At 40.3% G+C, this 288,358-nt stretch overlaps 1 protein-coding gene across 1 annotated transcript; it reads right to left on the bottom strand.

Annotated features, from left to right (window-relative positions):
• Window positions 1–50,565: 50,565 nt before the first annotated feature.
• On the bottom strand, window positions 50,566–214,177 carry IQCJ (IQ motif containing J). The gene is made up of 4 exons (XM_081086770.1): window positions 214,034–214,177; window positions 73,929–73,993; window positions 66,139–66,219; window positions 50,566–53,627 (listed from the first exon to the last, which is right to left on the bottom strand). The coding sequence occupies exons 1-4, from the start codon at window positions 214,040–214,042 to the stop codon at window positions 53,462–53,464; spliced, it is 321 nt and encodes a 106-aa protein (XP_080942896.1). The 5' UTR covers window positions 214,043–214,177; the 3' UTR covers window positions 50,566–53,461.
• Between the last annotated feature and the right edge of the window lie 74,181 nt (window positions 214,178–288,358).

Here is a 288,358-nt window from a genome sequence, read left to right as displayed (position 1 = left end):
TAAAATATGTTCTAGAGAAAATAATCTAGATCAGTTCTAGAGAAAAATTTAATAGGAAATTGAAATTCTGAGATTTTTTTTTTCTGTTAAAACCCACTCATGCCCTTATTCTCCTAGGAAAATCTTTGTGGACCCCTGTTTGAATACCATGGGCTTAAAACATCCATTATATAAGTTCATATGTGAATACATGCCTCTCTATCAAACTGTTACCTAAGGGGACTTTGTTCTTATCTCAAATAAATGAAATGCTTTCTGAAGTGCAGTTTCCTGTTTGAAGATGTTTAGTAGAAAGCCAAAGAACCTCTTTGTATGGAGAAAAGCTTCATATTCTCTTTCCACTTCATGATGAAACTTCTTGAAAAAGTGGCTCTGAAGAAGGTCATGCTTGTGACCTTAGATAAGATCCTTTCAAGCCTGTTGGAAGAGACTAACACCAGTCCTTGCTTATGTGGAAAACAAGGAGTATCTGTCTTTAGAAAAAAAAAAAAAAATGATGTGCAATCAAGCCTCACAGTGTTGCCATTTGAGTGAAGGACAGCAAGAGTTTGCTTGGCTAATACATTTCTCATTTGGAATATGTCAGAGGCCTTTGTAGTTTCTAAAAGGGGATCATAATATAATAATTCTTCACTGTAATAGGGATGCACAGAAGAAATGAAAACCTTCAGTGAGCTTCCTTTGATGGTTTTATCTGGGCTGCCTATGAATGTCCATTGAATCTGCCAATATCTCCACAAAATGCTACAAAATGTTAAGTGTCCTCAGTAGTGGGGATAAGAGTGTCATGTGACTGAGGCCCTACACTTCGGCTATAACTGATAAATGCAGCATTTTCCAGAGTACCGGGGTTCAAAGGTCTATGATTGGTGTATCTTCTTGTGATTGGAACTGCAGTATGCACTACGTAGATTCTTCAAGCATTGCCTTCCATATTTGATGAAATTCAGATGTACACAATATGCCAGCATGTCAAAAATGAGGCTTCTTTACCTTAAAAATAGCAATAGCATTCAATGTATTGTTAGGATGTTTCTTCACCTTAGATTGATTCATGTTGCCATTGGTGCCACCTGGCGAAAACCAGCACATCTCTTGCCTGGATTACTGTAATAGCCTCTAAACTGGTCATCATGCTTCCATTCTTGGTGCCAGGTCTGTACTACACATGGGAGAGTTTGATCACATCACTTGTCAAAGACTTCCAGTGCTTTCTCAACTTGAGTAAAAGCCAAAATCATTATAGTGGCTTACAAGGTCCTACACAATATCATCAACCATTACTTCTCTCATCTCATCTTGGACCATCTACTTGCTCATGCTGTCCACTTGCCACCTGGGTCTTTGCAGATCTTTGATATGCCTTGTATGCTCCTGCCTCAAAGTCTTGTTCCCTCTGCTTGAACATGATTATGGAGGTATCTTCAGGGTCCACCCTCACCTCACTCAAGTTTTTACTAAAAAACATCTTTTCACTGAAGCTCTTCCTAGCCTCTCTATTTAAGATTCCAAACTTTTCACATGCTTTAATTTTTTTGGCACTTGGCATTTTAAAATTACTTACTTAAATTATTTATTTTTTCTTGCTTGACCCAATCTAAAAATTTTAGCATTGTGAGGGCAAGTATTTTGGTCTGTTTATTCACTGCCATATTCCTAACACCTAAAAGTTCCTGGCACAAAGAGGGAGCTCAACAAATATTTTTTGAAAGCAGGCTACTAGTGAGAAAGCAATGGGCCTTCATCACAAATGGTAATGAAGATAAGACCAAAGGATATGTGAAGTTTTATGTGTGTTCTTTGACATTTTCCAATTCAAACACTTAAGATAGTGTTTAATAGCAGGGCATGTTTAATCACTAACAATGAAAAAGCATTCTAGTTGTCCTAGGACAAAGATGATAATAATTTTACAATGCATGAGAGTATTCAGAAGTATCTCATGCCACCATATACTTTTGGATTGAAATGAGGCCAGTCTTTAAAGTTAGAGAATATGTCACAAGATTTCTTAACACAATTTTGGCTGCCACTGGAGGTCCCTGATGGCACAGAAAATAGAAACCTGATTATTAAAGACGGAGAAGCTATTAGAATGGCTAAAATAAATAATGCTGACCATACCAAGTGTTGACAAGGATATGCAGGAACTGGATCTCTGATACGGTGCTAGAGGAATGCAAAATGGTATAGCCAGTCTGGAAAATGGTCTGGTAGATTCGTATAAATCCGAACATATGGCATTTGGCTCTTAGTTACTTACCCAAAGAAAATCAATATTTACATTAACCAAAAAACATCCATATGGGAATGTTTCAGAAGCATTAAACATAGTGAAAAACTGAGAACAACCCAAATGTCCTTCAATGGGAGGATTATAAACAAATGGAGGTACATCCATACAATGGAATACTACTCAGCAATATAAGGGACCAAACTACTCACACATAATAATACAAATGGCTCTCAAAAGCTTTATACTGAATACATGAAGCCAGTTTTAAAAGGTTACGTATTGAATAATTCCATGTATATAACATTCCTGAGAAGGCACAGGAATGGAGAACTGATCAGTGGTTATCAGGAGGTAGATGTTATGGGAAAGTATAAAGAGGTAGCATGAGGGAATTTGGGTGAGAGATAGGTCTGTTCTACATCCTCAGTGTGGTTGTGGTTACCTGAATCTATGCATGTTTGAAAACGCATAGAAGTGTACACACACACACACACACACACACACACACATGAACTAATTTTATTTTATTTATTTTACTTTTTATTTTTTCCTCTCTCCAGTTTTATTTATTAAAATTTCTTTATTGATTAAGGTATTACATATGTCTTTATCCCCCCACTACCCTTCGTTCCTCCCCCCCCACTCTTGCCCTCATCCCCCTGTTGTCTGTGTCCATTGGTTAGGCTTATATGCATGCATACATGTCCTTTGGTTGATCTCTCCCCCTTACCCCCACCCTCCCCTACCTTCCCTCTAAGGTTTGACAGTCTGATCAATGTTTTTCTCTCTCTGGGTCTGTTTTTGTTCATCAGTTTATGTTCATTATATTCTATAAATCAGTGAGATCATGTGGTATTTATCTTTCTCTGACTAATTTTAAAACCTTCTGCGCTAAAAAAAAAATTAAAAAGACAGGACAGGATTTGTCAGCACTGGTTCTGGGGTAAAGCTAAAGTACTAGTGGTGTCATAGGAAACACAATACACAGTTGTCTCTTTTAGATCAATGACCTTTAGAAATCTTCTTTACTTGCTCCTACCCTGTACCATCCTATTTAATAAAAAGCCAATATGCAAATCGACCTAATGGCAGAAAGACCAAGCTATGACGCTATGACACGCAATGAGAGGACTGTGCCCTCTCATCAGTCCAAGGCTTGAACCTGTCCAAAACGCTGACCACCAGGGGGCAGAGGCTCAGCACAGGAGCTGCCCTCTGGTAGTGAGTGCACTCCCACAGGGGGAGCAGCTCAGCCAGAAACTAGGTTCACAGCTGGCAAGTGCAGCAGCAGTGGCAGGAGCCCACCTTTGCAGCAAAGATCAGAATGTCCAACTGCCCACGGGGAGCCCCAGGCTGCAAGAGGGCACAGGCCATGCTGAAGGACCTTTCCCCCGCCCTCCCCCAGTGCACAAATCTCATGCACCAGGCCTCTAGTCTACTTATATAAAAACCATGGGTGGTGTTCATCACATAGGGATGAACAGCGACCAGGCAGAAGGCAGTCAGTCCTACAGGGGTTGTCTTGACAACGGCTGCTCCCTCCCCCAAGCTGTTTCCCGGAGCTGTTTCCTGTAAGGGTGGAGTTTGAGTCAGGAACCCGCCCTGGGAGCACGGAGGCAGATCTTTCTAAAGTGTGCCCCAGCATGGGGTGAACCTGAGTGGGGCAGCTGAAATGCTTAGAAAAGGCAGACAAGAGAATGAAAGCCGGTTCTCAGTGGGACGCTGCTTCTCTGAGTGACAGCGACCACGCCCACAGCCATGCCTTTAGTTTATAGCAGATGCTATGAGGCAAAGTAAGGGCGTGACCAAGATGTTTACAAACATTCTCCTGGGTTTCAATTCTACTCAACTACATGCACCTGAACTCTATCAAGCCCACATCACTCAGGCATGTGGGGCCACGGGTTCGGACCACAGGTTCAAGCTTACAACTACAGCTGTTGGCTATAATTGTGCTGGGAGGGCCCTGCCCTCCAACCTGGGACTTGCACGTGGCAATGAGAGGACTGTGTCCTCTCATCAGTCCAAGGCTTGAACCTGTCCAAACACTGTAGCAGCTCCCCACAATAAAGTTTTAATTCTGTTTCTTTGTTACTAATGTTGTGGCCCCACCCCATAACAAAGAAACAAAGGAAAATTTCCCCATTGAATTTCTGAATAGTATTATTCCTTCGGGAATGCCATGTCATAAATTAAAATTGAAAGTGGGTGCAATCATCATGCTATTGAGAAATCTCAATAGTAAATGGGGTCTTTGTAATGGTACCAGATTTATTATCAAAAGGTTACGACCTAACATTATTGAAGCTGAAGTATTAACAGGATCTGCAGAGGGAGAGGCTGTTCTGATTCCAAGAATTAATTTGTCCCCATCTGACACCGGCCTCCCATTTAAATTGATTTGACGACGGTTTCCCGTGATGCCAGCATTTGTGATGACTATTAATAAATCACAAGGACAAACTGTAGACAGAGTAGGCATGTTCCTACCTGAACCCGTTTTTGAACATGGTCAGTTATATGTTGCTTTCTCTTGAGTTTGAAGAGCATGTGATGTTACAGTTAAAGTTTTAAGTACTTCATTACAAGGGAAATTAGTCAAGCACTCTGAAAGTGTTTTCACTCTTAATGTGGAGTGCAGGGAGATATTAGAATAAGTTTAATCACTTTATCAGTCATTGTTTGCATCACTGTTGTTTTTCTATCATGTTTTTGTTGTTTTTATATCATGTTTTTGCAATTTTTATATCATGCCTCTGTTGTTGTTATATCCTACTGTTACTGTTTATTTATTAATAAATTTATATATTACTTTCATATACATTTTACTAATTTCCTTTCATCTCTCACACTTCTATTATAGAGAAAGGGCAAATAGCAATATTAAAATATATCCACTAATTAATTTCCTTTTTAAAAAAATTATATTTTATTGATTTTTTACAGAGAGGAAGGGAGAGGGATAGAGAGTTTGAAACATCGATGAGAGAGAAACATCGATCAGCTGCTTCCTGCACTCTCCCCACTGGGGATGTACCTGCAACCAAGGTACATGCCCTTGACTAGAATCGAGCCTGGGACCCTTGAGTCTGCAGACTGATGTTCTATCCACTGAGCCAAACCGTTTAGGGAAATTAATTCCCTTTTAATGTGCAGGAATTTCGTGCACTGGGCTACCAGTATGAAATAAAATCAACTAGTGAGACAGTCTCACCCACAACTTTCTGATATATTTTTAGATGATCTGAAAGGCCTAATTAGAATGAGAAGATATTATCAAGCAACATTTCTACATGATAATGTTGATTCTTGAATGAAATTATTTCTTGTGACTTTAAAAATTTAGAAGCATGTAATGTTGTTTTCTTTTCTCCACAGAGTATGATCTTCAGCACCATATTTGAGTAAGCTATTGAGTGTATGTTTCAAAGCTGGCAGGTATATTTTTATTTATTTATTTTTTAAATATATTTTATTGGTTTTTTACAGAGAGGAAGGGAGAGAGATAGAGAGTTAGAAACATCAATGAGAAAAAAACATCGATCAGCTGCCTCCTGCACACCGCCCACTGGAGATGTGCCCGCAACCAAGGTACATGCCCTTGACTGGAACCAAACCCGGAACCCTTCAGTCCGCAGGCCAACACTCTATCCACTGAGCCAAACCAGTCAGGGCATGGCAGGTATATTTTTAATGCTTGCTTTCTTTTCTATTAATTATCTTTTTTGGTTCAACTGGAATGATATCATTCCTTCTGGGAATTCAGGATAAAGCATTTGGGCCATAGGCCTGGCCTATCAGGACTAAAGACCCATTAATCACCTCTTAAATTTTAATGTTTACTGGAGAAATCCCATTAATATTAGTACCTTTTGTCTCCAATTTAACATAAAATATATTTTTAAAGACAGAGTTGATGGACAAGGGATTCTATTGCACTTTGATGATATCAGACTAATACAAAAATTCAACCTAAAGGTTTAATTCAAGCAAACACCTTTAAAGCACATGTTGTAAGAAGGCCCATATGTATAAAAATAGCCTTTGATGTTTAATTTTTTTCTTTCATGTTTGCTATGGTCTTTGAGGGTAGAATTGTGAGCACATAACAAATCATTAATTTCAGTCTCAGAGGAAGAGTCAGTGTGTGTGTGTGTGTGTGTGTGGTATAATTGGTAGTAGCTGGATGTTAACTAATACCAGCATCACAGAAGAACAAGACCTCATTCAGCAACTGCCTTTTCTTATAATAACAGTAATGATAATTAATGATAAATAAACCTTTATTGATTGTTTACTATATTCCATGTATTAGAGTGTCTTACATTAATTTTCTTTCCTTTCCTACATTTTTCACACAATGTTTGGATTTTCCAAGTCTTACATTTTCCAAGTTCTTATATCAGGGATCCAACTGATTCAGAACTTACATATTTTTTGAGACTTGGATTTATAGATAATTTAATAACTTATAAATAAGTAAGTTTGAATCTTAAGTTCCACGACACAAAAATATTCTTGTGAAGCTGACCTAAATTTATTTTGGGAAATTATTTCTTATAATTTCCAAGATACAGGCTTTATTTCAAAAGTAACATTTTTCCAGTACAGCCTTTCATTTTTGTTTTTTATGTCTCAATTCAATGACCACTCTATTTCCAACATATACTGAAACTGACACCAACTGTCAAGCAAGAACTGTGGTGCATGAGCAGCTCTTGCAGGAGACGGGGATACATAAATAGTGCAGTAAAACCCCAGAAACACATCCACAAAACTGACTTGTAATTGATGAATAATCATTTTACTTCCACAATCAGTGATGTATGTAAATTTACTGCTTATATTTCCAAATCTTCTTACCCTGCCCACCCCCAGGCCCTCACATATATCCTCTTGACTGTCAAAGTGACTGATGTTTATTTAAATTCCACAAACTCAGAGGCATCACAATCTAAGCATGGATATTCATTGCCATGGTCTAACTCTGGCCCCACACATAAAAGTTCCACTGCAAAGTCACAGGCTCCTCTCAGCAAGCTCTGCATAAAACCTTGCAGGACTCATATTCTTGGTGGCTGATTATTTCCAACCTGTAAACACATTCATTTGTAGAAAGAATTAAAAATTCAGGTTATTTTCTTTAAACTCATAAAAAGTGAAATAGAGCAAATGTTTAGTGTTTTATATTGGTAAAAACTGATTTGACATCATGGAAAGAACATAAACTTTGGAGGCAGATTTGAGTTCAAATTCTAGTTTGATCATTTATTAGCTCTATGATCTTGAACAAGGTGGCTAGCCTACCTGACCTCAACATTATTGAAGATAATAATGAGATCTCATAGGACTGCTTTAAGGATTAAAGAAGAGTGAAAAGTAAGTGCTTGCACTCAAACCATTCTCTCTGGTCTGCTATTATAAGGGGAAATCCCACTCAAGCCATGCCTAGTGGGTACTGGGGCATATGGATCTGTGTAGGGAAAGAGACGTCTGGGAGGAGATATGAATTTAGAAACTATCAGCATATGCAACGTAGTTGAAGCCAGAGGAGGAAATGAACTCACCTTGAGGAAAAGAGGCGAGGCAAAATATTTAGGACATAAAGTAAAAAAGAAAAAAACTCATGCACAGTGTGTGAAACTGAACAGGCATTATTAAGTACCAGTTCCATTTCAAATAGTGTTCTTTGACAGAGAAGTTCTCAAACGAAATTGTCTGGAGACAGTGGACTAATTATTTTATAGTCTTAATTTATAGTTCTTCTGCTGTACCTTGAAAATTGAGTATTTACAGGTTCTTTATGAGCTGTAACATTTTATGGCCTGTCAGGGCATTGATTGATACAGGGCACTGAAAATAATCATATAAGATTACCTTATAATACGTATCAGTATCTGTCATGTTGACAGTGGAATTGCAATACTGTAAATCTACAAAGATTAAAAATTTTAAGTGGAATGTCCTAAGTTGAATATTTATTACAATACCCCACTGCACCAGAAGAAGAAACAGAGACAGATCACTAAATTGACTTTAAGAAAATGTAGCTCTGCAATTTTAGGACTACAACAGCTCTCTTGTGTTTATGGACCTTAGACTGATCTGCTGTTCTCACTACCTTTCTCATGACAAATGATTTCCTGACTAGTGTGCAATCTTATGGGATGCCATATCTCCAGTTACATTTCTAAACAAAACATTGACATAAAAAGGCACATATGATCTATGCATATTTCGATAATGGTCTACTCCAAAAATCTGGTGGGAAATAGGTAACGATGTGATCGTCTTTCAGCAATCTTAAAGAAAAGCTAGTGTAGTTGGTTTTACCTTCCCATCTACCACAACCACCATGCTGCAGGCCAGTGACTCACAGTTTATTCACCTCCTAAAGTCCATGGGGTAGGTATTTTGAAAGATTTTATGCATCAAACTGCACATATTGACAATATTTCAATGTTTTATTAATCCGATATTAAATAAATCTACTCAGAGCTTTCAATCAATAAGATACAACCACTGCCATCACCCCTGATTTGATAGAACGTTAGCCAAAGCTGTGTTTTTTAATCTATATTGAGGGTGCTTGTGCCCTCACTTTTATTTTCACTGGCAGTGGGAGTAGAAAGTCCTCAATTAGGAAACACTGCTATAGACTTACAACCAGAACTAGAGTTTTAATTCCACTGTTATGAGGAAACAAGAAATGTTGGAAAGAAAAAAATGGAAGTGAGATGAAGGCCAGAGAAAAGAAGTAGACTTTGGTGTAAAATCATAGTACAGAAGGTTTTTAAAGAAATGAATAGGAAATCCAACTAACTCCACAGCCAGGCCTCTATATCCCAGACTTGCAACCCTCATGCATAACCCACCAGCCCTTCATGCTTCCTCCAAGCCTAGCAGCCCCCAGGACAATCTCTGGGAGAGGAGGAGGATGTGGGTGTTTTACTGTAGGCTTTGGTTCATTTTTGTCTCATGATTGCACTGGGGACTACTTTTATTTTCTACTTCTATACCATTAGCTTCTCCTTGGTTCAATCAATTCTCTGCTTTTAAGCACTCCCATTCCCTCACTGAAAAATAATCCCCAACAAACACCCCCTGACACACACATGATGACACTATCCATTTGTAGTTCAGAATATCTCCTTGGGCAGGAGAGATGGTGTGTGTGTGTGTGTGTGTGTGTGTGTGTGTGTGTGTGCCTTTGGTGAATGATATTTGTGTCCTTGCCCTACACCTCCATACATTCCCACTCCACACAACATTATTAAGGCACGTTAGTTAAATAAGATATCAATGTGTCTCTGGGGGCACAGATGGGCCTCACTCATTTTGTTTCCTTTGTAACAATGGGGCCAAAAGAAAAGAATCCAAGATTTATAGGACACTTACTATGTACCAGGGACTGTGCTGGTTGCTCTACCTACATCACATTATTTCATCTTCATATCATCCCTATGAGATGGAGATGAGTCTCATTTTACACACGAGAAAACTGAGACTCAGATGAATTAAATAACTTGACCAAAGACATAGTGAAATGTGCAGCATTCAAAACATCAACCCTTTTTTTAAAAAAATATATTTTATAGATTTTATACAGAGAGGAAGGGAGAGAGATAGAGAGTTAGAAACATCGATGGGAGAGAAACATCGATCAGCCGCCTCCTGCACATCTCCTACTGCGGATGTGCCCACAACCCAGGTACATGCCCTTGACCGGAATCAAACCTGGGACCTTTCAGTCCACAGGCCGACGCTCTATCCACTGAGCCAAACCGGTTTCAGCAAAACATCAACTCTTTGACAACAAACTCCAAGCTTTTTCCATTCCAATTCATATAAATACCTATCTAATAAAAGACAAAAGGGTAATTAACCATACCTCCGCTACACTTCCCATTGGCTAATCAGTGAGATATGCAAATTAACTGCCAACAAAGATGGCGGCCGGCAGCCACTCAGCTGAAACGAGCATGAAGCTTGCTTGCTCCAGTGATGGAGGAAGCCAAGGTTCCCTGCCTGCCGCGGCCTGGCTCTGAGTTCCTTAATCAACAGCTCCAAAAGCAACAAAGTTTCAATTATAGAAGCTAAACAAACCCCAGATACCTGCTTTCAGCCAGCCACCGCCTCAGAGCTGGGAGCACCAGTGATGGCAACAGAGTTTCAATTATAGAAGGTAAATAAATCAAAGAAGAAGAAAAAAGAAAAAAAGGAGAGGCTGGGAGCTTCCGTTGCCAGCCAGCCTGAAAATGGCCCTCAGCCCCTCACCCAGACTGGCCAGGCACCCCAGTGGGGACCCCCGCCCTGAAGGGGGTGTGGCCAGCCTGAAAACAGCCATCAGCCCCTCATCCAGACTGGCCAGGCACCCAAGCGGGACCCCCACCCTGATCCGGGACATCCTTCAGGGCAAACCAGCCGGCCCCCACCTGTGCACCAGGCCTCTATCCTATATAGTAAAAGGGTAATATGCAAACTGACCCTAACAGCAGAAAGACTGGGAATGACTGGTCACAATGACACACACTGACCACCAGGGGGCAGACGCTCAATGCAGGAGCTGCCCTCTGGTGGTCAGGGTGCTCCCACATGGGAGGAGCTCTGCTTAGCCACAAGCCAGGCTGATGGCTGCCAGTACAGCGGTGGTGGTGGGAGCCTCTCCTGCCTCCTCAGCAGCGCTAAGGATGTCTGACTGCAGCTTAGGTCTGCTCCCCACTGGCAAGTGGACATCCCCCGAGGGCTGCCGGGCTGCCAGAGCGATGTCTGACTGCCATCTTAGGTCCAAGTCCCCGGGGAGCAGGCCTAAGCCAGCAAGTGGTCATCCCCTGAGGGGTCCCAGACTGTGAGAAGGCACAGGCCAGGCTGAGGGACCACCCCCCTTCCACCCAGTGCACAAATTTTTGTGCACCGGGCCTCTAGTCTTATATAATAAGAGAGGGATAAGCTAATTAGCCCAGATATGCTGTTAGTCACGACTAAATATGCTAATTAGTCATGACCAGTATGCAAATTGGCCATCACTCCAACACACAAGATGGCCGCCCCCACGTGGTCAAAGATGGCCACCCCATGTGGCCACAAGATGGCCTACAGGGGAGGGCAGTTGTGGGCAATCAGGCCAACAGGGGAGGGCAATTGGGGGCAACCAGGCCGCAGGGGAGGGCAGTTGGGAGCGATCGGGCCAGCAGGGGAACAGGCGTCAATCAGGCTGGCAGGGGAGTGGTTAGGGGGTGATCAGGCAGGCAGGCAGGTGAGCGGTTGGGAGCCAGCAGTCCTAGATTGTGAGAGGGATGTCCGACTGCCCACAGGGATCGGGCCCAAACGGGCAGTCAGACATCCCTCGAGGGGTCCCAGATTGGAGAGGGTGCAGGCTGGGCTGAGGGACACCGCCCCCCAAGTGCACGAATTTCATGCACCGGGCCTCTAGTGATCATATAATGCCCTAGCTATTTAAAACCACCACTGTTTCCTCACTGCCCCAAAGATAGAGTCCTGGCCCCATGGTGTGGTGCCAGAATCCTCCCAGTTTTGGCCCCCTTCCCTCCCTGGCTCAGTACTCCAGGCCACACTAAACCAGGGTCATTTTCCTGAACACTCCACACTGCTTCACCCTTTCTTGGTTTGTTCTTCTACTCCTTCTGCTTATAATGTTCTCCTCCACCCTGTCCACCTGGGGAAAGCCACCTTCATGAGTCACGTCATTTCTCCACTCTCTGTGAAGCCTTTTCTTAACAGCTGCTCTTCCTTTGCTCTCCTATATTTCCTATAACCCATCCATCTCTCTTAAGCCTCCTCATCCTAACCCAAACCCCATAACAATATGTGGACATACTCCTATCACAGCTCTAGTAATTAACTTGCTTAACATATTTATCTGCATTCCAAGATTATAAATTTCTCAAGGGCAGGAGTCATGTCTTGGTCATCATGTACCTCATATCATACCTCTATGTACTGCTGCCCAGTAGAACATCCTGCAATAAATGAAACGTTCCTCTATGCTTGTCCAAAATAGTAACTGCTAGCCACATGTTTTGTGGCTTGAGAAACTGAGATGCGGTTAATGCAGCTGAGAAACTTAATTTTAGAATTTTATTTTATTTTAAGTATTTTAAATTCAAATAGGCACAAGTGACTAATGGCTATCTTTCTGCATATTGCAGCTTAGAGCTTATAAAGGGTCTGGAACATAGCAGGTATCAGTAAGTATCTGCTGAATGGCATGGCCATTCAGTTCAGTCACCCAAGATTTCCACTTACCCAAACCCAAGAGCCTTTGCTATATTTTTAATTCTGCTCAACCACTTCCTTGGTGGAGACTTTAGAGGTGATCCTTCATCTTCCCATACTTTCCAGGCCTGGCTAGAGGAGCACCCCTCTGTTTCTTGGAACTTTGGAACTTTTCTGACCACTAATTTGTTTCCTTTGCTGCTTTTTTTTTTCTGACTCTCATTTCTACAGAGGCTATAAAATAGGATTGTATTTCCACCAGAGTATCATTCCACAAGTAACCATAAAACATAGAAGCAGAGTTATTAAAGCCTCAAGGGAAAATGTATGGACAAAATATCAGCCTGATTCATTATGAATAGCTGTTATAAACAGGGGCTTGCTAACAAATAACACGAAAACTAATTTGCCTCTGCAACAAAATTACCCCACACATATCCACCATGGTTCCCAACTCCCTTCCTCCCATGGTTTTTACCAGGATTCTTTAATTAAAGAAATCTTGCCAATTTAGAAAGTTTTAGAGTCTGCTACTCATGTTCATGGGGGCTCGACTTGAAATCTTTGCTAATAATCTCAGTATTGCCTAGATTTCCAGGTGGTTAGAAAGTTCTCTACGTACCCAAGAGGAGGACCTAAGCTGACAATTACTGGGTATTTACAACATTCCAGGCACTGTGATAAAAATCCGCCCCCCTCCCCCTAGAACTTCTAAATAGGCATTAATATTTATTTTGAAACAATGAGGAAAAGGAGGATGAGAAAGGTCACTACTTCCCCAAGGTCATGAGTGGCTGAGCTGGGAATACAGCCTCAGTTGCTCAATTGCAAAGCCCATGTACTTGGAAACAACCTAAGTGTCTGTTGAAAGATGAATGGATTAACAAAAGGTGTATTATTTATATATCTTTCTACCTATCCAATATACACAATGGAATATTTTTCAGCCATAAGAAAAATTCTACCATTTACAACAACATGGATGAACCTTGAGGGCATTATGTTAAGTGAGATAAGTCAGACAGACTTGCATATGGAACAGAAAAAATTCAAACTCATGGAAACAGCAGTAGATTGGTGTTTGCAGGAGCTGGGGGTGAGGAAAATGGGGAGTGTTGGTCAAAGGGTACAAACTTTCAGTTATAAGGTGAATACAGCCTGGGGATCTATTATACAGCATGGTGATGATAGTTAGCAATTCTGTATTATGTACTTGGATTTGCTAAAACAGACTGCTGTCCTGTCCTGATTCTAGGTTAAATTTTCAAGGTAATAATTCCAAATTCCAAAGACTTACTCTCTTATCGATACCTTCTCTAGCAGGGGAGCACTTACAAATATGCTAATACTAAGGACATGAACAGACAATTCACAGAGAAGGGAAAACACGACTTAATATGTGAAAAAACCTCTCAATCTTAGTACAAATTAAATTACACTGAGAATTATTTTTTACCTATCAGTCTGGCAAAGATGAAAAGTTTGGTAATACACCCTGTTATCACTCCACAAATTAACCAAAATTTATGGAATGCAATCCAAGCAAATTTATATAAATTAAATGTCATACATCTTTGATTCAGAAATTCCACTTTAAGGAATTTATCTTATAGATATATTTGCATATCTATTAAGAGACTGAATGTACAAATGAACAATGGTTGACCCATATATAAGATGAGAACTCTGACCCACATCCTATAGCAATCTGTCCAGGAAACCAATTTCTTATCTCTAATAAAAAGCCTAGGAAGCCAGCCTGCTGTAAGTCAGACTTGCAGAATGCCAGATAGCTATCTCTAGTAACAACCCAGGAAACTAAACAATAACTTCTGTAACAATGAGCTCAAAATGTCCAGGACTTGATTATAAACTGACAGATTCCCTCATTTTTGTCCCCACTTCCAACTTAGAACCAATCTGCAAAAGCCAAATATGTTCCCTTAACCAATCACATTAGATGCCCAACTCCAGCTTCCCTATGCCAACAGTCTCCCCAATCAGGCCATGCCTGAAGCCTTCCTCTTTTCTTCTTTTTTTCAATATAAAGTTTTCCCACTCCTCTGCCTGCCTTTGAGTATCTGCCAAAATACAAGTGCTGACCCGCTTGCTATAGCAAGCCTTGAATAAGTAGCTTTGGCTTTTCTCATTTGGTTGTTCTTTGTTTATTTTCATAGAGTGCAAAGATGTATGTAAAAGGGTATTTATTCTAACGTTGCTTCAAGTAGCAAAAGACTGAAGACACTCAAATGCCCACTCATAGGAGACTGATCCATCCATAGATGGAATACTGTGCAACTATTAATGAGAGAGAGGTAGATATTTGTGTGTGCACATGGACCAACCACCAAGGTACAGCATTACAAAAACAAGCAAACAACTAAATTAAAAAAATAAGGTAAACAATGTGCTTAAATAGATTTAAATCTATTCACAAGAAACTGCTAAGGTGAGATGAATTGAATAATTGAGAAATAAAGATGAGGTGCAAAATTAGTATGCATGTGTACCCTTTTGTGTCTTTTGAATTTTGTATTATGTTTATGAATTATTTATTCAAATAAATAGATTAAATTTTAAAATCTAACTTTTGCAATACCTGGAATATTAGCAGAGTGGCCATTTTCTCATAAATTATCAAATTGATAAATTTCAGCCTTAAAAATACGGTAATGCATCAAAAAAATAATTTTAATGCTCATCCTTTGAGTGGGGACCCAAGGTAATCATGCACAGAAGACTTCCTGGTCCTCCACTATTGGGAATGTTGCCCTTGCAACAAAACAGTTATAGCTGGAGCAGTTGGTGACATAGGGGATCGAAAAATCAACTCCATTGATCACTGAGGTACCAGGAATCACAGACAGAGAAGTTCCTGGCATTCCTAAATTTTAAATTCACAACGAAGTCCCATAGCTTTATATCTGTTCACTTACAACTACACTTAAAATATAAGGGAACTTTAATAGTCACTCCTCTAGCCTATATTTCCACCTCAGGAAAGAGCAGAGCCCAAAGTCTTCCTCAAGTCAGTCAGATGCCCTGCATCACAATGACTGGGGCAGGGGGAGCTCTGAGGGAGGGTGTTGTTAACACAAGAACAGATTCCTGCTCTGACTCAGCAAGTTGACAAGCATCCCTGACAATTGCTATGCTTGGCAAAGAGGACAAACCCTGCTTGGGACTGAATTATCTAGCTCAGCCTGGGCCTGACCTGACCTTCTGCTGATTTTTTTTCACTTGGACACAGGCTCCATCTCACCCCTGACTGAACCTGTGGCTCTCAGCGACATTCAGCACTCTAGGTGGGAAGTAGGTTTGGGATTTCTCCCTTGAACTTTGAAAATAGAGCTGGTTATAAGACAGAAATAGCAAAATGGACTTGGGATCCCATGGTGTCCAGTAAACTGTAAGAAGTCAGAGACAGAATGACCATGTTAAGATGTCAGTGCCTGCTCCTACCCAATAATTTTGACTTTATGCTATTATCACTATAAGGATAAATGATGGCCCTCACACCAGAATATAGGTTCTGCAGATTTTTATGTTTTATTGACTGATATTTCTGAAGCATCTAAGTAGTGTCTGCCACATAGTAAGTGCTCAATACAAATTAGATCATTCAAAATACAAGTTATCTCACAGTCACGGTCAAGAAGCTGGAATTAAGTTCTCATTAATTAATCACTCAAATCTAGTCCTCTAATGCTGCCCCAAACACTACACAACTTTGGTGTCTTCTGCCTAGACCAAGCGTTAGGACTATTGACAAAGATGTAGCCTGGAACAATTCTTTCCACGCTGATAAAATGGAGTTAAGCAAAAGATATGGATGTACTCTCTAACTAAAACACTACCTAGAAAAAGTAGCTCACTAAATGATATGTGTCTCTGGTGTCAAAAATAATTAGTAAATATAATGTCAAACTCACAGTCTAGAGGATAATAAAAATAAATTCCAAAATCTTTATTACTCAATAACAATGTTGAGGAATTGTGCCATTGTCTAGAAACCTTAAAGATATCCTTTTTATTTTATCTGAGTAGACGATAATGTTATCTTCTACAAATGGCTTTAAAAATAAAAAAGAAATTAAAAGTCAATAAAATAATAGTTTTTAAAAATAAAAATCCATTTTTTTGTCTATTTTAATTCTTGCCTGAAAGAAATTGGCATAATTTATATTTAAGTGCTGTATTGATCTTATAGAATATGCTTCATAAAAGATATAAAACATCTTTATGTATAAAAGCCTAAGTGATCATTATGACCTGAAAACTGGATGACTGGCCAGTAGCTATGGTGCTCACTGTCCACTAGGGGGCAGACACTCAATGCAAGAGCTGCCTCTTGGTGGTCAGTGTGCTCACACAACCAACCTCCCATGGCTAGCCAACTTCCCACAGTCCCTCCACCTGGCCGGCTGGCCCCGATGGGCCCTGATCATTACTGGGCGAGACAACCCCGATAGGCCCTGATCACCAGCCAGGTTGAGGGACCCCACCTGTGCATGAATTTGTGCACTGGGGATCTGTACCTTTATATTTAGCTATCTCTGGACTATCATTAGTCTTTATTTCTAAGATTCCCAGTTATTTATCCCAATGAAATGATCCTCAGGTCACTGAAGAAAGATGGAGGATCTTGTCACTAAGGACACAATGCATACATGAGGAAAAGAGGTGTTTTTTGTATTTAAAATAAGCACTGAGGTTGAGTGCTCACTTTGTGTCAAATAGTTTAAATTTATTAAATCTAAATCTTCAAAAGCCCTCCCTAGTAGATCTCATAGTCTCTATTTTTCAGATGACATGGGGAGAGATTAAATACAATTCCAATTCATGAATTGAAGCTGGCATGGGAAGCACATCCATGATACTCATGGTGTATAATCATTCCATGCTGCTCTCTGCACACTTTTAAATATTATGAAAATTAATGAAGTATCCTAAAAACAAAAATGCATTTCACAAATAGGAATGACCATGATTCAACAAACTAAGATTACCCTATTTCTAAGGTAAAACCAGGACTCACTACCGAATGTCTGAAATAAATGGCTCTTGAGTACAAAATGCCAAGAGTCTCTGGGCCTGTGTTAGATTGATGGCTAGAGATGAACCACTGGAACCAGGTTGCCAAGTGAACGAACCCATGTCTCGTTATTTGTACAGGGAGATGCTATTAGAGCATCAACAGAGCAAACCTGTGACATACTCAAACACTTAATTGGCCAGCATTAAGTACTGCCTGACAGATTCAAATGAAGAGGAAACCATGATTATAAAAGAGGAGGAAATGCTTTGATCATTAATTACACTTGAAAACTAGACACCAACACAAGAAGGGATCTTTTTTTTTTAAAAAAAAAAAAAAAAAAGAGCAACATATTTCAAAGCAAATGGAAAACAAGGCATTAATGTCAGAGAAGATAACTGCTTATACAAACAGACTTTACTAAATATTAACATCACTGCCCAAGAAAAAGGTGTTCCCCCTGACATCTTAATAGAACTTTAACATGTTCACTGGACAGTGATCTTGGCTCAGTTCTCAGCTGCAATTGTGATCTTAAAAGCATACTATAAGAAACACACAGACTTGCACAGACATTCATAACAGGTATTTAGGTTACCTACATGCTTATATGCGCTTGTTAGTGGGTTTTGAGGCCCAAATAGCTATCTGTCTGTCTTATGATTAGCTTTTTCCTCTAGAAACCAACAGCTAGGACTTTTCATACTATAACTTGCAAGACACTGGCCTTTACTACTGCTCACCGGTATGACTGTAAATGTAAAGAGAAAATGAAACTTTCTCCAGTGAAAGATCCATATCACCACTGCCCACATGCAAATGAGAACCAAAAAGATCCTTCCATCAAGGCGCCTCTTCTCCAAGGGTTATGGCCAATAACTTGAGCCTCAGGGTGCCCTCCTGACTCCACACCTGGTTTGAGGGTTTTGTATGGATGGCAACCAATATTTGGATTAAAAGAATATAAAGAAAACTCTTGAGAATATAAATAAGCATAGAATGGGGGGAGGTATGAAAATCATCTAATTTTGCTTTTTACATCTCTCCCATTGGTGAGCATGTCTAATTTCTTATATGTTTTAAGCTGAAACAGCTTCTGTCTTTTGTTTATCTTGCTATTCTACTTTATAAAACAACTCTACCCTTAGAAACAGACTAGAGCTTATTCATTGGACAACATACACTTACGTTTAATACATCTTCCTTTTCACCATTTTACTTTTAAATAAATATAAAGACCTTTAATTTTCATGAATGTTTAACATTTTTGGGTGGGTTCCCAACAATTTATATTCAGGCTATGATTCTAAAATGATGAAAAAATATAGAAGTGGATACATAATGGATATGAATGTAAGTATTAATACATATATAAATACCATTAGCACAATGTGATACTACTACACATACACACACATCAGAATGCCTAAATGAAGAGACTGATACTATCAAGTGTTGACAAGGATATGGAGCAGCTGTAACTCACACATTTCTGTGAGAGGGTAAATTGATATGGCCCCTTTAGAAAGTATTTGGTAGTACAGTATCTATTAAAGTTGAACATGTACATAGTTTATAACTGAGTAGTTTAATTCTTAAGTTTACACAAAAATGTAATGTGGACATATTCACCAAAAGATATGTGTGAAATATTCATAGCAGCACTAAAAGCTAAAACCTAGAAACAACCTGAATGCGCATGAACAGTAGAATGAATAGATTGTAGTATATTTTCACAAAAATCATGCTTCACTTAAAGTGGTGATAACAGTCACAAGTCATTGGATCCAATGAAATGAAATACCAAGACTCAAATTGGATTTCAACCATAAGCCCTATAACACATAAGTAGAAATACAGAGATAGGTTCAGTTCCATGAGAAATGCCAATAAAGATTCAGGATATTTCTACTTTTTTGTTCTGTTGTCTCTGTATTGGCTTTATTTTCATACTGGAAACAAGACAATGACCATAGTTTTGGGCAATATATCTATAAATAGTCACATTCAAGGGTAAAAAACGGTAAACTATCTTTTTTTTTTTTAGGAGAAAATGACTTTTCCTTAGGAGACTATAACATACTTTCCCTCATGTACTAGTATTATTGGACAAAAGTGAGTATATGCTATTCCAACCAATCACTGAGACCCGTTTTCTGGAATGGAATGGATGTTGGAGTATTGGGCACCATGACAACTAACAGTTAATATTAACAGCATTTATTTAAAACTCAAATATTGGATATCTGGTTTCTGTTGAAAGGCAAGAACTGTGGAGCTCTCAAACTTACAACAAAAGTCTGAAAAAACAGCAAGTTCACAAATTTTCCCTTACCCATCAGATGGCTAAGGTTGTAGGGCAACTAACTATCCAGAACCTCTAGGAAAGCAGTGAAAAATGAGACACAAATTCTAACCAAAAGTATCTCCCCCAAAATGTTTACTAATGATAAAGAGAAAAACAGTAGCTTTATAATGGAGAAACCTTACAGGTAGCACTTACACAAGTGACTAAAGACAATATCACTAGTGATGCCATGCTGATATCATGTGGATTCCTGTATGATACAATGAGGCAGGCACTTTACCTCTGTGGTATTCTTCTCCAAGTTCCATAGCCTTAGTCTAACACTGAGAAGAACTCATACAAACCACAATTGTGACACATTCTACAAAATATCTGAAAATATTCTTCAAAAGAGAAACAATGAGTGATAGACACAGATGGAAGGAGATTAAGGAGACATGACAACAAAATGCAACATGGGCTCCTGGATCATATGCTGGTACAGAAAAGGACATTCATAGAAAAAAAATAATGAGATCCAAATAGTTTTTGGATTGGTTAATAGTATTATGCCAAAGTAATTTCTTTTAAAAATTGTTAGACATTAACATTATGTTATGTTTTATATGTTAACATTACAAAGTGGGTGAAGGGTATACAGAAAGTCTCTGTACTATGGTTGCAACTCTTTTGTAAGTCTAAAATTACTTTGAAAAAAATTTTAACTGCCTATTTGCTATTCTTCTAGATTAATTTTTTAAATAAATATTACCAGACTTTCACACATTTCCGCAGTTCTCTACAGTTATGGTGTTTGTACCTACAAAATGAAGTGATATCATTATGGTTCCTAGGCACTAAATATAAAACACACACACAAAAAGTATTCAAGTTTGGGGAGATATAGAAAGTTATAAGCCAGTTAATGATAATTTGAATGTCAGGAACCAAATAACGTTGCTCTTATCCTATTTACTCCTTCCTGTATATCTTGGTTCAGAAGTAATTTTCACAATTCTTTTAGAGCTCATAAATCTTCTTCCATAGTCCTTACAATCACTGATAAAGAAGCACTTTTTCTTGTTAACTCCGTTATATGCTTTAAATAATGAGGACTGCAGAGAGCCATACTAAGTAGTTGATAGTCGCTAATCTGAGTTGCAAGAAAGCAAACAAATATGTGTTCTTGCTATGATACAAATACTTAGGCGATTTTTCAAGAGAAATAACAGCATAAAGGAAAGAAGATGACATTCGTGATTGAAGCTAAAGAATAATTCAAGGTTCTGCAGAAACAAAGGTAAGAAAAATGGTTTCTAGCTCACTATTGATTATCTGTTTCCTTACAGCAAATGTCAACCATGGTGTTTATCCCTGCTCCACCATGGTTTACTGAAAGTATGGAAAAGGAGGGTGGGGAATGGATAATTTGCCCTAGGTAAGTCAGAGGTCAGCAGATCATAAGGAGCCACATCTGAGGCTGTAAGAGAGTCCTGGGCACCTTCCAGAGATTCTAGAGTTTGAGTTCCATGCAGGAAATATATGATTTTAGTATTCTATGTATAGGAGGAAAAGTGAAATGAGTACTTGGTAACCAAAATGGTGAAGAGTGACAAAGATTGCTATGTGTTCACAAAACTCCATTTTCACTTTCTCCTGGTGGACGACTGGACCACATTCCCCAGCTTCCCTTGAAGTTGGATGGGGTCATTCAATAGAGTTTTGGCTAAGGAATGTGGGAGAAAGTGATGCATATTGCTTTCAGAACTGGCTCCTGACAAAAGTTCCATGAGATTCTCCATACCCTCCTTCTTCTCCCACCTCTCACCTAAGGCTACTTTGCTAGTCTCACATTCAAGAGAAAGGAATCTTTGGTCTGCCTAGGTTCCTGAGCTCCTCAATCACCACTTTCTTACCAACCTACACTGAACTGTGATATGAGTGAGCAGTAAACATTTATTATTTGGGCCAGTGAAATTTTACATTTTTATTTATTACAGCAGTTACCCTACCTTGACTAATACAGTATTCCTAATTTAGGAAATAGTGATATAGGAGATTCCCAACTCTCAACTTGCCATGTAATATACATTGTGTCTTGATAGAACAAATTCAGGCAGGCATTCCTGATTGGTTTTCCACTACCTCTTCCTTCTTATTCCTTCTTTTTTCCTTTGGTTTTATGTTGCCTAGGCTATGGTTTTATCGTACTTGAGTTCTTTGGTAAGTGGGGTGACTGTATGTCCCAACTTTCCCAGGACGGTGCTAGTTTATGCCTGCTACCCCAGATTTATGATTAATATTAATCCCTTCACTCCCAAATGTTTGGATGATAAATTATAGGGTCACCCTAATGATCAGCCACCGCATCTCCTTCTTGAAAGCAGATGACACATAAATAGAAGAGTCAATAAAATAGATTAATCATGAAGAGAATTATACTTTTTGAGTATTTTCAGTTGCATTTTCCCCCTATTATTTTTAGAAAGCCAAAAATATGGTACTTTATCTCTGGTGTACTGTATAATATTATTTCTTTACAAGTTTATTCATCACAATGATTAGCAAAAGAGTAAATGGGAAGCCTGTAGAAGATAATGCTGACATTCTTTCAATGATTTAAAACAAATTGTTTTGTTGTGTGTTATGTAATTTCATTATAATTTGTTCAGTGGTACATCTGATTATTAAATACTAATCATTACCAAAGTATGGTCATAATAGTTTTGAATAAAGGGATTCTATGTACAAACTTAGGACTCCTGGAAGAAACAGAACTAGAAAAAGATCTGGATCACATGTCACACCTGGGTGGCTACGACTTTAAGTTCACAGTAAAGGCTATGCATAAAAATTAATTCCATGTGAATTTTTCCATTAAAAAGAATTTTACACTCACAAAAATATTCTTCATTGGCAAAGTGGGGGTAATTCTTGATTTTCTGAATCATTAACTGCAAACAGACATTTCTTCACACTCCTTAGAGTCAATTTTAAGAAATCACCTTAGACTATTTTTCCATAACAGGTATACAAAAGAAACAATAAAATAGATGCTCAAATGAATACGATTAAGTTAAGGTTTATTATAAATTAACTTTAAAATAGCTTCCTTTTGAACAATTATAGTGAAGAAACTTCCAGTTTAGGAAAGGAGAATATGGTGAGGTTTAGTGAATATGGTACCTTATTGTAAAATTGTAAAAACTATAATGTGATATGGAAGGGACTTTGAGTAGGCAAACTGAAGATTTACCTTCGTTATACCTTCCACAATAATCCAAACCCTGGCCATTTTGAAGATGGATCACATCTCTATTTTAATTCTGGCATGCAAATCGTATCAATTTTATTCAGGTCACCACCTGAACCTACATTACTGAAATTTCCCACACCTTAGTTCTAATTTATTATTTCAAAAAATGTCATTAACCTTTTATGAGAATTAATCACAAAAGATGCTGAAATTTTGTGTTATAGCCTGTACCTGCAAACCTATCTGAAACATGCTCTTCCCATTGAGTTTCTGTCTAAAATTGCTGATTTAGGCCCTTGATATAGTAGAACTGGTACCCCATTCATTGTGTTATCATTTTATACAGTCTGTCCATAAAAACACCAAGAGAAGAATGTGCTGTCTGTCCATGAAAAATAACCCACTGTCTGTGGCTTATGGAAACAACGATAGAATTTTAAATACCTTGGAAAAGCCAGGCATAGCCATTTACATGATGTTTGCCAGCTTTCCTCTGGTTGAATGGCAACATTCAAATATAATGAACAGAGAAAGACAATTAAATATGCACCCTAATGAGAAATGGAGAACTGAGATTTTTGTCATTTTTTTTAAAAAAAACAAAAGCTTCCAGAATTTAAAATAATGAAGTCACATGCTGGAGAGAAGTAGAGGATGCATTATTAGACACAGCAGTAAATGTCAAATATAATATACTACGGCAATATTCTTCAGTTTGACTATGGCTCTTTTATTTCTCGTTCCCATGTATCTCCTGCTGTTAACTGTTCATCTCCCATCAATTTTATTCTCATCAGTAGTTGCCCTGGTCAGACAGAAAGACTGGCTTGATTTAATTAAATGCCCCCATTAATAAGAGGAAGCTAGGCAGGTTTGGGCATGCCTACAGCACCACTCTCACATTTGAGCAGGTGGTGACAAGCCTCAAGCTTACACTAAACTGGATTATATTTCTGCCTGAGTTGAAGACTCAGAAGATTATTTTCTCTAAAAATTCCTCTGAGTTTTGACGCCCTAAAGAATGAAAATGTTTTATACCAAGATAATTAATTGATTTTTGCTACATCGAACTCTATCATAATGACTTAAGATATATTATGCACCCAACAATTTTGTTTTGAGTAAAATTGTGCTCCAAATATTGCACTGTGGATCCAGCAAGATGCTCACCAAAATTAGAGTTATTAAAACTAAGGTTTAAGTGTTGAAACATTTTGAGCTGTTGATAGGTCGAGGGAGAATGCAGGCAACTTTAATTCGTCTTCACCAATTTCAGTCTGATAAGAGGAGGGTGAACAAGGAGGAAGAAAAAACACAGTAATGTTGGGATCTGACAACCTGGGAGGTTGCAGATACCTTTCACATGTGAGCAGCAATGCAAAGGGCCAGGCAACACCATCATCACGATCAGATGAGCATGACTTTATGTGTATCCCTGCAGAATGAAAATGAGTCTAACTCCACATCTGTTTGGTAGAAATTAAGTGGACCAATAAATGCTGGCAGAGTCTCAACAGTTTATGAACAGCAGGAAGTGCAAGCATCGGTCCTGCTCATGAGGTCCCTGAGAGGAATCAGGGGGCACTAATTGAGTGAACTCACTTGTTTGTACTGAAGGGAGTCTAAATTAGAGGTAAACCTAATTCATAGGCTTTTTTAAAAGTGAATTTTTTAACCATTAGTTCTTATTTATTGCATATGTCATATAATTTCTTAAAAACTTAAAAAAATAATCCACAATCACCCACACCAAAGTAATAATTACTTTCATTTGTCCATATTCCCTGCCCATCTCCATCCTTACGCATATGTAATAGATTAGTGTGCCAGGTGTTATCTTGGGCACTGCCCATACAGCTCATTTAATCTCCACAATGACTCTAAGAGTGCCGTCCCCACTGCACAGGGGAGGTTGAGAATTAGTAAAATTAAGGAGTAGTTATGCCATAGAAATTGGCAACCTGATACACATTGTGTGGGAAATTAAAAGATCCTGGAACTGAGTTCTGGTGGGTCTAAGTTTAATATCTGTACTTAGCCACTTTGTAACAGGGCACCTGTCTATGTGATCAAGTCTTGGATGGACTTTTCTGGCCTGCTTTATATTCCAACTTGCTAAATGAACTTGTTCTTATCTTTTTTATTGGCTGCACAAAATTCATTTGAAGACATGTATCATAATCTAACTGGCTCACTATTCCTAGATATTTATGGAGGTCTCATTTCTCTGCCTGTGTAGCCAGCACTACAATGAACACTTTCTTGTCTAATGCTTTTTTCTTCTTCCTTTTGAATTAGTTCTTAAAGATAAATTCTCAGGAGTGATATTACTTTGTCAAGGGATATAAATACAAACTATTAAATTATCTTAAATACATTTACAAAACCTTACAGAGGTTTTAGAGAACTTTTAATGAAGAGATAAGAATATATTACATTCTTTGAACATTCATTATGAGCTTGCTGCTTGCTGGGTACTGAGCTACAAAACCACCAGAAGTTGCCTCCCTGGTACTTCATTCTACTAACGTAGAAAATTACATATTTATTTTAAATATATACTAGTATTTTCTTCATAAGTTATATGATGACAAAATTCAAACCAGATTCCTCTGTTATTAGAAATAAAGAAGGCCAAAGTAGTAAGACACTTGTGTGTGTGTGTTCCCCACAAAGGAAGATAGTATTTTTAGGTGACCAGTACAATCTCAGCTCCCACACTTACAGCATGTCCTTGGGCAATTTACTTAATCTTTCAGTTTCTACTCACGTAAAATGGACATAATGTGTTATAGGAATAACTGAGATAACACCTCTGAGCACTTAGAATGGTCCTCAGCTTATTAAGCACTCAGTAAATGTTAGATAATTCAATGGTGTGCTGGTGCCAGCTCAGACAGGCTTGTGATTGCTAAATTTTTAGGAATTATAGTTGTTAAACACAGCCATTGTTATACATTTCTCGTGGTAGGAGTATTTATGCCGTAGAAATTGGCAAACACTACTAATCAAGATTTTTTCTCGGAGATGTTAAATACTTACTAGCATATTACTATTAGTCATATATGTAGTATCTTTCATCTGAAAAAGGTTGCTGCAGACGGTGATTAACCGTTAAAGAAACAAGTGGTCATTGGGGTTTCTTTCGTATAGCTGACTTAAATGTGCTCTAAGATAGTTAAGAAGATACTGACTGCATAGTCAGTGTATTTGATACATTTTAAGTAATGCCCACACAGACAAATCACTTTAAACCACATTGAAATACAAGTTAAGTGAGCAATTTGTTGCCTGATTAACAGGTATGGTTACGGAGGAAAGAGAAGAGAACCCAGAGTGGGTTAAATGGAAGTAGCATTTATGGTTTTGCCATTAGACCAAGCCAATATAGCTTAAAATACCAATTAGTCAATCTCTCTGAGTCTTGGTTTTGTTATGGGGATAACATCTACCTCGTAAAATTGCTAAGAGGAATAAAAAAGATAACATGTTCTGAAATGACCAACATATAGTAGGCACTTAATATAAATATATTTTCATTTCACCCTTAAGATAGAAAAATCATAAGTGCATCCCCATGTTGAAAGACGGAGCCAGTGGAAATGAAAGAGAAGTTATCATTGATGGAACATGACCTGGGAGAGGTGTGCAATGGATGGCATCAGTTGACGATGAAAGGGTTCACAAGAAGAGGAACAATATTTCCTCTGAGAAAGGAAAGAAGGAATTAGGGTAGGATTTAAATAAAGACAAATTTGCAGGTGTTGGGTGGGAAAGGCAAGAAGTTCACACTGACAGCCTCTGTTTCCTCTGTAATGTTAAACAAACTGTTTTTGCTCAAGAGCCAGGAGCTACAGGAGGGAGGAAGTGGGGAGGACCTTAGAAGAGAAGAATTGCTGAGTTAGCAGTCCTGAGGACATAGCTTTATGAGAGCCCACACTTGTAAGGTGTCCCTTTGCTATCTGACCCCAGGAAGGCTGAGGGGCCAGATGAGGAAGAAGGCACCCAGTTGGACTGATCCAGAAATCAGAATCAGTAGGGCAGTGGCAGTAGAAAAATGACGCAGGAGAGGAGGTACTGCAAGAGAGGATGAAGTGATGGGTATGAGAGAGAAATGCTGAAGTCACGAGGTGGTTTAAAGCTTTGAAGTAACAGGATGTGTCAGGGAACCAGAGATCTCCATGAACTCACAACCAAAACCCATGTAGGGATAAGGGGAGGAAAGAGACAAAGGGTTATGGGCTGTTGTCAGAAAAGGTGAAGATTTGGGGTGAATTATTCTGGGTAGTGACAGGGTTTTGGTCACCCCCAAAGTTATTCAGAGCCAAGTCCTCTAAAGTAGGGCATGGCATGGCTGAAGAATGATTGAGGACAAGATACAACACTAATTTTTTTGTGACTCAAGCTGTGAATGTCAAAAAAGGAAATAAATCCAAAAGTTTTTAAATAATTGGAAATGACAATGAAACAAGTAAATACTTCCCCAAGGAAATACTTTTCATTCCTTTATAGGAGACAACATGCACTTGGATATTTTAGCATGTGTATATTTGTGTGAAAAGTGAATCTTGTTGCCTCATAGCTACATGACAGCTAAAGAAAAACAATATGAAAAACTCATGCGAACTCATTAGACCGTGGGAAAAATAAAAGCATGAAGATGTCATTCCAGCTTCATTTATGAAAGAGAAACATTGGAAACTTGAATGTCAACAAAATACAATGGTTAAGGGAACTGTGAAATATAACCATGGCAGAATATCATCTGGTTGTTAAAATAATGGTTATAGAGACTGCACAATAACATAGAAAATGCTTACAGTAATAAGTTAAGTAAAAATCAAATGCAGGATCCTGATACATAGCTACATCATGAGTCTCAGTATATAAGAAACAAACATAAGATGAAGACCGAAAATTGTAGTGGATTTTATGGAGGGTTTCTCTTTTTTTTTCTATTTTATACATTTTTTAATAATACTAGAGGCCTGATTGCATGAAATTTGTGCAAGAGTAGGCCTTCCTTCCCCCAGCTGCCGGCACCGACTTCCCTCTAGCACCCGGGATCCAGGCTTCCCTTGCAGCCCTGGCTTTGTCCAGAATGACATCCAGTCTAATTAGCATACAGTGGGGCCTTGACTTACGAGTTTAATTCGTTCCGTGACTGAGCTCATAACTCAAATTACTCGTATGTCAAATCAAAAAGTGAACGAGTAAGACACGTGATGCTGGGCTGATGTTGTGGCGTTCACTGTGACGTTCGCTGCGCCAACTAGCGGTGGGGTATCTGAAGCTGGCTCATAACCCAAATTTTAGCTCGCAACTCAAAGCAAAAAATCGGCCGAGAGACAGCTAGCATCTCGAAAAACTCTTTAGTCAGGACACTCGTAAGTCAAGGCCCCACTGTATTATACTTCTATTATTATAGATGGTTATTTTTTAAAGTAAGACATATTATCCAATTTCAACTCCTTCCTACTGCTCAAAAATCCTCTTGTTGGACACCTGTGAATTTCCTAAAACAGCTCAAGAAAGGAGCTTGCAAACTTCTTTCCTTTTTTCCAGCCTCAATCCCATCTCCTCACCCAGTAGGTGACCTTGTCTTTGACCTGATAGGCTAAATCTCTCCAGGGAAAGCTACCATCTGTCATCTCTCTCTGTCTTTGCACTCAATTGTCTGCAATATCTCACAAAGGACTCCGTCCTCTTCCCCAGGCGAACCCCTTCCAGTTTGGAGAGAAAAAGTTCATCCTGTTCTTCCCTCTACCAGTGGTTCTCAACCTTCTGGCCCTTTAAATACAGTTCCTCATGTTGTGACCCAACCATAAAATTATTTCTGTTGCTACTTCATAACTATAATTTTTCTACTGTTATGAATCGTAATGTAAACATCTGATATGCAGGATGATCTTAGGTGACTCCTGTGAAAGGGTCATTTGACCGCCAAGCTGTGGTCAGCAAACCACAGCTTGCGAGCCACATGTGGCTCTTTGGCCCCTTGAGTGTGGCTCTTCCACAAAATACCACGTGTGGGCGCGCACATACAGTGCGATTGAAACTTTGTGGCCCATGCGCAGAAGTCGGTATTTTGTGGAAGAGCCACACTCAAGGGGCCAAAGAGCTGCATGTGACTCGCGAGCCGTGGTTTGCCGAGCCGCAGTTTGCTGACCACTGGCCAAAGGGGTCGTGACCCACAGGTTGAGAACCGCTGCTCTAGACCATTGCTTGTGTGATTTCCGGGTGGAAAGCGTTGGTTTGTTTTGTTTGTTTTTTTGTGACACTTTCCTAACTCCCTTAATCCTGCTCACTTATTAGAGCCAAGGTGTAGTCATCCCGCTCCTCAGTGATACTCTCCCTAATGCTGCTGCCTCTACAAATCTCCCTTTGAGAATGTTCCCATACAGCATTTATCAGAGTGTGTGCTCTAAAGCCTGACCTCCTGAGCTTATGTTCTGGCTCCCCCGCTAACTAAGTTATTTACTCTTGCTTTTCTCAGTTTACTCATCTTTCAAATGAGTATAACAATAGAATTTACCTCCCGAGCACTCAATAAACGCAAGCTTTTATTATTCTTTTTTTTTGATTATTTGGGTGTTCAACTTATCTTCCTATCCACAGTGAAAGTTTTTGGGGACTGTTTTAGTCTTATTTCTGTTTTCCCCTTGAATGGTAACCAAATGTCTCTATTTTCCCAGGACTTATGGGTTTCCCAAGACAGGATATTTTTGGTGCTAAAATTGGGAAAGTCCCAAGCAAATTGGGATGTTTGTCACCCTGTCTAAGACATTGTTTTACATGTAGTATGTGCTTAAGAAATTCTCATTAAAAAATGAGTTTGTATGTAAAATATAGGCAAAATCATGATACATACACACATATTCCCCAAATAAACAGGAATATCTGCATTCATTGTGGGACAATTTCTAAAACAGAGAGGTCTCTTTTCTTGTGTGGGTATAGCAATTGGTGTATTTTAAAAATTCTTTTGTGGACTGGTAACATATCCTGATATTAAAGGCAGCTTTGCCTTTTCTGATTTTGCAACACATATTGGGCTTTTGCAATGGTTTTATGTCATCTTTTCAGGCTAGATAGCCTTTTTAAAATGCTTGTACAAATTTAAATCTGTATTAGCTGTCAGATTTCCTTCTACCCTTAGAAAACAACTGGAGTATAATTAATTATCTCTGTAGTTTGAGTTATTTTTGCAAGTTGAAACCAAGTACTTTCCTACTTACTTGGGGCTGAGGATTCCTTGTCCCAGGAAAACTCTAGCCAATAGAACCTGGGATTAAAGCAACTTGTCATCTTGACATCACATGCTTAGTTCTCCTCACTACCAATATGCCAGCATAGCAATAGCAGCTGGTGCTGGAACAGCATTGTTTAAAATAAACACTCTTCCCAGTTGGCATTCGCAAGTGATCTTTTTCTTCCAATCGTTTAAAATTTAAGTGTGAACATATCTGAAGAAGATGGAAAACAAATGAAGACTGCTTGGAAAGGTATGCAGCAGAAGAAAAATCATGAGGAAATGCTAACTGCCAAAAGGGATTTATGCTTTGCCTGTTATCACCACTGGAAATTCTACTCTCAGATATATTGGAAGTATTTTTTTCCCTAGGGGTTTCCAAAATTTGGAATTTAAGGATCACATACAAAAAGTCATCTTCATATAATTCCATTTTTTCATGTGTTTAGAAAGTGCCTCCTGTTTAGAATGTGCTAGAAGACACAGAGAGACAAACATGGAAGGAGAAAAAGTCATAAGACAAGCACACAAATAACTACAAAAATATAAAGTATATATAGAGGCTACATAGAATAATGGTTCAGAGCATGTTGGAACTATTTAGTAGTGGTGTGGCTCCATAAGTCACCTAGCTTTTGTATGTTGAATTTCCCCACCTGTGAAATGATTAGCACCTATTTCCAAAGACTGATGTGAGGCTTAAGTGGGTTAATTTACATAAAGTGCTTAGACTAGGGCCTGACATATAGCAAGTGCTATATACATGCCTACTATTACTACCTTTAAGATGGGATGAGACAGGTTATGAAGACATGCAATGGACATTTCAGAGAGAAAGAACATGTCTCAGGAGAGCATGACCAACTTCAAAGAGAGGGTGAGTTGTTGGGTTTTCAGTAGTGTGATAAGGGCATTAAGAGACGTAGAAACAAAGTACAGAAGTGGCCCGGCAAAGGGAGAGATTAGTCATTTGAGTAAGAAGAAGGTACAAGGGCAGGGAGGGGCCATGGGGGCATCACTTGACAAGATGGCTCCCCACTAGCTCTCTCGGGGCAGTTAACAGAGAACATGTTTGGGCATTAGATCATAGAGTCTCAAGACATACGTATAGGCTTTAAACAAATGTTTCCATTGCTTTGGTTGTCATGTAGCTTATAGTCAAAGACTAAGAAAATATGTTAGTCATGTCCTAGAGGCCTGCCTATAAAGCAAGTTCCAGAAGAAATGTTTAGAAGTATACTTCGCTTGAGGTAATAGAAAAATATAGCTAGTTCAGCACAAAACAATGGCAGCTTCAATAATAATGATCACAAGATGTTTAGTTTCTGCTTTTTTGCTTCAAAGATAATGTCACCGAAGTACAATCATGAGATGTTTTGCATCATCTTGATTCTTACGCCTGGCTATATCACCTGACCACAGTGATGAAGACACCAGACAAGATGACGTCAGGAACTGAATTAACCAGACTAAGGAAAACTGCCGAAGTTTGCACAAGAACTAACCAATCAGCTTTGTCTTTGACCCTTACCCCTTTACCCTCAATCTTTGCCTTTATAAACCCTTGATTAAAAACCACAGGGGAGTCTGCATTTGAGCATTAGCGGCTATTCTCCTGGCTTGGTGCCTGCCAAGAAACCGCTTTAACTCCTCCACTATAAAACTTGGTGCTCAGTGATTGCTCTTCTGTGCGTCGAGTGGGTGACTCCCTTGTTTGTAGCATAAGTGTGACTTTGTAAGGCCTAAAGGGAGGATAAAGAAGAGAAAATTACCTTTCTCCTTCTGGGAATTGTCTGGTTCTGCTCCATTCTAAGAAGCTTAGTAAAAGTATTCCTAATTCTTATGGACCAGAAGTACCTAGATATGAAATACCTATAGAGATTGGGCAGTTAAAGCTGCTAAATAGAGGCCCTGACTGGGTAGCGCAGTTGTTTAAGGCATCACCTCAATACAGTGATGTTTCGGGTTTGGTCCCCAATTGGGGCATATATAAGCAACCAATGAATGGATGGATGGGTGGAACAACAAATTGATGTTTCTCTCTCTCTCTCAAATCAATTTTTTAAAATTTGCTAAAATAGAGATTTATTGCCATCCTAAATCTTTGATTAAAATTTAAGACTCTAAAATGTACTTCAGGCTTCTCTGGGTAAAGACAAAACCCAGTCTCTCTCATTAACTTTCTTTCTTTTTCTCTGAAAAGTACAATCTTGATTCTGTATGAAGACTTTACTATGTTTTGAAGGTGGAAATCTCAGTAGCAGAAAAATAACTGTAAATAGATTTTGGCAGGATTTGAATAATTTTTCAACTTTCTGCAGCATATGCAGACAACAACCAAATAAAATTATAAATCATGGTGTGTCACTTGAGAGTTTTACTGAAAGAAAAATGTCATCTCAAATCTCAGCCAAACGGTAGGCTATAAATAAAGACCTATATATTCTCAAGTTACAATTTCCAAAATTGTTTCACTACACAAAGGGGGATATCTTAAAGTATCTCGTTAGCAGGTCCAGCTTGTGAGAGCTCATTGAAATTCCCAAATCAAATTGACGATATCAGTGCCTGTCATTTACTGTTGATGCAGAGATGGAACCAAATAGAGATGCTGCTAGTAGTGAGATAAACACAATCCACATTTATCATATACTGCTAAAACAAATGTTTGCAGGTTTTGGAAGCATGCTACTTGCCCTAGTACCTGGAGCCATTTAAAGTTGCACTTCCCAGAGATCCAAATGAGCAGCTAATCCAGCCTCCTCATTGCATAAATGTGGAAATGGAGTCCTAGAGTGGTTAAATGACTTGTCCCCACTGCCCAGCACCAGCTTATCTGCTGCAGATGGATGATCATACAGCTCCAGAGACACGGCACCTTCAGAGCACTGTCTTTGGAGTCAGAGTGAACCCAAGATTATCTTGCCAAGTAGTTTTTGAGCCTGATTCTACACATGTGTCTAACTCAGAATCTTTGTGCCCCTGATTCTTGGAAATCTCCCGTGTTGCTTTAATTTCCTTCTAAAGAAAATAATTATCTGAAAGAAGATTTTATTTCCCTCTCATCTCCCCCCCTTAAAAAAAAAGAAAGAGAAAGAACTATTTTTCATTCAATCACTGTTCAGGCAAATTGTCTGAATGACATCTAAAGAGTAATAGGCTTCCAAGAAAGCTCAGCAGCTAATTTGATATCCAGGACAACAAACAGAGGAAAGGAAGTATGGAGGCAGAAAAGACACCTATTTTTCTGAGGTCTCTTTGCATTAACTACCTGCTCTTTGGCTCACTTCTAACTCTTGCAGACAGACTGCTACTTGGCTTTGTCAACAATGACCTATCAGAATTGCAGTGCAGTTTCAAACCGCAGATTGAAATAAGATGAAGGCCAGAGCAAGAAAAAAAATTGTGACTTGAATAACACCTTCTCACTTCCATACCACCTTCTTGCCTCTATATAAATATTGGCATTCATCAAGGTGAATACATAGAGCATATTTGGTTGCCCAGATAAGTTTGCCCAAATGGCAAACAAGGAAGGAACTGAAAAGGTAACTAATTTTTAATATGTATAATCGTAATAAGAAAAGTAGAAAATGTACATAATGAAATTCCAAATCCTGGTATCTCTATCTCTATGTATAACCATATCTGAGTATGCTATAATCCTAGATAGAAAAACAAATTTGTAAAGATATCAATTCTTATCATATGAGTTCATAGATTTAATAGAATTCTAATTAAAGTCGTTGAAGGTTTCTTTTGGAATTTAACTACACAATTTTATCTGGAATGAGCATGATTAACCAAGACATGAAAAGAAATAAAGTGGAGAACTTTTCTACCAGATACTAAAGTCTATAATAAAAATGTAATATTTCAGGCAGTCTGATAAGGGCACTAGAATTGAAAGATATAACAGGGAAGCAGTTTAGAAAGAAATTCTAATAGATTTTTAACATATGGTAAAGATCATGTCACAAACCAGTGGAGAACAAAGGATTCATTGGAAAATGGTGCTCAAGTAATGGGTTAGCTAGTTGGAATAAAATAAGATGATTGCTTCTATTTAGAGACTGTTTCCCACAAATATGAAGGCACCAGATTAATATACAAAACTTTTAAGGTGCTTATACAAATAGTTGAGAAAAACAATGAAACCACAATAAAACAATAGGCAAATAACTAGCCAGACAATTCACAAAATAAATTGAAATGGCCACAAAATATGGGAAAATGTTAAATCATAGTAACAGCCATAATAACCTAGCAATCGGTGACTATGAAGCCCACTGTGGCCAGCAAACCAGCCGATCAGGGGGTGGGGCTGGTGGCCCACCTTGCGGCCCCTCCCCCCTGCTGGCCTGCCCCTGATCAGACTCTCCCACCCCGATCAAGAACAGGACCTGTTGCCCTGGCCGATTTCGCTCAGTGGATAGAGCGTCGGCATGCAGACTGAAGGGTCCTGGGTTTGATTCCAATCAAGGGTACATGCCCAAGTTGTGGGCTTGATCCCCAGTAGAGGGCATGCAGGAGGCAGCTGATCAGTGATTCTCTCTCATTATTGATGTTTCTATCTCTTTCTCCCTCTCCCTTCCTCTCTAAAATCAATAAAAAATTAAAAAAAGAATGGGGCCTGTTGACCAAATGCCCCCTCCCTCCCCCTCAGCTGCATCCACCATCAGCCCACCTCCAATTGGCACCCCCCACCCACCCCATTCAGGGGTGGGGCCAGCCATGGGGAGGAGCAGTGGGCCGGAATCGCATATTAATAATGGTGGTCTCTGTCTATTAGATTAAGGGTAAGAAATACTTTTAAAATGTTGTCCATATTTTCTAAAATAAGCATAGGTACACATTATAATTAGAAAGAAATAAGCATTGCTATAAAATGAGACAGCCTTTTATAATGTAATTTAGAACATTATCTTCCAAAATATGTTGATTTTTAAAAAGGTGTATCTAAAAGCCTCGTTTCCTAAACAATTTTAGAGAAACTAGTGGTCACTATACTTAGTTTTAAAGTGCAAGTAGCTCCCTTCTTCCACCGACGAAGCTCAGGTTTTCTGGTCTTTGCAAAGATGCAAAGTGTCTTTACTAAGAGGAAGCAGATTCAATGCTGCACTTTTTCACTCTCTACACTGAAAAACCCCCACTAGCACATTTTTCTCATATATATGAAGGGCATATTACTATTTTTGAAATATATATATACATATATATATATGCACACATGTGGAAGCCTACGTTTTTGAAAATGATTCTGATCCAAAGAAAGAAACTATTTAGAACCCTCTCATAGCTTAACCGTTTGCCTGCCATAAGCGTCTATAGATCAACTTTAAAATCATTTTTCGTGAGATATTTCAACTGAAAATATTCAAGAACACCCAAATTGCGAGTAATTTATTTATTTTTATAATATTCATTGCAAATTGATTTTTTAAATTAAATTCAAAATATCGTGGCGTGTGGGGATGGTTTCCGTTTTGGATGCGTGGCGATTAACCGGTTAAACTTCACATGAATAAATGCTTCCCTGCATCCCAACAAGTTTTCCTGCCTCTCTCTTCCTTCCAAAAACATTAAAATGAAGTTCCAAGAGTATATACTTCTTCCTGTTTCTAATTAGCCCATTTTTTGTTCAGTTGGCAAATGTGACATGTGCAGAATGAATAGATCTCTTTCAAAGAGAACTGATGTGGGAGATTTTGAACAGTCTATGGAAGGTTCCGTGACCTTCAGTAGGGTCCATCTAGCCTCTCGGATGGAAGCTGCCCAGCCACACGGCCCACATGTCAGACAGAGAGCTCCCACCACACATGCATGCGTACATGGATCATTCCTCTCCCATCAATCCCTTTCCTGCTGGCACTCATCAGAGGTGCTGCTCCAAGTGCAGAATGCGGGTATAGGCAGCCATATACAGCGTGTGCATGGCTTTTTTGTGTCTGTTGGTGGGACGCTGGAAAATGGGTCTGGCACAGCTCATCTCTCACAAATGCTTAAAGCCATGCTATCACAAGCCCAGAAAAACACAGCTTTTAGCTGCTTGGTACTGAAAAATTTCAGGCAAATTTCCAAAAGCCCTCAAAGCTAATGTTGAATTGGCAAAGTGCCAAAAACCTCTCTGGCATTAAATTCCCACTCTTTATTTTCTCCCTTCAAGTGAACAGTTGCTAAAACAATAATGTGATAATGCCACCCTGTGTTCCAAATATCTCGAAGCACCATCTTGTTAAGCTTCTTGGCATCCCTTTGAGACTAGTAGGAATTGAGCCAGCTGACTTACACATTTTACAGATGAAAGGGGTCAAATGTCTGTGCAATGACCATGTATACCTTATCACATAAGGTCCAAGGTCTGGATTTTGTTCTCAAAACAATGCCCAGTGTTATAGGAAAGGATCTGAAAAGCTCAGTGAGCATTAGAAAGGGCCAGGATATAAGTCTCACACAGGATGCTGGGTGGGGAGTGGGGTATGTGAGAAGTAATAAACTGGTGAAAGCGATAAAAACATATCCCAGGAGGGACAACAAGGCATAGACTAGGCGTGTGGCCAACTGGAATCAGTGAGAATTGACAAGTTGGCATGCACTGTTGGTAGAGTTAATGTGGCATAAGGGGCATCTTACAACAGCAGGCACAGTGGATCTGTTCCTTCTTTCTTTTTTCTTTTTTAAGTACATCTAAGCCCCCTTCCCATAATTACAGATTCCACTGTTATGGGAGTTACTGCGAGGGATAGGACTCTACCCCCCACTATGAAAATAACATCTTTTCTGTGAATCCTGGCAATCTGGCTTGAACACATGATCTAAGCCAGTCACTGGGATGGCCCTAGTTTAGGGCTCTGAGTCTGAAAGGAAGTGTCTCAGGGAAGCAAGGCACATTTTAGAACTCCTCATGGCAAGGCAGCCACTGTCTCATAAGGTCAGCAGCACTCCAACCAGGCTGTCCCTGCGGTATGCCTTTGCCTGAGGTTCCGGCCAACCAGTTTCCTTTAGTGCCTCCTTGTTTTCTGAGCCAGATTCTCCAGCCTCCTTGTAAATTCAGTTAGATAGCTGATATCTTTTTAACAAATTCATTTTTAGCTGGAATGAACTAGGGCCAGGTTCTGTAGTCTGCAACCTGGAAGATTGAAACAAGCATGGCCAAGGTTGTAGAGGAGTGGACATTGAGCAGAGCTAGTAGTGCGTGTTACGTTTGTAGCAGCACGAACTACAAGTTTGAAGGAAGAATTCCTCCCAGGTAGAACAGAAGTCCAGATAGGGCAGAAATAACTATGGTAAGGGATCTAAAATGCATGCTTTGTCTTATTTTTATGTATCCAGTAGATAAAGTAGGACTCTATTTCCCAGTCACCCTTGCAGTTAGGTGTGGCATGTGACTGAGTTCAGTAAAAAAAGTGTGAACTGAGTGACGTGTGTGTCTGTCAGACCTGGCCCATTAAAATCTTCCACGTACACTGCTCCATTTCTTTTTCCTTTTCTGGTTTGCTTTAGGGTGAAAGCCATATATTAAAGGTAACCGAGCCTACACCATCCTGGGTTCTCTGAATGACTGTATGAAGGAGGGTCCATACATTGACCTGCTCATGGGTCCAGCACTGATACCTAATCAGGAAATAAACTCCTGTTGTGTCTGAGCTATTATACTTTGGGGGATCTATCTGCTACAGCATAGCCAAAATATACCATGTATAGTAAAAAATCTAGTTAATCAAGGAAATATTCAAATTCAGAGCAGAGCCAGAAGTAAGGTTGACTTGATGTTGAGCCCTTGAATTGATGGTCTACAGCTTCAGAATTTTTCCTGATTAGGAAAAGGACAGATAGACTCTCTAAGGGTAGATCATGCAGCTACAACTACACAGGTGAAAAGGATGCAAGCAAAAAAGCTCATTAGAGATTTGACATTCCTGAATAAAATCATAGAATTTATTAGATATCAGTAAATTCTAAAATTTTTTGTTTCTGTCTTACACATTTACATATCTCCATGCTAGATTATAACCCTGATTTTGCTTCCCCCCGCCCCCCGACCCCCGAACCTAGTTTTCCTTTCTCAAATAGGTCCTAGAGATATGTCTTACTCTCCCTCCTGGGTGTGTTTTGTCCCCCCAATACCCCCCTTTCTTAGTTCTCAAATGGGTGGTTTCTTGGAGGGTTTAGTCAGATTTGGATAGTCATATCAGTTCATCGAAACACCAGTGGCTTAAGTATGTATCTAATAAATGTTTGCTGAATAAAGAAATTATTCTTGTTTTCTGCTTTTAATGAGACAACATTTACTAATGTCTCCACCCATGTTCAAGTTGAAAGAGATCTCAGAGATCATCTAGTCCAACCAGTAGACATACACACACCCTTCAACAATATAGAATCCCTTTCTACAGAATCTCCAACATGGACCATCCAGTCTGTGCATGCATATTTCTGGTAATGAGAAGCTCACTGCTTTATGGAAAAGCCTATACCATTGAACAACAGTTCCAAAGTTTAAACAGTTGTTTTTTATTTTAAATTAAGAAAATTTCTCCATAAAACTTCAACTGATTGCTCAGCATTGGGGTTCCTTGGTGACCCCACATCCCAGTAGAAATTCTCTTGCCCAGGAGTCAGAAAAAATCTGTTTTTTAGCTCTACCTTTGCAGCTGACCAGCTATCTAACCTTAGGAAGTTGTTTCTCCTCTCCTGAATGAAAGTTCCCCAACTATTAAATGAGAGGTAGGAAAAAGATTATTATATTTAAGTTCATTGATAAAAAAACAATATTTATGACAGACACCTATTACACATCACTAGATACGCACCTCCAGGCTAACTCTGATTCATTAGTTAACACAATTTCAGGAAGGCTACATAACCAGCCAAAAATGTATTATTATTTTTCCACCCATCATTCTTTATTCTCTCCACGGAGATTTAAAAAAAACAAAAGCCCTTCAGAGTCATAAAGCCCATATATAATGCTATCCTTATATTTGTACAGTTCCAACACAAGTTAAATAAACATGGGAAAATTTGTATGACTTGCTCTAAGGCAGGGGTTGGAAACCTTTTTTCTGCCCAGGGCCATTTGGATATTTATAACATCATTCGCGGGCCATGCAAAATTATCATCTTAGAAATGTGCCTACTATATTTGGCCAAACATTTAATTAACTCACCCCAATGCTTGGCAGGGCCAGACCAAATGATTTCACAGGCCTTATACAGCCCTCAGGATGGACATTCCCACCCCTGCTCTAAGGTATTGAAGCTTGATCTTCTTTTCTAACTATCCTCAAATTTAGGCTAAGTCTAGATTTGACCACTTCTTAAAATATAAAGATACTTATCTGCCTGTCAATTCCAATTCACCCAAAATGAAACCCCAGGTGAAGAGATGTCTCTTTTTGACCATAGTGGTGAGATCACTGCATAATGTTAAATTTAAAATGGGGTTTTCCATCAAGAGGGGTCTTATTAATGGAGTCATGCTGTATAACACAGTGTGTCATGTGCAGAAGAGCAGATGAGATGGTGTCAATGATCCACATAAGAATTAGCACAAGATCAATTAGGTAAAATGGAAATGGCCTGAATTCTTCTCCTAACTGCCCAACTAGATGTGTGCTTGTATTTCATGTGCTCCAGCTTGAGTTTACTTATGGGAGGGAGCCAGGTTCATTTAGAGGAACTGGCATTTGAAAGACTAGTTAAATGGAGAAAAGCATGATATGCAGACTTATATCTTTCTGGAAGATATCCCAACTATTTGGAAGTCTTCCTTGGAAAGTCTTTAAGCTCTTTTCAGTTCTCTGAAACAGTTCAGCTTACGCCACAGTTTCTAGTAATATTTAATATAATTCTCCAATCAGGTCATATCCATTTAGGACCCACATGCACTGTAAAGTAGGACTGTCCCTTGGGAGTACAATTCAGAGAAGGAAGGGACACTAACAGTAAAACATGACGACAGAGGACAGCAATCACTTGATAGAAATCTCTGTGCAGAAGCATCAACCCAAGATGATTCTTTAAGAAGTTGGAGAACTGCCCTTGCACACCTGATGTCAACTGAGCCCTACCCATAATGCTCATACTGCTAGAAACTCACTAAAACAAGCTTAGAATCCATTGGAACCATTGGGGGTCCTGCTTCACTGAAATAATCCAAAGAATCCCCATTTCCCTCTGAGAATCTACTCTTTGGGACCTTCCTACAACACATTACACTTTTGGTCTCTACCCTCCTGAAACTGGTCCTGTGGGAACTGTAGCTAGAAGAGCTGCCTCTGGTAGGAAGCTGTGGTGGGGCCAATGCAGCAGAAATGAGTCTGTGAGCATCTCAGATGTAAAAACTATTCCCCAAACAAGCATATCTCTCTTATTGTCAAGAAAGGTTGAAATCTGTAGTAAGAATCACACCTGTCAATCAGTTCCCTCTACGTTCAGCAACCCTGAAAAGCATCCTAAATAGGGTGGTTTTCATTAACTAAATATGCCCTTAAATCCCTTGTAGCCAAAAGTTCTAAAACCTTTGCAAGGGTGTATGGACCACACACACAAAAGAGATCCATGAGCACATTTTTACTTTGGCAAGAAAAGCAAAATGTCACTCAACTAAATTTAACATTGTTCATGCACATCTGCTACCACCAGACTGTTATAGGGGGAAAAAATAAAGAAAAGAAATGTGAATTGCTCACATAAATAGTTCTGGATATTTTTCTATTGTTCAGATGATTTCAACAATGATTAAAAGGCCATCAAACCAAAACATGTTTGTGATCTGGCATACAGCAACAATTTTTGGTTAAATAAATACATAGACAACCATATCTCAACTACACAATGTTATTTTAGATTGTTTGGTGTTATAGATACATCACGAAAATATGTGTGGAAAAACAAGAAATATAAAACATTACACTTCTGATAGTATCATAAGTGAATCACATCTTTGAGAGACGGTGACAGAGACAAAGATTGCTAGAGAATAAATTTCTGAATCAAGTGCATTTACCCCATTTCAGAATATAAAGCAGATGCATCTTATCACATAAGCTGCAAATCCTCTAAATTAGAATGCTACAGTCTAATCAACCAGAATGATTTGTCCAAAGTCCACCACCCGCAGGGAATGGAGACAGTTTATCGTAAAAGAACAATCAAAGTTTTAAAATCAGAGAAGTGCACTCAACAGTATGTGAAAAGCACTACTTATTCATATGTAAAAATCAAAGCATAATTATAAAATTTGGGGAAATTAAACAGAAAGAATTAGGATAATAAATCTACCTTTCACTCTTTTCAAAAACAGAGTTCTTTTAAATATTAACATCAATTAAAGAAATCATCAGTGGATCTATTAAGCAAAGCTGACAAAAATGTATAACAAGAACTCAAATTTAAATTAAGTCATTTCCTCCAAAATTTTACACTCCAGACAAAATTAACCCAAAAAACAAATGCCAAATTATTGAAGAGTCAAGAAGCAGCAGCAAATTCACTTGGGAATCCTATATAATAGAAAGAATTCATTATAATTTTATATAAAGAATTAGAGGTTTAGCTAAGTAAATTACATATTATTATTGGTTTGTACATATGAGGGGAACTATGGAAGGAAATAAATTACATATTATAATAATATAAAAAGATAGTTTAATTAGACTTTAAAATAAATGGTTCAGCATAAATAAATGTTCCAAACCCCACAACAGGCCTGAGAAAAGATAATAATTTGTCAAATTATTTTTTATGACACTATATTCTCTTAGACAAATTTGAATAGTTAATGAAAATATCTACTGGGGGCGTTCATGATAGCAATTCAAAGTATCTTTCTTCATTGTCTGGGTGATATCCTGAAATTACACTTTTGACAGTTTTAAAGAGAGTGTTAAAAGGTTTTTGAATAAACCATTTTTTAAATTTCTGGTTTGAATAATTACATTGGACTCTTTTGAAACTAATTACATATTTTCAATGATTCCTACAAGTCCTTCTGCAGTGGCCCATATCTAATAATTTTATTAAAAAATCTACCCTTACCACTTACTATAGTCTGTAGTTTATATATCATATATCAGTAAATTTAAAATTTCATAAGTCATCAAGTATTCTCTATGTGTTCCGACATTAGAATACCTAGACATTTTCTCCTTTGGTAACTGAAAGTATGATCCGCAGTTAGAACGTCTAAAACTGTCCTTCCCGATGAGCAAAAATCAGAAACTACTTTCTAAAAGAGAGCCTTGTGTTTACCAAGGGCGACAATCTCTACATTTCAAACTGTTTAATGTGTATGTGAAAATGCTATTTCCAAAGCAATTGCAAGGCAATTACTTTGTGGTGAATTAAAACAAAAACTCAGATACTCAAAATTCAAAGTACCAAGCATCCACATACCAACATATACAATGAGAAAGTAATTTTTCAAATTACTGTACTAACACTTTCTAATATAATATTTTAAATAGTTAATCCTGAATTTAAAATCTAATGAAGGCCATCACTTTTTATAGCTTAAATTTACCCTGGCTTGGTTAGTCTTTGGAGTTTCCTCTCTCTATCTGTAAAAATACTGTTCACCTAAAGTAAGTGACCGGTGTTTGTAAAACTTACACTGTCCGATTGCTTGCTGTGGTCACCGTCCCACGTCCTCGCATGCTGTCCAGACCTCTCCATGGTGCTGAACAGTTACTCTTGACCATTTGAGAGGGAAGAGTTTATTGGAACCAGCTTTGAAAGAAATCCATAGAGGGCTGGCCGCCTGTGTTAGCAAGTAAAGGTACCTGAAAATTTTCTGTAACACATACTACAAAGGAGAGGTTTTGCCCTTCAGTTATCAACCTCGATGCTCAGGCAGCTCAAAGATTCTGGGGCAGAAATCTTCAGGTATTGACAAAAGAGAGAGAGAGAGCTTTTGGGAGCTAGAGTTTGCTGATTTTTGTCAGTGTTCTTCAAATTAAAAAAAAACAAACACATACAGAATACAAGGCTACCCAGAGAACAGAGGATTCCAGAAAAGTTCTTGATCTTAATGCAGAAAACGAGCTCCCATTAGTCCAAAGCAGCCAATTCGCTTCATCCTATCATAACATGCACTTTTTGATAAGAAATGAAATAAAGCTCAGAATTCCACAAGCCACTGCACACACCATGTAAACAGATATGCATCCCTCCAGCCCGGCTCCTGTCTGTTGAAGACTATCGCAGCAGGAATCAGGCTCTTGCGGCTTTCACAGATTATCTCCTTCTGAGGCTGAAACGTGTAAGGAGCCACACGACACCCAATGATGTCATCTCTAAAGCAGGTCACAGTGGCTGCTGTATGTAGATGAAGTCCTTCCAGGGAGTGCTTGGCATGGTGACTTTCTTGAAAATCTACTTGTATTAAATAGCACAGTCTTCTATCAATATACTTAACCCTATCAATACAGTGCCATGAAGAGAAAATCAATTGATTGCTCACATATGCAGCAGAGTCTCTGTTTAATGTAAGATCAGCTCTGGCTCTGCTTTAGGAAATGAATAATGTAACTAACTCACGGTGAATACAGTGAAGAAGGGGTTTTCCCCCACGGAGCTGTTTTGGGAACTAGAGGAATTGTAGAAACATAGAATCTGCTTCTAAAACATGACAGAATTTTTAGCAGGTTAAAAACAACTTACTCTTTTAAAAATCAATCCATAAAGATTACAAAATAAAAATGAAGGCAACTGTCTTCAACTCCTGACAACATTTTACTTAATGGAACTTTAAAAAATGTTTTATAGATGTTAAAAAAAAAATCTTACTATCTCAGAAAAATGTATGTTTTCAAATGTTGGTAGAAAACTTTCTTTAACTCATTATTTTTAGATGTTTTCTAGCTCTGAATAAAGTAACAATTAAAATGTTAACTACATTGTAACCAATCTGTACATGTAAAGTAATAGCATATATTACTTTATATATATATATAATATATGTAAAATAATAATATATTATATATAATAATATATATATATATAACAATATATATTATTTTATAGGATGTGTAATAATGAGAAATGCCCATTTCCATTCTGTGTAATGTATTCTTTTATCTTTCTCAGCTATGTACGACACATCATAATTTAGGATTTTTAGTCATAGCTGAAATTCCTGTCAGCTAATAGTTAAATCATCTAATTTCCATCATGCCAACTCTCAATAATCCTGATAGTCAAAGAGAAGAATAACTTTAATCTAAGCAGTGTTTATTGAATGTATCCCCTTTTCATAAAAACCAAAATGCCCTGTGTCTGGACCCATCTTCTGGCCCATAGTGAAATGCTCCTTAGTGAGATACCCCATAGTGAGATGGCCCCCGATGAGGTACCACACCAAGAGGTTTCAGCCTCCACAAAAAGGTGGCCCAGATCATTGGGATCTCAGTGGATCTGAAGAAGTGGAACAAGTCCACCGAGTCCCTGCAGGCCAACCTGCAGTGGCTGAAGGAGTACCGCTCCGACTGATACTCTTCCCCAGGAAGCCCTTGGCCCCAAGAAGGGAGACAGAACTACTGAAGAACTCAGGTTGGCCACCCAGCGGACCCGACCAGGCGTGCCCATATGGAACGTCTACAAGAAGGAGAAAGCCAGCATCATCACAGAGGAGGAGGGAAACTTCAAGGCATTCGCCAGCCATTGCACGGCCTGCACCAATGCCCAGCTCTTTGGCATCTGGGCAAAAAGAGTCAAGGAAACTGCAGAACAGGATGTTGAAAAGAAAAAATAAAGTGCTGTTGGCATCTTGAAAAAAACACACCTTGAAATGGATCAAACAACAGATACCTTCCTTGAAAAGCGTAGTACTCTGCCAAGATATTTTATCAAGAATAAAAAATCTGAGGAAGAGAAAACTGAATTTCTATACAAACTCTGCCACTGAGAAAATTCTATTAAAACAACAGTAATTGTTTCGGAATTAGATCGGGAGAATTTTGCCTCCGCACCTCCTGAAACTATAGGTACGCAATGCTAAAACCTCAAAACTAAATCTTGAAAAATATTGACCACCGAGAGGTTCTGGTCATGTAAGTTTCCTTACTAAAGCTGATGTTTTTTGCAATTTCTATAGATCAGTGTTTTCTATGCCTTCACAATGAGAAGGTTGCCTAGAATATTTTTAAAAATACAGAATCCCAGGCCTCTTCCCAGATAATTGTGATGCAATTCTGTTGTGGTTCTGGAATCAGCATTTTTTAAGTTCCCAAAGTAATTCTTGTTTGGAAAACACTGCAGTAATTAATATATTACATTATATACAATCATATAAAAATCCAAATCAGTAAAAATGTTTATGACATTTATCATGATAAAAGGCCGATTGTTGCTAATGAAGCATCCAGTCGGGACGGGAGGGGGCGGGGGGTGTGCTCTCATCTTCCCATCTCATCAGGTTTCTAGGAGGAAGCACTTTCCTAAATACTCCCAGTCTCTGATTTCCACCCTTTAATGCTCTCCATGAAGGGGAAAGAAGTTAATTGGTTGAAGGATTAGGCAAAGGAACTCAGCAGCCAGGATTATTCTCCCTCCATTTTTCTATGGGATCCACCTCCCTGCACAAGATCTGTGGGGGAGGCCGGCAGTTTTCAAGTGTGTCCTATGATTGGTAGGCTTCCTTAAATCCAAAGTTCAGTAGTAGGAAGCCCACTGGAGCCACAAATCAGAGTTATTCCCTCAAATCCAGCTTTGGCAGAAAATAAAGCTGAGATTTTGATATCACTTTGCCTAAATCTCTTGTCTTTCAAAATAAGTTCTGAAATTAAGAAGCTAAAAACAGTTACTTACTGACTCCCTAAAAGCCCATATTCTAACACTGTTATCCTGTTGCCAAGACTTGGTCTTTATTTACCCACTAGCCAGTTGCTGTAACAAGTTTTATACGTGATCTAACTTAATAAACTTTTCATTTGCATAATACAGCTCTATGATACAGGCCTATAAAAAGGAGATAAAATTGCATAGGAAGTTTTCCAGATACATTGTTCAGTTCATATACATGTTATTGAGTCATTAAAACAAAAAAAAAACAAAAAAAAAACTTCTAATACTTGGAATTTTCCTCAACAACTATTAACTCTAGGATAGCGTTTCCTGAAGTTTCCATGGATCAATAGTTCAGTAAGGTGTGATTCTTAATGAGTTTCATGGTCCGAGAAGCTTGGAAAAACATAAAATCAAAATACCCTTCCTGCAGATTGGAAATATTTGTTAACTAGAAGGCTCTAAGGCAGTGGTTCTCAACCTTGGCTGCACATTAGAATCACCTGGGGATCTTTTTAAAATCCTGATTTCTGGGCCTCATCCTCCGGAAATTCTGTTTCTTTGTTACTAATGTTATGGCCTCACCCCATAACAAAGAAACAGAATTTCCGGAGGATGAGGCCCAGAAATCAGGATTTTAAAAAGATTCCCAGATGATTCTAATGTGCAGCCAAGGTTGAGAACCACTGCTCTAAGAAGTCCTGAAGTAAATAAATTGGTTTACTTCACCCTTCCCCCAATTGCCATCCATCAATATCCTATGAAACTACTATTCCAACTACCACATGCTGGGAAATTCTGCTCTAGAAGATGTTTCAGCAGTCAAGTTTTTGTTAATACCTAAAGCTTCTATACAATTGATCAGTAAAATATCAAGTATTTCCTATAAGTTATCAGTGCATTTATGAGAATTTCCAACCATGGCTGGGGAATTATGTAAATTCTGCAAGGGTAAAGGTTGTATGTATTTGGATGATCATTGTGCCTCCATTGCTTAGCAACTGCCCAGCTCAGATATTTGTTGAATGAGTGAGTAAATAATAAAGACCCAACTCAGGGATGTGAATAACCATGCCTCCTCTGCCCCCTTCACACAAATATGTCTTATTTTTTTACTTTTAATTTTTAAATATATCTTTATTGATTTCAGAGAGGAAGGGAGAGGGAGAGAGAGAAACAACAATGATGAGAATCACTGATAGGCTGCCTCCTGCACACCCCCTACTGGGGATCGAGCCCACAACCTGGCACATGCCCTTGACCAGAATCGAACCAAGGACCCTTTGGGCTGCAGGGTGATACTCTATCTACTGAGACAAACCATCTAGGGCAAGATGTCTTATTTTTAAAAAATAAAGTTTAAAAGAGCCTTATGCCAATAAGCCAGGGGTGGGCAACTCCTGGCACACATGCCAAATATGGCACACCAGTAACTTTTGCTGGCACGCGAAACCCTCTCTTATAATCTTCCATTTACAATTGTGAATCTTTGTTCTCAGTGATGAATTTTGTTAAGTCACGTAATAGGAGTAGCCTGACGGATGAAAGCAGTCGCTTGTGCATATCTCTGAAGGTCACGAAATATAAACCTGATGTAAAATCTCTGTCAGCAGTGATGCAGCAGCAAAAGTCCCACTGATAATATCAAACGGAGTCATAAAGTTTTCTGTTGGACTATCAGTGTACATGTATACATTAAAAAATAAATGTATTTTTCATCATCATATACTGTGTTTTTGTCGCTCGAATGAATTTTATTATTTCTTCAAGGTTCTTCACATACGTACACCTTTAGAGATATCAAGTAGGTGTAACATGTTCTCAAAAAATTAGGGTTGGCACGCAGAAGAATTTTGAGTCAGAGATTTTGCTGGTTTTGGCATGCACTCACAAAAAGGTTGCCCACCCCTGCAATAAGCTTTCCAGTTCCACCCCATCCAGTTTCTCCTTGGATCCTAAAGCATCTTTCATGCCCACCGAATGGGTATCATGCCGATTTGTAACAATGAAAGTGTATTTTGTAACAGAGGGTGCACTCTGGGTCTAAGCTAGGGGTTCAGTACTTTATCTCATCTAAGATGCAGAATAAAGACAGGACTCATGTGAAGACAAATGTGGACACTGGACTTGAGGTAAACTACAAAGAGAACAAGTTCTTTCTCCATGCTCTTTATCAAAATGGGGTACTTAATGCCTAGGTTTTTGAATCTATACTCACAGGTCAGTAACTCTGAGGCTGCTGAGGAGGATTTATTATATTATTATAGGTGAATAAGTCAGATATCAAATAGCAAATTGTCAATTTTGTATATCATTCTGAACCCTGGAAATGCTCAATATTAGCAGTGCCTCAAAAAAAAAATGCTCATTTTTAAACCTGTGAAGAAAAATGGCCTCCAATCGTTAAGTTAAAAGGATAATTATGAAAATAAGTGTATACTATCACCCATATTCAAAGACATAAAAAGAAGAGTGTCTGTGATGTAAAGACATTTTATACATACATATATTCATTCAAACTGTTATATATAATTATATGTCACATAATATCATTTCTAAGACTTGTGAAGAGAAAACATTGGTCCTGTAAGTGCCTGGTTCAAAGAAAAATAGATCCAGTTCTGTCCCACATATGGTTCTATACTGCATTCCCTGAACCAAAATTTAAGACAAATAGACTAACAAAGAATTTGCTATTCAGGGATCTGAGAATTGGGGTGCTCAGACATTAGAATCATGGGACTTAAGTTTATAACAATAGCTGGGCATAATACTATAACTTGGCTGTGACCTGGAAAATCTAGGTTACTAAATTATTAGGTAGCACAAGGCTTACATTCCCTATAACTTTATAGCTTTCAAGATTATATGTATTGGAACGGGTACCAGGGAATTCCTTTTAGGGCCTGAGTTCCCCCAAAAAACAAGTGCAACTTTGTAAAAATACTTTCTCCCTTCAGTCACTAGAATTTTCCTGATGTGTTTAAAGCCTGGAAATTGTAAATCTCAAAAAAAAGGAAATAAAACTTGAAGGTTAATGAAGGAGTTTGAATGTAGGTGCACAAGCACATTTGGCAAATGGGCTGTGCTGGCTCTTGGTAGTATACTTGGGAAGGTTTGGTGGGCCACCTGGATGCCCCTTGCTAACTACCCAGCTACTCATGCTAAAAGCCAGGGCCACTCAATCAGTGCCATCGATATGAGGGCTCCACAGCCTTCTTTCCAGGTAATAGGGTCTTCAACTGGCCCAAACCACTGCCCTTGAACCTGCCCAGAACTGCAGTTCTTCCTGAACAGGAGAGAAGCAAAACCTGGAGGCTGGGGTGTGCAGCTACTGGAATGGCACTTCCTACACTGATTTGCCTGAGAGGTGAGGCCAAGTAGCCCCATTCTCCCCACCTTGCTGCAGATCCTCCCATGTCTTCTTCCTCAGTCAGAAGGGAGGAAAATGATCTAGGCTTGCTTTCACGAAGTATACAGGTGTGGCCTCTCAGAAGAGGCCACTCATTTAAAGGCAAAAGGATTTGTGCCTGGTTTTACCTTTGGATCTTGAAAATTAGTCTTTAAAAGGAGCAACACTAAAATAAATGCTTAATTTATTACTTTTATAATGTGCAGCTCCAATCTCATAATATACATATACATTCTGAATACACATTATGTATGTGTGTGTGTGTGTGTGTGTGTGTGTATGCTCATATTCTATGGGATAATTTGATTTTCACGGATTCATTTGGTGAATTAGAAACAGGCACTGTGCCTCCCCAGTTGGAATCAAGTTAAAAATTCCACCTCTGTTCTTCACAACTGTTCCTCAGCATTTTGAACACATGGAGTGTTTTCTAAGAGCAGATTCAGAATGGGCTAACATTTATGGAGAAGCATCATGTGTCTTGTTTTACATAAGTAGTGCCATTTAATCTTCCCAGTGACTCTAACCCATCTCTGAGATGGTTGTTATTTCCAGTTTGCCGATGAAAAGGGACCTCTCAGGTGTTGTCTTAGACTCACAAAAATAGCAGAGAGCTGCTATTTTAAGTCAGGTGGTCTAGGGCCTTACCCTATGAGCCACACTGCTCCCTATAGGCCAGACCATAAAATATGGAGAACCAACGGCAGAAAGTGGGCATCACCAGGAAGAAAGGCTGAGGTAGATGGAGCCAATCCAAGCCAAATGGGACTGAGAATGTCTCCAAACAATTCAAAGATTTTTCTGGATTTATCTGCAGGAGTAGGCTAATTATTTGTGAGAAGGTTACCAATCTAGTTTAGAATATATCATACTATACTTTCTTTCTATGATATCCTATGAGGCAAATTACAGATTTCTCAGAGCTGGGAACTAAAAGAATAAGTGTTTGGTCATATGAAATTGATTAATAAAGAGCACACAAAGCATTTTCCACTGTTCTCCTCGGTGCAATCACAATATTTTTAGTGTTATTTTATTTTTAATTACTTTTTTTCTTATTTTGATACCTATGGTAACAGTTATTCAAAATTGCTATTTCTTTTTTTAAATAGATACCATGTTCCTTTTCTTAAAAAAGAAATGATTTCATAGAGGAAGTTGAGAGGGAAGGGGAAAGAGAAACATCAATGATGAGAACCATTGATTGGCTGCCTCCTGCATGCCCCCTACTGGGCATCGAGCCCACAACCCAGGCATGTGCCCTGACCGGTATCAAAATGTGACCTCCTGGTTCATAGGTCGACGCTCAACCACCTGAGCCACACAGGCCAGGCTTAAAATTGCTATTTCTAAAAACAAATTTTTCTGTTACCACATGATACATTGTGGTATAATGGTACTTAATATGCAAATTGCTAATAATACTTAATATTATCTTCCCTCCTGTTGCTCTTTCAATTTGGCATTGAGCAGCTGAGGCTTGAGGTTTTAATCAAAGAGCATTAAATTAAGCAATTTATAAAATCAAGCAAGGATTCTCTTTTCAATTATTTAATTCACTGTTTATACCTATTAAATTGTAAAATAATCTTTAAAATTCATTAACTGATTGTCTCTTCCAGTGCTTGACCATGTCTAAACAGTCTTTTTTTCAAGTGGCACAGTATGATGGAATAGTGCAGCGAATGGGCTCCAGTCAGATGTGTGGCCCAGAGCAAGCTAATTATATCTCTAAGTCTCATTTTCATCATCTGTAAAATGGAGATAATAATTATTCATATGGTCATTGAGAGGATTAAATGAAATAATCCACAGAAAGCATTAGTAAAGTATCTGGTATTTTTTTTAAAGATTTTTAAAATTGATTTTTAGAGAGGGGGGAAGAGAGAGAGAGACATTAATGTGAGAGCGAAACATCGATTGGCTGCCTCTCACAAGCCCCTCACTGGGGATCGAGCCCAAAACCCGGGCAAGTGACCGACGGGGTACACGCAACAATGCCCAACCAACTGAGCCACACCAGCCAGGGCAAAGTACCCTGCATTTAGTAAGGGCTCCACTCTTATCAAGATGATGAATTTGGGAGCTCATATTGAAACATTACTGTTGATATATGTTGTAGAGTAGAACTATTCTTTTTATTTAAATGTATTTTTATTGACTTCAGAGCAGAAGGGACAGGGAGAGAGAGATAGAAACATCAGTGATGAGAGAGAATCATGGATCGGCTGCCTCCTGCACGCCCCACACTGAGGATCGAAACTGCAACCCGGGCACGTGCCCTGACTGGGAATTGAACTGTGACCTCTTGGTTTATGGGTCGACCACTGAGCCACACCAGCAGGGCAAGCAGAACTATTCTAAATCTATATTAACCATTGTGCGTAACCAAAACAATTGGAGCAGAAGTATGTGAAAGACTTCATTCTCTGCTCAGCACACGGAGTCATCCAGGTCAGCTGGTTATTAGAGGAAGTGCATCTGTTCGTGACAGGCTTAGCCAAGGTGGGAGTGCACAGAGAGCAAACACAAACTTTAACCCACAGGCACTGATTTCTGATATTCAGTGTCCGTCATTCACATAGAATCTTTAAAGCCTTTTAACTTTCACCTTCTATTGACCTGCACAGAGAAGGTATCCCAAACACTCAATTTTCACATTGTTTTTCACTCTCAAATCAAGACTTAAATATAAACTTTACTGAACTCAACCATTTTCCAATGTGGTTCATGTGCGCCCTCTAGTGATATACTAAGGGCAACTAAGACAATTCATTCCCCCCAAAAACTCTCTTAAAAAGTGCCGATTCACTAAGTATTCAATTTCTGCTGACAGCTAAAAATAGATTTTCTGCCACTGTTATTTGCACAGCTATAAACTCAACTTACTGCTCTCTCTTTAGAATCAACAACTAGATAAAACTGTTCATTAAAGAATACACAATGCAATCATCTGAAAACATTTCGAAGTAACCTTTGCGTGCTCCCAATGTGACTACATTATTTTGGCCGTTGGGAAGCCTTTTGACAAATAACAGGATTACAAAGTTGTTAAGGAATAGTTCTTTAAAAATAATACCCTTGGATTGTTACTCCATTTTTCTCCCAGTATTCCAGTGACTATTCATAAATTATGACAACGGCTAAATCTGCAAAACTCTACATTATAATCACCTAATCATTTATTTCCTACCACACTTGGTTGTGGTCGTTGTTTAAATAAAGACTTCCAGCAGGTTGTTCCACTCCTTAACTCTGTACCCAGGGATCTTAAACTGGTGGCCCTTGAAGCAAGTGTGGTCTGCAGACATGGTCTAGATATGTTTTAAATTTTCTTGTTGCCGACATTTAAAATTCTGGATTTCTGGCCTCCCCTGAAGAAAGAAGACGACTTTTGACAGAGCCATCCTGTATCCCTACACAGCAACCCACTTCCGGGAGCTCCACGGGGCTGCCATTCAGGGAGGCCTGTGTCCCTCAGTGAGCACACACTCGGCCCCCATCAGTCACACCGGTCACTTACCTGGCCCCTGTGGGCATTCAAGTTGTAACCTCTGAGTTCGTAATCCTTTTCAATACTTTCTGAAAAAGTTCTCTTTATGATCTTTACAACCAAACTAATCTCCTATGATATTAGCACCACAAAACACCACCAGAGGCACAGACTAAAGGGAGCATGCTGTTATAAAGAAAAGGAAGGTACTCTCGGTAATAGAGGAAGGCAAACACATAAATGAGTACTTTAGGTTGATGTCCGAGACATCATTTCCCTCAGAGTTGATAAAGTTCACTCTGTGTTTATGAATCATGTCTTCGTTTGGCGACAGCAAACCCTCACCGTGGGTTCACATTCAGCAAATAAGCAATGAACGTCCTCCAAACGCAAGCCACCCGCTCACACCCCAAGATTGCTCTCTTGGAGCCAAAGCCCCGGTGATCAGGGGATTGGCCTGGCCCGTCAGACCACGGAAAGGAAAATGGCACTCACGGGTGTGCTGCTGTCGGAGAAGGTGTTCATGCTCACGGAGCTGCTCAGCTTGTCCGAGGACACGGAGGGCGGGGACGGGCACCTCTTCTCCAGGGGGTCCTGCCGCTGCAGGTACTCGCGCCACGCTCGCTGAATGCTACAATAATAGTAATAAAAAAAACAGCACACGCACTGTCACTCTCCTGTCACAGCACACAGACTTAGACGGCACAAGGAGTCTGAAGGAAGTGGCTTTGGAGCCGGGGAAATGGCACACACAGAATGTGGCACAGAAATCAGAAGACCCGACTGTCTTTCTGTTTTACTGGTTTGACTTTCACAGACATGATTGAGCTAAATCAGTCCACAAGTATCAACTGAGTCAGAAAAAGTTGTCCGTCAAAGTGAAACTGCTCTGCTCATGTAAATGTACTTTGCACTATGGAACACAAAATCTTTTTTTTTTTTTATTGCTTAAAGTATTACAAAGGGTATTACATATGTGTCCATTTTATCCCCCCTCCCTAGACAGTCCCCTAGCCTCCCCTATCCCCCAGTGTCTTATGTCCATTGGTTATGCTTATATGCATGCATACAAGTCCTTTAGTTGATCTCTTACCCCCCTACCTCCTGCCCCCCAACCCTCCCCGGCCTTCCCGCTGCAGTTTGACAATCTGTTTGAGGCAGCTCTGCCTCTGTATCTATTATTGTTCAAAAGTTTATAGTGGTCTCTATTATCCATGAATGAGTGAGATCATGTGGTATTTTTCCTTCATTGACTGGCTTATTTCACTTAGCATAATGCTCTCCAGTGGAACACAAAATCTTTCCATTTCTCATCTTATATTTCAAATGAAAATAATGCACAGGCTGACAAAACACTTGCTCGTTCACTCAGGACAGCACTGTGGAGTACTGTTCTGTGCCAGGGTCAGCCTGGGTTCTGGACGATGCAGTGGCCCTGCTCTGGGACAATACAGGCAAGAGCCCTGTGGTCACAGATTTTACAGACACAGAGAATGTTTGATAAATAAAGAAATGGAGAAGAAAAAATATCTGAGAGCATTATGTACTACTCAGAAAATTAATGTGTGATTAAGTGGCTGCTTGAGATTTCATCTTTATTACTTTACTAGAGGCCTGATGCACAAAATTCGTGCAAGAGTAGGCCTTCCTTCCCCTGGTTGCCGGCACCAGCTTCCCTCTGGCACCCAGGACCCAGGCTCACCTCATAGTCCCAGCTTTCTCTGAAAGGACAGAAGGATGTCTTTCTGGACATCTGGTCTAATTAGCATATTATGCTTTTATTATTATTATTTTATATTTTTTATTGATTTCAGAGAGAAAAGGAGAGGGAGAGAGATATAGAAACATCAATGATGAGAGAGAATCATCGATCAGCTGCCCCCCACAAGCCCCACCCTGGGGACTGAGCCCACAACCTGGGCATGTGCACTACCCGGGAATTGAACCATGACCTCCTGGTTCATAGGTCAAAGCTCAACCATTGAGCAACACCGTCCAGGCTCTAAAAAACTTATTTCCTATGTTTAGTATCCAAAAAATGTCATCTTCTGCTCTGGGTAATAGAAACCTCTTCTTTTTTATATATATTATATAATTCCATTTATTATTATTTTTTCAATCTTTAATTTCTTTATTAAGGTATTACATGCGTGTGCTCATCCCCCCATTAATCTCCAACCCCCCCCCCCAACTCATGCTCTCACCCCGCTGTTGTCTGTGTCCATTGATACGGCTTATATGCATGCACACAAGTCCTTTGGTTGATCTCTCCCCCTAACCCCCAGCCTCCCCTACTTTCCCTCTGAGGTTTGACAGTCTGATCGCTGCTTCTCTGTCTCTGCATCTTAGAAACCTCTTCTTTGTGAAAGCTAGGTGATTTTTTCCCACTTGGACTGGCTTGTAATCTTAGTGATTAACATCTAGATTTTTACAAGTGATCAGTGAACACAATCTGTCCTCTCCAGGGAGTGAGCTGAACATAAAGACCAAGTGTCAGGATTCAGCCTTTTAAAATAGTTGCACTAATTCTTCCACCATCTCCTCTAGACTCCTGGAAGCGTCTGATCTTCTATAATTCTTCCACATACAACTGAAGTCATTAAAGTTGTTTCTGTATAAACAAACTGATTTTCTTTCATTTTGCTCGAATGGTTCAAAGATGATCAATTTTCAACAGTCAGAGGACATAAAGAACACAAAAAATGCTACCACCTTATTGCATGTGTCTGTGTTCCCTAATTTATTAAGGCTCTGCGAATTATAATGCTCAAGGAAAAATCCAGAAGCTGCAGTGAAACGATACCTTGGTATCCGAGGCCAATTTCTCTGAAACTATGAAATTTAACTCTCAGGGGCCCTTACTTACTTAGAGGCCAGAAGCTTCTGCTAGAGCCTACAAGGCTCTTCATGGTTTATATAAATTGCAAAGGTAGATATGTTTTAGGCTTTTTTTTTAAGGGCCCTCCGAATTATATTTATACTTTAGGTCCCATTAAAGTAGGATCTGACCCTGGTGTGGGTTCTAGATGGTCACTGTTTCATTATGTGAAGCATCCTTTGTTATTTTTCTTTGGTTTAAAGATTTTACGCATAATCTCAAAGAAGGCCCTGTAAGACTGCACGCCTGGGTCTTATTGCTTCTTCAGGGGACCCATTTTGCTGAGGAGTATTAATCTTTTGGAAGCTGTTAGTGGTTTCCACATTCTCCCAAGCGCTGGAAGTGCTGAGCAGCTGAGTGTCTCCCAGGTCCTGCTGACAAAGTCTGCCCATCAAGGGTTTTAAAAACCTCATTTTAAAAGTGATTTTTAAGATAGAATGATCTCTCTCTCTCTCTCTCTCTCTCTCTCTCTCTCTCTCTCTCTCTCCACCCCGCCCTCCTTTCCTCCCTCCTCCCTCCCTCTCCCTCTCTCACTCTCTCACCTTGATTATTCAGAGAATATAGAAAGAGAATAGTGGCCACTTGAGATACTACATTTTAGCACGTTGAGCACCAGAGGGCAGTGCGACAGCTTTAAAGAACATAACACCGCTGGTCAAAACTGAGGTGAGGTCTGCACGGGTGGATTTGCACTGAGGCATCCCTCCTAGCTCTATGGAATCGGGAAAGTGATGTATCAGTTTTCCTTAAGTCAGAGGTGAAGCATTCAATCTTCTTTTCCTCCAAGTGGATGGACAGTTTCTTCCTTTTTTAATTTACAAGAGCATGTGGCAATACTAAAGACACGAAGAGGGCCCCAGATGCCATCCGAGGCCAGGTGAGGGGAGGCTGGGCGTGCCTGCTCCTGGGAAAGAAGAATCCCATAATGGGGTTCTGTCGCCTTTACAAGCACAGTCAGAAATCTGGATCTCACATGAACGTTACTAGCTCTTCCATGTTACTAAATAATTTTTAAAAGTTCAAAACACATTATTATCAAGTAGGCTGAATTTGGAGATGGGAAAAAGAGGACACCATCAAAAAAGGTCACAAGTCTGAATGTCACAGGAGACAATATCTAATTGCACACAGCTCTTTTTGTGTGTATTCTCCCACTCAATCCTTACCACCGATGAGCTGTCAGGAGGGCACTATTACACCATAGCAGTAGGTTTTGCCTGCCCAACTTGAGTCTCTCCTTCTTTTGTTCCAGCACCATTTTCCCATGAGCGTTGGATGGAACAGATCTTACCCCTGCACTGCAGAGAGCAGCCTGTGTGTTAGGGCTGACTAGCCAGGAGGCAATGGCATGGCTCAAGTCAGACCAAGGCAAGACTGCTGAGAAAGTGGCCCCCTTTCACCTGGAGAGTTTCAGCTGGTAGGAGATAAGCCCAGAGCCGTCCATGGCCACTTTGCCACAACGTTAGGGAGCCCCTGTGAGAATGAAGAAGATGAAGAGCAGAGCTTATAGAAGAAGAAATGCAGGTGTCTGATGACCTTGTTCCACCACCTGAGTCTAGCTGTGCTTGAGGAACATTAGACCCTGGGTCTTTCTGTCAGGGGCTCCAATATAACCTCTTTCTATACACATTAGTCTGAATTGCAACAAGAGTCCTGGCCAAGTTTCGGGGAAGAAGATGGAACTAATGGACAGACCCACACTTGGACCAGATTCCCTGTGTCCCCACTGCACTGTGCTCCCTCCTCATGGTTCAGAGAGACAGGTCTACAGCAGGAGCAAGACGTGGGCGTGGTCGTCACATTCTGACTTAGTAGGTAAGCAGAATGCCTATTTTTTTTTTTTTTTACATCTCTGTTAAATTGTCTACATGCAACTAAAAGTTACTCTAACATATAGGTCATGTTTTCATTACTTGGTGTCTGCCCCAAGCCTGTGTCCTGACAAACCTGCCCAAATGCCAGGAAAGGGCCCCTGCATAGCCCTCAGGTTTCCCACAGCGTCCCGCACCTCTGGCCTGTTTCTCCTCCACTCCAGTTTCTGCCTGGTTTGCAATTCCTAACCTCAGCTCCTTACTTTATCAGGAAAACTACTTAGCTCCATTTCATGAAGGTTTTTCCAAAGGTTCTAGCACTTTCTTTCACTGGGAACACATTCCTTTGTTTCCTTATTTTGCATGACTCTGCATTGGTTTCTATGCATTAGATCAGCGGTTCTCAACTTGTATTTGAAGCACATTGACCCCCTCTGGCAGTCAAACAACCCTTTCACAGGGGTCGCCTAAGACCATCCTGCATATCAGATATTTACATTATGATTCATAACAGTAGCAACATGACAGTTATGAAGTAGCAACGAAAATAAATTTATGGCTGGGTCACAACATGAGGAACTGTATTTAAAGGGCCAGAAGGTTGAGAACCACTGCATTAGATGAAAACAGCCACCTCTCCTACCCAAAGATGAGCCTTCTGAAGGAGATAAACTTATCACTCTACCCTGCCCTAGCTCTTGGTTGTCTCTCAAACCTTTGTGACTGTCCAGGCAGCCTATGTTATTTTTCACCGCTCCCCAATGTGGAGGGTGTGCCAAGACCAGTCAGTGATTCAAAGAAGAGGATCTCAGTCAGCAGCTGGATTCCAGCTGACTGGAAGCCAGACACGCAGGCCCCAGTTTTTAAAGAATACAAATATACATCCTGCAGGACCACAAGCATAAGTCCCATGATCCACCGGAGCCCGGCCAGCTGGAGATATGCTCTGGTGACAGTTGCAAAAACCAGGGCTCTAGACAAGTGTATAAGCTCCTTTTTGGGAGACACCAGTGAGTGGTAGCAAGGCAAAGGGAGAGCGCAAAGGTGTGTCCCCCAGCCCACGTTCCCTGAGAGCAAGCACCCTCGCAGGCTCTAGCTGTGTGCCTCACCGAAGCCTGCCCGGAAACTCCAGGACAAGTAGGCCTCCTTCACAGAAAGAGTGCACCTCCGCTCACCCTCTGACTGTCTATGCAGCATCCCAAGGGGGGGGGGGTAGCCTGTCAAGAACTGTCTCTACAATTGTTACAGTCCCATGAGTCCAACAACTCAAGCCCTCTGTCCACTAGAGCCAGGAAATCAAGAGCTATCCCCTGAGCAGCAGCCACAAAAACCAGGTCACCAGACGTAAAACCAGGACACAGGACATGTGTAGAAGCCCCCCTATGGGAGATGTTGATACTCTGGAGTGCTGCAGAGGGAGGGGATGAAGATGGGGCGAAGATGGGGCTCCCTGGCTGGAGCCAGGCAGGGGGAGAGTACAAAGATGGCACTTACTGAAAAAAAAAAAGAATAAGAAAAGAAAAAATAAAAAGAACAAATTTAAGAGAGAGAGAGAGAGAGAGAGAGAGAGAGAGAGAGAGAGAGAGAGAGAGACGGCCCCTACCTGCTTTAGCAAGGCAGAGGGAGGCAGGAAGATGGCACCAGCCAGACTCCATCCCTGGAGAGTATCCCAGCAGGTCCTGCCCCTCAGACCTGTGCTTTAAAATTAGCAAATGAGTCTCTTTCACCTAGCATCTGGGCATTTTTCAAAGGGCTGCTTCTGCGCTGGGCCCTGGGGAGGGTAAGTCTGGGCACAAGCCCTTGAAGAGCTGCTCCTCAGCCCTGGCCAGTGGCTCAGTTATTTGGATATCCTCCTGTACTCCAAAAGGCTGTGGGTTTAATTCCTGGTCAGGGCACATACACAAGTTGTAGCTTCAGGCATGTACAACACATCAATGTTTCTCTCTCTCTCTCTCTCTCTCTCTCTCTCTCTCTCTCTCTCCCTCTCTCCCTCCCTCCATCCTTCCCTCCCTCTCTCTGAAATCAATTTTTAAAAAATAACACATACCCTTGGGTGAGGATTAAAACAAAAAGAGCTGCCGAAACCGGTTTGGCTCAGTGGATAGAGCGTCGGCCTGCGGACTGAAAGGTCCCAGGTTCGATTCCGGTCAAGGGCATGTACCTGGGTTGCGGGCACATCCCCAGTAGGAGATGTGCAGGAGGCAGCTGATCGATGTTTCTCTCTCATTGATGTTTCTGACTGTCTATCTCTCTCCCTTCCTCTCTGTAAAAAATCAATAAAATATATTTTTAAAAAAAAAAAAAGAGCTGTTCCTCAGTTTGCCTTAGCCCATGGGTCTCCTGGGCAGGAGCCCAGTTGGTCTTCAGAGCCAGATTTTTGGGGGCTCATCTTTCTGGTGCTGGTCTTAAAAGTTGGGGTGTGAACCATTTGCTCCTCAGGAAGAAGCTCCAGGTTTCGAGTTTCCTCCCAACTGTGAATCATTGCTCTGGGTGGTTAATGGCCTTTCCTACCTGCTTCTGTGTGGCTTCCATTTTGTTTGGTCAATGTGAAGGAGTTGCTCCGCCAGTTTTTAGGGCTTCGCTTTCAGAGGAAATAGTTCCCTCTGTAGCTGTAGCTTCTGTTGTGTACACTGGTGGAGGTGGGTTCATCATTTCCCCCCAGAAAGTAAATGCACTTAGAGTGATGTAGGTTTTATGTCTCATTAGCTGTGGCCTTGGGCAAAGTACTAAGCTAATTGGCCTATATTTTGCTTATCCACAAAATGAGAATAATAACAACTTCTTTGTAATTCTTGCAAGAAGTCAAGGACAAGGTTTCTAAATCACTTAGCCCCAAACTTGACAAATAGAGCGCCTGGATAAGTCATTATAATTGCTTAAGACTATCAATCACGTTCAAGTATTTTTAAGTAACATGTGCAAATTGTATCCATTGATAGGATATGCAGGATTCCTGAAGATCTTTACTGGCATTATTCTATTAGCCCAATTTGATGTAAAAATGCACTTGAAAAGGTGTAATTGCATGGAGAAGATACACTAGGCTAAATGCTTTCCTTGGATTTTCTCCTTGAAAGGTCACTATAATCATTTACGACATGGTCAGTGTTCGCATTTTATAGAGGAGTGAGACTGCGGCCCAGAGAGGTAAACAGTGCTCCCAAGGTGACACAGGGGTAAGGAGCAGAGCTGGGATTTGAACCTGGGTTTCTCTAACTCCGAAGTCCATGCTCTCAACCTCTCTTGTCTTAATTAAACTTCTGACTAAAGTTGTTAGGCATTACTCTTAAGCAAATCCAATTTAATAAGGCTTTAGTGAGAATTACCTTTGACATTTTGGAGGGAATTCTTTTCTTTCTCCTGGGTGTGTCTCCTTTTTAGAATCTAAATGTTTCATCATTAAATCACACATATTAATAAAAATGACAGGAATTGAACAATTTAATGAGAAAACTTTAAAAAGATTATTTGTATGTGTTGCCTCCAGTCAGGGAATGGGACCCGACCCCCCCCCCCCCCCCCCCGCCCGCAGAAGGGGGAAGAGGGAGGAGAGGGGGAGTGATTAACTGATTAACCTGAGAATTTATATGCATAAATGTATAGCCCAGGGACACAGACAATAGAATGGTGGAAACCTGGGAGGGGCAGGTGCAGGGTGGAGGGGGTCAATGGGAAAAAAAACAAAGGGGACATCTGTAATACCTTCAACAATACAGATACATTATAAAAAAATAAATAAAAAGAACAAAGTTGAAGTGGAAAAAAAGGAGATTTGGATTCAATAGATCTCTATTTTGTTCATCACAAAATAAACATATTGTTAAAACACAAGGAGAGGGATCGCAGGCAGTCAATGCACAACTTTTCAATGATGGGATCTGGTGAGTCTGTTTCCTTCCTTGCCAGTCAGGCCTCTATGCTGAAACTCCTACTCCTTTGATGTGGGTGTCATTCTCAGACCTTTGATCCAGTCTTGGCTCTTAAGCACATTCATCCTTAGTCTTAGCGTTGTGCTGAGAGCCTTCATTGTGGCTCTTTCAGTATTACTTTTGCTTTAGCTAAGTTTTCTGATTTGAGAGGCTTGCCTTTGCTTGATCTTCAGAAAACCTGCCTTTTCCCTCCCCAACATGACATTTTATTAATAGCTGTGCAATCTTGATTGCTTTTGCCCTTTTGATGCAGTTCTTTGATCGTCTGAGTCTAAAACTCAAAATTGTCTCTTAACATTCATAAACCAGGCAATGCACTCTTCCTGGTATTTCTTCTAAATTCCACCCCTCCTTCCTTCCAATTATACTTGGAACAGCCACATGTAGGTTTAGCCTTTCTTAATCATATTATTTCCTTTTTATGCTGTCCTAAATATGAGGAAACAACTGAGACCCTTTCCTGACCCATCCAACCCCCACCCAGGGTTCCCGCTAGTGCGCTATACAGTAAAGGCAGCGACACCTGAGAACAGTTCTCATCTTCCTTTATCTTTTACGTTCAAAGATTGACCTGCCAACATACATCCCATCTCAGGACTTGCAGGGGCTGGACTATCCAGAAACCTTAATTGGAACCTACTACTTGCTCCTCCTCATCAGGGAAGGGGGAGGAGAGTTTCCAGGATAGCGGATTTTATGGTATAGTAACATCACTTCCCTCTACCCCCTGGGGGAAAGCAGATGTCCAGCTGGGTCCTACCAACAGAAATGAGAAGACCCTAAGAAAAAGCCTGTGATGTTTGGCAGTGACTCAGCAACCTGGGGCAAGGCCCCATCTTTCACACCCAATGCTCTGCAGGTCTAAAGAACATCTCTTGGAAAGTGGGGATAGGTAGAGGTATGCCAAGATTCTCCCTGTGGATGATGCCAAGGTCATCCTGGGGTAGACAGCCTACACCATTGGTGGGGAGTTCGGGGGAGGGGGGGATCCATTGGCCCTTCCCATAAGCAATAAAATAACCTCACAGAGTTGTTTTAAAATAACTGGTAGCTTCAACTATCTGGTAGCTCGAATGTTCACCATCAATGATAAGACTGGGGATGCCTTGGTGTTTAGCAAATGAGTGGTGAGTGAGATGACATCAAGACAGGAGGAGAAGAGGAAGGAAGGCAGATGGGGAGATTAGAAAAGGGAGAGGGGGGAGAGGGGAGTAGGCTGCACAGCTGTAGGAAAGGTCTGATGTGTGTGGAGGGGAGATGTTTAACCTGTCATGACAGTTAAGAATTTAATAACCAGATTAGACAAGAGTCACTGAACTGGACTAAACTCTCCAATGGGACTCAAATTCCATTACTGGTCAAGATCAAGTTTTCTCTCCCGCATCCCCCTCCCGTGAGTGGAAATGGGGTCCAGAGTTATTAGAAGAGATAAAGCCATTCTGTTTGCACCTCACTGAGCTGAGACTCCTCCATCAAACCAGCTACACATAAAATCTCAGACTTTCTGAGTCGGCTAGACTCTCAGACACAGAGATTTTATTTTCCTTGCCTGTTCCTCCTCCTGGCACCTGGCCCTCTGCCTCTACATATTAGAGATGATGAAAGCTAAGAAACAACAGAGAGGTTTCCTAACTTCATTTCAGTGTTCAAATGAAACACCCCAACTTCTGACCTAGCCAACTCTCCTTTCCAGCTTTTCCTTTAAGAGGATGTTATTACAAGAGTAAAGCTCTTAAGGATAAAGCAGCCAATGGCTGAAAACTAACATTTGTGTAGTGAGGCTGACATACTGCTTACAGAGAATGACTTGGTAGCCTGATTCATTATTCATTGAGTAAGTGTAACATAGAGCTTCCTGGGGGGACCCTATGGGTTCCGAAACCATGTTTGAACTTCACCTGGAGAGGTAGCCCACTGTGCTCGCTCAGAGGCAAGCTTTTTACTGTAGCCAAGGTTAACGCAGATTTATAGTGGTATGTGTTAATATTTGCCTTCATCCAGCAGGACATGATATATCTGCATCATTTCTGTCTCCATTCCTAAACCCAGCAACGGCTTATTGTACACAGCAAGGCCCCCTTCTTCAGGTGGCTTCTTCTGTAAAGATTCCTCTGGGCTTTTTGCAAATGATCCGTGATCCTGCCCAAGCACCGGTATACTTCATTTCTCAGAAGCATGCTTCTTGGAGCATTAAGCTGAGTGTGTGTATGTATGTGTGTGTGTATTATACACACCCTCAGTGTCAATTCTTACATGCGCCCCCGAAGGAAAATCAGAATTGGAAGGCTCACAGAAAACAGGCGTGAATAGTTTAAAATTGCTTTTGAAGGGATTATGACAGCCCCTTCTCTACTTAAAAGTGGTTTTAAAAGGTTGTCATTTTGTTCCTTAATATCCTGTCTCACTTTGTATCTTATTAGTTCCAGTTTTGTTGATATTGAGGTGTTTTTTGGCAAAGTTAATGCAATAGTCACACACAGTGGGGAAAGGGGACTAATATTTGGCCTTAGTAAGAGAGAATCCTATATAATAAAAGAGAACCATGCAAATTAATCATCCCTCCATGATGCCCACCAGCCACACCCACCAGCCAATGAGGAGTGAGTATGCAAATTAACCCAACAAAGCTGGAAGGTTAATTTGCATACACAGGCACCGGGCAGCTGGGGGCGGGGCCTGTGGCCACTTGCATACACACAGGTGCCAGGGAGCCGGGAGCAGGGTGGTGTGTATGGGCACCGGGGAGCCGGTGGCGTGCGCAGATGCTGGGGAAGCTCCCACCCAACTGGCGCATGCGCACAGGCGCTGGGGAGTCAGGGTCAGGGTGGCGCACACAGACGCTGGGGAGCCGGGGCAGGAGCTTCCCCTGTGTCACCGTGCACGCAGGTGCCAGGGAGACCGGGTTGGGGTGGGAGCTTCCCCCATGTCACCATGGTGATGCTGGGGAAGTTCCTGCCCAAGTGTGTGTGCCAAAGAGCCAGGGGGCGGGGTGGCACACAGGGACACCTGGGGAGCAAGGTGGTGTGCATGGACACCAGGGAAGCTCCTGCCTGGCTGGCACGCATGCAGGCACCAGGGAGCCGGGGTCAGGGCAGCACACGCTAACGCCACGGAGTCTGGGTCGGGGTGGTGTGCAAGGAAGCCGGGGGAATCTCTTGCCCCACTACAGTGCATTCACAGGCACCGGCAGAGGTATTCACTCCGTGGCTGCACACGCGCAGGTGCCAAAAGGCCTGTGTCTCTGAGACAGGCATCCTTGGGAGGCAGGCCACCTGGAGCCTGTAGGCCCATGCCTAGACCCGGAGCAGCCGGGGTCACAAAACGTGACAGAGGGTGCACATTGGGCTGAGGGGGACTCCCCCGGCCCCGTGCACGAATTTTGTGCACCGGGCCCCTAGTAAAACAAAAAAGGATAGAAAATGAGAAAGACATGATACATTTTTCCAAAATATTTAGATGAGAGCTGGAATGGACATAGGAAGAAGGAAGAGAGTTGAAAGGGTGTGTGTGTATAATCAAGAAACACCCTGAGGCCTCAGTTTGGCTCAGTGGATAGAGCGTCGGCCTGCGGACTGAAGGGTCCCAGGTTCGATTCTGGCCAAGGGCACATGCCTGGGTTGCAGGCTCAATCCCCAGTGGGGGGGGGGCATGCAGGAGGCAGTCGATCAATGATTCTCTCTCATCATTGATGTTTCTATCTCTCTATCCCTCTCCCTTCCTCTCTAAAATCAATAAAAAAAGTATATATTTTTTAAAAAGAAACACCCTGAGGTAAAAATAACCACATTGTTCCAAGATGGAATTAACCATCTTGATCACTAAGATGAAAGAAAGTGGAAAATGCTAGTGGAAATTGAAGAACAGTACTCTGCCTGAAGGAGAAAAACCAAGAAATGAAGTGATGACAATCAAGTAATTCCCTACACCAGTGGTCGGCAAACTGTGGCTCGCAAGCCACATGTGGCTCTTTTGCCTCTTGAGTGTGGCTCTTCCACAAAATACCACGTGTGGGCGCGCATGTATAGTGTGATGAAAACTTCGTGGCCCATCCTCAGAAGTCGGTTTTCGGAAAGGAGATAGATGAGACAAGTATACAAGACGAGTGTGGATGGGAGAGTTGGAAGGGGTCAACCTCAGCAAATGTACCTCAATCAGATTGAGGACGTTTTTAGCAAAGGCCAGCTTAGGAGTGCCCTAATTAAGTTAATAACAATGTACCTACCTATATAGTTTAAGTTTAAAAAATTTGGCTCTCAAAAGAAACTTCAATCGTTGTACTGTTGATATTTGGCTCTGTTGACTAATGAGTTTGCCGACCACTGCCCTACACCATCCAGCAGACGTTGCTGTGTGCCCCAAACAGCTTTGTTGCTGCTTAGACCAGAGAGGAAATAATGTGTAACACATAAATGTGAAATAAATAAATGTGTAATTCTTACACCACAAAACTCCAGAGTAGTTCAGAAATTAATAAAACAAGAACTTTAACACTGTTGCTTTAATGTAAACTTTGAAATAACTTACATTTTCACTTTTGATTCCAAGGGCTGTAGATTGAGGTGATAGTTTTCAATATTATTCTCCATATCCATGGCCAACTGATGACTGCAAACAGAAATAATGTCTCAATATAGCTAAATCCAGAAAAGTAACATCTATAGCAGTAATACTGCCAATTTATATTTATTTTTAAAAGCAGACACATATTCAATTTTTTTTCATTTTAATTTATTAACAGAGTCCTAAAAATTCCTATTGATGGATGATGGATAAATAACCATACCATAGAAATAAAATGTTGTTTTTCCTGTTACCTTTTCTGTTCTTTTTATTTCAACCACTCAGTTCAACATTCATATCTAAGGCATGAAAATCATTTCCCTTAAGTGAAGAAAAAAGAATACTGAACCATTGCGGGGGGAGGGGGGGTGTTGCGGGATAAAAAGAACGTTATAAATTCCATGGCAATGTCTAACTAGTAAGTTGTAGTGAGGATCTCATTCATCTTCAATGGTGCCACTGCCATCGAATATTCCCCCTTTTTATCTTGTAAGTTTTTCCAAAGCTCCCACTGTGCTCAACGCATGAATCTCTGCCCTGGAGAAAGGCAGAGGTAGACAGTAACTGCTCCTAATGAGTGTATAAGACTATCACTGGGTGCTACAATGGTCAAGGAAGGCTTCGCAGAAAAGGTGGCACTTGAGCTAGGTTTTGAAGAATGGATAGGAATTAGGTAAATTTCTATGTGAATGGTAATACATATGAGGAAGACATTAAAATAAAGGCATAGGGGTGAAAAATTCTGCTGGGGTCCTGCCCCAGCAGGTCCAGGAGTTCCCAAAGGCGTAGACGGAGTCGGCAAAGAAGGAAGGACACGGAGACAGTGTTCAGTTGATCAGCAGCCTAGCCAGGATCTCCAGCCAAGTTCTGGTCTGGATCTCCAGAGAGGTTCTGCTTTGGATCTCCAGCCAAGTTCTGTGTCCATGTTCTCTTGCTAGGTTCTCCAGGTTCTCCAGCCAGGTTCTATAGCCATGTACCCTCGCTAGGTTCTTCAGCCAGGTTCTGTCCAGGTTCTCCAGCCAGGTTCAGTCACCAGGTTCTAGTCAGGTTCTCTTGCCAATTTCTGTAGTCAGGTTCAGTCCAGGATCTTTTGCCATGTTCTCTCCAGCGAAGTTCTTCTGTCTCTAGGTTCTGTGTAGGTTCTGTCTTCTAAGTTCTGTGTGTAGGTTCTGTCTTCTAAGTTCTGTGTTGTTACATCTGTATTTATACCAGTTGATTCCAATCCTATCAATCCCTATTCCAAAGGTTAGGGCGTTTCTTATCTCCATTCCAGGGAGTAAAGATTATGTAGCTTAAGTATGATTGTTTGTAGTTGTTAAAGTGATTAATTACCCACCTGGCACTTAGTTAAGAGGTTTTATTCCCTCCCTAACTTCAGGGGAAAATCCCTACCTGGGGAAACTACCTTTCCCAGAGACCTTGGTTAAAACACATAGTGCCAAGAAGGTGAGCAAACATATTAAGAACAGTATGCCATATATGCCAGGTCCCTTGAAACAGCAAGAATGGACCGGCTCCCGGCAAATTCCCCCTTTTTTATTTTTTAAAAGCGGGCATTAAAAAGAAAAACCCCAAATGCTCTCTTGTATCCATTTTAAGAGTAGGACTGGCGCATTCCTCTATTACCTGAGTCCTGATCTATCACCCCAGGGAGAGCTTGCCAATCCTGCACTTTCCCGGGGTGGAAAGGCTGCAGTGGGGTTAAGGATAAGGCTCCTTGGGCCTACCTCCTCCCATGCCTTTACATTTACCTTTCCTTCCTCAGAAAAGCATGGACATACTTCTTATATAAAACGTTCTGTCTGACTGGGAGTAACCTTAATTCCTCTGCTAGCAAGCATATGTGTTAAAAGATCAATAGAGAGTCTTATTTCTTTAGACTCAGTATGGCACATCTTCTTAATCTAAAGATCAATACGGAGTCTTCTTTCTTTGGACTCAGTATGGCACATCTTCTCAATCTAAGTTCTGTACTATCCACCTTCTTACCCTACTTATCCTCTATAGGGGGGTCTGCAGTACCCTGGTGGAGTCCTATCCATCCTGAGTGTGGGGTTCTCAATGCGGGGGGGGGGGGGGCTTACCTAGGGGAATCCTGTTCCAGGGGTTCCCAAAGGTGTGGACGGAGTCGGCGAAGAAGGAATGACACAGAGGCAGCGTTCAGTTGATCAGCATGGTTGGATTCTCTTGCCTGGTTCTATTGTCAGGTTCTGTAGGTTCTCCAGCCAGGTTCTCCAGGTTCTCCAAACAGGTTCAGTCACCAGGTTCTAGTCAGGTTCTCTTGCCATGTTCTATCCAGATTCTGTAGCCAGGTTCTGTCTCTAGGTTCTTCAGCCAGGTTCTGTCTAGTTCCTCCAGCCAAGTTCTGTAGCCAGGTTCTGTCCAGGATCTTTTGCCATGTTCTCTCCAGCGAAGTTCTTCTGTCTCTAGGTTCTGTGTAGGTTCTGTCTTCTAAGTTCTGTGTGTAGGTTCTGTCTTCTAAGTTCTGTGTTGTTACATCTGTATTTATACCAGTTGATTCCAATCCTATCAATCTCTATTCCTAAGGTTAGGGCGTTTCTTATCTCCATTCCAGGGAGTAAAGATTATGTAGCTTAAGTATGATTGTTTGTAGTTGTTAAAGTGATTAATTACCCGCCTGGCACTTAGTTAAGAGGTTTTATTCCCTCCCTAACTTCAGGGGAAAATCCCTACCTGGGGAAACAACCTTTCCCAGAGACCTTGGTTAAAACACATAGTGCCAAGAAGGTGAGCAAACATATTAAGAACAGTATGCCATATATGCCAGGTCCCTTGAAACAGCAAGGATGGACCAGCTCCTGGCAAAATTCAGACTATTGTTAGACCATAAAGATATCTATTTGATGGAAGTGGAGGGTAAAAGTCGAGTGTAAAAGGAATAAGTTTGGATAAGCAGGAAACGAATAGTGATTGGCCACATAATGTGTACAGCTGTCATAGACATTTTACATGCATTATTTGATTCTCACAGTAGCCTCTACCAATTATTATTTTCCCCAATGTACAGCTGAGAAATCTGAGGTTCAGAGAGTTTAAGTTAAACTTAGAAGGAACCACATTAAAACTCAAGTCTCACTACCACAAAGTACTGCTTGGAGAATTTTAATATCAGACTTATTAAACATAATTCTACTAACTGTGGTTTTCATAAGTAAAGTATCTGACAGCCCAACCCAATACACATGCATGTGGTAAAGGTGTGTGTGTTTAAAACTGAAACAAATGCTTAATGAAGCATTATTTCCCCAACTACATATGTTGTTCTCTGGTATTTTTTTTTTATTTTCACTATATTTCAAATTTTTTTAAGGTCAGTGGTTATCCATCAAATTGATTTAATAAACCATCAATGAATTGTCACCTGCAGTGTGAAATCATTGCTGCAGAAAAACATATAGCATTTTAACCAGGACAACATGCTGAATGGATATTTAAGGATGGTTTGCAGTGGCATTGAGCAAGGAGAATAAAAAATATATATATTTAGAAAGGTATTCAAATTGGCCGGATAATGAGGACCACAATTACGGTGATAGTAAAGAAAAGAAAAAGATGAGAAAAAAACACATTGTGCTGGAGCCATTATTAGGATAATGCACTTATCTCCCCCTCCTTAGAAAGGAATAAGCAAGTGATGGGGAAAATATGGTAGAGCAGATAAATTCACATATGGCCACTAGGTGGCGCCATCAGCCCAAGATAGCTTTGTAATTACCCAGCTGGGAAGTTGAGGGGCAAGGAAAAAGCACCCCCGTGCTGTCGGTATTCAGGGTCCATTATATATTCCATCCTTATTCTCTCATTTAGATATGTTGGCTATATATTCTGTGCCTGGAATGATGTAAAGCATGTGGGACACAACGGTGAAAGCACTAGACATGGTCCCTGTTCTTAGAGTTTTACAATCTAGGAGAAGATGAATATTACATAATTATCAATGCAATGGACGTTATTAAAGGGACCTAATCAATGGTTGGCAGGCATATAAAGTCTCAGTTTTGTAATTCTATGTTCTTGTAGGGACAACAGCCTTATAACAAGGATACTTTAAGATTTTGTAAATTAAACCCCCAAATAACCAATTATTGAATTGAGCAATAGAGGTATATAGGTGAGGTGTTGTGGGGGCCTGTAGCAACCAAGTTTTCATAGAGAACATTTTTTAATAATATTAACAAATTTGTTAATTTGGGGTTACTATTTATACATCTTCAGCACACTATAAACTACAAATGCCTGTAGGCTTAAATTAGATAATGTTAGGGCATGGTACCAATAATTGCCTGTGGGTGATGACATGATTATATGTCAGGAGAATATACAACTTGAAATCACACATTTCATACCAAAGACCCAGCCCAATCCAATATTTATAAAAAAAATAGCTGTCAGCCTTAGGTCCTACATAAGTTAATGAATGATTATAAAAAACAATAGAGTCATAAGCAGTCTCCTAGTCAATTGCTCTTCTCTGTTGCCTTCAAAGTGTGTGTGTGTGTGTGTGTGTGTGTGCGCACGCGCGTGCATGTACACAAATACACTCAATTGGCCCTATACGTGGTCTCAAGCAGAATGGAGTTACAGCTTCCCCTCCCTTCACACGGACTGCCTACCACAAAACCCTGTTGAGCATTCAGAATAAATGTAATGTTCCAAGGGGGAATAACCCATCAAGTGCTATGACACCGCTCTCACTTAACTTATGGTCATTTCAAGTAGCTGAGATGATTTACATCAGCACCTAAGTCAGCTACAGCTTTAATGAAATGCTTAATCGGCTCACTCAAAGTACACCAATTTTTCAATCAAATCTGACAGCTTTCAAGGACACAGCCCTGCCCTAAAAGCAGACCAGAAAAGTCTCCAGAATTCCAGGCAAATGGGTCTAGTTGTTAGGGCAGGCAGCCACTGTTTGTCTTCCCTCTGTCCTGGACAAGTAGGGAAGGGAAGCTTACTTACCCCAAAGGCTTGCGTGCTTTGGGGGTAGCTTTAACTCCCACCCCTCGAATTCCTCAATCATGATTGGAGAAAGCAAGCATGCAAAGCAGGCCGGCCATTTCCAGAAGCTTTTAGCTTTCGCAGGCCTCTAGATCATGAGAGGAAAGAACAGGGGAGCGAGGGGGAGGCAGAAGCCCACAGATATTCCACTAATTCCACGTATCTTCCTGAGAACAGCGGGATGGGGGAGGTACGGGCCGGTGTGGGGGTGTGGGTGAGAGGTTGAACATAGAGCTGTGGTCAATTAACAGGAAAAAAACTTTCGGAGCTCACTTCTTACATTGAAATCAATAATGAAAAGCCAGCATAGCCAGATTTAATAGATAAATGGGCTGAAAAGCACAGAGCAAGTGTGTCCTCAGAGAATTAGGCTGCACGCGAGGATTGAATGGCCAAACGGATTCTAAAATGCATCTAGACCACTGGTTCTCAACCCCAGCTCCTTATTAGAATCACACACAGGAAGCTTTTAAGAAATACTGATCTCTGGACCTCACCCCCAGAGATTCAAATTCAATTTGTCTGGGTGGGGCTTATGCAGGACATTTTTATTAAACTCCCTGGGTGATTCTAAGTGCAGCCAGGGTGAAGGACCACTGATCATGTCATTACCACACTAATCTCCACTGAAGAAAAATCTTATTTCTAGGTCAGCAAAAAGCTCTCCAGTTGCAATTGCTTACATAGAGCTAATGATAGTGGTGGTGAGAAGGGGTAGAATAATTGAACTGTTACTCTTGTTTATGCATATTAATGAGAACAGACATAACGAGGATAAAGTAAATCCATAGGTAACGCAGAAACTTGGTTTGATCAAAGGGCTCAAGCTGTCCTTCAAGTGGGGACAGAAAATCCTTAGAGTCACGAAAATGGAATAAACCTGGGAAACTATCTAGCCCCCCAAACCCCCGCCCCCAGATGGAAAGGGAAGGGGCTGACATTGAAGACACACTTGTCATGCTTGTCATACGTGTCTCCGTTAATGCTCTCGGTAGACTGTCAAGCCACTGTTATTATCTTCATTTTTAAAGATGGGGAGAGTGGGCCTCAGGGTGGTTAAGTGATTTTTCCCAACCCGCAAAGCTAGGAAAAAGCAGAAAGAGGAATGAAGCCCAAGGTTTTCCATTTTCAGGAATGTTGTCCACAGCATCTCAGATGCATGGTCATTTACGCTCTCCTGGGCCCTTCCAGTGTCTGTGAGCTCACTCTTTAATGGAGAAGTCCTTTCTGTTGGGCAGGCTGGGTTTTCACAAAAGCTATCCTTTTTCTGAGTCACAAACTATTTCTCCATAAACCCTTCTCATTGATCCTCATTTTCTTCCTAGAGTAAGAAGAGCAATTTAGCCCTTCTTCTAAAGGAAAATCCCTTCACATATTTAAGGGTAGCCATTATGTCTCCTCTGAGATTTATTTTCTCCAGCCTCACATCCTCAGCCCTTTGTAGTAGTTTCACGTGATTTCAGAATCCTATAAATTTTAATTGCCCTCCTCTGGTACTCTTGGGGGTGTGCCTTTAAAATATGCCTTTAACCCTAGCCAGTTTAGCTCAGTAGACAGAACGACGGCCCTTGGACTGAAAGATCTCAGATTTGATTCTGGTCAAGGGCACCTACCTCGGTTGCAGACTAGATCCAGGCCGTGGTTGGGGCGTTAACGGGAGGCAACCAATCAATGTTTCTCTGTCTCTGCCTTTCCACTCTTTCTAAAATCCAGTGGAAAAATATCCTTGGGTGAGGATTAAGAAAAATAAATAAATAAACTGTGCCTTTAAAATGTGGTGCCCAGAGCCAAGCGTGACACTCACACGGGCTTGACATTCAAACTTAGCCAGTGGTTGAGAGCAGAGGCTCTGGTGGCATTCAGACCAGGGTTTGATTCCCACCCTTCCTCACCACTCAGCTGAGCATACTTACACAAGTGCTGAAAGCTCTCTGAGCCTCTTTCCTGGTCTGTAAAATGGAAATAACAATGCCTATATCACAGGGCTATCATCAGAGTTCCATGAGGAAGTATCTGTAAGCACTAATAGAGAGTACGCTGTAAAAATTCAATAAATGATAGCAAATTTTTCTTCTTTTATCTTGACACTGCATGACTACTAAACAGTTGAATATTGTGGTAATATTTTTTTAGAAGCCACATAAAATCACGGTCTCATGTTAACATCAGATAAAAATCTCTAAATATTTACCCCCAAACTGAAATCAGAATATATCTCTCACATGATCTAATTGCATAATTTTTAAAAAGCCTAAATGGAAGATTGTATTTTTATCTCTGTTTAATTTCAACTCTTTCTTGCTTTCTTTTCAGCTCAGTTTTGTTCCATTCTGCGGCATTACTTTGAATGTTCATTTTATTAGTTTTAGTGTAAACTGTGTACTTTTTTACAAATTTATGATTGGCTTCTATACACATCCCTGATTTAAAGCCAAAGACAGGGCAGGGTTAAGTTTCAAGCCCTCAAACATACCACCAGAGATATCTGCAGGCATCATATTACTGTTAATCAGTATAGCTTGTGTATCATAGCTCAACCAGTCATGAATCTATCTAACTATATCTCAAATGAGACACATTTCTGGGTCCTGACCACAATTATACCATAAGGAACTGCCAAATTACTTATTTATTTTTGCCTTGCCAGGTAGTGTTTCTTTTTTTCATACAAGCTTTTCAAGCTTGCAAATAATTGAATTTCCAGGGTGGTGGTGAGAAGTATTTTTTTTACTTACTTTTCAAGTAAATATTTTCCATCATTAACTTGTTCTAAAGGATTCTGCAATCTTTTCATTTCTTCCTGTGGGGGGAAAAAAAGAAGTGTTTTATAAATTGACGCATGTACTTATGAGCAATTATATTTGAAGACAATTATTAGCAAAAATGAGATAACACACCATTAGATGTTCTGGACTTTGCAATGGATAAGTGCTTAAACTTACAAAACAATTTCCTCTTTGATCCAATTAGAATACAACACTGCCAGTCAAATCATACGATTTTTTCCATCATTAAAGGTAATGCTTCCTGTCATTTTCCTAGAGTGAGGACATGTTTATATGGATCCATCCATTCAAGTTGCTCTGCCATCTGTACTATGTTTGCTGGTTGCTGGGGGAGGGGCTCTGATGAAGATGAGCTGGGTTTGGCCAGTCAGTAACCATCTTCTCTTGTCTCTTAAGAGCTCTCAGCAACCTCTTCTGTTAGCCCCAGTGCTCAGGCACACACACACACACAAACACAATCCCACATCCCTTCCTGACTTTCAGGCATCCCTAGTCTTTGTAGTCCCGTTTTCCTGGCCACAGTGATTGGTTCAGGGATGTGACGGAAATCGGCCCAGGTTCCTGGTGAGACTACCTGTCCAAGGGCATTTAAAGAAGGCCCACGGGACTCAGTTTTTAGAGGTCATACTCTTTGACTCATCACCACAAATTGCTGAGGTGCTAAGAGAAAGCCCCAATTAGGATTAAATGCTCATGTGCCCCTAAAAGGCCCTCAAAGCTAGTCTCAATGTGCTTCTACCACCAGACATCCAAAGCTGCTAGGTCATCCCTCATTACCCAATCTCTTTAACTTCCTAACTTCTCTATCTCCTCAATTTCTTTGAACATTCCCTGGAGTATCTTGTTCTAACTGAACCCTGCCTTGATTTTCTGAGGACAGCTAACTTTTTGTTAGAGCAAGAAGATCAAAGAACTGTTTAGAAAAAGGCTTTTAGGATCTAAAGGATTTTGCTGATGACAAACTTGGCTGAGTCCCCGATCACACTTATCCCCTGCAGTCCTCTTAAGAAGTGGCCATTTCTTCCCCACCTGCTATATCGTACACAGTCCGCAGGAAGGATAGAACCCTCTTGCTCCTCATTGCTGCTCCTAGAAACTCCTCCTGCCTACACAATCTTAGCTCCTCTGGAAAATCTCAGCCTGTCCCAAGCTTCTGTCCTCTTCTCTTCCCTACCTATCCTCTCTTCTCAGGAGGTCTTCACCGATCCCATAACTTTAAATTTATATCTGCACCTGAGCTGCCCTTAAACTCCGCCCTTATACTCCCACTTGCCTACCTGACAGTTCCATGTTCATTTCTGATAGACATGTCAAGTTCAAAACCAAAGTCTTGATTTCCCCACCTATACCTTCACCCAAACCTCCATTGTCACTGCTTCTATCTCATCTTAGTAAACGGTATCACTATTCACTTAGATGCCAGAGCCAATACCCAGGAGTCAGCCTTTATGATTTTCTTTCTCTCACAATATAGTCATTCAATCAGCGAATTTTGTTGGGCCCCGATTAGAAATATACCCAGGACTTGACCGCCACCTCTCAGTGGTGTCTAAGCCAACTGTGCCAGACTCCCGTCTCCCAGCTCAGATGTCAGCCCACTTCAGTCACTTCTCCTATATCAGCCAGCATGTTCTCTTAGTATCGGGGCTTTCTTTTCTAAGGGTGTGAAATGCATATATCACAACTCTACAGTACAATGAGTTCTGACAAAGGAATACATTGGTAGAACCACCACCCAGAACAAAATATAGAACAATGCTCTCACTCCAGAAAGTTCCTCTGTGCCCCTGTACAGTCAATTTCCCTCTCCTAAAGGCACCCCTGTTTTGATTTCTATCATGGTAGATTAATTTTCCCTGTTCTGGAAAATCATATTAAATTATCTATTCTTTTGTATCTGGCTTAATTTACTCAACATAATATTTTGACATCAGTTTCTTAACTGATGCTAATTGTTTAAACTTCACTTCAGTATTTGGAGAAGACTTTTGTTTTCCTTCCTCTGATTTTAAAAGCAAAGGATTTGAAATGTGAGGAACCCAGGACCTACAATAGAAGTGTTTGCTATTGTGAAAAAGGCTAACCAGAAGGAAAAGATAACAGAGCAAAGAGGATGGAGGTCAAGGAAAACAGCCAAGGAGTCAGAGCCCTAGTGATGCTGCAAACTTTAGGGTCAAACTGTGGCTTGAAACTAGGATACTGAGAGATTTTTCAGGTTCATGTGCCCATAGATTCTCTCATTTTATTTTTTTAATCCTCACCTGAGGATATTTTTTCCATTGATTTTTTTTTTTTTTAGAGAGAGTTGAAGCAAGGGAGAAGAGGAAAAAGGGAAGAAAGAGAGAGAGATCGACATGAGAAAGACACATCAATTGGTTGCCTCCCACTCGAGCCCCAACCAGGGCCAAGGATTGAACCTGCAATTGAGGTATCTGCCCTTGACCAGGAATTAAACCCCTTGATGCTTTGGTCCAGGCCAACTCTATAACCACTTAGCAACCCAGCTAGGTGCCTCTCTTAATTTCTCAAGGCACTCTTGGTTGCTATTTCTCTCTGTGTGTGTTTTCTTGTTGGTTTGTTTGTTCACAACTGAAAGAATCCTAACTCAGAAGTGACAGTCTGAACTATAACCTAAGAGTGCTACATATAAAATCCTACCTTGATGAGCCATAGAACTATAAAAATTTAGAGCTGGACAGGTGCTGTTGTTGTTTTGTTTTGTTTCATTTTATTTTGGCGTCGTCTTAATTTTTTTTTTTTATTCAGAAGACTAATGGATAAAGCAGGTTATGGTCTTCAGTTCCTTTCTGTTAAAGGCTGATGCTTTTATATCCAACATTCGTATAACAAAGCTTGAGTGAAAAACATTTCTGCATCTTCTGCAAAATTGCTGTATAAAGCACTGTATTTTTTGCTACAGGTTTTCTTTTATGTAAATGAATAAGATTTTAGGATTTAGTGCTAGGGGATATTTTCTCATTTTGATATAATAGTGCACTTCTTTTCACCAACAATAACTACTTATGTCTTATAGCGGTTGTTTAATTTGCCTTGGTTGCCAGAAGCTTAAGCTAAATTAAATATTCAATTGCCAGAACTACTTTTTCCAGGCTGTTAGTACAATTATCCCCTCCCCTTCACTACATGATGTGCAAACTTCTTTGTTTTTATTTTAATCCTCCTACATGTGTGCTTTTCAAAGTACAGGCAAGTACTATATAGGCAGAATATAAATGATAAATGGACAGGAAGATAGAGATGACAGATAGATAGGTAGACAGGTAGATGGATGGTTAGATAGATAGGCAGATGATAGATAGATAGATAGATAGATAGATAGATAGATAGATAATACCTAAAGATAGAGCATTCTTTAAAAAGTATACATGACTTTCTATTTTCAAGGTAAAACTTTTCATCACTATAAATGCTGGATCCTTATTCTAAGAATAAGTCTCCACATCTACCCACTGTTTGTCCCAACTCTCCATCCTAATCCTTCATCATATCCCATCCCACCACCAGTGACATAAGCAATAAATCCAGGTCAGATAAAAGGTCACGCTTGATGTCACTTTCCTGAAAGGAAACAGACTGGACAAGAAGCCTTAGTTGTTCTTGAAAAACAGAGGAGGATTTTTTAGGTCATAAACATTTTCTTATTTACCCCCTCCATTACGATTAGGAAAAAGATGAGGTGTTGGTAGTCCCAGAACTTTCTTCTCTAAGATGTGCCTGTGGTGTGCTTTCATCTCTCCTTTTTCCCTGGAGATTTGGGGGGCAGGAAGAAAAGGGCTTTTGCACTCTGCCCACCACTCTCTTTTCCTTGGTTCTTGCATTGCGGGGAGCTTGCCCAGGTGGGGAGGGCTTTGAAGTGGTACTTTTTTTCAATCTGACTATCCATGCTCTAGGAAATCATATTAAACATAAGGTCAATGACTAACAAGAGCTTTCTGAACAGCTGCTCTGCTGACAATTTGGAGGATGGATTTCATCATTTGGTTATTTAAGCTAACTATACAAAAACACTTCAATTCAATTGGCCCAGAAGTTCCAAACCATGTCCTCATTTTCTCAGAGATGGATAAGGAAGACGGCTTGTTCAACAGATTTTCGCTTGGAGTTTCACTCTTTGCGATAGTTTTGTTTTAATTTGGCATTAAACATATACCAATTGGTCTTTCCTCTCATTGGTTTCTCCCGCTAGTCCTCTTTGTCTCTGATTTTATATCTAACAATGCCATTTCCCTACTAGAAACCAACATCGCCCCCGTGCTTTCAGATGGCTTCCAGGGTCTCTGCCAAGGTCTGATGCACCAGGGCCCCGGCTGTCTCTGCCGGCTGCACCACCAAGCCCTGCCCCATACACTCCCGCTCCAAGTCTGGTCATTTGAAACTTTACCCAGTCCCAGAACTCACATGCTTTCTTATTGGACATTCGAGGACAATGCGTCCCCAACCCCTCTATTAGCCGCTCCCATTCTCCCTTTAGGAAGCCTCCAACTTTCCCTTCCTCCGTACAGGTCTTCAGAACTCAACAGGAGGGTTGGGCACCCACCCTGCTTCCTCAGCAGCCTGTGCTGATCCTTATTAGCATTATCTCTCTATCTAACTCCTGCCTCCCCTGCCCCCCAGCTAAGTTCCTTGAAGTCAGGGATGGTGACTTACCTTAAGGCCCCTAATCCCCAGATAAAGCCTAATAAATATCTGTTGAATAAATGAGTTGAATGCATTGATATGACTGTAAGGAAACAAAACCTTAGTAGCTTAATGCCCCTCTCCCAAATCCCAAGAAATTGTATGTCCTCTGCTGATTCTTTTCTGACCCTCTATTTCAACTTTCTAAAATCACTCTGAAGCCTTCTTTTTTATTTAACACTAGAGGCCCAGTGCATGAATTCATGCACTATGTGGTCCCTCAGCCTGGCCTGATGGATTGGGCCAAAACTGTCTCTTTGACATTTCTCAAGGGGTCCTGGATTGTGAGAGGGTGCAGACCAGGCCCAAGGACCCCACCAGTGCACAATCAGGGCCAGGAAGGGACACAGGAGGGCTTCAGGGTGTGTCCAGCCTGTCTCGCTCAGTCCTGATCAGCCGAACCCCAGCAGCAAGCTAACCTATTGGTCAGAGCGTCTGCCCCCTGGTGGTTAGTGAACGTCATAGCGACTGGTCAGCCAGTTGACTGTCCCCTGGTGGTCAGTGCATGTCACAGCAAACGGTTGAGTGGCCTTAGCATATCATTAGCATATTAAGCTTTGATTGGTTGAATGGACAACTGGACAACCAGACACAGCATATTAGGCTTTTATTATATAGGATTATATTTTTCCAGTTTTATTGAGGTATAATTGACAGAGCTGTATATATTTAAGGTGTACATTTGATATATGTATATGTTGTGAAATCATGATACTCAAGCTAATTAAAATATTCAGCACCTCACCATGTAGTTACCATTTTCTCTGTGTGTGTGTATGTGGTGTGGTGAGAAGATCTACCTTCTTCGCAAACTTCAAGTCTACACTACAGTACTGCTAACTGTAGGACATTGTTGTACATTAAATCTCCAGAACTTTTTCATCTTGCCTAACTGAAACTTTGTACACCTTGACCATCATCTCCCCATTTATACTCTTTCCCTTTCTCCAGTCTCCTCTGTGCTCTGGGAGGCTCGTAATTTTGGACTTTATCAAGCCGTCCCCTTTGTTCTGTGGCTTCGAATAGAGTTTGCACGGTGGGAGGCCCTGGCATGAAATTAGAGGGTAGCCAAAGAGAAAAGTTGTCAACTCAAGGGCCTAACCCAGGGGTGGGCAAACTTTTTGACTCGAGGGCCACAATGGGTTCTTAAACTGGACCAGAGGGCTGGAACAAAAGCATGGATGGAGTGTTTGTGTGAACTAATATAAATTCAAAGTAAACATCATTACATAAAAGGGTACGGTCTTTTTTTTTGTTTTGTTTTATTCATTTCAAACAGGCCAGATCTGGCCTGTGGGCCGTAGTTTGCCCACGGCTGGCCTAACCCCAAGTTTCTGACTCAGTTTGACTCACTAGGTGAAGGGATAATTTCTACCAGGCTCTGTTTAACTTCTACCTTTTTTGAAATTTTGGCTAAGCCCCTCTGCAAAATATAAGTTGAATCATTCAAGTACAACCCAAACATATAGCATTCCATATTCTGTAATCCCATTTCTCCAAATGAAATCTTTGTTATGAGTGGCTGTGAAATGTAGGCTGTGCTGTTAGGGCAGATAATTGATTGACTACTTGCCAAAGCCATGCTTCCCACTGTCATAAGAGTTGTTCTGAAGTGACTTGGGAGTTAACTGTTAGACTGGATGGTGGATGCTGAATTTTGTTCTTTTGTGTCTGGCTTCCCCCTCACACCTTAATCCTGCAGGTATTTCTCCTGTCACAAACAGGAGACCATAACAGAAGGTTAGACAAGCTTATCTCTGTGGCCACTTGACCAGCCCCTTAACCTGCCCAATAATAAATAACACACTGTTCTTATGTTTTCCCATCCCTGCCACTTCTACTGGCTAAACTTGTTCTTTGGGCAACTTTAAAATCAGAAGTCCACACAAAATTGCTTTTTCTCTAAAATGCACTTCTGCCTAAACCTCAACCCTTTAATTATTCTTACTTACACCCTGGCCATTTTATTCTCAGCATAATCCAGAACATGGAAGGTAACTTAAAATGTGAAAACAATCTGCAGTTTACCTCCCTGTGCAATTATGGGTAACAAGGCCTGTGCCCCTTACATATATCATCTTTTTGTGCGGGGATGTGTGTGTGATAATTTCATATTAACCTGAGGGTAACTACTGAACAAAAGTTAAAAGCCAAAATTACTTTGACACTTTCAACTACCCAACCATTCAATTAAATATCACCAGCCTTCCCACTGTCCCCGCCCCCACTACTCCTTTTTAATGGAAGTGTAATAAGAACACTAAAAAAAGGGGTTACTAATGTTTGCCTAATTTGGAAAAGTAGAAGACATAAAATCCATACTAATTTTAGCTCTGCATCATTAAACATGAAATATTGATTATTGCTCTTTGTAACAGAGTTTATGAAGCTAGCTGAGCTGCTGTGTCCACATAAAGTGGTTCTGATGCTTTGCCCTCGGACCTCAGTGGCCGTAAATGATGCTCCTTGGTGACAGCTGGGAGGCTGGCATTCTAATCCACAGCCTTAAGAGGTACATTTCCCAGATTAGACCAAGAATGACCCAGCTGCATAGCCGAACTTCAGAAAATTAAATTGGAGGGAGTCCAAACCGCTGTTGAAATAACTGTGTGAATTACAATGCTTCCACAGGCCTTGTTATAATGTAAATGTGCTTTACAATTTACTGCCATTTCCCTTCCACCCCTGCTGTGAATATGGACATTAATAGTCATCTCATATATTTAAAGGCAAAAAGGCATCAAAAATAAAAATGTAAAATTCATGGCTTCTCCCTTTGGAAAGCAGAAAGTAAATTCTTTTCTTTTTTTCTCTTGCCTTTTTTTTTTTTTTTTGTAAAAAGAGCATACGTTTTGTTTATGTATTATGCATTAATGTTTTTTATGGTTGACAGATCTGTAAATTTCACACAGGGAAGTTACCTTGCAGCTGAACATGAATTTCTTTAGGAGGAAAAAAGTGGCTAATGGGACATCAACAGCTCATTTAAAGAATTCATCAGGTAAGTTATGAGCACAATGGGCATATATGAGGTAGCAGACTTAAAAAGAGATTCGCCCTGTTTCTAGCACTTTCAGGACATTTTGAATGTTTGATGAGATGCAGAGTGACTGTGATTTTATGGTGACAATCACTGAGCAAGGTAGTCCTAAGCCTCCCTATGTGAATTCTCAGTGATATTACTTGCTGCCTCATACATAGTGAAACTTACTAACTTATAACCATAAGATATGATAATGAGAATCATTGTGATAGCTCATTCTTTTGTTAAAATATATTTTTTTATTGATTTCAGAGAGGAAGGGAGAGGGAGAGAGATAGAAACATCATTGATGAGGGAGAAATCATTGATCAGCTGCCTCCTGCATGCCCCACACTGGGGATCAAGCCCAAAACCCAGAAATGTGCCCTGACCGGGAAGGAACCATGACCTCCTGATTCATAGGTCGATGCTCAACCACTGAACTACACTGGCCAGGCTGATAACTCATTCTTTATTCTTGTTTGACCAACCAGACGATGTTCATAGACATTAGGACATAAAAGTCTTTGACTGACAACTCTGAAAATGCAAACATCTGAGCTCATTTTAACAGATACCAAATAAAAGCAAGTAAAACCCAGTTGTGACTGTTTCAATCATTGGTCACCTTGGATCTGAGATGACTTCAGTCCCTGATATTCTCCTGGAGGAATGAGTGAATGGTACCCATCTGGAAGGGTATACCTACAACCACATCATGGGGCTGGCTTATCTGAATAAGCGCCTGCCAACTTCATCCAAGTGCCGGGGGTGGACAGCCCCCATGGACCCAGGACTGTCAGACAGGATGAGCCAGCCGTGTTAAGTTGAATAATACCCTTTAGGCTTACATGTCCTTCCTCTCCTTTCCCTAAAATTGCACATGTTCTCAAGATTCTTCTGCTAGTTTTAGATCACAAACATTCTAAAGTGATCCTAGAATGAAGACATAGCTCATTACAAAAAAATCCAGCCACTTCCACTACATCTAGGATGTGAGAAATTAAAACACTATGAGTAATAATTTTAAAGTGGTCACTCTACTCAAAGTTAATTCAGCTCAACAGTAGGACAGCTATGAAAATACAACTAAGACTGAAATACTAGGTACAACCATTAGGATGTCAGTGTTTTTGCATCTTATATATTTCTGCACTCTGAAAAAAATATATACTGGAGACCAGGCTTCAAGGTGAGAACTCAAAATATAAATAAGCACACAAGCAAATAAATAAATATCCCTCAGAATGCAGACAGAATAGCAAAGGTGGCTAAGTGACTCCATACACTAACTCCAGTTTCCTGTGCCAAAGGATAAAAACAAAGTGCTGGAGATCAGGACATGTAACTCCCCAATGTTTACGCCTGATTCTGGAATGCATTTAACTGCAAATACTGTCCAGATTAGATTTTTGGCCTAGTCAAATTGGAAAATGAGTTTGCATTTCTTATGTACTCACCCGGTAATATTGTAGGGAAGCAACCCAAATGCATGCTGGGAAGAACTCTTCTAACATGCTCTGTAGCACCTCAGACGTGTCAGGCTCTTCCTTTCCATTCCCTGCACGACCACCTGTGTTCAGGACCCGGTGACTCTCACCAGGATTATTACACTGGGTCGCCTAATTGCTTCCCTTGAGTACATTTCCGATCATTTAACTCTCTTACTCATAAACCCTACTGCCAGCCTAAATAAAAATAATCATCAGGATTAAAAATACTCTCAATTCCCTAAACCCAGTATTGCTCCTTCTTCATCTCCTGAACTCCTTCAAAGTTCATCTCCAATGTGATTTTATATATTTTAATATTGCCTCCCATAGCTAACTGCATGTCATTTCTTTGAACTACTGTTATTACTAACATTTATTGAATTTTACTAGGTTCCAGGCACTTTGCATAAATTATCTTTTTAAAATTATGGCTGCAGCCCCATAAAAATAGCAAAAGATGCAATTATTATTCCCATTACTTGTGTAAGAAAATAGATTCAGAGAAATTAAGAAACTTGACCAAGGTCTTATAGGAGAAATGGAATGCCAACCTAAGCGGTCTGATTCCAGAATCTGAACCTTATCCTCTCTGCTCTTTCCACGAATGACATGGAACATACAACAGCATGAGCAGCGATGATATCTCACCAATGGTGTACCAATGGTAAAAAAGAAACCATAGTGTCCTGCAAAGTACCCAGGTTTCTTATCTGAACCAGGCATGTCACCTACCCGCTGTGTGATCCTAGACAACTGACTCTAGGTCTGTTTCTTCATTTTTAAAGTGATGATGCAATGCCTATTACACCCTCTTATGTGAGAATCAACTAAAATATCATGTTTAACAGTGTTTTGTTTACTCTAAAGTGCTGGTCACCATAAGGAGATTCTTTAAGCATCTATCTTTTTCTTCTTTTTTTTTTAATATATTTTATTGATTTTTTACAGAGAGGAAGGGAGAGAGATAGAGAGTCAGAAACATCGATGAGAGAGAAACATTGATCAGCTGCCTCCTGCACATCTCCTACTGGAGATGTGCCCGCAACCCAGGTACATGCCCTTGACCAGAATCGAACCTGGGACCTTTCAGTCCGCAGGCTGACGCTCTATCCACTGAGCCAAACCGGTTTCGGCAGCATCTATCTTATTGAGGACAGCAATCATGTCTCACTTGTCTTGTCTTTCCTGTGGTGCCCAGCTCTGCTCCATTCTAAGTGGTGTTATCTTGGGTTGGGTAATCCCACCGGCGTCTCAGTTTCATCATCTGTAAAATGGGGACACTACTATACCAAATCCCAAGGATTGCCATGAGGCTTGATGATTAAAAAATTATGTAAATCTTATACCAGGCACATACTAGGTGCTCAATAGTATTATTTTCATTATTATTGAGTTTTTATTATTCTATCTTTCCAGACCCTCCAAAACATGGGTATGCACCTAGACACCTTCTCCTGACTCCCGCTAAACCCATTTCTATCAATTCTATTTCCTAACTGTCTCCAGAGCATACCCTCTCTGATTTCACCATCCTTAGTTGAGGATTTATCCTCAGCTAGAATGAGCACCCTAATAGGCCAACCTCATCATTAGGTTTGAAACTGCTCCCCTCATCCAACAGTTAGAGCCTAAGCTCCCTGGCCTGGCAAGACCTTTTATGAGGTCCCATGTGACTGGCCCCATCTGTCCTTCCAGCCCCTTTCCCTAACTCTCCCACCCCCATTACACTTAGTCATCTTGGAACATAATGTCATTAAAACCCCCAGTTAAGATCAGGCACTCAAAAACTTGGAATGAGTCAGTCCATGTGTTGAAATAAAACAATGACACAGACAATCTTTTAAATAAGAAAGTGTATATTATTATCAAATTGTACAGCATCACCTCAGTTATCTAGAGAGTGGTCTCAGAAGTTTTCTATATTGGAACATGCTTCATACCTGAATAGTAAGTCCCAAAATACCCCTCCATAACCCTTAACCTAAACCCACCCATGTTACCTGTAAAGTCTTTATTTAGAATGTTCTTTACAACACAATTCTTAAGCTTAATTTTGTTTCTTAACTTGCAGCAAATAAAAGAATCTATATATATAAAAGCCTAAGAGACTGTTTGACCGCTCAATCATCCAACTGGTAGCTATGATGCGCAATGACCACCAGGGGCCAGACGCTCAACGCAGGAGCTGCTGAGCTGTGGTGACTTGGCAGCTGCGGTTCTCAGGTGACGCACCCGGAACCAGAGAGGAGGAAGCCTCTATTCTGTGTGTGTCACCGGAGAACCACCCTCTCGCAATCTGGGACCCCTCGGGGGATGTCAAAGAGTTGGTTTCGGCCCAATCCCCAAAGGCCAGGCTAAGGGACCCCACTGGTGCATGAATCCATGCACCGGAATCTCTAGTTTATAAGGATATTGTCAGAAGATGTGAAGTGAGGGGATCACAGATGAGATGTGGGAGGAAGAAAGAAAAAGGCTAAAACATAGATCCTGTTCTGTATTTTCTCCGAGTACCCAAAAGAAAGAGTCTTACTTCCCAGAATGTTGCCTCCTCTTGAAATCTTCCTGAAAGTTCCCCTCATTTGAAGTAAACTTTGCCTCTCTGAAATCTTAAAGCTGTATGTGTCTATGCTGGGTACAGATCCTATATTATCTCTTTAAGTTGTATTTTATTTTCTTTAACATAGGCTAAGTGTTTATGGGCAGTTTGTTTGTTTGTTTGTTTGTTTTTTCAATAAGTCTAAGAATCTTTCAAACTTACCCTACTCCTGGACTGTACAAACTGGGGTTTGCCAACAATAGGCCAGGGGTAGATTGAGCCTGAAATTGAAGTCCATCCTTTCAAGTTGTTGTTGTTTCTCCTAGCAAAAGCATGATTTTAAAATAGAAACCATGGTTTGCATTCATTTTAAAGCAAAAACAGGAGGCCTCAGATAAAGTTTAGGTTTATTTGTGGCTATGTCTTCCCACACCCCAATGGTATACATGCTCACTATTTTCTGCCTTCAAGATTTCTGGACGGAGAATTTGATAAGCAATGCTCTAGTCGGGATGGAAAGTGAATATCATGTATTTTTTAAATTAAGTTTGTTGGGAAGTGTGTAATAGTCTGATTCCTATCAACTCTGAATAAAGTAAAAGCATTTCGTACTTGTCAGGGCATAATATTCTTATTTTTGATGCTATAGGAGTTCATTTATATTTCTCTCATGCTACTCACTGGTTGTGGAGGAGGAGGTGGAATCCATGTATGTCTAATGCCTTCTGTCCATATCAGATTGTATGAAGTAGACATCACCCTACTTAAAGAAGGAAAAACTCACTTCTATACCTACCTGCCCACCAGAACCACTGAGCTTTCTGGGACTCGGTTTTGATATCATGGGGACATCAAGTATGATAAATCTTAGCAGCCAGCATAATTCTGGGCACACAGCAATAACTTGGGTGTTAAGAGGAATATTCAATAGTCATAAAAAAAAGAAAAGTACATTTAGGAGTTCAATGGAAGCTACAATGCAGCAATCATGAAGCTGAAAGCAGAACTTGAGAAAGAACATGAGAAAAAAGGTGTTGCAAGTTAGCAAACTTTCCTTCCATTACTTATTCATTCATTATTCTGTTCAATATTCAATAAAAATATAGTCATATGTGCTAGGCATGAGTCTACAATGGGGGAGGGGAGAAGACAAGCAGACACAGCTCCTGTTTTCCTGCAGCTTGAGAGGCCCACTATAATCAAAGGAGAAAAGATGTCTTAAGTAGTCAAGAAGTTGTTCAAGGCTGTTTTTATTAAAAAAAAACTGGCTTAGCATGGCCAGTGTGGCTCAGTGATTGAGTGACTATCTATGAACCAGGAGGTCACAGTTCAATTCCCTGGTAGGGGTCCTACAGGAGACAACTGATGATCAATGATACTCTCTCATCACTGATGTTCCTATCTCTTTCTCCCTCTCCGAAATCAATATAAAATGTATTTTAAAATATATTTTAAAAAACTGGCTTAAATATTTTGACATTCAGGACAGAATGCACATCCACTGAATAAGCCAGACTCTTGTGTGTATGACAATAGAGCTTGAAAGATGACATTCTAGCCGAAACTGGTTTGGCTCTGTGGATAGCGCGTTGACCTGCGGACTGAGAGGTCCCAGGTTCGATTCCAGTCAAGGGCATGTACCTGGGTTGTGGGCATATCCCCAGTGGGAGATGTGCAGGAGGCAGCTGATCGATGATTCTCTCTCATCGATGTTTCTAACTCTCTATCTCTCTCCCTTCCTCTCTGTAAAAAATCAATAAAATATATTAAAAAAAAAAAAGAAAGATGACATTCTAGAGAGGGCCAAGAAAAGGCGGTGGGGATCCATGGGCTCCTCCTGGTTGACCGGATAGGTGTGCCTGTGGGAAGGATGTGGGAGGGGTGATAGAAACGTCTCCAAAGTTGAAATGCAAAATTCCAAGTTATGGGTTAGGGGCTTACTCAATAAAAATGACATTAGTTGAGGGAGACAGAGAAAAAGCAGGCAGACAGACAAGAGAACAGAATACAGGTGTCTACATCTGTTTTGTCACGTGATGAGCCATGGCATCATTACAAATGGAAATGCCCATTTACCCCCTACATATTATAATCTACTAGTGGCCCAGTGCACGAAATTCTTGCGGGGGGGTGGGGTGGGGGGGTGGGGGGGGCGGGGGTTGTCCCTCAGTCTGGCCTGCACCCTCTCCAATCTGGGACCTCTGGAAGGATGTCCAACTGCCAATTTTCAGGGATCGGGCCTAAACCGGCAGTTGGACATCCCACTTGCAATTCGGGATTGCTGGTTCCTAACCGCTCACCTGCCTGATTGCCCCTAACCACAATGCTGCTGGCCTGTTCGCCCTAACTGCCTCCTGCCACTGGCCTGCTTGCCCCCAAATTCCCCCCTGCCAGCCTGATCACCCCTAACTACCCCCTATACCAGTGTGCTCACCCCCAACTGCCCTCCTCCCCCGCCAGCCTGCTTGCCCCCTACTGCCCCCCTGCTGGCCTGCTCACTCCAAACTTCCCCCCCACAGTCCTGATCACCCCCAACTGACCCCCACTGATGGCCTGCTTGCCCCCAATGGCCCCCCCCACCAGCCTGATCACCCACAACTGCCCTCCCCTCTTGGCCTCTAACTGCCTCTACCTAGGCCCTGCCACCATGGCTTTGTCCAGAAGAACGTCTGGAAGGTGTCCTGGAAGGTCTCCCAGTCTAATTAGCATATTACCCTTTTATTAGTATAGATAGAGGCCTGGTACATGGGTAGAGGCAGGCTGGTTTGCTTTGAAGGGTGTCCCCGATCAGGGTGGGGGTTCCCCTGGGGCATGAGGGTGCCTGGGTGAGGGGCCTGTGGTGGTTCGCAGGCCAGCCACACCCCCTTCAGGGTGGGGGTTCCACTGGGGTGCCTGGCCAGCCAGGGTGAGAGGCTGATGGCTGTTTGTAGGCTGGCCAAGACCCCAGCAGGGACCCTCACCCCATGGGGGCGTGGCCAGCCTGGGTGAGGGAATGATGGCTGTTTGCAGGCTGGCCAGGCCCCCCAGTGGGGACTCTTACTCCATATGGGTGTGGCCAGCCTTGGTAAGGGGCTGAGGGCCTTTTTCAGGCTGACCAGAGCCCCTTTAGGGTGTGTGGGGGGGGTCCTGCTGGGGTGCCTGGCCAGTCTTGGTGAGGGGCTGAGGGCCATTTGCAGGCTGGCCATGATCCCCGGCGATTCAGGCCCCCAGCCACTCCTTGAACAGAGGCCAGGGACGGCTGGAAGCTTGGCTTCCTTCATCTCTAGGGGCAACCCAAGCCTCCAGCTCTGTGGCTGCTGCCATCTTTGTTTGGTTAATTTGCATACTCTCCCTGATTGGCTGGTGGGCATAGCAGAGGGACGGTCAATTTGCATGTTTCCCTTTTATTAGTGTAGATTGACAACTGAGTATCACATAAGTCTAGTAACAACAAAGGCAGATTGTGCATTAGAATAAGTCTTCTATAGATAAATAGAAGAAAGGAAAGGAAAATATTAAGTCTTGTATAAACAGAGCATCGCAAAACCAACAAGAAATTGCCAATGAGATGACTTTATTTCTTCACATGTGAAATTTCAATATGTCATGACTCTAATAATTGCCCAAATTGTTTCATTACAAGTAGGTGAACAACCTTGATAAGAATTACTTTATTCATCCAATGGTGTGGCTCAGTGGTTGATTGACAATCTATACACCAGGAGGTTGCAGGTTTGATTCCTGGTCAGGGCACATGCCTGGGTTGTGGGCTCAATCCCCTCTAAGGGGCATGCAGGAGGCTACCAATCAATGGTGTTTCTCTGTCCTCTATGTTTCTCTCTCCATATACCTCTCCTTTCCTCCCTCTCTGAAAATCAATAAAAACATTCTTTTAAAAAAAGAATTACTTTATTCTAAACCAAGGTGCTTTGGAATTGACATTCTTTTTTCAGACAGCTATAGCAGAATGTTCAGAAAGAATGCCAAAGTCTCAAATAGGAAATTAAACCTTAGTGCAGCACTCTGTTATTAAAACTATTATTACATCTTTTAGACATGTAATCTCTAAGTACTCAAGATATAATGACACAACTGTTATCTAAAAAGCAAGTGTAAATACACAAGGAGAAAATGGGTGGTCTTCTAAAGGTAGAGTAGGAGGAAGGAAAGAGGAGAGAGAATGAGCAATTATTAGAACAGAACATGGAATGCATCTCTACTACTGAGGATTGCTAATTGATGTGGACTAACTCCCACCACAGCGCACTGAAGCTTCCATCTCCAGCCAGGTAACTAGACTACTCTTCTCCTGATTTCATATTAAATGACCTTACTGACTCTCACTTCCCTTCTCTGTTCAATTTGAAATGGTCACTCTCCATATCTGTAAATCTTCAAATTGAGGATTTCACCCTGAATTTTCCAGCAACTGTTCTTAGACTTCTTGCATACACTGAAAAGTTCTCCAGAAAATGCATTTCTTCTTTGATAAAACATTTACACCACACTTTAGGGATAAATGTTTCTCCTTTTCCATGTGGAAATCTGGCAGAATCTTCTTTGAGAAATGCTTCCAGGCAGAATCTTCAAGAGAAACTAGAGGTATGCAATGGGGTTCATCCGGCCAGCCTGTGCTTAAAGTCCACTCTGTTGGCCATTTTCTGCCAACAGCTGCTTTGAATTACTAAGGTGGGAAACAGCCATTGAATCCACAGCACTAGTTTTAAAGGCCATTATAATACACTAAGAGCCCAGTGCATGAATTCGTGCGCCTTGAAAGAAACTGTAGGCTGAGAAGCTGCGGTGGGCACAGGGGCAGATCTTGGCCAATCCTCCGCACGCCCCTGCCCCCATCTGGCCCCTCCCACTGCAGCCCCCAGTCCCCTGTATGCTGGCAGCCCTGCTCCTGCTGCTGCTTGCACCTGCTGACAGCACATTATGATTGAGGCAGGCGCCAGCAGAGAGTGCGAGCACCAGGCAGGACCGCGGTGCACAGGAGCAAAGAATTTCCAGTAACCACCAGAGGCTTGTCCTCATGACAATGACCGGTGCCCTGCCTTGGTCTGGCGCCCCTGCTCATCTGCTCCACCATCCCACTGTGGCCAACACGTGCCGTGGTCAGCACACATCATAGCGACCAGTTGTTCGGTTGTTCTGCTGTTCAGTCTATTTGCATATTAGCCTTTTATTATATAGGATTCCAGCATTTACCCATATGCAAGTTGAGGAGGCCAAATGCATTCTGGGACATTCCTTTAAAGAAAACTCCTGCTATTTCATCTGCTCCCCTCACCCCATCTCTCACACAAAATAATAAAGATGCGTAGTCTATGTAAGAGGGCCTTGAGAATATCAATATAAGTGGTTATAAGCTTTAATAGACCTTGGAATCCAATTAGCTACAATTTTGTGGTGGATTAATAATTTATGGTAATTGTAAATTCATTAGATTATAATTCACCATAGCCAAACCTATGGATTTTCTCATATCTTTAAAAACATGTATTCTCAAGGTGAAGCATGACATTGTCTATGCTCATTGCTACCAAAATAGTCTAATTTAACAATTCAGAATGGCATCCCATTACTTAAACCTGGATCATTTGGAGGTTTTCCCTGTGAATGAAAAGACATAAACCTAAGAGCATTGTACCAGCTCATTAAGCCTCCGATTTCAGCAGCTGTCTAGTATTAGCTGGAAGCAATCTACTGTGTGTGTACTTAAATGGCCCCTGTTCACCTTTTCCTCTGCTCCATAAACAAAAACAAATCAAGAGAATGTGCACACACAAATACATGGATACCACACACAAAACTTTCACAAAAATGCATAGTTTGGTGAATTAGCATAAGGTAAACTTCTATAACCATCTCCTAAGTCAGCGGTTCTCAACCTGTGGGTCGAGACCCCTTTGGAGGTCAAACGACCCTTTCACAGGGGTCACCTAAATACATCCTGCATATCAGATATTTACATTATGATTCATAACAGTAGCAAAATTACAGTTATGAAGTAGCAACGAAAGTAATTTTATGGTTGGGGGTCACCACAACATGAGGAACTGTATTAAAGGGTCGCAGCATTAGGAAGGTTGAGAACCACTGTCATAAGTCAAGAAACAACTTCACCAAACACATGACAAGCCCATTCACATGTCCCATCCCTATTACAACTCCCTTTCTCCAGAACTAACCACTATTACAGTAACTTATAAGCAACCACTTCCTTACATTTTAGTATAGTTTGCTCACTCAATTGTGCATCCTTAACTACTATTGTTTAGCTTTGCCCATTTAAAAACCATTTTGAAATAATGATAGATTCACAGAAAGTTGCAAAAAAATGTACATGATGGTCCCATTCACCTTGACTCTTTCTCCCCCAATATTTACATCTTGCATAACTATTTACACCATGAGCACCATGAAACTGACAATGATGTAATTTGCCGTTTATGCAAATTTCATCCATTATATATTCACTCATTTGTGTGTGTTTTGCAGTGCTATGAAATTTTATCACATATGCAGCTTTGTGTAAGCACCACCACAACCAAGATACAGAGCTGCCCATCACCACAGAGCATGCTGAACTATAGTTTCCAAGTCTGGATTGCAGTGACTTATATGCTCATGGTGAGGTTCATGCATACAATTGGATCCAGAGGCCTGATCAGATTTTATTTTGATCCTTTTGTGAAGGCTTTAGGTGGCAGTGTGCTCTTTTTTTAATTTTTAATTTTAGATATATATAGAGAGAAGCATCAATGTGAGACAGAGAGACACATCGATTGGTTGCCTCCTGCATGCACCCTGACCAAAGCCAGGGACCAAGCCTGCAACTGAGGTACGTGCCCTTTACTGGAATCAAACCCACTATGCTTCAGTCTATGGGCCAATGTTCTATCCAGTGAGCCAAACCAGTTAGGGAAAGCGGTGTGCTCTTTCATCAGGAGGCTCATCATGGTCTGGTGGTCTCTCAACGTCTGAGGACAGTAATCACTGAAGCTCAGTGCCTACAGCCATTAATTTAGGAGGAGGTCGCAAAATGGTTATGAGCTAATTATTTTATTTTATTGTGTTTATTATATGAAATAATTTTATAAAGAAACTTTCCTTTATTTACTATTCGTTTACCTACTAGTACATTCATAGAGAAGAGGCAGGATAAATCTTATTTTCTTTTATCAGTTTTTAAGCTGAAGTGGCTCTCCATCATCCTGCAAAGGTGGCCAATTATTTTTTTAACATCACTAGGAATTCATGAATAGAAATAAATTTGATGAGGTTTTCCTTATTATTAAATATTAGGTACTTCTAATTATTATTGTCGTCTTACTAAAATTTAAATTGTTTCATTTGGGGGGCAGTGGGAGCCTCTTCAAGTTGGTTCCTGTGTCCTTGTGATACACTTGTAGTCTCTGGTACCTTCCTGGTTATTTGCTCTGACAAGATGATGCAGACTTATGCGGTTCCTGACAAAACCAGGGAACAGCCATTTCTTCAAAAAGACCTGGTTTTTTTTGTTGTTGTTGGAAATGTTATTTTAATATAATCTGGGCAGTAGGAATGCTCATTATCACTGCAACGGCCCTTATTTCTAGGGTACTTTAGTAAAAGAGCTAGGATATATAATAAAATACCTCATGGGCTCCATACTGAGACTTCCAATTCAATTTCCAGGACCACGGAGTTTTAACTTAACCTCTTTAACAGATAATGTGTCTGTATCTCTATCTTCCACACTCAGGTCCTGGTTCTCAAGGACATAGGAGGTAATAGAATTATAATAGTGCATAATTATATAGAATAGTACATAATTATTACAAGAAGTTATACATATAACATTGCCTACTGTGATTACTAAAAACAGTTAAACTTTTTACATATGCTATCCTCATTTTTATCCCTCACCTATTTTAATAGTTTTACTACATGTACATTGTTCATATGTACATTATATACTCTATTCTCCCTTTTTTTGACCCTTGTTTAATATTAATTTTTAGTAACAATATATTTAATGCATACCACTAATGCAGCAGCTTGTCTCTCTGGTCAGTTTGGTTGTCTGAAGCCTATTTTCTCATAAATTCCTCTTAGAAACACAATCCCCTAAGTTCTTACATGTCTAAGAGTTTTACTGAGGGAGTTCGTAACATGCCACCCCAAAACATGCTGCTTTGGTATATTGATTATTTTGAGCTTGAGGCACTTGAAAAACAGCAAATGCAGGAAGGGGCTTTCTCTGAATTCCCCTTATCTGCCTAAAGATCATTTTTCCAAAAGGAGCCTAATTGCCAGGAATCCTCTCCCTAGGAATTCCATCAATAAGGGAAGATGACTCTTCTTACAGAAAAGAGGACAGAAAATTCATACCACATCCAGACAAATGGTGTCAGAAATTATCACATCCCCCATCTATTCTTCTAAGGGCCCATTCATCTTTCCTAAACATGTTTTGCTCTTCCATAAGTTCCCTATGTCACCCCATCCTTTCTCCCCTCCCCCTTACAATGGGTATATAAATTCTCAAATCTCACTGCCATTTGGGTATTCACTTTTTCCCCCCTGTGGTGTACATGTAATGTGAACATTTAATAACTATTTATTGTATTAATTTGCCCCTGATAATCTGCCTATTATCTGTTTATTTCATAGCCCCAGCTATCAAACCTAGGATGGTAAAGGAAAGTTTTTCCTCCCCTACAGTGTTTTCTCCCCTTTTACTTGGAAGTTTTGCTTTTAAATATATAAAATCTTTGGGATACATTTTCTTTTCTTAGTATCGTAAATATGTCATTCCATTTTATTTTATTTGGGTCTAATAAAAATATATGATAACCCAATTTCCCTTATAAATCACATGTTCTTCTTACCTATATAGCCAATGGCAGTTTTTCTTTTTCCTTTTGGTTGAAAAGTTGACTAGAATATGTCTTAATAGTTGTCCTTATAGGTTGATAGTCTCAGGTACACAAGGTCCTCTTTCAATGAGTAGTTTCAAATAATTTTTATTTCAGGAAAGTTTCTCTAATGAAGGATAATTTTATTATTTGATTCCCTCGCTTTGATTTTTCTTTAGGGATTGAGTATGTTGGATCTTTCTCGCATGTCTTCAGTATTTGGCATAATCTCCCAAATCTCTTTCTTTTTCTCTTCCTCCATTTCTTTTTTATTTTAAGCTTTGCCCTCTTTTTGGCCTTTTATTACTTCCTATCTGTGTGCTTATTCACTCTTGTGTGTCTTTCAGCTTAGTGTTGAATTCTGAAGTTATTCCTTCCCCTAATTTTTAATACTTTTTTGGGGTTCTGTCACCTCCCTAGCAGAAAGACTTTCTCTCAAATAAGCCCACCAAATTGGAAGAGTGGATGAAATTGAAACTTTTTTTAAAAAAAAACAACAAACTAATTTGGTATGGCTTAAGGGACTGAGATAGCAGGGGCTTTTGCCACTCGGAAGCATTTGGACTAAGTAGAAAGCTAACAGTGTTCTATATTCAAATCTCCATGAAGTCTCTGGGATATTGGACAGGACATTATGTACCTTTCAAACCCCTGCATTTGCCTCTACTTAAGAGAAAATAGTTGTAATTTATGACTTCATTCTCTGCAGGAAAACACTCAGGGACAATTACCTTCAGGCTCTTTCCTTCAGAATTCTAGGACTGCAGCAGAGACCATTTTAAGAACATCTTTTCAGAAGTGCATCACTTAACCCTTGAAGATCTCTGGTTATGCATCTGTGGTATTGGGGAAAGGAGCCTGGTAATCATAGAATCAGGCACTTACATCTATTATACAATTAAATATCCCCCCACAGGCCTATGATACTACTTTAATCACCTCCATTTTAAAGAGGAAGAAACTGTGACTCCGAGAGGTCAAGCATTTGTCTAGGCTCGAACGGAAGAGTGGGCATTTGAATCCTGTCTGTTCTAACTCCAAGACCATAAATAAGGTTGCCTTCTGTATGAAATTTGAAGCAAAACAAAAAACTCCCTAATTTACCTACGCTTCTGCTGTCTTATTCTAAGTTGCCTTCCACATGCTAGAAATCTGACTGTTATTCTCTCCATAACAGATTTTTGCTTTGTATAATTAGGTTTCTCAAATTCTGAAAGAACTTGAAGGGTAGCAGAATATGCCACCCCCAAAGTATGCCACTTATGTACATTGATTATCTTGAGTTGAAGGCAATTGAGATGAAGCAGGTCCAAGGAAGGCTCTCTGTCCTTCCCTATTTGCCATAACATTGTAAAGGTGCCTTCCCTGCCCTCTCTACCAGGAAGAACAGAAGTTAATACCCAGAGACAATTCTAGATCCTTTGCAGCCCAGAGACCACCAGAGGAATCTACATAACACATCTTGTAAAAACTAGCCCTTACCTACTGTTGCATTGTCCCCCCATATATTTACCTTTCCACAATTTGCTAGAAACTCAGAGTTATTTTCCCTTATCTTGTCAGTTTTCTAAAAAATTATTGTTCTCTTATTAAGATGCTATATAAGCCCAAGTTCTAAGTGACTCTTCCATTTACTCATAACTGAGCACTCCCTCATGAGTACTCCATGTGCACATGCGATACACACATTAATTAACTTCTGTTTGTTTTTCTGTTAATCTTTCTCTTGCCAGCCTCACATACAGGGCCCCAGCCTGAGAACCTACGGTGAGCGGAGGGAAGACATTTTTTTTCACTCCTCTACAAGCCAAACATGCAAAGGAAAACTGGCATAGCACACTAATGGATAGTTTAGTTCAGGGGACAGAAGAACTGAAGCAAGTCACCTAACTATCAGCTTTGTTTTCTAATATGTAAGATGGAAATGACAAGGATTATAGTCAGCAGCCAAGATTTGCAGTTCCCAAACCTGAGTGTTCTAAAATCACAAAGTTAATGTCCACTCATGCTCCATGTTCATCATGGAACCACTGTCAGGATATCGCGTCTTTGTTGTGCTGATGTTGGAGTCCAGGCCAATGGAGCAGGCACCATCTGTGCTTCCAGTCCAAATGACTAGGAAGAAGAGAGTGTATCAGTTTTCTAGTGCTGCTATAACAAAATACCACATATTGGGTGGGTTAACCAACAAAAATTTATTTTCTCACAGTTTTGAAGTCTGGAAGTCCAAGATCAAGGTGCCAGCAGGATTGGTTTCTGCTGAGATTTCTCCCTTTTAGCTTGTAGATGGTTCTTTCCTGGTTGGGACCTCACATGGCCTTTTCTCTGTGTGCTCACTTCCTGGTGTCTCTTTGTTTTCTTGTAAGGACACCTGTTCTATTGGATGAGGGGCCCACCCTAATAACCTTATTTAACCTTAATCACATCTTTAAAGGTCTTATCTCCAAATATAGTCACATTGGGGGCTATAGCTTCAACATACGAATTTTTGGGAGGGTGGAGCAAAATGCAATTCCTAACAGAGAACGTGGAGAACTGTGCACTGGCTTCAATCCCATAATTTTACTCCCATGCTTAACCCACTGCCAAGGCTACCTTTTAAAGTCTGACAACATGAGAGTGGAAAAGGAATTATCGGGGAGCACATGTTATGAAAATCTGAAATACAGAAGGAATAAAAGCATACCCATTGTAGACTCACCCCTTGTCCATTAGGTTTTGTTCATGCCTCAACAGAGAGAAATTTCAAAAACATAAAGGGCCAAGAGAAACCTGTTAAACTTCTCCAGGGACACTGCTGAGTGCAGAGAAAAACATCCCACTTAACTAGGCTTTTTTCCTCTGCTCACCCAGGGTCTCATCCAGTGGGACTGATAGCAGGAGGATATTGCAGACTTAAATGTGATGTGAAAGTTATGAAGATGTCTTTTTAGACAAGACCAGATATCATTTCTCAGATACAGAAACACAAACCAGCTTGTATATCTCTCCTAATGAGACCAGCTGCTTCATATTATTGAGACAGAAATACAAGTCAATATAGTCAGAAGGAAAATATTAAAATCTCTATCAAAGAAGAGATCTTTGATATTTTATTAGAAAAACTATGAGATTGTTTTAAAGATCTGGAATTGGCTTTCTTTTCCAATAACCTTTTTGAGGTTTGTTCATTTATGTACAAAATTCACCTGCTCCGCTGAGTATCAAGTGGTCATGTCTCTCTTGAGGGTCAGGAGGTTGTCTTCCCTTCTAACCACAGGTCATTGCTCAGAGGAGATCCTACGTATTCTCCTGTGTACAAGAAGGCCAGTGATTTTGATGTGTATGGAATTGAGAAGTGGTAGTGCCAAGATTCTGGCTAAGGAAAACTGCCCTCCATCCTTCTTGCAACACAATTCTTAAAAAGATCAGTTTTCTTTTAATTTCTTAGTTAAAAATAAATTCTTGGTCTTTGGTTTTACTTTCTTTAGTATCTCAACCAGACACAACATGCAAGGGTGTCCTTTGGCGAGACATGCTTTTTCTTAGAGATTATTAATAGTTGTGGTAGACAGAATAATGTCTCCCACCCCCAAGGATGTTCCTGGAACCTATGAATATGTTCCCTTTTACGGCAAAAGGGACACTGTGGCAGTTAATAAGTTAAGGACCTTGAGATGGGGAGGTTATTTTAGATTATTCTGGCAGATGTAGTGTAATCACAAGGGTACTTATCAGAGGGAGGCAGGAGAGTTATTATAAGAGAGAGGTTTGATGGTGTTATTTTGATGGCTTTGGAAGATGGAAGAAGGGGCCAGAAGCCAAAGAATGCAGGCGGCCACTAAGAAATGCAAACAGTCTTCTCTAGAGTTTCTATCACCCTTGGTTTAAGTCCAGTGACACCATTTCAGACTTCTGATTATCAGATTGTAAGATAAATTTGTGCTGTTTTAAGCCATTAAGTTTATAATAATTTATTACAGTAGCAATAGAAAACAAATAGAAAGGTTCAATTCATATAGCCCCCAAATAGAGGATTCTGCCTGCTTTATTTATATTTACTCCACCAACAATATAAATGATTCTGAGACATACTAATTCTTAAATCCTTTTCTCAAGCAAGCTCACCTAGGGAGTTTCAAATGGTCCAATTATACCAAAAGTAGATCCTGACAATATTTCTTGTCCTATCTTCTCTTATAAAGTACAAAGAGACAAGGTGGTTCAATGAGCTCATGACACAGTACTATATTTTTGTTGTTGTTGTTGCTGTTAATCTTCACCTAAGGATATTTTTCCAGTAATACTTTTAGAGAGAGTGGCAGGGAAGGGGAGAGACAGATAGATAAACATTAATATGAGAGACACATCGAGTGGTTGCCTCCCACAGGCACCCTGATCAGGATCGGGGATGGAACCTGCACCCCAGGTTCGTGCCCTTGAGCGGACTTGAACCTGAGACCCTCCATGGGCTGATGTTATATCTACTGAGCCAAACTAGCTTGGGCAGTACTGCATTATTATGTTTCTGATTTGACTACTGGCTTCATCTCAAACATGTATTGACTAGCTTGTCATAATCTTGCATCTTTCTTGTGTGTTTGAACTTCTGTTGAACTTTTGACTATGTTATCTCTCTGTGCATGTCTCTCTCTCTCTCTCTCTCTCTCTCTCTCTCTCTCTCTCTCTCTCTCTTTCTCTCTCTCTCTCTCTCTCTCTCTCTCTCTCTCTCTCTCTCACACACACACACACACACACACACACACACACACCTTTTGAGAAAATGTTGTTTATCATTGACTCAATATTTCAGCATAATCACTTAGGGCACACTTAAGTGGGAGCCATGTTCACCATGTCCCTAGGTACCTGTGATTCAGTATCAACTCACAGTTACTATTCATTCCGCATATTTATTAAGAACTCAGACTCTGGAACCAGATTGTCTGGGTTCAAAGCCCAGCAACAACTCTTGCTAGCAGTGTGAGCTTAAATATTCAAGTTAATTAACTTTTATTTTGCCTCATCTCATCATGTTTAAAATGGGAATAATAGCAATAATTACCACACAGGGTTGTTTATGATACTTACATGGATGGATTATATAAAGTACTTAGAATAGCAACTGCCACCAATGCTGCAAATGTGAAGAGAACACAGTCCCTGTCATCAAGGAGTTTTCTATTGGGAGATTCGGGTAAGAGAAGAGGCCAGTCTGACTCAGGGTGAAATCTTCGATGGACAGGCTCTGGGAGCACATAGGGGGATGCAGAACTGTTGGGCTAGAGGAGGAACAGTTAAGTAAGGCTACTAAATGAGTGTAATCCCTGCACTGGAACTTGGAAAAATGAAAGAAGTTGGCCAGATAAATGGAGAAACTGAGGGAAGAGGCTATGGTGTGGAGCAAACATAAAAGAAAAAGGGACAAAAATGTGAGGGGTGGTGGAAATTAAGTAGAAAGATATTCCCTGCAAGGGGGACAGAATGTGTACAGGAAGGAAAGAAGCAACTTCTGTTGATTTACTGGAACCCTGCAAGTTGAATCATTATTCAGTACAATATGAAAATTCAAGACCCTTGTTCCTAAATAATAGAGATTGAGAATCCACACCTCTGATTCTTACAAGACAGAAAGTATAGGGCTCACAAACTCTAAGGCCACCATGATTAAATCCACTCATGCATGGCAGAAATGCTTGACAAACATAAAAGATATCATTTGATTTTTCTAAAGAAAATGTCTTGAAGGACCACCTTGAAATCTAGATGACAGCACAGTCATCCAATAATAAGAAAAATCACAATTTAATATTATTTATAAGTGAGTTCTACAGAGAAAATATTTCTAGAGGTTTTTAACCCCATTTGAACATTAAATTACTTAGGGAGCTTTTGAAAATTGCCTATTCCCATGCCTCATCTCAAACCAATTAAAACAGAATATCTATGGATAGAACCATTTCATTGGCATGTTTTAAAACTTTCCTAGGTGACAGTAATGTGCAACCAGGATGAAAATTACTGATTTAGTACTATCTGTAGGACTTTAAACAGTTTTGAAATATTCTAAACTTTTCTTTTAAGTGATGTATTCCAATTTAGATTATTGTTTCAATAGATATTTGTTGGGCAAAAAAGGGAGAGATAATTGAGCTCCTAAATTGTAAAATGGAAGCTATCTTTCAATGATTAGATTGATTTTGTGGTTTGGATTGTCTCTTTACTTCTTAGTCAAGTTATTGAATTCTATTTTTTTGTCATTTAATTTTTTAAAATGTATTTTTATTGATTTTAATGAGGGAGGGAGAAGGAGAGGGAGAGGGAGAGGGGAGAGATAGGAACATCAATGATGAGAGAGAATCACTGACCTGCTGCCTCCTGCACACCTCCTCCTAGGGATCGAGCCCACAACCCAGGCATGTGCCCTGACTGGGAATCAAACCCTGACCTCCTGGTTTATAATTCAACACTCAAACACTGAGCCATACCGGCTGGGCTTTATTCTGTTTTTAAAGATAGCTTTAGGGATTGGTTTGATGATACCAGTCTGTATTGAGAAACTGAATACACCATTAATGGGAAATGGACTGTGTGCATTTATGCACTCATTTATTATGAAGGAAAAAATAAAATACATGTATGTCATCAAGAAACAAGTCATAGGCTGCAGAAAAATGTCCTGCTGAACAGAAAATTAAGCAACAGGCAGGAAACAAAGGGCACCATAATAGAAATCTCTCAAGCTTGAATTAGGTTACTGACTAATGAGGATCCTGCAGGGAAGAGTGATAAGGGGGCTGAATGTTTATTAAAGAACTATTCATGCAAACTACCTGACTGATGGTGTTGCTGGCAAGACCCCTGAACACCCCCTGATAAGGCAGGACCTAAAGGGCTGCAGCCATTAAGCACTTTAGATGCAGAAGCATCTGAAAGGAAAGCAATTAAAAATTTTCTTTGCATGGATTCCAGGAGGCCAACTAGAGTTATTTATCAAAAGAAAGATTTGGCAAATATGAAGAAATTAGACCTTTTGACAGGCAATATAAAAGAAGGGTCTTTTATTGAGGGTTCACCTACAACCCTGTGATGCATCCGTGATGCAGGGGCACCGTGTAATCTGAAGCAAACCCGTCGATGCTTGGAGTTAGCAAGAGAGCACGTGGAGGGCAGAGCTCCTCCGTTCCTTTTCTGAGTCACATACAAATTATGTAAATATAAAAGTATATATTTTTCTCCTTTCTTTCTCAAAATTCCTCCCTCTTTAAGGAGAAAACCTCCAGTTTTTATAAGGAACGCTTAAAATTCTTTCCATCTTCAAATAGTGAGTTGTTTCCAAGTAATATAAGTGGTTCTAGGCCAGCCGTGGGCAAACTACGGCCCACGGGCCGGATCCGGCCCATTTGAAATGAATAAAACTAAAAAAAAAAAAAAAAAGACCGTACCCTTTTATGTAATGATGTTTACTTTGAATTTATATTAGTTCACACAAACACTCCATCCATGCTTTTGTTCCGGCCCTCCGGTCCAGTTTAAGAACCCATTGTGGCCCTCGAGTCAAAAAGTTTGCCCACCCCTGTTCTAGGCCCTGAGTGTGCAACAATGACTTGAAACAACCCTTGCTCCTGAGAGAAACGTGAAGCACACATGAAACAAAGAATTACAGATTAGTGTAGGAAACGTTGTGCGTCAGTGGAAAACGATGCATTATCTAATCCACCACATCGTTTGGGCCCAGCACGCCCTCTGAGTTATCTGACCTAGCTGTTCACTGCCTTTGAGCTATTTTACTACTCTGTAAATCATAGGTAGCGGATACCAATGCAATATAATCTTTGCCACATGCAAAGTCTGTCCTGGCCAGTAGAGAGGTTTGACTTCTCTCTTTGCTATGAAAGAAGTCACTTTTACTTCTATTTGGACATTCACTCAACATTCCTATAAATGTATATTTTCTGACTTCTCTGAGTTAGTGTAACACCTTTGCTGGTTTTCTCATTAATGAGTTAAATAGAGTCTTGAACAGGTGTTCATTTGTAGGTTGATACAAGCATTATTTTATCCTTTTTAAAACTTTCTTTGAAAAGTAGATTTCCCTTCAGACTGAGAAGAGGTAGCAATACTCCCTCTGGCTCCAAACACATTAGACTTGTGTAATTTTTTTTTTTAATTGCAGATACAGAGCCAGGCTCAAAACTTGGCTGCCACAAACAAAGAAGGAACAAGTAGCCATAGCTATGAGTCAGAGTTGAAATCCTGCAACTCTCAGGGAAACTGGGTCAGGGCATGCCTCACAGGTGCATTTTTATGTTTGTGCATGCCCAGTACCTGGTACAAAGGTGGAAAGGGTCTCTTCCATAGAGCTTGGAGCTGGAAAGAAGTTACAATATCTGTGAATGAGTAGGGGAGAAGCATTTCCAACAGCCTGCCCTTGGCCACATGGAGAAATTGAGTCGTCGCTGACAGGTGGGGATCTAAAATCTATACTAGATAGGTGAGATGTCTGATTCTGAGACACTTTCTTTTTAATTAAAAACTTAAATACAAGAAAAAAGAACTTACAAATCATATAAAGCCAGTAAATCCTGTGAGGACCCTAAGAGAAAGATTTTAGGATAGTTCAAGCAAGATATGTTGCGGGTTAATTGGGGCAATGGCTGTGAGGATCTAGAGAAGGTGAGATGAAGCCGAGAGATCTTTAGGAGGCCAAACAGCACGGGCTAGGTCCAGAACAAATCAGGGAAAGAGGGGGAATTGTCTATAGTAGTTCCTGAGTTTTTGACACCATTAACAGGTGCCATTTATAAGAATGGAGAGCAAGAAAGAGAGAGAGAGGGGACAGGTTGGGGTAGGAGTAGAGTGATGATAGGTTTTGTTGTTTTGGGAATGTCGAGTTTAAGGTCTAGCTATTTATGTTTAGAAAGCAGGTTTGCAATTTAAGGGATGATCCAGGATAGAAACAGAAAGTTGGGGATCAGCAGGTAGTAATGGAAAGGATGGGATTTCCCAAGAAGTGTGTCAAGTGAGAATTAAAAAGGAGCAAAGATGGCTCTGAGGAACATGAACATGTAAGGAATGAGTTAAAGAAGGGAAGCTACCAGAGTAGATTAAAAAAACACAGAAAATGGGGTCACAGAAGCAAAGTTAGGAGTTTCCAATAAGAAGCCAAAAATGATCAAGAAGATGAGAATTGAAAACTACCTACTGGTCTACACAAGGAGGAAGGGGATTATGCTGACAGCAAGGCTCTCTCCTCTGGTCTATTCATGGATTGAGGTAAATGCCAGATTTCTGTGGTTGAGGCATAAATTCCTGTTTCCAGAGGCCCCTGCCACTAATCTTGACTTATTTCTCCCTAAGAAACTAAGATTTCCTAAGAAACCTATCTGTAAGAAGTTTCTAATATTCTAAGAAATCCCTCTTATACACACATATACCGACATACAATGAAATATTACACAGCAATAAAAAAAGAATGAAATCTTCCATTTGAAACAACAGAGATAGATCTAGAGGGTATTATGCTAAGTTAAAAATAGTCAGGCAGAGAATATGGTTTCACTTATATGTGAAATCTAAAACAAAGCAAAATAGACTCATAGAAACAGAGACCAAAGGGATGGTTACCAGAAGGGAGGGGGTGAGGGAAGGGTGTGAAGGGGAAGGGGAGTATAGTCAATAATATTGTGATAAATTTACATGCTGACATGTGATTACTAGAATTAGTGGAGTGATTACATTGTAAGGTATAAAAATGTTAAACCACTCTATTGTATATCTGAAACTAATATAACCGATATATATGTAAATAAAAATTTTTTAATAAAAATAAAAAAAATCCCTCTTAAAGTCTGAAACTTGGGCAGGTGATTTGTCAGCATTCATTCTTTTATCCATTCAACAAATATTTATAGAGTGCCTGCTCTTATGAAGAATTCTACCAGGCAGTGGGATGTAAGAATCAGTGAGACCTAATTTTTAGTGGAAGGATTTTAAACTGAGGGGGAAAATAAGATAAATAGTTACAGTCTAGGAGTCCATGTGCAAAGACCTATGGGGGGACTCCTATGATAGCCTGGAAGTGGAGTCAGAAAGTACTCCCAAGAGGAACCGATTTCATGAACTGCATTTAAAAAAAATAATAGCTAACATTTAGGTAGTGCTTATCAGGAGTCGGGTTCCATTGTAAATACTAGACATTTAACTCATTTCATCTTCATAACAATCCCGTAGGGTAAGCATTATCATGATCTGCATCTTACAGATGAAAATGGGATACAGAGGTTGACTTTCCCAGGATTACACAGCTAGAAAGTAGTAATGCTGAGATTGAGTACTCTGCCTCCAAAATCAATGCTTAAACCTGCTATACTACACTGCCTTTTATTTTTTTTTTTTTTAATCCTTACCCAAGGATATTTTTCCATTGATTTTTAGAAAGAGTGGAAGAGAGAGGGAAAGACAGAGAGAAATACCGATGTGAGAGAAATGCATCTATTGGTTGCCTCCTGCAGGAGCCCCAACCAGGGCCCAGGCCAGGGAGGAGCCTGCAACTAAGGTACGTGCCCTTGACCAGAATCGAACCCAGGACCCTTCAGAACACAGGCTGACGCTTTAGCCATTGAGCCAAACCAGCTAGGGCACTACACTGCCTTTTAAAAGACAGTTTAAAAGTCATGCAGTGGATGAAATGGGCATGCTTATTCATAATCTAAGGAAGCGAATGCACTAATACAAAGAAACACGGAGGAACAGGCAAAGCTATGCTGGGTTTCACTCACAACTACCCTGGGGGTGGGGGCAATTCTCTCATGGCTTATGTCATCCCACTCTTATCTTCTGTCTAATTCAGACAGTCAGACACATTCTACTGAGCTCGGGCTGCCTTTCCCCACAGGACCCATCACAAGAACTCCTCTGCTCCTTCAGTACCTTTTGTTGTCATCCCTTCCACTCTGCCTGCTTTGACTCCAGCTCTGACAATTTTCAATTCCATCTAAAACCTCTCTTCTGTTTGTATTGTGTCACCACTCTGGCATGCCTTCTAAAACTGTGAAGCAAAGAAATAGAAACTTGATGATCCACACCAGTGCTATCCTTCTAAACTACTCATGGCAAGTCCAATCAATGAAAAGAATTGCAATGTGTTGCCATTTAAATAGACTCATAATCTCCCTTCATTATTCAATGGTTATGCAATATTTATAACTCAAAATTGACAGGAAGGCTGCCAACTGCCATTCTTTTTTAAAAAAATATATATTTATTTATTGATTCAGAGAGGAAGGGAGAATGAGAGAGAGACAGAAACATCAGTGATGAGAGAGAATCATTGATTGGCTGCTTCCTGCACACCCTGCACTGGGGATCGAGCCCGCAACCCAGGCACGTGCCCTTGGCCGGAATCAAACCCGGGACCTTTCAGTCTGCAGGTTGACACTCTATCCACTGAGCCAAGCTGGCCAGGGCTGCCATTCTTACTAATAGGTGATCTTTAACCTCAACTTATTTAGAACAGTGATTTTCGATCTATTTCATCTCAGGGTACAGATAAATTAATTACTAAAATTCTGCGGCACACCCAAAACTATATATTTTGCCGATCTGACAAAAAATAGGTATAATTTTGATTCATTCACACTGGACAGCTATTGTTGTGTTAGCTATCATTTTGGTATTTGACAGTCTAAGGGAAAAGGGGACAGTGCCCCTGACTAGTCAGGTATGGCATGTTTTAAAAATTCTTGTGGCACACTAGTTGCAAATCACTCATTTAGGACTCTAAACAATATTTTAGATTCTAAACTTTGTTCTGTGTGGGAACAACTTACCCCTCAACTAAAGGATGACCAATGGGAACACTTTGGAAAGTGGAAGGGAGCTCCATTAACTATGATGCTGGGCAACAATCTTTTTTTTATTATTATTATTATTTAAAGTATTACAAATGTGTCCTCATTCCCCCCTTTAACCCCCAACCTCCCCCCCACACACAAACTCATGCTCCCATCCCCCCGTTGTCCATGTCCATTGGTTTGGCTTATATACATGTATACAAGTCCTTCTGTTGATCTCTTCCCCTTACCCCCGCCCTCCCCTACTTTCCTTCTGGGGATTGATAGCCTGATCTCTGTTTCTCAGTCTTTGGGTCTGTCCTTTTTCATCAGTCTATGTTGTTCTCTATAATCCACAAATGAGTGAGATCATGTGGTATTTATCTTTCTCTGACTGGCTTATTTCACTTAGCATAATGCTCTCCAGTTCCATCCATGCGCTGGGCAACAATCTTAAACTGGAAGTGTCCTGGGCAAACCAGGACCTGTGGTCATCTAATTATCCACATAACCTCCATCTGTGCTATAACACCCGGATAATCTATATATATAAAAGCCTAAGCAATTGTTATGCCTGAACGACCAGAATGACTGGTCGCCCGGTCACTATGATGTGCACTGGCCACCAGGGGGCAGACGCTCAATGCAGGAGCTGCCCGCTGGTGGTCAGTGTGCTCCCACAGCAGGAGCACCACTCATCCAGAAGCCAGGCTCATGCTGGTGAGTGCAGCTGCGGTGGCAGGAGCCTCTCCCACCTCCATGGTAATGCTACAAAGCAGTGGCAGTGGTGGTGGTGGCAGCAGCAGGTGCAGCGGGGCCAGGATGAGCGGCAGCGGAGCTGAGCCTGGCCCCAGCTGAGGTTCCTCACCGGCCACCTGATGCTTTGGCACTGCTACACTCCTCAAAGGGTCTGGGATTGTGAGAGGGCACAGGCCAGGCTAAGGGACCCCACCCGTGCACAAATCGATGCACCAGAACTCTAGATGTAAATAACATATTTAAATTTGGAGAAATGAACTTAAAACCCACCATTTCTTAAATTCTGCATCTGTCCTTCCTTAACCACACAATAGCATACATTACGTATTTGACAACCAAAATGGAATAACTTTTTTTAAAATATGTTTTTATTGATTTTAGGGGGGCAGGGAGGAGAGGGAGAGAAACATCAATGATGAGAGAGACTCATTGATTGGCTTCCTCCTGTATGCTCCTTACTGGGGATCAAGCCTGCAACCCAGGCATGTGCACTGACTGGAAATCTAACCTGGGATCTCTTGGTCCATGGGTCGATGCTCAACCACTGAGCCATCCCTGCCAGGCTCTTGGGGAGTTTATATTCTACTTGTCTGAAGGGAGGCAGATTCATTTCTTTCAGCCTCAGAGTGGAAATTCACTAGTTAGTCTTCACTTGTGTGATCTGTTTTATGGTTACTACCAAGGCCCACCACTCCCCCCATTCCTTAGTTATTATAGTGAAAGTCTAGGTTAGAACTGAGAAGTATCATCCAAGGCCACCCCTGCCTAAAGCAAATATAATTAGTTCCCCAAGGCTTCCATAATGAATTACCACAAACTTGGTGGCCTAAAACAATAGAAATTTATTCTCTCATTGTTCTGGAGACTAGAAGGTCAAAACCTAAGTGTTGTCAGGGTCACACCCTTTCCAAAGACTTTAAGGGAGAATCCTTTGTTGCCTCTTTCGACTTCTGGTGGCTCTAGGTTTTCTTGGGCTTGTGCCTGCATTACTCCATCTTCCACTGTCTTCACATAGCCTTATGTCTGTGTTTCTCCTCACGTCTGTGTCCTATAAGGTCTCCTGTCATTGTACTTAGGGCCCTCTCTAATCCAGGATGGTGTCATCTCAAAAAATCTCCAGATCTTTAATTACATCTGCAAAAACTCTTTGCAAGTGAGGCTCATTCGCATGCTCCCAGGGTCAGGACATGGACAGTGACAGTATTGGGTTAATCCAAGAACCTCCCAGAAATAAGAAGTTGGAGACAAGAGAATTCCCCTTCACAAAATGAGGATTGTTCAGATTAAGCAGATTCCAGCCTACTGGCCCAGAATTCTGTCCTGGAGACAAGTTCCTTGGAAGGAGGCTGAAAAATATCAGAAATCCAAAAGGCCAAGAAAAAAACATGCTTAGGTTTACACCTGGCCTCCCTATAGGAGAGCAATGGAAGCCAAAAGTACCACAGAGAATACTGTGGGAGGGCAGAGTGTGGACAGGACAATTTGTGCACCCTGAAGCTCATGGCTATGCAGGAGACTGCTCACCTGGTCCCTCTTGTGATGGAGGGGAGAAGGGGGAGCAGCTTGGAAACTACAGGGCATTCAGTAGGACGAGCTGGGCGGGGAAAGCTAGGAGCAGAGGCAGATCATGGCACAGTTGTTCCGGGGGTGCTTTTTCCCTGAGGAATAGTCTGGGCCCTTTTCTATCATCTGTCAGGAGCTCCCAGAAGCACTAACAAAGGACCCTTTCACAGTGAAAAGTCTCTGGACTTGATAGTCCATGAAGACTCAATGAGCTCATTTGTCCTCCCTCCTAAGTTGCTCTATTCCCACAGAAGCAAATGCACATTCATTATCTTGTCACAACTATACTAAGGGGTAAATTTTAAAATAATGGTGCTCTGCACCACAGCCCTAATTGCCTCCAAACTATTTGTATGTTTGCTTTCTTAGCATGTGTACAAATGAAGTCAGAAGACCTGGCTGCATTTGTTTCTCTGCTTGTTCAGCTGGGGATGCTTCCTGGAAAAATCGGGGCCATTTCCGAGAGCCCCAAAGGTTCAGGAGGAGCTTAGTTATTGCCTTTCCCAACACCAACCAGATAAAGCTAGAGTTCTAACAAATGCCACAAATTTCCCCAAAAAGATAGATCTTTTCAAAAACAACTTCCTAGCCTTGTTTGCTACATTCCCCAAATGCTGAACTTCCCTTCTTATCGGCTTTTGATGAATGATAAGAAATCTTATTTACAACTTCTGCAAGTGAGAATATGACTCCTTGAGGCCTGCTTACCCCCATGACACCAGAGCAGTGATCTTCTGAAACCCATCAACGCAACAGTCAAGTGATTTTCAAAGTCATCTCTCTTTTTTTTCCCCCCCCCCAAAATAGTACACTGGACATTCATTTTTCTTTTTGATCATTTTATGGTATCTTGAATTTCCCCAAAGCTCTTCGTTTTGAAATGCTATAGCTTTTAACTTTCATATTTTATTAATAAGAAAAAAGCTGACAGAAAATAAAATAATACAGCCTTTATCTACAGTTTTTCATGACTTTACACAGTTGAATGCTATAACCACTTGGGTTTTGAAGTAAAGTTCTGAACATGATGAAAATCATAGAATATCAAGTATGAAATTAACTGTTTAGGTCTATGGCATAAAAGCAGAAAAGAGTTATAAAATGGAGCATGGCCCACCCGGGTGGCTCAGTCGGGTGGAACATCGTCCTGTGCACCAAAAATGTCACGGGTTCATTTCCTGGTGAGGGCACATACATGTTGTGTATAGGAGGCAACCAGTCTATGTTTCTCTCTCTTTCTTCCATCCTCTCTCTCTCTAAAATAAATTTAAAAATATGTCCTCAGGTGAAGATTTAAAAGAAAACATGTAAATAAACTGTGTGTAAATATGCCTTTTTCTAGAACAGCATGTAGAACACAGGTTGCTAGGCTCAAAGGAGGCTTTATACTGTAATTTTAGAGTTTAGTAGAAGTATATTACAATACTGGCCATTGAATCATGATATCTTAGGATTTTAGAGGACAGCAATGTAGAGGAAAAAAATTACTAGGGTCCAAGAATTGACAGGGTACTAGATAGTAAAAACAGAAAATACAATTTGCTTTAAGAAATTTGCAATTAATAAAACTTAATGGGACTTTTCACAAGGTGCATAACATTTGTGAATTTAAATTTACTCAACTAGTTAAAGTAGAAAATTTATTTACAAGATTAATGGAGGGTTAAATAAAAGGTGTCATTGGGGTTCTGTGGTTGCTATCAGCAGAAACTGACAGGCTAATTTAGGGGAAAGGAAGAATTAACAAAAGGATTATTGGGTAGCTCATAAAATTAAAAGAAAAGCTAAAAAAACAAGGTCTTGGGGAAGGACATCCAAGGCAGAATCTAATGGTCTGTCTGTTCCATTGATCACAGAGATGAATGTGTTTTGACCACTTTCAATCTTGGATTACTCAACTAAGATTCTTATTCCAGAGAGAAAGCATAGGATCACACAGCCACCCCTTTACACAAACAGGTGGGCATCCTGATTGACAATCCCAGTAAGACTGTTAACCTCAAATGAGGAAGACATTGTTCTGTGAAATTAGGGAGTCATTACCTCAAGAAAAATAAGCAACTGCTAGGTATACAGAAACAAGGAATCCCATCATGGTAAGCAACAGTGTTTGTAAACTACACCGCACCACGTAATGCCCATTACATTAATTATGACTCTATCAGTGGAGAGATTAGAAAAAAAAGGAAAAGTAGAAAATTCCTTATTTTAAAAGCGGAAGGTACCAAAATACAGAAAATGGTGGCTAGAAGGAGAGTTGGTGGGTTCCACTGTCGCAGGGGAAAGGGAAACTGAGAATAGGAATAACTGAGTAACAAGGACCCAGAGAGTGGATGGGGGGATGGACTTTCAAGGATGGAGGGACTGGTCCAGGCCAGCACTCCCATCCAGAGTTGGGAAGGAGGGAACAGAAAATAAAGAAAACAGGGAAAAATCTTCGTGACAAAGAGACACTAAGGCACTGCCCATTCCTTTCATGTTTGTGACATTTCTAACAATTGAAAGGTAGTGAGCAGGGTTGGGGAGATGGGCTTACAAAGGAAAAGAGAAGAAAACCTGAATCACTCTACAATTTGGAAGTAGAAACATGAAAGTTGCCAGAATTTGCATACTGCAAAGAAACACGTCATCCTAATTCTTGGATGCCCCTCAGACAGAGTATTCACATGAGAGAAACCCATCCACACTGCTGGCTGCCTTCACAATATGATATTGTGTAGTAAAGAATTTAACCTCACCAGAAGGTTACCTTGGCTCCTGCAAGGCAATCTGTGTTTGGCTGTGGTCCTTGAGCTACCCACATAATTAAGAATATGAATAAAGGCAGGGAGGGGCTGGCCACTCAACAAAGACCATTAATGTGATTTAGGGTAGGGTCTTTGTGTGACACAGTGTTAGTTGACTTGGACACTGCGATCAACCATGTGGAAAATTAATCAATCATTCCAATGTAATAGAGCCACAAATAAAAACTCTGAACACCAAGGCTTGGGTGAGCTCTGCTGATGGGCAAATCTCTGCATGTACTGTCACACATTGGTGCCAGGAAAGTAACATGGCCCGGTTCCACAGGCAGAGAAGGGTGAAGTTCTGCATTTGGCACTTCCTTGTCTCTGCCTATGTGCTACTTCCTTGGGCTGATTTTAATCGGTATGCTTTTCCTGTAGTAAGCTATAACCATGAGCGTAACAGCTTTCCATGATTCCTATGAGTCCTTCTAGGATATTATTGAAACTGAGGGTGGTTTGAGGAACCCCTTGAACCTGCAGTTGGTGTCAGAAATAAGGGCAGGCTTGGGGACTATTCCCTCTAACTTCACAGTTGGCCATACTCCTCACAGAGATACACTGCATGGTGCAGAAATGTTTGTTGCTTGTCAACCTAGAAACGAATGTGTGAGACCAGGGGAATTGGCCGAGAGTGGAAGCTAGCGAAGACCTGCCACCTGGCTATTTTCAGTCTGAGATTTCCACAGCAGGACTTGCCTGGACTGCCACCCTTCAGAGCATCAGTTTGCCACCCAGAGGCAGCAGGTGCAGCCCGTAATGTGCAGAAGGCAGTGGCACAGCATTCATTCAGCTTCACTCAGAAACCTCTCCATCCTGTCAGATTCTCCTACCTCCAGCACACACCTATATTAGTCACCAATCTCTGGAGTCCACCCAACAGGAATCCCCTCCTCTTTCTCTCTTTCTTTCTATATGTGTGTGTGCGCGCACACACACACACACACACACACACACACACACACACAGCAGTCCCCTCACACATTGTCTCTCTCTCTAAGCTACAACTTGCACTTAACAGTGGCCTGTTGGAGTCTGATGTATAAATTACTTCTGATGACAGATATTTCAGACCTCTTAGGAAGGCAGGGGTGATGGGGTAGACCCATGGTCGGCAAACCGCAGCTCGCGAGCCACATGCGACTCTTTGGTCCCTTGAGTGTGGTTCTTCCACAAAATACCACGTGCGGAAGCACACATACAGTGCGATTGAAACTTCGTGGTCCATGCGCAGAAGTCAGTATTTTGTGGAAGAGCCACACTCAAGGGGGCAAAGAGACGCATGTGGCTCGCGAGCTGCGGTTTGCCGAGCTGCAGTTTGCCGACCACTGGGTAGACTGCTGGGCAAATAAGTGGAGGTTGATAGTGATGTTTGAGGCCATGTTTTGATGAAAGGAGCACACACTAAACCAGAACACCCAAAACCCAGAGTTTCCATTCCTGATCACCACCATGAACTTGATAAGTGGCCTTACCCCTGGCCTGGCCTGCTGTTGCCACTTGGTAGTGCTGCTGCGGAGTCGGGAGAGGCTCCCCCAGCTTCCTTGTCATTAAAGTGGAAACGATCCAATCACTTCATACACTGCACCCTCCATCACTGCTGTTGATCTGCTCAAACCAGTCCCCTGAGCCCCTTCAGTAGACTGCCCTCTACCAGATGCCCAGGAAAAAGGGAGCAGAACCTCCTCAACTCTTCAGTGATGCTGGGCTTTTATGTCTTTAACATAGGAAGAAAAGTCCTTTTTTAAAATATATTTTTACTGATTTTTTTTTTACAGAGAGGAAGGGAGAAAGAGAGTTAGAAACATCGATCAGCCGCCTCCTGCACACCCCCTACTGGGTATGTGCCCACAACCAAGGTGCATGCCCTTAACCAGAGTTAACCTGGGGCCCTTCAGTCCGCAGGCCGATGCTCTATCCACTGAGCCAAACCGGTTAGGGCAGGAAGAAAAGTCTTCATACACTATCAGAACGTATTGAATTTCTGGGTAAGAATAAACTGCCAAAAGAAAAGGGTTTAGTTAATGACAATTTCCTAGAATGCTAGGTCCGCTATCAGCTGGCTATCAGGTATGGGTCAAAAAGCAGTTAGAAATCTGAATCAATTAAAAACCCATTGTGCCTTATCAAAAAGAATCTGTGTTACTTGTCTATAGGCTCAGTGTGATTATCGAGCTAAAAAGAAAGCTGGCTGAGATGGCTCCTTCTTTTTCCAAATGGCACACACAGCAATCTTCACAATTATGCTTTACTGCCTCTTGGCCCCAGAACGCACGTGGTGACTGAGCACTTACAATTTGCTTAGCTCGCCATCATAGAGCCTTCTTATGCTTTGGTAGTTGAGGTACACGATTGGGAGAGCCAACAGGATCCATAGGAACCAGGAAGGAACAACCACCATTTATCCTTATCTGCTTCAAGAGAGGACCAAGTTGGACCCGGTCAGAAAGATCGTGAGGGGATCTCCCGGAGGCAGCTGGGAAACAGAGACAAATGGCTCCAAACGCCCCCAGGGAACAGAAACTGAGGAGCCTGCTATTGGATCATTTCTTTATATTTTTACTTGCTTCTGTTTTGATAAACCACCTGGCCGTGGTGTTCATGGTTAGAAAATGATGTTAACGCATCAAGTGATTTCCCTTCCCTTGTAGCTCTCAGAATGGCAACTCTTCTCATTTTGGAACAACCCAAAAGGAAAACTAGGGTTTATAGATAAGAATAAATTTTAGCCACTAGAAACTTAAAGAGTCCAGTTGCAAATGGATCTTTGAGAGGCAAATGAAGCTAGATACATTCTCTTCTAAAAATATAAACACAAACTTAAACACAAATTTTACATATATTTTCAGGTAACCCATAAGTCTATAGTATATTGGGAATTAAGTGATGTGCCAAAGTCACACACGAATTAAAGGGTCTGACACAGAATCCACAACTTCCAGCTTCCAGTGCAGTGAATTCATGCTCTCACAGTCTATGCATTGGAAAAACAGACTTCCCAAGAGAAATCAACCAAACTGTAAGCCCCATGAGAGCAGGAACCATGGTGGTATTTCTTTCCAACTTTGATCATAATTGACTCATTCACTCACTAATGGAGAAGAGTAAAAACCAAAAAAATAAACAAAAAAATAAAATAAAGAACCATTGTCAAGTTTTGTCTTTAATAATGACATTGTATACTTTTAGCTCTCAGCAGACTTGGTTTTCTATTCAACTTGTTTCAAAACAAATATTTTTTCACACACCAGTACCCATCCATCTGTAAAAAATTACCTAGGCATGATTACATAAATGCACTGATATTAAGCATATCATAGAATCATATTTTAATGATATATTTTCTAAATCCTACTTTCCCCCACTAGCATGTTTAATTTCTCAAAAATACCTTTGATTAGATTTTTTTTAAATCATACTACTATATAAAATCCAAATCTTTTCTAAGAATTACAGCATGGTCTCCGTCGGATATAGAATTACTAAATCAGGACACAATTACTGTTAACTTCTGTGTGTATATACAAATAATAAGCACAGGTCTTCATATAATTATTAACTACTAGTAGCCCAGTGCACGAAATTCATACACTGGGAGAGAGGGGGTAGTCCCTCAGCCCGGCCTGTGCCCTCTCACAGTCCAGGATTCCTCGGGGGATGTTCACCTGCCAGCTTGTGGCTGGATGGCCTTCTGCTGCTGCACGGCATGCTGCTTGAGCTTCAGCAGCTGCTGCACATGCACAGGCTGGGCCACCACAGTCTGTCCTACCAACACCATCAAGTGGGTGAGTCAAGTGAGGAGGCAGGCTTACCCTGAATTCCCTGCGCTTCCCTGAGTCACTAAGTTATTCAGACTGACTGTCTTCTACAGAGAATGGCAACGGGATCTGGCCTAAGCTGGCAGTCGGACATCCCTCTCACAGTCCTGGATCCCTCGGGGGATGTAGCAGTGTGCCAAGCAGCAGGCAGCCAGGGTGGAGCCTGAATCAGGGCCAGGCACAAGCCTCTCGCCAGCACCTGCTGTTGTCACTTGGTAGTGCTGCTGCAGAGTCTGGAGAGGCTCCCACAGTGGCAGTTGTGCTCACCAGCCACGAGCCAGGCTGCACTGACCACCAGGGGGCAGCTCCTCCATTGAGTGTCTGCCCCTGGTGGTCAGTGTGCATCATAGCAACTGGTCATTCCAGTGGTTCCACCATAATGGCCTCTTAGGCTTTTATTATATAGACTAAAGGCCCGATGCACGAAGATTCATGCAAGGTTGGGCCTTCCTTCCCATAGCTGCCAGCACCACCTTCGCTCTGGCCCTAAGCCACCTTTCTGCCTTCGTTGTGGCCTGGAGCCACCTTTCCACCTTCCCATGCTGCCCAGAGACCCTGAGCGGCTGGGGCTGTGCTGAATGCCTGCATCATCACCATGGTGACAATGCAAGCATCGTCCCAGCCCCTGGCCACTCGGCACCTGCATATGCAAATTAACCCACCATCTTTGTTGGGTTAATTTGTATACTCACTCCTGATCAGCTGGTGGGTATTGCAAAGGTACAGTCAATTTGCATCTTTCTCTTTTATTAGTGTAGATAATCAGACGATTACTCTTCAGTTTCTATACTGGTGCCTTTTCTTCGTGCAAAAATGTATGTTCCCCACCTTTCTCGTTTTATAACCCAACCAGGTCAATTTCAAGACCTCTTTGTGCTTCCTGATGAATGTCTCTGAGCCTTTATTTCATTTCCTTCTTCACCTTTTTCTGACACTGATCTTTCTCTTCACTCTCAGATTCTACAACTGTCACTAAACCATGGCAGCTCCTCATCAGAACACAGAACTCCCTACACTTCCTTCTATAACCTCCTCCCTCACCAGAACACTGCTCTCTCACTCCAATCAGCCTACTTTCTACCTTCATCTGTCCATGAGGCTTTTGAGAAGTCAGTACAGATGTGATGGAGTCTCAAATATAGTCTTGATATGATGGGGAGGTCAGGGGCCAGATTCTTTTCCTCTTTGCTCCAGTAGAGCCAGGGGAGGAGCATGTGGCTAGAGTGAAAAGAATTAGCTGTTGTCTTCCAAAATTTTGATTCTTGAGCAAGGGACACAAGGACAAAAGAATCAGATTTACTTAGACGTCACATCCTAACCTGGCCCTTCCTTCTGGAAAACTATGGCTATGGGTCCTGCCCCTGGGTTTCCAGCTTTCCATCAATCCTGAGAGCCCACCACTACCAATCCTGTCAATCAGCTCTCTTTCACTTAAGTCATCTCAAGAAGCCTTACTGATTTATGGGGAAATCCAGGGAGCAGACGGAACCAGACCACTCCACTTCCTCTCTAATGCTGCAGCCCCATCAGGCCCCTAGAAAGTGATTAACTGCTCTCCTCTTCCAGATATTTCAAGAAGTCCCTCTGTCTACTGGGATAAAAATCCCTCTACTAGGAAATAAAATATCTGGATGCCAGTCCTGGCTGTGCCAATTACCTGCTAGGGGTCTCAGTGGTATTCATGCACCTTCTAAGTTGCAAGTGTAATGCTACTTATACTCATTGAGCACTAACTATGTGCCAGGCGTTATTATAAGAACTTTACATATACAGTGATTTATCCCTCACAACAATCTTATGAAAATACTAGTTTTCCCCCTTTTTCAGATGGAAAACTGAGCATGTTAAGTATCTTTCTCCAAGTCACATGGCTAGGAAGTAGCTTGACTCCAGATGATTTGAAGGTATGTGCCCTTCGCCACTACACTATGTTTCCCTTCTGGGTCTCAGTGTCCTTTTCTCTCAATTGCACAGTCATTCCTCAGTATCTGCAGGGGATTGGTCTCAGGACCCCCTTGCAGATACCAAAATCTGCAGACACTCAAGTCCCTTACGTATAATATCATAGTATTTGCATATAACCTAACACACATCCTCCCAATACTTTAAATTATCTCTAGATTACTTATATACCTAATAAAATGTAAATTCTATGTAAATAGTTGTTATATTGTTTAGGGAACAATGACAAAAAAAGTCTGTATACGTTCAGTACACATACAACATCGTAGGCCTAACTACATAGGACACAACAAGGTAACTTTTTTTTTAATAATTTCAATCTGCAGTTGATTGAATCTGTGGATGTGGATCACATGAATATTGAGGGCTGATTGTAACTGAACTACTTGGAGGATACTTAGTCTCTGTCTAGAAGAGATTTATGCTCTAATTATAGACCACTGTAACCCAGTGTGATTGGGTCCAACACTGCTACACAAGTGACTGTTCGAAGTGTTAGCCTCTCTGAAAGACCTTAGTCTCCCCTCAAGTTCCCAATGAATGTCCTGAATAATGCCCCCAGACCTATTTAATCAGGACAGAGAAAAGCTCCCTTCTTGCCACACCACTAATCTTGACCGTAACGGTCTCCTCCAATTGCTGCCGCAACAAATTCCACAAATGTAGTGGCTTAAAACAACGCACATTTATTTTACAGTTCTGGAGGTCCAAAGTATAAAATGGGTCTCACTAGGCTAACAACAAAGTATTGCAGAGCTGTGTTCCTTCTGGAGGCACCTAAGGGAGAACCCACTCCCTTGCCTTTTCTACCGTGTAGAGGCTGCCTGCGTTCCTGGGCTCATGGCCCCTTCTTGTAACAGCAAAGCCAACAGTGTAGCTGTTATTTAAACGAGGCATGCGGCCCGCCGGCAGCGAGTTTGACATGCTTGGATTCAAATCTGTCTCTGACTCTGACTCTGCTTTGGTCATCACATCTTATATGACTCTTTTATGGGCCATTATTACATCTGAGGCCTACCTAAGTGGTCTCTTGATCTCAAGGCCCTAATTTAATCATACATGCGAAGTCCTTTTTTGCCCTATAAGGTAATGTACTCAGATGTGGAAACCTTGAGGACCAGTAATCTGCCTTCCACATTTTCTTAATACACAACAGTTATATCTTCTACACCAATGAAAAGTACTTTAGATTTCTAAATCCACAAATAATGACAGGATTCCATATTTCTTAAAGAGTCTAGTCTTCCCTCTCACTATGCCAGAGAAGTGGAGGCAGACACCCAGAAGAAAGGAAAATCAGAAGTTGGGACTCCCTTTGATTAGCTGAAAAAATTGTGTGAGCTTTTATTGTTCAATGCTTCCTTTAGTCTGCATTTTATTGTTTAAATTCAGAAGCAGTTGGCTTTTCAAGCCCAGTGAAGCCCCAAATTTTTGGAATCTCTATTTCACTTCCTTTTTATAATCTAGAATTATCAATTTTTGTTTGAATATCTTGTCTAATGAAGCAAGAAAAACTATTACCAAATGTTCTGCAATGGGTTTCCAACTTTCCAGCCTGAAATAGTGCTTACTTCCTTACTGCCCGACTGCAGATTTAGAAGCACATATTATTGGTTTTTATATGGAAATACTCACTTCATGGTCCAATTTCTGTATTAGGGTAATATCGGTTGTTGTTACAAATAAATCTCAAAGGGAATGAGATTTCCTACACACTGAAGTTTATTTCTTACTTACATGAGCTAATGTGAGTGTTCTGGGTTGGTGAGTAGCTTTCTTTTTGAAATAATTCAGTAGCCTGGGTTTTTCCAGCTTGCAGCTCTGCCATCAGTCCCCAGGTTGTAGTTGTCATCATTTATATCTAACTCAGATAAAGGGAAAATAACATTAAAAAAAAAAAAACATCCACACCTTTAAGTTTTTGGGCCCAGAAATGGTAGAATTCTGTTCCCTCAAATTTCACTGGTCAAGACCCAGTCATATTGCTATATTGATCTATTTCCAACGGAAGCTGGGAAATGTAGTCTTCTTCTCATTCCAGAAAGAAAAGGAGAATATACATTTTAGGTGGTTTATCAGATCACCAAAATGAGAGTTCTGTAGTGACTGCCCCGTTTTCTCTACTCTGTATTAGAAGGTAGAGGAAGTTACCTGGGAGTCATGCCTTAAGATCCCATGATTTTTCATTTATAACATTCTTCAGGTCACTGATTTCAGAATAGCATTACCCAGTTCTCAAATTCCTTTCATTAAAAGTGAGGAAATGGTGGAGAGCATGGTAAGGATACAAAGTTTAGCACTTAGTAGTTATGTTCGAATCCTGGGCTTATCCCCTTACTAGCTATTTAATCTCTGATGAGTTATTTTATTTCTTTGACCTCCGCCTCCCCCTGCTTTTTTCAAGAAAAAAAACTGTATCAATGATTACCCTTTCCACATATCTCCGTCTAACTACTGATATGTTAATGGCAAAGCTAATAGCTTTTCATCATTGTTTTAACATCATCATGTCAACCTATTACTTTTGTGAAGAATGTGCTCAGGGGAAGTAAGTGCTCACCCAGCTACATTTCTAAGGTGAGAGAATGAATCTTATATTTATTATACCTAGCGGCATGCTTTGTATCTACTAGATGCTCAATAATATTAGATCCCATTATCTTTTCCTTTCCCTTTCCAATTTAGAATCAGAGAAATTTGCCTCTGTGAGGAAATGCTGGTGCAGTCAAGTATACATGCTTTTCTACTTGATTAGAATTTCACAGTCCATCTAGTTACCCTATAACCACTGAGGCAATGTCTCCATTTCTGCCACACATTCTTTGTTTAGTAGGATAAAGCTCATTTCAGAGATTGCTGGAGAACACTTTTTAGTAGGATTTGCAGGACCTACTCCAAAATGTAAGGCCTTAGGGTATTTACAATTCAACCAGGGAGCTGGAGTACATGGAGGAGAAAACAACCTTCCTAGACCACTGGCTTCAGACTAAAAGCGGCAGAATACATCAGCCCATAGGCATGGTTTGTTTGTCTGTACTATGCTAGTAAAAATTTGATTTGGTTTCCAACATTTAAAAGCCAGGAAGTATCATACTAAATTTGAATTTCTGGCTTCTGGAGAGAAATGGGAAACGGCCATCTTAGGTCCACAGTACCACGAGGTAACAATGTGCTTAGTTGAGAGTAGCTATTTCCTTTGCACAGGGGGAAAAAAAACCCTCCAGTTGCCTCAGCTCCCCAACACCCCCACCCCCATATTTGCCTCAGCAGGCAACTGACTTTGTGCTTCTTGTTCTGGAGCCTGTGGCCTATAAGGTATAACTAAGGTTTTTTACTTGTATAGTACCTACTCCTTCAGGAGAAAATGTGTCAGATCAAGTCATGTCATTTTCTGAATTTTCTAATTTTCTCACATTTGAGAATGTAACTCTCACTAGCTGATCCAGAATGGACTCAGATGCCATGACCAGCCCGTGTTTCAGCCAGCTTTACCTGGATCAAATGTAGATTGGGGATGGGGGGGAGATAGAAAATAAGGGCAATAGTGTAGAAGAAAGGGAATGGAGTTTTGAACTAGGACAATGGTAGCAGCAATGGAGGAAAGTGTGATGTGGGAGATTCTGAGGAGGCAGACAACAGGAACTAACAATTGATTGAATTTTAATATTTACCTGTCCTTCACCAACTCCATAAATCTTACTGGACTTCCAACACTCACACTCCTCACTTTAATCAGACTCTACTGCTCATCTTCTAATTTCTGCTTAACATTCTAACAAGTCACTTATACACAAGTGCCAAAGGAAACAGAGTCATTAGGGATGAATCTTACATTTTAGGTGCCTTTAATAAAGACAAATAATGCAGGAGTGTGGGCAACATCTGTTTCCTATTTCAGAGGGGTGGGGCATGGGAGAAGACAAAAGATGGGGGACGGTAAAAGGTTTAGTTTGGCACCTAAGGATCAAACAATGAATGGAGATGTGCAGTAAGTAGTGGTATAATAGTCAATCACATGGACTCTAGAACCAGAATGCCTGGGTTTGGATTCTAACACTACTACTTCCTAGCTATGTGACATTGAGTAAGTTACTTAACCTCTCAGAGTCTTGATTTACTTTGGGAGATATGGGGGGGGGGTGGTAATAATTGTGCCTAATTCATAAGGGTAGTTCCAGGGTGAGTCTGAGACCTTAGAAAGAGACATGTGCCATCAGAGGTATGGACAATAAATATGCTCCCTTGGGAAGACACTGGAGAGGGAGGAAAGCCAAGTGCAGAGCCTTGCTAACAGGTAGAGAGGCAGCTGAAGCCCTACATAGTTCCCAAATGTGACTGCATATATTAGTCACCTGGAGAGCTTCCAAAAATATGATGTCTGGTCTCACCTCCAGAGGTACTGATTGAATTGATCTGGAAAGCGGCCTGAGTGTTGGGAGTGTTAAAAGTTACCTAGGTGATTCTAATATATTGCCAACTTTAAGAAGCACATCCCTAAAGGAAGACACGAAAGAGCTAGGATTTCTCTTTTAAAATGGGCTCTATCCATCAAAATGTAGATCTAAATGTAAATTCCAACAAAGTCCTTTCATATGACACTGCCATATGTCAAGGACTTGTTGAAAGATATAATAAAAGTAATAGCTACCATTTACTAGCAATTAGAGTAAAATAAAGTCCTGATTAATGAGCATGGGCTCTGACAATAGGCCTGGGTTCAAATCACAGCTCTACCAATTTCACTGTGTGAATTTCAGAAAGTTACTTACTCATCTTTCTGTTCTTTAGGGTTAAATCACTTCTATTCCACAGGGTTATCTGTGGGGTAAATCACCAATATATGAGCAGAACTTAGAAAAGTGCCAGGCATAGAGTAAGAACTTTATAAAGGTTTGCTATTATTATCCTTATTGTCGTGTTTCCTTCTGCCATGCACTTTATAAGCAACAGAGTGAATTACTGAGATAATAGTTCATGTCTCATCTTTCTGCTACTGAGGACTCCTCAGCAAAAATAAAGATTAATTGCATCTTTTCCTCTGGAGCAGGGGCAGGGTGCCTTATTGCTGCCAAGGGCCATTGGATATTTATAAAATCATTCACTTAATATAGTTCACTTAATATAAATTTATGTTGCTATGAAAAAAGCTCCTAGATTTATTGAATTTCGAGTCCCACCTGCAGTTGCCTTGGCAGGGCCAGACCAAATGATTTCAAGGGCCTTATATGGCCCACGGGCCAGACGTTCTCCACCCCTGCTCTGGAGAGATGATCTGATAGACCTTTGAGTTATGAGTCTTGTGCTCTTGTGCCCTGTGACAGTGACAGATTTTTTGCCTCAGGCCCAACTTGGAGGCTTAAGCTCATCTATAACAGGCGTGGTAGATGCTGAGGTACATTCCCAGGATGCTCTTTTTGGGGCCAAGACACTCATTTTCCTGATGCCAGGAGTTGTAGCTGATGATGGCTCAGAACTGGGAGCCTTTAACCATCTTCACAACTTTGGGCTCATCAGGTGTCCAGGCCCTGACTTGCACACAGGAAATATTTCCCTCTGAGTAGATGCCTACTGGTGTGTCTCTTGATACTCTCCTACCCAATTTTAAAGGTCAAATGTCACTGTCACAGACCAAGAAGGACATGGAGACCAGGATTCAGACCCCTCAAGGATGAGGGTAAAGGGTTGCCTCACAAAAAGAGCCACTTTTATCTGCAGAAGTGCTGAGTAAGGGTGAGGAGGGATGAGTAGTAGAAGAGAGAAATGATGAGTATCAGTGTGACTCTGAAACCTGATGCAGTGGAGGAGCTGAGGTTTCCCCTGGAAAGAAGCTAACCAGAATTCCCGAGGCCTGTTTCCAAATGGGTCTAACTTAATACCTGAATACAGTGGATCTGAACATGCAATGGGTGTTTGCTGTAGATGCTGTGGTGCACTGTCCAGGACCAAGACACCCATCCCCCTAGATGCCAGGAGTGTTGGCCCCTGGCAATGCACAGCAGAGTCTCTTCCAGGAATTGCTCTTGACTAAAGAGGGCTTCCTTGCTCAAAGTTATACCACCTCCACAGGCAGTCCATATCCAATGGCTGGTCATGCAGGCCTAAAAAAAACAGGTGCTCTTACCTCAACTCTGGACAAGCCTAATGGGCCATTATAATTCCAGAGTTTCCAACTGAGGCCTTTGTTACAAATACTTCACTGTACAACTTCTCCCTCTGCCGATCCTAACTTCCTGAGCTCCCTCAAATAAGTGATTCATGAGAGCACTCTCCCACAAATGTCTTGAATGCAAAGAGTCATCTCAGAGTCTGTGGGAGTGGACCTCAAGCACCAGAATAAAGGTTTTTGTACCTAATGGATAAAAGAGAAGTTCCAAATCTGCTCTTGATCAGAGTGGCAATGTCTGAATTCTAAGGGAGATTTTCTGCATCCAAAGAATATAATAATAAAAAGAAAAAAGGCAGTGATGCCAGGGAGAGTTTCCCCGAAAATTTTGATTTTCCCAATAATCAGTAACCACAATACCTTGGATAGCAAACTCCCCCTACTACTCTCAGCATACATTCATGTGTGAGCATAATTAAGAGGGAAGAGTTGGCTCTCACCCTCTGGACATATAGGACAGTGTCTTTCCTCTGGGGAAATAATTTTCTGCTAAAATGTTTGAAAGGGTTTCAGTGGCCCCACTGGTCTCCTGTATTGAGAAATGTACCTGAGATACAAACAATAAAATCATCATAATGAGAAAACATAGTTCTTTATATAGTCCCTAATGGGGAGAAAGGAAAACAGAGCTTGTGTCCCACCTCCTCTGTTTCCTGGGCAGAATCTTTAACCTTGGCCAGGGTGTCTGCAGAACGGCTTTATACTAACTTGTAACAGAGATAAAATCTCCCTGTTAAAAGAGCTATAATATTAGTCACCTCAGGGGGATGCTGTCAGGCATTGTAAAGTGCTTTGTAGCTTCTCAGATAAAAGCGGAGATAAAACAGTAGTGTTATTATTTTTCAACGTGGAGGGCTATTTGGCTAACCCTCTGCATGAACTCATTCTAATAAACCAACTCAAAAGCCTTATATAAGCCATAATTCCCATGGCCCACTTCATTTCAGTGATGATAGGGAAAACAAGATGACTACTTGCTCCCAGGGCCTCAGGAAGTGTCAGACTCCCAGCCTGGGGAGCCAGAGAGACTGAGCAATGAATATCATATGGTGCCTAATGGGAGTATTATCACTGCCGCTTCCCTCACCTCAATAGTGTGTCTTTGGAGAAAATCTATATCTTCAACCAAGATGCTCATTATCAGACCCCAGTTGCCACTGTTGCCGCCGCCTCCTCCTCCTTCATCTCTTCCTCTTCTTCCTCATCAACCTCCTAACTAACAGAGACAGGGATAGCTAAGTACATACCAAAAGCTACACTCTCCATCCTGAGCTTAGAGTAGTTCTGGGAAGCAGATGCCAACCAGGTAGGTGTGTGGGACCTGATCTCACTCGATATGTGTCGCTTTAAAGCCTGGGTAAAGGTTAAAAGGAGTTGTGTTTTTCCCACCCTCATCTGCTGACAAATTGCCAAGGGCTCTGACATACCAGGAGATGGTGGAGTCACTGAGCAGAAGAACCCCTAAGAACAGCAACAGCCCCATAGAACAGTTATACGAGTGAAAAATGGACCTTTATTGTGTTAAGCACTGAAATCAGGCTTATTAATACTATGTCTACTGGTACCCTAACTGTACAAGAACACTTTTTGAGCCATTGCTATGTGTCCCAAACTTTTCCAAGCGTGTTTCCTAGATTTCTTTCATCCTAACATCAAGCCTACAAGTTAACTACTTTATTACCCCCATTTTACAGATGGGAAAGTGAGGACAGAAATTTTAAGCAAAATGTCCAAGGTCATACTGCTGGTAAGCAGTGCTGGATTCCTACCAGCCCCAAGATGCTGCTTCCAATTATCTTCTTTCCTTTCTCCTTGGGCTACAGCCTCACCAAATCATGCACCTCATCACAAGTATTACTGCTGGGGATGGCTTTCCTTTCCTCCATCTTTTCCTGTCAAATCCAATAAGGCCCTGGGGAATTTCTAGATGCTTCTAGAGCCGTCCTTCCAGGTCAGGACTCACCCTTCATCCCCTCAGCCTCACTCTGTTCTCTACTTGTCATTCTGTCACCAGAGAAGAATGCCCTCCCTGATGGGCCTCCTGACAGAATGACTTGTCCATGTGTAGATATCCCTCCCACCTGGGGAGCCAATGCTACCTTACCTACCCCAGAGCTTCACACATTGTCTGGCAGAAGCAGGTGCTCAGGAAATGGTTACTGAATTGAACACATGCACATGAAATACAGAGGGGGAGACAAGTGGTTATTTTCCTCAATAACATGCAGGGAGAACTGTTAGATCCTTGTATCAAACCCAGAAGAGTCTGGGTAGGCAAAGAAGAGGCTTTCTCCAACTCACTGCAGCTGAGCAAGGTGCTAATCCCGACTCCAGTTCCCAGCTCTGGTCATGCACAGGGTGGGAGCTGGGTACTTATGGTCACGTTTCAGAAGCATTGGACTGGAAGGGCTGCTACCTAAAACTGTATCTACCTTCCATGCCCTAGCCATAGCTGACTGATGCCTGAAATTCTACAGTAAGTGTTCATTCCGTGATAAAGATTAAACATTTTCTGATATTTACAAACTGATGCAAATGGGTTTGTTAGGTTCCTTCTAAAGAGTGGGATGTGGAAAGGAAACAGAGAGTATGAGAACCTCAGTGTAAGGGCCCTTCAGCTTGAGCGAGGGATCAGAATTGGCAATGAAGGGACAGATGGGGCAAGAACAATGGGACATGCAACACCAGGTTTGCCTGCTTCATAGGTGCCCAAGGTGGGTCTAAGCCCAAGATTGGCCCCTCACAGAATTAGATGCCTATTCATAGAAGGAGGAAGCCATTGACAGCCTCCCTGTGTTATTCTAACATGAGTCTCCTTGAAAGAAGACTCAAAAAATCCTGTCCTGGGCCAAGACTAACCACTAAGTGACTTAGGGCTGCAAACGCCACGCAATTAGTGTCTAGAGCTTCATTCATTATCACTTTCAGTTTCAGGAATTGCCTGTCACTATCTCCCTCTAGTACCAGACGATAAAGTATGAGCAGCATAAAACAATGGAAGAGCCAGAATTTGCCAGACTAATCCTGAACTTATATGTCCCAGGGCTAAAGGTTACAGCTGACTCTTAACATACTATGATGGGCTAAACATTGATTTCCTAACTATAGATAGCTAAACAAAGCTAAAAATTATTATCAATGCTTCTCACTCTAGAGGCTGCAAAAATGTAAAAAATATATATATATTTAAATTTAAATCATGATAGCCCCAGCTTCTCTTTCCAAATTTCCTTTGACAGAACAAAGCAAGTCACCTGTAGTAGTTGTTATTTATTTGATTAGTATTTTCCCAAAGAACATTCTACCATAGTTGCTATCTTCTGAATTCTTTCCTCTATTATATCATAACTTGAGGCCCGATGCACGAAAATTCGAGCAAGAGTAGGCCTTTGCAGGCCTGGCTGCCTCGGTCCTCACAGCCCAAGCTTCATCCAGAAGGTCACCGGGAGGTCTTCCGGACGGTCATTCTGCTGGTTGGACGTTCGGTCAATTTGTGTATTATGCTTTTATTATTATAGATTCTACTCATGACATGGGAGTTTACATAAGACTATCTCTATAATATGAATTCAGATTGTGCCACAAAATCCCCAGTGGCTAAATTCCTTCTTCTCCAATCTCATTACCACCACCATCTCTAACTGAACCTATAATTTCATGCTTAGAGCATCGTCCCCTCTGGCTTAAGTCAAATTCCAGTTTAAGATGTAAATCCCCCTAAAGGGAAAAATTCCTAAACCCCTTAAATGAACTGAGACTATAAAAGTAGCTTTTATTAATTCAACCATGCAACAAGTAATATCTTCAACTCCTACTATGAGCTGGACATACTGATTTGATAAAAGTAACCCTTGGTTTTAAGTCACAAGGTGAAGGAGGGGGTTACCAAGGAAAGGCTGAGAGACTACCACAGCCAAGAGGAGCCTAAGAAGCTATGACAACAAATTGCAAATAGTATCTTGAATGGCATCCAGAAACAGAAGACAGATGTTAGGTAAAAATATAAAAATCAGAATAAAATATGGGCCATATTTAATAATGATGTTTCATATTAGTTCATTAGTTATGACAAATGTACCATACACTGTGAAGTGTTAACAATAGGGGAAACTGGGTGTGTAGTATATGGGAGCCCTCTGTGCTATCTTACCATTTTTTCCCATAAATCTAAAACTATTCTAAATAATAAAGTCTATTGTAAAAAGAAAAGAAAGGAAGGCTGAGAACACCAAAGTGAGTGGCATAGGAATCCATGCCCCCTCCTTTCCTAATAGTGTCTTTAAATCTCCTCTCCCTTAACCTCAGTCAGCAGCTTGGGACTGATTCCAGTTCCAGTGAGGAGCTCCGGTTGGTTTAAGTCAATCAGTATATCCCACCCACCTCAGCCACAGTGATTGGTTTAAAAATGGGCACATAACCAATCCTAGCAGTGGGAGTCTAGAAAGTGCTTGCTGAGACCTTAGGAAAGAAAGCTTTAATACTTCCTCTGGGCCTGGGCGTGAAAACACGAGGCTTCTGAGGCTGCAGCTATCTTCTACCAGAAGAAAATGAATTGTAGAGATGCAATGAGAGCGCTCCCATCCCAAAGGAAGCAAAGCTGAGAAATAGGGCCTGGTGCCCTTGTCTGAGCTTTCCAGACTATGATTGCTGCTGAGGACAGCACTGCATTGGGGTCTTTGCTGCTCACAACGTGAAAAATTCTCATTCATCTTAGGGATGTTCACAGTTCACAGTGTTGCCCATGGTGGCCACCTGATTACGCAGGGAAGGGCACACCCAGAGAGAAGCTCCTGCCATGCTCAAGCCGCTGAGCCTTGTGGCAAAGTTAAATTCATTTAAAGGGGCACACTTTTCACAATTTCATGTTGCTTGTTTAAGAGTTTAAAACAGCAACAAGAAGAGTGGGTGGTGTTAGGCCATAGGCCCCTCTGTTTTCCTTCCAAAAGGTCTGTCACAATCAAGTTACCTTTCAGTTCTACACAAGACTAAGTACAGGTCAAGAGGTCAGGCTTTACTGGAGTTTGACACTGAGTCAGAAATAAAAAGCTGAACCTCAACAGCCATGGAGGCAGGGACCATTTCTCTCTTGTCCTTCCTGTATCCCCAGGGCTTAGCATACCAGCAAGTGTCTAATGAAGAGATCGACAAATGTATGCTGAGGAAAATAGAGTTCTGCCAATTGCCTTTATTTAACAGTAGGATAACTTTTTAGATTCAATTTATATTCTGTTATAATAGCACTAGAGGCCTGCTGCAGAAAGATTCCTGCAAGTATAGGGCTTCCTGCGGCTGGAGCGAAGCAGAGAAGGGAGCGAAACCCACAGAGGCGGGCTTTGCTCCCGCCTCCGCTGCCCCGCTTGCTTCCCTCCCATCTCTGCCACCCTCCTTGCTTCTTCTCCACAGCTTTGCTCCCTTCTGCAGTGCTTGGCTTCCTTCTACCTTGTCTTCAGTCTTCACTCTGCGCCTGCATATGCAAATTAACCGCCAACTTTGTTGGGTTAATTTGCATACTCATCTGATTGGCTGGTGGGCATAGCAGAGTGACACCGATTTGCATGTTTCTCTTTTATTAGTGTAGATGTCTGATTGAGTGTCTTCAGAACAGAAACACTGAGGCAGGTCACAGGACTGGACACTCAAAATCAACATTTTCCAGGAGAGCTCAGTGGATTTCTCAGAACTCTTTGCCTGAGCAAAGGGGATGCTGTCACACTGAGGCTTGTTTTCACTCTTCAGAAAACTAATCATGTGATTCAAGATAGCCTTTAAAAGATGACCAATCTGACATTCCATTTTCTTTCACCAGCAGCACGTTCAAAAATGCTGTGCTGGTTTAGACCTGCTAGTTCAGATTGATGAGTGAGAAATTTGCTGCACTGTCATTAGCTGCATCTTGCTAGACAGGAAGCAACTCTTCAAAAATAGCAAGCGATTCAGGCTGGTGAAAAAGAAAGTAAGACAGAACATTTACAGTCACCTTTCCTCCCATCTGAATTTGCTGAGCTGAGAGAGTGAGCACATTTTCTGCTGCTCGAAAGCAATGGCTGTCTCCTTAATATCTAGAGCATGTCAGGCTACTGACCTGCTCATGACTGTAGCTCCCATTTGCTGATTATAAATCCTGAACAACAGATGCATGAGGGTTTCAACCTGGCTTTCTACAATGTTTGGGTTTTGTGAACTGTCTTACCATTAAAGAAGCAACTCATAACCTATGCAACCAGATTGGCCACTGTATCATCATATTTGAAGGATTCATTTAATTATGGTTTGGGATCCTAAAAGTTGGGAGTTACCCATCCAGCCATTGTCTACCTATTCAATCAATTCTTCCTTCTTTATTCATTTAACATCCATAGTCTACAGGCATTGTAGTGTTTATATGGTGCTAGAAGACACACAATTGCTTAAGCTGACATAGATAATCAGATCAAACTCAAACCTCAAAAGTTCAGCCCTCACTGAATCAATCTTCACTATAGCATTATTTTCATATTGATTATCCCCTTGGCCTGTAAACTCTTGATGGATAAAGGTAATTGTAGTGATTTTTAAATATGTTCACAAATTATGTGGTATTATTCTCGTAAAAGAGTGGAACCTCAATCTCTTTCCCTTAAAAACAGAGACCTCCTGCTAAAAGTCAGCAAGGAACTGAGGCTCCTGCAAACCGCTATGTGAATGAGCCATCCTGGAAGTATATTCTCCAGACTTCGGTGACTATAGCCCCAGCTAACATCTTGGCCTCAACCTTGTTAGATGCTGAACCAGAGCCATTCAGCTAAGACACTTCTGATGTCCTGACCCTGAAACCATGAGATAAATAAATATTTGTTGTTTTAAGCTGCTAACTTTTAGGATGCTTTGCTATGCAGCAATAGATAAGTAATATGATTGTCCAACAGCTTATGTGAATATAGTAGACTGGCACTCAAGATCCTTTCTAAACTTCTAGAGTGCTCTCCTGTTTACTGACACTAGAAAGCTAAAAACTGTATTTCTGAAACATCCTTGAAGCGAGTGTTCCAAATGTGATTTAGACTCTACCACTCAGAAGAAAGGAAAGCCTTGTTTCTGTTGTCTCTACTAGCAAGCAAAGTGGTAGAGGTTTTCTTGTTTTGTTTTGTTTTTGGGGTGGCAGCTCTAGAAGAGGTCCAAAAATCTAGTTACTAGTCTTATGTGTACCAAGAGTCAGGATTCAGAGTATCCATTTCTCCTTTGTGGATTGTACTGCGCCTCATGTGGCTCTGGAGATGACAGTAGTAGGGAAAGAGAGAGGGTTTGAGATCATGGAAGTTAACTGATCTTTGGATGCTTCCTACTTGTGGCTTTGGGGCCATAATTTTGAAAGTAGCAACTTAAGTGGAAGCCTCAAAATTCAACATGCAACTTCTTGTCACAGAAAAAGAAGCAGTTCCTTTGGTGGCATAATTTCACAGTAGGACTTTTGGAGATGTTCTTAAAAACTCAACCCAGAGTCTGTTTCTCCAGTCCTATTGAATTCAGTAAACTTTTTAAAATATATATTTTTATTTTTTTCACAGAGGAAGGGAGAGGGGGAGAGATAGAAACATCAATGATGAGAGAAAATCATTGATTGACTGCCTCCTACACACCCAACATTGGGGATCGAGATCGCAACCTGGGCATGTGCCCTGACCCGGAATCAAATTGTGACCTCCTGATTCATAGATTGACGTTCAACCACTGAGTCACACCAGCCGGGCAAATTCAGTAAACTTTCATTGCCTTCTATAAGCTCCCTTATATGTCGTCGGCCTCTCAAACCAAAAACCAACGGTTAGTGGTGAGGTATCATGATAGAGAGGAAAGTATGCTGGGCTAGGTAGGAATCAGAAGAGTCAAACTTGAGAGCTGACTCCATCTCTTTCTTATTGGGCAACTTGGGTAGCTTATAACCCCCTGGGCCCTTGTTTCCTTCTACAACTGAGATAATAGTACTGCCCTTAACTACTGTCCAGAGCTGTTTTGAGGATTAAAGCACTCTACAGGTATGTGCTATGCAAATGAAGGGGCCATTATCTATCTTGATGTTTCCTTCCATCAGAGCAGAATACAATGAATAGGTGAGACAGCATACAACACGGGTGCAACGTGAGAGTCAGATAAAGAAAAATGGTATTGGTATACAGCACATATGCATATAACCTTAACCCACAGAGAGTGTTGCACTCTGAGATAATAAAGCTACTGGTATTGTTGCCCTCTGAATATTCACTTATGCCAGGACTCCTGCTGCATTCCCACCAGGATAGAGCTTTTGTGGCTGATTACAGGACTGCAATGACTTCAGTCATCAGAGTGAGTGGTTGCATCACTAGGTAACCATTCACCCAAGATTAAGTGGTTGTCAGTCAAACAGAAGCTTGTACGGAACCATCAGTTCCGGAGACCTGTGTCATATCCTAGCACATCCTTGCCCCATGATGGGTCCTTTTCTGACTATTACTGCTAGTAGCAAGACACTCTCTTACTTCATGTCACCCACCTCTCAGTGAATTCAATATGAGGGTACTGACACCCCAAATATGAGAGGGGCTAGAAATGAAGAAATGTTTCAAAAGTTGTTATTGTCTGGTATCCCTTCTGAACAGTTTCCTTGGATTTGCTTAAAGTACCAAGCATACTTAGAAAAGACAGTAAATTATAATAGTGTTCATTATATGCTTGCATATGTCTCATAAGAAAAGAACATTGCTTCTTCTTGAAGTCAGCAGCTGTGTCTTACTATCCCTGGAGCAAGCACAGTGCCTGACACAGGGTTGGCACTCACTATGCATTTACTTACTAAGTTGAATTAAATTGAAGCAATGTTGGTTTCCAGGTCAAATCCCAGCACTGGTATAAACTGGTATTGTATCATATTTATATTCTCTTACCTTCACCTCATTTTTGGTCCTGGCATTTAATCGTTATACAATACATATTTTCTTAGTGCCATCTATAGTAAAAGTCATTCTTTATTTTGTGTTCAGCTCTGTGAGTTTGGCAAATGCCTATAGTGGTGTAACCACCAATATAATCAAGGTAAAGAAGAGTTTTGTCACCTCAAAAAATTCTCTGAGCTTCTTCAGTCACTGCATCCCCCCACCTCTAGCTCCTCGCATCCCTAATCTGTGCGACGTGAGTTTCCATTCACTTTGGTAAATACATAGGAGTGGAATTGCTGTGTCACGTGGTAAATATATGTTCAACTTGATAAAAACTGCCACACTGGTTTCCAGAGTGGCTGTGCCACTTTCCATTTCCGCCAACAGTGTGCGAGAGTTCGGTGGCTCCACAGTCTTGTTAGCACTTGGTATTGTTAGTCATGTGTTTTTTTTTATCAGACATATTAATAGGCACGCAGTGGTTCTATAAATTGTTATATGTGGAATGTTGAGCAGGGGAAGAAAAAAGAGGACACACCCAGATTCTTATATAGGTAAGAATTTTTTTTTTAATAATTAAACCAATGACGACCATTCAGATGGAATCCCATTGATAGGGGTCACTGAACAATAATATTGCTAAACTATTCATCCCTGTGACTGGAGGAAGAAACTTGAGGGTGCATTTTCTATCCAAATGCCTCCCCACTGCTTTTCTTTTCATGGCAAAAGAATTCCTGTCACTAACAGGATTTTTGAGATCTACCTTCTCTTTCCAGGATATAACAAATAGAGCTTTAACGAAATAGCCACTGGTATTTCCAGGACACCATCAAAGCTGAAATTGGTTTTTGATATTCACCTGGCTACACTGTTGAATCTCACATATTTAATCAACACTTTGTACAGTATTGTGCACCCTGCAGGAGATAGATTATTCCATTGAAATAAATTTTGCCTTTCCTCTGGAACTTCTCTGGCCAATATGGTACACCCCTGGTCAAGATGCTATTGAACACTTGAAAATGTGGCTAATGCCACATTTTAAAATTTTAAACTGAAGCAGTATAAAAGAAAGAATGCAAAATATCTCATTAATCTTTATACTTGGGTTAAATAAAATATATTACTAAAGTTAATTTAACCTATTTATTTTAATTTTTAATGCCGTTACCAGAAAATTTTAAGTTACATATACAATTACCTATGTGACTTGCATTACATTTCTATTAGGCCACACTGCTGTAGAATACAGAACTACTGCTAAAGAGAGTTAAATTTTAGTTATGTCTCCAAGATCTATGAGACATTTCAAAATATAGTGCTACTTTTAAATAAATATACAGTGTTATGAAGTGTAGTAAGATAAGTTATATACTTACTGATTAAATGTTGTTTTTTTTTAAAAAAAAATCATTCATTCTATATCAGTATTCTACTAGTAAAATGGATATAACAAGTCTAATCACTATGTTATACTCCTAAAACTAATATAATATTGTATATCAACTGTAAGTAAAAAATATTAAAAATAAAATGGATATATCAACTTTAAAGGAAAAATACTTTAAAAATAAAATAGACAATAAAAATCAAATACTGAATAGTAAAAATAAAAATAATCAAAAATTTAAAATTAAGGACAACTTTAGCTCTTTAAAAAGCATGCAAATAAATAAAAAGGAAATCCAAAAGCTGGGAGAAAATATTTGCAAAATATGTATCTCATTGAAGACTTTTATTCAGAGTATATAAATAATACTACAATTGAATATTACAAAGTCAAGCAGTTTGGTTAAAAATGAACAAAATATTTGAACAGAAACTTCACCAAAGAGCTTACATGAATGGAAATGAGCACATGAAAAGGTGCTCAACAACATTTGTCATTAGAGAAAGCACACACTCACTTAAATGACTAAAATTAAGAAGACTGACAATTTCAGGAGTTGATGAAGATGTAGAGCAGTGATGGTGAAACTTTTGAGCTCGGCGTGTCAGCATTTTGAAAAACCCTAACTTAACTCTGGAGCCGTGTCACATATAGAAATTTTTTGATATTTGAAACCATAGTAAAACAAAGACTTATATTTTTGATATTTATTTTATATATTTAAATGCCATTTAACAAAGAAAAATCAACCAAAAAAATGAGTTCGCATGTCACCTCTGACACCCCTGTCATAGGTTCGCCATCACTGATGTAGAGCAACCATCTTGTGCATTGATGGTGGGAATGAAAAGTGGTACGGCCACCTTGGAAAACAGCTTAGGAGTTTCTTACAGAGTTAAACATATACTACCATACAATGCAGAAATGCCAATTCTGAGTATTTTACCAGGTGCACCAGAGGCGAATAGTAGCTTTATTCATAATAGCCCCATACTGGAACCAACCCAAATTTCCATCATGTGCCATCAATATGTGGAATATCTATATGGAATACTACTCAATAATAAAAAGAAACAAACTACTGATACATGAACAAACTGGATGAATCTATAGAATATGCTAAGCCAAATTCTAGAACAGTGATGGCAAACCTATGACACGCGTGTCAGAGGTGACACGCGAACTCATTTTGGGGGTTGATTTTTCTTTGTTAAATGGCATTTAAATATATAAAATAAATATCAAAAATATAAGTCTTTGTTTTACTATGGTTGCAAATATCAAAAAATTTCTATATGTGACACGGCACCAGAGTTAAGTTAGGGTTTTTCAAAATGCTGACACGCCGAGCTCAAAAGGTTCGCCATCACTGTTCTAGAATGAGAAAAATTAATGATTAAAAGCAGACCACTGATAGTTAGGGGTCAGGGGTAGGAAAGGGGACTGATCAAAAAGGGGCAAGAAAGAACATTTTGGAATGATGGAAATGTTCTCTATCCTAATTGTGGGGGTCTGCATACATTTGTTAAAACTCATTGAATTGTACATTAAATTTAGCAAATTTAATTGTATGTGAATTATACCTCAATAGTGCTGATTTAAAAAGTAAAATCAGCAATAAAATTATCAGTGACAATGTGAAGTTAAAAGGAATTGTCATGCATTGCTGGCAGAGGGGAGTATAAATTGATACAGTGACTTGGATAGCAACTTGGCACTGTCTAGCAAAGTTGATGGTAAGTCCAGCTTAAGATTCAGATATTCTATTTTGAGTGTATTTTCTTGAGAGATTCCAAAATATATACAAGGTGAAACATGTACAAGAATGTGTGCTCTATATGCATCAACATAGATCTCAAAATATGGCTAAGATTTTAAAAATTTCAAAATAGCACAACATATTATTTTTGTAAAATTTGAGAAATATAAACATTAATAAATATTATTATAGATACATTGTTGTGTAATAAATGTGCACAAATCTGGATAAGTATGAATAAGTATTATAACCTATAGCTCTAGGACAGAGGTCAGCCTTTGCAGGCAAGAAAAGAAAATGGAGGATAAATAGAACATATATTTTAAGTATATATTAAACATAAATTTTAAGTATCTATAATGATTATTACTCTAAAAATAATCAGAAATATTCATTATAAATAAACATCACATTTTTTTCTGGGGTGGAAATATGGGTGTTTATACTAATCTCTGTGCTTCTGTGTACATTGAAAATATATTTTTTTAAGAATAAATTTTGAGAGAACCAAGATGGCGGCATAGGTTAACGCCAGAGTTTGCTGCTTTGAACAACTACTTCAAAAGTGAAACCAAAAAAACGGAAGGGACATCACCCAGAACCACAGGAACGCTGGCTGAGTGGAAGTCCTACAACTAGGAGGAAAGAGAAACGCATACGGACACTCAGAGGAGGCGCAGTGCTGAAGTCAAATTCTGAGGTGCGGAGTGCGCGGAGCGGGCTGGCGGCGGAGGGCGCGGTTGGCATTTTCAATCGGGAGGGAGTCGCAGACTCTGAGCTCCAGATCCGGGCAAGTCTTTAGGGACCCAGACTCAAACGGGAGAAGTGGGACTGTCTGGCTTCGGTCAGACAGAGTGCAGCTTTCTCTCCGAGGTTTGCAGCCATTGCTGGGACTCAGAGAGGCAGAGCCCCTGGGGACAGGACTGAGAGCCGCCATAACTGCTCTCTCCGGCCCACCCTGTTGATCCTGTGCGACCCGCCCCACCCAAGCCCTGCACACAGGCATTTGCCGGATAGCCTCAGGCAAAGGCTAGATTAGCACCTCCCTAGAGGACAGAAGTTCTCTCACTGCTGACACAGCTGATTCTCATAGCCACTTGGCCTGGAGGTCAAACCCTCCCTGGAATTAGCTACAACAATCAAGATTTAACTATAAGACTGCGAACAAAGACCACTAGGGGGTGCACCAAGGAAGCATAACAAAATGCGGAGAAAAAGAAACAGGACAAAATTGTCAATGGAAGATATAGAGTTCAGAACCACACTTTTAAGGTCTCTTAAGAACTCTCTAGAAGCCGCCGATAAATGTAGTGAGATCCTCAAGAAAACTAATGAGACCCTCGATGTTATGATAAAGAACCAACTAGAAATTAAGCATACACGGACTGAAATAACGAATATTATACAGACTCCCGACAGCAGACCAGAGGAGCGCAAGAATCAAGTCAATGATTTGAAATGCGAGGAAGCAAAAAACACCCAACCGGAAAAGCAAAATGAAAAAAGAATCCAAAAATGCGAGGATAGTGTAAGGAGCCTCTGGGACAGCTTCAAGCGTACCAACATCAGAATTATAGGGGTGCCAGAAGATGAGAGAGAGCAAGATATTAAAAACCTATTTGAAGAAATAATGACAGAAAACTTCCCCAACCTGGTGAAAGAAATGGACTTACAGGTCCAAGAAGCGCGGAGAACCCCAAACAAAAGGAATCCAAAGAGGACCACACCAAGACACATCATAATTAAAATGCCAAGAGCAAAAGATAAAGAGAGAATCTTAAAAACAGCAAGAGAAAGAAACTCAGTTACCTACAAGGGAATACCCATACGACTGTCAGCTGATTTCTCAACAGAAACTTTGCAGGCCAGAAGGGAGTGGCAAGAAATATTCAAAGTGATGAATACCAAGAACCTACAACCAAGATTACTTTATCCAGCAAAGCTATCATTCAGAATTGAAGGTCAGATAAAGAGCTTCACAGATAAGGAAAAGCTAAAGGAGTTCATCACCACCAAACCAGGATTATATGAAATGCTGAAAGGTATCCTTTAAGAGGAAGAGGAAGATAAAGGTAAAGATACAAATTATGAACAACAAATATGCATCTATCAACAAGTGAATCTAAGAATCAAGTGAATAAATAATCTGATGAACAGAATGAACTGTTGATTATAATAGAATCAGGGACATAGAAAGGGAATGGACTGACTATTCTTGGGGGGGAAAGGGGTGTGGGAGATGCGGGAAGAGACTGGACAACAATCGTGCACCTATGGATGAGGACAGTGGGTGGGGAGTGAGGGCGGAGGGTGGGGCGGGAACTGGGAGGAGGGGAGTTATGGGAGGGAAAAATAAGAGGAACAAATGTAATAATCTGAACAATAAAGATTTAATTAAAAAAAAGAATAAATTTTTAAATGTGTTTTTAAAATTTATTTTAGAGAGAGAGAAAAGGGGAGGGAGAGAGAGAGAAACATTGATGTGAGAGAGAAACATCGATTGGCTGCCTCCTGCAACCCAGGCATGTGCCCTGGCTGGGAACGGAACCTGCGACTTTTGGTGCATGGGATGAGGCTCAACCAACTGAGCCACATTAGCCAGGGCAAGAATAATTCTTAAAGCTTTCTTTAACCACAAAATATAGATAAGAACTATAAGCAAAGGAGTCTTTATACTCCAGGAAAGAGAAATATTTAAATAATCACAAAATTATTTTTTAAGATACAAGGAGAAAATAGCAACCATCAAACAAGAATAGGACTTTATGAAACAAAAATAAAATAATACAAAATTAGAACTGAAAGATTTTTAAAAACAATTAAAGTTATGATAAATAAAAATATGTCATTGAAATTTTTAAAAATCAGTAGATGAGAATATTGAAAAGGAAATGCAATGAAAGAATTAGTGAATTAGAAGTTAGAACTGAGGAAATTTCAAATAATACAACAGAGGAATATAAAGGGATTAAAATTATGAAAAAGAATTGATATATAGAGAGAATTTATTGAGAAATTTCAAGTGTGTGTAATAGAACTTTCAGAAAGATATAAATGCCATGAAGTTTCAGAATTGCAGAAAAAAAGCATGTCATCATATTTAAAAGAACGCATTATAACCAAACAGAATAAATAAAATTAAATTCACATTCATGCATGCTGTAAGAAAATTTCAGAATATCAAAGAAAGAGAGCTAAGAAAGGCAAAGAAAAATTACCCAGAAGGAATGACAATTATTTGGCAGCAAACTCATCAGCAACAAGAGATGCAAAAAATAAATAAATAAAGAGTATCTCTAAAGTATCGTCGGAAAATCTAGAATTCTTTACCCTAATTAATTAGAGAGGTTGAAAATAACAGTGTTTTCATGTGCATGAGAGAGTGTTTACCCACAGATCTGTGAAAGAAGGGATGGACTTCAGCAAGAAGAGAAATTATCCTGGTAGGTAAGAGTGCAATAAAAGGAACAACAGTTAACAAAGACATTGGTAAAATTTTTTAAAAATATGTTTCCATTAAAATTGCAATAATATTAACAGAAAATATATCCTCCAAAAATACATAAAACACTTTGGTTAAAATATAAAAATCATCCTGAGTTCCAAGGACATCTCATTTCTGAACACTGTGTTAACGTCAATAGCTTAGAAAAGAAACTATAAAAATGGCTGGTACAATTTAAAAAAAACAACACAAAAACAGCATTATGGAACTTCCATTTGACGCAGTAATCTCACTGTTAGGAATGTATCCCAAGAAAACAGAAACACCGATCAGAAAGGACATATGCACCCCTATGTTCATAGCAGCAGAATTTACAATAGCTAAGATTTGGAAACAGCCTAAGTGCCCATCAGCAGATGAGTGGATTAGAAAACCATGGTATATCTACACAATGAAATTCTACGCTGCTGTAAAAAAAAAAAAAAAAAAAAAAAAAAAGGAATTCTTATCATTTGCAACAGTGTCGATGGAACTGGAGAGCATTATGCTAAGCAAAATAAGTCAATTAGAGAAAGATAAATATCACATAGCTCACTCATTTGTGGAATATAATGAGCAACATAAACTGATGAACAAAAATAGAACCAGAGACATAGAAGCATCACACAGACTGTACAACCTACGAGGGAAGGTGGGGGAGAGGGTGGTGGTGAGGGGGTAAGAGATCAACCAAAGGACTTGTATGCATGCATTTGAGCATAACCAATGGACACAGACAGGAGGGGGATGAGGGCTTGTGCTTGGGGGCAGGGGTGGCCAGGAAGAGGTCAATGGGGGAAAAGGAGACTCATGTAATACTTTAAACAACAAATAATTTAAATTTTTTTTAAAAAAGGAATGCTTAAAGACCAAATGCAGAATATACTCATTCTTGCCAGTTTAAGTTCTGTGATCCACACTAAGGGCTGCCCACAGTCTCATCCTAAGGATGACATAGGTGTTTATGGCAGGCAGGTAACCTGGTCTTAACAGAGTCTGCAAAGCAAGATTGCCCCCAAGCCATCTAAGTTTTAAATCTATTTTAATTGTGGTGACTAAACTCCTGAAATAATACCTCCCATCATGGGATTTGATGTTTTATATTTTTTTTACATGGTGACTGAGAAAAATAACTCACAGCTCCTCTGGTGAACCAACACAGAACCCAAGAGTATAATTGGAGTTTCTTACAAATCCTTTAGACATTGTACGCATAATAACTAGAGATGAATGCCTTATCATTCATCATAAAAAGGAAACATCAACATGCCCCGCCTCATTTTTTGGCTGCTCTCTGCCTAATAGGAACCTTTAAGCTCTTTCTATGTCACCTCAGAGTTAATTAACATCACTCAGATCAGGAGCTATAGGAGAGAGAGCATGTGCTGTCATCTTGGAAAAGTTGCAATTAGGATCTGCAGGCAAACATGGAATTCTTAGAAATTTCACTTCAAACCAAGACAAAACCACATTATCATGAAAAGAAGTGGTAATGAGTAATTTGATGCCAATATATATATATATATATATATATATATATATATATATATATATATATATATATATATTAGAGGCCCGGAGCATGAAAATTCATGCACTGGATTGGGGGGGGGGGTCCCTCAGCCCGGCCTGCCCCCTCTCACAGTCCGGGAGCCCTCAGGGGCAGGAGGTGACCTGGCGATCAGGGGAAGGTGATGCATCATCACACCTCTGCTGCTGCTGCCACTGCCAACAACACAAGCTCGGCCAGTCCTGGTTACCTGATCCTCGGGCAGCCCTGGGTGGCTGGGCAGCCACCATCCGAGGCTTGCCTGCACCTTGGGCCGGCCCTGGGCAGCTGGGGGGCTGAGGGGACTGGGGGTCTCTGGAGGCAGGCGCACTGGCAGGGCTGAGGGGACTGAGTGCTGCCATCTTGTGGCTGTGGGCACTGCCATCTTTGAGGGTGTGGAAGTCAATTAGCATATTCCCTCCTTATTGGCTGTGGCACCGCTGTCTTTTGTGACAGTGTGAGGGTCAATTAGCATATTCCCTCTTTATTAGATAGGATATATATGTAACTTATAATATATAAGTGCAGTTATAATTATAGTAATAAAATTGATAAACACAGTCATAGAAAATTTGCAAGTGAATGAAAGAAAAAGAAATGCCAACATCTTGACATGACATTTATTGTTTGGGTTTATTTCCTTCTGGTATATTCTTCTTATGTGTATGTTTTCATGGTTGTAATCATAGCACTTACACATGTCTTTATGAGGATTTAAATCACACACTTTTTCATGTTGCCAACTTTCACAGCTATCACCTTTAATGGCTCTTCCATTATGAGCATGTATCATGATTTATTAAACCAATCACCTACTCCTAGACATTTTAGCTAGATTGTATCTGACCATTATAAAAATCAGTTCTGTGAACATCAAGCTTATAGCTATTTCCCACATCTAGTTGATTTTCTTACAATAAGTTCCCTAAAGCATCAACAAGCATGAATGTGTTTATGATTTTTACTATATATTGCTATAGTATTTCCCAAAAATGTTGCACTTTGTAGTGACGCCAGTGTATTTTGATCCAGTCTGCCAGCATAGATCAGAGCATCGAAACTTTAAAGCCATGTCCCTCCGTGGATGGTCCCTGGACCAGCAGTATTGACGTCACATGGAAACTCGTTAGAAATACAAGTTCTCCAGCCAGCCACAGACCTAACAAGTCAGAAACTCTGATGGTGGGCCCACCAGTATGTGTTTTAACAAGTCCTCCAGGCTGATTCACACCCAACTCTGAGAACCCCGGTCTAAAATCAATGGCCCTTAACTTTAGTTGCACATAATAATTACCTATGGGGCTCCTAATACCTACTGAAGTCGGGACACAGTCCCAGATGTGTCTGGAGAGGGACAAAGGCATCAGTATTTTTTAAAAGGTCCCCTCAAGTGATCTAATATGCAGCCAGGGCCTCAAGCAGTGCTGATTGAGCCTCAAGCAATACTGATTGACCCATGATTCTCAAGTCTACAGCATCAGCATCCCCTGGGAGCCTGTTAGTGGTACAAATCATCAGAATCCAGCCCAGAATTCTTGGAAGATGGGGAGCGGGGATGGGGTTAGGGAATCGATGTTTAACAAGCCACCTAGATAAGGCTGATAGATGCTAACGTTTGAGAATCACTTATCTAATGATCTGTTTGGATAAAGGACAGTGTTCAGTGTCTCTGGTGCACAAGTGCTTGTATATACTATAAGTTATATATTATGCATGTTATGTATATAGCCTATAATATATATTATATATATTTCTGTTTGGCGTCATAACACTTATACATTTTTATTTGAGTCTTTTAAATATATTTTTTATTGATTTCAGAGAGGACGAGAGAGATAGAAACATCAATGATGAGAGAGAATTATTGATCGGCTGACTCCTGCATGCTCCCTACCAGGGACTGAGCCCATAACCCAGGCATGTACCCTTAACCAGAATCAAACCTAGGACCCTTCACTCTGCAGGTCGATGCTCTATCTACTGAGCCAATCTGGCTAGGGCTTATTTGAATTTAAATCATACTTTTCTGTGATGCCAACCTTCACAGCTATCATTTTTAATGATTATTCCATTATGGGAATGTACTATAAAATATTAAACCTGTCACCTACCCTTGGGTGTATATGTGTGTGTGTGTGTGTGTGTGTGTGTGTGTGTGTGTGTATGAATGATACATGGTTGTGTTCAGGAGATACATTAAGACAGAGAGAGAGATATTGGCTAATTTCATGATGGGGAGTGTTGAACGGTACCTCATTGCTGATTTTATTATATCTCTTCAATTACTAGTGAAACTAATCATGATGCATAGGTTTTTACCCACTGATTTCCTAGAATAATGACTTTAAACATAGATAGAATTTGGATGTTTTAATTTATAGAAACTTAAAAAAATGAATTTGCTGATAACTAAACGATTGCAGAGGAGGTGAAACTTTTGTTTAAGCATAAGGAGAAACAAGGAGCATAAGGAGAGACCAGAAAAATTATGTAAATGCAATCATGCCCAGGAGAATGACTAAGGAAAACATTGCACCTTAAATAACTGAGAATGGAAAGCTAATATTAGATGATACTAAAACGAAGGATGACTTCACTTTCACTGCTCTTTTTTTTTTAACTTGGGTTTTGAGAGAAGGCTGATGATGAGTCTACTGCTGAGGCTTTGGGCCAGCGCCAGGGGTGGGCAAACTTTTTGACTCGAGGGCCACAATGGGTTCTTAAACTGGACCGGAGGGCCGGAACAAAAGCATGGATGGAGTGTTTGTGTGAACTAATATAAATTCAAAGTAAACATCAGTACATAAAAGGGTACGGTCTTTTTTTTTTTTTAGTTTTATTCATTTCAAATGAGCTGGAGGTACCATTCATTTGCCCATGGCTGGAGACTGCCACTGGGCACAGGCCCTCTGAGGAGCTATGGTTCACTGCCCCCTCAGCCATGGTGACCAGAACCATTTTAGCATCTAACCCCAGCCAGGGCAATCTCTGATTCTGACCATCACAGTCAAACTAAAACAGAAAAGGAAGAGCGGAGATTGGTGAGAATACTAGTAGAACATTAGGCTGAGAGTCAGAGGGGTGCCTGGCTTTTCATCTTCTGAAGATCTTCCTGTCACTCACTAAATTTTTGTTTAATCCATTGAAGAGTATAAAAGAAATGCTCATTAAGGTTTCAATAGTTGTAGTCTGATTTCAAAATAGCAAACTGGCCAAAATTGAATGTTTGTGTCCCTCCTGGTCATTAGAACTGTCCAGGTTAGACACGTCCTCAAAAGTTATTCACATATGTGAGCATTCTAGCAGAATAAAAAAGAGGCATCATATTGTTTGAATTCTTATTACTTCTTTTTTTCCTCTTTTTTCTTTGTTCCCTCCCTCCCTCCCTCCCTCCCTCCCTCCCTCCCTTTCTTTCTTTCTTTCTTTCTTTCTTTCTTTCTTTCTTTCTTTCTTTCTTTCTTTTGTTCTTTCTTTCTTTCTTTCTTTCTTTCTTTCTTTCTTTCTTTCTTTCTCTTTTTCTTCCTTCCTTCCTTCCTTCCTTCCTTCCTTCCTTCCTTCCTTCCTTCTTCCTTTCTTCCTAGCTTACTTTGTAATCTTGAAAAAAACCACTCATCTTTGACACTAAACATACCTGAATATTTCTTCTGAGTGGACTGTAAGAAGTCTCTGAATGCCCTAACATTGTAAATGTTGAGTTATGTGCATGTGTATTGTGCATCTTTTTCTGAGGAGGGAGAATTACAGTGTATATCAGATTATCAAAGATATCTGGTCAAGAAAGACTAATAACCTAACCATTAACTTAGAGAAAGGAGTCTCCTTCTAGCATTGAGTCTTCAGACTATATTCAGGAGTTCAGGTTTAGAAATGAAGTTCTGGACCCTGAGCCGGGGGGTGTGTGGGCAATAAGCCAAAGCTCCCACATGCCCTTCTTTATCCCTTATGTTTATTCTGGCAACGAGCTAGCACTGTGGTGTGATTAAAAACATGGGCTTTGGAAATCCTAACTGAAAGAGAAGTTACAACCAACACCACAGATGTACAATGAATCATTAAAGAATACTGTGAACATGCCAATAAATTTGACAATCTATAAAAAAATGATAAATTTCTAGAAGCATATATTCTTCTATTTAGGCTCACCTCCAACATTTATTTCTAACTTATATGTCTTTGAAAAGTTATTTAGCCATCTGAGCCTTGGTTTCCTTGTAGGAGAGAAATACGAGCCCTGGCAGGTATGGATCAGTAGTTAGAGTGTCAGCCTGAGAATCAAAGGGTTTGGGGTTTGATTTCCAGTCAAGGGCACATACCTTGGTACCCTCCTAGTCCTGGTCCAGGAGCATGCAGGAGGCAGCCACTCTTAGTGTCTCTCTCACATCAATTCTCTCTCTCTCTCTCTCTCTCTCTCTCTCTCTCTCTCTCTCTCTCCCTCTCTCTCCCCACTCCCTCCCTCCCTCCCTCCCTTCTACTCTTTCTGAAAATCAATGGAAAAATAGCCTCAGGTGAGGATTAAAAAAAAAAAGAATAGTAACCCAAAAATAGTTTGAAACCCTGTGCAGGAAAATTTTATCTCTTGTCCTTTCTCCTCTTCTTCCTCTGCCATGGCTAGGATCCAATCATCTTGCCCAGGGCCTTCCCATCAGAGGTAGCTTTAGATATAGACAAAATAAACCTATTCTGTAAATACAAATGAGCTGCCTGGAATGTAAGACTCCTGACAGTAGGGATTGTGTCTGTTTTGTTTCCTATGGTAATACCAGGGCCTGTCACATGGTAGAAACTCAATTAATATTGACTTATTAATTGACTAATTCAAGAATTCTCCCTAAAAATTCTATCTTCTGTCTTTTAAACAATGCATGACACCTGAAATTCTCACCTTATTGGATTTTTTTTTAAGTATGGCATTATATTCCAGGATTGAGACTCAAATGTTATCTGTAAAGGATAACATTTTAAGCTACAATGATTCAATGAGAATTTAACTCAATTTATTTTATTATATTAATTAAGCAAATACTCAACAGAGATCACTGAAAAAGAGATACAAGACAGAGAAATTGTGAACTGCAACTCTGTGGCAAGAGCCCTAATCTGAAAGTAGGAAGTTTTGGGTTCTAATTTCAGCTCCACCAAGTTGGTGACCTGTTTTTACCATTTTGGAAAATGTAAATAAAGTATTCTGCCTTGCCTTGTTGATATGGTTTCCATGGGAAGCAAATAAGATAAGGAATGTGAAAACATTTCATAAAGAGCTATAGAAATACAAGAATTCCTCACTAGCTGAATCCCACATTTCGATGGCAAGAGATACCTGTGCTAGGGTTATAGGTAAATGAAACATCAGATGCGGACACAAGGAGACACAGAGAGGAATTAAATACCAAAGAAAAACTGCCACTGTCGATTTTGACCAAAGAAAGCCTGTATGTACAAGACCACCATCCAGGGTAGGAAATACTGAGGTTGCCTCTTATGGAATTGAATTATATGGTACTAGAGGCCGAGCGTGTGAAATCGCACGTGGTAGCCCACTGCTGCTTACAGCTCCGCCCACCCGCCTGCTGCTACTCACTGCGCTCACTGCCCCGCCCGCTCACTGCCCATCTTGCTGTGATCGGAGCCTGTGGGCCATGGGGAGGGACCAAGAGCTGCTCAATGCACCTCATGGTTACTGGTCATTTGGTCATCCTGGTTATCACAGACACTGGCTTTTTATATATAGATGGTTAGAGATAAGTTTCCATCATCCCTCACATTTTCACATGTATTAGACACAGGACTCTTAGCACTAGGATCTTCCCCAGCTTGCCAGGGGTCACTCCCAATGACTTCTAGGAAGCCATGCTGGGGGGGCACACCTTGGATATTCTTCCATCTTTCCTCCTGGGAAAATTCTGAGGCTCTGTGGGTCTTATGATCAACTACAGACTGGTTAGTTCGGGTCATCCAACTCTTCCTTTGCACAAAGTAATGCCCCCCACACACCCTGTAACCTAGGAAACCATTCTCCAACCTTCAAACAGCAGCAGTTCTGATAAGTATATATAAATGCCCCCAGTTATGTGGTTATACTTGGTGCTGGGAAGGGTAGTGTTTCCAAATTCCTGAGCTAATTCTCTCATACAGGAACACTTGACTTATTTAAAGAAGTGAGGGAGTTAAAGTTTAATTACAATCCAGTGCCTGCAAAGAATCCACTCTTTCGAAGCACCCAAGACTTGGGCTAACATAATTTTAACTCAAAGGACATCAAAAATGGATTACAAGAATCCTCATGTGGATGGATGGCAGCCTCACAATGCCATAACTGAGAGTGGAACTATATTTGCTTGACCCAGGTCTGAAACTGCATCTTTGAAGACTGTGACACTGCTGATGAAAGCTACAAGAGTAGGAAACAGAAAAACAAAAAGATGACATAATTTTTGTAAGTTATATGAGTTTGCTTCAAGTTGTATGGAGAGTTTATCTAATTTTTCACATGCTGCGGACATTTAAAGGAAGGTTGGTTTTGATTTTTTTAAACACTGAAATGGTTGCTTAGCAACTGCTTCCTGCATCTCATGATGCTGTTATGATTTCCACCTGCAGGAGAAAAACATCAATAAAATTATTTCTTTGCACATCAGAAAAGTGGGAAAATGAGTCACTGACTCAAATGAATGTATGATACACTTGCAAGGCTCCCAAGACTTCCAAAGGCACATATGCATTTACTTTTTTGAAAACTAGCTGTTACATTTTACAAAATGTACTTTAACAAAATTTAACCATAGCCCAGGCTTCCCAAAATAAGGCTTGTTTCAGGATAGTATTTTGAATGTTCCAGTACACTTTCTGTTGTAACTCAAGAAATACAGAAAGAGCTTTATATTCAGACAGAATATACCATTGCCTGTGTGATATAATCAGAGGGGGTGACCCAGAAAGTTCTGCCATCCCCCAAACTCCCCACTGACACGCGGTACCTAAAGTAGCCACCCGTGGAGGAAGTCTCTGAGTTGAGTTTTTATTCAGAAGACCCTGGTAACCTGATGTGCATGGAAGGGCAAGCACTAGCACCTTGCGATATGCACTATCATCACATTATTTATTGGGCTTGCAGATACAATGTCCAAGGTATTGATTTGCCCCATTAGGGAACTGAGTGTAGCTTTGCTGCCCTAGTGGTGCTTCAGTCATAACTAAGGTGTGAAGGCAGAGTGTGGTAAAGGCTGCTAACTGCATGCCTACAGCCATGTTCCTTCTCTTCCGCAGCCGTAGACCCCGAGCTTTTAGTTTACTACATTCCTCAGTCTCCCTTGCCTAATTTTTTGTGAAATTTGTGCCTAATTTTGCCCAATAAGACATAAGCACAAGTATTGTGTGGCAACAGGTTTCCTTTAAAACACTGCTGACAGTCTGACAGTCCCCCGGCTTCAAAAAAGGGGTGGGGGGGGGGGGAAGGAGACATATATAATACTCTTTGTAATACTTTAAGTAATAAAACAAAATTGGAAAAAGAAAAAAAGAAGGCCCAATGAACATGAGGGAAAGAGCTATATGGACAGAGGAACAACCAGCAGAAAATCCCACAGACAGAAAAATGGTTCATGTTTTTGTGAAACTGCTAAAGGGAGTTTACATGTCATGAGCTGAAGGAGAAAGTCACATAGGTAAATGAGTCCCACTTAGAGAAATAAATTCTCCTCTCTTCTGGGCAAAAAAAATAAATAAAAATAAAAAAATAAAACACTGCCGACAGACACTCTTTGCCCTCTCCTTTCTCTTTCTCTATCCCGCTCTTTGGAATAAAGATGTTATTGCTGGACCTCTAGCAGCCACACTAGACCACAAGGTCAGGTGCCAAATGTAAGGATAGTAGTTACAAGATCTGAAAGATCTTAATCATGGCATACCTTCCAAAATCTCTCTGGAATGACTGGAGAAAAACAAGCCTCTCATGTACTTAATGCACTGTTATGTTGGGTTTTCTGTCTCATGCAACTAAATCTAAGCCTAATTATAGTAGGCTTATACAGTAAGGTAAAGCTTTACTAAAAGTGTATAAGCTTATTTTTCCCTTATACTTTTAAAAACAATAATATCAAGCAGTGTAAATTAATTTAAGCAGCAAAGAAGATATGGCCACTCCCTACTTTATGAATATCTGAGTTACACGCATCCAATACTGTAAAAGTGAGGTCAGTGGGAAAGTAAGTCATCTAACCTGAGACCTCGGTTTCTTTCCTATGGTAAAGCCATTTGTTATCATGGTTCTGGCAGAGCGACCAGGGACAAGCTTTTGCTATGACTCAATCACTTTGGGGTTTTATGGCCCCTTATAAGTCATAGAAAGTAAGCTTCAAAGAGGTTACCACTTGAGTAATTTAACTTGACAATTAATTTATTGACAAATGTAGCTTAACCACACCTTGAATTCATATCCAGATTTTTTTCTAAGTCACCTTGAATATTTATCCTAAGTCTGGAGCCTTCTGAACCCAAGGGTAAGTACTCCCAGATTTGCACTCTGATTGGCTTCCAAGCTTCTGTAAGTTCAGACAGTTAAGCGCTATGAAGTGCTGGTGAGAGAAAACGCCCTGTTCCTGGTGCACATATTCAGAGCCTGGATCCCAATCCTGCTTGTCCCTCAAGCATAGTGTGCGCAGGATTCAGGATGTGGGACCTGGGCCCACGCTGCCCAACTTCAACCTGGCTCTGTAATCGGCACTCCCCACCTCGGCTTTCTCACCTGTAATGTGAAAGTGATAACCACATCTACTTCATAGAATTTTTAGGGTCAAATGAGATAATACATATAAAATGTATAGAATTGTGCCAGGCATAAGGACCAAAGACTGGTGCAAGTGGGCGGGGCTGTGAGCATGGCGGGGTGCAGGTGAGTGGGTGGGGCTGAGAGCATGGTGAGGTCACAGGGGTGGGCAGGGAAACGCGATTTCACGCGATGGGCTTCTAGTAAAAACAGAAAATTCAGGAGAGGTTATAAGGCAAGAAACTGTATCTCTCTTCAGAGCTTAACACTTCTGAGCCACGGAACACTTGGCAGCCTGGTGAAGACCATAGCCCCCTTCTCAGAAGTGTTCATAAATACCGAAGATAAAGTACAAAGGCTTACAAAAGAAGCTAGATTGAAAGAGTAATTAAAATATTTTTAGAAGCACAACTATGATAATGTAGTACCTGTGCTTCATTATGAATGCATTACATAATAAATATCTAGTTGCACCAAGTACATGTATTTCCTGTATTTTTAATGCTCTGGCATTTGGGCCCTTGATCCTGGAAGGCCTGCCCCTCCCTGGACTAGCTAATCCCTCGAGGTAGCAAATGACTCCCTTGCAAACACACCTTTGATTTAGGAACCAACCAATCCAGAGCCACACCCCGATTATCTGCTTTATCAAATTCCCACACACCAAGCCAAGATTCCCCCTACCCAAAACCACCCCAGTGCCAGGTACAGGATACCTAGGGACCACCTTCATAACTTGCCAAAATTATTCTAACTATCCTATCCTAAATTTATTCAGCATACTTACACTGCCTCACCCATTCCTCCCTTGAAAACTCCAATAAAGGATCAGAGCCATGCTGTCCCCTCTCTCTCTTTTGCCTCCTAACTGACCCTGTGTTTCCCCTTGTGCCGGGAGCCGGTCCATGCTTACTGTTTCAAGGGACCTGGCATATATGGTATACTGTTCTTAATATGTTTGCTCACCTTCTTGGCACTATGTGTTTTAACCAAGGTCTCTGAGAAAGGTTGTTTCCCCAGGTAGGGATTTTCCCCTGAAGTTAGGGAGGGAATAAAACCTCTTAACTAAATGCCAGGTGGGTAATTAATCACTTTAACTACGAACAATCATGCTTAAGCTACATAATCTTTACTCCCTGGAATGGAGATAAGAAACGCCCTAACCTTTGAAATAGAGATTGATAGGATTGGAATCAACTGGTATAAATACAGATGTAAGAAGACAGCAAGAGACAGAGAGAGAGACAGAACCTAGGCACACAGAACGATGAGAGACAGAAATTGGCACAGAACCTACACAGAACGTTCTCTAGAGACAGAAGAACTTCGCTGGAGAAAACATGGCAAAAGATCCTGGACAGAAACTGGCCTCAGAACCTAGAGACAGAACCTAGCGAGAGAACATGGCAAAAGATCCTGGACTGAACCTGACTACAGAAATTGGCAAGAGAACCTGACTAGAACCTGGTGACTGAACCTGGCTGGAGAACCTAGCGAGGGAACATGGCTACAGAACCTGGCTGGAGAACCTGGAGAACCTAGCAAGAGAACATGGACACAGAACCTGGCTGGAGATCCGAACCAGAACTTTGCTGGAGATCCAGACCAGAACTTGGCTGGAGATCCTGGCTAGAGATCCTGGCTAGGCTGCTGATCAACTGAACGCTGCCTCCGTGTCATTCATTCTTCGCCGACTCCGTCTACGCCTTTGGGGACCCCTGGACCTGCTGGGGTTGGACCCCAGCACCCTTGATTTTGGAGTAGCATGATTTTTATCTCTAGAGATATGTGATTATAAAACTTCCTTTATGAAAACCATTTCTTTGTCTGTTTTACCATACCTAATTTTTTCAAGTCTTGGGCACAAATTTTAGAACACTAGCTGTGGGTCTAATAACTTCATCATTTCAACATAATGATGAGTATAAATGATGTTTCAGAATATTTGCAATAGCCATAATGTGATATGGCTATAACTGTGATTTCTTCAATGACAAAATCACAGGTACTGTCAATTCTATTATCATTTTGCCTATATTCATACTTGAAGAGAATGTTTAATTTCAGACAGAGGTTAGTACAAATAAAAATTCAATTCTTCTCATTTAAGTTCATAGATTCCCTGAATTCTATGATCTGTTGATCTTCATTTAAGAACCCTGGTAAATAGATGTGACTCATTTTGTACTGTTTATGAAGCCAGTGACTCTCTGAAACTTCCCTTCTAAATAGCTACTGGGGAAGGAAGGCTAATGAAATCACCAAGAAGCTTCACTACCCCAAACACACAAGGTTTCTTACGAGTGAGTAACTGTTTAGAATCAGAAGGATACGCAAGAATCCAACAACAGTGGTTATTTGTATGGGGGTAAATGGGAAGCATCTAGCTGATAGACAAAACTGAGAGGGAAATTGTTCCCTTTTACCTTTATACACACCTATGTCTATATCTATACATCCAAACCTATATCTATACCTATAGACATATAGAGGGAGCACCTACAAAAAAAAAAAAATCTTTCAGAGAATTCCTCCATGGCTTTACCTCACACCTACTAATAGGCTAGAATGAGTTTATTACTCACACTGTATAAAGATAAATGTTTGCTTACAAAGCAATATTACCCAAGGCTTCTTCTGACCAGAAACATTATTAAATGTTTGTTTTTACTGAAGAAGATCAAGACAATCACCAGAAATAACCACATGCAGGATAGAGGCAAGAGATATAGCCCTTATACTCATGAATTTTAATGGGAGCCACTTACAAACACATTTCTTTTGAGCAGACTACCACAACTTATAAACGGGCTGACCATTCCACAGTTGATCGTAATTACCTGTGAGGGGATTGTCCACAGTGCAAATGATGTGTGACAAATTCTAAGTCCTGAGGCACTTTCCCTGGACAACAACCCTTCTCTCTTTATTATCTTATTCTCAACCTCCACCCCTTCTCTCCAACTGTCCAGCCACTGTGTGCTCAGGGAATGCAAATTAAATTCAACATTAGACTAAGCAAAACACAATTAGGAAGGTAACTGTTATTGAAGAGATCAGGCAGCATAGTACAAAACCAAATACAACCGACTTTTGGATTATCTGCTGCTTGGAAACACTGAGTCCCTTGGTAAAAATAGTCTAAGTGTAAAGACTTAAGAGAATGAAAAACAGCCACTGGCTGCTCTCCTGGTAGCCGGTTGGGAGTTGAGTCTTTGTATGTTACTGGTCCATGGATGGGCTCAAAAACCTTTCGTGTTTCTTCATTAATTGTGACACTGATTTTCATACTTATATTTAGTACTAGACCCCGTCACTGCCTTATAAGCCCAGCTTAAGACCCTCATCAATGCCCCCTTCCTTTAGGAACTCTTGCTTCTTCACATCGAACTGGTCATTTTACCCATCTCTTTATAAACACATGCAATTTTCCCAATAAAATTAGAAGCGCCTCAAAGAAAAAAATCCAGTTTCATCTTAGATTTCTCTCATTGCCAAGATCTAACATACAGCAGAGCTTAAGAAATATTTGATGAAAACATGTAGGGAATTAGATGAAGTCAGGAGGCTGTCAGAATGCATAAAGAGTGCCGGATAATGTGTATATATTCAGAAATGAGATGGCACGTATTCAGCGTCTCTGGCATTCCTTTCCAGGTACATGTTATGGCTGCAGTTCAATTTTCAAAATAGGGTGGGTAATTTCAACACCGGCTAGAGAAGCCAAATTCCACTACCTCACAGCTGATGTACAGTCACTTAGTAATGTTCGCTGAGTGCCAGGCTGGTGCCTGTGCTGCTGTTTGGTGAAATGAGTAATAAATGTTACTTTAAAAGCTACAAGTTAGCCCTAGCTGGTTTGGCTCAGTGGATAGAACATGGGCCTGCAGCCTGAAGAGTCCTGGGTTTAATTCCAGCCAAGGGCACATGCCTGGGCTGCGGGCTCTCGATCCCCAGTAGGGGGCGTGCAGGAGGCAGCCGGTCAATGATTCTCATCATTCATGTTCTCTCTCTCTCTCCCTCTCCCTTCCTCCCTGAAATCAATAAAAATATATTTTTAAAAAAGCTACAAGTTAATATTCATTTCTCTTTGCTTAAAATATTAGCCAAAAAAATTTCAAACGATTTTATGTTCTTAACGCCTTATGGCATTCATTTCTACAATACCCTTTAAAAGGGTAAATTAAAATTTGGCATATGAAAATTAGCCTGAGTGACTGAAAATCCATGATCAGTATTTATTATTTTATGTCAAAGCCTGAGATAAAAATTATCTTGTTTACAAATTCCCTGTATTTAAATCTTCTGTAACACCATAAAAGACTACATGAAGACAGTGTCCATATTTTTAAAGCCATACACGTCCCCTTCTGTAAAGTTCTTTGGGTTACACAGGAGGGATCTAGATTAACTAAGTGTTTGGCAAGAAGAAATGACAGACTGGCTGCTGTCTTCATTAAAGACCAGCCAGAAACATCCCTTAGAAATTACACCCTTGTGCTCAATGAAGGGAATATCTGCTTCATTTCCAACCAAGATCTTAGTCTCACTGGCCCAGGAGATGGAAGTGTGGACATTGGGAGAGGGGGTTGCTGGAGAACCTGAAAGGGAGACAAATATAAAGGAGAAAGTAGAGTGGAAGAGAGGGAAAAGAAGGAAGAAGAGAAGGGAGAAAGGGGAAAGAAAATTAGAAGGTAAAGACCTGAGAAAATAAGAAGAGATCTATGTATATATACGAGGATACTGAGTGTCAAACATGGCTACTGGCTGTAGTTATGACACCAGGCTGCTGTGACTACAATGCTAAATGACACCCTGACTAGATATGACCTGAATTCACAATAACTTCAGAGAGAGAGTTTCAACCAAAGAGGCTTTGCTTGGAGCTCCCAGAGCTATCAGATCTGAAAGGGCATCTCTAAGTTTAAAATGGCCTTGTTCAAAGAGCCCTAGAACTGCCTGAGCGGGGGAGGCCCAGAGAAGCCAACGGTGGGGCAATGCAGGAAGCTCCCCCTTGGACATGCCAGAGTCCTCCAATAGTATGGAAATCTCTGCACTTGACAAAAGGCTGGCTGACACAAGGTTGGTTCATCAAAGTGATTAAAGATGAAAAAAATTAAAAAATGATTCATGAATAATTTAACTATTTTATTTTAAATAAAAATGTATCAAGTTGCATTCATCTTCCACCGCTTGATGATGAAGCCGTGTCTTTCTCTCAATAGAGCCCACTGACTAGAGTCCCACCACACCATGTGCACCACCACCACAATGCCATGGCACTGATTTCCAGTTTAGGTTCCTTTAAAATGGAGTCAAAGCCTGGCAGGTGTGGCTCAGTGGTTGAGTGTTGACCTATGAACCAAGATGTCATGGTTCAGTTGCAGGCTTGATCCCCAGTAGGGGGCATGCAGGAGGTAGCCAATCAATAATTCTCTTTCATCATTGATGTTTCTATTTCTCTCTCCCTCTCCCTTCCTTTCTGAAATCAATAAAAATGTTTTTAAAAATGTTTTAAAAAATAAATAAGTAAAATGAAGCCAAAACCAAAAGGAAAAACTGTGAAGCCATCTGAGCGGGAAATCTTTCTAATCATTTTTATTGTCCCACAACCAGCTTGATCATCTTTGTAGAGGGTTTTCTTGTACTGTTTGGGGTTCTTAGCTGCAAACAACAGAATTTATTATGGCTGGTTTGTAAAGAAAAGAAATGTATTGATAAATATTTGGAGACTTACAGAATTGGGGGAGGGAGGACATATAGAAGCAAGCTCAAACCAAACTTTCAGGAATTACATCATGGAACTGATCTCCTGAAGGAACTACCACCACAGCCAACCCTAGAGCCATAACGGAAAAGAGATGCCCACACCCAGCCCTGCGTGTGTTAGTTACCAGGGCACCTGATGTAGAGAAGGAATTTAAAAGATGTTGGGTGGTCATAAGGGACATATGTCCACTGTAAGTTTATCTTAATCCTCATAGAAGTCAGCAATCCTCCTATCACCCTTAGTTTTCATTAGTTAATTGTTTAAATACTTAAGTTACATAATTATAAAAGCAAATTCAACTAGAATACAATGAACGCTGGACCCTGCTGTATTTTTGTTTGTGGGGGTGGGGCAGGGGAGTGGCAGGGGCAACGTAACATATGCTGTGGTCCCCAGCACGTGTCCCTTTTGCTCCCAGCGCTCCAGCACACACCTATGTGTCCGACTGACCACATCTGCAACGCTCCGTCAGTCCTCTTTTCACAGCCTTGCACAGGCCAGAACCGACAGGGATTCGATGCCTCTAGGAGTAGCACTCAGCCAGTGATGGATAGGAACTGGAGGGTATACTTGCTTTGCCCCATGTGGCCTGACTTTGCACTGGCACCCAGCATTCCCCAGCAGGTTCCAGCCTCGGTGGCTCATCGTTAACTGCTTATGTATAGTACACCTTTCATTGGCTTGCTTCACTTCCCTCTCTCACCCACTTTCCTACCAGTACTTCTTGGAATCACTTCCCCAAAAATGATTTTCAGTCAAAAATCTCTGGCTCAGGTTTGGTTTCAGGGGAAACACTCCAATACATTCAGTCAATAACCAATTCTGGGAAAGAGGCGATGAGCACTAACCTAGGTTTAAAGAAGAGAAAGTGGGTAACAAAGGGAGCATGGGTGTCAGTGGGTAGGAAACTCTGTCATGCTAGGCACATATGACAAGTGTAAGGAAAAGAGACAGAGAACCTTCCTGATGGACAAAGAACTTAAAGGACATTGTAAGGACTTGGATATAAAGGGGTTGGGGGGCAGGAGAAATGACTTACTGGAGGTACAGAGGGGTGCACCCTAGAGAGCCTTGGCTGCAGACTCAACACCTGGTGTCAAATGGGGAATAAGAACAATAGGATCAGCAGAGTAAATCCCTTCAATCCAATTTACCTGCGTTAAGACGGCAGCGAATGAGAGTAAATGTTAACTCTCATCTCCTGAGCAATGCTTACACCAGAAAACTGCGCTGAGTCGTTTAAAGGCTGAGTTAAAAGGAAGAACACTTTCTCAGGAATATTACATTCCCATTAGAGTTCATTTTCTCTTTTACCTGGGGAAGTCTATGAATTAGCCCCCAAACAGCCTCTTAATGTTTAATGTTTTTCTAATACAACCCCACCCAGGAGCACCTCAGAGAAATCGGGAATAGAAGGGAAAAAAAAAAAAAAAAAAAGCTCTATTTTTAAAAACCCCCAGCAAAAAAGACGCTGCCTATGAAACTCTACAAAAGAAGCTGCTCGCATCCAATATCTGAAAGAGCTACCGTTGGTATGAATAATTCAAAAACAGCTCCAGACAAATGATCTTGGGATTATATGGAAATAGAAAAAAACCTCCGCAGTCTGCCGCTCCTTTTATTAAAGCCTGGTTCACACTGAGCACTGTTTTCTCTGGGGTTATTTCTACTACAAATGAGCAGGAATGAGCAGTCAATAAGGCAGAGTCTCCCCGCGATCAGGCTGATGTGGGCGCCAGAAGAGAAGTCGTTTTGATCTTCTATTCATTTTTACCTTGTAAATTATTAACTAATGTGGATTGGGCAAAAATTAAAAGTAAGCAAATTAGTCTTCATTTGTTTATTTTAATTATTTAGTGGGCTCTCGAGCATCATTATAAACCATCCAGGAGGATGAATCTTCCCCTAAATATTTGTGCTTGCCGCACAGATCTGACACCATTAACCTCTAGAGGTGTCATCCATCCCTAAGTTAAATAAAATAGGGCTTTGGTGGCCCAGATGATATGGCTGCCATCAAGCTGCATCCTGACCCGGCTATTGATGGCTTTGCTGCCAAAGTCTGTCGGAGCCGTTGGAAGGAGTGGATGCTGTGTATGTGAATTTCCCTGAAAGCTGACATCTTACTTACCCTTTGAAATCACCCACCTTAAATAAAGGCACTTGTAAGAAAACTCCCTCTTTTATAATCACTTCTGGCTCTCAATGTGTTCATAAAGCCATTAGGTGGAGGTGATTTTTCAATGTCAAAAAGAATGACTTCGATGGCAAGGGAATCCTTGATGAAAAATGTCACTACGATTAGGAAAAGACAGGGCCTCTGAGAGGTAAACAGGAGTTCTCCATTTCGACGTATTTAAGTTCATGGAGCCTTGTACTGGAAAGATGTCAGTATGTAAGAGCTATCTGATAAAAGGAGCCTGGCTATGTCTAAACAGCTTTTCTCGAGAATATCCCAAATGAAGATCTCACTTTGTACATAAAATAAACAGAGAACTGACACCAGGAAATTGTATGGGAAAATGCTATCTGTTTGTTACTCATGTGGGTGGGCACGTTTGTTATTTAATGCCCGGTCTTTCAAAATATTCAACATGCCAGCATAATTGTGCGGGGAAAGTGGGGCAATGGGAAAATAACAATGGAAAATAAAAAGTGACCATAGGATCTTGCCCAGGCCTAAAACTTGGCTGTCAGCTTCCTAGCAGACAATAATAAATAGGAAAACACATTCGTTTTAAGATTAGTCAGAAGGTTCACAGAACCCATTGAAAACAAGAACAGTAAGTAAAGAATAAAGAAAATATAACCACATAGCCAGGTAACCTAACTTTCCTAAAGCCAGATGTCATTCAACTTTAGTTCAAGAAATGAGCATACCAGAATGCACAGCATGCTGAACCTTGTATGCATCTCAATGACCTGGAAGGTTTGCACAGGCAGAGCGTACTGGGTCCCACCCCCAGAGATTTGGATTCAGTAGGTTTGGAGTGGGGCCCAAGAATTTGCATTTTGAGCAAGTTCCCAGATCCTGTTGGTGCTGCTGGCTCAGGGCCACCTTTTCAGGGCCATTGGTATAAACAGATTTCACAGTTTTACAGTTCTTGTGCTATGGTTAGCATCCCTAGAAACTGTATGTCATACCCTTTTTAGTAAGTTTCAGAGAGAGATTTAGATGTAAAATTTATAGAGACAAGACACGCACAGATTTCATATGTTGGTTATCTTGGAATAAACCAAGAGTGCTTATAAAAAAATTCAGTAACAGTAATTAGTTTTGTAACATTAATGATTATGTTACTTCTCACTCCTTAACCTCTCCCCTCCCCAACCTAACCTTCACCAAGAAGAAAGAAAAAGTTGCTGAAGTTTTGCCTGCAATTTGTCCAAGGTCACCGAGGCATTTTGCAGGATGTTTCGGGACCTAGGTGAAGGTCAGTCTTCTCAGAAGAGTATAAAGTTCTGAGAAAGAGGAGATCTGTCAGCAGAATTAACATCTGTTCTTTTGAAGTCTTGTTGTTTCTACTCTGTTGTGAGAATATAACCCATTATTCTGTCTAGATACAATGAGGAAGGAGAAAAACAAAGGTGGTGATTGAAAAGTAAAGTGCTCATCTTCAGCTGATCACATACTTTACAATCTGCAGCAAATGATAGTCTTTTTCCCTTAATGAATAGTTTAAACTCAGTCCAAATTCCTGGAGCAAATAAATAAATCATTCCCCTTTCCACTAAACAAGTGCTTCTGTACATTCTTCCACCCTTAAATTAAAGGAGAGCAAATGGAACATCATCTTGCTATGAATGCTTGATTCCAGTAAAAATTAGCATAAATTACACATTGACATATTAAAATAAAATGACACAAACTTGAAAAATGAATAGAATTTTCGCAAGACTAAAGCCTGGCACCGAATGGGGAATGTTACTTAATTCATAGATGCTGAAAAACAGGGACACGGACTTTGTCCATTTGTTTTCATGACTGACATTGATTTTAATTATTTATGATAATTCTTCAAAGTGTATTTTTAATAGTAATGAAGTCTTAAGAAGATGAGCCCACCTGACAGCCCTTAACTATTTAATTTCGGCTGAAAAATGTGATGTAATAAAAAAGTTCTTAGAGAGAATTATATAGCTTATGAATTAATGAAGTTAGAATTAACATACTTCTTTTATGTCTGAGGCTTTTATTTACACCCATGAAAATATATTTTAAAACATCATGTCCTTTTCAAATCTAATAGCATGTTCTCATAAAATGTTTTGGCTTAGAGGTTGGTCTGTCCTGACACATGCGAAATCTCAAGTTTTAAGAAGTTAAATGACTTGTCCAAGGTTAAACGCAGAGTATGTGTCAGAGCCAGGCTCCAAACATGACTGCACTATTGATTCTTGCCCCCTCACTGTCGATGGCACCAATCCACGTGGAGGCAGGGTGAAGGGAAGGCAGTATCACAAAGTGAAGGACTGGAATTCGCCTCTTAATAATTTCATGTGGCCGAAATCTGAAGCCTTCAAATCTAAAACCTCCAAATCTAAAGCTCCACGTGTTCATTTCCAAAGCCTTTCCATCCACCCAAATAATGGCATCAATTTGCCATATGTTCAGTCTAGAGCTAACACCATGCCAAGCTGAGCTCCTGCCTTCCAAAGGCCAGTAAGTGAATAGCTAAGAGGGTTTCTACAAACATCATCAATCTCCAAGGCCAATGTAATCGACCCTTTCCAATCACTACTGCATGAATTTCCCTCACCTTCTTCCTTCCCTCCTACCTCCTATCAAGAGCCTACTCACCCTACTCACCCTTCAGACACCCTTCCTTGAGGTGGAAATAGCTTCTCCGTGGCTGTGACGATGATATCCTGCATTATGGTGGTCGTGGGTCTAAACTCCCCACCCTATCCCTGGTCTGATCAGTTGGAAGACTGACTCTACTTAGCTATGCACCCCACATATTATAGTGCAGATAGTCAATGCCCAATCAATATCTCTTCATTTTATTCATACTTCCTGAATTTATTCATATATATGGAACCTAGGATAAATGGTAAGTATTTTTTGAATGAAAGAATAGATGAAAAGTTGGAGAAATTAATAAATGACAAGCACATAAAAATGTATTGATTCCTCCACTTTGCCCCAAGATAAGTCTTTCTCCTATGATTTCAAAAAACATTTAGTAAAGTATACCCTTGAAAACTATTTCAAAAATCAAATGTTCCCTGTCACAAAAATTTCTTTTACAATTCATATTCACTTCTCTTGTTCCTAGAGAAAAAAAAAATCTTTTGGAAACTTTTAAGGCTACTTAGAATACATTTTGCTACCCATGTAATAAGAACACTTCACTGCTTCTTCTCAAATGCAAACAGATTGTGATCAGTGTGGATGAATTAACAGTAAATTGAGAAGAACCTATGGCTCTACCCTGTGAGTGCACATGGGCCAGAAATGCCCCCTACAGCCCTGCATTCCTTTTTCTAGGTCTGACCAGCTTCTCTGCCATTCTCTTCAACATACTCTTTCCCTTTCTTCATTTTCTATCTATACTGGTTTGAAATCACCATAGCAACAATCTGAAATAAATCAATTCCGCTACCATTTTCTGGATGTTACAGCCTTGTTCAGAGGTCAGATTTCAAAGAAAGCAAAAGACTGAAGCTCCTGACAGATAAAGGAGGCAGAATTTTCTGCTAACCTGAATAACACCAATGAAAGGAACCAGAAGGTGATCTCATCGCTTCGAGCTCGGAGTGAGACAGGTGCAAAAAAAAAAAAAAGAAGATGATCACTAGACACTTTTAACCATCTATGGGCAGTGCTGGAAGAAAAGGTGGAAACAACTTAAGCAAATTGAAAGAGGATGAACATTTTCCTTATTTGAAATGAGGCCATTCACTTCTTTATGTCCAAATTCTTTAAGGATAAAAAGATTTCCTTAAATGATAAAAGTCACTGATTGATATCCTCTAGTAGGGATTGAAGTTGTCTTTTTCTACCCAAAGAAGATACCAAGATCTTGCAAAGTTTTCCCCATTGTACACTACGATTCTAGACACAACAGTGTGTGTGTATGAGTACATGTATGTATGTGTACATGTGTGTATATATGTGTGTGTAGGATAGACTATAGCAGATAGGTTGAAAAAATAGACCAGAAGTTAAAAGATATCTGGGAATTATTTGTGGCTCAATCATTTACCAGCAATGTGACCAGAAACAGGTCTGGCAGCATCTCTGATGCTTGATTTTTTTCATCAGTGAATTAAAGGTAACAACGTCTGCAGTTTACCTTGCAGGGTTATTGTGAGGACTCAAGACACAGTGTGCCTAAAAGGATTTGTCCACCATAACACTGCTCCATCTGTGGTCAGCATCAAAGACCCTCCTGATTCTGAAACCATGGCAAATGTTTGCTCGCTCTTCTATACCGCATACACAAAAGCTGCAATCTAGCCTGATTGCTCATAACTGAAAACTCTTCAGGTGATTATTCTGCATAACCATAGCAAGTGAGGGATCAAAGGCTTGGGTTCTAGTCCTGGACCTGCAGGTGAATAGATGTTCAAGCCTGCATGGGATGGGACGGGTCACCTAGGAGAGCGCCAATGTCCCCCTGGTGCCTATTATACCTCCTGGAGCTGACATTCCTGGAGAACACATTAAGAATTGACTGGTTAGAATTCTGAAGTAAACACTTGTTCCTCCTTATTTGGAGGTAATTATTTAGAAGTGGAGTTTCACAGCCTTCTTCCTCCAACCTGTCAAGACCACTTGGGCTGGTACTGTTTAGCATCACCTGGCCAACCCTTGCCCTGCTTCTCTGAGAACAATAACAAGTGTCCATGGAATGCTTGTGAGGAGAAGAGAATACGATGAGGTATCATGCAGGAAAGCTCAACGAAAGGAAGAGGAATTGACTGATAAAAAACAAAAGTCAGCAAAGGTGAGCCTGGAGATTCTTCTGGGATGGGGGCTCGGAAGGTACCAGAAGGTTCAGGCTACTAAAGAATAGAAAGCATCCTAAGAATTTGTGGGAAGAAATACATTGATTTCTTTGAATGAGAGAAATAGAAATATTTCATTTAGGCCCTGATTCCTTAAGTGCAGCCCTACTCTGGACCACATGTGCCATGGCTTTGTGGGCAGTGCCTATCAAATGCTGTGAGTGACTTCACAGCTCACTGTTGACTGCGACACTGAGATGGTGACAACAGTGTTTGATCCAAAAGCGTAAGTTTCCTTTCTCAAGAGTCAATGTATGGCTGTCACCGTAGAAGTCTGATGGTTAAAACATGCAGTAACATAGCCAAAACAGTTTGTTCAAATATGACTGAATCTTCTATTTTCACAGACATCATTTTGGGCACAATGATGACAAACACATGGCCACTTAAATGACCAAAACCCAATATATATCAGTTATAGAAATATATGTCACATGCATATATGTGTGTGTATATATACATAACATGAATTATAGAACCTTCTTAGGCTGTATGTTTTTAATTTTAAAAAATCTGTTGTAATGATCAAATTAAGACTAAAAGAAGACTCAGTGGTATAGGTGAAAGTCAATATTATAGATTTTTAGGTATCATTTGGCAATACTGTCCAAAAATATAGTAAAAGTACTGTCCTCCCAGGGTATGGCCTCTAGGTGACAACCTGCAGCTCTAGCATTTACCATATCAATAACTAAACAACACAACCTTCTCACTGATAGCCCTTGCGCCATGTGTGCCTGCTGTGAAGAACGTAAGATCCCATGTTCTCATGCAGGTACCAACAATAGCAGTTTTCACCTGAATGACTCTTGGGAACCTTCAGGAAATAGACTGAACCATGATCAGTTCAATGATAGTTACAGGTTTCTGACTAAGACTGCAAACTAGAAAACTGAGTCAAATATTTATCCTCCATTGCAAGGAATTGTGACAATCAGCAGTTGAAATGGAGGACACAGAATAACACAGACTCTTCAGAGGCATGCCTGGTGAGAATTCTGCAGAATGCAAGGTAAGCAACTACTCCATGCTTCCAATTATTCAAACCAACTGAAGAACAGACTAAAGGAGGACGCTAAATCCTTTATTTTTATCTCATCTAGCAACAACAAAGGTACAACTGGAGCTGATTAGCTTATATGCACTGCAAGTAATCAAAGAGCAATGGGACATATTCTAATATTTCAGCATATATAATTTGTTCCATAAGAGTAGATAAATTCATAACATAATATGTAATTAAAACCTGAGTGTATAGGATACTTAAGTGATTCTGTTAGGGTCTATCACAGTGCTTTCCGTATAGTAAGATGCTCATCTGATTTGGAATAAAAATATGGTTTAATAGTAATATGGTTAGTAATTAAAAATATGGTTAGTAACTAGTTTATCAAAATCATATATCTAACTTGTAAGGAGAACTTATTAAAATACCAACTTTCAATTTTAATTACCTAAAAAGATTTATGGCATTTTTACAATATTTGATGAGAATTTATTCTACTCTCTTAGTCAATCAGAAATTTCTCAAAGCAAACATGGGCTTTGTTGCAAATTATGTAAGCAACTTCATTGCCTTATAGTCATAATTACCAATGGAAAATTCTTCTTGATTTTCAAAATTCTAAAGCGTTGTCAGCCCTTCAATGATTTCCCATCAATTTTGCAGATCAAAACCTTTAACATGGCCTACCAGGTCCTGCGGGATCTGTCCCCGCCCTCCTCTCCAGCATCACTGTCCATTCCAGCTCCTCATCTGATACTCTCAGCCTCCCTGGACTTCCAGATATCCCAATATCCCAACATGAGATACCTCATGCTCTCCTTGCTGCATGGGATCTTATCCCCCATATTGCCTTTTGCCAAGTTTATCCCTGAATATATATATTCTAGAGGTTAGGACTTCAACATATTTGGGTTGAATTATGTATCCTTCCCCAAATATGTTGAAGTCCTAACCCCTAGAACCTACGAATGTAATCTTATTTGGAATTAGGGTCTTTGAGGATGTAATCAACTTGAAATGAAGCTAATCTTAATTAGGCTGGGCCCTAATCCAATGTCTCATGTTTTTATAAAAAGAGGAGAACAAAAGAGACAAAAAGACATAAAGGGAGAGCACCAGGTGCTGACAAAGGCAGCGTTTGAAGTGCTCCAGTGGTGAGCCAGGAAATGCCACTGATCTGCAGCGAACCACCAGAAGCTAACAAGAGGAAAGGAAGGATTCTCTGCCACAGGTTTCAAAGGGAACATGGCCCTGCTGACATTTGGATTTCAGATTTCAGCCTTCAGAAGTGTGAGAGAGAAAAAAATGTCAGTAGCTTTAAGCCACCCAGTTTGTGATACTTTGTTCTGGCAGCCCTAGAAAACTGATACGGGTAGGTACCCTCATTCTCATTTTACAGGTAAAAACCTGAGGCATGGGGCTGTAAGCAACATGCCTAACATTTCACAGTTCGTGTGTGCCAGAGTCAAGGGAGAAACTCAAGCACTTTTATTCCACAGCCTACACTTGAAACCCCTATAAAATCCAGCCCCTGTCTTCAATTCTTTCTTTCACATCCCATGCCTTGCTCGTAGGTGTCTCTATGGAAACTATCTAATAATTTAGCACTATGGACATGTGTAAACATTTAAAATGGTTGATCATATCTTACATATAGTACTATTCAAAAACTAAAGATGCTAGGGTTTGTAACAAGCCCAGCGTATGACTCACAGACCTTTGCACCCAGCTTCTCTATTGCAGTCCACCCACAACTGTTCATCCCTGGGCCTTCCCTGCCTACTCCTGGGCTTGCCGGGCCCTAGAAGAGTCACTAAACTTGGAGTCAGAAGATCTTTGTTGTCCCTCTTTAAAAAATGTACAGCGAAACTATTCTGGGTGATTCTATAAATGGTTGATACTTCTCATTATTCATTTGCCAAAACCCATAGGATGGGTACCACCAAGCATGAACTCTAATGGAAACTATAGACTCTGGGCGATAATGATGTGTCAATGTAGGTTCATCAATTGTAACAAATGTCCCACTCTGAAAGGCTATGGGTGTGCAGGCAGGGGCAGGGGAAATCATCCTTTCCAATCAATTTTGCTGTGAACCTAAAGCTGTTCAAAAAGATAAAATCTATTTTTCAATTTCTATGCTACCATTTCTAAAAAGGTGACTTTAGGGTGCTCAGTCAGAAGACCTGGGGTTTGATCCTGGCCCTGCTCATCCCTGGATGTGGAACTTCGGGGAACAGGTTTATGATGTGGTAGGGTATGATCTGATATAGGATAGGATATATTTTTCATTAATAAAATGGTCCTATATCCAATCTTCTCATGATCTGTGACAGAGGTATAGGAGAGCATTGAGTGCAGGGCCTAGTAGAGACTATAAGTTCTCAATAAATATTTGTTCCAGGCCTGCCTTGTTGTCAGTTGCCTCAAATGAAGGTGAGTGTATGAGGAGGATCTTTCTGTTGAGCTGCCCCGCACAGATATATCTGGCCACTGCTGCTGGGTTCCTGGCTCCTTTGCAAGCCCACAGGCCATTTCTCCTGCTGTCTTTATTGTAATTGCCCCAACAGTTGGCGTCCATTCTCCCTGGGTTGCTGTGTGGGGTCAGCCAGCCACGCAGGACTTTGGAAAATGGGCTTCAGCCTAGGGGAAGAGCAGAGATCCAGGCCTGGTGAAAAGGGGTCATTTATCAGCTTCATTGTAAAGGTATATGTAAATAAACCCAGAAAATAAGGAACAGTCTATGACCCAGGAGCGAGAAGTTGGGGCACACCCAGGTCACACAGTCTCACAGTAAAAGAGCTAACAATAATATGCCGTCATACAAAATACATTTTTCCACGTAAAGCTGTTTTTAAATACAGTCCCATAAAAAAAGAAATAAGCACAAACAGCTACTTCATTTATTTTTTTCAATTGTTACTTTAGGGCCAAAGGGTCAACAGAACTTAGAATTCACTTTTCATTAATAGGGCTGCTAAATAAAATCCCAACATTCTTACTAAGCAGAACCCAAGGAAGAAAATTTTTTTCTTGATTTTCATATCCTTTCCTCACTCAGACAAATTAATTTTATAAAGATATGAATGCAAATTGTATAGATTTCCTTATGTGTTAGTTTGGCTTCTTGCAGAAATAAAACATTGTTTCAAAGCACCAGAGAAAAAGATAACTAACTGTTAATTCTAGTCTGAATGACAAATAAGTCCTAGATCTTGTTTTCAGGATCCTTAGAAACAAATAACTGCCTTTCATAGAAAAACAATCACTAATTTATGAGGAAATCTCCAAATTACTTCTAATTAAAGAGCACTATAAATAAATATATATGCAAAATCAAGTACAAAATATCAGATCAAGAGTGTCAGTCCCTAACAAAAAAGGGAACAGTTTCATCTGAAAACACTGGAACACACCCAGCAGGTAAGCTCAGATGCTAGGTGTGAAGAAATACAGCATGAACATAGGCACACCCACTCAATCAAATAATGTACATATGACCTCCACATGGCCATACGCAAATGACCATTTTCTCCCTCAAATATTAGTTAAGCCCCATGCCAGTGCCAGTGCCTAATCACCTAAGCTTTCATGTTCAACTCTGTACAGGTAGGTCTAAGTGCACACAGAGTACTTAGGACAAAAGTTTTATTTTGAAAGAAATACAGGAAAAACACAGAATTTTTATTGATAAACAGAGGCTTGAATTCTGATTTTACTGTTATTAACCATGTACTTTGGGGTAGGTCATGTCATTTTTCTTAATTTCAGGGGTTTTCACCTATAAGAAAGAATAATAGTAGCACCAACTCCAAAGTGTTATGATGAGGATGAAGTTTCTTCTGAGGAGGTTTGAATTCCTGGCAGATTTTTGGGAACATGCAGATAACCCTTCCCTCCTGCCCGAGGGTTATAATTCCTTTTACTTCCCAAAATTGTGGTGAACATGAGAGATGAAATTAGGTGTATGAAATCAATTTCCAAATTTCAAAGAACCTTGAAAATATTGTGAATTTTTATACAGATCAAGCCAAAAGGGAGATATACAAACATTCAAAGGGTTATGTTGGAATGACAAGTACCCTATGCTCATTTGTTTTGCTTTTTAAATTTCTTTTAAAATCTTGTAAGGTTAACAAAAACTTTGGTGTGTGTGTTTTTTTTAAAGAGATTCATTATACTGTTTATATTGAGAGCATTAGAGATAAAAAAATGACTTCATAAAGTAGAGTCATTTGTTAACGATGGTAGAATCATGTCATTTATAAGATAGGCTCTAATATGCTCACAACTTAATCCAAAGAGATCAGGTATATGGTCTTGGAACTTAATTACAAGGTCCCCCTCAAAAACTCACATGTTAAAACCCAACCTCCAATGTGATAGTACTTAAAGGTGGGGCCTTTGGTATGTGATTAGGTTGTGAGAATGAAACCATCAAAAATGGTATTAGTGCCCTTATAAAAGCAGTTCCTTTCCACCATGGGAGGAAGCAGAGAGAAGACAGCCATCAATGAAGAAACGGCTCCTCACAAGAGACTGAATCTGCCAGCACCTAGACCTCCCAGCCTCCAGAACTGTAGGCAATAAATGCTTGCTGTTTATAAGCCAACAGTCATTGTATTTTATTATAGAGGTCTACATGGATTAAGACAGTTACGTGAAACATTTTAAAAATTGCTAGAATTCTAGATTTATTTCAAATATAATCGAAATGTAAAAGCAAAAATACCATCGCAAATTTTTCTGCTTAAAGGTATCATTTTCCTATGATAACTCTGATAAAAATCTGAAAGTTCAAGGTAACAGTTTAAAAGACAGATCTTTAGGTGCTGTTCATAGACTGCTGCATGAAGTGTAAAGGTCAGATCACTGGCTACAGAATATTCTTTAGTACTCTGTAACCTTCAATCATATAGAAGTATGAAGGTCACATCAATATCTCTATGTATTATTTTTCTACAATAAGTACATGTGAGTCATGTGAGGGATTCTCTATCGCTTACTAAATTCCTGAGTCTTTGTGCTGTTAATTCACATCATGCTGAAGACTTCATGACAGCTTGACAGTAACAACACCGGAAGTTAATTCATAGTCCTGCCCTGTCCCTCTTGGATTAAATGCTCTTTTGCCTCAAATGAAATACTCACATTTTTGCCTATAAAAGTAGCACCAGCCCTAGCTGGTTTGGCTCAGTTGATAGAGTGTTGGCCTACAGACTGAAGGGTCCCAGGTTCGATTCCAGTCAAGGGCATATGCCTGGGTTGCAGGCTCAATCCCCAGTAGAGGGCATGCAGGAGGCAGCCAACCAATGATTCTTTTTCATTATTGATGTTTCTATCTCTTCCTCCCTTTCCCTTCCTCTCTAAAATCAATAAAAATATATATTTTGTAAAATAAAGGTAGCACCAAAATGCTGAGGGGTGCACACTCAAAGCTCAATCTATAAAAGCTATATGTGGCCATGAGAAATGTCAAGTTCAGTGCAGGGTGGAATTCTTCTGACAGAGACACGGCAATTTACTGCTCTGGTTGTGTGTTTGGGGAGGTTCCTCGACTCCTGCATTATCTATAAAATTGGAACACACTGTCTTTCCTCAGGAGGCTTTACTAAGATACTCAATTTCCTTACCTATAAGATGTTATTGTGATCAAAGAGTCACAGCGCTGACAAAATCAGAATCTATGTAGCACAGCAGTGAAACACAGACCTTGAAACCAGGATGCCTGTGTCTGATCTCTCACTTCTGCCATGTACTGGCGCCATTATCTTCAGCAATCTACTTAACCTCTCTGTGCTTTAGTTTTCCCATCTGTAAATGAGGATAATAACAGTACCTACCCCATAGGGCCGTATAGGAATTAAATGAGGTATTATTTGAAAATCGCTTAAAGCAGTATCTGGAAAATATTGAGTTCTACATAAATGTTCAATAAGTAAAGCATTGGTTATTGTTCTTTTCCTCAAAGGTGATGCTTACTGAGTTTTCCCAACATGCATTTGGGCTGCCAAAAGGTTCCATGTTGCAGAAATTGCTAGCTAAATTTTCCCCTTCTTCCTAGCCACATTTCCCAGATCCCCTTGGTGTGGCCTATGAAAATGAGAAGTGATGAACATTCCTCCAACCTTAGCCCATGCAATCTTCTTTGCCTAACCTTCCATAATCTCCCCATGGCTTATGAATATAAACATAGTAATTGGAAAGATGTGTGCCTAAGATGGCAGAGCCACAAAATGGAAGGAGCCTGGGTCCCACCATCACTGCATCTATAAGAGAGATGGCTGACAGGAATGTCTGCATTATCCTGTTGTGTCAAGAAGAAATAAATTCTAACTGTGTTAATTTCCTGATATTTTGTTTCAGCAGCTACCACTGCTGTCTTAACCATACAGTCCAGTATTTCTTTAATACTGTGTGTTGAGGTAAATAACTTCATCCTTCAGTGGCTAGAGGGGATGGCTGGGTCAAAACTGGGGTTGAGCCAAGATCAGATGCCAGGAAAGCATGGATGACACAGAAAAGCCTTATCCAGAAATCAAAGTAGAGTTATGGGGAGACCAGAGACAGATAGAAAGTAAACCTTGCAAGAAATGTCAAATCCAAAGGATAAGCACAAACATCTAGGAGAAGGTATGAGTTGAAAGATGGCTGCATTAGCAAAGCTGCCAAGGGTGTAAGAACAAGCATTGATCCAATTGGCTTCAGGTAGTTCCTAGAAAACAGTCTTTTTCTTTTTGCCAGAGTTCCTATTCCCATGAGAACAGCCAACTGTCTTTGAAGCATAATTTTCTAGGCCTGCATTTGTCATAATGTGCCCAAACATCTCCCCAACTGGGTTTGCCTCTGCAAATAAAATCCCTGTAATTCTTACAACCATGGGCCAATAATAGTGTTGCCCCCCATTATCATAGAAATACAATCTGTGTTACATAAAGTCTTTATGGTCATTTTCAATTCTAAATTCTTGGGTTCTGTTGCTTTATAAGAACAGTTTCCTAATTGCTTATAGGGACCTGAGGGAATGGAAGGAGGTGAGAGCCATTTTTGCTGATGGTAGGAGGGCTCATCTTCTCTGTGGATGCTGCCAAGAAAGGCAAGTTTGGGTATGTCACTTTTAGGGGAAATACTAATCATTTGAGTGCTAGCAGGCCTCTGCTGAGGGTCCTAGGAAGACAGGCAAGGGCACTGAAAGGAGGATGTATAAGCCTTTTGTAGAAGTGTGGTTCTGGTCACTCCCAGATTAGTCCTCTGGACAAGCAGAACTGTTCTAAATGCCTAATCAAAAAGGCTGATTCAATTCATGCAAATGAAGAGATTCTCAGCATTCTCTTTGTGTTGGACAGACTCTAAATTGACTCCCCCGTGACCCCCGGCTCCCGGTATCGACAATTCTATGTAATCATCTCCCTTTGAGTGTAGAGGGAACTTTTGACTTGCTTCTAATTTTCAGAATATGGCAAAGGCAATAACATTTCATCCTCAATAGCGTTAGGATATATAAGACTGTCTTGCCATCAGACTTACTCTGGAGACTCTTCTTGTTGACTTGACAAAGAAAGCAGGCATACTGGGAAAGCCAGCAGGGCAAGAAACGGCAGCAGCCGCTAGGAACATTGGGCAGCCTCTGAAAGCCAAGGGCAGCCCCCAGCTGACAGCAGGCAAGAGGGTGAGACCCTCAGTCTTGTCCTACAACCATGAGAAAACATATTCTGCCAACAACCTGAATGTGCTCAGGAGATGTTGCCGCAGTTGAGGCTGCAGAAGAGAACTCAGCCTGGGTGACACCTTGACTGCAGCCTGAGAGACCCTAAGCAGAGGACCCATTTAAGTGATGCCTTGAATCTTGACTCACAAAAATCATAAGATAATTGATGTGTTGTTCGGAGCTGCTACATGCATGGCAATGTGTTACACAGCAATAGATAACTGATACACGCTATTCACAGAAACAGTGACCACAATTCCAGCTAGAGAATTCCATTCTGGCAAACTATAAAATGTTGCTCCTACATCCCCGTCACCCCCGAACACATTTTAAGTCCCTCAAAGTTCCCATGTATTTTGATACTTTTGGAGGCTTCAGTCCACATCACATAAATAATATCAATTGCACCCACGTCACACATTAAATATATTTTTCTCTGGGAGAAAATGAAAATGAACATAACATTTTTTTTTAATTTACAATTTTACCTTGCAAATTATTTGGCTCAAAAACTCATTTAATTTAGAATGTCAGTGATTTCGTAGCAATTATCATGCATGCTTGGGAACTTGTGAAAGGAGAACATCTCACCTTCAAATGTTTTACAATATAATGGAATTTTCATATATACTTGATTGAACACTTAATGAAGTTGACATGATGTTATTTTGGGGAGATGTTTAATTAAAGATTTATTAATTTCATTTTTGAGACGTTCTCTAAGCATTTTTGGAGACAATTATTCCTCTTTCAGATCTCAGTCTGTTTGAGTTCTCCTAAGAACATCATCTGACCTGGACCTTGTGCCCATCATACCTGATGAATAAAATACCCTGTTTTTCTTGCAGGTATCTTTTCCTTTTTAATTAAAGTTATAATTTTTCACATAAGCAAATGCCATGAATAGGTCAAAGATAAAGTTATTAAAGAAAAAAAATAAAAGGATACACACATTCAGATGTAAAGGAAACTGAAGCCAATAATTAGTTTTCAGAGATTGTTAGCCAAAAACACAAAGAAAGGAAGCATGTGCATACACACACACACACACACACACACACACACACACACACACACCAGGATTTTCATCTTAATTTTAAACTAAGAGGCATGTGGGTTGGCATTCTCAAGCCTCTGTTTTTCTTTCCAAAAGAGTCTGTGAAAATGGGAACTTTCTCTACACTCAGGGTCCTGAGGTCAATAGCAACACTTAGATTACACTTTTGAATTCATTACCTGCCAGGGCTGACCAGCAGACCCTGAGCGACGGGTGAATGATTACTCTGACATATGTTTCTGTGAGAGAGAGGGCAAAGGGACTGCCTGGCTATAGGAACCAGACAGCCCCATTTGCCTGCCTCCTTAAGCTTTTATTGTAACAACAGCTTGAACTAAAATTAACTATTAGATACTAGCAGTAGGGTAAGCATCCTTGAGAAGACACATGTGTCTGCAGAGTCCTTTAAGCAAGGACATTTAAAGACTAAACATAAAGATTCCAGTAAAACATCTAGGGGCTCAGACTTGTTTGGAAAAGTCAAGGCAGGGGCTGCAGCCTTCGGCCAGATACCCCTGGAAGCCCCCTAACCTTTCGGAGATTCCTCCTTACAGACTTTCCAACCAAGTCCCGTGCTTCCCCACAACTATCCTTACAAACTAGAAAGGACATCTTTCCAATGAGTGAGTATGTTCCTGACTGTGAGCCTCACAGTCGCCTTTCTGTAAGCAGTAAGGCTCCTCCCATCTCTGAAATCCCAGGATTCTAAGTATCCAGAGGGAGAAACAGACTTGAATTAGACCCTGAATATTAGCAATCATATTCTTTGTCTCTGGCCACACAACTTCATTAGTCTTTCTCTTCCTAGAAATTGTATAACAAAACATCATTTCCAATTACCAAAGGATATTTGTAAAATTAATTATGTTCATTCAATCATTTAGGGGAAGAAGAAACATCTAATCAGAAAGGTATTCAAACGGCAGCACTTAATCCCTACCTGGATATCATGGGGCAGGGGATAGATTTCTTTCTATTTTTCTCCAAATCATATTCCTTAGTTACCTAGAGTTTGAAAGGACTGGATGCCCATCTGCCATGAGTGATGTTGAGGTTGTATAAAGAAGGGAAGCTGAAGGACATACACTCCAGGTAGCTTCCAGTTCTGAGCCTGAATCTTAAAAGCAACAACAGAATGTTCTCTACCTTAAAACAGGCTCTAAAAATTACAGAAGGGGGGCTAAGTAGCACATGATCTTTAGCACTTAATACAAAAAAAAATCATAGTTTAAAAACTAGGGTGGGGCTGAGGGTCTAGGGTTGGCTAGAAGGGCAGGCAGAGGAAAAATCTGAGACTGCACAGTCTCTGTGGGCAATCAGGCAATCAGGCTCACTCTACTTCTTTTTTTCCCCCAATCCTCACCCAAGCATATTTCCAATTTTTTATTTTTTATTTTTTTAGAGAGAGAGTGGAAGGGAGGCGGGGGGGGGGGGGCGAGGAGGGGGAGAGCCAGCCAGGGTGGGCCCTTTGCTATTTACTAATTCTTTCACGTACTGTACTATGTCTGTTCCCTAGAATAACCCTGAGGGGTAAGAAAGTTAGATTTTAGTTCAATTTTACAGATGAAGGAGGTAAAGATCAAAGAAGTAATTAACACTTTTCTTCTAAAAGGTGGGTGATAATTAATGGCTTTGATCAAACAGGAGAAAGAAACAGGCAATAGAGGGTAGGGGCTGCCTGGTACATAAGTTAGCAAAATAGAAAAGATTAAGCATTGATTGATAATACTCAAAATTTAAAATGAAGAAAGAACTAACAGTTATTTATTATGATAATCTTTGTTAGGTTTGCATGCATCTTTCATAATTGTCTAAATTTTATTTTTCCCTAGGAATTTATAAACACAGATAAGAATTAACATCTAGCCAAGTGCTGCTATTCGAATGGCATGACTTCTAAAAAAAAGATCACCCAGTAAAGCGAATTTCAAGGTGTGATGCAAAACTATTTCCCATTCTAAATCTTTGTTAATTACCTTGGAAAGGATTATAAAATGGTAACAAACAAGGGGTAGTACTTTTAATTTATAAAAAACTCTTATCCAGAAGTATGATTTTGCTAAAAAACAAACAAACAACACAGCTCTTCTATAGAAAAGTAGATCAGACCATATTACGTTTTAATCCTGCTTTCATATGTTATCTGAAAACAGACCCCACTAACTAGAAGTGGATCTCTCACAGAGCCCCATCTAGCCTTGCCCATCATTGTATCTGATCCTGGCACTTCTTGGCATATAACATATGCTCTATACATTTTTGTTAAATAAATATACACCTGAGGAGATACTGTGTTTCAAATTCTATGTGCCAGAGAAGGAACACAAAGTATGCATTTCATCTTCACTTCAACCCTATGGGGTTAACGTGATTATCACCCCATTTTACAGATGAGGAAACTGAGCTTACTCAGCTAGCAAGTGCTGTAGTTAGTAGGCACTCTATGGCAAACATTATCTAATGCAATGCCACCTCTGCCCTCTTGCCCCTTGTAGATCTAAGTGTGATCTAGGACCATGGTCGGCAAACTGTGGCTCGCGAGCCACACGCGGCTCTTTGGCCCCTTGAGTGTGGCTCTTCCTAAGCCTTAGGAGTACCCTAATTAAGTTAATAACAATGTACCTACCTATATAGTTTAAGTTTAAGAAATCTGGCTCTCAAAAGAAATTTCAATCGTTGTACTGTTGATATTTGGTTCTGTTGAGTAATGAATTTGCCGATCACTGATCTAGGAGGTCTAGGATCTAAATCTGTGTCTTTGAAAGTCAAAGCTCCTGGAAACTTTTGCCAATTCCCAAGAACTCACATTCCATCTCATACCTTCTCTGCATGGCATCAGTTGTAAAGGCAACAGTGAGCATCGTAGACTGTCTTGAGATGATATGAGGAAGATGTTGGAGGAGCTTCCAATACAATACTTCTCAAAAATATTCCTGTTAACTATATGATTACATTCATATAACATTCTTGAAACAGCCATATTATAGAGCTGGAGAACAGATTAGTGGTTCCCAGAGGTCAGGGGAGGGGAAGGGAAGGAGGAAGGTGGCTGTGAATTCAGAAGGCTACACTAGGAATCCTCATGCTAGATCTGTTCTGTGTCTTGACTGGGGCAGTGGTCACACCAGTCTCTGTGTATAACATTGTATAGAACTAAATAAACGTGTGAGCACATACATGCACACATATACAAATGAATGTATATAAAACTGGTGAATCCAGATAAGGTCAGTGCAGTGGATTATAGCAATGTCAATTTCCTGGTTGCAATATTAAAGATGTTACCATGGGTGGTGGGGATGGGGGTGGGGGGCGGGGAGGAGCTGGGGGAAAAGAAAATGGGATGATTATTATATGTAATATTTCTTAAAGCTGCATAAGAATCCACAATTACCTCAAAATTTAAAATGGGAGCATTAATAATTACATCAGACTTTGTTGTAATTTTTCTCTTTTCTAGTTTCCAACTTGTCAGTAAGGTTGGTATTGTGATTTTTCTAATTAAAATGAAAAATGTGTTGTTATGTTTGAACATGTGATGGGTTGGCACCTGCAGTTGTTTTTACCAGTGGATGGGACATTCGCAGATGAAGATGGGGATAACAGAGAGCGTGTTACAGGCTAAAGGAGCAGGAGGAGCAAAGGCACTGAGGCAGGAAAGCAAAGAGCATGTGTGTTCAGGAAACGAGGGGAGCCCCATCTGGATGAAACAGGAAGGAGTATGTGTGAGTTGGGCTGTAGAAGAAGTTGAGTTGGGCTGTAGAAGAAGTTGAGTTGGGCTGTAGAAGAAGTTGAGTTGGGCTGTGTCATGAAGAGGAAGTCTGTGCTGAAGGCATTGAGGGAAGAAAAGTGTTCTGTGTGTTTTGGAGATGTAGAGGAGCCATAAGTTTCGACTGAAGCTTTGGGGAGACTGATCTGGCCACACAGGCAGGCCAGAAGGACTGGAATGTTTGTGGACTGGAAGATAAGAATGGCAGTGAGAGGCCTCTCCCGCCATAGGCCCGGCAAGACATAACCAAGAGGGATAATGCCAGGGTGATATCCAGCATCTAGAAGGGTTCAGGAATCTGGAGAAGGCGCTGCGGCATAAATTAATAAAGAGACTAGGAATATAATATAAATTTTTAATCCATGGGGGAGCCAGAGGAAGTTTAGCTGTAGTAGCTAAATTCTCTCCATCTCTGGATCCAGGGTTCTTTTTATTCCCACATTTTGCCCTATAGCAAAGTAGATATACATATCAAAGGTAAGGTTTAGTATACAGTAGGCATTGTCAGTTTTGGGGGAACTGCCTTCAGCTGTTCAGGTGTTTGGCCAGCAGGAGGCAATAACATGTAGATTAAAATGCCCTGGGCTGTCTGGCAACAGGTAATTATTTATGTATCTTCAGGTTTTGGGGAAATGCCTTCAGCTATTCCAACAGGCAATAATATGTATCTTCAACCCTTGCTGAAGGCTCAAGATTCCATCAACCTTTTGATAAAACTTCTTGCATTTATGACATGCTGGAATTAGCCTCTAGCAGAGGGACCTGTAAGTCTAGAAACAACACTGCAAAGAATGTGGAATGTGGGGATGAAACTCGCACTTGAGAAGGGAAATTCTAACAGCCATTACTAGAAAAATATTTGTGAACTCTGCTTGTGTATTCCCAGATAACAAGAGAGGAATAACATCTCTCTAACTTTCTTTTCATTTTCAGATGGATCAGAATAATTCTGTCTGCACTAGATGAAATGACATAAGCAGTCTGAAATTAATGCTTGATGTCTGGATTTCTAGACATTCCTCTGGCTCCTATATAGGCATATCCATAAGCAATTCCAATCTCAGTTATTACTAATGTTCAGTCCCAGGACGTGCTTCAAATTTGCAGACTCCAAAATTTCTCTTATAAATGTATTCTTTGACAGTCTCAGCTTATTGTCCCATGAATTTTAACATGTAAGGTTACCTGATAATAAAACAGAGCCTTCTTGCTAGTCTATGGTTTATTCAGCCAAAATGAAATTTTAAAATTTTCTGAACTGTTTTATAGGTTTATGAAGGTGGTAACCAAGAATCAATGATTTCCAATATTTCCTTCTACCGCTTTTCAAAAACACTGTAATAAAAGTGACCAAGGTCTCTTCTTTTACATACAGAGCAGGAATAACTTATGAGAGATCAATGATAACCATTTATCACATAAATATGCACTGTGAAGTTACAGAACTCCCAGATTAAATGAGAAGCATTTATTACACTTCAGCATTGCTGTAAAATCTGTGGTAAACATTGTACAGAAAACCCAAAGGCAGGCCCCTGTTGGTTTTTAATTAAGTGTCATTCCCACTGAGTTAATAAGAATGCTATCAAAACATGTCTTTCCTTTAAAGTTTTGATAATAATGGTTCAAACTGTATTTTGTAATTACTGATCATAAATTTGATAATATTCTCTAATTGTCTAAACTAAATGTACTATGCCTTCTGTGTCCAAGAACAATCAGTCTCTCCATTTCTAAAGCTTTAAAACACAAATCACGTGAAATTGATGGTCACATGGCTAAAGAAATAGCTACTGCCAAGATTTAAAACTGGTTTCCTGAGCTCTCTTTTGTACCAGGCACTGTGCTAGGAATCTTTATGAGCATTGTCATGAGTGCTCATTGTAAAATAAGAATCAATACTGCTGGGAGCCGGTCCATCCTTGCTGTTTCAAGGGACCTGGCATATATGGCATACTGTTCTTAATATGTTTGCTCACCTTCTTGGCACTATGTGTTTTAACCAAGGTCTCCTCTCTGAGAAAGGTTGTTTCCCCAGGTAGGGATTTTCCCCTGAAGTTAGGGAGGGAATAAAACCTCTTAACTAAGTGCCAGGCGGGTAATTAATCACTTTAACTACGAACAATCATGCTTAAGCTACATAATCTTTACTCCCTGGAATGGAGATAAGAAACGCCCTAACCTTTGTAATAGAGATTGATAGGATTGAATCAACTGGTATAAATACAGATGTAATAAGACAGCAAGACACAGATGTAAGGACACAGAGGGAGAGACAGAACCTAGGCACAGAACCTCCACAGAACCTACAGACAGAAGAACTTCGCTGGAGAGAACATGGCAAAAGATCCTGGACTGAACCTGACTATAGAAATTGGCAAGAGAACCTGACTAGAACCTGGTGACTGAACCTGGCTGGAGAACCTAGCGAGGGAACATGGCTACAGAACCTGGCTGGAGATCCTAAACAGAACTTCGCTGGAGATCCAGACCAGAACTTGGCTGGAGATCCTGGCTAGGCTGCTGATCAACTGAACGCTGTCTCCATGTCATTCCTTCTTCGCCGACTCTGTCCACACCTTTGGGGACCCCTGGACCCACTGGGGCTGGACCCCGGGCACAATACAATATGCACAGGCCTACTGGGGCAAAGAGAGGTTAGCTACCTGGTCCAGTGTCCCATAGCTGATTAGTGGAGCCAGAATCCCAAAGACTGTGCCCTTTGCACAGCTCACCAATTCCCTCTGTAGGTAATCATTGTTCACTCACTGGATAAATGAGGAAGGCAGTATTTGGCCAAATGAACCATAGCTTGGATAACATCACATTCACTTGTCTATGCTGATGCTTTGCCAACAACAGACACTCAAAACATGCTTGTTAACTTCATGGAATTCCTTGTTACCAAATTAACAGAGGCATGTTAGCATCATGCCCATTTGCCTGACCTCGGTGCCCTCTAATCTGTGCAATGCAGGGGCCAAAAACACATGAACATGGTACCCAGGAAGCATTAGTGCCCACTGTGGCCAATGGCCAAGCGAATCTGCCCAGGCTTCCAGCCAGGCATTGTCTACCACTGGCTGACCCACCTGTGTTAACCACCAGTATTTGGCTTGCCCTACTTATCTGCCCTCCAAATAGATCAGCTCAGGCTGAAACAAATGCATTAGTGTAGTTGTGAGCTTATTTCTATAACTTGGAAGCATTTTATTAACAGTTGATGATCAAAGTTCTTTATCAACCAATTGAAACAAATATCAGCATGTCAGTCAAAAGAATCTCTACTTAAGTTGAAAGAAAGCCTTGGATACCTCCCAGGGGTCATTAGTTGGGTTTATCCACTTTTATCTAACTCCATACAAGTAAGCATCACTTGAAAAATACCCAACCTTTTCAGTTCAGTTTAATTCAATTCAATTCAGTTAAGTTAAATGGGTCATTTGTTCAGAACCCACCCTGCTCTACCAGACACTGGGAATACAACGATGAATTAAACATGATTCTCCCCTTTAAAGAGTTTGTGGTCTTGTGGAGGCACAGTCATTATAACTGATAGCAGAGACTGAAACCAGTTCTTAATAATACAATGTACTATTACCCCATAAAGAGGAAAATGGAAGAGAGGAAGGAACTCTCTTACTCAGCATGTACATGTTATGTCCAAGCCACTGAGCTAGATGCTTTCACAGTCACTCTTCTCTTTCCGTTTCACAGCAACCCTAAGGGTAAGAATTTCTATCCCTGTTTTTTAGAGAAGCAAATTGAGCCTCTAAGACAGTGGTTCTCAACCTTCGTAATGCCGCGACCCTTTAATACAGTTACTCATGTTGTGGTGACCCCCCAACCATAAAATTATTTTCCTTGCTACTTCGTAACTATAATTTTGCTGCTGTTATGAATTGTAATGTAAATATCTGATATGCAGGATATATTTTCATTGTTACCAATTGAACACAATTAAAGCATAGTGATTAATCACAAAAACAATATGCAATTTATATATGTGTTTTCCGATGGTCTTAGGCGACCCCTGTGAAAGGGTCATTCGACCCCCAAAGGGGTCGCGACCCACAGGTTGAGAACCGCTGCTCTAAGAGGTTGAATACTTGGTCTATTGTCATATGACACGACTGGCAGAACCTATACATTCTAAGGCCCTGCTCTTCCATTGCTGACTTCACACTACTGGGGTTAACTTTTTCTAGGAGGATCAGAATAGTTTCATGGATGACAGAGGTAGAATTTCAACAAAAGGAAACTGAGGAAAGGATGGTTGAGATATCAGCAAGGAATCCATTCCTCCTTCAGCATAAGTTGTTGGGGAAATTGCCATACTAGCAGCCTCAGATGAGCCCAGATCAAAATGTAAGGAGTGTCCCCATGTCCCATTAGTCACTGCCTACAATCCTGCTCCAACTTGCTTAGAACATTGTTCCTAAAGCACACCCGTGGCTCAGTCCCCAGATTGGTGCACTGTGGGTGTTGAGAATACCACAAATCAGGTCCAGATTTGGACTGACTGTGCCAAATTGGCACCCTGGAATTTGGCATGTTGTCTTATCTTTCAGGGACAGCCTTAAAGAAAACTTCACAGAGTGGTGCAGAGGTTAAGAGCAAGGAACGGGGTCAGATAATGAGGGACCAAATCTTGGCTATGTCCATCGCCAGCTCTGTGGCCTTGCCTTTTTTTATAATTAAATTTTAGTTTTTTGAACAGTTTGAGATCTACCAAAAAATGCAAACATAGAACAGAAAGTTCCCATATACCCACCACCCAGTGTGCTATATTTTCAACATCTTATATTATCAGTATGGTTCATTTGTTGCAATTAATAAACTGATATTGATTCATTCTTATTAATGAAAGCCAATCTTTTTTCTTTTCTTTTTTTTCAGACTGCCTAAGTATTAACTGAATGTCTTGTTTCTGTCCCAGGACCCCATCTAGGATGCCACACTACTTTAATCTTTATGTCTCCTTAGGCTCCTCTAGCTTGTACAGTTTCTCAGACTCCTTGTTTTTAAAGACCTTGATAGTTTTGAGATGGATAAATCGGGCATTTTTTAGAGTGTCCCTCAGTTGGAATTTGGCTGATGTTTTCCTCATGATTATTCTTGTGTTTGGGAAGGAAGATCACAGAAGAAAAGCACCATTTTCATCATATCATATCAAGGGAACATATTATCAGTATAACTTATCCATCATGATGATGACTGTTGATGTTGACCTTGATCGCCTGGCTGAGGTCATGTTTGTCAGGGTCCTCCACTACATAGGTACTCTTTTTTATTGTCTTGATACTGTACTGTTTGGGAGCAAGTCACTATGTGCAGCCCACACTGAAAAAGTGGGTGCTTTGCCGTTTTGTGCCTCAGTTTCCTCATTTGTATAATTGGGGATAATAATAGAACATACTTTGTGGATATGTTGTGCATATTAAGTTAATACATGTAGAGCATTAATAACAGAGGCTGGCACAGAATAAACAGTAAGTATTAATGACTCTTACTGTTATTTTCCTCTTATTCCAGCTTCCTTGTAGAAAAACACATTGAGATAGTCATTCATACATTTATTCATTCATCCATTCAACAAACATGGTTTGAGATCGACTCTGTGCCAGGCACAGTGATAGAGCCTGGGTTATGATGATAAGCAAAAACAAATCAGCCCCTGACTTACAGAATAGAGTACAGTCTAGCAGGAGATATATTAATGAAGTAATCACACAAATGAACCCATACTTTCAAATAGAAAGAAGTGCAATGATGAAAAGTCATGTGGTGCTATGAGGATACGTTCCAGGGGAACCTACTTATTTCTTCTCTGAAGAAGTGAGTTGAGAGGGCAGCTGAAGAATGGAGTCCTGGGGGGGGGGGGGGGCACATAACTATGAAAGCAATGTGATAAGGGCAGTATGATTAGGGTGCAGTGAGTGAGGAGGAGAGTGGTATGAGGAGAGGCTGGACAGGTAGGCTGGATGAGACAAGGTGGAGCCTATGGGTGATTGCAGACTTCAAGCAAGGAGTGACCTGATTCAGTATCAGTTTCAAAGAGATTACTCTAGCCACAGAATAGAGTTGGGATTGGACAGAGTCAGAGTAGATGTGGGGAGGCCAAGCTACTGCAGGGATCCATGTGGAAATGATGGTAACTTGCATCAGACAGGTGGCCACGAAGAAATGAGAAAAGGAAAAACTCCAGGGCATTCCAGAGGACTCCTGGCCCTTAGCCCCTGGCCTGCCTGCTCCTTCTGGCCTATCTCCATACCCACCGTGTATCATGAAAGACCTCAAGTGCAAGTCTACGGATGATCCAGCCAACTCATTCAAGCTCCAAAACACGCACCTTCACCACCCCCAGGAAAAGCAGCCATCCCTTAGCCACATACACACAGATTCTAGAAGCCAAATAGACAAGAGTGTCCAGGGTGCTAAGCAGCTGTGGTGAGGCCTGTAAGAGGATCATGTGTTCCAGGTGGGCAGTGTGAACTCTTCTCCCACCGGTGCTTATTTCAATTCCCCATTCCCCATTATCACTGCTGTTGTATGACCTTGATCATAACTCACCTACTGCCTGTCACATTTAAAATTTACTATTTTGAAAGAAGGGGAAAATTTAATGCCCCTACCTTTCCAAATCTCATGACTGACTGAAATAAACATTGCTTTCCTTTGAAAGTTCAAATAAAAGAAAAACCACCATCATAATAAACATCATCACTATTCATTTCGGTGGTAATTACCCATTCAAGATTTAAACTCTAGTTAAAATGCATAGAGATGAACAGATTGAAGAATGTAGCTTATTACTTCCAAAGTAAAAGTGCTATTCTTCAATCCAAAGACTTTAAGACAAATCTGACAGCCCAAATTACTCCCTACCAAACAATATGGTTTTGATAGAATAAGACATTAATAAACCATATGAATTTTCCTCATTTATTTTTACTTTATTTATTTGTCATTTCTACTCTATATTTCAAAAGGCAGCTTATGATAAAAATCCATATGCAACAGCAGATAGTTAAAGTGAAATTAAGAAAAAGATATCAGAAATTGTTTAGAGAGAAAAAGGAAATAATTTTATTGGGGATCTGAACTAAGACATCACGTGAGCACTAAATTGGCTCTGAGTTTCCTAGCAGCCAAAGCAAAGAAAAAAAAAAAACAAAACAGAGGAGAGTACCATATCTCTCAAAGCCTACTAATAAATATAGTCTCCATTTTGTTAAAAGAGACATATTTTCTCTTGTCATCAAAGTTATACCAAACACTGCCTCCAACTAGCAGTAATAAGGGTTGCAAAATTCTCTTCGTTTCATTATGAGTCCTGTATATAATCGAAATGTGTCACAAGAAGGCTTCTTTGTGGAGAACAAGCTAATGCCAAGCACATGCTTCTTGAAGCACTCGATTGCTGCAGGGGTCAATATCGGGGAAACCAGAATAGGGAGGGACAGGTGCGGAGTCCCTGATGCTCTCCATCTCGTGTCAGTTGTCAGGAGGAGCATTTGGTAACTAATACAAGATGGGGCTTTAACTGCTTGTGCTCCTATTTACCTAGAAAATGTGTTTCAAAAGATATACATGATAGTTATCTAAGAGGAAATATACATGTAAAGAATGTCAACCTCAAAGAAACTATGGCTTCATTTATAAAGCCAGTTATAAGAGATCTTAGCAGCCAACTTGACTTCAGACCAATAAATTGCAAAAGCATAACTTACGCCTTGATATACACTCCACTTGGCTGCAGAACAGCCTCCTTTCACCAGGCTGGACTCATGCAGAAGCTGAAATTTTTGAATTAGCAAATGGCTGCATGTAGATAGCCATTTTTTCTCTTCTTTCTAGCTAATAGACCTGCTAATTTGTTCAGGTTGGCAATATGCTCAGCTTAAAACAGTCGTTTTGCAGACTCCCTTGCAGCAATGGCTGGATATGTTGTTCTTGAGACACAGTTATGGCCAAGGAGGTATGAGCGAAGTCTACAAGGAGGGGTCTCTGGGAGACTTGCTAAATAGGACAGACTCAACTGTCATTTGCTTTTGCTTTTGTTTTTGTTCTCATCCATCATCTAAAAAAAAAAAAAAACACAGCAAGATGTCTGGGAAAAGACCAGCCATCTGGGTGAAGGAGTCTAAACAACAGAAATAAGAACGCTGGAAAAGGAGGAAAGAGCCTGAGTCCCTTGCTGATTCCCTCGAGCAGCCCACCAGTCTGGACTGCTCACACCACACTTCTTATAACATGAGAAAAATGAAACCCTTCTTAGTCAGCCAGTCTAGGTGGGCCTTTGTTACAACGGCAAAACATACTCCTTAACTGAAAAATGGGCACAGACCCGCCTCTCTAAGTGTCTCATTCAACAAACCAAAAGTAAGGTGAGACTTCACAAGGGAGTCACAGAAGAGAATCTCCCCTTTGGTGGAGCATTCGTTCTGTTGGCAGAAACGCTGTAGGCAGTCACCAAACGCTGCTTTCACGGCTGAGTACATTCTCTAGCTTTTGCCAGATGTGGCCGAGTTCTGGCCAGTGAGACAGGGAAGGAAACGGTGTATGTATACCAATTGCAGATTCAGTGCCTACTCCCCCCATTCACCATGCTCACTTTTCCCTACCCTCCAGTGGAATGTGAAGGAAGGACAAGTTCATGGAAAATGACAGTCACATAGAGGAAGAGGTCCAGGTCTCTGCCCCAGGGACACACACAAGAAGAAACATTTACTATATTAAGTCACCAAGATTTTGAGGTTGCTGTTATAGAACTCTAGGAATGGTCTCCAAAGTGGAAGGCAAGCACTATGGGGGGAGGGAGGGGTTACACAACACGATCCAATGGGGTACAGGGAGAAAGTATTATAGTTTCCACTTAATTGCATTTTTTAATTAATTTAACCAATTTTGGCCATTTTAAGTGCACACAATATGTTGGTAAAGTGCTAAATGTATAAAACAATAAATATGCTTATATTGAAAGTATGCTCAAAAGTGTTTCTTTATTAATGGGATACACAATTCTTTAAAAACACACAACACTGTTCTAGAGCGTTTTTTTTTTTCCACTTTTTAAAGCTACAAAACTAGTTCTTCAAATGAGAACATCCATGTGAGGAGAGTATAGATAACAGGTGTGGCACTGCGACTCTGGTTAATAAGGGTGGGAGCCTGAAACCCCACCTCGCTCCGTCCCACTCCCCAAGAAGTGAGGCTACACAGGGAAGGGAGGAGAAGGCTCAGTACTGAGGTTTTGCATGAGACTCTAATTAGAAAGAGGATCGTATTGCTTAACGCCTTTAAAAAAAAAATCATGCGCTGCAGACTCTATGGAGCAAAGCGACATTCTAAAGATCCTCAGAGTTAATGTATCTCTAGTCTCCTTTTTCTTGGTTCAAATTGGTCACCTGGTTTGACTTGGTCACTTATACACTGGCTCTTTATCCAAGGTGAAGGGAGCTGAGAGACCTGGCCTCTTCGATTTGCTTGATTCTACTGCCAAAGGTCTTCATCTTCATCAAAGATTCATGAACAGAGCAGGGGGGAAAGAGGAAGTGGAAAAGCTAAGAAAAATAAAAAAAGATACTGTTTTGGGGGCAGTTTGAGAAACCAGGAGCAGCCCACACATCTCCACTGCAGGTGCACCCAGGAGGCCAGGCAGAGGCCATGGTTTCTTCCTTGCTCCCCCAGTCCTCTTTCCTTAGGTGGAGGGTGCAAAGGAACTCAGGCTTCAGCCCAAAGAAACAACTTAAAACAACTTAAAACCATTTAGAAACAAGAAGTCTTGCGTGAAATTAAACCTCTGTTACTGATAAGTGTGAAATACAAGAGAATTATTCACTCACCGAAGAACCGCAGAAAATACAGGGTACTTTTTCTATGCAAAGACTACCCGGAAACCCAGTGCATTCAGGGAACATGGGACCTGTTTCAGTCACTCTTCAACTGATAAAAATGAGGACAGCAAATTAACAAGTGTCGATTTTAAGTATACAAACTTCCGAATAATGTCTTTGTGTTTTGTCTTCAGGATGGAGAGAAGGAGAAGGAAATAATAGCAAATTCACCCCTGGCAGCCAAGTGCCGAGCTGAAAGGACCAATCCACTAGAACTGTGATTTGACTTTCTATTGTTTCCAACAAGCTTATGCTGTCAAGTATTTACATCTCTCCTTAAGCTAGCACTGCCTCTTAATTTTTTCAGCGTATAAAAATAAATGTTTTTCGACGTTTCCCCCCTATTATGGCGCCATCCGTCTTATATGCTATTCCAGGCTCCATTGAGTCCGTACAATTTATCTGAACAGAGATCATTGAGTAAGCAGTAGTTAATTAGAGCTGCGAGTCTTCCATCCCTAAGTGCTTCCCCACCCACCCCTCCCCTGGCTGTCCAGTCTCTGACAGGTACCGATGATGTAATTACTATCTCAGCCCACTGGACTGAGGTGCCAGGAACATCACTCTGTATTGGGCGTGTTGTGAGGGCAGAGCTATCTTTGGACTCAGTGTTGCATATTAAATGAACATAAAGCAACTCAAAGGACAATAAAAAGCAGTCCTTTAAATGGAAGGCCCCTATAAGAATGTTCATCTGCTTCTCTGTGACAGATGCTGTCACGAGGCTTCTGTGTAACTTCTCATTCTTTTCCTCCCTTGACTATGTTTGCTGTCCTGATGATAAATCTGCAGTCGACGCTGAGCAGAAGAAAAATAGCTGGGGCTTTTCTGTATGCCGAGGCTGTGGGCCCCATCCATCACCCTCGTGCTTCTGTTTTCCTTTAATTATCTCACTTCAGTCAGAAACTTGACTTCAAATCATAAGCCTGAGGAGAAACTAGATTTTAATTTACAGAAGTGCAGCTAAATATTTTTGCTCTCAGACTATATTTCATAATAAAGATGGGAGCCCCAGGGCTCTTTAAACCAAACGGCAACTATAAACATTTTTCTTCATGGCATGGCCTTTTGCTTCAAATCAAACCTGAGTACACCTACAGCCCATCGACCACAAAGTTATTTTAAGATTACATTCCCCTTTTCCAATCTGCCACCCAGCACACAATAGCCTGAGTTAATCACACATTAGAAGAGAACTGTTCTTCAATGGGCCCTTTATTTGGAAACTTTTGACAGTGGATTTAGGCCTCTAGTCGGGGCTAGGTGACTGGGTCAGAGGTGAGCCCATTCTATCCCATTGGGAAAGGGCTCCCTCTTTCTTTCTCATTTTCCCTCCAGCTCTGCAGGTCCCACCGCAGAGAGACTAGAGAAGCTAGTAACTGGGGACTGCATGGAGATTGCTCAAACAAGCTCCCCTGTTCATTGAGCACAAGATCTGTCCTGAGACACCAAAACTGTGTTGCCCATAGCTGAGTTGCTCCAGTTTCCCCAGGGCCCCAATGCAAGGATGTGCAAAGCTGTGGCTCAAGCCCCAGGTCTGCCATGGTGCCCGAGAGATTTCACACCAATTAAGAGAACTGATGGCCCCAGGATCAGAGGGAGGAAGGGGACAGTTAACACTCCCCAGCCTTCTGTCCAGCAGCATTTGTCAGAGATATTAAAGTTCTTTCAAAGGGGATATATTAGTTCCATATGCCCAAAGGTCTGGGCTAAGTGCTTTCCTTTCATATTTCTTTTATTTCAAGGAAAAAAAATAAAAGACTGTACAACTTCCAATAAGAAAGGCGAGTTCATGTTTCAATAAAATTGATGGAAAGAGCTCAAACATTGCAGTGTTGTCAGTGATGTCTAAGAAGATGAAAAAATCCAATTTTATGGGTCAGGTTGGGTAACGCAGTGGAAAGGTAAACAAATGGTAGAAATCTGCAGGGCTTGGCTCAAATTTCAGAGATAGAAGGAGCTAGAGATCCATAAATCCAAATAGGTTAGAAAAAGAAACTTATCTGCAACTTGCTCACAGTTGCCCAATGAGCAGGTGGCGGAGTGAGGGTAAGAATCGAGGGATCTCCACAGCTGGTAAGGATCTGTTGAGCACCTATGGCCTGTGGTATGCCATATAACCAGGGGCTCTTGGGTCACTGACAAACTTTTCCCCCAAAATCAGCATCATAAGTGGAACCCATTACAGCATTTCTCAAAAATGGACTAATTATATGGTTTTCTTTCAAAGAATTAGAAGTGAAAATACACCTCAAGATACAATATTGCTTTACATTAAAAATTATGTTATTTAAATATGTATGAATGTAAAACTAAACCCTTTATGCTTATTGTTCTTTTAAGCAACTATCAAACCAGAACAAATTTTCAAATTAGATGCAAATAAGACTACAAAACCAATAAAATCCAATTAATAGCATTACTTTAATGTGACAAATGTGTGTGCTTTTGCTGAAATCAAATCTCTTTGGGAATGTACCTGTACTGCCTGCCAGGTACAGCTTCTCTGGCCTGAGCAGGCCCATTCTACCATGTGCAGATGTCAACTGACCAGCTCTGATCTTCCTCCTTAGGCCAATCTAGGATGTTGGGGTCATTTGGCACCAACACAAGCAGAAATGCAAGCCCAGAATTCAGTTACAGAATGAATGGCCCAGAACATGCTGAGATTAATTATCAGACTATCATAAAAACAAAAGACCTAATTTTAAAGATTCTCAATGAACATCCATTGTGCCTCAAAAATATAGCCTCAGACCAGTTTGAGAGATACTGGTTAATTTATTACTTTATTTTTTTTTCATTGTTTTCCATTTTAAATCATATAATCAGAGTATAAAATGAGCTCAAATAGAAATATTTTCAATATAATATGATTAAGACAAAAGAGTGTTATTGGATAGTTTACCATTTTTTTAATTTTTTATTTTTTTACTTACTGGTTTTAGAGAGAGGGGGGGTGGAAATAGGGGAGAGAAGAGAAGGGGGAGGGGAGAGGGAGGGAGAGAGAGAGAGAGAGAGAGAGAGAGAGAGAGAGAGAGAGAGAGAAACATTGAGTCATTGTTTCACCTATTTATGCTTTCACTGTTTGACTTTTGTATGTACCCTGACCTGGGACAGAACCCGCACCCTTGGCATATCAGAACAATGCTCCAACTAACTGAGTTACCCAGACAAGACAATTGGATAATTTCATATCATTTCAAGTTACAGCATCATTTTAATACTTGAACTCCATCCCCCACCACAAATGTACTCCACCCATTTTCTGGTAAGAGATTAGAGGACACATTGTATTCAAAAGGCTTGTCCTAGAGCTTATTGCGAATATGAAAATCATAAACATAAATAAAAACTGTGACAGTTACATATAAGTCTCCAGTGAGGACTAAACCACTGGGTAGGAATATCAGCCACCGTGAGATGTGGAGTAAGAGCAGGCCTAGGACAAACATATGAAACTATGTCTTGCAAAACCACACCAATAAGTCTGCCGTTAGCCTCTTCTGTTATCGTAAGGGATCTAGTCATTTTCTGATGCAGGTCATTTTCTTTTAAGTTCCATTGTGTCCAATGTCACATGAAAATCCTTTCGACCACAATTTCAGATCTTATACTTTCCTTTTTTTTCTGGGTATGGAAACCATCTCAACTTGATGCAGCAGGTGGAAAAATATTTTTTCTTGTTAAATGCCCTCGATTTTCAGATTCACAGTCCTTAGTCTCTTTTACACCAAGTGCAGCACAGCTCCACTTGTCTGTTAAAAATTCATCTGAGTAATCATCCATGGAGTGTCCATTGTCTGCCAGGTAATGCACTGGGCGCTGGGGATACAACAATGAACATGAAAGAACAGTTTCTCATAATGGTCACCGTCTAGACAAGGAGAGGAGATTGACTCCATAAACCATCATCATGGCAGGGCATCTAATGTAACAGAAGAATCAAGCACAAGGTAAGGAAGGAGCCCTGCAGAGGAACAAGTTATTATACCTGGGCTAGAGGTGAGGAGAGGCTTCCCAGAGGAAGTGACATCCTAGCCAGCTTTGAAAAAAGGAAAAGGAGTTCACTAGGAAAAAGAACGTGGGAGAAGATGCAAAGGAAGCACAGATGCAAAGATACATAAGGCTAAAACAGCATATAATTCAATGACAGTGCTGATAATCATATTAGTTAATCTTCACTGAGTGGATCTGTGTGCCAGGCACTGTGCTAAACCCTTTAGGTGCACTGTTTCATTTTATCTTCAAAACAGACCTATCCCCCATTTTATTGATGATAAATATGAACCATAGAGAGATTCATCTGCCCAAGATCCTACAGCTAATAAGTGGCAAAGTTCAGGTCAAACCAGAAACAAGGTATTTGCAGCCTACATTTCCACCTCTCAGCTCTACTGTTCAGGAAACTATAAAAAGTCTGACATTGCTAAAGCATGAAGTAAAAGCAAAAAGAAAAAACACATCTGATTGCTAGAATACTACATTTCTATCAATGTTTATGTGTATGATTATGAACTACTAGAGGCCTGTTGCATGAAAAGATTCATGCAATAGGCCTTCCCTTCCCCTGGCTGCCCGCACCGGTTTTCCTCCGGCACCTGGGACCCAGGCCTTTGCTCCGGCTGGAGAGCATAGCCACTTCATGCCTATGTATGCAAATTAACCACCATCTTTGTTGAGTTAATTTGCATACTCTCCTGTTTGGCTGGTTAGTGTAGTGGAGGGATGGTCAATTTACATGTTTGTCTATTATTAGGTAAGATAATAAAACCCTCTCAGATGTTGTTGCCAAATATAGAGTGATGCATCACACATAATCCATGTTATTAATGTTTATAAATATTAGAGATGTTTGTTATGCCAACTTCTGATTTCATTCTTCTTAGGAAAGGTGGGAATTTTGTTTGTTTACTTATTATTTAAATACTGAAGTGGATCTGATGAACATCTCATGTATAAATAAATCACCAATTAGACAAATCCTTTATTATTCTATGTGTCCCAATTCCATGTTCAGAAATACACACACACACACACATACACACACACACACACACACTTTCTTTCTAGAAAAGTAGAGCTTTAGCTGGCATACAACACAAAATCACAAAAACTGGCATAATTTTAGTTAAAGCAATAAAAAAATAGCCCATGGCACTATGTGCTTTCTTAGTCGTTGAGAAATTATATTTGCTGTTTTTTAAATTGGCTATTAAAGTACAGTTGTCTCCCTATTTGTGACTGTAAATGTAATTAACATAAGGTTCCTTAGTAAACCTCTTGTGGGTTGTATGATCATTTCCTTATAAATGTTCTACTCTCCTCAAGTGAGCCTGACAGAAAGGATGGATTTACGTATTCAAATTACCACAGTTGGAGAAAGGCCTTGTAGGGGTTCTAATCGCTTCTACCCTACAAAAGGGAAAAATCATAACAAAAACAGCAGGAAGGCAAACAACTTTCAACCTCCTCAGTAAGGACCAGGTGCAAAATTCATTGCACCTGGGTTCCAGATTGCTTTAAGACTGGAGATGAGCGGAAATGCCCAGGTCGAAAACTTCGGTTCATCTTAGTGCTTGTCATTGGTAAATTAGGAGTGATTTTTTTTTTATCCACCTCTCAGGGTTGTTGGGATGATTAAATTATATTATGTGTTTAAAGGAAGTAGCTCAGTTGGTTAGAACACTGTCCAGATGTGACTTCAAATAGTTGCTTCTGTGACCTGGAGCTAGCTGTTGGGAGGGCTTCAGGATGACAGGTTTCTTGGGGCTTGAAATTAACCAATAAATCACCACAGCTAATACACCTATGTAAGATACAGATTTTTAATAAGACTCAATTTAAGTAACCAAATAGAATATAAGGTATTTTTACAACAATCAAAAAAAAATAATACCTCTTTTTTGTTTTCTTTCCTCATCACCTATTTATATAGGGAGGAGGAAACTCCTTTTCAACCCCCAAAATTAAACAACTGAGATGCCAAAGAATGGCATCTACTTTTAAATAAACAGACACTATTATAAGTTTAAGCCTTTATCATCTCCTTTAGTCTTGTTGCCATCTTTAAAATTTATTTTATTCTACAAGATGAGAAAATATTCAGGTTTGCAGGGAATGAGTGATTAACAAAATGCATGCAAATCAAGTAATTAATTGTAACCAGATCTTCGGTGTCCTTCTTGCTGACAGAAAAGGGGAGCTGGGAAATTTAATCACAATTTGTCAATATTTACAACCTCTAAATAAAACAGCAATCACAATGGCAGCTTCTTAGGGCTCCTGGCAGGCACTTACATTATGCAAGTTCTCATTTCATTAACTTGAACTAGTGTCATCTTTGCCAACCCAATATTAAAGTTTTTTCATGCCTATCAAGTGGTTTTCTAAAAAAATTTTGAAAACAGATGCAACATGTACATTCTCAATTCACACAACTATTCAGGAAAACCCTGGTAAGCATGGGCTGTTCTTAGGGCATGGAAGCCTGTTATCTTTATCTATCACCAGTGCCCAACACATTGAGAGCACCCAATGAGAGAAAGAATAAGTGCAGACATTCTACCTTGGTGTAACCAAGCTCAGGCTCTGGGTACTCAGACCCTCCACTTACTAGATGCCTGACCTTGACAATTTGCTTATTACCCTTTCTGGGCCTCAGTTTCCTCATCCATATGACAGAATAATAACAGTACTTAGCTCATAGGTTGTTGTGAGGATTACATGAGTAAATTTAAAGCACTTAGAACAATGCCTGGCACATGGTAAATGCTTAATAAACAATCATTATTACTATCAGACTTATTGATATTACTTATAAGCTTATTAATATATCTGTCAGGTTCATTAGCATTGTCCTTAAACACACTGGACAGAAGCTTCATTAGCTGGTAGAATGTCATTTTAAAGAAAACAAATTTAAAGACTTTAAGCACATCAAGCAGTTAGGTAGGTCAGATTAAAAAAATGAGAGTTTTACTTAAGAAAGAAAAAAGAAATAACACCTCCTACATGACTCACAATCTTAGAAAAATTAGGGGGCATTATTTTGCAATAAAACAATATTCAACTTCAAAAAATGACTTCCTTCTAGAAAGTGATATTAAGTAACAGAATCCTCTGATGCCTATAAAACAGAATTTGATTTATAAAAATACAAACAACAAATCAAAAAGCATGTACTCTAGCTTTTCGGCCACAGTATGGGAAGTGGGTCTTGGGAAAGTCATCGATGAGCACAGTTTTTGCCAAACCCAGTCAACAGTTTCCTCATTTTATGATACTTAGCAGCATATGGCATAGCTGACCACATTCCTTCTAGAACAGTTGTCTCCAACCAGTGTTCTGAGGACCACTGGTGGTCTGAGGTCTGAAAGGTTGGCAACCGCTGTTCTAAAACACACTTTCTTCTCTCTCCCCTCTCTCTCCTACCTCACTGGACATTCCTTTAGCCCTCTTCTCTTTCTTCTCTAACTCACCTCGCTTCCTGGGACCTGGATTTAGAACTACTTTTACACAGACAGCTCTCACACTTATATCCCAAGACCTAACCTTTCCTCCATGGCCTGGGTTGTATGCCTATTTGACAAGACCCCTGGATGTCTAGAGATTTCTCAAACCAAGCATCTCCAAGACAGTTCTCATTGTCTGACTTTCTACTTGAAATATGTTCTATCCTCAGTCTTTCTCATCTCAGCCAATGGCTCCATCATTCTCTATAGGCAACTGAAAGTGTTTCCTTCCTTTCACTCACCTCCCCCACACCCAGTCTCCTCTCTTTCTCCAAACACACACATTCAACCAATTTGAAATTCATATTTGTCCTACTTTGAAATATATTTCAGATCTGACTACTACAGCTACCACCTTGAGTTACAGCAAGAGTCTCCTGACTGATCTCTCTTCGTCCAATCTTTTTGCTGCTATAATCAGCCAAAGTGATCTGTTTAAAACATAAGTCAGGTCACGTAGCTCCCTGGCTTAAAACTTCCCAAAGGCTTCCTGACATACTCACAATGTCCTCATCACAGCCTGTAAGGTCCTATGTGATGTGTCACATACTATTCATCTGCCATAGTGTGAATGCTCATGCTCATCCCAAATTCATATGTTGAACCCTAATCCCAAGGTGATGCCATAAGGAAGTGAGGAATTTGGGAGGCCTTCCCTCATGAATGGGATTAGTACTCTCTATAAAAGAGGCCTAAAAGCACGCTCTTGCCCCTTCTGTCATGTGAGGATACAATGAGAAGTCAGCAGTCTGCAGCCAGGAAAAGGGTCTTCACCAGAACCCAATCATGCTGGCACCCTGACCTTGGACTTCCCAACCTCCAGAACTATAAGCAATACATTTCTTCTCCGTCTAAGCCACCCAGTCTATGGCATTTTGTTATAGTAGCCCAAATGCACTAAGAAACCATCTACTTCATCTCCACTCCCCTCTGCCCCACCTCTTGTTAACCACAATGCAACCTCAGGGGCCTCCCACTTGTTTGTCAACCCATCAAGCCTGTTCTCCCCTCCTAGCCTTTACACTTACTCTTCCTTCTGCCTGGAACACTCTTGCCCTAGGTTTTTCTGTGACTAGCTCCTTCTCTTTCCTGTCTATTCAAATGTCCTAACCATCCAATTCAAATTATCCATTACCCACACAAGATCTCTCTCAAGCCCTTTAATACCAACTAAAACCATATGTTTACTTACTCATTGTCTCTCCCATGAGTATGTAAGTGCCACTACAACAAAGATTTTGCTTGTTACCTCCACCACTGTACACAAAGACATATGTATTTGAACCCATCTCCATGACTCATGTTAAAGTTAAATTGTAACTTTAACAATTTAATTCATCTTTCTAAGCTTAGGTTCCAAATAAAATAGGATATTATTACCAACTGGCCATATCATTAAGAGCACTAAATGCTTCTGGGATTCAGCAGTCATGTCTTGATTTTGTTTATACATTTGTTCATTCAATCAACAACAAAATTTTTATAGAGTATCTACCGTGTTCTAGACATTGGGCTAATTACTGAGAAGTTAACCATTCAACACTGAGCAAAGCAGACATGATCCAGACCCTTGGGAGCTTTGGCTAATAGAGCATTATAACCAAGTGCCATCTTAGTTTCAATAAGGAGAGTATTGCGTACAGTGAGCAAAGGACAGGAGCCCAAGCATACTCTGGAGAGGAGATCAGGAATTTACACTTAGGGAGAAATATAAAAGATGTGTAATAATAAGTATTACATGGGTGGTGAGCATCGGGCCAAGGAGGTTATGCAATGACTTCTGCTGCTTTAGAGGAATGTAAAGAAGTCAATGTGTCTAGAATTCAGGGTGTGGAGAAAGGGAGGGAGGCCAGTGAATCACACGCAGAGAGCAGGACTCTAGGAGAATAGATAAGTACGGTGGTTTTACAGACACTGTGCAGAATTAGAAGAAATGAACTAGCTTATAGTGCACGCGCACACACACACACACACACACAGATATTTAAACTATATTAAGGAGAAAATGTAAAAAAGAATGAGAGCTTCAACATAACACTTATACAAATTTAAACACACACACAAACATGGATACAATGAGAAGTCAGCAGTATCATCATACTAACATCAAACACATTTGAGTAGATGTCTTGGGGAGGGAGAATAAGTTGTGATTAGGGATTAACAGGTAAATAAATACACAAAATAAAAAAAGGACCTTCCATGGGCCATTACTGAGATTGCTAATGAACTGAGGAGTGAGATTAATTCACTTCTAAATCCAAGTCCAAAGGGAAGGAACAAAAGGAGGAATAGACTGGGAGAAGACCAGTAACTAGATCTCCAGGGGCCAAGGCCAGAACGCTAAGGCACACTGGGGAAGAGCAAATGGTCCTGTGTGGCTTGGTACTTCCGCCCACCCCCTGAGGTCAAAGGCCACATTTGCTTTGCTCATTTCTGAACTGTAGACTCCCCACCAACCAGCCCTGCTGAGGCTTCATGGCCAAGAAGCACAGAGACCGAATGAAGGCTCTCTCTGCCTCACTAGCTTGGTCTTGAAATGAAACAAAGAAACCCATATAGGTGTGTGTAATTTTAATATACATTAAACTAAATCACTTCAGGGTTTCCATTCAAAAATGGGAATCTAAATCTACCTAGCATTATTACTTCTCAAAAAAGTTATATCTATTGCATGTTTAAGCCTCAGCAGTTACTAGGAATTTAAAGTATCTCTGCCTGATATAAAGAGAAATGAGGAATGCATGTGTCCCAGCCAACCAACAACGTAGATGTAAAACACTGCAGACAGTGAGTGATTAAATGTCAGCTGGGGAAAGATCCCTCCCAAACTGCTATAAGAATAGTATTATGGACTTTTAGACTTAGCTGAGAAAAGAAAAATATAAAACTTGTTTCATATTTTATTTCAAAATGGTAAGCTTTAGTTTGGACTTTTGCCATTAATTGCCCTATAAAACATATTTGCTCTTTAGTCAAGGAGAATATAGATCCTAAAATATCCTGAAATCAAGTCATAAGCCATTACAACTCCATTTGTGTTTAATTTAGTCACCAAATACCTCAAGAGTGGAATATGACATGTTTCAGGTATCTTTATAATTGTCTATCAAATCACACACAGTGCCTAAAAGTGGAAAGCGTAAGTCCTAATTTACCTACAAAAGAAGTACTTCTGTAGGTGTTAAAAATGTAAATGGACAGCCCTAGCCAGTTTGGCTCAGTGCATAGACTGTCAGCCTGGCAGACTTAAGGGTGAAGGGTGCAATCCCCATCCCAGTGCGGATACATTTGGGAGACAACCAATCAATGTGTCTCTCTCACATTGATGTTTCTCTCTCTCTCTCTCTCTCTCTCTCTCTCTCTCTCTCTCTCTCTCTCTCTCTCTCTGTCTCTTCTCCTCCCTTCCACTCTCTAAAAATCAATGGAAAAATATCCTTGGGTGAGGATGAATGACAACAATAAGAAATTTAAATGGACACTGCAACAGATTTTCTGCAGATATATAATAATGAACACATTTTACAACTGTAAGGACACTTAAAAATATTAAGTTTAACTTAAAAATTTAATTTAATTTTAAAAAAATGAGTAAATTTATAGAAAAAAATAAACATCAAGTGTGTACTACCTTGTAGATAACTTTCAGGTGGAATCTTTGTGACCAAAGTTAATATTTTCTCAATGATCTGAACGAGACACACCTGAAATAAACCATTAATAAAGGCTAGCCTCAATCTTGGCATAAAAATAGATGAAAAGCCTAATACTAGAGGTAAAATATATAGGTGTTTAGAAATGCACTTGGATTTGAAACAAAAAAATAAATTAGAGGAAAGCTTGTAGAAATGGCAAATCATTTCAGGCAGCTTTTACATAAATGAAGTTGGATGAACTCAGAAATACAGGATGATCACATCAGGAATAGAGAACTAAACTTTACTACTACTGGTTCTGAGAGAGAAAGAGAACCCCTCACTCAAAGCAAAAATGTCACACGTCCCCAGGAACTTTCATTGCTCCTATACAAAATGAAAATAAGAAAGCACACTATCTATACTAAGAGACTGAGTACCAGCTAATGTTCTCAACAGAATAAATTCATTAATTATGACTCTGTTTACCCATCTTCTGTCAAAGCGAATTATTTGTTTATTTTTTTTTAATGGTGTTAGCAGCTTCAAAGCCATTAGTGCCAATAAAAGGCGATGTATGAGAAATGTCACAGGTGAGGATCAGTTAATAGTTCAGTGCTCAGGAAATTCAGTTTAGCCAACATTTGCCTGTGTTATCAGGTACAGGGCATTTCAATTGGAAAATTACTATCCTGACCAAACAGAGGTACAACAGAAGCTTAATTAATGAATTAATGATTGTTCTTTTCTGCTATGGATATTAGTTGCTATTCATTTCTATGTTTTTAACATAGTTCCTCTCTCTGCAACTATTTTTTCCCAAAATTTGGAACAGATTTGTCTTTTGTCACTCTTCTCCCTAGGTGCTTAGAAGAATAAACATTATTATCAAAGTGTACTGCAAAAGTGAATACATTTTAATAGGATTACGATAACAGAATCTTTATCCAGTAACTTGCAAAAAGAAGCAAAAAGAAGACTTCTGTTTTAAGATTAGAGTACAGGCTTTGAAATGAAAAGAGGATTATCTTATTAACTTGGCAACTGATGTACAGCACTCAAAGTTATGTTTCTTATTTGTAAAAAGAACCATTTCAGGTGAACATTCTCTTGACTGGCTATTGGTATGATTGACTCTCATCATAGCAAAAGAGCAAGAGAAAATACCAAGAGAGCCATTCTTCTGCACTTCTCATGCCAACTGTAATTACTTTTTTTCTGAATCTGAATGGCAATATAATACCCCAGTAGCTAAAAATGTGCAGCTGATATGTATATATAAATAGTAGATAAATAAAAATAAATGTATAAAGAAGCATAGTCTCATAGAGACTTGAATAGAAATACATTTCACTTGGACTATAAAATAATTTAATGAGTTTAGCATTTCATATACTTAATAAACATGTTTAACTGAGCATGAGCTAGGAACAAGAGGTATTGACATATGAATGTGTTGATCCTAGAAAGACCTGGGGTTTTCTGGTGAAACCTGTAGACAAAGAGAGTCTAGATCTGGAAGGCATTAAATAAGTTTGAGGCCATGGTTCATGAGAGATCATTAGAGAAAATAGCTAGAGACAACTCCTAGAGCTCTATTGACAAAGATGGAGTTGAGAGAATTCAATAACCGGGGAAGGCTGCCATTGTTTAAAAACAGATTGGCACCCATCAGCTCTTCCCTCCACGTGGAATAGCCTCATTCCCCATAGGATGATCTAACAACAAGCAGGGAGTGCTTGAAGTATGCAAGGCTACATTCTGCTTGATTCTTTCCTAATTTTCCTCTTGACTGACAGAATCTGTACTCTAAAAAGAGGCAGCCTCCCTGTCAATCATTCAGGAATATGAACATTATACACATTTAATTTTATCACTTTAACTAGAAAACTACTAAGACTGAGTTTTCACTTGATGTCATGATTTTGAATAGTTTTAGTAGCCAGTTTGCCATGTTCTAAGGTATGAGAACATTTTAGAGGGATAATTGTGTAATTAATGGTATGAAATTAGGAACTATAATAACAACTAGAAAAAGGAAGGCACTCAAAATATGTAGCCATCAATTTTCTTGCTGTGCAAAGCATTAACGCTTTGTCTAATTCCATCATTTCTTCAGCTGAGGACTAGCTTTCCTCACCCATTTTTCCTCCTTTCTCTCTCTTTTAAGTATCACTATGACCCTGGACTTTTGAAAATTTCACTTAATAAGTTGAAATACTTTAGTGTTTTTGATGTTCAGATCTTGCCATATTTTGCCAAAAGGAGTCTCTTCAACCTGTCTCTATGTATGTGTGTGGGTCCATGGGGGTGGGGAGGGTTAATGACATCTATGCATTATAAAAACTGCCTTGATTTCTTTCTTCCAGTTTTATTGAGATATTAGAGGCCCGGTGCACGAAATTTGTGCACGGGGGGTGGGAGGGTCCCTCTGCCCGGCCTGCACCCTCTCACAATCCAGAACCCCTCGGGGGATGTACAAATGCCAGTTTAGACCTGCAGGATCGGGCCTAAACTGGCAGTCAGACGTCCCTCTCACAAACCAGGACCACTGGCTCCTAACTGCTCACCTGCCTGCCTGCCTGATCGCCCCTAACTACTCTGCCTGCCTGCCTGATCACCCCTAACCACCTCTGTCTCGGCCCCGGCCATAGCAGCTTCATCCAGAAGGCTGTCCGGAAGGTCATTTGGCTGTCCAGTCTAATTAGCATATTACCCTTTTATTATTATAGATAATTGACAAATAAAACTGTAATAATTTACTAGTAAAGTGTACAATGTGATTATTTGATACTTATGAGTGTCCCAAATATGTGTACACACACTTTGAATAATATAAGGGCAGTGTTTATTAAATTTCATTTTCAAAATTGAGCCATCAGCTGATACAGTGTGTATACATTTTTTGGGATACCCAGTATACATTGTGAAAGGATTCCCACAATCAAGTTGACAAATCCATCACCGCACACAGCTATCTTTTTGTGTGTGTGAGAATAAGATCTACTTTCTTAGCAAATTTCAAGTATACAACATAGTACTATTAACTACAGTCACCATACTGTCCATTAGATCCCCAGAACTTATTCATTTTTTAACTGAAAATTTGTGTCCATGACCAAGCTCTCTCCATTTCACATACCCCCCAGTCTCTGGCAAGCACCATTCTACTCTATTTCTAGGAGTTCACATATAAGTGAAACCACACAATATTTGTCTTTCTCTGGCTTATCATGACCCCCAGGTTCATCCATGTTGTCCTAATGGCAGAATTTTCTTCTTTTAAGGTTAAATAACATTCTTTGTAAATCACATTTTCTTCACCCATTCATCAATAAACAGACACTTAGATTATTTCCATATCTTGGCTATGATGAACAATGGTACAATGAACATGGGAGTAGATATCTTGAGATAGTGATTTTATTTTCTTTGGATATATAGCCAGAAGTGAGAATACTAGATAATATTATAGTTCTATTTTTAATTTTTTTAAGAACTTCCATACAGTTTTCCAAAATGACTGCACTGATTTACACTCTTACCAACAGTATACAAGGGTTCTCTGTACTGTAAACCTTCACCAACATTTAGTGTCTCTTGTCTTTCTGATAATAGATACCCTAACAGATGTGAGGTGATATTTCACTATAGTTTTAATTTGCATTTGCCTGATGATTAGTGATGTTGAGAAAATTTTCATATATCTATTGGCTGTGTGTATGTCTTCTTTGGAAACATGTCTGAGTCCTTTAGCCATTTTTCAATTGAGTTATTTGGTTTTTGCTATTGAGTTATATGAATTCCTTATATGTTTTAGATATCAATCTCTTACTGGATATATGGTTTGCAAATATTTTCTCCCAATCCATAGATTGACTTTTCATTTTATTGTTTCTTTTTCTGTATGGAAACTTTTAATTTGGTGTATTTATTTTTGCTTTTCTTGCCTTTGCTCTGGGTGTCAAATAAAAAATAAAAATAAAAAACCCCACATACAATCATTGCTGAGAGCAATGTGAAGAAACCTTTCCCTGATTTCTTCTAGGTGTTTTATATATTTAGGTCTTACATTTAAGTCTTTTGTGTGTGGTGTAAGACAGGGGTCCAATTTCATTCTTTTGCACATGGATATACAATTTTCCCATCACCATTTACTGGTATTGAAGAGATTATCCTTTCCCATTGTGTATTCTTGGTATCTTTGTTGGAAATTCACTAACCTTCTATACCTGGATTTATTTCTGGGCTCTCTGTTGTGTTTGATTGCTTTATGTGTCTGATTTTATACTAGTACCATACTGTTTTGATTATTATTGCTTTGTAATACCATTTGAAATCAGGAAGAGAAGTGCCTTGATTTCCGGTGCTACAGACGAACTTTGTATTGTTTCTACTCTACACCTGTAGTCATCCATTTATCCGAGCAGCATTCTTCTCCACCAGATTATAAGATTTTGTATGGCATATATTATTTATTCTATGTTAGTACATTGTAGGTTCTTAAAAAACATTTTTGAACTGAATTGACTGTTACAATCCAATTAATAAGCCAACTCAATTTAAAAATTATTTTGCTGATTTTCTCGCCCTTCAATCACCAAATTATTTTACTGAACTAATTATTTTGGCATTTGATAGACATCCCTCCACTTCCATTTTTGTTTTACTGTGCTAATACACGCATGAGGGTTAAATTACTTGCTGAAATAAAAGGTAGTATTAATTCATTATAGAAAGTGTAGTGGGTTTTTTTCTACTTAAGGCAATACTCTTTAAAAAAAGAAAGCAACAAATTGTTGCTAGACATCATAGACAGATACTATTGGAGCCATTTTCACTTTCCACTAAAATCTTACTTTACTCTCATTCTTAGAAGTTGTATCAAGAAGGACTAGTGCAGAAGAGTTAGAATAGTTGAACATTCTAGTGAAAAACAACAACACAGAATTATATTAGAGAAAAACAATAGAAATGGGAATATATGGTGGAGCACACTGAAAAACTGACATGCTCATTTGTACATGGTGGTTGCACAGGAGTAAAATTTTATAGTAAAGCAATAGTACACTTTTCTCCCATTGAGTATATATGCTCAATTACTTAGGAAAAGAAATCTCATGAAAGCCACGTTGGCAGCATTTTAGGTTGCTTCTTCCTGCCATTGAGCCTGGCTCTAGTTTCGGGTTCACTATCCCCTGCCCTAGGAGTGAGTCTTGATTGGCCTCAGCCATTCTCCAAAGCAATGTTTGGGTCAGGAAAGGACTTTATGACACAGTTCTGGACTGTGCGGCACAACAGAGACTCTGGTGGGCAGTTGTCTTGCTCTTAGAAGAGAGAGAGAGAGGAAGAAGGAGGAGGAAGAGAAGAAGAAAGAGGAGGAGGAAAAGGAGGAGGAGGAGGAGGAAGAGGAGGAGGAGAAGGAGGAGGAGGAGGGAGAGGAGGAGGAGGAGGAGGAGGAGGAGGAGGAGGAGGAGGAGGAGGAGGAGGAGGAGGAAGAGGAGGAGGAGGAGGAGGGAGAGGAGGAGGAGGAGGAGGAGGAGGAGGAGGAGGAGGAGGAGGAGGAGGAGGAGGAGGAGGAGGCGGCCACCGCCACCATTCCATTTTCCTGTTTCTGTATATAGTTTTATGAGTATGTATTCGGAGCTCCGACACAACATGAAGGGAAATAGAAGCCAGCACTGAATGGCAGAGCAGCAAGATTGAACGTACCTGGGTCCCTAATGAAATCACTGAGCCTCTGACAAAACCCAAAACCGCTCTGACTCAGGATATCCTGATAAGCAAGACAGTAGACTTTCCGTTTCTGGCTTACAACAGTATTGTAACTGACACAGCATTGATAAGTGGATCAAGTCTCTAAGTCTGCCTAACACACCTATTTTTACAAGGGAACCTATAGTTTCATTGGCTAAAAGTGCATTCATATAGACAATGACTATCCTAGAAGAGAAACACTCAGGCTTGCCTAAACTGGTGAGAAGGAGCAGTACAGCGAACACAGGCTCCGGAAGCAGGGAACCCAAATGCAAACCCCACCTTTACGGCTCACCAGCTGTGTGGCCTTTGGGAAGACACTTTATTTGACTGAACTTCCATCCCTGTGTTGTAAAATGCCCACAGAATACCTATCCCATGGGTTTATAGGGAGTATTACATGCAATAATGTAATAATAAAGGGCCTGTCAAATAAGAACCCAAATAAATGTTAGTTTCTCTTCCCCTAATTAATCCTTTGCCAAGATGAAACACTAACTCTGTTTATTAGACCATTAATTCAGACACTTCCTTTCCAACAGGAATTACTCTGACAGCAGGCTGGTGTCATCCAGAGTAATTTCTACTGAAAAGGTTCCAATCTTAACGTTTCTGCTGTGAAGCCTAGTGTGCGACAGAAGGGATCAGGCGGGTTACTTTCAACCCTAGAGAAAATTGATGTGACGATAACCACAGTGGAAGGGTTTATATGCCCTTGATTGTCTTATTCTCACATCTTAAAAAGGGCATGTGGGTGGAATTGATGGGCTCGCGGCAAGTGTGCTTATAGTAACTTTCCCTCCAAATTATTTCCACATTTTCTGTTATATTCCATCAAAAGATAATCATACTATACTGATTTCATTTCCAACCTCCTGAATATAATTAACAACCATCTTATGGATACGTTGTGCATGGAATATAAAAACAAAAAAGAAGTTGGCATTAACAAGAAAGATTCTTTATTCTTGGCATAAAGGTGTTTGTAAAGGTATCTACCTTCTATGATAAATGAATAGAAGTCATGTTTACACTTAGACAGTCATTGATCTAGTTGTTCTCTTGTACAAATAGTAAGGATAAAATTGGTAAAATATAACTGGAAGACAATTTGACACAAAAAGCCTGAAAAATGCATTCACACAATGTGTGCTAGAAAATCTCCTTCTAGAAATTTATTTTAACAAAAGACAAGAATTTCTACAGTGATTTTCAAGAAGAATTTTTCTTGCACAAAAAAAAGAAACCTAAGCATTCAACACTAGAAGATTCGTAAAACTATGAAATATCCACCCAAAGGAACACTGTGAACTGCTGAAAATGAAGTTATGGAAAAACATTTATTGATGTGGGAAGATGTGCATGAGATATTGTTGGTATCTGAAAGGTTATAAACTATATGCACAGTGCTTCACAGGTTTTCTAAAAATAAATATATTTATCCCTAAAATGTCTCAATAACTATACAACAAAATAAATACGAACAATGCTTTTTTCGAAGGACTTTCGTTTATTCTGTTTTGATTCTGTGTATTTTCTGCAGTAAGCATAAATTAATTGTATAGTAAGAAAAATAAGTTTCAAAAACTCAAAAGAACTAGTAAAGTACTTCTGAGCTAAATAGCAAATTGATCACTTCTTCATTTATTATGTGAATTCTCAGCTCTGGCTTTTCAGATTCCTTATTTTAAAAATTTAAGAGGCAAAGCTGAACTCCCAGAGCAAGGAGATCTTAGGGCTGCTCTCTCAGGGGAGGTGATTGTCCTTGTGTTAAAGCCCTGGGTGATGGGCTCGTTTTACTGACCTCATCTTACTGTTGACCATAAACTGGAAAACTGGTGTCAAGATGGGGGTGGCTTTGTCAGAGATACTCAAGCCACTGCCCTGAGGCTCAGTGAAGTTTTAGGCAGCTTTGCTGCCCGTTCTTAGTTCTTTGTGGTTCCAAGGAAGTTTCCTTCAAAAGGAAAGAAACTGATTAGTGCCCACTCTGGGTTGCTGTCACCAAATGGACACAAGCTCTGGCTGCTATGCCTGCTGCACTGACCTGAAATCTAACTTATATTATTATTATTACTAGAGGCCCAGTGCACAACATTTGTGCACTTGGGAGAGGCCCTTTCACAGTCTGGGAGCCCTCAGGGGGATGTTTGGCTGATGGCTTAGGCCCGTGGGGAGTGGGCCTAAGCCGTCAGTTGGACATCCTTAGCACTGTCGCAGAGGCGGGCCACTGCACTCACCAGGCGTCAGCCCAGCTTGTGGCTGAGAGGTGCTCCCCTATGGGAGCACACTGGCCGCCAGGGGGGAGCTCCTGCGTTGAGCATCTTCCCCCTGGTGGTCAGTGTGCATCATATCAACTGGTCATTCTGTTCAGTCGATTTGCATATTACACTTTTATTATATAGGATTATTATTATTGTAGCTAGTGTATATTAACCCTTTGCTATATTCCATGCACCCTGTCAAGCACTTTGCATACAATATTTTACTTAAGTTCTTAACAGCAGCCTTGGAAGATTAATACCCTCATTACTCCCAATTTATAGAGAAGGGAATAATTTGCTCAAGAAGACACAGGTAGTAAGGGGTAGAGTTGAGATAGAAACCCATACCATCTGGATTTTATTAGATGCCCCTTAACCATTTAAAGTCCACATGTTCATAATTCCCATTGGGAAGAAAGTTCAGTTGGCCATTCTTGGGTCTTCCTAAACCAGAGGAGAAGTGATTCCAAGAAAATACTAAACCGCCTTCACAACCAGAGGAGTGATTCTGCTACACACAGTGCCCTTGGCTGCTGGAGGCAAGGACAGCCAAGACATAACCGAGGGTCCTTCATGTTCAGCTACACACTGACTGGCTCAAACTTATCACTTAACCTCTCTGAACCTCAGGGCCTTCTGTGGAAGATGAGCTTTATAATACTTGTCCTAAATACCTCATTTGTGAATACCAAAGGAGACAATGTATGTGTAAGCACTTTTAAAAGTACAAAGGGCAAGGAATCTTGATTAACCCTGCATGCAAATTGCTCCTGCTGGAAAGCCCAAAGGCATTGCAATTTTTATATACCACTTTGCAAAAGACAGACAGGGGCTGTAGAAATACAGAGAAACCTTAATGTGAAAAAATCCCATGTGTAATGTTTCCCCCTTGTTTAGAATTCAGTTTATTAAGTTCTGAGGAAAAGTCATTTACCCAGTGTTCCCTTCTCCCACTGAATGCTCTTTATTTAATGATTTCTCTCTAAGTGCATGAACTTTTGAACAACAGGAATTTCTGCCACAGGACTTAAGACTCTCCTGTGACTTGATGTTAGGAAATCTCCTCAGTCATGTGCTTTCTGCTCCCTGGGGGTGGATTGGAGCTTTGGCAGTGAGTTCATACACATTCTGTTTGAACTTAGGATGATACTTGGCTCAATAATTCAAAAATATTATACCAAGGTTTAGAATTATACTTGCATAAAGGACTAATCTTTTTTAAAAAAACTAGTATCTAGGGTTAAGAAACAGGAAGGGATTTTCTAACCATTTTTAAATTGTAAAAGCATTACATGCCCATGTTGAACAATTCAAATGGAAAACATATGGTGAAAGGTAAAAGTACCAACTCAATGCACATTGCCACTTCCCACTGGTAAACACTACAAATGATTTCTCATATACGTTTTGAGAATTTTCTATGATTAAACAAGCCAGTGGATGTAAGCACACATCTGTTTACTTTTTAACACAAAACAGTATAATTCATACTATATAGTCAATGCTCTGAAAATGCCCGTCTTCTCCTACAAGTGTGCTTGTACTGTTTTCTGTGTCCCCTTGTACAGTTATAACAGTTTTAATCTCTGCAGTATTCCATTGCATGAAAATATCGTAAATTATTTCAGTACTTTCCTCTGAATGTATATTTTGTTGTTCATAGATTTTTAATATCACAAACAATGCTGCAACCGATTCCACCACATTTCTTTGCTCGGTGGTACGAGTAAATCTGTAGGAAAATTCTTAGAAGTAAAACTGATAAGTCAAAAGAGATGTGCATTTAAAATGTTGATAGATATTACAAATTGGGATTCATGGAACAGACTAAGAGCTGTCAAAGGGGAGGGGGTTTGGGAGACTGGATGAAAGAAGGTGGAGGGATTAAGCAAAAATATTATATATATATATATATATATATATATATATATATATATATATATGAGGCCCAATGCATGAAATTCGTGCAACAGTAGGCCTTCCTACCCCCAGCTGCCAGCACCAGCTTCCCTCTGGCACCCGAGACCCAGGCTTCCCTCTCAGCCCCAGCTTTGTCCGGAAGGACATCTGGTCTAATTAGCATATTATGATTTTATTATTATAAATATATATAAAACATATAGACACAGACAGTAGTGTGGTAAAAGCCAAAGAGAAAGGGGGTAGGGGTAGGTGGGTGTAAACAAAGGGGAGGGGAGATAGGGATGGAAAGAGACTTTGCTTAGGGTGATGGGCACACAATGCAGTGTGCACATGATGTTTTATTGAGTTGTACACTTGAAACCTGTGTGGTTTTGAGAACCAACGTCACCCCAACAGATTCAATTAAAAGAAAATAAATAGATAGATAGATAATGCTAATTTCCTTTCCCCACAATTGGAATGTGAGAGCCTGACCTTCACCAACAATGGGTATGGACTGTACAAGAAACTATTAGACTGAGGTGCATAATATCAATGATTCTGTGAACACTGAATTAAAATAAGCATTTCTAGGTCTTAGATATTAAAAAACTGGAAATGCCTGCGTGAGGTGTACCGTGAATTGCCAGGCTTCTCACTCTGATGAGAAACAAGGCTGCAGTGAACCAAGTCTCATAAAGAGGTTAACACTCCCGAGTGCTCACTGGGTGCCAGGCACTGTTCTCAGTGCTTTACTTACACTAACCCATGTCCTCCTGCCAATCCTCTGAGGAAGGCACGTCATCATCTCCATTTTACAGTCAAGACAACTAAGGCAGGAAAAGCTAAGTTCATTCAGCTCATCAGTGATAGAGCTCAGGTTTGAACCAGAAGTTCGAGTCCAGAGTCAGGCACTTTTAACCATGAATGCCTCTGCCTCTATGCTCCTACTGATGTGCTAAACACATTTGTTAAACACAGACTCTATGCCAAGAACAATACATGCACCATCTTATCCTCACAGCAATACAAAGCATTATCCCTATTCCTCAGAGGTATTAAAGAGGCTCACCAAAGTGACAGAAGGAGGATTTGTACCAGAAGCTTATATTTATCCTCCTATACCATTTCTTCACAATGAGATGTATAAGGAGGCTAAATGAGAGTCATCCTGTGAATAAATAGCTCTTACTGGGGGCTTCATCACACCTAATTCTTCCTTTATCATAGTTATATACATTAGAATGCTCACATATTCTTAATCACATGCTTGTGGTCATACAGCGGCGACTTGGTCTATCTTATAAAGTGTGTCTTCCGATTGTCCAATTTGGACAAAAAATGAAGGCAAAATTGAGATCTCCCGATTCTAAATATCAACAAAGCCTGTTTAGGAAAAGTGACATATTGGGTGAGGATGAGCAGGTCCCACACTCCGGTACATACATCACTACAATGCGATAGCAACATATTTTTAATCTCAGTGAGCAACGCATTATCAGCCCATCAAAAGACAACAACGAAAACATCACCGGTGCTGGTTCCTGAGTTTACAACTGTATCTCCTTACTGTCTACAGAAAACCCAAGAGATGAAGGAGAGCTTCAGAGAAGAGGTTTCTGGGTGGGAAAGCCCACCAATCACTGCTCTGCTCACACCCACCAAGCCCAGCACAGCCCTGGATTCAAATCTGCTAGGCTTATTACCCACTGTGTGACCTGGGACAAGTTACTGAACCTCCCTAGCCAAAGTTTCCCCATCTGTAAAGGGAGGGATAATCAATAGTCCTTACCTCATTAATCTGTTATGAAGATTCAATATCACTGCCCTGAAGGTTGAGAGTGAAGCACAGATCACAGAAGCCCACCTGGGGGGATCCCCTCCCTTTCATGCTGCAGTGTCTTACTGAGTTTTGTGTTAATGCAATCAGAAAAACACTCTCCTATATCTACTAGTAAGTCTGAGACTGGGGGAAAATGTCTACTCATCTTCTTATGACAGATTCATACTCTTGAGGTCAGAGTGTGCACACCCTATATTTCTGTGTCTGGCAGCCCAGGTCATGAATGGGGCATCAGAGCTCTGTTACTGTCACAAAACAAACAAACCTGTCATCAGAGCTTATCTTTTCCTTATCATAGCGTGTTAGGCAGAAGTCTCTCAGTATGATTGCTTAGTAGGCTTGGGAGGTTAATTTGATCATCTCCTAAAAGTTTACTTTTTTGTACACCATGGATACTAATGTAATATCACTTCAAGTGTTTTCCTGTGCTTGTACATAGTAAAATATGTCAGCCTGGAAGAATATGCAAATTTTTCCATTATGCTATCTAGTTTTAAGGGCAATTAAATATTTACTTTGAGCTCCTCACATTGCATTGCAAATCCATAAAAAACGTACTATTCATTTCTGTCCCTAAAGCTTATTTAGCATTAAGTTATTGCCATTATTTCTCTTTCACTGAAAATTGGGCTTTCAGTTATACATCATGACTTATATTATGTGAATCTCTGTTTGCAAATAAATTTAGTCTTTTTTCTGTTTATGTGAGATCGATTACCTCTGTAGGGAGGTGTATGAGCTGGGCAGAGAGCAGCAACTGTTTAAGGTTTTCTCTATGAGAAGACATCTGCATCTCATGAGATCAGTGTCTGCTCTTCTATCACCCTGTGAACAAAGACTTTCAAGGAACAAGGCCAGTCTTGCTAGGCTCTGATGGCCAGAATCAGATCTATATGAAGTCAAGACATCATTTTGAAAAGTAAAGTATAAAAATAATAATAATAATTTCTCAAACTGGCTGTTAGAAATTGTGTAGATCCAAAAATGGTATTTTCACAGTTGCATTTTAAAAAGAAAGCTACATTTTGTCAGAATGGTTGCTGTCTATAAAGATAACTTTTGTCTTCCATGCCCTAATCTTTTGTTCTAGGGAGTAAGACAGTGAACTAAAAATCAGGCAAAACTTGAGGGTTGAATAAGCAGTGTCTAAGATAAGAAAAAAAATAAAGATTTGTATGTCATTCATTTGGGGCAATAAAGGAGACAGTTTTTGGACTCTTGTTAGCTTCCCTTAACAAGACCCCCTTCCTGTCCATTTCTGGTTCCTATACACCTGCCTCCTGCCACCCAATTCAAACTTTTAAGTCCTCTTTGAGTTCTCTCTTCCCCTTACTCCCTTCCTTTCATCAATCTTGAAAACCTATTCACCCTTACTTTATATTTTTTCATTTGTTACACACCTAGTTCAAGATTTCTGTTCCCCTTCTCTATCATAGCACAACGGCCTTCTAACTAATCTCACTGATTCCTAATGGCTCTCCATTCAGTGTAGCCTCTGCATCATGACCACATTCACCTTCCCACAAGACCATTTGATCATATCATTTCTCTGCTCCAACACTTTCCAGGGAAGACTTAAACTCCATGGCTAGTTATTTCATCGATTCTGATTTGCTTTTCCAGGAATATTTCCTGAATTGCAAAACTAAGGAGGCACTCACTCTCAGGTGCCCACCCTGCACTTAAATGCTTTTAAGAGTAAGGGCTTCTATAAATTCTTCACCCTAAGCGGCTACCTGGCTTCACCCTGAGCTTCTATGGTACATCTTGTAGAGATATTCCCTTGGCCAAGGAGGTCCACCACTCAGATCTCCCTTCAAGAAAGAACTTGTTAGTCAGCTGCAAAAAGTGCAATTAGCTGCCAGTCTCCAGTTACAGGACATTCAGGATCTGCCTCAAGTTTTGAGTCATAGCCATGTTCTTCCTAGGAACCACCAGTCAGTGACTAAGCATCTTAGGGGTACTAGGCCTGGCCATTTCTGTACAACATGGGGCTCCATTAATATAAAATAAGGCAGTCTCCTCTGGAGGCGACTGCATTGTGGTGTGAAGCAGAATTGGCTTCCTCCTCCTTTTATCTCCTTTTACTTTTATCCTCCAATACACTACTTATTCATTAACTCTGCTTCAGTATCTGTTTCCAGAAAACATAAATGACATAACTAGTCAGCAACTGGTCCTACCAGGCTGGACCTGGAGCTAGAGATGGAGTGATATGCTGAAATGGCCTTGCCATAGTGTTTAGGAGGCTGGGCTCCTGAATTTGCAGTCAAATCCCAGCTCTACCACTTCTGACCTGTATAACCTTTTACAGATTATGTAACTTTTCAGTACTTCAGTTCCTTCATCTGTAAAATGAGGGTTTCAGTAGCAAGAGAGGACTAGGTGAGACAATGCATTTTCAAGTATTTAGCACAGTACCTGGCCCATAATAAATGTTCAAGAAATATTCATTATTATTTTATAGACTTATAAATGCCATTTACAGAGCTTGTTGGATATAATAAAATAGAAGAAATTTTCACTTTCTCAAAGAATTTTCCAAAGGATATAATAAGGCTAATAAGAATTAATTAAAAACATTTCAAACCCAACCCTGTATTTTTTTTTCAGTTACACTTCCTCTTATTACAAATGTAGGTCCTCTTCTCTACCCAATGTCATCACCTTGCTGTCTCCTGCCCTGATTTGTTTCTTCCCATATTTCTTTCTATCCCCTCACAGTGCCTATTCCTCATCTCTCCATCCGTTTCTGCTAATAATCTCCTTCTCAAGTTGGTTGAGAACCCACCTTCTCCAGAGTTTCCTTGACCAGCCTTCCCTCCCCTCCCCAACTATGATCATTTCTCTCTACTGGCAAAGCCTAAGAATGGTATCATTTTGAAACTAGAACAAAAAATAAACTAATTCTCAAACCATATTTAAGATCTTCGTGCCTCCATAAGCAACTGTTAGTAATGAAACAGGCAAGACTTCTCCCAACTAACCTTTTTCCCAAGGCTAAGAGATGGTTGGCAAAGCAATGCTCATAAAAGCTTACTTAAGGATGAATGTTTTCAGCTATGGATGCATGGTCAGTCTACAACTACATTTTTTACATCCTCTTTCTATTATGTGAGCCTTAAAAAAAATAAATGTTTTATAAGACAATCTTGGTCATATAAAGGGGAAACAATTATATGGGGGAAGTGTTTTACAATCATTTTAGGTATTGTAGTTAACATAAAGCTGTTCTATAAAATAAAAGCTGGGTCTATAATACATCTAAAAGCCAGTAGAAAATCACAATTAGAGACAGATGGCAAACATGGTATTTTTTCCTCTCACTATTTTGGACATATGATGTTCCCTATAAAATGGCACTAAATGTGACCACCCAGTGCCATATAAACTCAAAAGAATAAAGCTCTTTTTATGCCTATGAAACTTATTTCCAACAAAATAACCAACTTCAAAAGTAAGATGAACATGATTTGTATGGAGTTGAATGTAATAAATATTTATACATAGCTTAATATTTACATATATGCATTAATGCATATTGCAATACATACCAAAAAAAGTACTACTAAAGCTTCAGCCTTCCTGTACATTCAATTTTAAATTCTCACCAAGCTGTTTACATTCAAAGCCAAGATTCCTACATCAAATAGGTTACAATCTTAGGTGTATGTACTTAAATATTGTAAATGAATAGTACCTAAAAAAGTCCATTATACATAAAGCAATACATGAGTATAACATTAATAGCCTACACAGATTTTTAATGGCTCCTAATATAATATGCCCTTTCAAGGAACCCTTAGTACATACTGAAGTTCATTTTTACTATATTACTTTGAGTAATTATGAATGGAACATGGCTAAAATAAGCTTTAGAAGTATGTAATTGTTTGAAATACACATAATCCTCTATAAGCATAGAGCTCTATAAATGATAAACTACTACAACTCAAACACTAAAAAGTAAAAGTGGTTTCCACACTGATTTTCAAGAATATACATTTTTATTGTTACACTTCTGTAAACTCTTTTACCAAAGATGACAATCATTTCCAATTCAAAGCAAATCAAAAGCAATTGTTTGTTTTTTAATCAACATCATGATGCAAAAATAATAGCAAATGTAAAATAATTAACCTATATACTACCTCATTTTAAATATAGTGAAAAACTATAAAATGTCCTAATATATTCCACTTAACAAATTTAAATTTAAGCTTCTTCCATTTCCAATATCAATACCCACTGTGCATTTAGAAAACCCAGCTGTGAAAACCTATTTTATTTAGTTTCTTAGAAAACTCCTAGTTTAACCTACTTTACCTTATGAATTCTGAATTCCTAATTTTTTCTCATCTTCACAACAATTAGTAATTATTGATCTCTCCAAAAGCAAAAACATAATGCAAAGTGAAAGAATTATTATAATATGAAGACAAGAGAATTAATTTCTACTCTACAAGTGAACAATACTCAAGACAAGATGTTTATTCTAAACATATAGCACAGGACAGTCATAATTAGCTCCTCACCACAGTTAGAAATATACATACACATTTTTTTCAAAATAAGTACTTTGAATAAAGTCAAGTAACATAAGCATCTTTGTATCTTAAGGATTTGAAATAGCAATTAAATCAGAACCTTAAATCATTCATCTCTATAACTAGAAAAGCAAGTCCCAAGGATGTAAATCTCACTGAATGAGACAAGAGATGCTGAATGTATAATTAATTGCTAAATTTCTTAATTTTAGGATGTAGCACCCAACGTTGGCAAATAAACAATGTGATTTATGAGCCCACACTCTCACACTGCTTCACTAGAGTTAAGAAACACGTATATCCTAGATGCGCCCTGTGGATGAGATTTCTGCAAGCCAAGAAACATAGCAGGACCCGGCGATAGCAAGTCTAGCCCATCTACTTATTATTCAAGCACGAGTATTTAGAATACCTAAAGTGCCTGCTGAACACTGCAGCTCAACATCCCCTGAGGTGACTCCGAAGCAGAACCACATCTTTCCCCTCGGTGATTACTGAGTTTTAAGAAGGCAGGCAACACGGGGTAGAAATTCTCTCATGCAGCAGCAAGATAACTCTTCTCTCCAAATTTTCAAAAACAACACTCCCTCCCTATAGACACAGACACACTCACCTTTTTTTTTTAAGAAAGAAAGGAGGGTTTTTCAAATAGATGCCTAAAACATGCCACTTGCATGGGGATGAAAAATATATTTTTCCTCTACTTGCTGCCGTGTAAGATGCTTACAGATCTGATTAGAAAACCTGGATGTACATAAAAAGTAGTGCTTTCCATGAGATTCCTTCAGTGATATCTGCCTGCACAGACACATGTGTACATAAATAATACATACTTACGCAAACATGCCTACATTAACAAGGACATACACACGCACGCACGCACACATAGACCAGTAATTAAGCTTACACTGTTCTATAAGCCCCCTTTGACATTTTTTAGCATGCATATTATTCAGAAGACAGATTTTTAAAAAATTAATAAGCAGCTGCATATAATGCATGCCAAAGTGACATGTTTAGAGGAGCAAATACATTACCAGACGCATTTTGAAGTTTCTGGAACACCTGCAGGTAAAAGCAGACTGTGAGTCAGATGCTGGCACACGGTATTCCTCAGAATCACAGAGCTCGCTGAGTCTGTGGGGGAATATGAGGCGAGTGTGAGGCTGGAAACCTTTGAGTTGAGCTCACTCTAGGCATCAGAAAGCCTCAAAGAGGGGAAAGAAAAAGGCAGCCCACAGACAGCTAGATGAGAAACTTCTGGCACCTCTCCAGCTCAGGAATGAATTCTCTGTAATTTGGAGACGCATAGTGATGGAAATGAAGAGAAACTTGGATTTACGCGTGGATTTGCTCAGCCATGCAGAAATGGGCAGGTAACAGTCTCTCGGCTCATTTTGAAGCAGTCACTCAGGAAAAGACTGGATCAAAAAATTAACAGGCATCCTCTTTTGAAAAAATCAAAAGGCTACTCCAGCCAGCTTCCCAAGATGCCTTTACAAACTTCAAATGGATCATTCCATTAGCTATTTCTTGCACATTTTATTAATCCCAGTGCAGAGGTAAGCTAGAAAATCTAATTCCTTTTATGTAGAAAACTGGATTTATTGCTTGTCTTTATAATGCACTTTAGTCATATAAAAACATAGATTTACTTACAGAGTTCTCATTTCTTGTGTAAAACCAGTACTGTTTTGTCCAGAAAAAAAAAAATAATAATGCTAAAGGGCTTGTTCACAGCTTTTCAAGGAAGTGGGGGAAAAATGTTTTAATACTCAGAAGCTGAGCTGAGTACGTATATATTTAAATGTGGGGTATGAAGCAAAGCGAGTATAAAGGAAGAGCCCTGAGCCATTCAGTGGCACATAAGAGAAATGGTTACACATGAGCATTGAGCAGGCAGGTGGCTCAAGTCTATAAATATATACATAATTAAGGGAAGGGAGAAAAGAGCTTTGGCAAATTAAGTTCTCACAGACAATAGCTGTGATTCTGTCTGGGCTTATAAACAGGCTAGCAATTTCTGGGGAGCACACGTGGACTTCACCTTGCCTGAAGAATTCCTCAGCTGACTAACAGAGCGAGCTTGGAAGCATAGCACACTAGCAATATATATTCAAATGTAATGAGGGAAAGGACAATATAACCATGAAAAATGTTGTCATGTTGCATTGTGCCTGTGTGGCTTAACTACTCATCCAACCTTGCAGATGGCCATTTGCCTGAATTCAATAGCAAACGTGCTATTGATGGGAGAGTGGAGGTGGGAGGCGGATTTTATTTGTTTTACTACACACACAGGCCTTTGGGAGGCTCAGAATTCAGGATAAAATGTCTGGGTTGAGTGTGGGAGTGATTATTTTCAAGGCCACATTTATCTATAATAAATTCAAAGTGGAATTAATAATGACCAATTAAGCTATTTATTATATTAACTCTTGAAGTCAAGGGCAGAACAATGTTTATGTTTATTGATGAAGGGTCGATGGCAAGCCCGCTAAAGATGGCCAGGCTCCCCTTTAAGCATGCTCAATGAACTTGTATTGACTGAGCAGCCTCCAGGCCTCCTCATGTTCCAGTACCCAGTCCTTTTTGTCTGGGAGATTTTTTCCCATATCTCTCCACTGCCATCTTCTTCATCTATTCATTCAACAAATGTTCAGTGAAGTAGATACTCCACCTAATGTTATGAAGAACACAAGAACACTTAAGATGAGACCCTCCCTCAAGAAGCTTCCCATTGTTAAAGAGTACCACAACGGGTCTCAGGAAGGGGTGGGCATATCATAATTACTTACAAATACCCACACCCACTGCCATCTCTTTTTCCACTTTGGATTCACTTTTGGGGAGGTGAGGCAAGCAGAATTTGCACCTGTTTTGAAAAACTCTCCCCAGGTGAGCCTTGGTCTCTTTCTTCACTCCATAGGAAGAACTACAATTCAAGGGAAATGTTAGAAGCCCTCTAACCATAGAGAGAAGGGTGTGCCACCCACTGCTGCAGGTAGACTCAAGCTACACAGCTACTCAAGCTGACCTGCACGTCTGTGTCTCTGCCAATCATGGGACCATGGCAGAGGCCCATACCTACTCAGTGTGACCCACAGGCTGGGTCTGCAAGATTCTGAAGAGAAAAGGTAGCCTTTTGGATCATTTATATAACTTCTCTGGGCTGTTTCCTTATCTATACAATGACAGGATAGGGCAGGCAGTGCACTCTCTGAGGAAGCCAGTTCTATGCTATGTTGGCACCTACACAAGTACAATCCCAAGGTCAGAGCTAAAAAGTCCTGACTTCTACTAACTTACTGCTTCATGGTACCTGCTCAGCAAAAAAAAATCTCATGAGGGTGAAACTTCAGCCAGAGAACGAGGGACCTAGCATCATAGGCTTATCCTTCTCCACTTTTCCACATGGAGGGCCACTGAAGAATTCAGAGCATGAGAACAAGCCTGTTATCTGCCAACTCCCTCCATCCTTTGCTTCAGCAATGGCCTCAGATCCAGACCCAAAGGAACCCTAGTGAGTGACAGATTCTGGAAACTTCAAGCAGAGTGGTCACCTAGCCAGAGGCCAGGCTGCCACCCAGCCCACAGCCTCCATGGCCGATCCCCATCAAATAAGTATGAGAGCCTGAGTAGGAAGGTTTAGGGCTTAGAAGAACAGCTCCTCCAGGCTCTAGTTCTAATCTTTCATGGTGTCCCATGCCACTCCTCAGAGGTCTAGAGGAGACTATGGCCATACCACTCCACCCCTCCTTGTCTGTCAGCACAGGCTCACTCTGTGTCCTGCAAACCCACCCAAGGTGACAATAAAAGCAGTTCAGAAGGGAAGCTCACCCAGCCTCCCTCACTGACTGCTCTGAGCTCAGCTCCACTGTCACTCACACAGGGAGAAGCCAACCTTTGAAGATATTTTAAAGACAAAGTTCATGCAACCAACTAAAAAGATAAACTTCTTCATGTAATAACTCTACTAAATAACAAATGTTTTCTATCTCCTCTTGTTCTCAGTTAAGAAAATCAGGGAAGCTCAACCTTGAAGCACAACTGTTCAAAAGCGTAGCACTGCAGAGAGAATGAAGACAGACAGACCTGAGTATGTAGACAGGATTCTCTACTTAGTGGTCACATGTCTTTGAATAAGCCATTTAAATTCCCTCATACTACTCCCTCCTCTGTAAAAGAAAAAATAGCTACCTTATCAAGTTATTTGGGGAGTTAAAATCTGTTGTGTAATATTCTCTCTCCAAAAACAGATATTGCTTCTCTTTTAGAAAAATATTCTTGATTGGGTCCCTGGACTTAAATTAAAATCCAGGATGCCCTTTAAAAAAAACTTAAGACTATGGCCATACCACTCCACCCCTTCTTGACTATCAGCACAGGCTGGCACAAAATTAGTTACTCGAGAAATAGGAATTCAAATTATAATAATCAAAAGTGCCCAAATGCCCAGTTGGGGGCTCGGCCTGCGTGGCTCAGGAGTTAAGCGCTGACCTATGAACCAAATGCCCAGTTGGTATTGCGCAGTGGTTGAGCATCGAACCATGAACCAGGAGGTCACTGGTTCGATTCCCAATCATGACATATGCTTGGGTTGCAGGCGGGTAGGGGGCCTGTAGGAGGTAGCTAATCAATGATTCTCTCTCATCAATGTTTCTAACTCTCTATTCCTCTCATTTCTCTCTCTCTAAAGATCAATAAAAACATTTTTTAAAGTGTCCAAATGCCTTCAATACCCCCATTAGCCTGTGAGGACAGAAACTATGTCTTAATCATTTTCATATCCCTCATACCCACTATGCCATGTGCCTCTGCATCCATTCCACAAGTTTTTATCAAGCACCTACCCCTACCACATTCCTACCTAGGAACCAGGGACATAGCAGAGGACAAGACAGGTGGCTCCAGCCTTCATGTGGCTCACAGCCCAGTGAGGGACACGAAAGTTAAGTAAGTTCCATGAATAACTAAAATATATGTCTTAGTTATCTTAGGTTGCCATAGCAAAACACCACAGCCTGGGTGGCTAAAACAACAGACACTTATTTCTCACAGTTCTGGAGGCTGAGAAGCCTGAGATCAAGGTGCTGTCAGATTTGGTTCCTGGTGAGGGCCCTTTTCCTGGCTTGTCTACAGCCACCTTCTCACTTATTGTTCACATGGCAGACAGAGGAAGCTCTTCCTCGTCTTACTAGGATTCTAATCCCAATGGGGCTCCATCCTCATGACCTCATCTCCCAAAAGTCTCACCTCCAAATAACATCATATTGAGGATTAGGATTTCAATAATATGAATTTTGGAGGGACACAAACATTCTCTCCATAACAAATATAAATGAATTAACTAATTAGTTAATGATAAATCGTTTTAGTCTTTTGTTTACAACAGCCCAGACAATGTCAAGGGCACAAATGGAGGAAAATTTGTGACTGTTTCTGATTATTACCTTCAAACCTGAGACTTGGGGCTAATGGTTGGTTCTCGTTAAGTGGCAGGTTTCTCACTAGGAGCTGTCTCAGGGGATAGCTAGCCGAGGCAGCCTTTGATCTGTCCTCACCATCCTTTCCACCCCATCGGCAAAACGTTCTGGTTCCTGGCCTCACTGTTTTACATCCAAGCTGTCTGAAATGTAATAAGCTTTTTTAAAAGAGCACCCTGGATTTTAATTAAAGTTCAGGGACCCAACCAAGGATATTTTTCTAAAAGACAAGCAATATCTGTTTTTGGAGACGGAACATTTCATAACAGAGATTTCATATATTGTGATGAGTGATAAAAAGTGACATGGATTGAACCCTCAAAGGAACCAGACTGCAGGATGGATATGTGTGCATGTGTACATGTGTGCACACGTGTGTGCGTGTGTAATGCTCAGCCTGCATAATGAGGACAGAGTCAGGGAGACTCTGTTACTTAAACCGTCCACCTATCTAAGGCAGACAGCTAGTGGAACAACACAAAGGCCTGTCTCTCGAGAGCAGGAGAGTATCTTTTGTTTTCCCTGACGATTCCCTTTGGTGTAAAAGGCTTTAACTACAAGACTCCCTTGCAAACAGCATTAGATAAGAATTCAACTTCTCCAAGTGCCAGTCAGCAGATGTCTACCACAGACCTCAGAGAAAGGCACCATGTGGGATACTGCACTTCTATGCCACTCACTGGTAAAGAAATGTAAAATAAAATGAGGCCCCAATAGCATACCTGGCAGTTTGGCAAGATTATTCCACCCACGAGTTTTGTTTTGTTTTCATAAACTCATGCTTGCTGCTTGGAAAGTCCCTAATAATCCCCATTCGTCAAGCCAGTCGGGGGCTACTGAAAAGTGAGCTCCAAAGCCACCTGCTTTTTCAATGAACCCGAAAGTCCTACGACCACACTGGTGTGGGAGGGGTGACTCGTGCCCATTTCAGGCCCTTCTGGGGTCCTTAAGTACTGTGAAATGGATAGTGGAAGACCTATTAGCAGCTGGCAGATGACCTCAGGTAGCAGGGCCAGAAGCTTAGAAACTTCTGGTATTCCCATCCCCAGAGGCTGTGGCACTCCATAGGGCCGGCAACCACAGGTGCTGCCCTACTAAGACAGCTGAGAGAGAGGCTGCCAGCGGTCTATACAGAGCCTTAGCCAAGGTGCTGGCTGGGCACCAATCCTGGGCCTGTGGACATGAAACAGGAACCTGGGGTAGTGGTATGAGCCCCATTTCCCTGACATTACAAATGTTATTTCTCCAGATCCAAAGGACAAAGGATAAGGAGGTTTTATGAGAGATACCATGCTGGACAGATATCTCAACCCTATCCATCAAACCATCAAACAATTAGGCTAAATCACCCGCAACCTAGTTTTCTACATCAATTTCAGCTTGTGATGGTAAATATAAAATGATGAGCTATAACACACACTAGAGAACCAGTGCACGAATTCATGCACCAGTGGGGTCCCTCGGCCTGGCCTGTGGGATTGGGCTGAAACCAGCTCACCAACATCCCCCTAGGGATCCCAGATTGCGAGAGGGTGCAGGCCAGGCCAAGGGACCCCACCAGTGCATGATCAGGGCTGGGAAGAGATGTGGGAGGGTTCCAGGGAGTGTCTGGCCCATCTCACTCAGTCCCGATCAGCCAGACCCCAGCAGCAAGCTAACCTACCAGTTGAAGCATCTGGCCCCTGGTGGTCAGTGCACGTCATAGCAACTGGTCAACTGGCTGACTGCCCCCCCATGGTCAGTGCACATCATAGTGAGCAGCTGAGCGGCCTTAGCATATCATTAGCATATTACGCTTTGATTGGTTGAACAGATGACCAGTCGATTGGGCATTTAGCATATTAGGCATTTATTATATAGGACTAGAGGCCCAGTGCACAAAAATTTGTGCACTCGGGGGGGGGGGGGAGGGGTCCCTCAGCCTGGCCTGTGCCCTCTCGCAGTCTGGGACCCCTCAGGGGATGACCACTTGCTGGCTTAGGCCTGCTCCCTGGGGGATTGGGCCTAAGATGGCAATCAGACATCCCTCTGGCAGTCTGGCAGCCCTCGGGGGATGTCCACTTGCCAGTGGGGAGCAAGCCTAAACTGCAGTCAGACATCCTTAGCGCTGCTGAGGAGGCAGGAGAGGCTCCCACCACCTCCGCCGTACTGGAAGCCATCAGCCTGGCTTGTGGCTGAGCAGAGCTCCTCCCATGTGAGAGCACCCTGACCACCAGAGGGCAGCTCCTGCATTGAGCATCTGCCCCCTGGTGGTCAGTGTGTGTCATAGTGACCAGTCATTCCCAGTCTTTCTGCTGTTAGGGTCAGTTTGCATATTACCCTGTTACTATATAGGATAGAGGCCTGGTGCACGGGAGGGGGTGGGCGGCTGGTTTGCCCTGAAGGGTGTCCTAGATCAGGGTGGGGGTCCCGCTTGGGTGCCTGGCCAGCCTGGGTGAGGGGCTGATGGCTGTTTGCAGCTGGTCGCACCCCCTTCCGGGTGGGGGTCCCCACTGGGGTGCCTAGCAAGCCTGGATGAGGGGCTGATGGCTGTTTGCAGCTGGTCACACCCCCTTCAGGGTGGGGGTCCCCACTGGGGTGCCTGGCTAGTCTGGGTGACGGGCTGAGGGCCGTTTTCAGGCTGGTGGGCAACTGAAGCTCCCAACCTCTCCTTTTTTTCTTTTATTCTGGGATTTATTTACCTTCTATGGCTGTCACTGGAGCTTAGAGCTGGCTCCAGCTGAGGCCTCAGCTGCTGAAAGCAGGTATATGGGGTTTGTTTGGCTTCTATAATTGAAACACTGTTGTGGTCCTGCTCACTCCAGCTCTGATGGCTGAAAGCAGGTATCTGGGGTTTGTTTAGCTTCTATAATTGCAACATTGTTTCTTAGAGTGCAGCTCAGAGCCCAGCTGCGGCAGGCGGGGAACCTTGGTTTCCTCCATCACTGGAGCAAGCAAGCCTCCTGTTCGCTTCAGCTGCCTGGCTGCCGGCCACCATCTTGGTTGGCAGTTAATTTGCATATCGCCCTGATTAGCCAATGGGAAGCATGTCGGAGGTACGGTTAATTACCCTATTTGTCTTTTATTAGATTAGATAACTCTATATTTATTGTTACATATTTTACTATAAGGGAAATATATTGTAATCTTTGACAACAGCAAGCGACAATACTTCCAAGCCTTGAAAGGCCAGCCAATAAAAGAAAATGAGAACAATGTGCAAGCACCACCTATGGAAATCTAAGACATGGAAAGTACATAACCAGGAGTCAATTACCAACTCAGAATCAAGAAGTGACATCTATGATTCTCAGAGTGTACAGATCAGGGGCTCTTCCACAACAGGCACAAGTGACCCTCCTGCCAAAAGAAGTGCCGTCTGTGTAGGAGACAGGCACAGGACGAGGAGTTAGAGGACCCAGGGTCTCAGTTGCTGCTCCATCTCCTGGCACTGTGACCTCAGCCTCAGATCTCCCATCAGTGTCACGGGATCATGTCAGCCCTGCCTACTTCTTAGTGTTAATGTACAGAGAACAACACATATGCTAATTTGCAGTATACAAATGCATTGAGGCCTTATTGCCCTACCTCAGCACAAGGCATGAGAGCATCATTGAAAATCATTACTGTTTCATCAACACAATGTCTTTGTGAAAGGAGAAAGAACCTATAAGAACCTTAAGAGGAAGTCAGTATGCGAAGGATTAAGCCATATTAAAGACAGAGCCAAGAAAATCAAACATCCCCATCATGCCTAACAATCCAGCCCAGTCGGGGGTAGTATACTTCAATTACAGAGAGCTGTATGGACAGACTATCAAAGTTCTTGCTCAACTGAACTGAAGCATTGCAAATTGGCCACCACTAAGACTCACCAAGGAATTCCTCATATAAACAGTAGTCAATGTCAATTAACCTTTGTGAACATGAAAAGTAAATGGAAAGGTTGAGGAATTAACAAGGAGACAAACACAGATGCCAGATGCAAGCACGATGTTACTGTAAATGCTACAATCACATGGTGGTTAATTTTAGTATAGTAGGAATGGCTCTCATGATAAAAGATCTTTTCTAAAAATGGGTGTGCATTAAAATAGAGGCTGAGTCTAATCTATATTTTTCCCTATAGCACTCTGATTAATCTCACATCTGCACTTAAAGTACAAATATTTATTGAAGATACCATATTGGTGCCTTCTGAATGTTTGAAGAATCAGTAAATATATTGCATTCGACAGTATATCATTCAACTCCCTTAATCGAAGATTCAAATAAAATTAATTAAATCTATGTCATTAAGACATCTTTTCCTCTAAGGGGGGAAAATTGTGGAGTATATAACGGAGCAACAACACGGCTTTGAGTCCATTACCAGGCCCAGGGCAATAATGCAATTGGAACCTGCCACCCTTAACCCTTGACCTGGCCCTTATTCTTCACATACCACCTCTTTCAGCAATGTGGGGCCCCTTATGCATGTGTGTGGACAACCCAGAAGACAGGTGCAAGTTCTGATCAAACCACCCCAACCTCATGGTCCAAAATACCCACATTGTACACCTCCTGGGCTTAGATATGTGCATACTAGTTACACAGTCCTGCCCTCAATATTTTAGACCAGAAGGCCCTGGAAATTGCCTTCCATCATTTATATAGGGGCTTCTGCAATCTAGCCTGTGGAACCATGCTCTAAAAAGTAACCACAGACTCTATGTGGGTGTCTCCTTTGTTACTTGACTTTTCACCCCATGGGAAAGGGCATGCCCAGAGGACACAAGGCAGGCCCTCTTAGATGCAGGGCTCAGGGCAAGGACCATGGTTCCTTAGGTCTAATTCTGAAACCCATTATCTTTCCAGCTAAACTCTTCTCCCTATGATTCCTTTAATTTGATGATTACGTGATCTATATCCATGATTCATTTCTTCATCAGCTTCTTCTCAGTTAGAGCCTTTAATTTTACAACTTCTCACATTATAATCTGTGTCCTTACTACTGAGCATCATTGTTTTCTCTAAGATCACTCAGGATTTTCACCTTATCAAATTCAAATTCCCCCAGCAGGTGTTTTTCCCTCCATCTAGCCTTGTTCTGCCCCTGTGCCCCTTTCATGCTCACATCATTCATTTCCTCTGCCACTACTTTTATTTCTCTTCCTCCTACATCCATTCAGTGCACTGCTATGAACCAAGTATCTTCCAACTCTACATGTAGGTGTTCATCTATTCCCATGGTTAGCTGATCCAAGCATACTTATTCAATTTTCTTTGACCCATAGCGTTTCTCTCCACATTTTCAGCAACTCAAATCCATAGTTTATTTTTAAACACTTGAAGCTCATCTTTTCTATGAACTATTTCCACAGACCTAATCACTCCAGGTAATATATAACAGCTCCAAAGTTGGGGTTCTAGCTCTGTATGAATACAATAGAGAAGCACACAGAAATGGTAAAAAGGAATCCTTTTATTTGCCAAGCCTAATGGATTGATATTAGTATCTATATTCCTAGAGTCATGTTTCCAACACCTTTACATGGTACAGGAACCATCTGAGGGTCTTGTTAAAATTCAGATTCTTGTATAGTGTTCTGGGTGGGGCCTGAGAATTTACATTTCTAACAAGCTCTCAGATGATGGTGATGTTATTGATCAGTGGTTACACTTAGAGTACCAAGTGTCTAGGTTTTTTAGTATGAGTTTGGATTTATCAGGAGAGAGTGACATTATCAATTAGTAATGTCTACCATAAGCATGGGAATAGAGAATGGCAACACTGATCAAATTATTAATGATTCATTGATTTATTTAAAAATATTTATTGAGTACTATGTATCAGGCACCATGGACAGAGTGAAGACAGTGAAAATCCCTGTGTTCATGGAACTCACATTCTAGCTGTATAGACAATTTAAAAGTAAACCAATAAACAAGGTAATCTATGTATAGAGGTGATAATTTTACATAGTACTACGAAGGCAATGAAGGCACAAACAGGTGACTTATAGAGTAAATGGAGAGGGCTACTTCCAACCAACTGGTTAGGGAAAGCCTCTCCACTGAGGTGATGGCTGGGCTGAGACCTGAAAAGTGGAAACAACTCAGACATGTTATTACTAAGGGCACAAGCTTTCTTCAGAGGGAACAGCAAAAACAACAGCCCAGAGTCAGGAAGGGGATCAGTGTGCCACATATTTATCTTCAGATAGTAAAACAAACACAGACTTTGTATTCAGGCAAGTGTGGGTTCTAATCTCAATTGTCCCACCACGAACAAGTTACTTAACTCATTTCTATGTTGTACAAAAAAATTGTTTCTTGCTATCTGTCAGAGGTTTGCTAGATGCCAGAAATACAATAGTGAATAAGGGGTAATCCTATTCTCATGAAGCTTCTATTTCAGCCCTATGAACCTGTTTCCTCATTTATAAAGTGAATAAGATAATACTTACTGTGCAAAGTCATCAAATAAAATAATGTTTTGAAAATTTTATTATGTAATACTTAATAAGTATTCAATGATTATTAGAATTCCTATATTACTTTCATATTTGGCAATATAATGTTGACAAAATTCACATGCCTTTTGTGTATTTTTTGTTGTTGTTGTTAATCCTCACCCAGGGAAATTTTTTCTTTGTTTTTTTTTTTTCTTTTGAGAGAGAACATAAGGGAGGATAGACACACAGTAAAAAACATCGATGTGAGAGAGACAAATTGATTAGCTGAATCGAACCGACATCCCTTCAGTTCTCGGGCCAATGCTCCAACCACAGAAACAAACTGGCCTGGGCCCTTTTGTGTATATAAAATTTGTGACTTTTTAATGTTTTATTTTTCCCCTTGGATTATAAATTCTCAAATTTAAGGAGCATAATCTTTTATAGTTGTTTGGCACCTTAGAGAGCACTTTATTCACACAATTCTTCAACAAATATTTTATTGAGGGCCCAATAAATAAATAAGTTGGTGATTGTGTTATAAAGAAAACTAGAGAAAAATAAGAGGAAAAAAGAGTGATGGGGAACAGGAAATGTTATTATATTTAGAGTAGCCAGGGAGGACTCAATGATAAGGTTATATTTAGGCTAAACTAAGAAGATTGAGGGTATAAGCCATGTGAGTTTCTGAGGAAAGAATTTTCAGGCAAAGGAACAGCAAGTGAAGAAGCCTGAGAGTTCAGTGTGTTTGGGAAGAGCAAGGAGGCCAATATGGCAAATTCATTCATTTTATAAAAGAGGAAATTAAGGCCTAGAGAAATAACTTTGGCAGACCCAAGTGTATCAGTTATTGTAGCAGCTATAACAAAATGAACAAATACTCCAGTGCAAGAAAAGTATATGTCTTACTTTTGTAAATAAGACATATACCATTCCAGAGCAGCGGGGAACTCTCCTTCAAGCAGTGATTCAGGATCCCAGGATCCCCTCATACTGTGTCTCTGTCATCTGCAACCCCACAGCTTCCAGGATCACTCCACGTGTCAACTTCTTGTGTCGACAGGAAGAGATTATGAAGGATCACATATAGGAAGAGTATAAAATAGGTCATGCCTTGAAGTGTCAACCATCAATTCCATTTTCGCTATTGTTTAGTCACTTACAACAAAGGAGACTGGAAAATGTAGTCCAGCAGAAAAGTGAGCAAAAGGGATTTGGTGAGCACCTAGCCAGTCTCTAGCAGGTCAAGTTACCTTCCTCCTAGCCTGTGCATTCTTCCTTTGCAATACACATATGTGGGTATGATATAATGCTCTCTATAAAATGATCTCTGTCTTAGTGATAGTTGCTGCTAATCCTATATAATAAAAGGGTAATATGCAAATTGACCCTAACAGCAGAACAACCATAATGGCCACTCAACCAATCACTATGAGGCACACTGACCACCTCTCGGTCCCTTCCCCCAGCCGGCAGGCTCCCATCACCGATGGCAAACAGGAACCAGGGGTGAGTGGCGGGGGACGCAGGCAGCATGAGGAAAAGGCCTGCCTCACAAATCACCCCACACACAGAGGGTGACCCATGGCAGGGGCGAGGCTGGCAAGCAGATGGGAACAGCTGACCTCTCAGTCCCTCCCCCTGGCCGGCAGGCTCCGGTAGCCCAGTGGCGAATGGGGAACAGTGGGTGGGTGGCAGCAGGGGGTAGGGCAGGCTGCTGGCAGCCAGGGAAGATGGCCCTGATTGCAGGCCAGGCCTAGGGACTGTACCCATGCACGGATTTTGTGTACCGGGCCTTTAGTAACAATATAAAAGAGAAAGAAGAATTCCGAGTTATCTGCTGCCAGCTGAAACAAACTCTATTGGTCAAGTAGTTTAATCTTACTGAGATTGGAATAATGGAGAAAGAGAGACACCTATAACAGAGTGAAGGATCAAACAGAGATATGTTGTAATGAAGGAAAATTCATACAGGAAATCATATCACCCCACTTCCTCTGCCCCGACTGGTTCACAAGAGCTGCAAGTCGACAACCAGTTGCTCTCTCTACATTTTCTTACTCCAGCATCTCAGCAGATTATTGTGAGGATCATATGGAGATCACATATGCAAAACAAATAAACCAAAAAAAAAACACAAAACTGAGGTGTCACTATTGTTATAAAATTCAATTACAAGTAATGGAAAGAAAATATCTGTGTTAGTGAGGCAAGAAGTTAGAGCCTTGTAATTAAACTGGATTATTCTATAAAAATCTTTTTCAGCCGAAACCAGTTTGGCTCAGTGGATAGAGCGTCGGTCTGCGGACTGAAAGGTCCCAGGTTCGATTCCGGTCAAGGGCATGTACCTGGGTTGCGGGCACATCCCCAGTAGAAGGTGTGCAGGAGGCAGCTGATCGATGTTTCTCTCTCATCGATGTTTCTAACGCTATCTCTCTCCCTTCCTCTCTGTAAAAAATCAATAAAATATATTTTAAAAAAATCTTTTTCAATATAAAAAAAGACCAATTAAAACTTTCAAAAGCAATATATATCTAAGAAAAGCACAATTCCCAGAGGATAGTTCTAGAGGTAAATATAAACAAAGTCTATGGTTTACAAACTCTAGTTTTAAGTTTTTAGGAGCTAAAATTATATAATTAAAGTCAAATGACCCCCTTCATACAGAAATAATAGCAACATTATGAATAAATATAAGTCAATGTTTGGGATCAATGAAAACAGTCCAAGTACTCCTTCAACAGAAAATATTACTTAAGATATCAGGCTGGATTTTATTTAAATAATAGTCATTAATGACCAGAAAACACTGTGTAAATTAAATCTATCACTGATTTTAAATTGAGTAATGCATATAACTTGAACATCTCCCCAAAATAAATAAATGAAAGTCATGAAAAGATTAAAATAATGTATAGCAGAAAATTAGGAAAGTGTCTATCAACTTGGAAAAAAATAAGAGCTGAGTTAATATCATTTCATTTTAATAAATATTTGCTGAGCACTCACCATGAGTATGCTGACCACCTCTTACAAATGATCCAATTAATCCCCAATATCTGAAAATAGTTACAACTACTTTAAATCTGGGCATAATCTTGGTAAGGGTACTTGCATCTGGTACCAGATTTTTTCTTTTTGCAAGGACAGGCTAATGATGATGTGGAGGCTTTGGGAACATGCTTGATGGAGTTAATTAAGTGGCAATGAGTAATATATGGGCATGGGGTACACAAAGCACAAAGAGAGTTCTACTTTCTCAGAACTCATTATACTTATTTCCTATTCCACTGATTTGCCAATTAATCATTGATCATGTGCTGCCTGTGACATTTCCTGTCTTGTCAATCTGTATTAATACATTATTCTTATGCTGGTTTAATCTCTTCATCTTGCCTCTCTAATACTGAGAACAGAAACCAAACAAAACAAAAAACCTAACATGTTTGACTTCTTTAAAAGCTCTTTTGCACACAATAGGTGCCTAATTGTAATATCTGTTAATGCAATCAATGAATTCAGATCTGGGAATCTTTTTACAAAAAAATATGTTTTAATTTTTAATTTATTTTTTTAGAGAGATAGAAGAAGGGAGAGGAAAGAAAGAAACATGGATAAGAGAGAACCATCAACTGGTTGCCTCCTGCCTGCCCCCTACTGGGGATTGAGCCTGTAACCCAGACATCTGACCTGACTGGAAGTCAAACCATTGACCTCTCTGTGCTTGGGGTGACACGCAGACAATTGAGCCACACGAGCCAAGGTCAGAATCTTAGAATCTTTTTAGATTAAGCCAAACCAGATTAAAAGTAAATCCAAACTAGAATATGGTCTTCTGTCTATAACTGAGGATCTGAGACCTCTATTGGAAGTGCTAGGGTTGATTTGTATCAGTAATTATAGGAAAAACTTTGAAGGAAACACAGGAATGATATGGACAGAATAGACTGGGGGAGAGAAGGAAAGACCAATGGATTGAAAAGCACATCATAACCAAACTTCACAAATCCATCTACCAAAGAGTTGACTAATAGCTTTCAAACTTCACATCCAAATACATACAGCATAAAAAAGATTAAGAATGAAGAGCCAGTGAGAAAAAAAAAAAACTTTTAATGATACCATGATGCCATTCTATTGTGAAAAATCAGACTTCATAATGAGTCAAACCTTTAAAATGCAAATACACACACAGAAGAATGTTCACTTACATAATGAAGTATATTTGATTTTTAAATGAATTAATTATAATCACCTTACAAACAATTAATATTTTGTCCAAGATACACTTTTATTTTAAAAGTATAAAAAGTATGACGAAAAAACTGCAATTGCAGAATAATGGCCCCTCAAAGATGTCCACATCGTTGAAACTATAACTACATAACATTAATTGGCAAATGAAAATTAAGGTTATAGATGCAATTAAATTTGCTAATCAACTGACCTTTAGAGAGTGTCCTGGATTATCCAGGTGGGACCAACCATAATCACAGTGGGCCTTAAAATTGGAAGAACAAAGAAGAAGAACTAGTGTCAGAGAAAGACTCACCAGCAATTAGAGATAGAGGAGGGGGGGGCCACAAGCCAAGGAATGTGGGGGTCTCCGGAAAGTGTAAAAAGCAAAAGAATGGATTCTCGTCTACAGCCTCAGAAAGAAACACAGCTCTGCTGATACCTTCTTTCTTTTTTCTGCTGACATCTTAATTTTAGCCAGTGCCACCTGTCAGACTTATGACCTCCAGAAGTGTAAGATAATACATTTGTGTTTCTTTAACACACTAAGTTTACGGTAACCTTTTATAGCGGCAATAGAAAGCTAATACAAATACTAAACATATTAAAAGCCTTAAGACTTACTACTTATTTGACATTAATCTCAAATTCACTAAAAAATGAAAGAAAAGAAAATACACACTTTTAAAAATTAGTTTGCAACATCAATAAAACAAGTAAACCCAAAACAAGAACAATGAAAGTAACAATAACAACAAAGCCCAAACAGAATAATATTGTTTTCCAGGGAAAAAAAGACCTAAAACTCAAAAGCATTTCTGTGATCTTAAAGTCATCCTCTTTGGGCTACTGTGTAGCATTTTTCTTTCACAGTAAGGAGCAAGGGGTAAAATACCTTAAGAAAAATGGGATGAAATGTGTCTCAGAGAAAATGGTAATGTGCCTTAGCCCTCCCTTCCCCCAGTGTATTGCTTTGGTGTAGTCCTAAGCCCTACTTTAGCTTTAATTTAAAAGAGCATAATATAATATTTGCTTCAAGTTCTCTGATGAGAAGAGGTACTGTACTAGGAATAGCAAGCAGGTAGACTGTGACAAGGTCAAAATGAACCATTCCCAGGGTAATAGCAAAACTCCAGCTGTTCATCACTTCCTATTGGCCGTGTAGGGAGGTAGCAGGGAGGAAGGCATTGTACTTATCCTTATTGCTGATTTGTTGAGTTGAATTCAGTCTCTTAATTTCAAGAACCTCCAAAATTCAAATTCCACGTATTCTATGTTTAAATACAAATAAGTATATACAAATAAGCAAGCAGGTGTTTAAAGGGAATAGTAAATCCACTCAAAGAAGGCAAGAAAGCAATGATCAGTCGCTCCATTACCAAAGGCATCATCAATAACCAGTTACAAGAGAGTTCAGTTGGGCTGTCCCCTAAATTGACAGGTGAACTCTAAAAAGCATCACACTTTTCTGTTGTTTTAATTGCAGGGAACAAACTAGAGATCAGGAGGCCCAGGTTCCAGAGTTGACTTGCCCAATAAGTGATCTTGGTGAATCTGTCTTTTACTTTGAAAACTAAGAACATTAAACTAAGTTAACGTGTTTCAAAGTTTAAGATCTGCACAAGTAGAGGTAATAAGTGAATTGGTAAAAAGTATTAAATAATTTTGACTCTCAAAGCAAGAAAGTTATTTCCTTTTCAATGCTCTTTTTAACTTTTCTAAGAAGGTCAAGGAGAAAGTCTCAGCAAGGTGCTAGCTCTGACACCTCCCTAAGACCAGAAATCTCCTTTTTTAACAAAGAGAGGGCCAACCTTAAAAGTTCAGAGCTTTCCAGAAGCAAAGTCTTTAGCTAGACCTAATGCATGCAGTCATTAAAATTGGAAGAAGAAAAAAGGCTTAACTCATCCCAATAGGATTTGAGTGTTATTTTTATGCAATTAAAGGAAACCTAAATTAAAAATACATACTGTGCATCAAGAAAAAATGACAAATAAGAAAGAGTCGGAAAGTACACGGAGCATTATCACTTTGTGCCAAGAATTTTAAAGCCCAATCTGGTCTTTCATACCCGCACTATAGAAGATAACTTCTTCTTTGTTTTCCTGTGCATTACCAATTCACCTAATGAGAGGGACTTAGTCAAGCTGGCCACTACAATACAGAATTTGGATAAGGACTTGATGAGGGGCATTGTTTTCCAACAGTTGGCCAAGAGGCTCTCTGCCAGTGTGTTTAACAGTTTCTTCAACCTTTATAATGCCACCACCTGGGACTCACAGAGCTTGTTTCTTAAAACATGGTAGAATTTGGACTCACTCTCAAATGAAAGTATTCTGAAAGGGCATGCCAGATTTTTTTTAAAGACAATATAGTGTTTAATTTTATGATTCTAAAAAGACGACAATTCTAGGGAGGAGATGCAGTAATAAACACAATATTTTTTAAAGTATATTTTGTAAGCCAAAGTTAGTTTACCTCCTCGATAGCATATTCTCTCTTCTTTTGGGGGGATGGAGGTATTTTAAGCAATACTTTGAATGCCCGTGGGTGGCTAACTTTCTTGATTTGCTTTTTTCAAGCTGAACCCAGAACAACAACAAAAACTCTCATTCACCTCCTGGGAGCTAATTAGTGGAGAACTTGCATGCTAGAAAAGTCATCTCCAAACACCACATGTACTTCATTTAAAAATGTAATTTACCTCTCATGTTTGAATTTACCAGTTCTAAAAATGTGCCATTTTGCGGTTGTTGCAAACTTGTGTGGTTTAATACTTTCTGAACACTGGCTTACACATTTAGTTTGCAGACTGAATTTCAGCTACTTGTTAATATGATGGCATAGAAAATGGCCATTTTCTTTTTGCTTGCTACTATTTCGATCTAGAGAACAAGGATGCAAAGACTCCAAATCACCAAGCAGGTCTACTGTGATTTAGAATCTGTAGCATCTCTTTACAATGTTTCTGCCATATCAATTAATCAGTCTCTATATTAAACAATATTAGGTAACAAAGGAGCAATGAAGTCCATAAACCTCAACTTAGATCCATTAAAATAGCTTTGACATAGATTCAATTGTAGCCTTGTTAATAAGTCTTTTTTTTATCTTTTTTTATATTTTTCAATTACAGTTGACATACAATATTATATTAGTTTCAGGTGTACACCCCAGTGACTAGACATTATATAACTTACTATGTGATCATCCTCATAAATCTTGTACCCACGTGACACCAAACATAGTTATTAGAATATACTGACTATACTAGAGGCCCAGGGCACGAAATTCATGCACTCAGCCTGAAACCTCTCACAGTCCAGGAGCCCTCGGGGGATGTCCGACTGCCGGCAGTCGGACATCCTTAGCACTGCCACCGAGGAGGGAGAGGCTCCTGCCACCACCACTGCAGTCGCCAGCCACGAACCTGGCTCAGGGCTTCTGGCTGAGTGGTGGTCCCCCTGTAGGAGCACACTGACCACCAGAGGGCAGCTCCTGCACTGAGTGTCTGCCCCCTAGTGGTCAGTGCACGTCATAGCAACCGGTTGTTCTGCTGTTGAGTCGAATTGCATATTACCGTTTTATTATACAGGATGTCCCTGGTGTCTTTTGAGCTGCTATCCCAGTGCTGGAACGCAGAGGGAATGAGGCTGAGTAAGTCCATGCCTGGGCCTTTAAGAGGAACTGCCTGGGACTCCAGCAGCCCTCCACCTCACCCAACCACAATTCCTGCTAGCACTTGAAACCTGGGCAGATAAAATATCCCTCCCAATTTTTATCTGCCACACATGGGGTGTGACCAGCCCATTCTGGGGTTCTGCGCCTCTTACCAGTCTGGATGAGTCTTCTTTATAAACTTACTTGTAGGATTTCCATTAAGATTAAGATAAGTTTCAGGTGGTTCTGAATTATGGTTGTTGTGTAGTTTAGTTGTATTTTTTATGTGGTTGTGGGAGGATGTAAGTACTGCATCTACTCTGCCACCTTTACCAGAATCCTTTTTGATATAAAACTTGACTTGGTCTCTAAAATTTGGTAGTATTGAAGTAGCAATCTTAATAGCAAGTAACCTTGAGTTTATGAATATAAATTACATGTAACTATTATATTATGTCATTTGCTAATAAGATTAACAATTGAATTGGTTGGTTCTCCAGAAATTTTTAACTGGCTCACATCTGAAGTGCAAAGTTTTAGATGTGCAAAATTTCAGACATATTAATAGCCCTATGAGAAAAAAATTTGATGATTGTGATTCAGTTCAGGGCAACTAGGTGTCAAAAAATAAAAGAGCATTCCAACATTGTTATGTACGGTGCCAGGTGGGTACTTAAAAATATCAGGGGGACCACTTTGTAAAGTACATGATTGTCTACCCACTATGTTGTTCACCTGAAAGTAATATAAAGTAAATTAAACTGCAATTGAAAAATAAAGTTAAACAAATGAAATATACAACATGATGAGTTGACAATAAATAAATAATAAGAGTATTTGATTATTCCCAAAGTTCAGTGAATTGTTGTATTAGTTTGCACAGATGGGGGAAAAAAATCTCAAACCATTTTTTTCAATAAAATCTAGGTATTTCTAAAAAAAAAAAAAAAAAAAAAAAAAAAAAAATCCTGTGAAAAGAATATGGAGGCATAAGTAATAAACATACCTGGAAGGAAAAGGCACTTTTATTTTCCTAATTAACTTCATAAGCGAGACTGATGTCTTTCCCTAGGATATTTGACTCCCTTTGTTTTGCTTCTAATATCTGTTGTTTCAAACATATACCTCCTTCCCCTGGCAGAGGATGACTTCAATTGCTTTTCAAAATATGAATTTCCCTCTCTCGGGTTCTAAACCCTAGAGCATTTTCTATTTCTGCATTTTTCAAAGGGAATGTTTGGGCAATGCCAAAAGTCTCCCTCCATGTTGAAATCTCACAGTCTCATAGATTTATTTGCTAGGAAGATAGCTGGAAATCATTAAGATCCTCAAAATCATTTTGCTGGGTACTCGGAGCTCTGCCACTCAAACTTTTAATTATACACTGACATCTAATAAAGCAGAATGTCAGAGAGCAACCACGCTCGCCTGGCAGTTTTGCCGTGGACCGCGCTGTAGCAAAGCCTGCCTTGTTGATCACTTTTAATTAAATAAAGGCAAACCCTTCCAGAGCAAGAACTGCGATGAAAGTCAGCTTTTCAGTGGAGCAGCTGTGTAAACGGGTTCTAAAATTAGTCTAGTCATTTCCAAGCTGTGTTTTACAGCTTCAATGTGTCTTCTGCAGCCCATGTCAGAAAAATAAAATGAATTTTCTCAAGACCATCCCTGTCATTTGGGGTTCAGTCCACGTTAATCGTGACATAGCTAACTCAAACCTCCCAGTCCTAAGCAGTCTGGGCGTAGAGACATGTGATCAAAAGTGCCATTTGAGAAGAGTGTTTGCTTTAATTTCGATGGTGTTGACAGAGCGATGGGTACTGTAATAAAACCACCCGGCCTCTTGCCCAGGGGATGTATAATCTAAACAAGACAAACAAGAATATAATGAACAATGTGGGCTGACAAGCAGTAGCTAGTGTTGGATTTCAGACTTTCTGTCTAATATCTAAAAAAGGTATTAGGACAGTAAGGAGGAACTTTTTTTCTAATATTTATTTTTGCAGGACAGCCAGTAGAGGTGATCCTAGAAAAATATTCATGCAAAAGAGGTTTGCCATTATCCCTACCCTCACCACCAAAAAAAATAAATAAATAAGAAAGAGACAAAAGAAACTTGAAATAAATGTTAAACCTTTCCTACCCCAAACTCATGCACTGGTTTTCTTAACAGATCAAGGGGCAGTGGGAAGCAGACAGGTGTGGGAAGACTGAAGCATGGGAGAAGAGGAAGGGAATGAGAATGATGTTGGCATTGCACAGTAAGAGAACATTAACAAGAATTTATAGTGTTAAGGTGTTTGATAAGGAGCTTTTTTTAAAAAAAAAAATTATTTTAGGAAGGAAGGGAGAGGGAGAGAGAAAAACATCAATGTGAAACATGGATCAGCCGCCTCGCGCATGTGCAGCCCAGGCATGTGCCCCAACCAGGCATCAAACCCGAGACCTTCTGGTACACAGGATGACACCCCAACCAACTAGCCTGTGTGACTCAGTTGGTTGGAGCACCCTCTTATATCTCTGAAAGCATTCAGATCCATACATGACCACAAACATGATGATTTTGTGGTGAGCAAGCACTTGCCTTCCTTATCCTTTATTAGTGAGAATCTAATGTTGCTCATGCATTTGGCACCATGTGAATCCTCAATCTGAAGGGCACCAAACCTTGCAGAATCACAAACTTTTTCTTTACAGAAACAGGTGTTCTCAGGCTGGGAAGATTATAAAGCCATCTCTGACCTGGGAGAGGGGGCAGAGATCGACAGGGAGAGTGAGCGGGAGAGGAAAAATTATATCAAAACAACACCCTGGCAAGTGCTGAACCCATACTAAAAACTTACAACCAGTACTCAACCCATTCAGAGCAATTCACCCCACCACCTGCCTGGACAGGAACTGTTCTTGTAGGTTTGAGAGGATCTAAGGGGTGCCTTACTGGGATTAAGGAACTCGAAAGTGGCCATTCTGACATGTCTGTGGTGACCTTTTGATGTGTGTTTTAAAATGCCATTTTATCTTATCAATTGATGAGCACCACAAACATGTTAGCACTCAACTTATTTTCTAGGTGACCTAAAAATGGTGATCACAGGTATGTCTACCATGAACCTAATGGAGCTGAAGCTTCAAGGCCCCTGATTTGCACCACCCGTCTGAAATCTGGAAGTTATAGAATGTTCCAGAGGGAAAGGGAAGCCAAGTTGCAATCAAGGACTTCGGGTACATTTCCCAAACAGGTCTCAGAAGAAAGGGACCTGAATTCCCACACTTCTGCTAATTTGTTACTATTGCTTTCTCACTCAAAAAAATTTCATTTTGATATGTAAGTATTCGTCATTTTGTGTTCCTTTTCTGAACGAGGGGCACTCAAGAATGCATAACATTCAGGCCTTAGAAAATGTGGACCTGCCTCTCATGGTGATATTGAGAACTTTCAATATGTTTTCTTTTTTAATAATTTTTAATTGATTTCAGAGAGGAAGGGAGTGGGAGAGAACCTTAGAAACATCAATGAGAGAGAATCATCCATCAGCTGCCTCCTGCCACCCCCTACGGGGGATTGAGCCCACAACCTGAGCATATGCCCTGACTGGGAATCAATCCTGCGACCTCTTGGTTCTTGGATCTGTACTCAAACACTGAGCCATGCTGGCTGGGCTCAATGTGTTTTTATCAGCCTGCCTGTCACTTGCGAAGTAGTATAGCTGGGGTGTTGTTCTGGAGTAGTTATTATGAGCACCTCATTTCACTCTCAACAGTGTCTTGGTTTGAATGGTAAATAATGTGGCCACCCTAAGTGTAGCATCATAGCTAAGAACAGAACTCTGGGTCAAAGTAGTGGGCTTGAAATCAATCACTGCCATTAAGTAGCTATGTAGAAGTAACTTGTGAAAATTATTTAACTTCCTTGTGCCTCGGTTTTCTCATATGTAAAATGGGGATAATAATACATACCTCATAGATGGTAAGAATTAAATGAGTCCACATACATAAAACAGAGCAGTGGCTGGCACAGAGGAAACAGTACAGCCTAGATTTTTGTTTTTGTTGTTGTCATTATTATTAATGCTTAACTTGTTCTTTAAAAATAAACAAACCAATTAAGTCTTTATGAGAAAGTACTGTGGCCATAAAGAGCTACAATCTATTATAGTATGTCGTGATCATTGATTTAAGGATATCTTTATTGACTTCTGGTTACTTTTTTCCAGTTCGATTAAGATATAACTGACATATAACATTGTATTAGTTTAAGGTATACAACAAAATGATTTGAACTATGCTCATACTGTGAAATGATTAACATTTAGTTCACATGCATCACCTCACACAGTTAATGTTTTTGTGATGAGAACTTTTAAAATCTACTTTCCTAGCAGCTTTTAAACAGATATTATTGTTAGCTATAGTCACCATGCTGTACATCACATTCTCAGAACTTATTTACCTTATAAGTGGACCACCTTCCTTCAATTTCTCCTCCCCTCACTCCCCATCTCTGGCAACCAGCAATCTGTTTTCTGTTTCTATGAGTTCGGTATACTTAGATTCCAGATATAAATGAGATCATAAAGTGTTTGTCTTTCTCTGACTTATTTCACTTAGCATAATGCCCTCTGTGTCCATCAATGTTGTTGTAAATGGTAGGATTTCCTTTTCTAATTTATGACTGAATAATATTATATATATATATATATATACACACACACACACACACACACACACACACACATATATATACACATACATTCACACAAACAATATATACATATATACACATATATATATACTAGTAGCCCCGCACACAAATCCGTGTGCCAGTAGCTCGCTGCTGCCCTCCTGTAGCTCCCCCCGCACCCCTCATAGCTTGCTGCCCTGCTCTCTCCTGTAGCTGTCCGCTGCCCACTTGTAGCTTGCTGCCCCACCCTCCTGCTGATCCATGATCTGGTCATTATGCTGTTGGCTGTTACGCTTCATGGCGTAATGACCATTTGCATATTATATCTTTATTATATAGGATAAACACAATATATACATATATACATATATAAATGTGTATATATATATGTGTGTGTATATATATATATGTCAATGGATACTAAGGGACACTTAGGTTGTTTTCATGTCTTGGTTATTGTAAACAAATAATGCTGCAATAACATGGGGGTACAGATATCTCTTTGACATAGTGATATTATTTCCTTTGGATATATACCCAAAAGTGGGATTGCCAGATTATATGATAGTTCTATTTTTTTAATTTTTTGAGGAACTTCCATACTGTTTGCCATAGTGGCCGTAACCAATTTACATTTCCAACAACAGTATACAAGAGTTCATTCCCTTTTCGCCACATCCTCACCAACACCTATCTTTTGCCTTGTTGATGACAGACATTCTAACAGGCATATAATATCACATTGAGGTTTTGAGCATTTTTTCTTGTACCTGTTGACCACATGGATGTCTTCTTTGGAAAAGTCTCTATTGTGTTTTTCTGCCCATGTTTAATCAAATTGTTTTATTTTTGCTATTGAGTTCTTTTTATATATTTTCTATATTAACTCCTTATCAGATATGTGATTTGAAAATATTTTCTCTGATTCTGTATGTTGCCCTTTCATTCCGTTGATGGTTTCCTTTGGTGCACAGCAGCTTTTTAGATTGATGTAGTCTCATTTGTTTATTTTTGCCTTTGTTGTCTTTGCTTTTGGTGCCAAAATTTTTTTTTTCAATATATTCCATTGATTTTTTTACAGAGAGGAAGGGAGAAGGATAGAGAGTCAGAAACATCGATGAGAGAAATATCGATCAGCTGCCTCCTGCACACTCCCCACTGGGGATGTGCCCGCAACCAAGGCACATTCCCTCAACCGGAATCGAACCTGGGACCCTTCAGTCCGCAGGCCGAAGCTCCATCCACTGAGCCAAACTGGTTAGGGCTGGTGCCAAATTTTTAAAAAATCATCTCACTTGTTCTTGAATTCAGTTCCCTCAAGGCATACTTGGAAAATCATTCCTTTTTATGGAACTTACTTTTAATCATTATTAAGAACAGCAAACATGCCTTTAGAATATTATTTTATTCAAAATCACTTTGGCAATTACCTAATCCCCATGTAATTGATACAGGAGAATAAACTAAAATTAGTGACTCATTTAGAAGTAGAATTGAACTCAAGATGATGAGAACTTTCCCAAAATACACATTGCCCAATTATAATATAGTCAAGGCTGGCTTGTTAGGTGGTGAGCTCCCAAACACTAAAAACATTCAAGAAGTGATTAGCTGATCAACCACCTGGAGATGTGATATCTGGATTCTGCATTAGATGATTCAACTTGATGATTTCCAAGGTCATGTCCAACACTAAGAATCTATGTTTCTGTCACACTTAGGCAGGACACCTTATAGCACACAATTTCCTTTCCCTTACCTCATGCTCAGCTCTCCTGACTGCTGTATTTCATTTAATGGGTTTTATACTCTGTGCCCTGGGGAATTCTTGGCCTATTAATCCACCCTTATTCTGGTGGAAGAAACACTTCACAAGTAGAGATTCACAGTTCACAATAATACATTAGAAAATACTGAGATTGCTCTGGCTGGTGTGGCTCAGTTGGTTGGAGCATCATCCCATACACTGAAAGGTGGATGGTTCGCTTCCTGGTCAGGGCACATACCTGGGTTGCAGGTTCAATCCCCAGTCTGGGCATGTAAGCTGAGGAAACCAATCTCTCCCCCTCTCTCCTTCTCTCTCTCTCTCAACAACAAAAACGAGATTCTCTAAATTTACATATAAAAGTGGAAATGTTTAAGGGGTTCAAGAACTTTGTAATGAGGAAAAGTTTTAAATATTTAATATGCCTGGCAAGGTCTTTTGGGGAGAGATTAATATTCAAATGCAGTTTGTTTGTATTAAAGTATTTAAATGCTGTACATTTAATATAAAATACATATTCTCACTTCTTCCCTAATGCAAAATCACATTGGGAATTATCTGATCATATGTAATTTGTTAAATGCAAATCACATTTTAAATATTTATATACCATATTTGCATTCCTTTTTTTTAATCAGAATTTTTTAAAGAGGGAGGGAGAACAGAGAAGGAACAAAATATAAAATACATTCTACTGAGTACACCAAAGAAAAGAATATAATACGCATGGTAGACAGACAAATTCCTATAGCTTCTGACAAGACAACCAGAGAAATCTGCACAGATTTGAAATGTGAGATTCACACCAAGGGATGAATCAAAACATTGAAGCCAAGTGGGATCTTGGGGCAGTTCTTCATTTCATAAATGAGAAAAGAAAAGCTGAAAGAAAAGAAGTGACCTGTACTTCAGTAGATCAAGTGGAAACAGGTGCTGGTTAGAGTCTATGGTGGACCAAACAATTGGGATGCTCTCTGCCCTACATCTCTTCCCTCTTCACTCAGCCCTGTTCTTTCTGAAAACTCTTTAAGTAAACTCAGTAGAATCCAATAGCTGAAAATTAAACATCAATAGGAACACTAATTGCTAATATATAAATGATAATGCCCAATGCTGACCAGGGTGCCCTGAATGATATTCTTACATTGCTGGCAGCAGTGTGGATTGGTATAGCCTCTTGGAAAGCAATTTGACAATCCTCATCAGGAGTGTGTCAATGCCACTCCTTCCAATAACTCCAAATCTAAGTATCCGAGTGCAAAGAAATAAAGCTAAGACTGGAAAAAATGTCTAACACACCAAGGTTTATTACAGATTTACACATTATAGCCAAAAGTTGGAAATGGTTTAAATGTTCACAATGAAGAAATGGCTAAGGAAATTATGATTTATTGCTCTCGTTAGAATTTCATACCATAATGAAAAATTACAGTTATGGAAATATTCTATGGAACTTATACCACTTAATGTATAAAGCAATGTATAAAACATTCTTAAGGATGAATGATCCCACAATCTGAAATGAGAACTACATAACATCTACCCCTCATTAACTTGAGCATAGATAAGTAGAACAACCAAAAGCACACAGGAGTCTGATCTCAACATCTAATTTCGTCTCCTTGCTAAGAAATGGGTGGAAAGCCTTGGGCTTCTATTATTTTTGGAGGGAGCTTGACATACTAACGAACTTTAGACTTTGCTGGATTGTTAAGTATTCACGGTAAGATTTCAAGAAAAAAACAGTAAAAGAATAGAATATTGTATATATTCTAATCTGTTAAAGGGCGAAATTGTAAAAGAAAAATAAACAAAACATAAAAAGAGGCAAGAGAGGGGAAAGAGCACAAACTAGAAACTGTACATATACAAACTCTAAGTGACATGGCTGGAACAGTTTCAGATACTATCAGAAATAAAATAATATAAATAAAATTAACTTGCTGGTTACAAACAGGAGTTGTCTGATTGTAAAAGAATAAACTACATCCTGATTACAAGATACATATTTTAAAGAGAAGGCTACAGAAAGGTTGAAATAAAAGTATGGACTAAGATATAGCATGTAAGTACTAAGTGAGGGAAAGCTGGGGTAGCTATATTCATATCAGGCTTTTTTTAAAAAAAAAAGAGAGAGAGAGAGAGATTAAGAAAAAAAGTATTATATAGCAAATTCTCTTCTAGAAAGACAGAGCCTCACTCAAGGAAATTTTGCTGGACATAAAAAAGGAAAACAAGGTGAGCAAGTCAGGACCCTGGGATTTATGGAGATCAAAAGTTTCAAGAGTCCAGAGGAAGCAGAACCCAAAACATTCTGATAAGCAAAAATAGTTCATCTAAAGGTAAGAGCACTTCTCTTGAAGACAAGGTCTTTAAAATTCTATGAAAAACAGGGTTGGAGATAGAAAATGTTCTTGAACCAGATTTTGCTCCAAGAGACACAGAAATGCTGTACAGAAAGGCCATATATATATTAATTACCTTATGGTAACAATAGAAGAGGTAGCCTTTAAACTATGAATATATGAAGGCTACTTTGGACAATCACCATTCCCTCTGAAACCTCCTCATAGCCCAAGAAAACCCATCTCACTTACATATGAAAGGAATACACTCTCTAATTCCCTATAGATTACCAGAAAAAAACACATTTAAATGAACTATAAAATATCCCAACAAATAATGAAAACAAACCAGAAAAAAATGCAGACTCAAAATAGATGAAAACTAAAATCTAGTATTTCAAAATGAACTGAAAGAAATCAAGAAAGCATAATTTTAAAAAATATAGTACATATCAGCTATAAAGTCATAAATAAAATGGCTAGACAAGAAGAGAATAAAATGAGACTATCAGAAATCAGATAGAATTAGGAAAAAAAATTAAAAAGAACACAAGAGGAAAATAGATCACCATAGAAAGTCAAGGAGCTAAATATACAGTGAAAAGGGAAATATAAAGAAAATCATATGAAAATAGAGAAGTGATAAAAAGATCAAAGACAAACAAAAGATGGGCCAAAAATGCTAAACATGCATACAAGTCCCCTAAAATAAAACCAAAACAAATAAAACAGAAAAAAAATAATGATAATTCAAGAACGCATGCCTGAAATAAAATAAAATTTTTTAACTAAATCATCATACAAAAAGGCCCTACCAAATACCCAAGAAAACTATTCTACAATAGTTAAAACCAAGAAATATCCTATTAAAACTACCACATTTCAAAGAAAAGGAAAAAATTATTAGGGCGGTCAAACAAAAAGACCAGGTCACATATGAGGGGCAGAAAATAAAATTAAAATCAAAATTCTCAACAAGATTTTATGGTTGAAACAATGGAACATTTTAAAAGATATTCCAAGAAAAAATATAAGCCAAAGATTTTATATCTATATTTCCAGAACAAATGTGTTAGCAAAACAATTATGAATACACAAGAATTCAGAAATATTGATTCCATGAGACTTTCCTGAGTAGTCTACTAGAAAATGAGCTTCAGACAAATAACAAATTATGGGGAAAGCTTCAGCATAAAAAAAAGATTGAACCTTGAATATATTTAACTGTAGAACTAAAGTCAAAAGATGAGGATAGGGCAAGTAAATAGTATGAAAAGTGTTATATGCTCTAATAACATAAAAATGATACAGCTAACAAAAGTAGGAAGGGAGAAGAATGAGTGCAAACTTCAGGAAATTTCAATAGCATTGGTAAAAGTTCTCCTTCTTAAACAGGATGTGGATTCATAAATGTTCAATTTATTATTATGTCTTACTAGAGGCCCAGTGCATGAAATCCGTGCGGGGGCGGGGGGGGGGGGTGTCCCTCAGCCCAGCCTGTACCCTCTCCAATCCAGGACCCCTCAAGATTGGGCCTAAATGGGCAGTCAGACATCCCTCTCGCAATCTGGGACTGCTGGCTCCTAACCACTCACCTGCCTGCCAGCTTGATCCCCCTAACTGCTCTCCCCTGCTGACCTGATCATCCCTAACTGCCTCTGCCTCAGCCCCACCACCATGGCTTTGTCCGGAAGGACATTCAGAAAGTCATCTGGAAGATGTCCAGTCTAATTAGCATATTACCCTTTTATTAGTATAGATAATGTAAATATGTGATACATATTTTAAAAACACTTTAACACATTTTTTTAAAGAATTATGGAGTGTTGTCCTGGCCAGTGTGCTCAGAGCAGAACACTGGCCTATGCACCATAGGGTCAAAGGTTCAATTCCCAATCAAGGACATGTACCTGAGTTGCAGATTCTATCCCCAACCCTGGCCAGGGCTCATATGAGAGGCAACCCATCAATGTGTCTCTCTCACATTGATGTCTGTCTGTCTGTCTGTCTCTCTCTCTCTCTCTCTCTCTCTCTCTCTCTCTCTCTCTCTTTCCCTTCCTTCTTTCCCTTCCACTCTCTCTAAAAATCAATGGGAAAAATATCCTTGGGTGGGAATTAACAAAAGAAGAGTTATGGAGTGTTAAGAAATTATCTCCTCACCCCCAGTTATCTGTAAATAAATACTACAATATCCAGCAAAATCTGTAAAATGGAATAACCCTTACAAAAATTATCAGCCTTCACAAATGGGTCACCAATGTAAATTTGAGGGCTTCTTTTTACCAATGTAAAGATTCCAAAGGAAAGTCTGCACAGTTTATAAACAATGCCTTAGGAAACTGCCATTGCTTGGGGATATCAGGGGGTGGGGTAGGCAGGCAAATCAGATGAGGAAACTGAGTTCTTAGAAAAATTAAAATTCTTTAATCTATTGTGGAGTAAGAGTATTTTTTTAGAATTGAAATGGGCCTGATGTTTGGAAAGCCAAGCCAATTGCTAAAGCATTTGATTTTAATCCATGTCTCAAACACTGTGGAGATGGAAGGAAGCCTGAAGCCATGGAAGTTCTCTCTTGTGGGTTAAGACAACTACCAGAGCTCTTATAAATATGTCTTAGTAATTAGTGGCTGGCATGGCTCCTTCAAGTCTGTTGCTCACCATCTGTGACGCCTTTTGTTAGCCAATCTCTAACTCCTTATTAAGCAAGAGGACTATCAACTAAATGATATTTTGAGCTATTGACTACTGAGTCAAGTACCAGTGCTACAGATGGGGGCCATATTTTTTGATTTTTGACTTCTGTGAAGAATGGTTAGACAGGTGCATGAACGGGAAGTCTATCTGTCTGGTGATGAACAAATACAAATGGGTCTTGTCTTATACATTTGACTTCTGCGGGGGGGGAGAGGGGGAGGTGCATTTATAGATAATGCATAGGCCCCCACAAAACTGCCTTCATATGCATATTTTCATACCTCAGATGAGTAATACACATTTAAATCTATCACACTATGGCACTGCCTGCTTGCATCCAGTTCCATTTTGGCAGTCACCATCTTTGTACAGCTATTTGTGCAATTACGGGACTACTTTATTGCATTTTGTCCTGATTGGTTTATAAAATGAGTGGAAAATGTAAAAATGAAAGTGCTGATACTAGTGATAGGAAGTACAATTCTCATAAAGTTAAAATAATCGGTACAAACTTGGAAATCACTAGGTGTGCTGAAAACAACAAATCTTTAGGCTCAATTGGAAGCTCACTGGACTCAAGCCAGTTGCCTGTGACTTCAACTGTGAAGACAAATAAGAAAATTAAAGAACATGCATGAAATGCTGGCACTGTATAATCAAAGATAATGTCTAAGGAAAAGTGAAATTACAAATTTATACATTTTCGTTCTTTTATAAAACAGTCGCAGTGGTAATGATTGTAATTGTGCCTACCATACTACATGCCAAGCTCTAGGTGAAGTACATTATTTACCACTCTGGCTGAGTCCTCTAAGTTTTCTTTTCTTCTGCTTGACCTCTAAATGCAGTAGCTCAGATCTCAACCCTCTTTTATTCTCCCTCTAGACACCAAGCATGTCAAACTCAAAGGCTAACACATGCGAAATAAATAAGGTTTAAGTTTATGTGGGCCGCAGAAAAACAAAAGCTTCAATTTTCATAGAAACGTAGGTTTATTTTGATAGAGACATGCTGAATACAAAGGGCTGAAATAAATGAGTAATCGTTAACATAAAATAATAGAACATTTAATAAAAATTAATATTTTTTCTTGAACATTAACTTACCAGACACTGAATAACCTCACAAATTAATAAGTGTAATGCAAATAAACCTATTTTTCTTATTCTCTGAAAGCAAAATATTTCTTGTTGCACACACCAAACAAGTCAGTCCAAGACTAATGACGTGGCAATCGGCTGCTAAAATATTCGCTGCTAGTATTAGTGGAGAGAAATGATGTGCCTGTGCATAAGGCACATAAGAGAAATGAATGCAACACAATTGTAGTAATCGGTCATTAGTGAAAGTTATAGTTCGTTATTAATAATTATGTACAATAGGATATTGTAAAAATTAAATTACAAAATTTTTATTAAAACGTTTCTTACATACCGTTATATTAGCTGGGCCACAAAAATATTGTGGGCTGCATGCGTCCCATGGGCCATGAGTTTGACCTGCTTGCTCTACACCCTCTCCCTACAAGATCACATTTATTCCCAAGGCTTTAAATACCATCTACATACCAATCACTCCCAAATGTGTACCATCAGTTCCTATATCTTCACTGAACTACATATCCAATATCCGACTGCCTACATGTCATTTCCATTTAGATGTTTAATGTCTAAGATTTAATGTCACACATTTATGGCTAACACAGAACTCTTGAATTCCATATAGTACTATACCTACAGTCTCCTGCCCACCCCCCCCCCCAAAAAAAAGTCTGTCTCCTCCATCTTAACTAACACCCACCCAATTGCTGCTCAAGTCAAAGCATTGGTGTTATCACTAATTCCTCCTTTTCCATTTTCTCCCTCCCATACTCAATACATGAACAACCCTGGGGACCCCACATCCAAACTATAGTGAAATTTACCCACTTCACTTTATCTCCACCAGAATCACTTTGGTCCAAGACACCACCTTCTCTTTTCTCAGACTATTACAATCATCTTTTAACTGTGTCTCTGCTTCCACTCATTCTTCTCCAACCCATTCATCATACAATAACCAGACTAATCTTTTCAAAACCCAAAGCAAATCATCCATTCCCTGCTTAAAACTCTCCGGGGACTTTTTCTTGCTTTCACAAGATCCCCTGACCTAGCCTATCAGGCCATACACAAGCTGTCTCCACCTGCCTCTCCGGCTACTCTCGCCCCATTCACTGTGGTCCCGCTCTACTCCGCACTTTGTTCTTTCTCAAACATAACATGCTTATTCACAACCTTGCGCTCACTGTGTCCTTCTACTTAGGATGCTTTCCTCCACATTGTGAATAGCTGCCCCTTTTCTTATTCAGATCTTATGCAGTTTTTTGAGGAGATCCTACCTGCTTACCCCCATGAATGCAGATACTTGGACGCTATAGCCCGTACTCTAACCCCTTCCTATTCTGCCTGCCTTTCTAGAGAAATAAAGGATCTAAGGTGCTCATGTTCACACAGTCAAGGCAAGGACAATTCTGGGGAGACTAAGTAGTCCCTTCTTTTTCCTCTCACATGCAGAGTACCAGGCTGCTTGACACCTTTTTTAGGTATATCTTTCCCCCAGATTACCCTGGTTTAAATTTTAACAAGATTTCACCAAAATAAAAAATGTGAGAGGAAATGGGCCCTCTCCCCAGCCAAGGAATACCATAACTACAGTTGAACTGTAGTCAAAATGCCCAGTGAGCAAGCCAGAAAGGAGTTATATCTCCCTAAGCTCCTTAAGGCAAAACTTGGGTCAGAAAAAGTAAAAAGGCATCCTCTCTCAACAGAACAGATCTCTTTAGCGGAAGAGCAAGAAAGTCATCTCAAATGAAACATCCCAGTCATCTCCCAGCCCCGGTGGTTTTAACAGATGTTGTGGCTGAAAAGATCACAAGTCAGCAGACCCAGACCTCATGGTCATCATGGTCAGTAATGTTGAGCCATTACCATCCTGAGTAGCTGAGCACAGAGGCCTTTAGCATTGGAGAGCTCACAGGGCCCTTGAGAAACAAAGAAAAGAAGGAGCATGGTGCCTACGGAGAGATGGAGAGGCAAGATGGAGAAGGGTGGCCTGCGGCAGCAGCATCGGAACAGAGGGGCAGAGGAGGTATGATGGGAGGAAGGGAAGCCCATGGTTAACTACTGTCCAATGCCACTCTCAGTTTCTCTCCCCGGTCTGAATCAGTTTCCTTCCAGCCTGACCTTGCCAAGCATCCGACTTTCTCTCACCTCTTCCCTATCAAGGCCTGTTCCCTGGCTGCTCTATAAGAGAGGCTGCTTTACACTAATAACCTGAGACCTCTGCCCTCCACAGGGAACTAATTCAATGAAAGAAGGAAATTCCATTACAGTGATTTCAGGCATCAAAGAATGAATGGCAGGCAAATTTCACTGCTGACGCGGCTCCCTAACCTCTCTGCCTTTGACTCTTAGCTAGAGGTGATTAGGCAGGGGGGATAGGGATGAAACCAGAAGCTATAGTATGAAAACTTACAGAAGTGAAACTACAAAAGTAGTCAAACAAGAAGTACATGGAAACCTGGTATTTGGGGCATTAGTTTTTATTTGATATCCTTCAATTTAGTCATTTGTGTCATCCCTGTTTTTCCTTAGTTACTCTGGCTATGAGCTTATCAATTTTATTGATCTTTTCAAAGAATCAGCTTTGGGTTTCTTTGGGTCTGTGTATTGATTTCAGTTTGATTGATTTCTCCTCTCATTCTTATTATTTCTTTTCTTCTGCTCAATTTATACTTCCTTTTCTAGTTTCCTAAGTGGAAACTCAGATTATTGATTTTGGATCTTTCTTCTTTTCTAACATATGCATTCATTGCCATATATTTCCCTCTGGACACTGCTTTTGCTGCATCTCACAAACTTTGATAAGACACCTTTTCATTTTCATTTAGTTCAAAAAATTTAGTTTCTCTTGAGATTTCTTCTTTGAAATGTGTTATTTAGAAGCATGTTGTTTAATCTCCACCTATTTGCCTACCAGTAGTTTAGCAAGGTTATACAAATTAAATCTTCCATGTAGGGGAAGGGAGAGATCTTTAGGAATTCTTAGAGAAGTGAAGAATAAGACTGGAATGGTCAATATTCAATTCAAGCTTTTGTTTAAAGAATCAATGCCTATTTCAACTTAATATGATGAATTATTCATTCTTTACTATTACCTTTTCTTGAGTTCTAATGCCCCACAGAAGAAACGCAAGGTAAAAATTAGGAAGATTATTTAATGCAGTGACAATACTGTGATTGAGCAATAGCTGTCAAAGCCAGAATATCTTAACCTTCTTGAAAGAAGACTAGGAAAGGAGAGTTTGAAGCTGAATGCATGTCCTACTCATGCTCCTGAAGTCAAGTGTGTAGAAGCCGTGAAATAAAATAAATAACCTGGAGATTAATGTTTTACATCCAAACCTGTTCCAATACTCTGCCCATCATACAGCAGGACTACCCACAGTCACCACTACCAGGCCTGAACTGACCACTCACATCTCAAGCAAAGGCTCCCTTCAGCGCCCACAATTATGCCACTTCCTCCCTCACTTAGTCTTCAGTGAATATTCATAAAAAAATGGCAAGGCCTGGAGCCAGCAGAGCTCACAACCACCAAATCCTTCACTGGCGAGTATTTTTATAAAAACACAGTTTTTGGTGCTGATGGCAGACAATCAACAGCAGAAGTAACTCCTCTCATAAAATTGTCCACAACTCAGCCTAAGTCTGAGTTTCAGAACAGCCACATTTCACTGTTATATCAATGAGCCTAAATTGGCCTCTGTGTATTCATTGCAATCAGAAACTCATTAGCTCAAAAGCCCACCAGTGCCAGACTCAAATTTTAACACTTCCAATTATTTTTTTTAAATAGCCCAAACCAGCAAATTTTAGTCGTTCAGAGCCTGTTTTGCATAACACACAAAACCTCACCTAACAGCTGTTGCCTTGTGATAAGACAGGACCTTGTAACTATTAGGCCCCAGCCAAGGCTGCCTTTCAGAGCTCTCTGACCCAGAGATTCCCCGTCTGGCTGCTGAATGACATCACATATATATACAAACCTTTTCCTGATCCCCCTTTTCCCCAGAATTCATTACTCTTCTCCCTTTCTGGATGGTGATCCCCACACCCTAGGCCAGTGGTCGGCAAACTGCGGCCCCTTGAGTGTGGCTCTTCCACAAAATACCACGTGCGAGCACGCACGTACTGTGCAATTGAAACTTCGTGGCATGGCCACACTCAAGGGGCCAAAGAGCCACATGTGGCTCACGAGCCTCAGTTTGTCAACCACTGCCCTAGGCCTCTGTGTGGTCTTATAACCAGACAGTCAATGTGTCTATGTTGCCTGTAACTACTTGAGCCAATTAAGCAGAGACAACGTTGAATCATACATGAGTGTTGACTCCAATACTACAGGCAGTATGGGAGAGCAGCAGGTCTCCACAAAAATCTGCTCTGCACCCTACCATAAACCAGAAGCTTATATTGAATAGAAGGATAAAGATTACATGGGGAAGTAGGCCAAAGGGTATGCCAAATGGGCAATTTACAGGTAATGGGGGCTGGAGATTTGCAATGGCCTGCAGGTATGCAAAGGCTGAGGGGTCTTCAAAGGGCTGGCGACTCTGTTTTCTACATCATGGTTGTTAATCTTTCCATGATAATAGGCAATTCCCGGATGGAGAAATGGGCTGCATTTCCAGGTGAGTTCCCAGGGCCCACATGCAACTCCCAGCCAGGTTAGAATGTGCCTTCTTTAATCAGAGTAAAATAATTGTGGTTAACAGAGCACGATTAATATGTTTTACAATTCTAGCTGGTCCCCAATATTCTATTTCTGTCCCTGTCAGTCTCATGCTGGGAGGATTTCCTCTCTCCTGCAATCCTGTCTAAGAACCATGCAATAAAACTTGTGTCATTGCTTCTTGTGGTCCTATCTTTTTCCTGAATCAACGCCTAAGTCCTTCAATCTACTATACACTATTATTTTCATTTCATGATTAATTCAGTTATGTTGCCAGCTGGTCACTGAGATCTTCCTATTTGCAAGGCAACATGTTGTGCAAGGAGCAAGGTGAGTTTCCTTTCTTCAAAACTTCATACTCACTAGTTGAGGCAATTAAGAAACTCACCTACAAGAACAACAAATACTAGTAGGCCCATAGACTTTGAAATCCGAAAGTCAAATTTCAGTTCCACTGTTCATTTAAAAGATGAAGTGCCTTTACTTCGGCAAGCCCCTGGCTCCTTTTCTGAAATATGGTGGTAACATTATCTTATGCATAAAGTTGTTGGCAGGATGGAATGAGATATGTGCCTTGTGCCTGTTCCGGTATTTCATACATTTTATAAATAATCTCTCTCTCCCTAAAGATAGTATCATATGCCAAGTGTGAATGACCCTCTTAGTGTCATTTTTCTCCTTTCAAGAGCTTATTATAATACTTAAATTATTAATGCTATAATTGTGTTGTAGGGTCTGTCTTCTCCCTTAGAAAATAAACTCCAAAATGCAAAAACAACTAGCATCTATATGGTTCCCTGGATACAATACATATAAAATACTTAAATGAATGAAGGAAGGAAGGAAACAAAACAGATGCTTTTGGATCTGAGAGCAATCGCTGAGAAATTATAAAAATAGAGAAAGGTTTATGAAGGATCAAGGCTTGATTTGGCTTTCTTAGGAATTTCCTCCATGAAGAAGGAGAAGGGGAAGGTATGGGCAAAGGCATGAAGATAGAAATACCCACTGTGAGTTGCCACATAGTAAATAGCCTGGCTGTGCAACTCCTTTCAATGGGAATAATAAACAATAAGGTTGGGAAGGAAGGTTAATATAAGAATTTATGGCTATTTTTAAAGACCCCCCCTCCTTCACCAAAAAGGTAAGTAGAATCTGGTCAGACTCATGGATATCCCCAGGCATGAAATCACACCTCCCAAACCCAAACCCTCATCATCCTCAAACTCACACTGTGAAATTAGCAATATCACAATTCTTAACTTCAAACCAAGTCACAGTACACTATATTAATTACATTAGTTGAACACTCAGGGTGGAAATTAATTCAAATTACTAGATTCCATAATGGAATTTCTTGAATAGATACATGCTCTACCTTCTGAGTTTTAAAACTCACTGTGGCTGATAGAGCCAAATCCTGATAACAAAGGTGCAAATAACAAATATCTTTCCAGGCCTCTGAGCTAATTACAAAGGTGTTTATTCTCCAAATTAGATGCCATTTTTAGTCATAAAAGGAGCAGTTAGCCTAAACTGTAAACTACCTGGGTCTCCTGGGAGACTTAATAATCTGGTATCCTGTTAAGTAAGCAGTAACCTAATCACTGATTCTCCCCAACCAAGGCCTAAAATAGCCCCTTAAATTCTGCAGGAGGCCTAGATACCCAGCACATTCTTTTTTAACAGGGAACTTACCCAGTTTTGTTTGCATTCATGGATGTCTAGATTAATTGTCCTTCAAATCTGATGGCTGTTTTGAAAAGCAGCAACCAAAATTTTAACAACACGTTTTTGAGGGAAAACTCTATGAGGGTAGAAAACATTCTACCAGGAAGGAACATATGTGTAAAGATATACAAAGAAGGAGACTGAGGCCTAAGTTTTAGGAGACAACCATTATGGGGAAACCAAAAGAGGTGCCTGATTTTTATGGGCTACATCCACCTGGGGCTCTCTGTGTCACCTCATTAGACCTGAGGTGACGTGAACAGGAAGCTCGTGCTTCTTGCTGTGCCATGAGAAACACATTCCTTGCCTCTGATGCAAACTTCTCGTGTCTTCTGGCAGCATCCATGAAACAGTAGCAGGTTAATTTATTAGCTTGCAAGTAGGATCTAATTCCCCACCCTCTCCACTTCCTAACAAATGGCAAGTAAATGGGTAAGAATTATAGATCTTACTATAGGCCCAGTGCATGAAATCCATGCACGGGTAGGGTCCCTAGGCCTGGCCAGTGATCAGGGCTGATCTGTGGGGTGACCAGAGAGGCGATCCGGGGCCCATGCTGGGACCTGCCTTGGCTGGCCTGGGGTCTGTGGGCTGGGGGCAGCTCCTGCATTGAGCATCTGCTACCTGGTGGTCAGTGTGCGTCATAGCAACCAGTAGGTTTGATGGTCATTCTGCTGTTAGTCAATTTGCATATTAGGCTTTTATTATCTACACTAATAAAAGAGAAACATGGTAATTGGCATACAACCACTACCCTTTTCATTGGCTAATCAACGAGATATGCAAATTAACTGTCAGCCAAGATGGCGGCCGGCAACCAGGCAGCTTGAAACTAACATGAGGCTTGCTTGCCTCAGTAACGGAGGATCGTTGGAGGAAACCAACGTTCCCCGCCTGCCACTGCAGGCCTCTGAGCGGGCAGTTTAAGAAACATTGTAACAAATACCGCAGGACTTCAGCCAGCAGATTCACAACATTGTAAGCAAAGGCCAGAAACCTACTTTTAGCCGCGGAGGCCTAAGAGCTGGAGCCAAGCCTCAAGGTAAAGCTGGCCCAGAATTAAAAAAAAAAAGAAAAAAAGGAGCAGTTGGGAACTTCAGTCACTCCCAGCCTGAAAACAGCCCTCAGCCCCTCACCCAGACTGGCCAGGCACCCCAGTGGGGACCCCCACCCTGATCCAGGACACCCTTCAGGGCAAACCAGCCAGCCCCACCCATGCACCAGGCCTCTACCCTATATAGTAAAAGGGTAATATGCCTCCCGGCACCGGGATCAGCGTAACAGGGGGCAGCGCCCAAACCCCCTGATCGCCCTGCGGCTCTGTGTGTGACAGGGGCGGGGCCCCAACCCCCTGAGCAGCCCTGCTCTGTGCCTGATAGGGGGGAGCTCCCCAACCCCCCCCCCCCCCACGGGCCCTGCTCTGTGTGTGATGAGGTAGAGCCATAACCTCCCCATCGGCCCTGCCCTGAGTGTAAGAGTGGCAGTGTCCCAACCCCCTGATTGGCCCTGCTCTGTGAGTGATAGAGGGTGGTGCCCCAACCCCCTGATGGGCCCTGCTCTGTGTGTGACGGGGGCAGCGCCCCAAGCCCCTGATTGGCCCTGCTCTGTGCGTGACAGGGGGTGGCGCCGCAACCTCCCCATCGACCCTGCCTTGAGTGTGACAGGGGACAGTGCCCCAACCCCCCAATTGGCCCTACCCTGAGCATGACTGAGGGTGGCATCACAACCTCCCAATCTGCCCTGCTCTGTGCATGACGGGGCAGCGCCCCAACTCCCCAATCGGCCCTGCTCTGAGCCCGACCAGGGGCTGCACCTAGGGATTGGGCCTGCCCTCTGCCACCGGGAGCAGGCCTAAGCCAACAGGTCGTTATCTCCCGAGGGGTCCCAGACTGCAAGAGGGCACAGGCTGGGCTGAGGGACCCCCCTCCCCACCGAGTGCACAAATTTTTGTGCACCGGGCCTCTAGTATAGGATAACACCCATCCCTCCATTTTCCTCAGCCAAAACATTTTGCTTATGAGTCTTCATGTAAATGTCCTAATCCTACTTTGTGACTCCTGAATATACATAATTAGGATTTTTGTGTGTTTTTTAACCAAAGGCTTCACTGAGGCAGCTATTGCACATTACTCTCTCTCTCTTGAAGACCCTCTGGCATTAACATGTGCTCTTCCAATTTATCTCAGACCAGTCAGTTGTGGGGCTGGGGAGCTGAGATGGTTGGTGCATTCTTCTCTTTGTAAACACTATTTGTGTTATGTGGCAAAGGTGAGGGTTATATATTAAATAGCTAAAATACAAATATATATTCTTCACTAACTAGCAGAGGATCCCATTTTTGTGTTAAAAAAGACAAATGTTTTAAAAATCATTAAACAGTTACATACAAAATTTTAACAGTAGTTATCTCTAGATGGTAACATTATGAATGATCTTTTTTTATTTTTATGAATTTGTATTGCCTTTTTTCTAATATGAACATGAATTACATTGTGTAATGTTTTATACTAAACTGTATCTTTTCACCTGGCAAGATAACACCTCCCTCAGCCTCCCACAGACTTTATGCCCCAAGGCCAACATGTAAACAACCCTGCCAGTAGTCTGACCTCATCCCTACCTCTATTTTCTTCCTTCCTTCCTCTTCTTCCTGGGGGTGGGGGGAAATCAACCTGCAAATAACTAAGTATTAAAGTAATATTTGGTTATTCAAATTAGCCTAGCCAACATAACTTTTACAGGACTCATGTTAAAATGTATGCAGAGAGTTTTACTAATCCTAAACACAAATACAGCATCCAATTTAAGACACTGTGTGTTTCAGCTGAAGCCAAAGCAATGACAACCCCTGAAAATTCCCTAAGGTAAGACCAGAAATGCACTGAGTGATATATAATAGCTATCTCCCCAGAAAAGAATAAGGAGCCATTTAGGAAATCTTACCATGTAGGAAGAAGACTAATGTGTCTATTAAAAGCAAAAATGTGAACTCCAGGTCCTCCCACCGGGGACTGATTTAAATGCAGTTTTTGCTAAATTAACTATAGAAGAAATCTGAAGGAGAAGGTTAACAATAAAGTCATAAAACAGCACATCCTTGGTAGAAGTAATTTATATGATACTACTCCAATGCAGAGCAAGTGAGTAAATAGGTTAAATAACAGTTTCTTTAAGCTGTTACTGTATTGTTTACAGAAACAATGCCTTTTTCATCAAATCCATATCATATTAGTGAGAAACTATTTTCAATATTCACTTTATTGCGAAGAATAACCCATTCTTCTTCTTAAAAGAATAACCTGTTTTTTAAGAAAGTCAAACGGTCCTGAAAATTAACTATATTTTTAAAGTGGAATGTTTTTCTAAACTAAAGCTGGTTTTAACCCAGGAAAGCCAGTACTAAAGGCCAACATAATATGAAGAGTAGTCAGTGTGTGACTTCTAATTCTATCAAACTCATTATAAACAGTTTGCATCATAAACATTTTTCTTTTACCTTATCAATTCCCTCTTATTTTTCCAATGTTTAGAACTTTTTATCATGCTTTTAGGGACAGTATGTATTGATCACTTAGTCACTTTGGATTAAATTCAAGTTCATTTGTGCCTGCTACATAAACACGAGAGTTTATTAGAAGCATGAAGAAGTGTGTTTATGATATATTAGAAGCCGGAAAGTCTTTCCCTTAGAAATAATTTTAAATGTTCCACTGCCCCTACACCTACCCTCACGTCCCCCATTTTTCATAAGTAGATAATTAAGCAGGAAAGATATTTAACAGTATGGAAATGTTCTTTATTGAACAAGGAAAACATTAATTCTCCTCTGCACAGCAAAACAAAAACATCTGCTAATCCAGTTCCTCTCTTTGGCTTTTACAATAAGAAAGCTCAGAGGTTCTGTAGATAACAACAAAAAATGCACACCCAAAGGCACAAAAGAATGAGAAAATCAACCACCAAATAGGCAGCAGTAACAGCAGGCAGGGAGGGTACCCTGGATACTGTGCTCCAGGCAGCTAGGAGCCTTGAGTGTTTTGCAAGACATCAGGCTTAGTTAGAGCAGATGTTTCTTGTTCACTGGAGAGGCTTGGGTACCACGCTTGCCTGCCTGCCCAGCGAAGGAAGTATTACTGGATTGAAGAGTTAGTACATTCTGTTCAAGTCTCTTATCCTCTCTCTCTCTCTCTCTCTCTCTCTCTCTCTCTCTCTCTCTCTCTCTCTCTCACCAGAGTTCTGAAAATTTTAAAATAAAGGCAAAGAGTAAAGTAAGTGAAAGAGAAGATAGTCTATTCTGAACCGCCCATTCAAGAACACAGCGTCTGCGAGAGCCTTGTAGGGGAAATGGCAAAAATACAACAAGCCAACATGCTCATAAGAGCAGGGAGAAGAATAGTACCTGGTAATGGCCTGGGATACTGTAAGGAAGAGGCTTCTGCTGGGGTCCAGCCCCAGCAGGTCCAGGGGTCCCCAAAGGTGTGGACGGAGTCGGCGAAGAAGGAAGGACACGGAGACAGTGTTCAGTTGATCAGCAGCCTAGCCAGGATCTCCAGTTAGGATCTCCAGCCAAGTTCTGGTCTGGATCTCCAGAGAGGTTCTGCTTAGGATCTCCAGCCAGGTTCTGTATCTATGTTCTCTTGCTAGGTTCTCCAGGTTCTCCAGCCAGGTTCTGTAGCCATGTTCCCTCGCTAGGTTCTCCAGCCAGGTTCAGTCACCAGGTTCTAGTCAGGTTCTCTTGCCAATTTCTGTAGTCAGGTTCAGTCCAGGATCCTTTGCCATGTTCTCTCGCTAGGCTCTGTCTCTAGGCTCTGTTGCCAGTCTCTGTCCAGGATCTTTTGCCATGTTCTCTCCAGCGAAGTTCTTCTGTCTCTAGGTTCTGTGTAGGTTCTGTCTTCTTGGTTCTGTCTTCTAAGTTCTGTCTTCTTACATCTGTATTTATACCAGTTGATTCCAATCCTATCAATCTCTATTCCAAAGGTTAGGGCGTTTCTTATCTCCATTCCAGGGAGTAAAGATTATGTAGGTTAAGCGTGATTATTTGTAGTTAAAGTGATTAACTACCCGCCTGGCACTTAGTTAAGGAGTTTTATTCCCTCCCTAACTTCAGGGGAAAATCCCTACCTGGGGAAACAACCTTTCTCAGAGACCTTGGTTAAAACACATAGTGCCAAGAAGGTGAGCAAACATATTAAGAACAGTATGCCATATATGCCAGGTCCCTTGAAACAGCAAGCATGGACCGGCTCCCGGCAGGCTTCCAATTGACATCAAACCAGAGAGTCCATGTCATTTGAATAAGCCACAAACAAGAAGCCATTTTTCATTCATTCAGCCAACAAACATGTATTAAGGGCCTATTATGTGCTGGTGCTATTTTAGGTGCTGAAGAGACAAACTTGAGTAAGGTGAAGAAAGTCCTTGCCCTCATGAAGCTTACTAGGATTAAATAAAATTAAGAGTGTAAGTGCTGGGAAATGAAATAAGACAAGATCAAAGAACAGAGAAAGTCCAATGGTAGATGAATGGAAGGGAGGAAGACTGGTGGCCACTTTAGATTTGGGGTCAGGATGAACCTACATAAACCAACAAGAATTCCAGCAAGGTGCACCTTAAGCTTCCTGCTAAATGTGATTTAAGGACACATTTCATTAATTCAAACAAATTACCGGGCCTCTTCAATGTACCAGACACTGCTGGGCACTAGGAATGCAAGCAAGCCAAAGACACGTGGTGTCTGCCCACATGAGGTTTACTGTCTCTGGGGGAGATAGGCATTAATCAAGTATACAGCCACAGAAATAGAGGGTTACAGTTGATGACTGCTACGAAAAGTACAACAAAGGAAACTGAAATAGGTAAGCACTAAAGCTCTCAGGGGTCATCAGACTCAAATGCTTTCTGGCTTCCTCGACCATCTGAGATCAGGTGCAAAGCAGGGGGACAGGGAGCAAAAAAACTGTGGAAGTGGTAAGGGCCTGGGTCTGGACAGGCAACAAGCCTAAGGTTACTGAATGCCTGGAACAGTAAGAAAGCACCTCAGAGGGTGGAAAGGGTCATATAAGGGGGAGGTGAGGTGTGTGCATGAACCCAGAGGCTCTCGGGGCTGAAAGACATTTTGGAGTAAGTTCCTCAAAACCCATGCCTATTGCTAAGGTGAGGCCACTGAAGCCCAAACAGGTTAGTTAAGTGGCTTGCTCAAGGTCACAGAACTAGATAATAGAAAATCTACAAACAGAAGCCTAGTCTACTTATCAATGAAGTGTTTAATTTAAAACCTGTATTTTAACTCAGGGTGAGAGGGGAGAAGTGTGCTTTTCCTCTATTTCCAGAATTTGATTTTAAAAAAAAGAATTATGAATCAGTATTTGCCACCAGACTCAGAAATATCATGCATATAAGAAATATCTATAAGCTCTCCTTAAAATGAATCAGAATTTTATTTAAAAATAAAATCAACCTCTAGACATGGTAGATGTGAAATTCTCCTCTTGGGAAAGGGATTTGCTGGGGCTCATTAATTCTAGCTGAGGTTGTTTTCTGCCCAACTTTCTTGGGTGTATTTTCATTTTTTGTGCTTGTACTTTTTTGGGCATGGATCCCAGCTCTCAGAGACTCCTGGGTACAGGCATTTGGAGAGCAGCTGCTGTTGGGCCTGAGTGCCCATGCCATCCCACAACAGAAAAAAAAAAATGAAGATAAACCACCATCTATTTCTCAGTGTAAACCTTTTAGTTACTTAGAATAGCGATGCTCTAAATAGCTGGAAAGTTCTAAGTGGTGACTTATCTTCATTCCCTTGACATGGTGTGGAGCAATGTCAGTGCAGCCTGCTGGGAAGGGGAGGGGCTCCAGCTAAGGGCAGGAGTCACCAGGACAAACAGAGGCTGAGAGGACGGATTAACAGTCTAAGTGGTTTGGAATCACTACTGCAAACTCCCCCCCAATGATGAAGGGGGACACCTTATCATTTCCCTTTGATAATCCTTTTTAATTATAGGTAAAGAGCCTTGTCAGTCACTAATGAAGATTGGGTGGTTTGCTATTTCTTTCTGGAATTTCACATCAGTGGTCAGTTGCCCAAACTCAGCCCCCTTGGCTGCAGGGCACAATGCTTTTAGGTAAGAATGACAGCATCGAATTCTGCTTTCACTGAAGAATTCTTAAAGGAAAACAAACAAAAAATCCCCCAGTTCTTTTTGTCCTGTTTGCTGAAACCATATAGAATTTGCAGATTTGCTATATCAATGGTCTCACCCAGATGCATGAGGGCACAGGAGGTGGCTCTCTGGACCCGATCAGGGGAGGGGAAGCAGAGCACCCTCAGTGTTAGCCTCTCCTACCTAATGTTCTGCTCCTCATTTGCAAAACTCAGGAAGAGGGAACACTGGATCACATGTTTTTTATTCCACTGACTTCCTTCCTTTCTTCTTCCCCAAATCTCCCAGGGTAGAAAAGGGTCAGGCTTTATCTGATTTCTCTTGCTTTAAAGGCTCCTTCTACTGTGAAAGATATGGAAGAAAGCCCTGTGGCTTTGCTGTCAGCGGCAGGAGGATCATTTCTGATTCCTTCCTACCCTGAAGGAGGGAAACAGAGATATTTGCAAAATCCTCTCTTGACACAGGAGCCTGGCTTTAGAGGCCATCACCTTGCTGCACTACTCTGCATGTCAGAAACTGATTCTGCTCCCTCACCAGGCATGGGCTTTCAGACTAACTGGAGAAGCTCATAGGCCCGAAAAGAAAACAGAAAAAAAGGATAATAATAATTTTCTAAATATTACCCCCTTCACTTGTAGATGCTACCAGATGGTAGACATCTACATGTTTCTTTTGTGGTTACAAATAATGCTACAAGGATGGCATACATATTTGGCTGTCTGTGTGAGCTTGTTGATGAGACAATCCTATAAAGGAATTTCTAACAACTTTATATTTATGGATAACTATATTTTTGCAATAAATATATTTGCAAAACTGAAAAGTCAAAATGGAAGGGCAATGAAGGAGGAGTGAGAAGTAAAACTCTTTGCCATTGTGTAGGAGAGCAGGACTCAGAAACATTACCAAAACAATTTATCCACACACCACTCACATTTGTCATGCCAAGTGTGAAATACTGGAGAAAAACATATGAGGCGCCTGCTTTTTCACTTCGACAGGTCAGATTTCTCCTTCAGTTTCCTATTCAGTTCATAGTTTCAGGCTATTCTGGGTCATGTTTCATTTGCCCTTCAAATTTTCTTTCTTTAAGGTGACTGAAAAAATTGTGAATGAGATACAAGGCTTTGGTCTCTAGATCACTGGCTTTCATATCAACTAGGCCCATATCAGTGTTTCCAATAGAAAAATAAATAACTAGACTATGAGTGTTGTGATTTATTGCCCTCTAGTTGGTTTCCTTCCTACTTTCACTTTTTTTTTCCTTTTTTGATAAATTAAAATGTTTTTAATTACAAACTTTGAATTGAAATTTTTATTATGTAATAATAATTTCCCCTTATGTTTTACGCTCAGGCTCAGGTTTTACTCTCACTCCCTAAATAGCTTTTCCTTTTGCACCTCCCATCCCCTTTACTTGTCCTTTACCTAGGTCTGTCCACCATGATTCATTCTTTCATCTCAGTAGAGATATATATATACATACAACTCCCTTTCTTTGTTTATTTTAATCATCACCCAAGGAGTGAGGATATTTTTCCATTGATTTTTAGAGAGAGTAGAAAGGTGGGGGAAGCTGAGGAGAGAGAGAGAGAAACATCAACATGAGAGTGATACATCAATTCGTTGCCTCCCTTCACACCTCAAGGGGCGTGGATTGAACCTGGAACCAAGATACCTACCCTTGACTTGGAATTGAACCCATGACCCTTTGGTCCAACCACTGAGCAAACAGGCCAGGGCCAACTCTCTTTCTTTTAGTCAAAATTCATTAAATGCCTGAATTTCAAACAGAGAGAAAGAGAGAAACATCAATGTGAGAGTAAAACATAGATCAGCTGCCTCCTTCACATACCTGCCGCACTGGTATCAAGCCAGCAACCCAGGCATGTGCCCTGACCAGGAATCAAATCAGAGACTTTTCCATACACAGGATGATGCCCAACCAACTGAGCCACACCAGCCAGGGCTATAATTTTTTAAATGATCATTTTACCTACTGTCGTTATTTACTAATTTGTTTTTCTGCTATGTAATTTTCTCCAAAATTACAGTTGGGTAAGGGAAGAAACCACAAAAGCAAAAGAAATCCACCTACCTCTACTTAAAAAATTAAGCCATAAAAATACTATATTCAATCTTTTTTGTGAACATCCTTTGAGAAGGTTTCATTGCTCTGATGAGTCCTTTAATCAAAAATAAAGACCTGATAAAAATATTTTCAGAAATTGTGAGATGACTCTGTTAGTTAAGGAGGATGCCACTGTAGATGTATAGATAATTTCATTATCTCAAGACAAGGACATAAACCCTTGAGCCAGATGGCCTCCCAATTGAATTTCTTAAGAAATTTGGAAACTTATTACAGAAACCATACTACACTCACTGAGAGACTATATTTTTTTTTTTTAACCAGAGCATAAATATCACAGAAACATCTGAGTGATTGAGTTTTATGTAAATCAATTCACCATAGACTAAGGCTTCTGCATCACCATTTCCCAAGATAATGTAAAACCTCCTAAAAAGAAAGAAAAATAAGTATTATTTCTACAAGGCATAGTCTACCATGTGTTTTTGGGTGCTCTGAATGCAGGCACATAGAATGCTGGGAGGAGGGGGTAGTGTCAGGACTTCCTGCGAGTACCCAGGAAGCAAGGAAAAGAAATAATGGGGGAAAAAATTCTTTCAAATAACCATTACCTCACACACACTCAATATGGACCCCTATTCTAATCTCATCTCTCAGTCTTATGAGGTGTGTATGTACATGTTTAGTTTTTACAGGAATTTGTCCTCTCTGGCCTGGTCATCCTTATGCTGAAGGTTAACGTTCAGAGAGGCAAAAGAGCCATATGTTGACCCCCATGACATTGGCAGCCAGAAAAATGAGGCTAAAATGGTTAATCCCTGCAGTGCTTAAATTACCCCACATTCACATCTGGCCTTGGAGCATCTTTCACAGCAGCAGAAAGAGAATACACTCAACCCAGAGGAGCATGAATCACACGGGTTTCAAGTTCAGGGTTTAGTATTTATAGAGTTTGAGTGTGGAGAAAGATTTCGATCCACAATATACCTTTCTAGATTATTTGCTGATAATTGGAATCATTTTATTTCACTTAAACCAGGACTGAGCCACTCCAAGACTATAGCTTCCATAACTGGTAGCAGCAGCCACTCTGATGCCGACGGACTCACAGGGTTCAGCAGTGAGGGGTCTGCAGAACCTGCAGTGATGGCATCTCATCTCAACCTGAGCCAGGGGACACTGGCTCCTCTTACACCTTCAGAAATAGAACTGGAGGCAGGCCATGTGAGGTGTCTCACAGTCAACATGATACCCACCTATACTAAAGCCCTCAAGACTAGAAGTGACTAAAAGCTGAGACTGTATTTGTTTTTCTGCCATTGTCCAGCTAATATGAAGTCCCCAATATCTGTTTAAAAACAAATGAATTATCTAAATAAGCAAAAACATTTCAAATGCTCACAGGAAAATTAAAGCAATCTGGTTCTTGTGCCAATTCCCCATCTGTACCTACATAGTATGAAGACAAAACAGATAAACAAAGATGCTATTTTAATAAAATTAGCTGTAATATTATTGATTATACTATGTGTTATTAATGAAAATGTTAACCCATGTAAATTAAATGCATGCACGCAAAACAATATGCATTTTGAAGAAGATATACCAACAAAAATTTACACATTAAACAAGTTGAAATGGTTATAAGTAAGGAAGAGAAAAAAGGAATAGGGTATGGGGACTTAAAAAAATGGTCCAGGTTATTGAAAAAAAAACAAGATGGCAGCATAGGTAAACACCAGAGATTGCTGCTTAGCACAACCACTTTAAGAATACAACCAAAAGACAGAACAGACATCATCCAGAACCACAGAAAGGCTGGCTGAGTGGAAATTCTACAACTAGACGGAAAGAGAAAAGCATACAGAGACTCAGAGGAGCTGTAGTATGGAAGTAAAGTACAGAGGTACAGAGGCGCAAGCAGAGAGGGCTGGCGGCTAAGGACACAGTTGTAGCTTTCAATCGGTAGGGAGTCTCAAGCTCTGAGCTCCAGTTCCGGGCGAGTCTCTGGGGACCCAGACTCATACAGGAGAAACTGGATTGTCTGGCATCGATCAGAACTCGAGGGCAGCTTTCTCTCAGAGGTGCTTGCAGCGATTGCCAGGACACTGAGAAGTGGGGCCTCTGAGGGCAGCCATAGCTGCTTGCTCCTCCCTGTTCATCCCGTGGGACCCCCGCCCCACCCAAGCTGTGCACCGGCTTTTGCATATGGAAGGTCTGGCCCTTTGCAATCTGAAAATTACCTAACAAACTTGCAGCTGGCCCCAGGCCCCACGGCAACTTGCATTGCTTCACAGGTGAGCTCCTGCTGGGTAGCCTCAGGAAGAGGCTAGATTAGCATCTCCTTAGAGATCCAGAAGCCAATGTGCCTGGTGGTCAGAGTGGGACCATCCAGATTGCAGCTCCTCAGATCCAGAAAGGACACACTCAGGGGGCAGACTCAGTGAGCACCAAAGCCTCACTGAAACAAGTCTTGCCCTGGAGGGGTGTTTCCAGCACAGAAGTTCTCCCACCATAGACACAGCTGATTCTCACAGCCAACTGGCCTGAAGGTCAATTCCTCCCAATGATACCTAAAACAATCAAGGCTTAACTACAACAAGACTGTGCACAAAGCCCACAAGGGGGTGCACCAAGAGTGTCCACCTCAGGTAATTGGGGAGGCTGAGCCACTGGGCCCTATAGGACACCTAGCACAGAAAGCCACTCTATCAACACACGGAAGCAGCCAAAATGCGGAGACAAAGAAACAGGACACAAATGACAGAAATGGAGGAAAGCAAACTACTGGATATAGAGTTCAAAACCACACTTTTAAGGTTTTTTAAGAGCTTTCTAGAAACCGCTGATAAATTTAGTAAGACCCTCAAAAAGTCTGGTGAGACCGCCAATAAATGTAGTGAGACCCTCAAGAAATCTAGTGAGACCCTCGAGGTTATGAAAAAGGACCAACTAGAAATTAAGCATACACTGACTGAAATAAATGATATTATTCAGAGTTCCAACAGCAGACTAGAGGATCACAAGAATCAAGTCAAAGATCTGAAATACGAAGAAGCAAAAAACACCCAACCGGAAAAGCAAAATGAAAAACGAATCCGAAAATATGAAGATAGTGTAAGGAGCCTCTGGGGCAACTTCAAGCTCACCAACATCCGAATTATAGGGGTGCCAGAAGAAGAGAGAGAGCAAGATATTGAAAACCTTTTTGAAGAAATAATGACAGGAAACTTCCCCTACCTGGTGAAAGAAATAGACTTACAAGTCCAGGAAGCGCAGAGAACCCCAAACAAAAGGAATCCAAAGAGGACCACACCAAGACACATCATAATTAAAATGCCAAGAGCAAAAGACAAAGAGAGAATCTTAAAAGCAGCAAGAGAAAGACAGTCAGTTACCTACAAGGGAGTACCCATACGACTGTCAGCTGATTTCTCAACAGAAACTTTGCAGGCCAGAAGGGAGTGGCAAGAAATATTCAAAGTGATGAATAGCAAGAACCTACAACCAAGATTACTTTATCCAGCAAAGCTATCATTCAGAATTGAAGGTCAGATAAAGAGCTTCACAGATAAGAAAAAGCTAAAGGAGTTCATCACCACCAAACCAGTATTATATGAAATGCTGAAAGGTATCCTTTAAGAAGAGGAAGAAGAAGAAGGTAAAGATACAAATTATGAACAACAAATACACATCTATCAACAAGTGAATCTAAAAACCAAGTGAAGCCCTGGCTGGTTTGGCTCAGTGGATAGAGCGTCAGCCTGCGGACTCAAGGGTCCCAGGTTCGATTCCGGTCAAGGGCATGTACCTTGGTTGCGGGCACGTCCCCGGTGGGGAGTGTGCAGGAGGCAGCTGATCGATGTTTCTCTCATCGATGTTTCTAACTCTCTATCCCTCTCCCTTCCTCTCTGTAAGAAATCAACAAAATATATTTAAAAAACAAAAAAAAACAAAAAAAACCAAGTGAATAAATAATCTAATGAACAGAATGAACTGGTGATTATAATAGAATCAGGGGCATAGAAAGGGAGTGGACTGACTATTCTTGGGGGGGAAAGGGGTGTGGGGGATGCGGAAAGAGACTGGACAAATATCGTGCACCTATGGATGAGGAGAGTCGGGAGTGAGGGGGGCGTGAGGGCGGAGGGTGGGGTGGGAACCGGGTGGAGGGGAGCTATGGAGGGAAAAAAGAGGAACAACTGTAATAATCCGAACAATAAAGATTTAATTTTAAAAAAAAAGAGATAAGAGAAAAAAATAAAAATAAAAAAATTGTCCATTTAATAATTTAGTAAGTAACTAATGATCAATACTTAAGTAACAATTAAATTAAACATTCAAGGGAATCATATATGAAAAAAAGAAACCTTTGAACTGGAGAATGGAACAGAGTCTTGAGGAAGCAAGATCGATGACCAATGTCGAATGTTCCTGGGAAGACTCCTGCACACTGCCCACCACCAAGTAGAGCCACAGTTGGGAAAAGGGAGAAAATAACAGGTAAGGCAACACCCTTTACAGGTGCAGCTCAGTGAGGGGCAAGCCACGTAGAAAGCTCCCCTGCCTTGCAGAACTGTTGAACAGTTGCATAGCAATGTGCACAGACACCCCCACTCTAGGTTCACAGGCTCTGAGCAAGACCCAAGGAGCAGGAAGACTTGGCACCAAAGGCAAGCAGACCTGAGGGGCCTTGTTGTAAGAACAAGAAAGACACTGCAGCGGATGCCAGAGGAAGTTGATTACCAGAGGCCATCTGGGAGCTCAGACATCTCAGCAGATGCTGGCAGGGAGAGATGATGCTTGGGGACCAGATGGGCCGATGTGCTGTTTAGCAGATGCCAGGCAGGACAGATGAAATCACAGGCCTAATGCTGCCTTCCCCCACCTGCCCTAAAAGCCCTCACTCTAGGCTTTAGAAGCAGCCTTCGTGGGAAGGACGGGAGAAGAAAATCTTGAACTAAGAAAACAAAAGAATATATGTATCCCAAATGTATTGAGCTTTTCCCATTAGGAGACATTAGACAACATGGGACCATGAACTAGAAGTTAAATAATTCAGTTGGTGCACTGAGAATTCATTCCTTCTACAATAATAACCAAATTATTCCTGTGAATGACACAGGTCTATTTTGTCATATAAGGCACTGCTAAAGGCTATCATAAGTGATTTTTTTTCAGGTCAGTGGAGGCTTCTTAAGTCGTTAAAGAAAAGCCAACTCATGTGTTAAGAGAGATAAAAGGAGATGTGGCAATTGATGGAAAGGGTATCCAGTCTGCAGTTCCCAGGCTTGAGTTGGGTCCAAGCTCTTGCCCAGTGACCTTGGGCAAGTCACTTAAACTCTCTTTGCCTTTATTTCCTCACTTATAAAGTGAAAGTGATGACAATAATACCTACTTCACAATGCTCCTATGAGAATAAATGAAATAATATATGCAAGTGTATTGTAAACTATAAAAAACACATAGCTATTATCCATCATCATCTTTATCATCATGTATGACTAATAAGCAGCCTTATAGATAGCTTGTACATCTAATGTATTCACAAAAAAACACTTATGCACTGAAAGAATCTGACTTATCTGCTCTGTTTTGGTCTCGTTGGAAGAATAATGCTACTCAAAATCAATTCTTAAACAGATAAGCAAAATCAAAGTTCAATGACTAAGATAAATTAAGGGTAAGATTAAAAATTTAAGTCTAACTTTAGAATCATGGTATTACATATATTTTTTCTTCATGATCAACACCTCTTGTCAGCTTTTAAAATAGAGGAATGTTTATTCTACCAAAATCTTTCTAGAATATTAAAAGCAATCACTTGAAGTTGTAGAAAATTCATACTAACCTTCTTGCTGAAATTCTAAATATCATGTATGAATAATGTTTCACATTTGATCAAATTTAAAATATGGTAATGACAAAGTAAGCTGAGAATTACTTTTTATTTATTCTGTATCATAAAGGTACAAACTGACATTTAAAATGAAAGTGCAGTGATTTTTTTAAAAAGTAAATTCAGTCAGAATTTTATAAAGAGGTGAATTGACACACTTTTTGATGGAATAAAATTTATAACAATAACATTAATCATTAGGAAAAGGTAAATTAAAACCACAATAAGCTACTATTTTGCACCCAATAGGACGGCTATCATTTAAAAAATAAAAATAACATGTTGGCAAGGATGTGGAGAAATCAGAACCTTTGTGCATTGCCAGTAAGAATGTAAAATTCCTGTGAAAAATGTTATAATGGCTCCTCATAACATTAAACATAGAATTATCATATGATCCAGCAATTCCACTTTGGGTGTACACCCAAAAATTTGAAAGCGGTCACTCGGTCAGATATTTGTATACATGTTCATAGTAGCATTATTCACAACAGCCAAAAGTTGGAAGCAATCAAGTGTCCATCAACAAATAAATGGATAAACAAAATGTAGTATATGCATACAATGGATATTCAACCTTAAAAAGGAAATTCTGACACATGCCACAACATAGATGAACCCTGAAGACATTATGTTAAGCAAAACCAGCCAGTCACTAAAAGACAAATATTGCATGATTCCATTTAAATGAGGTACCTAGGTAACTTAGTCAGTTGGGCTACTGTAATAAAATAACACAGCAACAAATATTTATCACAGCGCTGGAGGCTGGGAAGTCCAGGATCACAGCGCTGGCAGATCCAGCACCTGGTAAGATCTCATTTCCTGGTTCATGGACAGCCTTCTTCACAGTGTCCTCATGGGGCTCCTTCTCTGGGTCTTTATAGAACACCAATCCCATTCATAAGGGATCTACCCTCATGATCTAATCACTTCCCACAGGCCCCACCTCCACATACCATCACATGGGGGATTAGGTGTCAACATCTGAATTTGGGGATGGGGCACAAACTTCAGTCTATGGCACTAGGCAGTCTAATTTATGGGGAGAAAAAGCAAAAATATGGTTTCCAGGGGCTGGGAGAGGGAGAGATAGAAAGTTTTTGTTTAATGGGTATGGAGTTTAGGAAGGTGAAATTCTTTCCACATTCTGCTCTGTGGTGTTTCTGATCCCAGTGATGACTGCACAAGAATGTGAATGTACTTAATGCCACTGAACTGTGCACTTAAAAATGATTAAAATTGTATTATATTATGTATATTTTCCCACAGTTAAAAAAAAAAAAAAGATGTGCAAAGATGCTTGAACATGTGCTTCGGTAATTTTAAACATTGCCTCACAATCTTGTATACAGTTTAATTTTTCTTAGCTAGTTTAAGCAAAGGTAAAAGTCTGCATAGCCTTCTTAAGAGAATTCTTATGGCCCACCTATAGACTGAAGTGTTTTAGAGCTCAGAAAGACACTCCTCCATCAGAAAAGCCTCCCTCCTGAAAGAACACTTGCTTCATGTTCACTTTATTCACAAATACTTTACCTTAAAAATTGCAAATTATGCCCTGGCCAGTGTGGCTCTGGTTAAAGAGTTGACCCATGCACCAAAGGGTCATGGGTTCAATTCCCAGTCAAAGGCAAGTACATGAGCTGCAGGTTAGATCCCTGGCCCTGGTCGGGGCACGTGCAGGAGGCAATCTCTCTCTCTCCCACCCTCCTTCTTTCCACTCTCTCTAAAAATCAATGGAAAAATTATCCTCAAGGGAAGATTTTTTAAAAATTGAAAATTACCTTAAAAATTGAAAATTAGGAAGCTGTGCACATAGAAAATACACATTAATACCAATTACAGAATTGTTAATCCTCTTTTAGTCCCCTCTCCTATTTCAGTGTTTGGCACACAGTTAAATCTCAATAAATAACTGTAGAATTAATTGTACAATAATTAATAAATGCAGTTTTTAATAACTATATACTAAATGAATGTCCTTTAAAAGCTGACAACCCACATCATTATCATGACCCAGGCCTTGAGATCTGGAGCCTATTTCCAACTGCCCCTGGACATTTCAACTCAGATGTTCTTGCAGGAAGATAGAAAGAAGGGACAATTGTAAATTAGCAGGGGTGACACCAGGTAATAGAATAAGTAGCTTGTGTTGGCTCCACAGGCTCACAAATCTCAAGTTGCTATGAATAAGTCTATACATTTTTGTCCTTTAGGAAACCACGTAGAAAGCATTCATGATTTTTCTCTTAAAAAAAGAGAAAATGTTGTAAATGCATAGATTAAAAATGCCAATAGTGGTTATTTGGTAGAAGAGTAAGATTAATGAGTTTTTATTTATCTTTTTACAGTATTTATTACACTTAAATTTTCTTTTTATTGGACTTCAGGAGCATATACATTATCACCATTTGTTCTTACACAGCCTCTCTCTTTTCTACTTGTTCTTCTTCTCTTTCACTCCTATTCCTTCTGTGGGAAACCATGGTTACTGTGTGGTAAAATGTGTATTGTTGCTTTGAATATGTATTTTTAATTACATAAACGGTATTGTGATATTTCTTTCATTTCATTTTTACTTTTTATCAGTCAGAACTATATTATGATCTATCTACAATGTTATGTGTAAATTGTGTATATTGTTTTTAATAGCTTCTTAGTTTCCAAATTTATCACTTTTATCATTTAAAAAAACACTTAAAAAATAGCTTTTAAGAGCTTTCTTTTTAAAACCAATTTGGGGAAATCAGAGTAAAATAAGTAAGAATAGATAATACTTGAAACCAATTACATTAGATAGTTCTTTAAGTTTTATCCTACATAACGAACCACTTCACACAAGAAATTAGAGACCCATTGATAATTGTATTTTATTTTAACAAATTATTTGGGTTGTTCTCTGCTTTTATACAGATCTTGTAGTAACCTGGTCATTGATGCCAAGATAATCAAATGTTCCTCCTCGGGAAATTCTACAAATTTGAAGCATAAAAGCTTGGAGGGAAAAAAATATATGAGCAAGCATCACATGGGCCAATTCATTTAAATGCTCAGTCCCACTGATGTTTTTTTACTAAACTAACCAACTGAAGGATAGTCCCATTATCAGTGACGCTATGCTGATATCGATGAATTCCTAAACCACAATACTTTCACTGGTCTATTGGTCACATGAGATTAAGTCCTAATGGAAATATCAAGCCTCCCTTTCTCTTAGATTCAAAGCTCATTTTAGTTAAACAACTAGAGAAGGAATTTTTCCACCTCTCTGACCTAACCAAATGTGCTGGTCTGGATCCTGGGTTGAAGCACTCACACACAGACCCACGGTATCACGTCAGAGTCGATCTGACTCAGAAGCAGTTCAGCATCATGAAGCTGGAAAAGGGAGCTTTTCAAGTCAGATCACAAAACTGGGGTCAGAAACACCACAGAGTAGAATGTAGAATGAAGGGAACACAACAGAGTAAATTTAACGAGCCCCAAACTGGCATCCTAGTCTCGCTCCTCGCCTTCTTCCTTCTCCATCTCTCCACCTGGGGAGTATATATTTATTTATATGGCCTTTACATGTGTTCACTCATTCAGTTCTTATACAGCACTAGGAGAGAGGTTCTTTTATATCCCATTTTACAGATGAGATTAAGTGCCTTGACTGAAGTCACCCAGGTCATTCATCCAGTGGGGGATTGGAGTTTGACCAGAGCCCACCTTTTCAATACTACACTTAAGAATGCAAAGGACTCTGTCACAGAAAAACTCTGTGGAGTTTTTACTTCCAGTGAAATTTCCTCAATATCAAGGTAAATGTTACTTCACATCTCTCAGAATAATAGCTAGTGGCTTTCATTATAAAAAGAAGTCAGGAGTCTTATACCAAATATAAAATAATGACATACATGATACACCATGCATATGACAATATAACGCTCATTGACAAAAATGACAAATTTGGATATTAGAATAAAATAAAGTTCATAATAGAAATCCTAAAGAGCTGTATACTCTGTGGTACTGTGGACGAAAGGGGCCACATGCTAACCTGACAAGCTCAGGGAAGGCCTGCCTGGCGGTCTTGCAAACTCAGAGACCTGAAGTAACCACAAAAGATGGTCTGAAATTAAACTTTAACTAGAAGCAGTTATGGTGGGCAGTTACATCCTAGGCCGGTATCTTCACTGACAAGGTCAACCTTTATCTTAACTGAGTCTATCTTTCTTTTTGCATCTATAATAACATACCCTTGAAATGTCTGGGTAACTTGTAACTTCCCTTTTTCTAGACCCCTTGGGGCACAACCTAATGTGCCTGGGCGCCAGGACAGATACCACTAATTCCTTCGTTGTTATCATGTTAATTTTTCCTGCACCCACCTAGAATGTGTCTTCATTTTATTTTTTATCCAATCCCCGGGGTTTCCCTGCTTTGCTTTCTCCCACCTCTCTAGTCTATCACCAATGGATTTCATGTAACCCACCTACGTCCCTTCCTTTGATTGCAATGTATAAATATAGATGTAACCTGCCATTCTCCGAAGCATTATCCCAATCCGTTGAGATTCTGCTTCCCTGCAATTGACGACAGATTGGCTCAAATAAACTCACAAAAATTCTTTACAGGTTTGAATGTTTTTATGTGAACATTACTAATAAGAAACAATATTAATCCTATTATGCAAACTTTCTCATGATTTCTAAAAGAGGTAAAAAAAAAAATGTTACGCCTGAGAATTGGATTTTTTCATTTCATATATGGACTGACTGATAGGGAATGAGAATAAGGTAAATCCAATTCTCACCCTCTCTTGGCTGTTTATTAGAACCTAAAATCTTCAAATTTCACTGTTAATGAGGAGACACCAACAGAGCTCCTGCTGTGGACAGTTTTGAGTTTCGGTTTCCAGTAGCTATTTCTCTTCTTTCTAAGTAAGAAGATTCTGATTTTCCTTTCATATGACTCAGGTTATCCTATCTGCAATATCCAGGGGTGGGCACATAGCCAAGGCCTGACCAATTAGCATAGTCTGTCTGACCACGCACAGTAACTGGTTCAAGGATGGGATATGACTCAAGACCAACCAGCCAGAACCAACAGACATCAGCCCTAGAACTTCTGCTAGAATTTCACAGAAATAGATACTCTCCTTCCACTGATTTTGCTAATCTAGAAGAATGCAAGTCAAGAGAATATTTGCTGTCTCTTAAGGAAAATCTGCTTGAGAATTAAAACCACACAGAAGAAAGCAGGACTGGGGAAAACATAGACAGATTCCTGCCAACACCATTTGAGAATGTACATCTAGTCATACCTGAACTCAGATACCCCTGAACTCTTCAGGTATATAACACATAGATTCGCAAACATACCAAAACATATATGTGCACTCACACTCACTTTTTTTCTGCAAAAGTTAATTCAATTTGACTTTCTCTTACAACAGAAGTTTTCCTTCTAAATTATATGAGTTAAAAATCATGAAAATTATGGCATGAAAAATAAGACATGGCATTGTGGAGGAGAAAAATAAATATTTCCTCTACCATCTTGGGTTCTCTGACTGGGGCCCTGTAAATTTGACTGACAGATGACAGATTAACAAGAGAAAAGGGAACAGAAGTTTATTAACATCATGCCTAAGCATGGAAACACTCATTGATGAGTAACTCAAAGAGGTGGTTAGAACTGGGACTTATATATAGCATCTTAGCAAAGAGCCATAATTATTTAGAAAAGTAACAAGACAAAGGAAGAGGACTTCCCGTAATGGAAAATTATAGGAAGGCAAATATATGAGGAAACTGATGGAAGATAAGGGCTAGTTGATAAGGTTTGTCTGTGTCATCTCATCTCCAGTAATAAGGTTGTTTTTCCCTTCCTGGTATGGAAAATGGGGTGGGGAGGAGACACCTTCACAAGGGGAATTTACATTCTGCTTTCAGGCAGGTGGGGAGAGCCAACAACTCATCCTGTGTCTTTTTCTCAATTGCCTTCAACACAAAATAATCCTATGCCAGAATGTCATATTTTAGGTTAGCATACTCTAAACTCTTTTAGGTAAAGGTGGAGGTACAGAGTGGAGGACCCTCAGTATGGAACCCAAGAAAATCATGCTTTCCACAGTTTCTAGCCCCTCTCCTCAGATGTTTATACAAATAAAGTTTGTTTAGCAGGAACAGCAACAGCAGCCTTGTAGGGGAAAAGTATCACTCAAGGATAGATTGAGCAGCATATCAGTAATGGTAGGGACAGGTAGAGCCCAGGTGATTTGCCTTGAAGACTGTAGGGGATGGAGAAGATGAGCTGTTCAGTGTGTAAGACCATGATTTCAGGACACCTGAAATCAGAACCAACTCCATTTTTGCTAGGCTTGATTTAATGCCCCAGATAAATATTGCTTCCTGCTTCCCTCTACCATAACCCTGACAAACTCTTCTCCATTTCTCATGGACAGTTCTGCTATGGGCAGTTGGTTCTTCTCTAAACATAAACTTCTGAAGCAAGTAGACCCCACAGGTTCACCTGGACTACACTACCTTGAAACACTGTGCTGCTGCTGGCTCTGCCTCCACTGCTACTTCTAGAAGTTGTAAATAGTCACCCATGATAAGCTGCAAGGAGAAGGATCCCTAAATGATTCCATACCACCAAAAGCAGAACTTGTGGAATTGGTGCAATGCTACTAACTTCACACGTCTACAAACAATCTCTCTAGCAGCTCTGAGGAATAATAAGTAGTTTGGGTGGATAGAAGGAATCAAATCATTATCTTCACACACAAAAATTTTGGTTTCAAATTTTTTGTATATTTTTATATGTTTTTATTGTTTTCAAAAAGGAAGAGAGAGATAGAAACATCAATGATGAGAGAGAATCACTGATTGGCTGCCTCCGGCACACTCCACACTAGGGATCGAGCCCGCAACCTAGGCTTGTGCCCTGGCCGGGAATCGAACCGTGAACTCCTGATTCATAGGTTGATGCTCAACCACTGAGCCATGCCGGCAGGCATGGTTTCATAATTTAAAGGAGCAAATTCCTTCTGTGAATCCAGTCAAACCCATCTCCACGGGGCCAAAAACCATCTCCTTTGAAGACACAGAAAACCATAATCTTTGTAAATGGCAGTACTATATCAAAATGTTGACTCAACCCCAGAGTTCTAGATATAAAATAGAGCCCACAAAGGAGAGCCAAACACAACGTCCTCCTTCCTTCTCCTTCACACCATCTACTAAGTTCCCCATGGCCTGCTCTCTCCCTCCCTCCCAAATCAATGGGGAGGGAATTGTCTACATTTTCTATTTTTATCTCTTCCAATCAATTTCTTAGTTGATATTTCCTAATGTTGACTTGTTTTACAGGTCATCACTTCAAATTCAAAATGATTCAGAATTCTCATTTAGAAAGTGGTTGGGTATATTAATCACCACTTCTGTGGCTTTATCTCTGCTTCACACAGCCTTGAAACAGAGCTGATGAACTCTGTTTTCATTACACTTACTTTTGCCCTAAATGCTTTTATTTTTTTTTAGGTTTTTTTAAATTTCTTTATTGATTAAGTTATTACCTATGTGTCCTAAATGCTTTTAATCTTTTACTAATACCTGAGGATGTCTGACTAGGAGAACTTGCGAAATACTAGCCAGAGTCTTTATAGCGTAATACAGATTGACAACATTTCTTGAAGTGTGGTCCTCCCTCCTGAATCAGCATCACATAAAAACCTTGGAGTATTTTGTTGTTGTTATTTGTTTTGTTTTTTAAAGCAGATTCTTAGAACTCACATCAGACACACTGAGGTTTGACCCTCTGAAAATAAGGTACAGGAATCTGTAAATTAAACCAGCAGAATGTGTTTCCAGTGTACTCTTAAGCCTGAGAACCAGAGGCATGCGTATTGAAAGGGATTAAAAACTAATAAAAATAGCCCTGGCTGGTTTGGCTCAGTGGATAGAGCGCCAGCCTGTGGACTAAAGGGTCCCAGGTTTGATTCTGGCCAAGGGCATTAAAAAAAAAAAACTAATAAAATAGCCCTAGGGGGTTTGGCTCAGTGGATACAGCATCAGCCTACGGACTGAAGGGTCCTGGGTTTGATTCCAATCAAGGGCACATGCCTGGGTTGCAGGCTCGATCCCCAGTAGGGGACATGAAGGAGGCAGCTGATCAATGATCCTCTCCCATCCTCTGATGTTTCTCTTCCTCTCTGAAATCAATAAGAATATATTTTTAAAAACTAATAAAATATTCCTCTAATTAAATAATCAAGCAATGGGCATGCATCAATCAGAATCAACTAAATTATGCTGTGGTGACGACTGGCCTTCATACCTTAGAGACTTGAAACAAAACTTTGGGCTTTGCTCACATTACATGTCCTGCATGCATTAATGGTGATGTGGGTAAAAGTGGGAGGGACCTCTGCTCTACATCTTCTCACTGGTATCCTGGCTGGTGGAGGCTCCACCATCTGGAACACCCCTGGTTGCAGCAGCAAGGGCAAGAGAATGCTAGAGGTCATCTACAAGCCATGAAATGCTCTGGTTGGGAAATGACACACAATACTTCTGCCCACGAGTCTGGCCAATACTGATCTCATGGTGCCACCAAACTGCAAAAATGGGTTAGGAACTGCAAACTTTTCACATTATCCAAAAGGTGAAAAGAACTAGATGTGGGTAAGCTAAACATTAGAGACATCTCCCCCAGGGAGGCATCTCATTTTCAAAGGTAGAAAGTGAGGGACAGGGAAGTTAAGCTACTTTCCCAAATGTATGCTGAAGTCAATACTGGGAATCCTCCTCTCTCAATTCTGTCCAATTTCAAGGAAGCAGACATCTTACAATCCTTCCTGTTTCAGCAGAGCTTTGGTAAAATGCCATTTATCACAAAGGACAGACAGTATTGGAATATAAATGTCATCATTTTCCTTGTGAAGCAGATTGTCTAATGTATAAACAGAGAAAAGAAAGCAGTTTGCGACCTTTCCTCTGAATTCATCATCACAGGAACATAATACATGGATGTGCCCAACTCAGCTGCACTGTCTGAAGACTTCAATGAAGCTGTTACAGGAGCACATGCTATGTGCCCAGAAGAATACGAGGCATGTTCTAATGCATCAACAGAAGTTTGTCTGCTCCACAGGTCCGCTAACCCAGTCCTCCAGAGGGAAAAGTTGTTCTTGCTCCTCTTTCTATTCACCCCCACCCCTTGCCATTCTGATGGGCTGCTGCCTGGATGCTTGCTCCCAGACATAGCCATCAGGCTACGCACCTGTCGTGTCACCAGGTAACCACAGAACCACTTCCAAGCTCTGAAAGCATCAGCTAGAGTTGTAGCATCTCCACTTCAGGTGAGCTGCCCGGAACATAATTGCTCAGCACAAAAAGAAGGGTGCACAGAGTGCATTTGTGACTCTGCCATGCCAGAACTCTTTCCATTACTTTCTAAGAAAGATGAGAGACTCGGACAGATAACAGCTCTGATGATGAAACAAGTTGCAAGAGGATGACTTCTCGTTCTATATAAGGTAAGGTCAAGAGATAATTACTGCAAATGGCAACAGACCAGATTTGACTCCTTCAGATCTACATTTTTTTAAAAATGATGAAAAATAGTATTCATTTTTCCAGTGATTACCACAAGTAAAGGGGTCCTTAATTTATCTAATTATGGCTATTATCCTTTTCCTTTGAGCATAAACACATCCCTCTTTGTCAGAAGCAGTTTGCTTCAATCTGAACTCATTTCTCTCCCTGCAAGACCCCATGATTTCCATCATTATATCAGACGACTTTTGATGGAAAAATCGACATTATGCATCACCCTAGTGATGTCAGTGGCATCAAAATTACCAACATGATCTCATATCAGATAAACAATTCTATCTAGAAACTCTAAAGATGCTATCCTGACAGTCGCCGCTTCGTGTACATTTTTAGCATTATTCCATTTTGTTTGGCATTGTGCTGTTATTTCTTGCTATCAACACAAGTTTCTGTGATTTGGATTCTAGTACGTTTTCAAACCACAGTCAAGCCTTGCTATTATACTGTCCTTGAGAGCCCGTGATGAGCAATAGTGTTTTAGCTGTGGTGTTCTCAATAGTTGCTCTAAGAATCCCCTCCACAAAGTCCTTTAAAGGCAAATCCTCAGGCTTCCCACTAGGCTCTGCAGCAAGGATCCAGTCATTTAAACTAAGTAGCATACGACACGTGCTGCGCTTCCTATTACTTCTGAGACCATTTGTCTTATTTTCTTCCTAATATCTTTTCATTGCATTCGAGAATAATACTTAAGTGAAAACTGAAAAAAAATAAACCAATGCATTTGTATTGATTTTTTTTTAATCTGGGTCCTCAGTGAAACTGTAGTTCTGCCTTTTCAACATGCCTTTCCACTCCTGTATTTTCTCCTGTATGTTCCATGAATCCAGGCTCCTTGCTTTTCTCTTCCATTAAAAGTATATTTCTGTAAATTGGGGAGTCAGCAAAATCTCTCAACATAGTTTCATTTGCCTCCAATTAAATTTACACACGAGATAAACCCTATTATGACTTTGATCTGAAACCACCATGGAACCTGGAAACAAATTTTTAAATTTCTGTTTGCTCTGATATCAATGTTGGTTCCAATTGAAAGAGCTAAAATTAATTTTTTCCAAGGAAACAACAAATTTTTCCCCAAGTTTGATTCTTAAAGCCCCTGAAACTTTTTAATAGATTTATAAGCGGGAAGGCGGGGAGCTGAGAGTGGCTAATGTTTAACAACAATTCCAGTAATAAGAAAACTAGAATTGGAAAACCCCTGAAAATGAAGGTCCCAGGGAGCATGCCCGTGTCATTCCCTTCCCCCTCTCCTTCCTACACAGGCACGTACCCCCTACCTTTAAGGGACCACATGAGACCTGCAACCAGGAGAGAACACACTTTCTATGGGACAGGATTTCATTGGTCCTTGTTTCGCTGACCTATGTTTTTGCTGCAGTCAATAAATTCTTGCTTGTTTTTTAAAAAAAGAAAGAAAGAAAACTAGAATGATATATATCTTCTCCCTACTGTCTACCTCTAATGGGGGAAGAAAATCTTCAGAGCAAAACCACAGAATGTTAGAGTTGGGTGAGGCCTTCAAAAATATCCGGATAGTTTATTAGATGAGAAAACTGAGGTTCATAATAGATTGATACCTTAATATTAATTTTAAAAAAGAAAACTAGTATTGAGCATTTACTATTAGCTGCATACTTTGCCTACATTATCTCCTAGGCCTCAAAACAGCCATTAGAGGAAAGACCTATTCTGAACTCCATTTTAAAGACGGAAAAATTGAGGCATACAGAAGTTAAATAACTTCCCCCAAGGTCACACAGCTGTATCAGGGCTCTGAGTTTAGAGTTACAGCCCTATTTTCAGTCTGGCACTGCCTGCCAGCTTCCTGACAGTCCCCAAAGTAAGAGACAGATAACCCGCCCTTTATCCTACCTTTGAAATTAGGTAAAGGAGTGTGTTTCCAGCCTTCATCACAGGGTGTCTGTGAGGTTAAAACTACTTCCATAATAATACTAATTTGTTATTTGCCTTTTGCACTCACATTCTCTCACAAGTGCACACTGGAGCTCTCCAGAGCCAAGTTAATGTGTGAGATCGCAATGGACTGAGAGTCTGTCTGTTCTTAAGCCAGAAATTAAAGACCCTTGCACAAAAATGTGAAACAACACCACTCTTCTAAATTTCTAACATGATACATCTCAACAGATAAAACACAAACAAAGCTCTTCAGAGTCCTCAATAATTTTTAAGAGTGTAAATATGGCCTGAGGATAAAAAGTTTGAAAACCATTGTTTTAGAAGATCTACTACTACCCTTAGCTCCACTAGAGTCTAGGTTCTCTCTCTCCCCAACACCAACCAAGACCAACAAGCCAGGGCTTTAACAATTTTGGTGCCAAAGGACAAGGAAAGAACAAGGGGCATGGAGTAATCCATATGGGTGTGAGTAGTGTCATGACCTTCCCCGTATTTCCATCTGAGTGTGAGTGTGTGTGTGTGTGTGTGTGTGTGTGTGTGTGTGTGTGTGGCGGGGGAGGGGATGATATCCTCACTTCTGGATCCTCTCAGAACCCTCTAGTTGGTAGGTGTTATGTGGTAAAATCTCAAGAACAAGGAATTCATCTCCTATCTTTGTGTTTTCTCCTGTTTGGGTAAAATACTCCTTATAGAGTTGGCTCTTGAAGATGCTTAATGAATTTACCACCCTAATATTGACATAGAGTACCTAACCTAATTTGTCACCTCTCATTCCTCACCCCGACACCCCCAATACACATTCCTATGTCACCTTCCTCAATTAAGATGTACTGCCTGTCTCCCTGACTTCTGATTTCCAGCAAAGAAAAAGAGATTGATTGTAGCTAAGGAGCACATCCCTTTCCCATGTGAACTGAGCACTATATTATCAAGGGCAGGAACCAAGCTCCCTGGAACAGACTAGAATATATAAAGAATACATCTAGAGCTGCTTACATCCCAAAAAGAAGAATTGGAATTAGTCAACCAGCTCCTACATACATTGTGTTTGAGCCTCCTACATCCTGATGCCTATTTAGGTGGCTCCATCTGCATACACTGGCAATGTGGGGACGTTACCAATTCTGTAGGGCCTCTCTAGTTCTTTCTCTAGTCCCTTTCACAACGCACCCTTCCACTCTTCATCAGAATAATCATATCTGCGCAGTTCTACAGGTATCTACATAGGTAAATAGTGATAGTGGCAATATTGAGTGATTACTGTGTGCTAGGTGCTTAACATGAATTATCTCATTTATTCATATTAATCCTATGAGATAACCATGACTATTATGGAAACTGAAGCTTTGAGAGTGAAGCATCTTGTCCAAATTCACCCAGCTGGCTAGTGATAGAGCCAAGAGGACTCATAACTCATTCATGAATTAGTACCATAAAGAGCAGTTAATTTTAATACATGTCATCAGAGGAGTACCAACCCAAAAGAGAGAATTAAGATGGAATCAACCTTGACAAGCAACTCTTCTGAGTGATGACCATGATTCCTGAAAACTTCACATAAAAGCATCACTGAAACATCTCTGATTGCATTTTCTCCTTAGTAGATTTTTGTGTGCCTCTGCCCACATTTCACTAGCACTGCTACATATTTCTTGATTAGAACAGCACCAGATACTATAATATCACTTTAAGTTCCACTCAATGCTCCCTCCTTGGCCTTAATTCAATGGAAGAATGATTTACTAGCACATGAAACATGTGCTCCTGTATATCAATGCCACCCTTACCCGCTCCCAGAAAGATTTAGTAGACACTATATATTAGAATAGCAATTATCACATAATGTCAGAATATTAAGCATTTTACATTTTCCAAATGATACATGAATAAATTGAGCCCTATGTGTACACAGCCCTTATAAATCAAACATTTAATTTCCAAGCACTTTTGAAAACTATAAAGACACCTCTTTTTAACTTTGAAACAGTCCATGAACTTTCCTCTGGTGCTTTGATTTATCCCGCCATGGACACACTACTAGTCTCTGATTCACAAACAATTGTGCAAGCGCCCCAAATTTTTAATAAATTATATTTATTTTAAATCACACTGTAAAATCATAAAACACTAAATATTATTAAAGCACTGAAATTATTTATAAACACACAAAAAATGAATCTACCTTTCAGGCAAAAAGAAGTGCTGGGATGGCTGCAAAAAAAAAAAAATGAATAATGAAGACTGGTAATTAGTTTTATTTCATGGATATAGTTCCTCAAGTTAAAATATAATTAAGGCAAAATGAAACATAATCTTTAATAATGCCAAATTTAAGAATCGGATGATTAAATTTGTAGTTTTTAATAACAAGAAAGCCATGTAGGTGAGAATTCTTAATTTTGTCTGCTCACTCTGATACTCAGCAGAGATGCACCCCATCAGGTGACTGGGCTTACAATTAGTGTTGATGCCACTGTGTCATTAGTCCTTCTCCAAATGATACATTTAACTGGGCATGAACCATTAACAAGAAAGACATCAACACATTTGACAAAAAATAAAGTAAAAGACATTGCAAAAATCTCCATTATCCAAACATTGACACCTGATTGAATACATTATTTTATCAAAACTCACATCCAGGTGAGCAGAGCAAAGTCAAGAATCAAGTAGAACTTATGTGTTTGATTACCTCCATTAACTATATGAGAACCTGGAGAAACAGAAAAGGCCAGGCTTTGGAAGTTCAACACAGGGTAGCAAAAATTAAACTCTGATAAAATGAAGGTCTGGGCTTCTTGGAGGAAATAAATAAAAACAAGTCATATAGTTTAACAAAGTAATTTCCACTTGACAATAAAATGCTGATGCATAAATAATTACAGATGTTGTCTTGAAAGAAATCTATTAATACAAGTGTAAAGAGGTTTCTTCCCTTCATATAAGAAAAATATCACAAACATCAAAGCAAAAATCATCCCTTATCTACTGCAGGAGCTCAAACTTAAATAACTTAATTTATTTAAATAAGGTTAATTTTCACAACCTATGTGTGACGTTTGCTCAAGAGAAGCTGCTTTCAAAACTAACCTAAACAAATAAAGCATGGGACTTCAGCAGCCTAGGAGATCCTAAACCAGAATGGTCTCAACTTGAGGGGAAATTACCTCAAGGAAACCAGGGTTCTTTTAAATATTGGTTTAAAGGGTTTCAGCCAACACAGAATGTGACCTCCAAACCAATAACCCTGGGTAACCATCCTCTAACTGTGTTCCATCCACATAGCTCACAGTTAATGACAGCTCAGGAGGAAACGTCTCCATCCCTATGAGCAATCAATCCCTTTGCCCTGACCATTTAGGAAGGACGTGGACTCCTAGATTGCCAAATCCACTCAAAAAGTTGATAAACATTTATTATACACTAACTATAAGCCAGGACAAGAAGCCATGCAAAATTTTATGTAAAACACAAAGAACCATGAGATATGAGCTTTAAAATATAAAATGGAGAAACAAGAACAATATGGGAAAATATTAATTAGAAATGTAAATAGCAGCTTGGGCAGCTATAAAACATACCACTAATCAGTATACAATTATCAAATCAGTCAGGATACAGTCAGAAACACAGAGACCACTGTGTATTTCAACACAGAGAATTTAATAGCATAGATTGGTGTTGGAGGGTGGTGAAAACAAAAAGGGAATGCTGATGTTACACAGAGATAGTAATAGCATCTACCATCCGTAGAATGAGGGAATAAGCAGCTGGCATATCAGATGGCAGATGAAGGAACTTTGAGGAGAGGACTGTGGAGCTGAGACCCAGACCTCTGGTAGGAAACACTATTCACAATGTTGGCCATAGGAGCTCAGAGGAGTGGCCTGGTGGAGCCAGGTTACAGATTCCCTGGGAGAGGTCACTGTCTGACTGGCACTGGTGCCTCTGAGAGGCCACACAGTGAGTGGTTGAGTTGGAAGCTAGAACTCGCTGCTGCCGCCAGGGTGAACAACCATTGTTGAGGGTCTGGCAGGAACAGCAAGCAAACAGGAAGAAGCAAGTCCACTCCTTCCCACTCTTACCTTTCAGTACCCCCTACTGTGCCCTATTAGTGGAACCTAATAGGAAGTCAGCTACAAAAGAGAAATCTAGTTTACATAGTGCCAATCTCCATATCACAAAACAGGGTAGAGAGCTGAAAGAAAATATCTTTGTAATCAGCACAAATGGCTAGGGTAGTGATAATGGATATATCACAGCAAGCTGAGTGAACTGGAAAAGTCCTCATGGAAGGGATGGCTATAATATGAGTCAAAAAATGATTTAGAGAGGTGAAAAAAATAAAAAAGGTAGCCTGGCTGGTGTGGCTCAGTGGTTGAGCATCAACCTATGAACTAGGAGGTAATGGTTCTATTCCCGGTCAGGGCACATGCAAGGTTGCAGGCTTGATCCCCAGTGTGGAGTATGAAGGAGGCAGCCAATCAATGATTCTCTCTCATCATTAATATTTCCATCTCTCTAGGCTTCTCCTTTCTTCTCTGAAATCAATAAAAATACCTTTAAAAAAAATAAGAAGGGCAGGCACAATAAGGGAAAATTAGAAAACACACTGGCAACTAAGTAAACCATTTGGATAAACTAGTTTTCATGTAAGGTACAGGTAGGTATTCGTATTTTCCTCTAAAATGTCAACTATTAATTTATATTTCAATACTATATCAGCAAATCGACAATAATTAATTAGTGTGTATTATGAGTGCTTGGCCTCTATATAAAACAAGAGAAAAGAAAGTATAAGAAGATGCTTACAATTTCAATGACAGAAAAGATATGAAACAAATGGACAAAATGTCATATAACTAGCAGGTTGTATTTTCCAAAAAAGACTGCACCTATATTTCCAACCTCATATGCACTTATGCATTATGACTTCAGCACATCCTCAACAAGAAGTAGAATCTGTCCTAGCTGGTTTGGCTCAGTAGATAGAGCATCGGTCAGTGGAATGAAGGGTCCCAGGTTCAATTCCAGTTAAGAGCACATACCTTGGTTTCAGGCTTGATTCTCAGCTCGGGTCTGGGAGAGTGCAGGAGGCAACCAATCAATGTGTCTCTCTCACATAGATGTTTCTCTCTCTGTGTGTCCTCTCCCTCCCTTCCACTCTCTCTAAATATCAATGGAAAAATATCCTCGGGTGAGGATTAACAAAATAAAAGTAAAATCTATTTCTCCACTCCCTTGAATCTGGTTGGGCCTAGTGACTGCTTTGACCAAACGAATATAGCAGAAATGCCAGTTACAGGGGTGTTTCTGGCCTAACAACTTCTGCTGTCACCAAGTAATAGCAATCACCATGAAACTGCTCTTCTGTGAGGACCAAGGTATGTTGGAGAGACCCTGGAGGACAAGATGTCATATGGAATGAAAGAGAGGCTAAGAAGTTGGTTGGAGCATCATCCTGTGCACAAAAGGTTTGCAGATTCAATTCCCAATCAGGGCACATACCTGAGTTTCAGATTCTATCCCTGATCTAGGCATGTGTGGGAGGCAGCCGATAAATCTCTCTCTCTCTCTTTCTCTCTCTCTCTCTCTCTCTCTCTCTCTCTCTCTCTCTATCTCTCTCTCTCTCTCTCAAATCAATAAAAAAAAATTTAAAAAGAAGCACTGAGGAAGCAGACATGTGGGCGGAAAAGCTGTACGAGAAGTAGATCTTGCCCCAGCCATGAGATGAACCTCCCAGTTGAACCCTTCCAAAATTCCTGACTCTAAATTTTGGGGTGGTTTTTCAGCAATGGAAAGCTGAACAATGACCAAGTGCCAAATGGTAGAAATGGTAATGCCTTCTGATATTTACAAAATTTAAGCACTAATTTCTAACAGAAAAAAAAAATTAAAAAATGAGATTTCCCCCTTTTCAAAAGTAGTCTTTGTCCAAATTAAAGTATCATATCCAGGGTTGTAGGAGTCGACAAAGAATTATTCAGTTTAAATATGGAAATGATAGAACTCTAAATTCAAAGTAATAGGAAAAGACTTCTTTCTGGTGAAAAAACTATTCATGAGCAACTGTTGTTTGCTCCCCCTTGCAATTTGATCATAAATGCACAGGAAACAGCCGGGCAGTGAAGGAGAACCCAGCAGAGATCAGTGAGCAGGACCAGGCAGGTCTGGTAAGGAAGACGGCCATGCTTTATCCACTTGTACCTATCACAGAGAGACACGGTGCCCAAGGCAGCCCCTTGAAGGGCTTGCAGCAAGCTGGCCTGAAGTCGTGGATTTAAGGTTTTAACAGCAAGCTGGTCTGAAGGCAGCCAGTCCCAGAGGAGGCCGACTCCAAGAAAAGGTTCAACAGGAACTGGAAAAATATCTTCTATCCATGCCTCCTAGAATTACCGGTTACACTGACTCAAACTGATAATGATTAAGATTTAGTAAGTGGCCTAATAATATCCAGGTGTTTCTTAAATCTGCTCTGAAGTGCTTCATTAGTAGCAAGCATGCATGTGATGAAGGCCACAGCTTTGGAGCCAAGTGGCCTAGATTTAAATTATAGATCTACCACCTGCTAACTCAGGACTTTGGGCACATTGACCGTCCTACATTCCAGAGCTCTGCTGGCCAATACAAGAGCCAGTAGCCACATGCGGCTACTGAGCTCTAGAAATGTGGTTACTCTAAGTGGAGATGTGCCATAATTGTGAAATAAACACTGGGTTTCAAAGACTCGGTACCAAAAAAGTAAGATATTTTATTGATATCTTTATATTAATGGCATGTTAACATATTTTAGACATATTATATTAAATAAAATATACCATAAAATTAATTTTACCTAGAGTTTTTATTTTTTATAACATAGCTACCATAAAATTTGAAATTCCATATATTTCTGCTGGACAGTGCTGATTTAGAGGAATAATGATAAACTCAGCTCCTAGGGTTGCTATGAGGAGTAAGTGAAATTATCCAAGTTAAGCACCTAGAATAGTGCTTGACATATAGAAAGTTCTTCATTCTTGTGTTCATTCATTCATCTATTCAGTTATTCATTCATTCACCCAACAAACATTTATTGTGCAACTATTATGTACCAGGCACTTTTCTAGGTATTCATATTACAGCATAGAGAAAAGAAAAAGCCTCTATCTCAATGGTAGTGATAATAATCTATTTAAATTCAATAATAGTTCACATAAGCTAATATGTTCAGTGATGCTAATAAAAGTAAATCTGATGCCCATTGTTCTTGCATATCCCCTCAATAACGATCATTTAGTGTAATTTAGTGGAAATAGATGCTGCTATCCCTCGCTATTAACCTTTCCCTGTGAAGACCCCAGCTGTTGGAAACATGAGGCCATAAGAAGGTATATTCACCAGGGGCAGCAGGAGGTCCAACTAGACTCTAAGCCCTGACCTTACAAAGCCCGAACTGGTATTAGAGTACAAAATCCAATAGGAGTTGAGAGAAGGAGAGTTTAAAGGAGAAAGAGTGCTGGGAAAAGAAATCGAGGAAAAGATGGATGTAAAGTTAGGTACTGCAGGATGCCTAGAGCTAAAATGACCCTGAGAGAGAAGCTGTATCTCAGGCATCTGAGATTTATAACAGAACAGCATCCAGGATGGGCTCAGTATTTCCATGTTCTATCTCTGGGTCACAGGCATATGTGTCTGGGAAATTGATTTTCCCTGTCAGATGCCTGCTGACACCTGGAAGACAGCCCACAGCATGACTTGGAAAAAAATAACCAAGTCTTACCAAGGCAAATCATGCCAGCAGAGTCATCTACCTCATTGGACCCCTACGACTTGCTCTTTTAAGCCTTTGTCTATACTGGTCTCCCCAGTCCTCCAAGGCCCATTTCCTTGTGTTTCCATGGTGCAGACACAATAACAGAAATCCAGTCACATTATCCCCTTAATAACAATCATTTAATCACTTCCAATAGCCCACAGGAAAAAAAGACTAAATCCTTCTTTTGGCTTTCAGAGCTGGAATAACCTAAATATCCATCAACTGATAATAGAAAAACAAAATGTGTCATACAAGTGTGTTATAATGGAATCATATACAGCCATAAAAATGAATGAAGGACTGATACATGCTACAACACAGATAAACCTTGAAACATTTATGTTAACACACACACACACACACACACACACACATAGTATGTGATTCCAGCTATATTAAACGTCCAAAACAGAAAAATCTACAAAGACAGAAAGTAGCTTAGGGCTGGGGAAGGAATGAGATACAGGGATGATAACTGAGGAGTGCAGGGTTTCTGTCTGAGGTAATGAAAATAGTCTAAATTGATTGTAGTGATGGTTGCACATATATATAGACATATAAAAAAAAACAGTGAATTGAACACTAAATGGGTAGATTGTGTGGTATGTAAATTATATCTCAATAAAGCTGTTTAAAATATTTTTTTAAGTAAAAGGATCAATAAGGCTACAATGCCTCATCACTTGATAGGTTTTTAAAAACTAAAAATAAATAAATAATTCTAATTTTAGTAAGTTAATTAAGTTGATATATTAAGTTTTATTAATCACTTCATTATGTTAATTCATTAACTTTTATTATTCTCTCTTCTCATTCTTCACATCAGCCCCTCAACTGTCTGTTATTTCAGTGGTACTTTAGCTCCTTAAGAACAAATTAGAGCTTTGGTTTCCCAACCTTTTATGCTGTGTAAGTTTTCCTGTTTTGTTTAAGTTTGTCCATTGGGTTTTTTCCTACATAGTCTGGATTATTTCAGTAACTAATAAAATGAGTTTTTAGCAAGAGCTTTCCAAACTAACGCGAACCTGGACACAGCAGGAGTTTACATAAAAACCATTATCATCAGGGTTCCTTTGGAAAGCTCAGAGGCAAGCTGTTTGCCAAGCCCTAGGCTGGGCACTTAGGGGCACTGGTAAGAAGAGGTTTCTGCTAGTAAGGATCCATCACCAAAGCTCCCTCCTCTGGCCAAAGGCAGATGTGTAGGATCAATCTTCCCATCTGGGTGCCAGAATGCTACTAAGATAGCAGGCAGTGGGGTATTTGCTCAGTGGCCTATGGTTAATGCACATTTTTGCACTTATATCTGATAGAGTGACACAGGGGCCCATCTAACAGATTCTCCTCAGAGTTTGGCAATTAGGAGAGATCACTGGTACCTGAGATGATTAAGTGGCGTTCTAGTAGGCAAAAGGAAGAGTTAAGTGACCTTAGATATTTTTTAATTCCAGCTGTAAAATCTGCATCACTTTTCTAAAGGTTCAGGAAAAAAACTGAGATGCCACAATGTCCATTAATTTTATAATCCCTCAATTCAAACCTAATCACTACTTATAATGCAGCTGCTTTTCATCACTTTTGCTAAAATCAAGCATGGCATTGGTTTTCTTTGCTTTAATATCTCAGAGGCCCTCTGAGAAAAATAAACTTATTAAACAGAATTTGCAGTGTTCACCCCATGTTTACACAAACCACTCGCTCAATGTGCTAACAGAATGTGGATAAGATATCCTAGCAATTGGATTTTGAGTAGCTACTGGCCACACCAGTTTGCCATAGGGTGGAAGCTGCCACATCCGGTATTCACAGCACATTTCAGGGTGGAAGCTTTTTATCAGTGGTATCAGTCAACCTTCAGGAGAGCTGAAGATCAGAGACTGAGATCAGCCTGGGCGCAATGCCTACATGATGGAGCCCCATGAAAACCCTAAGACTCATGTAAGCGTTCTTACTCCATGTATATTGTCACAAGTCGATGCCAGAAGAGTAACGCTATCCTGACTCCATTTTTGGTTCTTTTCCTGGACTCGACCCTCTGCGTCTTTTCCCTTGGCCAATTTTAATCTGTAACCTCCGTGTAAAAAACCTTAAGTATGGTGTCAACGAGTTCCATG

The sequence above is a fragment of the Myotis nattereri genome (genome assembly GCF_964212035.1).
Source record: "Myotis nattereri genome assembly, chromosome: 3".
In the NCBI taxonomy this organism is placed as follows: Eukaryota; Metazoa; Chordata; class Mammalia; order Chiroptera; family Vespertilionidae; genus Myotis; species Myotis nattereri.
The sequence above is the reverse complement of the archived record's forward strand: the minus strand, read 5'-3'. Positions and strand labels throughout refer to the sequence as shown.

What these genes read in the sequence shown, in the direction of transcription:
- IQCJ (XM_081086770.1), bottom strand. An exon ending in GGAAAATATTTACTTGAAAA is followed by an intron (nt 66,220 to 73,928) that starts GTAAGTAAAAAA and finishes TTCTGTTTGCAG; the next exon opens with TCATCAGTTGGCCATGGATA. An exon ending in TTGGAATCAAAAGTGAAAAT is followed by an intron (nt 53,628 to 66,138) that starts GTAAGTTATTTC and finishes CTATTATTGTAG; the next exon opens with CATTCAGCGAGCGTGGCGCG.